The sequence below is a fragment of the Bombina bombina genome, chromosome 3, assembly GCF_027579735.1.
Source record: "Bombina bombina isolate aBomBom1 chromosome 3, aBomBom1.pri, whole genome shotgun sequence".
NCBI lineage: Eukaryota > Metazoa > Chordata > Amphibia > Anura > Bombinatoridae > Bombina > Bombina bombina.
This window is the reverse complement of record NC_069501.1, coordinates 598,669,790-598,958,147: the sequence shown is the minus strand read 5'-3', so window position 1 is coordinate 598,958,147 and position 288,358 is coordinate 598,669,790. Positions and strand designations below refer to the sequence as shown.

Below are 288,358 nucleotides of genomic sequence, written 5' to 3'. Positions count from 1 at the left end.
ACCTCTAGGGCTGGACCCCACACTACAGGGCCACCAGAGCAACAGACCTACTATACAGGCACACATGCAGTCACACCTGCACACATGACACACTCAGACAAATATTACATACAATAACACATGCACACACATTTCGACACACATTGCATGCCATGCAGTCACACATGAACACACTCAGTCACACATGAACACACTCTCTCAGACACACATTTAAAGCAGTCATACATGTGCACACACTCAAACAGTGCATGCATTCACACATGCATACACACTCAAACATTGCATGCATTCACACATGCACACATTCAGACACACAGTGCAAGCAGTCACACATGCACACACTCAGACACATATTGCATACATTTACACATGCTCACACACTCAGAAAAACATTGCATGCAGTCATACAGGCACACACACACTCAAACAAACATTGCATGCAGTTACACATGCACACATATTTAGACAAACATTGCATGCAGTCACACATGCACACAAACTCAGATACACATTACATGCAGTCACATATGCACACACACTCAGATACACATTGCATGAAGTCACACATGCACACACTCAGATACACATTGCATGCAGACACACATTGCATGCATTTACACATGCTCACACACTAAGACAAACATTGCATGCAGTCAAACAGGCACACACATTTAGACAAACATTGCATGCAGTCCCACATGCACACGCTCAGACACATATTGCATGCTGTAGTGTTGTGCTTACTTCCTGGTTTGGTTAGATGGCACATACAAAGATGATGTCATCAAGTGGGCTGTGTTTAGAATCAGAAGAGTTCAGAGAAGCCATCTTGTGACAGTGTGATGCAGTTATAAAGTACAAGTAACAAGGACTGAACCTCAGGATCAGACAAATGCTGCTAATAATAAGTGTAATGTCAGCTACAGATCACTGCAGAGGATACAGCATCAGCCAGTCAGGAAGAGTAAGAACTGTCAGTTACACATTATAAGTTATATTGCAGTTATACAGTTAACAGTTATACAGTTATAAATTACCCTGGATTACAATCTACAGAACAGACTTATACAGCTGGTCAGGTAGTTTCCTTGTCATCTCTATACTACCTGATACTGAGATTACTATAGTGCTGCATACACAGTGTACAGGACTGCTAATATAAGGAGTGCAGCGGCCATTCATTATAAAGGACTATATATGTGTATCTATCCATATTACTGTGTGCAAATCTACAGGAGCCACCTTGTTATGTAATCCAGTAAATAAAGTGCCAGTTTACATTTAGAAGTTGCAAGTGCATCATTCATATAAAGAGTTAATGTTTGCTATGTAAGGACATTACACATGCAGTCACACATGCACACAGACAAACATACCCTGTTCTGTATATTATATATACACAGTGCTGCACATATATTATATATCCTGTTCTACACATTACATATACACATAGCACTGCACATATATCATATACCCTGTTCTGTACATTATAACATACACATAGTGTTGCACAGAAATAATATACCCTGTTCTGCACATTACATATACACATTGCTGCACATATATAATATATCCTGTTCTACACATTACATATACACATAGCACTGCACAGATATAAAATACCCTGTTCTGTACATTATATAAACACCTAGTGCTGCTCATACTGTATATAATATACCATGTTCTTCACATTATATACACAAACACACATTGGCCTCTATTTATCAAGCCGCCAACCGCAAATACGCTGGAATTCCGCAGCGTATTTGTGGCGAGGCTGATTCACCATAGTTATCAAGCCCTACAGACCGGCAAAAGTAGAATCTAGTGACGAAACATACGATCCGCTGGACTTATCCGCTGGTCTGACACAGATCGATGCTTACACTCCAGATGTTCTGAACGCAAGTTCGGCACAATCTGACTCCTTTTGGAAGTTATCAAAGAACAACCAGGTACGCTCGCCACTATTCTGGCCCAGCGTACCTGGTGGAGCCCATAGGAATCAATGGGAGTCTGACAGCAGCGAGAGCTCATGTTCGCTGCTGCCCGATATCCCATTGATTTCTATGGGAAGTGTCTGCACCTAACACCCTAACATGTACCCCGAGTCTAAACTGCCCTAATCTGCCCCCCCTGCCACCTACTTTATATTTATTAACCCCTAAACCGCCGCCCGACACCGCCGCCACCTAAATTATACATATTAACCCCTAAAACCGCCGCTCCCGGACCCGCTGCCACCTACATAATACCTATTAACCCCTAATCTGCCGTCCCCTATACCGCGGCCACCTACATAAAGTTATTAACCCCTATCCTGCCGATCCCGGACCCCACACAAATAAAATAATTGTTTAACCCCTAAACCACCGCTCCCGGAGCCCACCGCCACCTACATTTATTAACCCCTAATCTGCCCCCCTACACCGCCGCCACCTACATTATATCTATTAACCCCTAAACCTAAGTCTAACCCTAACCCTAACACCCCCTAACTTAAATATTATTAAAATTAATCTAAATAAATATTCCTATAATTAAATAAATTATTCCTATTTAAAACTAAATACTTACCTAAAAAATAAACCCTAAGATAGCTACAATATAACTAATAATTACATTGTAGCTATTTTAGGGTTTATTTTTATTTTACAGGCAACTTTGTATGTATTTTAACTAGGTACATTAGCTATTAAATAGTTATTAACTATTTAATAGCAACCTAGTTAAAATAACTACAAATTTACCTGTAAAATAAATCCTAGCCTAAGTTACAATTACACCTAACACTATACTACAATTAAATAAATTAAATTAATTAAATACAATTACCTACAATTAAAATAACTAAAATGAACTAAAGTACAAAAAAACAACTCTATATTACAGAAAATAAAGTGTAAACTAATTACACCTAATCTAAGCCCCCCTAATAAAATAAAAAAGCTTCCCAAAATAATAAAATTCCCTACCCTAAAACTAAATTACAAATAGCCCTTAAAAGGGCCTTTTGTGGGGCATTGCCCCAAAGTTATCAGCTCTTTTACCTGAAAAAAAAAGAAATTCAACCCCCCAACATTAAAACCCACCACCCACACACCCAACCCTACTCTAAAACCCACCCAAACCCCCCTTAAAAAAAACTAACACTACCCCCTTGAAGATCACCCTACCTTGAGACGTCTTCACCCAGCCGGGCACAAGTCTTCATCAAATCCGGCCAGAAGTCTTCATCGAATCCAGGCAGAAGAGGTCCTCCATGCGGCAGAAGTCTTCATCCAAGCGGCATCTTCTATCTTCAATCAACCGGAGCGGAGCGGGTCCATCTTCAATCCAGCCGACGCGGAGCCATCCTCTTCAAACGATGTCCTAACACTGAATGAAGGTTCCTTTAAATGACGTCATCCAAGATGGCATCCCTTGAATTCCGATTGGCTGATAGGATTCTATCAGCCAATCGGAATTAAGGTAGGAAAAATCTGATTGGCTGATGCAATCAGCCAATAGAATTGAGCTTGCATTCTATTGGCTGTTCCGATCAGGGGCGGTTGTATTTCTTTTTTTTACAGGTAAAAGAGCTGATTACTTTGGGGCAATGCCCCGCAAAAGGCCCTTTAAAGGGCTAATTGTAATTTAGTTTAGGGTAGGGAATTTTATTATTTTGGGGGGCTTTTTTATTTTATTAGGGGGCTTAGATTAGGTGTAATTAGTCTAAACTTATTGTAAAATTTTTTATTTTCTGTAATTTAGAGGGTTTTTTTGTACTTTAGTTAATTTTAGTTATTTTAATTTAATTGTAGGTAATTGTATTTAATTAATTTAATTTATTTAATTGTAGTATAGTGTTAGGTGTAATTGTAACTTAGGTTAGGATTTATTTTACAGGTAAATTTGTAGTTATTTTAACTAGGTAGCTATTAAATAGTTAATAACTATTTAATAGCTATTGTACCTAGTTAAAATAAATACAAAGTTGCCTGTAAAATAAAAATAAACCCTAAAATAGCTACAATGTAATTATTAATTATATTATAGCTATCTTAGGGTTTATTTTATAGGTAAGTATTTAGTTTTAAATAGGAATCATTTATTTAATTATAGAAATATTTATTTAGATTAATTTAAATAATGTTAGGGTTAGACTTAGGTTTAGGGGTTAATTCATTTAATATAGTGGCGGCGGTGTAGGGGGTAGATTAGGGATTAATAAATGTAATGTAGGTGGCGGCGGGCTCCGGGTGCGGCGGTTTAGGGGTTAAACAATTTATTTATTTGCGGCGGGGTCCAGGATCGGCAGGATAGGGGTTAATAACTTTATGTAGGTGGTGGCGGTATAGGGGGTGGCAGATTAGGGGTTAATAGGTATAATGTAGGTGGCGGCGGGGTCCGAGAGCGGCGGTTTAGGGGTTAATATATTTATTAGAGTTGTGGCGGGGTCCGGGGGTGGCGGTTTAGGGGTTAATATATTTATTAGAGTTGCGGCGGGGTCCGGGAGCGGCGGTTTAGGGGGTATAACAGTATAGTATAGTGTGGGTGCTTAGTGACAGGCTAGCAAGAAAGCTGCAAATAAGCCGAAGAGCAGCAAGATCGATGACTGTTAGTTGACAACAGTCCGCTGCTCATCGCACCGTACTTGGTGCACTGCTTTTTGACAGCTTTCTTGATAAATTTGGTGAACATATTCAGGTCCGCAGCGGCGATGTTAGGCGAGCTTAGGCGAGCGTATTGGGGCCGGCGAATGCAGGAAAGTAGACAGCTTGATAACTAGAGGCCATTGCATGAAGTCACACATGCAGACACTCAGACACACATTGCATGCAGTCACATATGCACACACATTCAGACAAACATTGCATGCTGTCACACATGCACACAAACTCAGAAACACATTGCATGCAGTCACACATGCTCACACACTCAGACAAACATTTGCATGCAGTCATAAATGCACACACTCAGACACACATTGCATGCAGACACACATGCTCACACACTAAGACAAACATTGCATGCAGTCAAACAGGCACACACATTTAGACAAACATTGCATGCAGTCACACATGCACACACTCAGACACATATTGCATGCAGTCACACATGCACACACACTCAGACATACATTGCATGCGGTCAAAAATGCACACACACTCAAACATTGCATGCAGTCAAACATGCACACACACTCAAACATTGCATGCAGTCACAGATGCACACACAGTCAGACAAACATTGCATGCAGTCACACATGCACACACAGTCAAACATTGCATGCAGTCACAGATGCACACACAGTCAGACAAACATTGCATGCAGTAAGACGCACACGCACTCAGACAAACATTGCATGCTGTCACATATGCACACATTGCAAGCAGTCACACATGCACACACACAGACACACATTGCAAGCTGCCACACATGCACACACACTCAAACATCACTTGTAGTCACACATGCACATACTCAGACACACATTGCAAGCAGTCACACATGCACACACTCAAACACACATTGGGGCCGATTTACCAATGTCTGACGGACATAATACACTGTAGCGTATTATGTCCGTACGCTGTCGGCATTTAACATTGCACAAGCAGCTCTGGTAAACTGCTTGTGCAATGCCACCCCCTGCAGATTTGTGGCCACTAGCAGGGGGTGTCAATCAACCCGATCGAATAGGATAAGGTGGATTGATGTCCGCAGCCTCAGAGGCAGTGGACCAGTTAAGGAGCAGTGGTCTTAAGACCGCTGCTTCATAACTGCTGTTTCCGGCAAGCCTGAAGGCTTATGCGGAAACAAAGGCATCAGGGGTCATTCGACCCTTGATAAATCGGTCCCAGTGTATGCAGTCACACATGAACATACTCAGACACACAATGCATGAAGTCTCACACACACACACGTTCAAACATTGCATGCAGACACACATTGTATGCAGTTACACCTGCTCACACACTCAGACAAACATTGCATGCAGGCACACACACTTACACAAACATTGCATGCAGTCACACATACACACTCTCAAACACACATTGTATTCAGTCACACACAAACATTGCATGCAGTCACACATGCACACACACTAAGATACACATTGCATACAGTCACACATGCACACACACTCAGATACACATTGCATACAGTCACATATGCACACACACTCAGACACACATTGCATGCAGCCACATATGCACACACACTCCGACAAACATTGCATGCAGTCACACATGCACACACACTCAGACACAAATTGCATGCCGTCACAGATGCACACATGCTCAGACACAAATTGCATGCAGTCACAGATGCACACACGCTCAGACACAAATTGCATGCAGTCACATATGCATACACTCAGACACACATTGCTAGCAGTCACACATGCACATCCACTCAGACACACATTGCATGCAGTCACAGATGCACACACACACTCAGACAAACATTGCATGCAGTCACATATGCACACTCTCAAACACACATTATATGTAGTCACACATGAACATACTCAGAAACACATTGCTTGCACTCTCACACGCACACACATTCAGACACACTAACGCCTAGATTTAGAGTTTTGTCGGTAACGACCCGCGTAGCTAACGCTGGCTTTTTTTTCCCCTCACCTTTTAAATACCGCTGGTATGTAGAGTTCACAGAATGGCTGCGTTAGGCTCCAAAAAGGGAGCGTAGAGCATAATTTACCGCCACTGCAACTCTCAATACCAGCGGTGCTTACGGACGCGGCCAGCTTCAAAAACGTGCTCGTGCACGATTCCCCCATAGAAAACAATGGGGCATTTTGAGCTGAAAAAAAACCTAACACCTGCAAAAAAGCAGCGTTCAGCTCCTAACGCAGCCCCATTGTTTCCTATGGGGAAACACTTCCTAAATCTGCACCTAACATCCTAACATGTACCCCGAGTCTAAACACCCATATCCTTACACTTATTAACCCCTAATCTGCCGCCCCCGCTATCGCTGACCCCTGCATATTATTATTAACCCCTAATCTGCCGCTCCGTACACCGCCGCAACCTACATTATACCTATGTACCCCTAATCTGCTGCCCATAACACCGCCGACCCCTATATTATATTTATTAACCCCTAATCTGCCGACCGGACCTCACCGCTACTCTAATAAATGTATTAACCCCTAAAGCTAAGTCTAACCCTAACACTAACAACCCCCTAAGTTAAATATAATTTAAATCTAACGAAATAAATGAACTCTTATTAAATAAATTATTCCTATTTAAAGCTAAATACTTACCTGTAAAATAAACCCTAATATAGCTACAATATAAATTATAATTATATTGTAGCTATTTTAGGATTAATATTTATTTTACAGGCAACTTTGTAATTATTTTAACCAGGTACAATAGCTATTAAATAGTTAATAACTATTTAATTGCTACCTAGTTAAAATAATTACAAAATTACCTGTAAAATAAATCCTAACCTAAGTTAAAATTAAACCTAACACTACACTATCAATAAATTAATTAAAATAAAAATACCTACAATTATCTACAATTAAACCTAACACTACACTATCAATAAATTAATTAAATACAATTCCTACAAATAAATACAATGAAATAAACTAACTAAAGTACAAAAAATAAAAAGAACTAAGTTACAAAAAATTAAAAAATATTTACAAACATTAGAAAAAATATTACAACAATTTTAAAACTAATTACACCTACTCTAAGCCCCCTAATAAAATAACAAAGCCCCCCAAAATAAAAAAAAATGCCCTACCCTATTCTAAAATTAAAATAGAAAAGCTCTTTTACCTTACAAGCCCTTAAAAGGGCCCTTTGCGGGGCATGCCCCAAAGAATTCAGCTCTTTTGCCTGTAAAAAAAAAACATACAATATCCCCCCCCAACATTACAACCCACCACCCACATACCCCTAATCTAACCCAAACCCCCCTTAAATAAACCTAACACTAAGCCCCTGAAGATCTCCCTACCTTGTCTTCACCACACCGGGGTCCCCGATCGGTCCAGAAGAGCCTCCGAAGTCTTCATCCAAGCCCAAGCGGGGGCTGAAGAGTGACGTCCATCCTCCGGCTGAAGTCTTGATCCAAGCGGCGGCTAAAGAATTCCATCTTCGGGCAGAAGTCTTCATCCTATCCGGGCAGAAGAGTCGATCCGGACCGGCAAACATCTTCATCCAAGCCGCATCTTCTATGTTCTTCCATCCGATGACGAGCGGCTCCATCTTGAAGACCTCCAGCGCGGATCCATCCTCTTCTTCCGACGACTAGACGACGAATGAAGGTTCCTTTAAGGGACATCATCCAAGATGGCCTCCCTCGAATTCCGATTGGCTGATAGGATTCTATCAGCCAATCGGAATTAAGGTAGGAAAATTCTGATTGGCTGATGGAATCAGCCAATCAGATTCAAGTTCAATCCGATTGGCTGATCCGATCAGCCAATCAGATTGAGCTCGCATTCTATTGGCCAATAGAATGCGAGCTCAATCTGATTGGCTGATCGGATCAGCCAATCGGATTGAACTTGAATCTGATTGGCTGATTCCATCAGCCAATCAGAATTTTCCTACCTTAATTCCGAATGGGGTTTGGGTTAGATTAGGGGTATGTGGGTGGTGGGTTGTAATGTTGGGGGGGGTATTGTATGTTTTTTTTTTACAGGCAAAAGAGCTGAATTCTTTGGGGCATGCCCCGCAAAGGACCCTTTTAAGGGCTGGTAAGGTAAAAGAGCTTTTCTATTTTAATTTTAGAATAGGGTAGGGCATTTTTTTATTTTGGGGGGCTTTGTTATTTTATTAGGGGACTTAGAGTAGGTGTAATTATTTTAAAATTGTTGTAATATTTTTCTAATGTTTGTAAATATTTTTTTATTTTTTGTAACTTAGTTCTTTTTTATTTTTTGTACTTTAGTTAGTTTATTTAATTGTATTTATTTGTAGGTATTGTATTTAATTAATTTATTGATAGTGTAGTGTTAGGTTTAATTGTAGATAATTGTAGGTATTGTATTTAATTAATTTATTGATAGTGTAGTGTTAGGTTTAATTTTAACTTAGGTTAGGATTTATTTTACAGGTAATTTTGTAATTATTTTAACTAGGTAGCAATTAAATAGTTATTAACTATTTAATAGCTATTGTACCTGGTTAAAATAATTACATAGTTGCCTGTAAAATAAATATTAATCCTAAAATAGCTACAATATAATTATAATTTATATTGTAGCTATATTAGGGTTTATTTTACAGGAAAGTATTTAGCTTTAAATAGGAATAATTTATTTAATAAGAGTTCATTTATTTCGTTAGATTTAAATTATATTTAACTTAGGGGGTTGTTAGTGTTAGGGTTAGAATTAGCTTTAGGGGTTAATACATTTATTAGAGTAGCGGTGAGGTCCGGTCGGCAGATTAGGGGTTAATACTTGAAGTTAGGTGTCGGCGATGTTAGGGAGGGCAGATTAGGGGTTAATACTATTTATTATAGGGTTATTAATTAATAATTAATTAATAAATATAATATAGGGGTCGGCGGTGTTAGGGGCAGCAGATTAGGGATACATAGGGATAACGTAGCTGGCGGCGGTGTGCGGTCGGCAGATTAGGGGTTAAAATTTTTTAATAGAGTGGCGGCGATGTGGGGGGGCCTCGGTTTAGGGGTACATAGGTAGTTTATGGGTGTTAGTGTACGTTAGAGCACAGTAGTTAAGAGCTTTATAAACCGGCGTTAGCCCAAAAAGCTCTTAACTACTGACTTTTTTCTGCGGCTGGAGTTTTGTCGTTAGATTTCTAACGCTCACTTCAGCCAAGACCCTAAATAACGGCGTTAGAAAGATCCCATTGAAAATATAGGATACGCAAATGGCGTAGGGGGATCTGCGGTATTGAAAAGTTGCGGCTGCAAAGTGAGCATTAGAACCTTTCCTGACTGACTCTAAATACCAGCGGTAGCCCAAAACCAGCGTTAGGAGCCTCTAACGCTGGTTTTGACGGCTAACGCCAAACTCTAAATCTAGCCGATTGCATGCAGAAACACATTGCATGCAGTTACACATGCTCACACACTCAGACAAACATTGCATGCAGTCACACATGCACACACTCAGACAAACATTTCATGCAGTCACACATGCATACATACTCATACACATTGCATGCAGTTACATATGCACATGCACTCAGGCACACATTGCATGCAGCCACATATGCACACACACTCAGACAAACATGGCATGCAGTCACACATGCACCCACACTCAGGCACACACTGCATGTAGTCTCACATTCTCACACACTCAGACAAACATTGCATGCAGTCACACATGCAAGCATACAACAAACATTCCATGCAGTCACATGCTGCATACACACTCAGACACAAATTGCATGCAGTCACAGATGCACACACACTCAGACAAACATTGCATGCAGTCACACATGCAAGCATGTAGACAAACATTCCATGCAGTCACACATGCATACACACTCAGACAAACATTGCATGCAGTCACATATGCATACACTCTGACCTCCCAACATTTGAAAGAGCTAAAGAGGGACACTTTTCTCCTCTGCTCCATGCCCCCCAACACACATGACATCTGTCAGTCCCTGTTCTTGTCCTGATCTTGAACAGCAGAGGAATTTTAATGTTAAAGTTTTTGTGTTATTTAACATTTCATTTTCAAAACAACCCACCACACAAACTCACAATATAACACACACACAATCTGACACACAGATAAACAAACAACGATACACAAACAAACAATATGATACACACAATATGACACACAGACACACAGTATGACACACAAACTGACAGTATGACGCACACAATATGATACACAGACACACAGATAAACAATATGACACACATACACACTTTATGACACATAAAGAATATGATACACAAACTCACAATATGGCACACAGACACAGAATATAACATACAGGATAAATAATATGACACACAGATAAACAATATGACACACAAACTCACAATATTATACAAACAATATGACATACAGACACACAGATAAACAATATGATACACAAACTCCCAATATGACAAACAATATGACACAGATAAACAATATGATACACAAACTCACAATGTGACACATACAATATGACACACAGATAAACAGTATGACACACAGACACAGCTAGCCTCTGTATTCTCTAATAAAGAAATAATCACACCAGAACAGTGCCAGGAATCCTTCACAACACTTCATACAGGGTTCATAGCACTGAGGATCAACTCAAGCCCCAGAGTGCCCCTGTACCTAGTGGCCAGGCATCCCGTGCCTCATTGTCATATTCACCTACCTGGCTTGCTGATAGGGCTAAGAGGTCACTGCTTTTAATTTAAAGGACGCTGCACAGCAGAATGGCTGGGGGCATCCCATTGCATGCAATAAGATTGCAGTTTTATGGCTGCTGGACCCACCATAAGGGTGTTAATGTAGGTCACTGCCTTTACAACATAACATACAGGCTTTCAATTCCTAACAATGAGCTCTCAGTCTTACTCAGTGTGCACTAGTTGTGCTCTGACTTCTGTATAACAAAACTACTGTGTGTGGGTATATGTACCTTTAAACCGGTGTTGTACGGAACAGAACCATGGAGTCGGCTTTGGAGCAGCACTTGGAGGACACAATAAAAAACCCTTCCATCGTTGGAATTTTGTGTACAGATTCACAAGGGCTTAACCTTGGATGCTGTGGAAGCCTTACAGATGAATATGCTGGAGTGATATCAATACTTCCTCAGCAAGCGGCAAATCTCACATCCGACCCCACAGATGTACCAGTTGTATGTCTAGAGTCTGACAGCGGGACAATTATGATTCAGAAGCACGATCGAATAACTGTTGAAGTTCACAATATATCTTAACTATCAAGAAGATGAAAAGCAAAACTTGGGAATCCTAAACATAGAGAGGAACAAGATATTGTTTTGGACTGGATTCATCTTCTGCCACCCAGACAGATCGCTGGACATTTGCACAAATTGTTGTCTTCAGCAATTTACCCGCTTATCTTATCAGAAAAACCTTTTTTTAGACTTGCTTTATTGTAAAATTTTCCTCAAAAAAGAGCTTATGCGATAATTATTTGTACTAATATGTTGTGCTATTAAATCTTTAATTCAAAAAAAAAAGAAAAAAAACCTTTAAACCATCTTTTCATGGGAGACTTGGGGACCGATTTATCAAAGCTTCAACTGTGAATGCACTGGAAGTCTGCGTCAAATTAGACGCAAAGTTGATCCGCCCTAGTTAACATAGCATCAATGTTGAAATGTTCGACATAATATACGCTCCTGCGAGATCAATCTCATGCAAATCGTTGTTTGCTTTATACGAGCGTAATACTGATCATCCACCTTCACATTCAACTCTATTTGAGCATATTACTGATGATCCGCCTTCACATTCGACTCTATTTGACACTCTCACCAATTTATCAAACATTCAACATTTACTCTTGCGTCTATTCCGACGTAGCGTACCTATCCTTCAAACCGCCACCTCTGAGGCAACAAATGCCATAGAAATCAAACGGGAGTCTGGAAACACAGAAGGAAGGAATTGGACACTGAAGGATCTGAATAATGAAGTATAATAAAAACGATTCATGTCCCTCTGATCTTATGGGTACAGTATTATGTTTAGGGCACACCCTGATTCCTAGACATCTGTCATCAAAGGATATCAAGAGAATGAAGCATATTAGATAATAAAAGTCAACTAGAAAGTTTATTAAAATACTATACTCTTTCTAAATCATATTTGGGAATGAACGGGTCTATACTTAAATAGTAATGTGCGGTGCAGAGGTAATTGGTGCGATTGCAGCAATTAATATGGCACTTCCACCTGCTTCTATAGCTGGTGAACTTGTCAACTTGGAGGTGGTTTCATATGATGAGTTTTCCACTATAATAAAACAAATTTAAAATATATAAAATTGTTATTCTATCATTTCATTAAAAGTACAAATCACATGAAGATATATATCGATGACCAAAATCAATCACCAACCTTTAAACACAAATCTTTCTAAACCTTAAACGATGCAGGAATCAAACTCCTTAGAAAACCCCACAGTCATAAACCGGTCTTCAAAAATGTGTGTTGCAGCAGTAATTACTATAATTGAATCAATCAATATGGTGCTTCCATCTGCATTCACAGCTAGTGAACTTGTCAACTTGGAGGTGGTTCCATACAATGGGTTTCCTTCACTCTAATAAAACAAATGTCAAATATATATTAAATTTCTATTGTAAGTCATATGGATGTTAGCATTTCATTAAAAGTACAAATCACATGAATAGACATATCGATGACCAGAATCAATCACCAACATTTAAACACACATCTTTCTACCCCTTACATGACGCAGGAATCAAACCCCACATAGTCATATACCGGTCTACACCTAAATAGTAATGTGTGGTGCAGCAGTAATTACAGTAATTGCCGCAATCAATATGGTGCTTCCAACTGCTTTACAGCTGGTGAACTTGGCAATATAAAAGGGTGTTGCTAACAACACAGAATAGTTCAGTTCATGCTGTTTGTATTGAGGAGATAGTTCTGAACAATGGAGATGGTGACTATGATTCATTTCTCAATCCTGAATCAATGCTGAGCAAGGCGATAGATGATTCAAGCCACGGAGCATCAATGAAGACGCCTAAGAGTTCAGAGGGTTTTCCTACCTAGAATTGGCCTCCATGCCCTCAGTGATAAAGAGGTGATCCATCGATTCCGGCTCAATAGGGTTTCTATTGAGAGACTCTATATGGAAATCAAGGACTCTCTCGAACCACTCACTGTGTGGACTAGGTCAATCCTTGGAATGGTGAAGTTACTATAAGTCCTATATTTCTTGGCAACTGGATCCTTCCAAGCTGTTACAAGTCTAGCTGTTAGTATGAGCCAGGTAACCTTCTCACGTCATCTGAAGGTGGTTGTTAATGCCTTGCACCAACGGCTAGTCCATCATGTCCATTTACCAAAAACACCTGGCATGATGTAAAGCTCCAGTTCTACAAACCTGCTGGGCTGACAAAAATATTGAGGGTGATAGATTGCAAACATATATTGGTGCAGCCTCCCAAGGGAAGAAAGAAGCCATACTGGGACAGGAAGCAGAACCATTTGCTGAATATTCAGTCATCTGTGATGCCAGGTTGAGAATCATGAGCGTCCACTCTGGATTCTCTGGTTCAAGCCACGATTCCTTCATCCCCTGGATTTCGTCCATATATGATCGGTTCCAGGAGGGACAAATGCCAGAGGGGATTCTAATAGGTAAATATCTCTTATAAATTTTCATATATGTATATTATAGGATTAATTAATTCAGATTGCTAATATCAATTGTCTATTTCTTTTACGCAGGAGATTCTGGATATTCATGTCTTCTGTGGCTGTTCACACCCATCAATAACCCAAATACAGAAGAACAAGTGTGATTGAGCGCACATTTGGTGTATTGAAGAGACGTTTCTGCTGTTTAGACTGCTCCGGCGGAGTTCTTCAATATGCCCCCCAAAAAGTCTCACTCATATTCCTAATATGCTGTATGCTACACAACATTGCCATAACCATGCCGAATATAGATCTTGAGAACTTTGATGTCCCCCAGTATGACGATAATTTTGCACTGTTACAGCAAAATGATGCAAGGGGAGTCCAAGCTCGAGCTGACTATATTCAGGTGGTTTTTGGCCAATTATGGTGTAATTATTGACTGTGTTAACTACCGGTAAGTTTATTTTTGTAATGTTATTTTACTGTATTGATTTTGACCAAAAGAGGTTCATTTTGGCTATCTTGCAATTATTGACGTTCAATGTTTGTCAAAACATATCTTGAAAAAACTATCTTCAATTAAAGCTTCTTTATTGTACACTTGACTTTGTTTTTTATTCTAAAGTGTTTCTTGGATAGTCAATACATTTGTGCAGACATAAATCAGCAAAATAGTTTGAAATGCTAAATATATTTGTAACATGGTTTGAATCTCTCATGTTTGGGAATGTTAAAGGGACAGTATAGTCTAAATTAAACTTTCATAAATCAGAATTTTAGCAAAAATACTATTTAGCTTTTTCTTCAAATGTGCTTTGTTATCTTGGTATTCTTATTTGAAAGATAAACCTAGGTAGGCTCATATGATAATATCTAAGTACTTGAAGAGCGCCTCTTATCACATGCTGTTTTATTTGCTTTTCACAAGAGGGGAGTGCTAGTTTATGTGAGCCTTATAGATAACATTGTGATCACACACGTTGCTTGTGGCAGGCACGGCACTAATTGGATAATATGCAAGTCATTAGATAATAAATGAAATGTCATGTCATCAGAGGGCTGTTAGGAGATGCTTAGATACAAGGTAATCAGAGGTAAAAAGTCTATTAACGGGTCATGAAACAGAAAGATTTTCTCTCATGATTTAGGTAGAACATAAAATATTTGAAAACTTTCCAGTTTACTTCTAAAATCAAATTTGCTTCATTCTATTGATATAATTTGTTGAAGGAGCAGCAATGCACTACTGCTTGATAAGTGAACACATGGGTAAGCCAATGACAATCGGTATATATATGCAGCCAACAATCAGCAGCTGGAATCTATATTATTTTCTGCTCCTGAGTTTACCTACATATGTTTTTCATCAAAGGATAACAAGAGAAGCAAGTTAATTAAATAATATAAATAAATTCCAAAGGTGATATAAATCTCATGCCATTTCTGAATCAGGAAATAAAATATTTGGGATTCATGTCCCTTTAATAAAAGTGTGTTGGTTTATGCAAAACTGGTGAATGGGTAATAAAGGGATTATCTATTCTTTTTAACAATAAAACATCTGGTGTAGATTGACCCTTTAGTAAACAGATCAACGTATATCTGGCCCATGCATTGAATTTGAGCGCCTACTATACATATACTTATTGAATTTGAACAACAAGCATTTGAAAACAATGGATTATGTAAATAAAATAAAAACAAATAAATCAAGAAAATAATTTAATGCATGATAATCTTAACATAAGAAAAAGAAATATAAGCATTTCTTACATGCATAAGACAAAATAAAGTAATAAATATATATTATACATACATAGATAAAAAAAAAGATCTATTATTTAGACCTCTTAGAGGCAGGGGGAGATTGCGGAGATGATCTCTCCCTTGCAGACCTCAACTCAGTCAGGGTCCCCTGGATCAAAAGAAATAGGTTCCTATTAAAATTCTATTTTATACTAGTAAGAAAAGCAACACTTTCACCATATTTTAGAGAATCACACATCAAATTTGTCCACCAGGCCTACATTACACCTAAAATGTACACTAAATGGATACCGGAAGCATTAGACAAGTGTAATAAATGTTCAGCCATCTCTCCAGACCTTATAAATTTAATATGGGACTGTCCAAAGATACAAAGATTGTGGGGAAAAGTCACATTTTGGCTCTCAAAAATCCTTAAGACTAATATTAGATTATCATAAAAACATATTATTTTTCTGTATGATAGACATAATAATCTTTCCTTTAAAACATTTTTAAATTTAGTAATACTTATGGCTAGAAAAAATAATTTTTCAATACTGGGTCTCACATATAGCCCCTCCCTTTAAGAAACTAGTCAATGTCATGCAACTACAACTATTCACTGAACAATGATGGGCAATCTTGATAAAAGGATAAAAGCGTTTATCCATAAATGGGAAACCTATTTATTATTTATTCCAGCTAGGCTAAGAAATAAAGTCCTGCAACCTTTTTTGAAATTCAGCATTTATTATTAATGAAAATTTACAGGGAAATTTGTGTTTTCCATCAGAGGATATTAGGGACTAGTTTCCCTTGTAATAACTCAGTGGGATCAAGATAGAAAATGCCGCCTGGATGAAGATTGAAGTGGCCGCCTGGATGAAGACTTCTCATCGCTTGGATCAGGATGTCGCCGCCGGGATGAAGATTGAAGAGGCCATCTGGATGAAGACTTCTCGCTGCCTGGATTAGGACCTCAACTCCGGGATGAAGATCGTTCAAGCGGGACTTAAAAAACTGTAAGTGGATCATCAGGGGGTTAGTGTTAGGCGTTTTTAAGGGTTTATTGGGTGGGTTTTATTTTTTGCCCAGACCGGGCAGTAAAATAGCTAAATGCCCTTTTAACAGCAATGCCCATACAAATGCCCTTTTCAGGGCAATGGGTTGCTTAGGTATTTTTAGAAATTGTTTTTTATTTTAATGGGGTTGGTTGGGTGGTGGGTTTTACTGTTGGGGGGGTCTTTGTGTTTTTTTTTACAGGTAAAAGAGCTGATATCTTTGGGGCAATGCCCCACAAAAGGCCCCTTTAAGGGCCATTGGTAGTTTATTGTAGGCTAGGGTTTTTTATTTTGGGTGGGCTTTTTAGATTAGGTGTAATTCTTTTTTATTTTGGATGATTTCATTTTTTATTTTGTGTAATGTATATTTTTAGGGGGTGTTTTATTTTTTGTAGCAGAAGAGCTGTTTAACTTAGGGCAATGCCCTACAAAAGGCTCTTTTAAGGGCCCCCAAAAAGGCAATTTTAAGGGCCCTTGATAGTTTGGGGGGTGGGGGTTTGTATAGTGTTAGGGGGGGTTGTATTTTTTTTTTGGAGCAAAAGAGCTTTTTATCTCAGGGCAATGCCCTACAAAAGGCCTTTTTTAAGGGCCCCAAAAAAAAGGCCCTTTTAAGAGCCCTAGTTAATTCTAGATTAGGCGTTTTATTTTGGGGTGTTTTTTTTAAGGGTATTAGAATAGGAATAATCTTTATTTTTTTGGATAATTTTGTTAGCTTTTTTTGTAATGGTAGGTTTTAGTGTAAGGCAGGTTAGGTTTTATTTCACAGGTAAGTTTGTATTTATTTTAACTAGGTAGTTAGTAAATAGTTAATAACTATTTACTAACTAGTCTACCTAGTTAAAATAAATACAAACTTACCTATGAAATAAAAATAAATTCTAAGCTAGCTACAATATAACTATATAACTTTAATTATTTTAAAGTTAGGGGATGTTAGGGTTAGGTTTAGGGTTAGTGGTTAATAGTTTAATTTAGGTTGTTGTGATGTGGGGGGCTTGCGGTTTAGGGGTTAATAGGTTTATTTAGTTAATAATTTTAAGTTTAATTTAGATCTAGTTTAATTATGTTAAAATTAGGGGGTGTTAGGGTTATTGTTAGGGTTACGTTAGGTTTAGGGGTTAATAGTTTAATTTAGGTTGCAGCTATGTTGGGGGCTGGCGGTTTAGGGGTTAATAGGTTTATTTAGTGGTAGTGATGTGGGAGGCCAGAGGTTTAGGGGTTAATAGCTTTATTTAGGTGGCGTGATATCAGGAGCGGCAGAATAGGGGTTAATAACTTTATTATAGTTGCGGAGATGTTGGGGTGTGGCGGAATATGGGTTAATAACTTTAGTATAGTGGCAGCGATATCGGGAGTGGAATATTAGGGGTTAATAACTGTAGGCAGGCGTCAGTGATGTCGGGGGCAGCAGATTAGGGGTGTTTAGACTCAGGGGTTTATGATAGGGTGTTAGGTTTAAACTGTAGTTTCTTTTTCCCCATAGACATCAATGGGGCTGCGTTACAGAGCTTTTGTTTCCAGGATCACAGGTGTTAGACTCTTTTTTGCCGGCTCTCCCCTTTGATGTCTATGGGGAAAGCATGCACAAGCACGTCAAAACTCTGCAGCTTTTGTGTGCCGTATGGAGCTCAACGCAGCCATATCGCCCGCTCAAGCTTTGTTTTTTTAAAACTTGTAATGGCAGCGCTATAGGGATTAAAATAACGCAACTTTTGTGGCGTTCTTTACTTTCCCTATAGCGCTCAAAACTCGTAATCTAGGTGTTAGTAACTAATAATAACTTAGCATTAACCCTGTATATATATATATATATATATATATATATATATATATAAATATGAATATAACAATAAATAAAACATGGACAACTTCTTGTTTTGGAAAATTTTTACCGTCACAGGTTAAGAATTTTATTAACTTGTAACTTTTAATATTATAAAACCAACATAAATACTATGATAGTGGCAAAGAGATCAACTAACCCAGTACTGCAGGAGATCAGCGGCCCAGACTGAAAAGGAGATGTCTCTAAGGGGTTTCTGAGATCACGTCGTGACCACCCCACACGGGGGAGGGAGAGGTGTTACGTCATGAGCACCTGAGGCCTACCACCCCTCCCAACAGTTTGGTCATCACTCCCCCTAGTTACCTTCTCCTGCGCAACAGGGCCGAGTCCTCCTGCAACCAGAGTGCAATTTATTCTACATCTGCAATGTAAGGTCCCTCTGCAACTAAGCCGCTCAAACCTAATTAACAGAGGTAGGAGAGTAATACATTACCGCTACGGTTTTACTTAGGCTTAGATTGATTAGTCATAACCCTGCCATTAGCACTGGTGGTGTTGCCACCATCTGAAGAGGGGAGGGAGGGTGGGAGAATTCACAACATTTGCATCTAGATGGAGAAGAGGAAGTTGCTTGTCTGTTTCCAGCTTTTAAGGTAAGGAGGGCCCTCCTTACTCTGCAACCCTCTTCTCCTATACCATTATCCTACAGCCTTAACCCTTAGCACACTCCAGCGCCATGCTGGGCCCTACACAAAGGGATTAAAGGCTTATCAGAGCGTTTTCATCCAAAGAGGAATTTTAACACACTTACAGCTAGATTACGAGTTTTGCGTTATGAGGGGTGTGGTATTAACTTGCACGTTTTTGTCACCGCTCACTTACCTACAGCGCTGGTATTACAGGTTTTCATAAACCCGGCGTTAACAGTCAAGAAGTGAGCGTAGAGCAAAATTGAGCTCCATACCGCACTCCAATACCAGTGCTGCTTAAATCAGCAGTGAGCTGGTTTTACGTGCTCATGCACGATTTCCCCATAGACATCAATGGGGAGAGCTGGCTGAAAAAAAGCCTAACTCCTGCAATAAAGCAGCGTAAAGCTCCGTAAAGCAGCCCCATTGATTCCTATGGGGAAAGAAAATTTATGTTTACACCTAACACCCTAACATGAACCCTGACTCTAAACACCCCTAATCTTACATTTATTAACCCCTAATCTGCCGCCCCCGACATCGCCGACACCTACATTATACTTATTAACCCCTAATCTGCCGCTCCGGACATCGCCGCCAGTATAATAAACATATTAACCCCTAAACCACCGCACTCCCGCATCGCAAACACTAGTTAAATATTATTAGCCCCTAACATCGCCGCCACCTACCTACATTTATTAACCCCTAATCTGCCGCCCTTAACGTCGCTGCCTCTATACTAAAGTTATAAATCCCTAACCCTAACACCCCCTAACTTAAATATAATTAAAATAAATCTAAATAAAACCTACTATTAATAACTAAATAATTCCTATTTAAAACTAAATACCTATAAAATAAACCCTAACCTAGTTACAATATAACTAATAGTTGCATTGTAGCTAGCTTAGGGTTTATTTTTATTTTACAGAGTCAGTAGGGGAGGACAGGGCCGGCCCTAGCCATTGTGGGGCCCATGTCAGGATGACAAAATGGGGCCCCCTTTATCCCCGCCTCCAACCCCGCCCCAACTCCGCCCAATCTCCGCCCCCAATCTCCACCCAAACTCCGCCCCCAACCCCGCTCCTTGCCATTTTTACAAATAAAAAAAAAATGGGAGAAAAATCATTTAAGGTAATGCACAACATTTTAAATAAAAAAAACATATAAATCCACTAAAGTGGAGCACTATAACATTGTATATTGCAATATACCATTTGTACTATTGGAACAACAGTTTATGTATATAATGAAGAATTATGCTGACAATTAGGAACAGTTGAGTTGAACTATGTCTTATTTTTATGTTTTCTCTTATGATAACAAGAACATTACAGAGATGCCAGGGCCGTCACAGCAAGTGCAGGTCCCTAGGCAGAATGATAGCGCGGGCCTCTACCCAGAACAAAAAAGTACTTAAAATAAATGGGGCAATGCACTGTACCACACAAACACAGTGCACAGATATAATACACACCCAGAGATACTTATATACACATACATCCACACACTCACCACACATATACACACACAGATCACCCACAGAGAGATAGCCCCCCCCACACACACACAGACAGCCCTCCACACACACACACAGACAGATAGTCCCCACACACACACAGCCCACACACACACAGACAGCCCAAACACACACACAGATAGCCCACACACAGACAGATAGCCCACACACAGACAGATAGCCCACACACAGACAGATAGCCCACACACACACACAGATAGGCTAGCCCACACACAGGCTAGCCCACAGACAGATAGCCCACACACAGACAGATAGCCCACACACACAGACAGATAGCCCACACACACACAGACAGATAGCACACACACACACACACACAGACAGATAGCCTACACACACACAGACAGATAGCCCGCACACACACAGACAGATAGCCCGCACACACACACACAGACAGATATCCCACACACACACACAGACAGATAGCCCACACACACACAGATAGGCCCCCCTACACACACACACACACACAGATAGCCCACACACACACACAGACAGATAGCCCCCCCCCACACACACAGAGATAGCTCACACACACACAGAGAGCCCACATACACACACACACAGAGCACACATACACAGAGCCCACACACACTTTCACTCTGTCTCACATATACACAATGCATTTTAGTGGTGGACACATTTTAGTCAAGGTCTAATTGTCAAATTGAGATTGATAATTATATAAAAGTAAATTTATTTTATCACAACAGGGGGATGTATTATTTTTGGATTTCACAGAAATCAAAGCACTTGCCACGCCACAAATTAATGGTCCATGCCACAAATGTATCACAAGAAATACAGAAAAAAACATCTTCATTAGCATCAGAAACTCTTTAAACACTTACGGCTAGATTACGAGTTTTGCGTTAGCCTTAAAAAGCAGCGTTGAGAGGTCCCAACGCTGCTTTTTTTCTAACGCTGGTATTACAAGTTTGGCAGGTAGAGGCTCACCGCTCACTTTTCTTCCGCGACTCGAGGCTACTGCAAATCCCCTTACGTCAATTGCGTATCCTATCTTTTCTATGGGATTTGCCTAACGCCGGTATTACGAGTCTTGGAAGAAGTGAGCGGTAGACCGTCTCCTGTCCAGACTCCTACCGCATATAAAAGTCAGTAGTTAAGAGCTTTATGGGCTAACGCCGTAACATAAAGCTCTTAACTAAAGTGCTAAAAAGTACACTAACACCCATAAACTACCTATTAACCCCTAAACCGAGCCCCCCCCACATCGCAAACACTATAATAAATATTTTTAACCCCTAATCTGCCACCCCCAACGTCGCCGCAACCTAACTACACTTATTAACCCCTAATCCGCCAACTGGACATCGCAGCTACTTTAATAAATGTATTAACCCCTAAACCACCGCACTCCCGCCTCGCAAACACTAGTTCATTTATATTAACCCCTAATCTGCCTGCCCTAACATCGTCAACACCTACTTACATTTATTAACCCCTAATCTGCAACCCCCAATGTCGCCACTACTATAATAAAGTTATTAACCCCTAAACCTAAGTCTAACCCTAACCCTAACACCCCCCTAATTTAAATATAATTTAAATACATCTAAATAAAATAACTACAATTAAATAAATTATTCCTATTTAAAACTAAATACTTACCTGTAAAATAAACCATAAGATAGCTACAATATAACTAATAATTACATTGTAGCTAGCTTATGATTTATTTTTATTTTACTGGCAACTGGCAAGTTCAATCCGATTGGCTGATTGGATCAGCCAATAGAATTGACCTCGCATTCTATTGGCTGATCCAATCAGCCAATCGGATTGAACTTCAATCCGATTGGCTGATTAAATCAACCAATCGGATTTTTCCTACCTTAATTCCGATTGGCTGATAGAATCCTATCAGCCAATCGGAATTCAAGGGACGCCATCTTGGATGACGTCATTTAAAGGACCAGCCATTCATCGGGTAGTCGTCGGCCGAGAAGGATGTTCCACGCCGGATTTCTTCAAGATGGAGCCGGTCCTCGTCGGATGGATGAAGATAGAAGATGCCGCTTGGATGAAGATGTCTTCCAGTCCGGATGTCCTCTTCTGCCCGGATAGGGTGAAGACTTCTGCCGGTCTGGATGTCCTCTTCTGCCCCATCGGATGACCAGTGGTGCCTGGCTGGGTGAAGACGGCTCAAGGTAGAGTGATCTTCAATGGGGTAGTGTTAGGTTTTTTTATTGGGGGATCGGGTGGGTTTTAGAGTAGGGGTGTGTGGGTGGTGGGTTGTAATGTTGGGGGGGTATTGTATTTCTTTTTTTTACAGGTAAAAGTGCTGATTACTTTGGGGCAATGTCCCACAAAAAGCCCTTTTAAGGGCTGGTAAAAGAGCTGGTTACTTTGGGGCAATTCCCCGCAAAATTCCCTTTTAAGGGCTATTTGTAATTTAGTGTAGAGTAGGGAATTTTAAAATTTGGGGGGATTTTTTATTTTATTAGGGGGATTAGATTAGGTGTAATTGGTTTCTTCTTCTTGTAATTTTTTTTATTTTCTGTAATTTAGTGTTTATTTTTTTTCGTAATTTAGTTTATTGTATTTAAGTGTAATTAATTGTAGGTAGTTTAGGTAATTTATTTAATGATAGTGTAGTGTTAGGTGTAATTGTAACTTAGGTTAGGATTTATTTTACAGGTAATTTTGTACTTATTTTAGCTAGGTAGTTAATAAATAGGTAATAACTATTTAATAACTATTCTACCTAGTTAAAATAAATACAAAGTTGCCAGTAAAATAAAAATAAATCATAAGCTAGCTACAATGTAATTATTAGTTATATTGTAGCTATCTTATGGTTTATTTTACAGGTAAGTATTTAGTTTTAAATAGGAATAATTTATTTAATTGTAGTTATTTTATTTAGATGTATTTAAATTAAATTTAAATTAGGGGGGTGTTAGGGTTAGACTTAGGTTTAGGGGTTAATAACTTTATTATAGTAGCGGCGACGTTGGGGGTTGCAGATTAGGGGTTAATAAATGTAAGTAGGTGTCGGCGATGTTAGGGCAGGCAGATTAGGGGTTAATAAAAATCAACTAGTGTTTGCGAGGCGGGAGTGCGGCGGTTTAGGGGTTAATACATTTATTAAAGTAGCGGCGATGTCCGGTCGGCAGATTAGGGGTTAATAAGTGTAGTTAGGTTGTGGCGACGTTGGGGGCGGCAGATTAGGGGTTAATAAATATAATGTAGGGTTCGGTGATGGGGGCAGCAGATTAGGGGTTCATAAGTATAATGTAGGTGGCAGCTGTGTCCGGAGCGGCAGATTAGGGGTTAAAAATATAATGTAGGTGGTGACGATGTCGGGGGCAGCGGATTAAGGGTTAATAAGTGTAAGATTAGGGGTGTTTAGACTCGGGGTTCATGTTAGGGTGTTAGGTGCAGACATATTTTTTATTTTCCCATAGGAAACAATGGGGCTGCGTTAGAAGCTGGACGCTGCTTTTTTGCAGGTGTTAGGTTTTTTTACAGCCAGCTCAGCCCCATTGTTTCCTATGGGGAAATCGTGCACGAGCACATTTTAGCCAGCTTACCACTGACTTAAGCAACGCTGGTATTACAGTGAGAAGTGGAGCTAAATTTGCTCAACGCTCACTTTTCTGAGGCTAACGCAGCCATTCAGAAAACTTGTAATACCAGCGTTGTCTTAAGTGAGCGCTGGAAAAAAAAGGCTTGTTAGCAACGCAAGTCTTTACCGACAAAACTCGTAATCTGGCCGATATACTATAACCTTAGTCTTTGTGCTCCTCTTAGCTTGTCTCCTCAAATTACCTTATACAAATTTACTTAAACATATTGCCAAGATGACATCACAGAGTGCATACTTGTATTACCGACCTTCTAATTTTGCATATGTGTATGTATACATACACACACACACACATATATATATATATATATATATATATATATATATATATATATATATGTGTGTGTGTGTGTGTGTGTTTGTACTGCAGATGTGTTATAACAAATAAACATCAAAGCTGTATGCAGAGTTTAATAAATTATGTAAATTACTCTGACGTTTTAAAATTAATCTAAGTGCTTTGTTTTCTCAGTTTAAATAGGAGGTGCTGTTCTCTCATTCAATCTGCTGCTCACCACATGTATTTAGCACTGCTATGTCACTATCTGCTGCACAATGTACAATACTCTCACCATTGTGATGCTCACCATATTTTTTTAGCACTGCTATGTCACTATCTACTGCACATTTTACAATACTCTCTCCAGTGTGATGCTCACCACATTTTTTTAGCACTGCTGTGTCACTGGAGCTCACTGAGAAACAAGCAAAGTAGAAGGGAGGGAATGAAAGCTAATCCTGCATACGGCTGCACTAGATGTGTTTTCAACTTCTCCCATGTACAGTTTACCCTACCTTACATACTGCAGGAATAGTAGTTCTCCACTGACTAGTACATGGGAGAAGCTGAAAGCACATCTAGTGCGGCTGTATGCAGGATTTGCTTTCATTCCCTTTCCTCCTTTTCTACTCTGCTTGTTTCTCAGTGAGCTCCAGTGACACAGCTGTGCTAAATAAATATGGTAAGCATCACATGGGAGATAGTATTGTAAAATGTGCAGTAGATAGTGACATAGCAGTGCTAAATACAAGTGTTGAGCACCACACTGGAGAGAGTAGTGTACCTTGTGCAGCAGAAAGTGACATAGCAGTGCTAAATACAAGTGGTGAGCATCACACATGAGAGAGTAGTGTACCTTGTGCAGCAGATAGTGACATAGCAGTGCTAAATACAAGTGGTGAGCATCACACTGAAGAGAGTAGTGTACCTTGTGCAGCAGATAGTGTCATAGAAGTGCTAAATACATGTGGTGAGCATCACACTGGAGAGAGTATTATACCTTGTGTAGCAGATAGTGACAAAGCAGTGCTAAATACAAGTGGTGAGCATCACACTGGAGAGAGAGCTAAATACAAGTGGTGATCATCACACTGGAGAGAGTATTGTACCTTGTTCATCAGATAGTGACATAACAGTGCTAAATACATGTGGTGAGGCTAGCTAAATGCTACATCTGACCTCCCGGCCAGCCCCTGACTACTCTACTCGTCTTCTCCTCTGCTGCTCTGAGTCCCCCCCCCATTCCCAGTCCCACACACATTGAGCACATTATCAATAACTAGTCCTAAAGCCCGTTTACACGGACCATTTTTTGCCGTACAGCGGTCCCAACCCTTGCTCTCTCTCTCCGTCTCTTTTGTGCTCTCTCCCCTTCTATTTTACTCTCTCTCTCGCTCCACCTCTCTTTTGCTCTCTCTCCCCCTCTCTTTTGCGCTCTCTCTCGCTCCACCTCTTTTGCTCTCTCTCTCCCCCCTCTTTTGCTCTCTCTCTCCCCCTCTCTTTTGCGCTCTCTCTCGCTCCACCTCTCTTTTGCTCTCTCTCTCCCCCATCTCTTTTGCTTTCTCTCCCCCTCTTTTGCTCTCTCTCCCCCTCTCTTTTGCGCTCTCTCTCTCCCCCTCTTTTGCACTCTCTCCCCCTCTCTTTTGCTCTCTCTCCCCCCCATCTCTTTTGCTTTCTCTCCCCCTCTTTTGCTCTCTCTCCCCCTCTTTTTTGCGCTCTCTACCCCCTCTCTTTTGCTCTCTCTCTCCCCTTTTTTTGCTCTCTCTCCATCCCTCTCTTTTGATCTCTCACTCCATCCCTCTCTTTTGCTCTCTCCCTCCCTCTCTTTTGCTCTCTCTCCCCCCTCTCATTTGCTCTGTCTCTCTCCCCTCTCTTTGCTCTCTCTCTCCATCCCTCTATTTTGCTCTCTCCCCCTCTCTATTGCTCTCTCTCCCTATCTCTTTTTCTCTCTCTCGCCCTCCTCTTTTGCTCTATCTCCCCCCTCTTTTTTGCTCTTTCCCTCTCTTTTGCTCTCTCTCCCCCCTCTTTTGCTCTTTCCCCTCTCTATTGCTCTCTCTCCATCCCTCTCTTTTGCTCTCTCTCTCTTCCCCTCTCTATCGCTCTCTCTTTTGCTCTCTGTCTCTCCCCTCTCTTTTGCGCTCTCTCCCCCTCTCTTTTGCGCTCTCTCACTCTACCTCTCTTTTGCTCTCTCTCTCCCCATCTCTTTTGCTTTCTCTCCCCCTATTTTGCTCTCTCTCTCCCCCTCTCTTTTGAGCTCTCTCTCTCCCCCTCTATTGTGTGCTTTCTCTCTCCCCCTCTCTTTTGCACTCTCTCTCTCCCCCTCTCTTTTGCTCTCTCTCCCTCATCTCTTTTGCTTTCTCCCCCTCTCTTTTGCGCTCTCTACCCCCTCTCTTTTGCTCTCTCTCTCCCCTTTTTTTGCTCTCTCTCTCCTCTTTTGATCTCTCACTCCATCCCTCTCTTTTGCTCTCTCCCTCCCTCTCTTTTGCTCTCTCTCCCCCCTCTCATTTGCTCTCTCTCTCCCCTCTCTTTGCTCTCTCTCTCCATCCCTCTATTTTGCTCTCTCTCTCCCCCTCTCTATTGCTCTCTCTCCCCATCTCTTTTTCTCTCTCTCGCCCTCCTCTTTTGCTCTATCTCCCCCCTCTCTTTTTCTCTCTCGTCCCTCTATTTTGCTCTTTCCCCTCTCTTTTGCTCTCTCTCCCCCCTCTTTTGCTCTTTCCCCTCTCTATTGCTCTCTCTCAATCCCTCTCTATCGCTCTCTCTTTTGCTCTCTCTCTCCCCCCTCTCTTTTGCTTTCTTTCCCCCTTTTTTCTCTCTCTCCCCCTCTCTTTTGCGCTCTCTCTCGCTCCACCTCTCTTTTGCTCTCTCTCTCCCCCATCTCTTTTGCTTTCTCTCCCCCTTTTTTGCTCTCTCTCCCCCTCTCTTTTGCGCTCTCTCTCTCCCCCTCTTTTGCACTCTCTCCCCCTCTCTTTTGCTCTCTCTCCCCCCCATCTCTTTTGCTTTCTCTCCCCCTCTTTTGCTCTCTCTCCCCCTCTTTTTTTGCGCTCTCTACCCCCTCTCTTTTGCTCTCTCTCTCCCCTTTTTTTGCTCTCTCTCCATCCCTCTCTTTTGATCTCTCACTCCATCCCTCTCTTTTGCTCTCTCCCTCCCTCTCTTTTGCTCTCTCTCCCCCCTCTCATTTGCTCTGTCTCTCTCCCCTCTCTTTGCTCTCTCTCTCCATCCCTCTATTTTGCTCTCTCCCCCTCTCTATTGCTCTCTCTCCCTATCTCTTTTTCTCTCTCTCGCCCTCCTCTTTTGCTCTATCTCCCCCCTCTTTTTTGCTCTTTCCCTCTCTTTTGCTCTCTCTCCCCCCTCTTTTGCTCTTTCCCCTCTCTATTGCTCTCTCTCCATCCCTCTCTTTTGCTCTCTCTCTCTTCCCCTCTCTATCGCTCTCTCTTTTGCTCTCTGTCTCTCCCCTCTCTTTTGCGCTCTCTCCCCCTCTCTTTTGTGCTCTCTCACTCCACCTCTCTTTTGCTCTCTCTCTCCCCATCTCTTTTGCTTTCTCTCCCCCTATTTTGCTCTCTCTCTCCCCCTCTCTTTTGCGCTCTCTCTCTCCCCCTCTATTGTGTGCTTTCTCTCTCCCCCTCTCTTTTGCACTCTCTCTCTCCCCCTCTCTTTTGCTCTCTCTCCCCCATCTCTTTTGCTTTCTCCCCCTCTCTTTTGCGCTCTCTACCCCCTCTCTTTTGCTCTCTCTCTCCCCTTTTTTTGCTCTCTCTCTCCTCTTTTGATCTCTCACTCCATCCCTCTCTTTTGCTCTCTCCCTCCCTCTCTTTTGCTCTCTCTCCCCCCTCTCATTTGCTCTCTCTCTCCCCTCTCTTTGCTCTCTCTCTCCATCCCTCTATTTTGCTCTCTCTCCCCCTCTCTATTGCTCTCTCTCCCCATCTCTTTTTCTCTCTCTCGCCCTCCTCTTTTGCTCTATCTCCCCCTCTCTTTTTCTCTCTCGTCCCTCTATTTTGCTCTTTCCCCTCTCTTTTGCTCTCTCTCCCCCCCTCTTTTGCTCTTTCCCCTCTCTATTGCTCTCTCTCAATCCCTCTCTTTTGCTCTCTCTCAATCCCTCTCTATCGCTCTCTCTTTTGCTCTCTCTCTCCCCCCTCTCTTTTGCTTTCTTTCCCCCTTTTTTCTCTCTCTCCCCCTCTCTTTTGCGCTCTCTCTCTCTCCCCCTCTCTTTTGCGCTCTCTCTCTCCCCCTCTCTTTTGCACTCTCTCTCTCCACCTCTCTTTTGCTCTCTCTCCCCCCCTCTCTTTTGCGCTCTCTCCCCCCCTCTCTTTTGCTCTCTCTCTCCCCTTTTTTTGCTCTCTCTCTCCATCCCTCTCTTTTGCTCTCTCCCTCCCTCCCTCTCTTTTGCTCTCTCTCCCCCTCTCTTTTGCTCTGTCTCTCTCCCCTCTATTTGCTCTCTCTCTCCATCCCTCTATTTTGCTCTCTCTCTCCCCCTCTCTATTGCTCTCTCTCCCCATCTCTTTTTCTCCCTCTCGCCCTCCTCTTTTGCTCTATCTCCGCCCTCTCTTTTTCTCTCTCTTCCCTCTATTTTGCTCTTTTCCCTCTCTTTTGCTCTCTCTCCCCCCTCTTTTGCTATTTCCCCTCTCTATTGCTCTCTCTCCATCCCTCTCTTTTGCTCTCTCTCTTCCCCTCTCTATTGCTCTCTCTTTTGCTCTCTCTCTCCCCCTCTCTTTTTCTCTTTCTTCCCTCTCTTTTGCTCTTTCCCCTTTTATTTTGCTCTCCCCCCTCCCTTCTGCTCTTTCCCCTCTCTTCTGCTCTTCCCCCCTCTTTAGCTCTTTCCTATCTCCCCCTCTCTTTCTATTTTTCTCCCCTCTCTCTTGTGCCGACCGTGCTCTATCTCCCCCTCTCTTTTTCTCTCTCTTCCATCTATTTTGCTCTTTCCCCTCTATTTTGCTCTCTCTCCCCCCTCTTTTGCTCTTTCCCCTCTCTATTGCTCTCTCTCCATCCCTCTCTTTTGCTCTCTCTCTCTTCCCCTCTCTATCGCTCTCTCTTTTGCTCTCTCTCTCTCCCCCCTCTTTTGCTCTCTCTCTCTCCCCCCTCTTTTGCTCTCTCTCTCCCCCTCTCTTTTGCGCTCTCTCCTCTCTTTTGTGCTCTCTCTCGCTCCACCTCTCTTTTGCTCTCTCTCTCCCCCCTCTCTTTTGCTTTCTTTCCCCCTCTTTTTCTCTCTCTCCCCCTCTCTTTTGCTCTCTCTCCCCCCTTTCTTTTGCGCTCTCTCCCCCCTCTCTTTTGCTCTCTCTCTCCCCTTTTTTTGCTCTCTCTCTCCATCCCTCTCTTTTGATCTCTCACTCCATCCCTCTCTTTTGCTCTCTCCCCCCTATCTTTTGCTCTCTCTCCCCCCTCTCTTTTGCTCTGTCTCTCTCCCCTCTCTTTGCTCTCTCTCTCTTCATCCCTCTATTTTGCTCTCTCTCTCCCCCTCTCTATTGCTCTCTCTCCCCATCTCTTTTTCTCTCTCTCGCCCTCCTCTTTTGCTCTATCTCCCCCTCTCTTTTTCTCTCTCTTCCCTCTATTTTGCTCTTTCCCCTCTCTTTTGCTCTCTCTCCCCCCTCTTTTGCTCTTTCCCCTCTCTATTGCTCTCTCTCCATCCCTCTCTTTTGCTCTCTCTCTTCCCCTCTCTATTGCTCTCTCTTTTGCTCTCTCTCCCCCCACTTTTCTTTTGCTCTCTCTCCCCCTCTCTTTTGCTCTCTCTCTCCCCCCTCTCTTTTGCTCTCTCTTCCCTCTCTTTTGCTCTTTCCCCTTTTATTTTGCTCCCCCCCCTTTCTTCAGCTCTTTCCCCTCTCTTCTGCTCTTCCCCCCTCTTTAACTCTTTCCTATCTCCCCCTCTCTTTCTATTTCTCTCCCCTCTCTCTTGCGCCGACCATGCCCGACCACGCCCCCGGTCATGCCTGGTCACGTCAGGCCACGCCTATACTCCCATCCGACCATGCCCACGATCCCGCCCGGCGACACCCACTTTTGCCCCACCGCCGCAAACAGCATGTCAGGTAAGGCCAGGTGTGTTTGTCCTGTGCTGTCTGTACTGAGCATGACAGCTTCGGACAAACACACTTGGCCTTTTATATTATAGGATAATAATCTCATGTTGATGTCCTCTTTTACTTTTACTTTGGCACTGTATCTTTTCCTTCTTTTAATCTCTGGGCCTTTATTTCTCTATTTTCTCTTTATCTACTTTGGCCAGAAACATAAAATGTTAAAAAAAAAAAAAAAATACAAGCTGGCTGGGAACCCTATCCCTGGCTTGACTTTTCCATTTTTATACATAATTCACTGCAATATGGTCATAATACTGCAGATCTGACCCACAGTTATAGGCAGCAGGAATATGCACAGGTGCTGTGTGGTCTCAGCTTCTGTCCCAGTAGATTGGAAGTTGAGGTGTGCCAGTTCTATGGACTAAAACAACAACACACACACACATATATATATATATATATATATATATATATATATATATATATATATATATATATATATATATATATACATATATATGGTCTGGGCACATTTCACTTTTTTGCCCTGTTAAAAGATACTACAATATAGTCTCCTACTATGATGAATCAGAGTCAGACCTGTCAAGGCCACAGTACACAGACCATACATGGTTGCAATCTAATATGTACTACATTATAAGCTTCAGGAGAGCCCCTCTACACAAGTCAATATCACAGAGCATAAAACTGAACAAAACTCTCAAATGAGTCTGCTGTCTAGCCGCATATTTGGGGCTATTGGAAGGTTTAGTTGTAAATATCCTTGGACAAAATAATCCTTTTCATGCAATCTTTGCAGCCTTGTTTTTTTTGTTTTTTTTATCAGCACTGACACATCATCTAGGGAATATGAACTGCAAAAAATCAAAATCAGGCAAACATTTCTTGGGTTTGCAAATTTAACTTCACAATGCACAGTGACCTAGATATTAAATATATATAAGGATGCAATTCAAATAGTTGTAAAAAATTTAAAGGTAACATATATATATATATTAGCTATCCCCCATATACAATACTACAGGTGAAACTCGAAAAATTAGAATATTGTGCAAAAGTTAATTTATTTCACTAATGCAATTTAAAAGGTGAAACTAATATATGAGATGGACTCATTACATGCAAAGCAAGATAGTTCAAGCCGTGATTTGTCATAATTGTGATGATTATGGCTTTACAGCTCATGAAAACCCCAAATCCACAATCTCAGAAAATTAGAATATTGTGAAAAGGTGCAATATTCTAGGTTCAAAGTGTCCCACTCTAATCAGCTAATTAAGCCATAACACCTGCAAAGGGTTCCTGAGTCTTTAAATGGTCTCAGTCTGGTTCAGTAGGAATCACAATCATGGGAAAGACTGCTGACCGTTGAGCAGAAAACCATCATTGACACCCTCCATAAGGAGAGAAAGCCTCAAAAGGTAATTGCAAAAGAAGTTGGATGTTCCCAAAGTGCTGTATCAAAGCACATTAATAGAAAGTTATGTGGAAGGGAAAAGTGTGGAATAAAAAGGTGCACAAGCAGCAGGGATGACCGCAGCCTGGAGGTGATTGTCAGGAAAAGGCCATTCAAAAGTGTTGGGGACTTTCACAAGAGCCACCTCACACAGACGGATCCTGGACATGGGCTTCAAATGTCGTATTCCTCTTGTCAAGCCACTCCTGAACAACAAACAACGTCAGAAGCGTCTTACCTGGGATAAAGAAAAACAGACCTGGTCTGTTGCTCAGTGGTCCAAAGTCCTCTTTTCTGATGAGAGCAAATTTTGTATCTCATTTGGAAACCAAGGACCCAGAGTATGGAGGAAGAATGGAGAGGCACACACTGCAAGATGCTTGAAGTCCAGTGTGAAGTTTCCACAGTCTGTGTTGATTTGGGGAGCCATGTCATCTGCTGGGGTTGGTCCATTGTGCTTCATTAAGTCCAGGGTCAACACAGCCGTCTACCAGGAGATTTTGGAGCACTTCATGCTTCCTTCCGCAGACGAGCTCTATGGGGATGCTGACTTCATTTTCCAGTAGGACTTGGCACCTGCCAACACTGCCAAAAGCACCAAAACCTGGTTCAATGACCTTGGGATTACTGTGCTTGATTGGCCAGCAAACTCGCCTGACCGGAATCCCATAGAGAATCTATGGGGCATTGCCAAGAGAAAGATGAGCGATATGAAACCGAACAATGCAGAAGAGCTGAAGGCCGCTATTGAAGCATCCTCGTCTTCCATAACACCTCAGCAGTGCCACAGGCTGATAGCTTCCATGCCACGCCGCATTGAGGCAGTAATTGCTGCAAAAGGGGCCAAAACCAAGTACTGAGTACATACAGTATGCATGCTTATACTTTTCAGAGGTCCGATATTGTTTTACAGGTATGTACAATCCTTGTTTTATTGATTGCATGCAATATTCTAATTTTCTGAGATTATGGATTTGGGGTTTTCATGAGCTGTAAGCCATAATCATCACAATTATGACAAATCACGGCTTGAACTATCTTGCTTTGCATGTAATGAGTCTATCTCATATATTAGTTTCACCTTTTAAGTTGCATTAGTGAAAAAAATGAACTTTTGCCCGATATTCTAATTTTTCGAGTTTCACCTGTAAGCATTAAAAAAATATATACTGCAAATCAGAGCCATGTTTAAAATGCAAACTGACAATGTGCAAATGTTTAATAATCCTAATCTAAGATGGGCAAAATGTCTGCTGACTGCCCAGATCAATAGCACCATTCCTTAACTCTGCCTTTGCATCTGATCCATATCAACTCTGCTACCCCGTCTCCAGCAGAGAGATTCCAACCCAAATGTGTGTTTTTAAAGTAGATCTATGCTGATCAATGGTGGTTAGATCTTATAGGGATAATTGCTTTTTCCTCTATTGGTTGTATGTACAAAAGCAAGTTACTGATATTTTATCAATTTACAGCAAAATAACCCTAAAGAGCATCGATCAACATTTGTGATGACCAATAGGATTTTCTAAAAATGATACCGGTTTTCTTTAATGGTATAGAAGTTTTCATAAACATGCACATCTGGAAATCAGTGAGAATGTTATGCCCCGTCTATATTTAGGACCAGAGTACAGACTGCAGACATGTGTCATGACCTGAAGCACTTACAGTGCAGTCATAATATCATTGACAACTTATTTGTGTCAATCTTGGCATATAAAACCCATGGTTCATTTACTGTAATTCATTGGTTCTGTGGTTTTCTTTCTATGCATAAAATATTATATTAGAATCAGATGTCAGATCCTCAGATAACACTTTCCCCACACTATATTTGGCACAGGCACTCATGCAAATTGGCATAATTGGCATTTTTTACACCATGCTAGAGTGCACTTTGATGTATAGGGTCTCATCTCCCTAATAAACATCCCAGCAGCAGTGATGGAGAACTAAACTGATATGACAAGTACAAGGCCGGACTGGGAATAAAAAGCAGCCCTGGAAAAATATGAAGAACAGCCCTATTTTCTGTTGAGTAAGTAAAATGCACACGCCCTGTTTTTCTCAAAGGGGATTACTGGGATACCCCTCCCACCAATATTTTTTTCAGACAAGTTATATTACTTTTTATTAAATAAAAGTGCCAGATTGTTGTTATATAGGCACCCTACAACCCAACTGCATCCTCTAATTTCCCCTATAAATTGTTGCTTTCCAGCCCCAGCTGCTGCAGCCCACCCGGAAATCTCCTGGTATCCTGGTAGGTCAATCCGGCCTTGTTCTTAAGGGTGGGTTTAAAAATGCCCCATTCCTGTTATACAAACGTTTCCAGGTACCTAACGATCCTTGAGGGGCATGTAACCCACTTCATAAAAAAAAAACTTGTGTCCATGAGGACAAGGAATGATTATTCCTTTTTGGCGATTCTCTGCAATCTTGGGGGAGGGGTGTACCCCAGATTTGATAGAGGAGTTTCTCATTATTCAAATGGTGGTTATTTGTTACTTTAAGTGGTACAAGTTGGAAGATAGGGGCTTTGCTAGAGCCTCCTGCTCTTCACCAACATCTTCATGCTGAGTCATACTTCAGATCATAGGCATTTGTAATACAATCACCTACATCATTCACTCAAAAAATAAGCAGTCACTTCTCTTATAAAAGAGAAGTCACACATCCTACTATGTTCTTAACATACCCTGTAACTATAGGAAAACCAGTGAGAAAGTAACTAGCACTTTCTGATCGCATATAATGTCACTGCTTATACAAATGATAATGTCACACACACTGTCTGTTACAGACTAGCCAACACACATAATGACAATAGAACTTTAGTTTAGAAGATGAGCAACCAAAAACGTAGAAGTCGCAAACTGAGGATATTTCTGCCGTTTTATGGATGGCTCCAGGGTACATAATTCTGTGTATGTACATAAATATAAGCTTAAAGGGACCTTATAGTGGAAAAGTTACATGCTCTAATTAATGTAGCACTGTTGACCCTGCAGGTCTATGTATTTTACCTCTGCAAAGGGGTAAATACATAAAGTCCCACTCTGGGCCTGCAGAGAACAGCTGGTGTTGAGAGAAGACTCAGTGAGCCAATAAGTAGCAGCAGATGCATAACCCAAGTGAGCAATTGCTGCTGCTGAATGGGTCACTGGAAGTGTACACGGGACAGCAGTTCCCTGCAGTTCCTGAGTGGTACTTTAGATAACTAAATGTTTAAACCCTTTGTGGTATATTTAAAAATAGACAAATTTTGCAAAAGAAAAAAGTTAAAAGTTACAAGTGATTCAGGAAATTTTAAAAAGGATAAATCATTTTGTTTCTATAAGCAGCTGTGTGGCACCTTATCAGACCTTCCCTCATTACACTGAGCTATTAGCTTTGTATGATTCTGTATCCTACAGGACAGACATAAAATCTAACGCAATAACACATTTTACAAAGCCAATCACTTATTCTAACAAATTAGAGTGTGAATCCAAGATTTTACTTTCACAATCTGGGTTACAAAATAGAAAATAAGACACAATCAGAAAGGCCACTAACACTCTGCAAAGTATGAGTGATGAATTCATAAAATCATTACTATTATTTATATAATTGATAATGTGTTCATAGTAAATCTAATAATTATTGCAATTATTATAATTATGACTACTAAGTTTAATATATTAGCAGATTTATGATGGAGTACTGCATTCTGCCATTCAAACCCTAAGCCATCAATAAATATAGTGTCAGCAGTACGGTGACACCTTTTATACCCCAACTGGGAGGAGGAAAGCGCTAAAGGGGAGCTGTCACTACAGTGCCAGGCCGTGAATAGAGGCTGTGAGACAGGGACAATGGGGACACACGATTTTGCAGCAACTCATTGGCACCTGAGGCTGGAGCCCTCCTCCCTCCCACGGCTCTTACCGTAAGGTGGGCCCCACACCAGTCCCTACTGGAGTCTTCTTGACCTCGTTGCGAGTGTGACTGTGGGTTTGGTCATGTGATGTTTGCCCACCCCCCCCAATATTACCTCCCCCAGTGAGTATTCAAACGTGATGCAATGATTGCAATGATTGACACATCACAGTCATTCACAAATTTCAGATCTTTCAGAAGATTGACTGGACTGTCACTGCAGCGTAGGATGAGGTCATCCCTGTAAGTGATCAGGGGGATAGTAAGCACAATATGTAGCATGCTGCCCAGCCCGCTGCCCTGGACCTTTGCCTCCTTCCTAACTTCACCTTCCTGCTTGCTGCTTGATGAGTGTCACCATGCCACGCTGTCCGCTACTGTAATACGTTAATACACGTGTCCACATGCCGGCTGCTGTACCCTCCTCCGCCTTCTAACTGCGCACAGAAAAGACTTGCGCCCAAAAAATTTAAATAAAAATGGCGGCAAAAAATAAATAAATTAAAAAGTGAAAGCGCACAAAAAAAAAAAAATTATATAAAAAAAAAGATTTTTGTTTGTATCACGGCGGGGCCCCCTAACGACGGAGACAAGGCGGCTGCCTTGATGGTCTTGCCCAAAGGCCGGCCCTGGGGGAGGAGTCTGAAGAATCATTACGGTCATGTGTAAATGTGTTAGACTCACCATGTGTCGCTGTTGCAGGCTCTGGTAATGATGAACCTGTGACTGCTGATGATGTTTCTACCGTCCCTGCCGTGGAGGTATTTGGCTCCTGATGATTTTTGGAGGTACCGGGAGTCACCTGTTCCATTGCTGCTGGAAATGTTGATGTACCTGGAGGAATGTTTTTATTTTTTTTTTTAAATGTTTTATTGGTGAAGTACATAGTTTCATACATAAAAAAACATAAAATACGTCATTAGATATGGTTATGCATATAACACTTGAAAGATCGTCTGTTACTAACAAGCTTTTATGAAATTAGATATGGTAGAATATCACCTTCTGTCTTCTCGTACTTCAAATTTTATTATAAGAAAAAACACAAACAAATAACAAATGGGGAAAAGAAAAAAAAAGGAAAGAAAAAAACAAAAAAAAAAAGCATACCACACCCCTGGACCCCCATCACTTTCCTAATGGCAATAATCTACTCCATCTATTTTTAAACTTCTATCCACTGTTGGGGGAGAATCTCTCCCCCAACCAGTGACAAAAATGATATAGAATTTGTCAGAGGGGCGATGAATTCCTTTTGTAATGCCATCGGCCACTTTTGAATTAACTTTAGCCACTTGGCGAAATATCTTTTGAGATATTTCTCTGATGCTCCTCATTTGCAATCTAATTGCACTAACAAATTCAGCTATACCAGGGGATTTTGCTAACTTCCATTTTTTAAACACTAACATACGAGCCGCTAAAATAGCTGTATTAATCAACTGTTGATCCCCAAGACATGTGTGATCCAGACTCAAAAAGAATATCTTTCTGGGCGTAAGTTCACAGTTATGCTGCAAGTGTTTGTTCAGCCAGAAATAGATCTTCCCCCAGAATTGTTTAATTATAGGGCATGACCATAAGCAGTGTAACATATCTGCCTTATCAGCACGACATTTGAAGCACCCATATCTTGGTTCATTGCACACCCACTTATTCATTCTATCTAGGGTTAGATAAAAATTATTTAATAGCTTCATGTGAGCTTCCCTCCAACCAATCTTGGTTGTGGTTGCCTCACATAGACTTATACTTTTCTTTATATCTGATTCCTGTATGTTAGTAAAATATCTTTGAAAAGTCTCTTTAATTCTAAGTAGGTGTTTATCCCCTAATTTAGAATATAGGGCGTCATACCAGAAAGTAACTGATTTAATACCAGCTTTATATAATTTGAGTCCTATCTCTATCTCATGTAGGTTCCAATCTTGTGTGCCCGGACACATTAATGATGTTATGAAACTCCTAGCCTGGTGGTAGGCAAAGAAATTATTTGAGGGAAGATTATATTTGTCTGATATCCGACTGTATATTTGTATTATATTGCTATCTGTTTTAAGGAGCTGTGAGAAGTATATTATACCTTTAGTATGCCATTCTTTGAAAACCACATTATAAATACCTGGAGAAAACGCTGGGGTCCCAATAATGGGTAAATATCGGGATTTCTTAAAATCTGCTCCCATTATCCTGCAATATTTCTGCCATGCTAATATAATGTTTGAAAATGTAATAAGTTGTTTAATATTAGAGGGTAGTTTGGCGTATGCATGGTGTAGAACTGATTTTAAGCTAAAAGGTGCAATTAAATCAGATTCAATATCAAAGTATGTGACATACTGTGCTTCTGTCAACCAGTCTACACCATATTTAACCAACGTGACCCAATTATAATATCTTAGGTTTGGTAACGCCATACCACCATACTTCTTAGATATAGACAATTTCTCAATTGACAGGCGTGATTTCTTTTTACCCCAAATAAATTATGCGCATGCTCGATTATATAGGACAACATCTCTTTTAAGAATAAACAGCGGTAAATTTTGCAGTAAAAATAGGATCCGAGGGAAAAAGATTGTCTTAATCAACATAATTTTTCCTGAGAGAGAAAGATAGAGTATATTCCATTTTTGAAATTCAACCTCAAGGTCAGCAAACACCTTAGTATAGTTAAGCCCATACCAATCCCGTGGATCTCTTCCCATAACTATCCCAAGATAGTTTATATTGTCCACCTCCCTAAATGGATGAAGGTTATAACTATACTTCTTTTTATTAATCCATAGGATCTCAGATTTCTGAGCATTAATCTTGTATCCGGTAAACTTACTAAAATGCATAATTATCTCCATACTTTTTGGGATATTTATGATAGAGTCTTTAATAAAAAGCATAATGTCATCCGCATATAATGTTATAGCTATGTTCTGCTTGCCCATCTTGATACCCTCTATTTCTTTCCTGAAAAGTACTGCCAGCGGTTCAAGCGAGATGTTAAAAAGTAAGGGGGATAGCGGGCACCCTTGCCTAGTTCCTCTCTGTAATGTTATATACGGTGAAAGCTCCCCATTAACTAAAAGTTGTGACCTGGGTTCCTTATATATTAGTTTAATTGTATCAACAAAGTTGCCCTGGAATCCAAACTGGGCAAGTGAGGTAAGCATGTGATACCATATAATGGAATCAAACGCTTTTTCTGCGTCTATCGTTATCAAGGCCAAATCTGGTATAGAGTGTGATCCAGTTCTGTGAGTTTTACTATAATAATAGTCAAGCAATGTGAGGACTCGGCGCATATTTTTTGCCGGGTTCCTTGCAGGCATAAAGCCTGTCTGGTCCGGACTAATTAAGTCTCCGATAACCTTCTTGAGTCTATCAGCTATGATGGCCATGAATATTTTATAGTCCTGATTAAGAAGGGATACAGGTCTATATGAACCCATATCCTCTGGAGGTTTCATAGATTAGCGAAACTATTGAATCAGTGAAGTATAATGAGTGCTTATCATTCTGTATATAATAAGAGTTGAACAAGTTGCCTAGCGTTTCTGCCACTTCTATTTTCATTATTTTATAGTACTCTGCAGAGAGTCCATCCGGACCCGGAGCTTTCCCTGCTTTAGTCTTCTCTATGGCCGTAACTACATCTGCAGTGGTTATTTCTGAGTTTAATTTAACCAATGCGTCTTTAGTAATTTTTGGCAATTTAACTTTCTTCCAAAAACTTTGTTTTGCCTCGTTGTCTATTTTTCCCTGAGAGTATATAGTCTGATAATACTTGAAGAACGCCTCTCTGATTTCTGAGGCTTTTGTATAAGTCTCATTTTTATATTTTATCAAAGGAATCATATTCCTATTCTTCCTAAAATTTCTAATTTTAACCAGATGTTTGGCAGAAAATCCTTGGAACCCCTGGAAATAGCTTCTAGATTTAATATCTTCCAGTGCCCATTTATTGTTTAAAAAAGCCTCGCGCTCTACTTTAGCCTGTGTATATTTATTCCATGTGTTGTTGCAGGGATTATTTATATATTTTCTATATGTATTTCGCACTTGATTGGATAATTGGGTTTCTCTAGCTAGCTGTTTCCTTTTCAGTTTTACCATGTAGTTCTTAATATCCCCTCTCAGGACCGCTTTGTCCGCTTCCCAGAATATCTCTATCTTGTGTCTGTATGTACTGTTCAGGTTTTGATAATCTTTCCACCTTTCTTTTAACCAGTTACAGAAACTAATATTATTGATCATATATCCTGGGAAGCTAAATGTATTTAAGTTCGGCCCTTCCTGTACTTTTAATTTAAAGTTAATACTAATAATTGCATGGTCTGATAACGAGAAATCGTGTATCTGAGATATAATATCTATCTTCAGCAACTGCTCCTCTATTAGAAAGAGATCAATTCTAGAGAAATTCCTATGTGATTTTGACTCACAGGAGTATTCTCTCATATCTGGATGCTGTGTTCTCCAAATATCTTTTAATTTTAAAAATGTGCAAAATTCTCTGAAAAATTTAGCCTCCTTCTTATACTTTAAAGAACTTTTTTGACGGAACCTGTCTATTTCAGGATGTAAGACCATATTGAAATCCCCTGCTAATATATTTTGCTCTAAGTAAGGAATTAATTTTTGCTTGATATTGCCCCAGAATTCCCTGTCGAATTCATTTGGCCCATAAACGTTACAAATTGTCCATATTTTTTGCGCTAATTCAATTTGAACAATTAAAATCTACCGAATATATCAACTTCTTTGCTGATTATTTTATATGTAATCTTTTTACTAAATATAATTGCAACCCCCCGCTTTCTATGTGTACCTGGTGTAGCTATTATTTCATTTGTCCAGTTCGCTCTAAGTTTAATTATCTCATCTTCCTTCAGGTGCAATTCCTGTAGAAGTATTATATCTGGATCTAATTTCTTGATAGACTTTAAAATGCCTTTGCGCTTTGCTGGAGATGATACACCTCCAACATTCCACGAAATAAAATTTAAATTACTATTCATCTAAGAATTATATCTATATTGTTACCTGGGCCTACCTGTATCTGGAGAGTAACCAGGGGGTGGAGGGGAGAAAAAAAAAAAAAAAAAAGAGAAAAAGGAAAAGAAAAGGGGAAAAACACAACATATAACAAATAGAACCTGAAACCACTCACTATCCAAGCTAACTGCATAAGTACAATCTTGCACTTTTCCTTCACTGCCACTCATTACATATCTCATTATGGGTTTAACCTTAGATATGCTATTATTTTTACATAGTTACACCGTAATATTCTTTGTTTTACAAAATGTTTTAGCCTCCTCTGGCGTATTTAGCAGACTTTGCCCTTCTTTTCCTTCTATAACTATTCTTGCTGGGTATCTGAGGCTAGCCCTTATACCTGCTTTAATAAGGGCAGAGCAATATGGTGACATTTCTCTTCTCCTAACCGTCGTGTCGGTAGAGAAATCTTGGAATAATAACACTTGTTTGTCTTCAATGGTAAGTGTCTTAATCTTACGGTATTGCTGCATAACCCTTATTTTATCTTGGAAACACAGATATCTAATAACTATCATTCTAGGACGTTTTTTATTATCTGCATCCATCCTGATTGGGCCGACCCTGTGTGCTCTTTCTACCTCCAATTTATCTCCCTGTATCTCCAAGCCTAATAGCCTAGGCAATACAGTGGAGGCAAATTGTATCAGATCTGTATATTCGCTATTTTCTGACAAGCCCACCACTCTCACGTTATTTCGACGCAATCTGTCTTCAAGATCGTCAACTTTGCTTTGCAGAGATTTAATGGTATCTGTGAGTTTCTGGTTATTTGCCTCCTGTACAGTATATAGGTCTTCTAACTCTGATATCCGAGTCTCTGCCTCTGTCAGTCTGCTGGAGAACTGCCTGATTTCTGCCGTCAGCCCATTCAGATCTTTTTTCAATGACTCCAGTTGTGGTACAATCAGTTCCGCCAACTGGTTATTCGTAATCTGTATATCTGGGCTGGCGGTGGCCATCATGGACGTCTCCGGCAGAGAATCAGCCACTGAATCTTGTATTGATTTGTTACCTCTCTTATCTCTCTTGACGGGCATAATTGGGGATCTTTGTTTCATATTAGTCATATACCTTTCCATTAAGTGTCGTGAGTAAAAAATACAACAAATAGTGTATATTGTGTATATATATATATATATATATATATATATATATGCACATAAAAAGTGTAAAAAGAGTGCAAGTGTGAAAAAAAAAAAAAAAATCTGACGAGGTTGTGACCTCTCTCCTACAATACAAAAGTCAGGACAACTCTACCCTTCAAAACCTATACAATTTCAAACACTCTAGTGCATGGATGTGGAAAAAAGAAAGAAAAAAGAAAAAAAAGTGATTTATATATTTAAGGGGCTCTTATATTTTCAATCCCCAACGCCTATTGAGCCTGTTATACTAATATCGTCAGATAAATATGTTGTTCTTAAAAAGGAAGGAGAAAAACAAACCCAAACTTAAACAGGTCTACTCTACAATAGCATTCTCTGGTAAAGATCAATAATTATCTGTACCCAGACCTGATTTTAGAATTTGATACAGTAGCTGCTATGGTTAACCATACATACTTGCAATTGCAGACACAAATCAAAGATATAAAAAAAAGCAGAATACATAACAGCAAATTTAACAGGGTCAAAGTCTTTTGCCTCACTTCAGATACTGAGGGTTTACCGTTTTGCTTTTATTACTGCCAATATGTACTCTCTTTCTCAGAATGCCTTGATATTTTTTACTAAGGGCAAAAAGGCAAACCTGCAATAGCCAATGCTTAGCTATTAAATGTCTTTTAGCAATTTAGCAGTATACTCCTTAGACCCTTTACTTTTGCATCAAATAAAGTTAAATACTCTGCCTCCTTCTAATGCCATGTATTTTTTGTATCTACATATCTTGGCCAGGACAGCAGACATAGATATACCGGCAACCAGGCAAGCCGGATAGCAGATCCAAGTTCCTTTGCCTCACTTTATACAAGGCAAGTAGCTATCCTGTGTTAATCTTTCTCTGCTTGCTTATACTTCTGTAATGGAGTACCCTCTTTCTTATATTACTTTGTTCTTGCTTACTAAGGGTTAAGAGACAATTGCTTGGCTTTCTCTGCTGTCCTTTTAACGTCCCAGCAGTATACTCTCTGGATACTCTATTTATACTCCAAGTAAAGCTGATTCCACAGTCTCCTTCAAATGTTATATATCAAGCCTTTCTAAACTTGACCAGTTGTAGCAATGAAATCCCAGAGGCAGGAGTAACTTTGTATAAGCACTCATCTGTTTAAATTGCCTTACTGGATATAGGCCTCCTCACAAGACGGTTAATCAGCAGTTCTTCGGATATGCCAATACTTGTATAAATGTATCTATCAAGACATACCACTTTGAACCATATACAAAAGACACTATGCCTGTTATATCTTCATGTAACTTATGCCTCCTTATACCTCCTTCAGCTGCATAGATTCTCAGTATATGTGGGGTTTGCAACACATAATACTTGCTTTTATGCCGTGTTATCAAAGCTTTGTACTTGCGGTTTTAATGCATTAGTCCTTAGCTCTCCTCTGTGTGTAGTTCAGGGCTTGCGGTTTATGGGCTGGCTCCGTCACTCTCACTAGGAAGTCGATCCACACGAGACACCTCCCGCACGCACCGGCCTCCCGTGGGGCTGTGATAGATCCCGACCCTGCCGCACTTGTAACTGTCGCTCCTTTACAAGAACCAAGAGAAGGATTCACGCCTTCCACCTCTGTTGCTGCTCCGTGTCAGCTGAAGGGGGATTTCCACAGGCTTTCCTCAGCATACAAGGAGTGAGTGGTTTTGGTCAGTACCACCTGACCCTGGCGGTATGTGCCGGCTTCCGTTAGCTCCACAATCTCTGTCTCCCCAAGGCGTCCGCAATCTGAACCGCCGACGGGGACCTGGAGCTGGGGTGTTGAAAGTTTTTGCTGCTTGGTGCGCAGAACTCAGAGCGCGCGTGTGTCCTCTCACGCTCCTCCCCGGAAGTCAGACCTGGAGGAATGTTAGTGACTGTGACTGCGTGTTCTGCCGACAACACCCCCTGCAAAAAATTCCAACAATTTGCGAGCACATTGTACATTGTGACCGGGAGTATCAGAGATGGTAAACAGGGATGAAGAGGAAATTGGCATTGAACCAGTTTGCAAAGGGTTAACATTCAATGAAGTTGCATTCGCACCCCGCCTACCAAGATGCCCACCAACATTCACACTACTTTGCAAGCCTGAACCGCATTCATTCAAATGAAAAGTTAGATTAGCCAGCTTCTGCTGAAGTGAAATATCACTCACACTTCTTGCAGCTTGTAAAGGATTATGGAGAAAACTTGAGATGCTTGTGGCATTCCTTGATTGAATAAGTGTATTATCTTGTACTACTGTATTGACCATAGTGCTAACACTGTGTACTACGTTATTTTCTGCTGAAGCTCCAATATTTCCCAAAGAACTAGGCCTTTTTACTCTTATGAACTCTAGAGGCCTTTTGTTAGCTTTACTCATTCTGCCCCTTATTTGTGAACTGATCCTACTGGCTACTGATTTTTTAGGCACTTTGCACTGTGCAACCTGACCTGATCTCTATTAATAACCTTTAACTGATGCCTGTCGCTGCACTGTGCTGTGTTTCCGCTGAGCTTTGTGCCCCCTCTGGCCTCCATGTCCCAATGTCGCCTCATGGTACTCACCTAACCATGAACATCAAGATGGGAATCATTAGGGATTAAAAACAGAGTGTACTTCAGTCTGAAACTCGTGCTGCATTTGATTGGGGCGTATAACATCTAAATTCTCCTCAATTTGTGAGCTTATACTTATCTGCTATCCTAGTAGAAGCAGTTGGATCCTGGCCATCCTGGTATCGTCTAAGAGGCAACACAGAACACCTTGAACGCTGCATGATAAAAGATTATCACAGAAGAGACTTCACAACCTTTGCTTCTGGATGGAGAAGAGGAAGTTGCTTGCCTGTTTCCAGCTTATAAGGTAATGAGGGCCCTCCTTACTCTGCAACATTGTTGCGGCCACTAATCCAACCCTCTTCTCCTATCCCACTATCCTACAGCCTTAACCCTTAGCATGCTCCAGGTCCATGCTGGGCCCTACACTAACTTTTCAACTGTCTTTCTAATGTTCAACTGCTCTCTCTCTGCAGATAAACTCTGTAGATGGACATAAAAATAATACCAGCATGAATGGTGTGCATATATAGTAAAAATAAAATACTGTAAGTAAACAGTCATGATAAAAACAGGGATATCCCTTTCAAAAAGTTATGGTGCCAAAGGACAGAGTGTTAAAATAAGGACGTGTCTGGTCACCCTAATATATACACACACATATATATATATAGAAACACACAAATACATACATACATATATTCATAATGATTATTAAGGTAACCATGGAAACATGCATCTTAATATACTGTCTGTATAATTGAGTTCCTCAATATACTTTTTTTCTGATTTCTCAGTATTTTTTCTGAGACAAGAGGTCACTAGCTTTAATTTTATATATTTTAGTGACTTCAACAACGAGTTTTAATAAAACATAATTGTCTCTTTATCTTAGAAATGTAGCAGATCTTAGTATATTCTGAGGAACTTTACCAGATGTAATTTATCTTACTTTTCAACTTCCTTTCTGGCCTTTTAGATAAAGACTTCCTCCATTCAAGAAATTTGTGTTCTAGTGTCCAGGAAACTGACACCACACATTCATGAGTAATACAAAACATAACTCACATAAGATGACTAAAGAAAAATCCACTTGCATAAACTTTATTTTATCCATATTAGGAAGTGCATTTTATTTATTTACTTATTTATGTATTACACTCCCGGGTTTTTAAATAAATCTGTAATAAAACCTCACCATTAATCTTTAAAAAAAAAGATTTTGTTTACAATCATTTGTTACGACAACTACAGGGTATACAATTACTCATGTAGGTATATTTTGTATATGAAATAGCTACCTCTGCTAATTGAAACCTCACACCAATCAAAGGGACTGAGTTTGCAGAGTGAGCAGACATCCTTAGCTTATCACTCTCTAATTACACAAAACCTTATCTTTTACTGAATACACAGTGAGACCAATACTTAGAGATAACAATGGAGAATGATGGTTTCAGTATCTCTGTCCCACCTCCCACTGGGAACGTGATTTCCCCCCCTCAACCTCCTTGAATGCATAGTTTTTCTATAGTCAGGAATTAAAAGACAAATTGTACTATGATGTCATTAGATTTCTCTCACTTGTTTACGTGTTAGTTAATGGGACCATCATATAGTGGTGTGATAAAGGAACATCACACAGCTGAAAGAAAAATACAATTCCAAGTAACGCTGTGCTCAGTCATTTCTCTATATTTGCTGTGCAAATCATAGCTATAAGTTTATTGGCCGAATTGGATAGTCCTTGGACTGGACCATGTACCAGTGCTTGCTTAGGGGTTAAATGGAGAGCTCAATAATTTAGAGGTTATATCCCAAAGATATATAATGTGTGAGCATGCCCACCACATATGTAAATATATTCACTTTCTCTAAAACAGACAAACTGTAGAGAGGTTATATGTGTGTAGAGTTTAGTGGGGGTAAGATACTATTGAAAAGCTATAGTTCTCTTGAAGATTTGCACTTTAAAAAACAGTGCCTCTTTTTAATATATCAGCCTAATTCTGTACTGATCATGGAATTACATCTCCCATTTAGTCATGAATTTCTTTGCCTGCCTATCATGCAAATCAAAGATAGGGTAGAGGTTTGCTGTAGATCCCATTAAACAGTGTCCAGCCAAGCACAAGGACTGATGATCAAAAACTCGCTGGCACAGAAAGAAATCACACAAAGAGGCCTATTTAACAACGGTCTTGTGGACCTGATCCGACAGTGCGGATCAGGTCTGCAAGACCTCGCTGAATGTGGAGAGCAATACGCTCTCCGTTTTCAGCATTGCACCAGCAGCTCACAAGTAGTGATGTAGCGAACAGTTCGCCGGAGAACAGTTCCCGGCGAACATAGCTTGTTCGCGTTTGCAGCGGCGGGCGAACATATGCGATGTTCGATCCGCCCCCTATTCTTCATCATTGCCTAAACTTTGACCCTGTATCTCACAGTCAGCAGGCACATTCCAGCCAATCAGTAGCAGACCCTCCCTCCCAGACCCTTACACCTCATGGACAGCAGCCATTTTAGATTCATTCGGAAGCTGCATTGCTAGTGAGAGGAGGGACAGTGTAGCTGCTGCTAATTTAATAGGGAAATCAATAGCTAGGCTAGTGTATTCAGTGTCCACTACAGTCCTGAAGGACTCATCTGATCTCTGCTGTAAGGACAGCACCTCAAAAAGCCCTTTTTAGGGCTAGAACATAATTTTTTATTTTTTTATCTTTGTAATCTAATTGCATTTGCCTGCCTGTCAGCGTGTGTCAGGCTCACAGCATATACTGTGCCAACTTGCTCAGTGCCACCACTCATATCTGGTGTAACATTAGTGTAAATTAAAAAAAAAAAAAACTTTTACATCAGTCTGCTAGTGTAATCTAATTTGAGTTGCCAGGCTAGCCTGCCACTGCCAGCCTGTGTGTCAGGCTCACAGCATATACTGTGCCTACTTGCTCAGTGCCACCACCACTCATATCTGGTGTAACATTAGTGTAAATTAAAAAAAAAAACTTTTACATCAGTCTGCTAGTGTAATCTAATAGCAGTTGCTTGCCTGCCACTGCCAGCCTGTGTGTCAGGCTCACAGCATATACTGTGCCTACTTGATCAGTGCCACCACTCATATCTGGTGTAACATTAGTGTAAATTAAAAAAAAAAAAACTTTTACATCAGTCTGCTAGTGTAATCTAATTTCAGTTGCCAGCAGGCCAGCCTGCCACTGCCAGTCTGTGTGTCAGGCTCACAGCATATACTGTGCCTACTTGCTCAGTGCCACCACCAGTCATATCTGGTCTAACAGTAGTGTAATTTTTTTTTAAAAAAAACTTTTACATCAGTCTGCTAGTGTAATCTAATAGCAGTTGCCTGCCTGCCACTGCCAGCCTGTGTGTCAGGCTCACAGCATATACTGTGCCTACTCGCTCAGTGCCACCACTCATATCTGGTGTAACATTAGTGTAAATCTAAAAAAAAATTTTTTTACACCAGTCTGCTAGTGTAATCTAATTTCAGTTGCCAGGCCAGCCTGCCACTGCCAGCCTGTGTGTCAGGCTCACAGCATATACTGTGCCTACTTGCTCAGTGCCACCACCAGTCATATCTGGTGTAACAGTAGTGTAAATTTTAAAAAAATAACTTTTACATCAGTCTGCTAGTGCAATCTAATAGCAGTTGCCTGCCTGCCACTGCCAGCCTGTGTGTCAGGCTCACAGCATATACTGTGCCTACTCGCTCAGTGCCACCACTCATATCTGGTGTAACATTAGTGTAAATCTAAAAAAAATTTTTTTTACACCAGTCTGCTAGTGTAATCTAATTTCAGTTGCCAGGCCAGCCTGCCACTGCCAGCCTGTGTGTCAGGCTCACAGCATATACTGTGCCTACTTGCTCAGTGCCACCACCAGTCATATCTGGTGTAACAGTAGTGTAAATTTTAAAAAAATAACTTTTACATCAGTCTGCTAGTGCAATCTAATAGCAGTTGCCTGCCTGCCACTGCCAGACTGTGTGTCAGGCTCACAGCATATACTGTGCCTACTCGCTCAGTGCCACCACTTATATCTGGTGTAACATTAGTGTAAATTTAAAAAAAAAACAACTTTTGCATCAGTCTGCTAGTGTAATCTAATTTCAGTTGACAGCAGGCCAGCCTGCCACTGCCAGCCTGTGTGTCAGGCTCACAGCATATACTGTGCCTACTTGCTCAGTGCCACCACCAGTCATATCTGGTGTAACAGTAGTGTAAATTTAAAAAAAAAAAACTTTTACATCAGTCTGCTAGTGTAATCTAATAGCAGTTGCATGCCTGCCACTGCCAGCCTGTGTGTCAGGCTCACAGCATATACTGTGCCTACTTGCTCAGTGCCACCACTCATATCTGGTGTAACATTAGTGTAATTTTTTTTAAAAAAAACTTTTACATCAGTCTGCTAGTGTAATCTAATTTCAGTTGCCAGGCCAGCCTGCCACTGCCAGCCTGTGTGTCAAGCTCACAGCATATACTGTGCCTACTTGCTCAGTGCCACCACTCATATCTGGTGTAATATTAGTGTAAATTTAAAAAAAAAAAAAAAACTTTTACATCAGTCTGCTAGTGTAATCTAATTTCAGTTGCCAGGCCAGCCTGCCACTGCCAGCCTGTGTGTCAGGCTCACAGCATATACTGTGCCTACTTGCTCAGTGCCACCACCAGTCATATCAGTCTGCTAGTGTAATCTAATAGCAGTTGCCTGCCTGCCACTGCCAGCCTGTGTGTCAGGCTCACAGCATATACTGTGCCTACTTGCTCAGTGCCACCACCAGGCATATCAGTCTGCTAGTGTAATCTAATAGCAGTTGCCTGCCTGCCACTGCCAGCCTGTGTGTCAGGCTCACAGCATATACTGTGCCTACTTGCAGTCCAGGTGTTAGTCCCCTTGAAACAACTTTTCCATCACTTTTGTGGCCAGAAAGAGTCCCTGTGGGTTTTAAAATTCGCCTGCCTATTGAAGTCAATGGCGGTTCGCCCGGTTCGCCCGTTCGCAAACTTTTGCGGACGCAAAATTTTAGGTTTGCGACATCACTACTCACAAGAGCTGCTGGTGCAACGCCGCCCCCTGCAGACTCACGGCCAATCAGCAGGGAGGTGTCAATCAACCCAATCGTATTCGATCGGGTTGAATTGTGGCGATTCCTGTCCGCCTTCTCAGAGCTTTAGACCGCTGCTTCATAACTGCTGAAGACTCGCCAGAAACACGGGCCCACAAGCTTCATATGGAGCTTGATAAATGGGCCTCAAAATCTTTGTAAGCTTATTTTTAAACTATTGTATTTTAATGTATGTGTCTTTCCATCACATTCAGAACCCTGAGTACCTAAATAAGCAGCTCTCAATCTAAAATTATTTAAGGGACCTCAAAGTACTGACAAGATTTTCACAAATAATGTCACCAGAGCGGAGAGCTTTAGATCATCAGGGTCATAATATGTAGTAGGGGTTGTAATATTCAGTCCCATTATTTCTCTTACACAAGACCTAAGTTTAAAGGGACAGTGTACTGTGATTTTGTTCTCTTCTTTAATGTGTTCCAAATGATCTATTTTAAACACTGGAGTAAATTAAATTGTCTACAAACTGCTCCTTTACCTTTATTTTGTCATTTCAAACAGCTGAATTGGCTTTGTTCTATCATGATTTAGATAGAGCTTGTAAATTTAAACACCTTTCCAATTTACTTCTATTATCTAATTTGCTTCATTCTGTTTATATCCTTTGTTGAAAAGCATATCTAAATATGTTCAGTAGCTGATGATTGATGGCTGCACATAGATGCCTTGTGTGATTGGCTCACCTATGTGCATTGCTATTTCTTCAACAAATGATAACTGAAGAATGAAGCAAATTAGATAACTGAAGTAAATTGGACTATTGTTTAAAATGTTATACTCTTTCAGAATCATGAAAGAAAAATGTTGAGTTTCATGTCTTAAAGGGACAGTCTAGTCCAAAATAAACTTTCATGATTCAGATAGAGAATGTAATTTAAACAATTTTCCAATTTACTTTTATCACCAATTTTGCTTTGTTCTTATGGTATTCTTAGTTGAAAGCTAAACCTTGTAGGTTCATATGCAAATTTCTAAGCCCTGGAAGTCCGCCTCTTCTCTCAGGGCATTTTGACAGTTTTTCCCCACTAGAGGGTGTTAGTTCATGTGTGTCATATAGATAACACTGTGCTCACGCACGTGAAGATCCAGTGAGCCAGTTTTGATTGGCTAAAATGGATGTCTGTCAAAAGAACTGAAATAAGGGGGCAGTTTGCAGAGGCTTAGATACAAGGTAATCACAGAGGTAAAAAGTATATTTATATAACTGTGTTGGTTATGCAAAACTAGGAAATGGGTAATAAAGGGATTATCTATCTTTTTGAACAATAAAAATTCTGGTGTAGACTGTCCCTTTAAACTCAACATTTGTCTTTTATTATTCATAAAGAGCATGCTATTTTAAACAACTTTCTAACTAACATCTATTATCTTCTAGTGTCTGGTGCACTATATGGTAGCAGTTTTGCAAGAGAGTTATCCATTTGCAAGTGCACCAGATGGCAGAACTATTTCACACACCTACCTATTTATCTCTTCAACAAAGAATACCATGGGAATGAAACAAATTTGAAATAAATAATATAAGTCATTTTGAAACCTTTTTTTTTATGTATGGTCTGTCTAAAAAACAAAAGAATATATTTGGGTTTTATATCCCTTTAGAATCTAACAGAATATTTAACAGTAAATGCATGCTGGACATGATATATTCAAAGCAAATATTAGCCTTAGAATAATATGTAGCTGTATATTTTACCATTATATTAGTTGTTTAACCCCATCGCTACTAAGAATTTCAGAGAAGAACTTGCCCAAAATACCAGAGATTTTTTTAGCATTTTTGCTATCACTCCATAAACAAAAATAGAGCTTTTTTTAATTTACCTGTCAAAACTATAAATATAAGTAGAAAACATCTGGTATTGATCTAGGCTCATTTTGGTATATTTTGTGTCACCATTTCACCGCCAAATGCGATCATAGAAAAAAATCATTAGCTTTATCACAAACTTTGGGTTTCTCACTGAAATTATTTACATACAGCTTGTACAATCATGACACAAGTGATTGTTAAAGCTTCTCTAGGATCCTCTTTGTTTTTTTGTAATTAGAAAGTTGCTTACTGCAGCTGCACACCACACTTCTTGTAAGGTTTATTTTAGCTGTAGTGTAGAGATTACCCTCCCACCTGACACCTCCCACCCCCTGATCCCTCCCGATCAGCTCTCTTCCTTCCCTCACCCCCAATGGTCACCACCATCTTAGGTACTGGCAGACAGTCTGCCAGTATGCAGTTTAGGTTGTTGTTTTTATTGTTTTTATATATATATATGCAGTTTAGGTTGTTTTTTTTTATTGTTTTTATATATATATATATATATATATATATATATATATATATATATATATATATATATATATATATATATATATAAAAAAATCAAGGAGGGACACCAGCACTAAAACTGTAACACCTGTCTCTATTGTTGAGTGGAAGAATATTTTATATATATATATATATATATATATATATATATATATATATATATATATATATATATATATATATATATTTTGCAATGTAGCTATCTTCCTCAACCCTTCTACCTCCCTGATCCCCCAAATAGCTCTAACCCTCCCCCTCCCACTAATGCTGGCCATCTTTATTACTGGCAGCTGTCTGCCAGGATCTTATACATACATTTATTTATTTTTATTATTTTTGTATTGTTCTGTAGTTTAGTGTTCCCCACACCTCCCACCTCCATTGGTCGTTAGTTAGGGATTCCACCTTTTTTTCTATAGCGTAGCTCCCCATCCCTCCCTCTTCCTTCATTTTTTTTTCTGTAGTGTAGGGCCCATCCCACTCCCTTTCCCTCCCTCCTCTGCTGGTGGACTGCCTACCTGCCTCCAGCTTTCCCTTCCACACCTCCCGTTGGCACCAGCAGATGATCGTTACAGACTGTGATACACACAGTGTCACCGTCTATAAAGATCTGGAATCTGGAAAAGTTTAGTTTCTATAAAGTACTCTAGATTCTATAAAGTAATGGGCACCGCCATGTTTAAAATAGTTTTCTATTTTTCTCTGTCTTCTGTGGAGAACAGTTAGGGAAAGATCTATAAACCAGGCAATAAAGTAGAGTTTATGTAAACAAGGCTGTTTTATATCTGTTTCTGATTGTTTGCAGCAGGACAGTGAAATAAGGTTAAAACTTAAAGGGATACTATACCCATTTTTTTTTCTTTTATGATTCAGATAGAACACTCAATTTTAAGCAATTTTCTAATTTACTCCTATTATTAATTTTTCTTCATTCTCTTGCTATCTTTATTTAACAAGCAGGAATGGGATGCATAGGAGCCGGCCCATTTTTGGTTGATAACCTGGGTTATGCTTGCTTATTGGTGGGTAAATGTAAGCCTCCAATAATCAAGCGCTATCCATGGTGCTGAACCTAAAATGAGATGGCTGCTAAGATTTACATTTCTGCTTTTAAAATAAAGATAGCAAGAGAACAAAGAAAAATTAATAACAGGAGTAAATGAGAAAGTTGCTTAAAATATCATGCTCTATCTGAATAATGAAAGAAAAAAAAATTGGGTTCAGTGTCCCTTTAAGTTTAGTAATGGTGGCGTCTATTACTTTATAAAAACTCAGTGGAATTTAAATATCCAACAATTTTCAGAGTTAAAGGGACAGTCTAGTCAAAAATAAACTTTCATGAATCAGAGAGGGCATGCAATTTTAAACAACTTTCCAAATTACTTTTATCATCACTTTTTTCTCTTGGTATTGTTTTTTTAAAGCTAAGCCTATGTAGGCTCTAACTGATTTTTAAACCATTGAAAACTGCCTTTTATCTCAGTGCATTTTGACAGTTTTTCACAGTTAGACAGTTATTTAGGAGTCAGCACTGATTGGCTAAAATGCAAGTCTATCAAAAAGCACTGATACAGTCTGCAGAAGCTTAGATACAAGGTAATCACAGAGTTAATAAGTGTATTAATATCACAGTGTTGGTTATGCAAAACTGGGGAATGTGTAATAATGGGTTTATCTATATTTTTAAACAATAACAATTTTCAAGTAGACTGTCCCTTTAAATTACAGGAAAAAAGGATAAAATAAATAATGAAAATATATTACAATGTTTCTTTCATGTAAATTGCAAGAGTCCATGAGCTAGTGATGTATGAGATATACAGTATCTCACAAAAGTTAGTACACCCCTCACATTTTTGTAAATATTTTATTATATCTTTTTATGTGACAACACTGAAGAAATGAGACTTTGCTACAATGTAAAGTAGTGAGTGTACAGCCTGTATAACACACAGCCATTAATGTCTAAACTGTTGGCAACAAAAGTAAGTACACCCCTAAGTGGAAATGTCCAAATTGGGCCCAAAGTGTCAATATTTTGTGTGGTCACCATTATTTTCCAGCACTGCCTTAACCCTAGAGTTCACCAGAGCTTCACAGGTTGCCACTGGAGTCCTCTTCCACTCTTCCATGACAACATCACGGAGCTGGTGGATGTTAGAGACCTTCCGTTTGAGGATGCCCCACAGATGATCAATAGGGTTTAGGTCTGGAGACATGCTTGGCTAGTCCATCATCTTTACCCTCAGCTTCTTTAGCAAGGCAGTGGTAATCTTGGAGGTGTGTTTGGGGTCGTTATAATGTTGGAATACTGAATACTCCGAGGGGAAGGGATCATGTTCTGCTTCAGTATGTTACAGTACATGTTCCCTAAATGAATTGTAGCTCCCTAGTGCCGGTAGCACTCATGCAGGCCCAGACCATGATACTCCCACCACCATGCTTGACTGTAGGCAAGACACACTTGTCTTTGTACTCCTCATCTGGTTGCCGCTACACACGCTTGACACCATCTGAACCAAATAAGTTTATCTTGGTCTCAGGACATGGTTCCAGTAATCCATGTCCTTAGTCTGCTTGTCTTCAGCAAACTGTTTGCAGGCTTTCTTGTGCATCATCTTTAGAAGAGGCTTCCTTCTGGTAAGACAGCCATGCAGACCAATTTGATGCAGTGTGCGGCATATGGTCTGAGCACTGACAGGCTGAACCCCCACCCCTTCAACCTCTGCAGCAATGCTGGCAGCACTCATACGTCTATTTCCCAAAGACAACCTCTGGATATGACGCTGAGCACGTGCACTCAACTTTTTTGGTCGACCATGGCAAGGCCTGTTCTGAGTGGAACCTGTCCTGTGAAACCGCTGTATGGTCTTGCCCACCGTGCTGCAGCTCAATTTCAGGGTCTTGGCAATCTTCTAATAGCCTAGGCCATCTTTATGTAGAGCAACATTTCTTTTTTTCAGATCCTCAGAGAGTTCTTTGCCATTAGGTGCCATGTTGAACTTCCAGTGACCAGTATGAGAGAGTGTGAGAGCGATAACACCAAATTTAACACACCTGCTCCCCATTCACACCTGAGACCTTATAAAACTAAGGGAGGGAAAATGGCTAATTGGGCCCAATTTGGACGTTTTCCACTTAGGGGTGTACTCACTTTTGTTGCCAACGGTTTAAACATTAATGGCTGTGTGTTGAGTTATTTTGAAGGGACAGCAAATTTACACTGTTATACAGGCTGTACACTCACTACTTTACATTGTAGCAAAGTTTAATTTCTTCAGTGTTGTCACATGAAAAGATATAATAAAATATTTACAAAAATGTGAAGGGTGTACTCACATTTGTGAGATACTGTACATTCCTACCAGGAGGGGCAGAGTTTCCCAAACCTCAAAATGCCTATAAATACACTTCCCACCTCACACATACTTCAGTTTTACAAACTTTGCATCCTATGGAGGTGGTGAAGTAAGTTTGTGCTTGATTTTTATGATTTTTTCTATGATAAGCGCTTCTAAGTATTCTGAAGCCTAATTCCTCTCAGAGTACAGTGTTTGTCAGAGGGATGTGAAGAGAGTATTGCCTGTTGATTTTTATGGTTCACTCATGGGAAATCTTTTCAAGGGTTCTCTGTTATCATTCGTAGGGATTCATCTCCTACCTCCCTTTTCAGATCAACTATATACTTTTATACCATTACCTCTGCTGATAGTTTTCAGTACTGGTTTGGCTGTCTGCTATATGTGGATGGGTGTCTTCGGTAAATATGTATCTTTATTTAAGACACTCTCAGCTATGTTTGGCGCTTTATGTATTAATATAAAGTTTTAAATATATGTATTTACTTATATTTGTCATGAGTCAGGTCTATGTGTATTTCCCTTTGCAGTCTAGTTTCAGTTTGAGAATCATGTTTGCGGAAGTTATTTTTTAATATTTTCTTACCTGGGGTTTAGTCTTTTTTTCAATTTAACTTGTTTTTCCTTAAATTTTGGGGGGAAATCTAAGCTCACGAGGCCGCAAAATGCTGATATTTATTACGTCATTTTTGGCGCAAAAATATTTTGGCGCAAATTTGCGTTTATAGTGTCGCAAATTTTGTAATTTCCTGCGTCTTTCATGACGTTAGGTTGTTTGGCGCAGAGTCACGCTTGTTATGACGCGAGTTGCATCATTTCGGATGTTGATTGCCGCAAAACAATTTTTACTTTGCGTCATGCGTCATACTTAGCGCCAAATATTTTTTTGTTATATTACCCCACTTCCTTTATGCTCCCTGCTCTCTTTATATTTTAGAGGGCTATGCTGCTTATTTAGCATATGCATTTCTTCCAGTTCCTGGAACTGCTATATGAGGAAATTGGATATTTTGTTTAAATGTTATTTTTTCTTTTACATTTTACAAGATGTCTCAGTCTGATCCTGTCTCAGAAGCTACTGTAGGAACCATGGTGCCTGAACACAGTTCTACCAAAGCTAAGTGTATCTGTTGTAAGCAAGCTGAGAATATATATCTGGCTATATTATGTAACAGTTGTCATGATAAGCTTTTGCATGCCGATAATGTTTCTATTAGTACAAGTACAGCACCTGTTGTTCCCTCAACATATCCCTGTTGATATGAAAAATGATATTGCTGATGCAATACAGAAGGCTATGTCTGCTATTCCACCTTCTAATAAACGTAAAAGGTCTTTTAAAACTTCTTATAAAACTGATTAAATTTGTGATGACTGACAACATACCGAAATATCCTCTTCTGAAGTGGATCTCTCTGGTTCAGAAGATCCTACTTCAGACATTGAAATTGATAAATCTTCTTATCTTTTTAAGATTGAATATATTCGGTCTTTATTGAAAGAAGTATTGATTACTTTGGGTATTGAGGAGTCTGATCCTCTTGATAACAAAACCAGTAAATGTTTAAATTCTGTTTTTAAACCTCCTGTGATTACTCCTGAGGTTTTTCCTGTTTTAGATGGGGTTTCTGGTGTGATTGCTAAGGAATGGTCTAAGCCTGGTGCTTCTTTTAATCCTTCTTCTAGGTTTAAAAAGTTATATCCTTTACCAGTGGCTAATTTGGAGTTTTGGGGAAAAGTCCCTAAGGTTGATGGGGCTATTTCTACTCTTGCCAAACGTACTACTATTCCTATGGAAGATAGTACTTTTTTTAAAGATCCTTTAGATAGGAAGATTAAATCTTATCTAAGGAAAGCTTATTTACATTCTGGCTATATTCTCAGGCCTGCCATTTCTATGGCTGATGTTGCGGCTGCATCAACCTTTTGGTTGGATATCTTAGCACATCAGGAAACAGATTATGATTTGTCTAGCATTATTTGTTTGCTTCAACATGCTAATCATTTGATCTGTGATGCTATTTTTTATATCATCAAGATTGATGTTAAATCTATGTCTTTAGCTATTCTAGCTAGAAGAAAAGCTGACATGGTATGCTGACATGGTATCTAAATCTAGATTACTATCACTATCTTTCCAGGTATTTGGTTCTCAGTTGGATTCTATTATTTCCACTATCACTGGGGGGAAGGGAGTTTTTTTGCCCCAAGATAAAAAGTCTAAGGGTAAATCTAAAGCTTCTAATCGGTTTCGTTTCTTTCGTCAGAATAGAGAACAGAAAACCACTCCTTCCCCTAAAGACTCTGGTTCCAATTAGAAGCCATCTTCAAGTTGGAATAAATCCAAGCCTTATAAGAAACCAAAGCCAGCCCCCAAGACTGCATGAAGGTGCGGCCCTCAAACCAGTTCAACTCGTGGGGGCAGATTGAAATTATTTCAAAACATTTGGGCAGATTCTGTTCAGAGCATTGTCTCTCAAGGGTATCCAATAGGTTTCAGAATAAGACCTCCTGTGAGAAGATTCTTTCTCTCTCATGTTCCAACAAATCCTGTGAAAGCTCTGGCTTTTCTGAAGTGTGTTTCAGATCTGGAGCTTTCAGGGGTGATTATACCAGTTCCGCTTCAGGAACAGGGTCTGTGTTTTTATTCAAATCTATTCATTGTCCCAAAGAAAGAAAATACATTCAGACCAGTTCTGGATCTGAAGTTTTTAAATCATTTTGTAAGGGTCCCAACTTTCAAGATGGTGACTATAAGGACTATTCTGCCTTTTGTTCAGCAAGGTCATTACATGTCCGCAATAGACTTACAGGACGCTTATTTTCACATTCGGATTCATCCAGATCACTATTGGTTTCTAAGATTCTCTTTTCTAGACAAGCATTACCCATTTGTCGCTCTTCCATTTGGCCTAGAGACAGCTCCAAGAATCTTTTCAAAGGTTCTCTGTGCCCTGCTATCTGTAATCAGAGAGCAGGGTATTGCTGTGTTCCCTTATTTGGACGATATCTTGGTACTGGCTCAATCTTTTCATTTAGCAGAATCTCACATGAATCCTCTAGTGTTGTTTCTTCAAAGACATGGTAGGAGGATACATTTACCAAAGAGTTTCTTGATTCCTCAGACAAGGGTCACCTTTTTAGGTTTCCAGATAGATTCAGTGTCCATGACTCGGTCTTTAACAGACAATAGACGAATAAAGTTGGTTTCAGCCTGTCGAAACCTTTAGTCTCGATCATTCCCTTCAGTGGCTATGTGCATGGAAATTTTAGGTCTCATGATTGCAGCATCGGATACGATCCCCTTTGCTTGTTTTGATATCAGACCTCTGCAGCTTTGCATGCTGAATCAATGGTGCAGGGATTATACTCGGATATCACAATTGATTCAAGGGGCCTCTTTTGTTCGTCCTTCCTGGACTGTAGTCTCAACAGATGCAAGTCTTTCAGGTTTTGGAGCTGTCTGGGGGTCTCTGACAGCACAAGGGGTCTGGAATCCTCTAGAGGCGAGGTTACCAATCAATATCTTAGAACTCCGTGCTGTTTTCAGGGCTCTTCAGGCTTGGCCTCTATTAAAGAGAGAACTCTTCATTTGCTTTCAGACAAACAATATCACAACTGTGGCATATGTCAATCATCAGGGAGGGACTCGCAGTCCTTTAGCAATGAAAGAAGTATCACAGATACTTTCTTGGGCGGAATCCAACTCTTGTCTAATTTCTGTGATTCATATCCCAGGTGAAGACAATTGGGAAGCAGATTATCTCAGCCGTCAGACTTTGCATCCGGGGGAGTGGTCTCTCCATCCAGATGTGTTTTCTCAGATTGTACTGATGTGGGGTCTGCCAGAAATAGATCTGATGGCTTCCCATCTAAACAGGAAACTTCCCAGATACCTTTCCAGGTCCAGGTTTCTCAAGCGGAGATGGTGGATGCGTTAGCAGTTCCTTGGTGTTACCAACTTGCTTATATTTTTCCGCCTCTAGTTCTTCTTCCAAGGGTGATCTTCAAGATCATAATGGAACAATTGCATGTGTTTCTGATAGCACCAGCATGGCCTCACAGGTTTTGGTATGTGGATCTTGTCTGGATGTACAGTTGCCAACCTTGGTCACTTCCTTTACGGCCAGACCTTCTGTCTCAAGGGCTGTTTTTCCATCAGAAACTCAAATCTCTAAATTTGAAGGTATGGAAATGTAATGTTTAGTGCTTAGTCATAAAGGTTTTACTGACTCAGTGATCAATACTATGTTGCAGGCTTGTAAGTCTGTTTCAAGGAAGATTTATTATCGGGTTTGGAAAACCTATATTTCATGGTGTTCTTCTCATCAATTCTCTTGGCATTCTTTTAGAATTCCTAGAATTTTACAGTTTCTTCAGGACGGTTTGGATAAAGGTTTGTCTACAAGTACTTTGAAGGGACAAATCTCTGCTCTGTATGTTTTATTTCAAAGAAAGATTGCTAAACTTCCTGACATTCACTGTTTTGTTCAGGCTTTGGTCCGTATCAAGCCTGTTATTAAGTCTATTTCTCCTCCATGGAGTCTTAATTTAGTTTTGAAGGTTTTGCAGGCTCCTCCTTTTGAGCCTATGCATTCTTTGGATATTAAACTATTTTCTTGGAAAGTATTGTTCTTTTTGGCTATCTCTTCTGGTAGAAGAGTTTCTGAATTGTCTACTCTCTCTTGTGAGTCTCCTTTTCTGATTTTCCACCGGGATAAAGCTGTTTTGCAGACTTTGTTTAAATTTCTTCCTAAGGTTGTGAATTCTAACAACATTAGTAGGGAAATTGTTGTTCCTTCCTTGTGTCCGAATATTGAATTTGCTTGAAAAATCATTACACGCTTTGGATGTGGTATGGGCTTTGAAATACTATGTTGAGGCTACTAAGGATTTCAGGAAGACTTCTAGTCTATTTGTTGTCTTTTCTGGTTCTAGGAAAGGTCAGAAAGCCTCTGCCATTTCGTTGGCATCTTGGTTAAAGCTTTTGATTCACAAGGCTTATTTGGAGGCGGGACAGTCTCCGCCTCAGAGAATTACAGCTCATTCTACTAGATCAGTTGCCACTTCTTGGGCTTTTAAGAATGAAACTTCAGTTGATCAGATTTGCAAAGCAGCAACTTGGTCTTCTTTGCATACATTTACTAAATTTGACCATTTTGATGTATTTGCTTCTTCTGAAGCAGTCTTTGGTAGAAAAGTTCTTCAGGCAGCTGTCTCAGTTTTATTCTTCTGTTTATAAGAAGAACTTATTTTTTGGATTTAATTTCTCAGCGGAAATAGCTGTTTTTATTTTATTACTCCCTCTCTAGTGACTCTTCTGTGGACTTCCACATCTTAGGCATTTTATCCCATACGTCACTAGCTCATGGACTCTTGCCATTTACATGAAAGAAAACATAATTTATGTAAGAACTTACCTGATAAATTCATTTCTTTCATAATGGCAAGAGTCCATGAGGCCCATCCTGTTTTTGGTGGTTATATTTTTTGTATAAAAGCACAATATTATTTTCCAGTTCCTCTTTTTTGTATGCTTTTTTTACTCCTTTTTACACCTCACTACGGCCTAGATTTGGAGTTTGGCGGTAAAAGGGCTGTTAACGCTCCGCGGGCTTTTTTCTGGCCGCACCATAAATTTAACTCTGGTATCGAGAGTTTAAACAAATGCTGCGTTAGGCTCCAAAAAAGGAGCGTAGAGCATTTTTACCGCAAATGCAACTCTCGATACCAGAGTTGCTTACGGACGCGGCCGGCCTCAAAAACGTGCTCGTGCACGATTCTCCCATAGGAAACAATGGGGCTGTTTGAGCTGAAAAAAAACCTAACACCTGCAAAAAAGCAGCGTTCAGCTCCTAACGCAGCCCCATTGTTTCCTATGGGGAAACACTTCCTACGTCTGCACCTAACACTCTAACATGTACCCCGAGTCTAAACACCCCTAACCTTACACTTATTAACCCCTAATCTGCCGCCCCCGCTATCGCTGACACCTGCATATTTTTTTTAACCCCTAATCTGCCGCTCAGTAAACCGCCGCAACCTACGTTATCCCTATGTACCCCTAATCTGCTGCCCTAACATCGCCGACCCCTATATTATATTTATTAACCCCTAATCTGCCCCCCTCAACGTCGCCGACACCTGCCTACACTTATTAACTCCTAATCTGCCGAGCGGACCTGAGCGCTACTATAATAAAGTTATTAACCCCTAATCCGCCTCACTAACCCTATCATAAATAGTATTAACCCCTAATCTGCCCTCCCTAACATCGCCGACACCAAACTTCAATTATTAACCCCTAATCTGCCGAGCGGACCTCACCGCTACTATAATAAATGTATTAACCCCTAAAGCTAAGTCTAACCCTAACCCTAACACCCCCCTAAGTTAAATATAATTTACATCTAACGAAATAAATTAACTCTTATTAAATAACTTATTCCTATTTAAAGCTAAATACTTACCTGTAAAATAAATCCTAACCTAAGATATAATTAAACCTAACACTACCCTATCAATAAAATAATTAAATAAACTACCTACAATTACCTACAATTAACCTAACACTACACTATCAATAAATTAATTAAACACAATTCCTACAAATAAATACAATTAAATAAACTAGCTAAAGTACAAAAAATAAAAAAGAACTAAGTTACAAAAAATAATAAAATATTTACAAACATAAGAAAAATATTACAACAATTTTAAACTAATTACACCTACTCTAAGCCCCCTAATAAAATAACAAAGACCCCCAAAATAAAAAATTCCCTACCCTATTCTAAATTAAAAAAGTTACAAGCTCTTTTACCTTACCAGCCCTGAACAGGGCCCTTTGCGGGGCATGCCCCAAGGATTTCAGCTCTTTTGCCTGTAAAAAAAAACATACCATACCCCCCCCAACATTACAACCCACCACCCACATACCCCTAATCTAACCCAAACCCCCCTTAAATAAACCTAACACTAAGCCCCTGAAGATCTTCCTACCTTGTCTTCACCATACCAGGCTCACCGATCCGTCCTGGCTCCAACATCTTCATCCAACCCAAGCGGGGGTTGGCGATCCATCATCCGGTGCTGAAGAGGTCCAGAAGAGGCTCCAAAGTCTTCCTCCTATCCGGCAAGAAGAGGACATCCGGACCGGCAAACATCTTCTCCAAGCGGCATCTTCAATCTTCTTCCATCCGGTGCGGAGCGGGTCCATCTTGAAGCAGGCGACGCGGATCCATCCTCTTCTTCCGTTGTCTCCCGACGAATGACGGTTCCTTTAAGGGACGTCATCCAAGATGGCGTCCCTCGAATTCCGATTGGCTGATAGGATTCTATCAGCCAATCGGAATTAAGGTAGGAATTTTCTGATTGGCTGATGGAATCAGCCAATCAGAATCAAGTTCAATCCGATTGGCTGATCGGAACAGCCAATAGAATGCGAGCTCAATCTGATTGGCTGATTGGATCAGCCAATCGGATTGAACTTGATTCTGATTGGCTGATTCCATCAGCCAATCAGAAAATTCCTACCTTAATTCCGATTGGCTGATAGAATCCTATCAGCCAATCGGAATTCGAGGGACGCCATCTTGGATGACGTCCCTTAAAGGAACCGTCATTCGTCGGGAGACAACGGAAGAAGAGGATGGATCCGCGTTGCCTGCTTCAAGATGGACCCGCTCCGCACCGGATGGAAGAAGATTGAAGATGCCGCTTGGAGAAGATGTTTGCCGGTCCGGATGTCCTCTTCTTGCCGGATAGGAGGAAGACTTTGGAGCCTCTTCTGGACCTCTTCAGCACCGGATGATGGATCGCCAACCCCCGCTTGGGTTGGATGAAGATGTTGGAGCCAGGACGGATCGGTGAACCTGGTATGGTGAAGACAAGGTAGGAAGATCTTCAGGGGCTTAGTGTTAGGTTTATTTAAGGGGGGTTTGGGTTAGATTAGGGGTATGTGGGTGGTGGGTTGTAATGTTGGGGGGGGGGGTATGGTATGTTTTTTTTTACAGGCAAAAGAGCTGAAATTCTTGGGGCATGCCCCGCAAAGGGCCCTGTTCAGGGCTGGTAAGGTAAAAGAGCTTGTAACTTTTTTAATTTAGAATAGGGTAGGGAATTTTTTATTTTGGGGGTCTTTGTTATTTTATTAGGGGGCTTAGAGTAGGTGTAATTAGTTTAAAATTGTTGTAATATTTTTCTTATGTTTGTAAATATTTTATTATTTTTTGTAACTTAGTTCTTTTTTATTTTTTGTACTTTAGCTAGTTTATTTCATTGTATTTATTTGTAGGAATTGTGTTTAATTAATTTATTGATAGTGTAGTGTTAGGTTAATTGTAGGTAATTGTAGGTAGTTTATTTAATTAATTTATTGATAGGGTAGTGTTAGGTTTAATTATATCTTAGGTTAGGATTTATTTTACAGGTAAATTTGTTATTATTTTAACTAGGTAACTATTAAATAGTTCTTAACTATTTAATAGCTATTGTACCTAGTTAAAATAATTAAAAAGTTGCCTGTAAAATAAATATTAATCCTAAAATAGCTATAATATAATTATAATTTATATTGTAGCTATATTAGGATTTATTTTACAGGTAAGTATTTAGCTTTAAATAGGAATAATTTATTTAATAAGAGTTAATTTATTTCGTTAGATGTAAATTATATTTAACTTAGGGGGGTGTTAGTATTAGGGTTAGACTTAGCTTTAGGGGTTAATCAATTTATTTGAATAGCGGTGAGCTCCGGTCGTCAGATTAGGGGTTAATAATTGAAGTTTGGTGTCGGCGATGTTAGGGAGGGCAGATTAGGGGTTAATACTATTTATGATAGGGTTAGTGAGGCGGGTTAGGGGTTAATAACTTTATTATAGTAGCGCTCAGGTCCGCTCTGCAGATTAGGGGTTAATAAGTGTAGGCAGGTGTCGGCGACATTGAGGGGGGCAGATTAGGGGTTAATAAATATAATATAGGGGTCGGCGGTGTTAGGGGTAGCAGATTAGGGGTACATAGGGATAACGTAGGTGGCGGCGCTTTGCGGTCGGAAGATTAGGGGTTAATTATTTTAAGTAGCTGGCGGCGACGTTGTGGGGGGCAGGTTAGGGGTTAATAAATGTAATACAGGGGTCGGCGGGGTTAGGGGCAGCAGATTAGGGGTACATAAGTATAACGTAGGTGGCGGTCGGCAGATTAGGGGTTAAAAATTTTAATCGAGTGGCGGCGATGTGGGGGGAGCTCGGTTTAGGGGTACATAGGTAGTTTATGGGTGTTAGTGTACTTTAGGGTACAGTAGTTAAGAGCTTTATGAACCGGCGTTAGCCAGAAAGCTCTTAACTCCTGCTATTTTCAGGCGGCTGGAATTTTGTCGTTAGAGCTCTAACGCTCACTTCAGAAACGACTCTAAATACCGGCGTTAGAAAGATCCCATTGAAAAGATAGGATACGCAAATGGCGTAGGGGGATCTGCGGTATGGAAAAGTCGCGGCTGAAAAGTGAGCGTTAGACCCTTTAATCACTGACTCCAAATACCAGCGGGCGGCCAAAACCAGCGTTAGGAGCCTCTAACGCTGGTTTTGACGGCTACCGCCGAACTCCAAATCTAGGCCTACTTTACTTAGCTATACGTTAAACTGAAGTATGTGTGTGGTGGGAGTTGTATTTATAGGCATTTTGAGGTTTGTGAAACTTTGCCCTTCCTGGTAGGAATGAATATCCCATATATCACTAGTTCATGGACTCTTGCCATTATGAAAGAAATTAATTTATCAGGTATGTTCTTACATAAATTATGTTTTTTCTAACTACACATAATTAAACATTTTATATTAAAAAAATCTTATACTGTTGAATTAATATCCCTTTAAGTACTTTTTTTTAGAAAAGGTTTAGATACAATCATGATCCCAGTGGGGTGGGGTGGGGGGCAGTGATACTTAATTGTTTATTTTCCATTCTTCTGTCTGTGTATTTTTTTTTTTTGAGTAAACAGTAAGATATAAGGAGATATAAGTTAAGGAATAGTGAGTGTAAATAATTAGACAGAGAAGCTAATTAGATCTGCTCTTTTTACAAGCTCAGCCTATACAATTGGGTCGTTGTTTCTCATTTTAAATAATTCAAGAGAAGTATGAATTGGGACATACACACCCATACCTAAAGAACTTTATGAAACCTGTGTCTTATTTACTTTTTCAACCAAAGCCAACATTAAAGGCCAGATTACAAGTGGAGCGCAAAATATCAATTTAGCTAAAGCGATATTTCAGCTCCACTTTGTAATACCAGTGCATGCTAATGTACGCTGATATTACAAGTTTACAGCAATGTGAAAAGCGAGCTTGCATTTGCATTGCTGGGAAGCATTGCGCTCACGAGAGCACGCTTCCATAGGCTCCTATGGGAGCCTCATTTTGATGCCGTCACAGCGAAGAGGTAAGTAGCGCATTAATGGGCAGCAGTTAGTATATATATATATACATGTATCCTTTGTTGAAAGTGGGTATGTAGGCTCATGGTTGTGAACTACATGGCAGCAGTTTTACAAGAATGCTGTTAACAATGTTATACAATACAAGAGTTCATAATGGCAGCACACAGTTTGTCATAGATTGCTCTAGATTTAGACACATGCACACCACCTACCTATTTATGCTCTTCAACAATGAATACAAAGAGAACAAAGCACCTTTTTATATTAGAAGTAAACTAGATACTTTTTTTAAATTGTATGCTTTATCTGAATCATGAAAGAAAAAAAATTGTGTTTCAGGTCTCTTTAACAATAATATTTGTTGTGCAATCCAGAAACAGATACAGACTCAATAATGAAAACTATAGTTTTTTTTTAAATTCCTACATATATAATGCCAGAAAATTATATGGAGAATATATTTTCATGTCACTTTTTTATCTTAAAGGAAACTTTAAAAAATGGTATGCTCTGTCTGAATCACAAAAGAACGTTTGGGTTGCATATCCCTTTAAGACATCTTCTGTTAAAATGTTGTCAATACATGTGGGAAACTCTTGTATAACAGAAATGCATAAGAAATGTCATTTGTTTTCAAGCACAGAATGTATGCAGATGTTTGAAAGATATTGTCCAGATATTTATTGTTAATTTTTATAGGATTTCCAGATCAGAGGGACAATACACACGAAAACCAGTGAGCATTTGTTGTATGGCTTTTTCATGCCGTAACAGATTTCTTTTTTATATAATAATCCAACATTGATAGTACCGTACAATTACAGGTGCGGTGTGTAGACTGAGTAATTGTTCCTAAATACAAGAATATTACCAGGTGCCACAACATATGTGTATGTTTAAAAACAATAGACTAGCTGGCACTGAAAAAAAATTGTCCTTGTATGACCTTGATGTCTTTCACATCCAGGTTTAATTATAGTGTTACAGTGTTTATTTTGTAAGTTTTACACATAGTGATCATGGTTTAACTCATAACTGTTTCCTTCCTGTACATTGACCAACTCTGACTGAAGTGTGGCCAGAAATAGTAAGATATTAAGAGTAAATTCACAAAGTCAGATGGATAAGTGTTTATGTTATACCATGTAATTTAAAGACAAGTGATTCTGGGTCTCCATGCGTTTAATCTAATCAGCAGCACTAGTCACATGACTCAGCTGTGTAACTAGTGCTGCTGATTGGATCAGTGGCAGTTTCCGCTCAGGGCTAGTCAGGAAAAAAGAATTGTTCTGAATTAATTGACTCAAATAATATTGTACAGGACAACCAGTAAAATGGATTGTTTACAACCACAAATATATGGGATGTGGAATGCTGCTTTTTTGGGGTGAAGAGGCTTTTGTGCTCTATTGGATGGAGGATATTTTAGCAGACTATTGTAAACCCTAAGCATATCACACTATAGTCAGTTTCAGTGAAAGTTACTCTTGGACAGAACCTTGGTGTCATATGTGACTCACCTCTCTCTATAATCATGTATCATCAATCACTGATCTCACAAAATATGCTGCTGATTCCCTCACTTACCCCCTTAAGGACCACAGTACTTTGCCATTTTCTGACCGTTTCGGATCAGGACTATTTTTACATTTTTGTGGTGTTTCTGTTTAGCTATAATTTTCGTCTTACTCCTTTACTGTACCCACATATATTATATAGCGTTTTTCTCGCCATTAAATGGACTTTCTAAAGATACCATTATTTTCATCATATCTTATAATTTACTATAAAAAAATTATAAAATATGATAAACAAAAGGAAAAAAACACACTTTTTTCAAAATTAGCGATAGTTACGTTGTAACACTGATATCTGTCAGGAATCCCTGAATATCCCTTGACATGTATACATATATTTTTTTAGTAGACAACCCAAAGTATTGATCTAGGCCCATTTTGGTATATTTCATGCCACCATTTCACCGCCAAATGCGATCAAATAAAAAAAATTGTTCACTTTTTCACAAACTTTTTAACAAACAATCACCTAGATCACGAGTTTTGCGGAAAGCTTAAAAAGCAGCGTTAGCCGGTCCTAACGCTGCTTTTTAATGCCCGCTGGTATTACGAGTCTTGCAGGTACAGGTGTACCGCTCACTTTTTTGGCCAGACTTGGCAATACCGCAAATCCACTTACGTAAATTGCGTATCCTCTTTTTTCAATGGGACTTGCATAGCGCCGGTATTACAAGTCTGCCAAAAAGTGAGCGGTAGACCCTCTCCTGTCAAGACTGGTACCGCATTTTAAAGTCAGTAGTTAAGAGTTTTACACTACAAAGCCGTAGCATAAAACTCTTAACTAAAGTGCTAAAAAGTACACAAACACCCATAAACTACCTATTAACCCCTAAACTGAGGCCCTCCCAAAGGCAAGTTTGTATTTATTTTAACTAGGTAGAATAGTTATCAAATAGTTATTAACTATTTAATAACTACCTAGCTAAAATAAATACAAAAGTTCCTGTAAAATAAAACCTAACCTAAGTTACAAATACACCTAACACTACACTATAATTAAATAAATTAACTAAATTAAATACAATTAAATAAATTACATACAATTAGCTAAATTAAATTAAATTAGCTAAAGTACAAAAATCCCCCACTAAATTACGGAAAATAATAAACAAATTACAGATATTTAAACTAATTACACCTAATCTAAGAGCCCTATTAAAATATAAAAAGCCCCCCAAAATAAAAAAAAATCCTAGCCTAAACTAAACTACCAATAGCCCTTAAAAGGGCCTTTTGCGAGGAATTGCCCCAAAGTAATCAGCTCTTTTACCTGTAAAAAAAAATACAAACAACCCCCCCAACAGTAAAACCCACCACCCACACAACCAACCCCCCAAATAAAACCCTAAATAAAAAAACCTAAGCTCCCCATTGCCCTGAAAAGGGCATTTGGATGGGCATTGCCCTTAAAAGGGCAGTTAGCTCTTTTGCCGCCCAAAGTCCCTAACCTAAAAATAAAACCCACCCAATACACCCTTAAAAAAACCTAACACTAACCCCCTGAAGATCGACTTACCGGGAGACATCTTCATCCAAGCCGGGCCGAAGTCCTCAACGAAGCCGGGAGAAGTCTTCATCCAAGCCGGGCGAAGTGGTCCTCCAGACGGGCAGAAGTCTTCATCCAGACGGCATCTTCTATCTTCATCCATCCCACGCGGAGCGAGTCCATCTTCAAGACATCCGATGCGGAGCATCCTCTTCTGGCGACTACTAACAAAGAATGAAGATACCTTTAAGTGACGTCATCCAAGATGGCGTCCCTTAGATTCCGATTGACTGATAGAATTCTATCAGCCAATCGGAATTAAGGTGGAAAAAATCCTATTGGCTGATGCAATCAGCCAATAGGATTGAAGTTCAATCCTATTGGCTGATCCAATCAGCCAATAGAATACGAGCTCAATCCTATTGGCTGGCTGATTGTATTGATTAGATTGCATCAGCCAATAGGATTTTTTCTACCTTAATTCTGATTGGCTGATAGAATTCTATCAGCCAATCGGAATCTAAGGGACGCCATCTTGGATGACGTCACTTAAAGGTACCTTAATTCTGTGTTAGTCGTCGCCAGAAGAGGATATTCTTTCAGCGAGAAGACGTCGTTGGAAGAGGATGCTCCGCGTCGGATGTCTTGAAGATGGACCCGCTCCGTGCCGGATGGATGAAGATAGAAGATGCCATCTGGATGAAGACTTCTGCCCGTCTGGAGGATCACTTCTGCCCGGCTTGGATGAAGACTTCTGCTTATCTGGAGGACCACTTTTGCCCGGCTTGGATGAAGACTTCTGCCCATCTGGAGGACCACTTCACCCGGCTTGGATTAAGACGTCTCCCGGTAAATCGATCTTCAGGGGGTTAGTGTTAGTTTTTTTTAAGGGTGTATTGGGTGGGTTTTATTTTTTAGATTAGGGTTTGGGCGGCAAAAGAGCTAACTGCCCTTTTAAGGGCAATGCCTATCCAAATGCCTTTTTCAGGGCAATGGGGAGCTTACGTTTTTTTAGTTAGGTTTTTATTTGGGGGGTTGGTTGTGTGGGTGGTGGGTTTTACTGTTGGGGGGTTGTTTGTATTTTTTTTACAGGTAAAAGAGCTGATTACTTATGGGCAATGCCCTGCAAAAGGCCCTTTTAAGGGCTATTGGTAGTTTAGTTTAGTTTAGGGGGGCTTTTTTATTTTAATAGGGCTATTAGATTAGGTGTAATTAGTTTAAATATCTGTAATTTGTTTATTATTTTCTGTAATTTAGTGTTTGTTTTTTTTACTTTAGCTAATTTAATTTAATTTAGCTAATTGTATGTAATTTATTTAATTGTATTTAATTTAGTTAATTTATTTAATTATAGTGTAGTGTTAGGTGTAATTGTAACTAAGGTTAGGTTTTATTTTACACGTACTTTTGTATTTATTTTAGCTAGGTAGTTATTAAATAGTTAATAACTATTTAATAACTATTCTACCTAGTTAAAATAAATACAAACTTGCCTGTAAAATAAAAATAAACCCTAAGATAGCTACAATGTAACTATTAGTTATATTGTAGCTAGCTTAGGGTTTATTTTATATTTAGTATATAGTATTTAGTTTTAAATAGGAATTATTTAGGTAATGATAGTAATTTTTATTGAGCAACGTTTCGGGGCTCCTGCCCCTTTATCAAGCTATATGCGCTTGATAAAGGGGCAGGAGCCCCGAAATGTTGCTCAATAAAGGTGCTGTTGCTCCATTCAGAGTGCTACCTGTGTATTTTTCTTCATACTATATGCTGGGACTTTGGAAAGGGTGGTCCCCCAGGTGTGCACCTACATCTACCTTAAAGTGATTTAAAGGGACATTCCTAAGGAGTGTGTGCTGGTCCTGTGACTTTTCCACTATAAACAACATATATGTTAGCTCCTAAAATTACTCTCTACATCATAATGTTATCCCTACCACTTTACAGCTGTCCCTCACCTGTTGACTGTTATTTGAAAGCTAAGCACTTCACCTGCTATTGTAGACAAGATTCCTAAGTTTTAAAACTGTTTCTGTTCCCTGTGCTGTTAACTAAATTAGAATGCTGAATTTTAGCTATGCAGCTGACTGTTCATACTTTGGAGTGACTCTGCCCATACACGCTTCTCAGAAGCCCAGGAAAGCAGGAGTAGGTTAAGGTATAATGATATAGATGTGACGCTGGTCTACCAACACTACAAGCCAGGCTGGTTATAAACAATATTTTACATAAAATGGAAAATTCAAGAACAAGGGGTCATGAGCTCAAGCTAAAGGGTAGTAGATTCAGGAGTAATTTGAGGAAGCACTTCTTTACAGAAAGAGTGATTGATTTATGGAATAAACTTCCTCAAGAGGTAGTAGCAACAAACACTGTGGGGGACTTTAAAAATGCATGGGACAAGCATAGGGCTATCCTACGAACTAGATAAGTTTATACTGTTAGGTAAGGTCGGGCAGACTTGCTGGGCCTATGGCTCTTATCTGCCGTCAATATCTATGTTTCTATGTTTCTAATATATATGTTAGTTCAAAAAGTTACTCTTTACAACATAAGGTTATCCCTACCTATTTACATCTGTCCCTTACTTGTTGACTTTTATTTGAAAGCTAAGCACTTCACCTGCTATTGTAGACAAGATTCCTATGAACTGAACATTTATACTATAAGCTTTAAAACTGTTTCTGTTTCCTGTGCTGTTGATTAGGTTAGAATGCTGAATTTTAGATAACAGGATAGTCTGGATTATATAGGACAAAAGGTTACTGTGCCTTTTAGATTCTTATTTCCCATGAAACTGTTGATTCAAACCTGTCACTAAGCAAGTCTGGTGACTAAGGAAGCCTCACTATTAGACATACCCTTACTATACATAATCATTGTACTAATAGACCTAACTGGGTCAAACTATATACGGTGGTCTACCACAATTTATAGCACCCCCATCTATTGGCTATACTGACTAATAGATAGGGATGGGCGAATGTTTTTAAAAATTCGAAATTTTAAACGAATTTTGATACATTCGTTCGAATCGAATTTAGAATGTTTATATAACATTCTAATATTCTAATTTCGAATTTTCATTTTCGAATTTTTCAATAAAATTCGAAAATATTCGTTTGAATAATAGAATGTTTAGCTATGTAATTCATTCAATTTTGAAATGTAATATTCGAATTCGAATGTGACCTTCGAATTCGAATGTCACATTCGAATTTGAAGTAGTATTTCTAGTCTAATACTGTGTTTTAAATGTAATATTCGAATTCGAATGCTACATTCGAATTCGAATTTCACATTCGAATTTGAAGTAGTATTTCTAGTCTAATACTGTGTTTTAAATGTAATATTCAAATTCGAATGTGACATTCGAATTCGAATGTGACATTCGAATTCGAATGTGACATTCGAATTCGAAATAGTATTTCTAGTTTGCAACTGTGCTTAATAAATGTAACATTCAAATTCGAATGTGACATTCGATTCGAATGTGATTTCGATTCGAATGTGATTTCGATTCGAATGTGACATTCGAATTCGAAATAGTATTTCTAGTCTAATACTGTGTTTTATAAATATAATATTCAAATTCAAATGTGACATTCGATTCGAATGTGATATTCGATTCGAATGTGACATTCGAAATAGTGTTTCTAGTCTACAATTGTGTTTTATAAATGTAATATTCGAATTCGAATGTGACATTCGAATGTAACATTCAATTCGAATGTGACATTCGATTTCGAATGTGACATTCGAATTCGAATGTGACATTCGAATTCGAATGGGACATTCGAATTCGAATGTGACATTCGAAAACTGTAAATAACTTTCGAAAATCGAATTTTTAAGAATATTCGTTCTTATCAACATTCTATTATGTAAATCGAATTTCTACAATAACATTCGTTCTAACATTCGAATTTGGATATAAACACATTCGCCCATCCCTACTAATAGATGTATGGGTAGTGGAGCTTTAATTTCTCTGCCGTGGGGTATAGGGCCCATGCCCACACGGCAGACCTATTCTCTATATATCTTCCAATAGTACAGGCTATCAACTGTGATTCATATTTTCCATACCAGGATATTCTAATATTGTGTAGGGAATATAAATCCATAGTTAAGTATAGAACACTATAAAGCCTCACCCTATAATTTAACTACTTACCCTCAGTTAAGATAAGGTTATACTCTAGTTTCATAAACGCTATCTAGAATACTATTGCTACTCATGTGGGACTAATATGGTATATCATGGTGGCTCGTATTTTGTTCTGTGTTTTTAATTGTTTGTGCCTATCATTTATTTTATCATTAGATAAATTGCAGCTAGTGAGGGGTCTAACTGTGTATAGTATTTGTTGATTGATCTTTTTATTAAGTTAGACCCATGGATCACTTGATAATCTCCAAATATAATACTTTAGCCCTTAGCTTGTATTATTGTATAAGCCTAATCTCCCCCCCCCCTCCACCTTCAGCTTACTTGGTAAGCATGGGAAAATGTACCCCCTAGAAACCCTGTCTTGATACTCATGTTCTCCTCTCGATTCCCACTTAGTATAAAGTCCCATGTTAGAGGTCTGCGAGGGGCCTAATCTCTTATTTAGGGATACCATCCCACTTTTGTTTTATTATCATTCAAAGGAGAAACGCAAATGTAAAGATTGTTTATTATACAATGAAGTACTTTATTATAGTCCTAAGTCTACAGACAGACTTTTTCATCTTGAGACAAATCTTAATTTATAGATATTGTATAATCCTACAATAATTTCTGTCTTTCGATGGGTTATATTTGATTGCATTTATGTTGTCCTATATCATTTATGTATTTTGTGACATGTGCAATATACTCAAAGTCTGATGAACCCGGTAAAGCTACTCCAGTTTACCCTGGACTTTGGTCTAATAGGAGCTGAAGCCAATTGTCAATATAGGGTGTCACCTCTTTAACTTACAACCGGAGTTTCATTTTGAATCTACAGGAGCGGTGGCCATTTTAAAAGACCTCGTGGCTACAACAGTTTCCATCCACGTCCAGGCTTCCTATCTATGAGGGTTATACCATCACTAAGACCCCCCGGCGGGTACCCTTAGGGGGCCTGTCGTTAGGACGCAGTGTCACCTCACTAATCACTGCAGTACCACCAATTTGAAACAGCCTGTATCCGAACAGAAGGAGTTATCTTTATGTCTACCTAGCAGATGCTCATAAACAACTGGCTATGGAGTTCCCTATAAGTTTCTGGGAGGACCTGCATGACATGTTTATTGCCCATTATGCCGCATTGGGAGATGCGCTTGGCATGACACTTGGGAACAGTGACAGTGGTTCCTCATATAATGTCACCCAGACTGCACCTATTGGTGTGGAGGGCGGGAGTGATGGCACCTTGGGGCCCCGGTGTCAGTACTCTGCTCTTAACATATCAGCACGAGCCAGCAGTGAACAGAAGACGCGGACCCAATGCGACGTAAAGATAGAGGTGAGCCGTTCCACTGTTTTGCCGCTAGACCATCCTACAATTGTAACAGAGCTCTGGCCAGTGGAACCGCTAAAAAGAGACAGTAAAGGGCACGACACTGATCAGTCTGGAGCGCTACACCCGAACTGTCTCAATTTGGTACTGCTACTCATTTTTCCCTTACAGGCTGCAATTAAACCAGTTGGGCTTATGTTATGGCTGCAGCCTTTACATCATCCAGTTTGGGACCCTGGAGGACAGCTGACCGAGAGAGCAGAAGCCTGCACCCAGTTCAGCAGTTCCACACAACATCAACATGTGGTTACTGGAGCTAAGTTGAGATTCTGACATTCCTTTTCCCTTTCAGTGCCGGGCCGCTCTGTGAGCATACAGACATTTAGTGACATAGCTATTGTTCTATTTTCTGCGTGTCTCTAGTGCAGTATCATTTTTTCACAATGTATATTTGCATAGTGCTCATGTTTTAACACGGATGATCTATATAGTGTTTGCAGGCCCCTTTACATTACATTGTTTTGTTTACTTTAATCATTTATTGCCTAACCATGTGCTCTGCAATACTGCATTATCCTCTATTGTTTGTATAAAGCTGCCAAGTTTAGTACTTTAGCACCGTATTGCATGCATGTTTCTGTTGCAGCCTCACATTGACAGGGTATTTCTGTAGCACATATCTAACCAATCTCAGATCATCTGCTGTAGGTCTCCTACATTTGTTTTTTCTTTTTGTACAACTTATTTATTGCTGGACAATATATGCTTAAGTATGCCCTTACTCTAAATGCTCTCCCATTCACCCCCTCCTTAACTGTCTATAGGAATCATATCCAGCCACTTCTAAACATATACCTTTGAATGCCGTACAGCCTTTATGTCTTCCATATATTAATATAATAGCTCTTAGTGGTGTCTTGCGGCCAGCGGCCGGGGCAGCGGGATACCTATCTTTTCAGTTCTTTTTTATTAGTCTTTTACAAAGGTTAGGGTTGGTATAACAGTGCAATACTACCATTCCTTAATAGGAGGCAGAATTTTTTTTCTTTCTTTTTGATATATCCACGTGGGATCTCCCCTTATTTATATGCAGATGGTACTTATATCTGGTTGTGGCCTAGCGACTTATTATTAGGAGCAGTTTTCTTTGGTTCATATTAAGCCCCCTTCTATTTCCCAATCCGTATATATCGCTGCAACTTCCAAATGAGGGTAGTCTTATGTTCTACTCAACATTTTCAATAGTATGTTTAGACGACACGCACAGCGGAGTCCTTCCTGTATTCTTTTCTCTAACGGCGCATCACCCCATTAAACTGTTATATGTTGAAAAGCATTAGCTTATTACCTCCCAACCCTTAAAATACATAGTCGGATATATATACATAGTCGGAATCTCCAAATATTATACAGTTTTATATTCTATCCAACATTTAAATGGTACACTCTGGTCACTCGCAAATTACTACACGGAAAAATTTTAATAGTTAACAGTTATAGCATTCTCCTACATTTCTAAAAAAGAGGTTCACATTTAAAGATCCAAAAGTGGTCTTTTATATTTGAAATAGCCCCCTATATATGATTATATACCACTGGCTGAGGTCCAAGAGTGGCCTCTGTTACCGTCTAGGGAGCATACAGAGTTCTAGGCATTGTAATTTCATAACAGTATTTTGAAATATTTTTATCAGATATCCATTGTGTCTCTATTCAAACCTATGTTATAAGCTACCTGTTATGTCTTATTGTGATGCTTTGCTTATTATACTCTATGTATGCCTATTCTGAACCTCAATAAAAAACAAAACAAAAAAAAATAATTTTATTAAAAAAAACCCCAAAAACCGCATATTTAAATCCTAATGGTTCCCAAAAACTATATATTGATAATTCAAATATCATATTTTTACATTTTCTTTCTAATGACACGATGAGTCAGCAGGAGGCAGCAAAGAGCACCACATCAAAGCTGTTAAATATCACCTCCCTTCTATCCATCCTTCTTCAACCAAGAGTTTATTATTTTATTTGCAGTACTAGTATGTGCTGTTTTACTCCAGGGTGTAGCTGTAGTCCATTTCAGTCTCTTCAGTAGAGCATTGGTGGCTTTTAAGTAAAGGGAACTTGTGGGACATAATTCTCACTGCGCCTCTTTATTATTTTCCACAGGTCAATGTGAGGGAAAGGACCTCTCCAAACCTAGGCCTAGATTTAGAGTTGGGCGGTAGCCGTGAAAACCAGCGTTAGAGGCTCCTAACGCTGGTTTTTAACGCCCTCTGGTATTTGGAGTCAGTCATTAAAGGGTCTAACGCTCACTTTCCAGCCGCGACTTTTCCATACCGCAGATCCCCTTACGTCAATTGCGTATCCTATCTTTTCAATGGGATCTTTCTAACGCCGGTATTTAGAGTCGTGGCTGGAGTGAGCGTTAGAAATCTAACGACCAAACTCCAGCCGCAGAAAAAAGTCAGTAGTTAAGAGCTTTCTGGGCTAACGCCGGTTTATAAAGCTCTTAACCAGAGGCGTAACTAGAAACCACAGGGCCCAGGTGCAAGAATCTAAAAAGGGGCCCCACCACCACCCCTCCAAAAAAGGTGAATTTAATACATATTTTCTTTTTTTTTACATTTAACACAGAATTTATTTTAATCAGATTACATGTCTGCAAAAGGAGGTACCCTGTGCCCACAGTCTGTGAGATGGTCTGACCCCCTATTACTGTATATATATATATAGTGACACTATTTAACCCCCCAGTACTGTATATAGTAAGTTAGTGACACAGTCTGTAATCTGCCGGTGAGATGGCTGGCCTGACCCTACCCACCCAGTACTTTATAAAGTGACCACAGTAGTCAGTGACATTGTCCACCACCCCCATACTGTATATAGTGGTACTCTATAGTGACACTGTTTACCCCCTGCCCCCCCCATGCTGTAGTAACAAGGTCTGTAATTTGCTGGTTCCACAAACATACACAAACACACATACTACATGCATAAATACACACACAGTCACATACATACACACACACCATACACACACACATAAACACCAATGGGTAAAACAGAAACACTAACCCCTGTAGTCATGTCACACTCACATGATATCAGTGCAGGCAGTGGTAGGTTAACGTTTTTTATTTAAAAAAAAAAAAATTATAATTTTTTTTTTTTTTTTAAGCTAGGCCCCCACCCTCAGGGGCCCAGTCGCACCTGCAACCTCTGAACCCCCTGTAGTTTCGCCCCTGCTCTTAACTACTGTGCTCTAAAGTACACTAACACCCATAAACTACCTATGTACCCCTAAACTGAGGTCCCCCCACATCGCCGCCACTCTATTAAAATTTTTTAACCCCTAATCTGCCGACCGCCAGCTACGTTATCCTTATGCACCCCTAATCTGCTACCCCTAACACCGCCGACCCCTATATTATATTTATTAACCTCTAATCTGCCCCCCACAACGTCGCCGCCAGCTACCTACAATAATTAACCCCTAATCTGCCGACCGCAAAACGCCGCCACCTACGTTATCCCTATGAACCCCTAATCTGCTGCCCCTAACACCGCCGACCCCTATATTATATTTATTAACCCCTATTCTGCCCCCCACAACGTCGCCGCCACCTACCTACACTTATTAACCCCTAATCTGCCGAGGGGACCGCACCGCTACTATAATAAAGTTATTAACCCCTAATCCGCCTCACTCCCTCCTCAATAACCCTATAATAAATAGTATTAACCCCTAATCTGCCCTCCCTAACATCGCCGACACCTAACTTCAAACATTAACCCCTAATCTGCCGACCGGAGCTCACCGCTATTCTAATAAATTTTTTAACCCCTAAAGCTAATTCTAACCCTAACCCTAACACCCCCCTAAGTTAAATATAATTTTATTCTAACGAAATAAATTAACTCTTATTAAATAACTTATTCCTATTTAAAGCTAAATTCTTACCTGTAAAATAAACCCTAATATAGCTACAATATAACGAATAATTATATTGTAGCTATTTTAGGATTTATATTTATTTTACAGGCAACTTTGTAATTATTTTAACCAGGTACAATAGCTATTAAATAGTTAATAACTATTTAATAGTTACCTAGTTAAAATAATAACAAAATTACCTGCAAAATAAATCCTAACCTAAGTTACAATTAAACCTAACACTACACTATCAATAAATAAATTAAATAAAATACCTACAATTACCTACAATTAAACCTAACACTACACTATCAATAAATTAAATACAATACCTACAAATAAATACATTTAAATAAACTAACTAAAGTACAAAAAATAAAAAAGAACTAAGTTACAAAAAATAAAAAAATATTTACAAACATAAGAAAAATCTTACAACAATTTTAAACTAATTACACCTACTCTAAGCCCCCTAATAAAATAACAAAGCCCCGCATTATAAGCCATCTTTACCGGTTTAATCACTTTTATTTATAGGGACTCCATATTATTGAAACTAGTTGGCAATATATAGCTGTGGCATGAGTTGATTAAGATAGTGAGTTATCTCATGCATTCACTCAATAGCTTTTACAATAATCCCATGACATCGCTAGGATGCTTAGTTATACCAAGGTATATAGAACATAATGTTTTCACTTGCTGCGCACATTATGGATGGTTCAGATAGGTCACTACTCTTATAGCTGTTCTGCGCAAAAGCTACGTATTTACCAAGCCTTAGTTCTCAGAAATTTAATTAGGTTCACCCATATACCACAGCTTTGTATATTCATAAAAAAAAAAGCTACATAAAATCTAGATGACTGAACTTACACTGGGGAGAAAGTTACTACAAGCGTCTCCCCCACGCCATAGATTATTATGCTTTTGTCCATTTTAACTACTATCTCTGCCTGCAGCTCATAGCCTTAGGTTATCTATATTATTCACAAGCTCACATACATACTGACATGTTCTATATAAGATGGTACCGTGAGACACATTATGTTTTGCAAAATGCCCAGGCGTGTAAGTAAGATACTCCTGTACAAGTAGTTAGATATATAAAGGGTTAAATGGTATTACAGACCTCCTCCATCACACAGCATTATTGCATGCTAATTTGGCACTCAAATAGCAGCTCTATTACCCTTTTTTTTTTCTTTTTCCTTTGGTGTTGAAACTTTTTACATAATCTGTTGTTGTTTTACATATGTCTAGTGTTCCATGACATACCATTTGTTTAGCATTCTAGTCCTATCACCTCTAGAGATGTAACATATACTTTTATATATCAGTTAGGAGGTCTCTATATTAGTTCTAGTGACCCAAGAGTGGTCAACATGTAACTACTATTTAATATATTCTTTATGTTTTGGTCGGTCCAAAAGTGGCCGGTGATGTAGTTACTCTAGTGATCTACCTTTAAAAGAAAACTGAGGTTTTATTATTTACAACTTGTTTACTTGTTCTCCAGACAGATATTACCTTTAAGAACGTATTATTGTGCAGAGAAGGAATGAAAATATTGTGTACATTTAACTTGTATATTTTCAAGTTTGTAAACTTTCTGCTGTTTCCTGGAAAAACCTCAATAAAAAATTATTTAAAATAAAAAAAATAAAACACAAAAAAATAAAAAAATAACACTTGTTTTTGACTACACCGTCCCCTTGCTGTTTGATTTAATCTGATCAAAATAAATTATGCAAAATCTTATAAAAAAAAAAAAATAACAAAGCCCCCCAAAATAAAAAAATGCCCTACCCTATTCTAAATTAAAAAAGTTCAAAGCTCTTTTACCTTACCAGCCCTGAAAAGGGCCATTTGCGGAATCAGCCAATCAGAATCAAGTTCAATCCGATTGGCTGATCCGATCAGCCAATCAGATTGAGCTCGCATTCTATTGGCTGATCGGAACAGCCAATAGAATGCAAGCTCAATCTGATTGGCTGATTGGATCAGCCAATCGGATTGAACTTGATTCTGATTGGCTGATTCCATCAGCCAATCAGAATTTTCCTACCTTAATTCCGATTGGCTGATAGAATCCTATCAGCCAATCGAAATTTGAGGGACGCCATCTTGGATGACGTCCCTTAAAGGAACCGTCATTCGTCGGGAAGTCGTCGGAAGAAGAAGATGGGTCCGCGGTGGAGGTCTTCAAGATGGAGCCGGATGAAGATAGAAGAAGCCGCTTGGATCAAGATGGTTGCCGGTCCGGATCGCCTCTTCTTCCCGGATAGGATGAAGACTTTGGAGGGGGTTTGGGTTAGATTAGGGGTATGTGGGTGGTGGGTTTTAATGTTGGGGGGGTATTGTATGTTTTTTTTACAGGCAAAAGAGCTGAATTTTTTGGGGCATGCCCCGCAAATGGCCCTTTTCAGGGCTGGTAAGGTAAAAGAGCTTTGAACTTTTTTAATTTAGAATAGGGTAGGGCATTTTTTTATTTTGGGGGGCTTTGTTATTTTATAAGGGGGCTTAGAGTAGGTGTAATTAGTTTAAAATTGTTGTAATATTTTTCTAATGTTTGTAAATATTTTTTTATTTTTTGTAACTTAGTTCTTTTTTATTTTTTGTACTTTAGTTAGTTTATTTCATTGTATTTATTTGTAGATATTGTATTTAATTAATTTATTGATAGTGTAGTGTTAGGTTTAATTGTAGATAATTGTAGGTATTTGTATGTAATTAATGTATTGATAGTGTAGTGTTAGGTTTAATTGTAACTTAGGTTAGGATTTATTTTACAGGTGATTTTGTAATTATTTTAACTATTTTAGCTATTAAATAGTTCTTAACTATTTAATAGCTATTGTACCTGGTTAAAATAAATACAAAGTTACCTGTAAAATAAATATTAATCCTAAAATAGCTACAATATAATTATTATTTATATTGTAGCTATATTAGGGTTTATTTTACAGGTAAGTATTTAGCTTTAAATAGGAATAATTTATTTAATAATAGTTAATTTATTTCGTTAGATTTAAATTATATTTAACTTAGGGGGGTGTTAGGGTTAGACTTAGCTTTAGGGGTTAATCCATTTATTACAGTAGCGGCGAGATTCGGTCGGCAGATTAGGGGTTAATAATTGAAGTTAGGTGTCGGCGATGTTAGGGAGGGCAGATTAGGGGTTAATACTATTTCTTATAGGGTTATTGAGGCGGGAGTGAGGCGGATTAGGGGTTAATAACTTTATTATAATAGCGGCGCGGTCCGGTCGGCAGATTAGGGGTTAATAAGTGTAGGCAGGTGGAGGGAAGTTGTGGGGGGCAGATTAGGGGTTAATTAATATAATATATGGGTCGGCGGTGTTAGGGGCAGCAGATTAGGGGTACATAGGGATAATGTAAGTTGCGGCGGTTTACGGAGCGGCAGATTAGGGGTTAAAAATAAAATGCAGGGGTCAGCGATAGTGGGGGCGGCAGAATAGGGGTTAATAAGTGTAAGGTTAGGGGTGTTTAGACTCGGGGTACATGTTAGGGTGTTAGGTGCAGACGTAGGAAGTGTTTCCCCATAGGAAACAATGGGGCTGCGTTAGGAGCTGAACGCTGCTTTTTTGCAGGTGTTAGGTTTTTTTTCAGCTCAAACAGCCCTATTGTTTCCTATGGTGGAATCGTGCACAAGCACGTTTTGAGGCTGGCCGCGTCCGTAAGCACCGCTGGTATCTAGAGTTGCAGTGGCGTTAAATTATGCTCTACGCTCCCTTTTTGGAGCCTAACGCACTGAAAACCCTGCCATTCTGTAAACTCTAAATACCAGCGGTATTTAAAAGGTGCGGGGGAAAAAAAGCACGCGTAGCTAACGCACCCCCTTGGCCGCAAAACTCCAAATCTAGGCGCTAGTGAGGTAAGTGCTAATTTATTTTCTTAAGCTGCTTTAAGGAAAAAACATGGCACTTTACTATTTCCCTGACAGGGATATTTAATACATTACTCCTAGTGTTGTAAGGGGGATTATGTATGGCAGTATTGCAGGCACTGGGGACTTGAGGAGAACTTGGCTTATTTTGGTGGTTTTATTAAAGTTTTTGCATTAAGATGTCTGCTGAGACGTTATTTTGACACGCCCACGATAGGCGCGGCTTGTGTGAGGTAAAAATGTATATATTGCGTATTTGTTATTCTCTCACTTCCTGTGTATGGAGGAGAGATATCTGCATCTTATCGTTTTTCAAGTTTAACTGTCATTTGTTAGCCTGTCATTACTGAAACAGGTCCAGTTTGGATTCAGGTTTAAAAAAATAAAGCAGTTTCTTTTTAAATAGGCACCTCAGCAAAGCTATTGCTGAGTTGTAGAGGCTGTTTGAGGTGTTATTAAGAAGTTTTTATTACTCAATATCTTGTAAAATAAAGCAGTTTCGTTTTTGTATTTGTTAAAAAAATAAAGCAAAAAAAAAATTAAAGCAGTTTCGTTTTAAAATTTAAAGAAACAGTAACGTTTTTTTCTTTATTTAAACTGTTCATAATTTAATTATTTAATTATTTATATTTATTCTGTTAAGATGGACCAAGACTCTGTTACAGATTACAGATGTCGGATCTTTTCCAGATAAGCCCCGCCACTAATGCAAAACGTGCACGCGCGAAAAGTTAAGCCCCGCCACTGGTGCCTTCTTACTTCCTGTTCCCTCTTAACGCACAAATTTGCTCTGTCAGAAGCCAGGACTGTGGGTTTCCTGATGTTTTGCAACACGAAATATGAATGATAAGACAAGTGCGTTGTATATGTTATTAATCCCAAAGTCATTGTGTGGTTTAGGAGACAGCAATTCATTCTGTAACATCTCTGGCAGTCGGATGGTTAAACATCTCTGGCAGTCGGATGGTTAATATTTCCACTGACAGTAAGGGGTTGATATCTACCAGTCAGACGCTCAAATGTGCAAGTGTTCCTGACAAGTTTGCCCCGTATCTGCAAAGTTGCGAACAGGGTTTGTAATTTATGGCATAAGGAGTAAAGTTTGAATTTGAACACAAACGTTTTGCTTATTGCAAGTGACATGTAATTTATGGCATAAGGAGTAAAGTTTGAATTTGAATACAAACGTTTTGCTTATTGCAAGTGACATGTAATTTATGGCATAAGGAGTAAAGTTTGAATTTGAACACAAACGTTTTGCTTATTGCAAGTGACATGTAATTTATGGCATAAGGAGTAAAGTTTGACAGCTAATAAGTATAGAAACTATGTACGCTTTAAAAATAAACCAATCTAGGCATTTGCAAATTAAATTCTGTTTTAGGAACCACTCAGAATTTCAAGCAACCAGACATATAATTTTATAGGTTTCAGAGTGATTTTACAAAGTAAGAAGTCTAAATGAACCCATTTTTTGGGTGGCGGGGCTTAACTTTTTGGCGGGGCTTATCTGGAAAAGATCCCAGATGTCCATTATGTTTGAATGCTAATATTGAACCACCAATTCCTTTTTTTTCCTCATGTGTTGACAGAACATTAAATCTCAAAGATAGATTTTTTGAGCCTATAATGCTGTCCAGGAGTCTTCTGACAATGTGCAAGATTTGCCGCATTTTTCTCCTCAGGCGTCCCAAATTTTAGTACCCATTAATTCAGTGCCCTGTGCTTCCTCTCAAGCTCCAGCTGGGGTCTCCTTGCAAGACATTGCTTACCTCAAGTCTTCTGCAGTTTCTGATGCGTTGTCTGCTTTTCCCATGCTACAGGGAAAGCGCAAGAGGAAGTCTAAAGAATCAGTGGGTAAGGTATCTGACTCGGTCATGGCTATTCAGAATGTTTCCTCTCATAAATCTGATGAGGAGGATTTTTCGGTAGCATCTGAGGGTGAAATCTCAGTTTCTGACAGTGTAATTACTTCCTCTGATGCTGAAGTTGTATCCTTCAGGTTTAAGCTGGAACACCTCCGTTTACTACTCAAGGAGGTTTTGGCTACTCTGGACGGCTCTGACTCTACTATCATTATCAACCCTAAAAAGTCTAGTAAACTTAACAAGTATTATGATGTACCTTCCATGCTGGAATGTTTTCCCGTACCAGATCGGGCTTCGGAAATTATTGTTAAGGAATGGGAGAAGCCAGGTATTCCTTTTTCTCCTTCTCCTATTTTTAAGAAGATGTTTCCCATTGATGACTTTATCAAGGAGTCTTGGCAAACAGTCCCCAAGGTGGAAGGGGCAATTTTCACTTCTGATGCTTCCCTTCAAGTTATCAAGTTGGGAGCAAAGATTTCTAGTTTTGCCATTCTGGCTCGAAGAGCTTTATGGCTGAAATCTTGGTCTGCAGATGTGTCGTCTAAGTCTAAGCTTTTGTCTATTCCTTACAAGGGTAAGACCTTGTTTGGCCCAGCTTTGGCTGAGATTATTTCTGACATTACAGGAGGAAAGGGTAATTTCCTTCCTCAGGATAAGAATTCTAAGCAGAATCAACGTCAGAGTAATTTTCGTTCCTTTCGAAACTTCAAGTGTAAACCTTCCTCTCCCTCTACAAAACATTCAAGACCTTTCCCCCCAGGGGCAGATTTCTTCTCTCAAGATTATCTGTAGACCAGATAAAAAGAGAGGCTTTCTTACGTTGTGTTCTGGATCTATCCGAAATGGGAGTGATAGTTCCTGTTCCAGTACAGGAGCAGGGTCTGGGATTTTACTCCAGTCTGTTTGTGGTTCCCAAGAAAGAGGGAACCTTCAGACCAATCTTGGATCTCAAGAGTCTAAACAAATTCCTCAGAGTACCGTCCTTCAAAATGGAAACTATTTGTTTCATTCTTCCCTTAGTTCAAGAGGGTCAATTTATGACAACAGTAGATTTAAAGGATGCGTACCTTCATGTTTCCATCCACAGGGATCATCACAAGTTTCTGAGATTTGCTTTTCTCCACAAACACTTCCAGTTTGTGGCTCTTCCTTTTGGACTAGCTACAGCTCCCAGAATTGTTCTAAGGTTCTGGGATCTCTGTTGGCAGTGCTCCGGTTACAGGGTATTGCAGTGGCGCCATATCTGGATGACATTCTGTTTCAGGCCCAGTCTTTTCATCTAGCAAGCTCCCACACGGAGATGCTTGTATCCTTCCTGCGCGCTCACGGTTGGAAGGTGAATCTGGAAAAGAGTTACTTAATTCCATCTACAAGGGTAGTATTTTTGGGAACCATAATAGATTCCATTTTGATGACAATATTTCTGACAGAGGTCAGAAAATCCAAGATTTTTTAATCTTGTCTGTCTCTTCAGTCCTCTCCTCAGCCATCAGTGGCTCAAGGTATGGAGGTAATCAGTCTCATGGTAGCCGCCATGGATATTATTCCTTTTGCTCATTTCCATCTCAGACCTCTGCAGTTATGCATACTCAGACAGTGCAACGGAGATTACACGGATCTGTCTTCACAAATTCATTTGGATCAGATGACAAGAGATTCTCTTCCTTGGTGGTTGTCTCAGGATCATCTCTCCCAGGGAACCTGTTTTCGCAGACATATCTGGGTGATAGTGACTACGGACGCCAGCCAGACAGGTTGGGGAACAGTCTGGGGCCTTCTAAGGGCTCAGGGGACATGGACTTGGGAAGAATCTGTTCTCCCCATAAATATTCTAGAGCTAAGAACAATCTTCAATACTCTTCTGGCCTGGCCTCAGTTAGCTTCTGTCCGGTTTATCAGATTTCAGTCGGACAACATAACCTTAGTGGCTTACATCAACCATCAGGGTGGAACTCAGAGTTCTTTGGCCATGAAATAGGTGTCTAAGATTATTCAGTAGGCTGAGTCCCACAACTGTTGTCTATCTGTGATCCACATTCCAGGAGTGGAAACTGGGAAGCGGATTTTCTGAGCAGACAGACCTTTCACCCGGGGGAATGGGAATTGCATCTGGAAGTGTTTTCCAACTTGATTCTCAAATGGAGACAGCCGGATCTAGATCTCATGGCATCTCGTCAGATTGCCAAGCTCCCGAGGTACGGGTCGAGGTATGGGACCCTTAGGCAGTTCTGATAGATGCTCTGGCAGTTCCTTGCAATTTCAATCTTGCATACCTATTTCCTCCGTTCGCTCTCCTTCCTCGGGTCATTGATCGGATCAAGCAAGAGAGGGCGTCGGTGATTCTCATTGCTCCGGCATGGCCTCACAGGATTTGGTATGCAGACCTAGTAGAGATGTCATCTCTCCATCCTTGGAAACTTCCTCTAAGAAAGGACCTTCTACTTCAAGGGCCCTTCCTTCATCCAAATCAAGTTTCTCTGAAGCTGACTGCTTGGAGATTGAACGCTTAATTTTATCTAAGCGTGGTTTTTCAGATCAGATCATTGAGACTATGATTCAGGCTTGCAAGCCTGTTACCAGGAAAATTTACCATAAGATTTGGCGTAAATATCTGTATTGGTGCGATTCCAAAGGCTACTCTTGGAGTAGAGTTCGGATTCCTAGGATTTTATATTTTCTCCAAGAGGGTTTGGAGAAGGGGTTATCGGCAAGCTCCTTGAAAGGTCAAATTTCTGCCTTATCTATTTTGTTACACAAACGTCTGACAGAGGTACCAGATGTTCAATTGTTCTGTCAGGCCTTGGTCAGAATCAGGCCTGTGTTCAAACCTGTTACTTCTCCCTGGAGTCTTAATCTTGTTCTTAAGGTTCTTCAGCAGGCTCCTTTTGAACATATACATTCCTTAGATATTAAGTTGTTATCTTGGAAGGTTTTGTTTCTTGTTGCTATTTCTTCTGCTCGTAGAGTCTCTGAACTCTTGGCTTTACAGCATGAGTCTCCCTATCTTATCTTTCACTCGGATAAGGTTGTTTTACGTACTAAATTGGGTTTTATACCTACAGTAGTTTCAGATTGGAACATTAATCAGGAGATTGTTGTTGTTCCTTTATGTCCTAATCCTTCTTCTCATAAGGGAATGCCTTTTGCACAAGCTAGACATGGTTCGTGCTCTAAAATTCTATTTACAGACGACTAAGAATTTTCATCAGTCTTCTGCTTTGTTTGTATTTTTCTCTGGGAAACATAAGGGGCAGAAAGCTATGGCTACTTCTCTTTCTTTGTGGTTGAAGAGTATAATACGCTTCGCCTATGAAACTGCTGGACAGCAGCCTCCTGAGAAGGTTACGGCTCATTCTACGAGGGCTGTTTCCTCTTCTTGGGCATTCAAAAATGAAGCTTCTGTAGAACAGATTTGCAAGGCTGCAACTTGGTCCTCTCTACATACTTTTTCAAAATTCTATAAGTTTGATACTTTTGCCTCGGCTGAGGCTTCCTTTCGGAGAAAGGTTCTTCAAGCAGTGGTGCTTTCTGTTTAAGTTCCCTGTCTTGTCCCTCCCTTATCATATGTGTCCTCTAGCTTGGGTATTGATTCCCAATAGTAATTAGATGATCCGTGGACTCATCGTGTCATTAGAAAGAAAACAAAATTTATGCTTACCTGATACCTTTTTTTTTTTTCTTGACACGATGAGTCCACGGCCTGCCCTATTTTTGATGACAGGATATTTCTTGTCATGTTATAAACCTCAGGCACCTCTGCACCTTGTTGCTTCCTTTACTTCGGTCGAATGACTGGGGTTGGATAGAAGGGAGGTGATATTTAACAGCTTTGCTGTGGTGCTCTTTCCAATATTAATTAGATGATCCGTGGACTCATCGTGTCAAGAAATAAATAAATTTATCAGGTAAGCATAAATTTTGTTTTTTTATTTTGTATTCTTTATCTTAATGGTATGTTTTGTGATTTTTATCATATTAATATTTTCTTTATATGATGTGTATATACCATACAAAAATTATAATATTTATATTTTGGAAAAATAAATTCTTTATATATTTTTTGTTAATTTATGCATTATTTGTTTCTGAATAATGTATTATTTTCATCATGTCTATAACAGTTAAAATGTATAATTTTTTTATATATCTCATTTTTATATATATATATTTTAAACATGAAGCAATATTTTGTTTTATCTGGTCATAATATGAAACTTTTAGATACAATATGTATATATTGTCTTTTCAATTTGTGGCTTTTGAAAGATTTGTAATCATATTAGTATGCCTAATCCTTAGATAGCACAAAGAGTTAAATTAATTAGGTGATTTCACTATAAATTGTTTACTCACCTGCATTACCACACCTCTCTGTTTTCAATTCTCACACGAAACGCGTAAGGGTTTCACCTTGCTTTGTACTTACCCCTGTATTTACAAGTACGAATACATTTTTATGCCAGCACCGGAACTGATTGCTGTTTCCCTTTGCTGTATCTTCACTGGCGGTTTGGATCCGCTGTTCAGCAACAGTTTAACAAGACTTTGACTGGAGCGGTATCCCTAAATTGACACAGAATCTGGAGGAGGGAGTCCTTGATGCTGCGTTCTAACTCACACACGGTTCCTGGGTGAGCTGTTACTACAGTGGCCAAAGGTGCTGTGCTACTGAGGACGAATAAGCATACAGGACACGGTAACTGTACCGCTGACATACTGCTGCATAATCCCCTTTGTTGTCCCAGGAGAAAGCTGTGATTCACAGACGAAGGTTCAACAAATTACTACAGGACTCAGCAGGTCAGAATTTAATAAACAAATTGAGAGCTATACCGAAAAAAGCGTTAACTTGTAATTGGGGATGCTTTTACCCAGTATACTTATTACAACTAATCAGTTGTTTTTCCTGCATATTAATCACATAGGTAAAAAGAATCTTAATATAACAGTGTTGGTTACCATGTGACAGCCATCAGCCAATCACAGACTCATATGTATACACTGTGAAGTCTTACACATGCTCAGTAGTAGCTGGTACATCAGAAAGTGTGCATATAAAACAACTGTGCACAGGTTGATAATTTAAGTAAAGTGGAAAGTTATTTAAAACTGTATGCTCTATGTAAATCATGAAAGTTTAATTTTTACTTTAATGTCCCCTTAAATAGTCAGGCATCGGTTATACATTCCTAAAAAACTTTATCTTCCACATTTTCTCTTGGTAATGTCTCCCATTTTTAGTTATAAAAGTACAATTATTGTCATTTTCCTTTCTTACTATTCCTTCACTAAAATAAAGTATTTCTTTACACAAAACTGTAGCTTATTTCTGCTGATTGGAATAGGGTGAGTAGAATGGACAAACAAAGGAAAAAATCAAGTGGCAAAATAAAATAAAATCTCACGCCCACACCAAAGTTTACATTCTCACTTAAATGTGAAAAGCAGGGAAATTCCTTGTTTTGGAAAAACACACAGCTGGCAGTGACTCTGTTTACATGGTACAAGCCAATACCTACTCTTTGACCAAACACACTGCTTAAAATGCTGATGGATAAAAATATTCAGTACATAGCCACAACTAGAAAATGCGTTTATATTCGATTTTGAATTTTAGAACGGATGTTATTGTAGAAATTCGATTTACATAATCGAATGATGATAAGAACAAATATTCTTAAAAATTCTATCATCGAATGCTATTTACAGTTTTCGAATGTCACTTTCGATTTCGCATGTTAAAAATTAGATCGAATGTCCACATTTGAAATTTCGAATGTAACATTCAATTTAACAAATACTATTCACAAGTTTTATAGTTCATGTGGTAGGGAATTTAGTAAATAGATACATAATAGATGCAAACATATCAATGTGAATGTTTCTATATTTAAATGTTGCATAATTCGAATATTAAGTTTAAAGAAAGCTTTAGAAATACTATTACATTAAATGAATATTAGAATGTTGTACAAACATTCAAAATTTGAAATGAACGAACAAATCTGTTAAAATTGGTTTCATTTCTCGAATGTTGCTAAACATTCGCCCATCCCTATATCCACAACACAAGCTCTCACTGAAAACACTGATAACGTTCACTGAAAGCTAATGCAAGTGTATTGCAAAACATGCTTCTATTAAAATAAAATGTGCTAATAATGTACACTTTAATGTTGGCTGGAATGTCCCTTTAATCGGATTCCAATGATATACAGATGGATAGCACACACAATAAATGAATATCAGGTTCTGGCTTACTATGTTTACAGTGTGGTTTACCAACCTTTTTCTCCAATTAACCTGTTCTACGCTTCCAGATAGTTTGGTATTTGAAATAGTATTAGATGAGACCAGTGATGAGCAGATACTTCCACTTAGTGTGACTGCATGTGATATCGGACCAAGGGCAAATGCATGTAGGATGGAGAGAGTTAAAGGGGCAGTCAAGTCCAAAAAAACTTTCATGATTTAAATAGGGAATGTAATTTTAAACAACTTTCCAATTTACTTTTATCACCAATTTTGCTTTGTTCTCTTGGTATTCTTAGTTGAAAGCTAAACCTAGGAGGTTCATATGCAAATTTCTTAGAGCTTGAAGACTGCCTCTAATCTGAATGCATTTTGACCACTAGAGGGCATTAGTTCATTTGTTTCAGATAGATATCATTGAGCTCATGCACATGAAGTTACCCTGGAGTGAGCACTGATTGGCTAAAATGCAAATCTGTCAAAAGAACTGAAATAAGGGGGCAGTTTGCAGAAGCATAGATACAAGGTAATCAAAGAGCTAAAAGGTGTATTTCTATAACAGTGTTGGTTATGCAAAACTGGGGAATGGGTAATAAAGGGATTATCTTTCTTTTTAAACAACAAAAATGCTGGTGTTGACTGTCCCTTTAAGTAAAGAAAAGCTAATGGAGAGATACAGAAGAGAACTGGATATTTTTTATTTTTGGATGTTAAAATGGTTCAATCTTTCATGTTTTGGAGAAATTATAAGGGCAGCAGCAGAGCAGTGGAAATCCCACAAATTCAATGAGGCATGTGGGCTACTATTAGGTCTGGCGGCTGTCCTTTAAAAAAATATCTAAGGACCAGGGGGTGGCTGGGAGGGGTAGTAGGTGGAGTCACTCTGCCTTAATCTCCACTCCAGACCATGTCCAAACATTATCCTAGACTAGGGGTAGCAAATCCTTTGCCTAAGTCCCACAGATGGTACTCTTTCAAATTTGCTGGCACTCTGGGCTAGCACCCTACGGGTCCACGCTATATAAGGCAATTAGCTTAAAGTGTTAATACATATTAAAATAAAAAACTATGTATTGAGAGAAAGATCTGGGTTCAGATAGATACTGGTATAATAGAGACTTATAGAGTAAGTAATTTATGTTGGATTGACCCAAAGAAAAGAACATTACTAATTGAAGACTGTGATTAATTAGACATTTTGTATATGGGATAAAACGTAAATTACTTTTCCGGAGTTATCATTTAATCCTTCTCCATTGATGTCTTTAGCTGTGAACCCAAAGATCTAAAGACTCCTTCCATAGGTTAATTAATATAAATATTTTTTATTTGAGAGAAGATGTGAAAATCCTTACACCAACTGCTCTTGTCTAAGAAAGTTTTAAGATGTTTGAAGATCGGTATAAATATATTATAGATTTATATACAAACTCATAATCACAGAAAATTACTTACACAGGGCCAGATTACAAGCGGAGCACTATTTTAACGCTCCAGCTTGAGCGTTAACTGCGCTAGAAGTACGTTTGATCGCGATCTAATCCGACCAGTGTAAAAAGCCGAACTTACAATATTGCGCGCTATAACCTATTCCCCCACAGAAGTCAATGGAAATAAACCCTAACACCCTATTTGCGCACAAACACGATCGCATATTCTCAAGTGCACTTATCCGACATCAAAATATGAATATTTCACATTGCAATGTTCTTCACATAGACTAATATGTTCTATGTATTAATAAATACATATTTCTACATATATATGATGGTATTTTGGCACAATATATATCTATACCTATATATCTATATGATTATATATAGGTATAGAGATATACAGATATTTATAGGACTATCTATTTATAAATACTTAAAACATATTCCCCTATGTGAAGAACATTGGAATGTGAAATAGTTACAGTAAATACATTGTTAAACGCTTTATTCAATATGAATATTGCATAAAAATGATTTTACATGTTTTCTGCTATATATGTACAGGTAGCCCTCAGTTTACGCCGGGGTTAGGTTCCAGAAGTAATGGTTGTAAATCGAAACTGTTGTAAATTGAAACCCAGTTTATAATGTAAGTCAATGTGAAGTGAGGGAGTTAGGTTCCAGGCCCCTCTCAAAATTGATATAAGTAACACCTAATACATTATTTTTAAAGCTTTGAAATGAAGACTTTAAATGCTAAACAGCATTATAAACCTAATTAAATAATCACACAACAGACTGTATCATCAAACTAAGTTTAATGAACAAAAACATTTTTTTTTACTTGCATTTTTCTGCAAACAGTTCTCTGCATTGTTAGCATGTTAGATAATATTGGGTCTGCACCTATTCTATGCATTTCAATCTGGATTGAAAGATCCGGGTTCAGATAGATACTGGTATAATAGAGACTTATAGAGTAAGTAATTTATGTTGGATTGACCCAAAGAAAAGAACATTACTAATTGAAGACTGTGATTAATTAGACATTTTGTATATGGGATAAAACGTAAATTACTTTTCCGGAGTTATCATTTAATCCTTCTCCATTGATGTCTTTAGCTGTGAACCCAAAGATCTAAAGACTCCTTCCATAGGTTAATTAATATAAATATTTTTTATTTGAGAGAAGATGTGAAAATCCTTACACCAACTGCTCTTGTCTAAGAAAGTTTTAAGATGTTTGAAGATCGGTATAAATATATTATGGATTTATATACAAACTCATAATCACAGAAAATTACTTACACAGGGCCAGATTACAAGCGGAGCACTATTTTAACGCTCCAGCTTGAGCGTTAACTGCGCTAGAAATACGTTTGATCGCGATCTAATCCGACCAGTGTAAAAAGCCGAACTTACAATATTGCGCGCTATAACCTATTCCCCCACAGAAGTCAATGGAAATAAACCCTAACACCCTATTTGCGCACAAACACGATCGCATATTCTCAAGTGCACTTATCCGACATCAAAATATGAATATTTCACATTGCAATGTTCTTCACATAGACTAATATGTTCTATGTATTAATAAATACATATTTCTACATATATATGATGGTATTTTGGCACAATATATATCTATACCTATATATCTATATGATTATATATAGGTATAGAGATATACAGATATTTATAGGACTATCTATTTATAAATACTTAAAACATATTCCCCTATGTGAAGAACATTGGAATGTGAAATAGTTACAGTAAATACATTGTTAAACGCTTTATTCAATATGAATATTGCATAAAAATGATTTTACATGTTTTCTGCTATATATGTACAGGTAGCCCTCAGTTTACGCCGGGGTTAGGTTCCAGAAGTAATGGTTGTAAATCGAAACTGTTGTAAATTGAAACCCAGTTTATAATGTAAGTCAATGTGAAGTGAGGGAGTTAGGTTCCAGGCCCCTCTCAAAATTGATATAAGTAACACCTAATACATTATTTTTAAAGCTTTGAAATGAAGACTTTAAATGCTAAACAGCATTATAAACCTAATTAAATAATCACACAACAGACTGTATCATCAAACTAAGTTTAATGAACAAAAACATTTTTTTTTACTTGCATTTTTCTGCAAACAGTTCTCTGCATTGTTAGCATGTTAGATAATATTGGGTCTGCACCTATTCTATGCATTTCAATCTGGATTGATTAAGCAGTTAGGCACCCTCACCTCAAGCAGCTGGACAGGAAGATAATAGGGAAGTGGCTGCTAGATCTTGTTGCTTTGAAAGCTGCTCTATAGCTAAGGTCTGTTCTGTGTACACAGATTCATTTCAGTCTGCTAAGCTTGCATAACTTTGCTGCAACACAAGCGGACAGCTCCACCTACTGGCTATTTTAATTAGTGCACTGCTTTTCAATGCTTTTTAATAGCAGTCGCATGACTGAAAAAAAAGGTTGTTATTCTGAAACGGTGCAAATTGAACCGGCTTAAACCGAGGGCCACCTGTATACACATGTATGTGTTTATAGGTGTATATATATCTGTACTGTAAATACATATAACACATATAAATAATAATGACACACATATAAACACACACAAATATATATATATATATATATATATATATATATATATATACACATATCTATCTTTAGACATGTATATGTATGTATCTTTATGTTAAAGCCCTTTGCCTGCCTTTTTTTTTTTTTTTTGCTAACACCTAAGGCCTCATATCTTTGAGCCCTTATAACTTTTTTGTGCAATATTTGTTTTAAATACATTCTATTAGATGGTGTTATTATGAGTGTAACTGTACTTTGTAATGTATTTTTTTATGTGTTTTGTGAGACTTTTTTGTTTCGCAAAACAGTAAACCAGAGCTCTGAGGAAGCGTTAACCCGACGTTAACTTGAATATTGCTCAAACGATCTGGATTACTTTCAACTTCTAATACAAGCGGAAAATCCGACACGCACAAGCACCTGTGATAAACTCCTTTTCGCTCACACATAACTGTTAACGTACCGCTCGTAATCTAGCCCATAGTCTCTAAGTCAAATAAAAAAAACAAAAATATTGAACAAATCACTAACAAAACCTATTCAGCAATTATGTACAAGTTTTTGTTATCCCAACAGAAAGTTCTTCAAAAAAGTATATAAAGATGGTCTAAGGAACTTGCTTGTCAAATTGGGTATGAAGATTGGCAGAACATTTTTAAGAACAAGACTAAGGGCTAGATTATGAGCGGCGCGCTAACTGTTGTGCGCAAGTGATAAGGGTTATATTGCAACTCTTCGCGTGCGTCGGAAGTAGCATGCGTATTACGAGTTGAAAGTAAATGCGTTAGCTTGAGCACAATTTAAAATTTATTTTAAATCCAACAATGTGTCAGAAACACAGGATCAGCGCATTGCTGGGCGGAACAGTAATAAAGTTACAGAAAATATTCAAAAAAAGTTATGAATACGTTCAAATTTAACAGAAAAAGTAAGGCAGGCATGTATTTGTAGTATTACATCACATTGCTGGAGTTTTATATTTTATCTTAAATAAAAACAGAAAAAAAAAAACAGACCTAGCACACATCCAGTGAATTACATATATGAGACTAGAAAACATCTCTTAGTTTTTTTATAGCATAAATACTTAAACCTAAGGATATTCAACTAGCATCATACTATTTTGTACTATGCTAAATATATATAACCAACACATTAATAATTGTGTAAATCATAACATTCTCTCATTGTATTAATCCATAATCTATAAATAAACACTGATTCACAACACCTTGAATCGCTGTCTCCCCTTTAATAATTTACGGCTAGATTTAAAGTTCTGCGGCCAAAGGGGTGCGTTAGCTACGCGTGCTTTTTTTCCCCCCGCACCTTTTAAATACCGCTGGTATTTAGAGTTCACAAAATGGCTGCGTTAGGCTCCAAAAAGGGAGCGTAGAGCATAATTTACCGCCACTGCAACTCTAAATACCAGCGGTGCTTACGGACGCGGCCAGCTTCAAAAACGTGCTTGTGAACGATTTCCCCATAGGAAACAATGGGGCAGTTTGAGCTGAAAAAAAACCTAACACCTGCAAAAAAGCAGCGTTCAGCTCCTAACGCAGCCCCATTGTTTCCTATGGGGAAACACTTCCTAAGTCTGCACCTAACACCCTAACTTGAACCCCGAGTCTAAACACCCCTAACCTTACACTTATTAACCCCTAATCTGCCTCCCCCGCTATCACTGACCCCTGCATATTATTATTAACCCCTAATCTTCCGCTCCGTACACCGCCGCAACCTACATTATCCCTATGTACCCCTAATCTGCTGCCCCTAACACCGCCGACCCTTATATTATATTTATTAACCCCTAATCTGCCCCCCCAACGTCGCTGCTACCTACCTACAATTATTAACCCCTAATCTGCCGACCGGACCTCACCGCTACTATAATAAAGTTATTAACCCCTAATCCGCCTCACTCCCGCCTCAATAACCCTATAATAAATAGTATTAACCCCTAATCTGCCCTCCCTAACATCACCGACACCTAACTTCAAGTATTAACCCCTAATCTGCCTACCGGACGTCGCCGCTACTCTATTAAATTTATTAAGCCCTAAAGCTAAGTCTAACCCTAACACTAACACCCCCCTAAGTTAAATATAATTTTTATCTAACAAAATAAATTAACTCTTATTAAATAAATTAATCCTATTTAAAGCTAAATACTTACCTGTAAAATAAACCCTAATACAGCTACAATATAACTAATAATTACATTGTAGCTATTTTAGGATTAATATTTATTTTACAGGCAACATTGTAATTATTTTAACCAGGTACAATAGCTATTAAATAGTTAATAACTATTTAATAGCTACCTAGTTAAAATAATTACAAAATGACCTGTAAAATAAATCCTAACCTAAGTTACAATTAAACCTAACACTACACTATCAATAAATTAATTACATACAAATACCTACAATTATCTACAATTAAATAAACTAACTAAAGTACAAAAAATAAAAAAAGAACTAAGTTACAAAAAATAAAAAAATAATTTACAAACATTAGAAAAATATTGCAACAATTTTAAGCTAATTACACCTACTATTAGCCCCCTAATAAAATAACAAAGCCCCCCAAAATAAAAAAATGCCCTAACCTATTCTAAAATTAAAATAGAAAAGCTCTTTTACCTTACCAGCCCTTAAAAGGGCCTTTTGCGGGGCATGCCCCAAAGAAAACAGCTCTTTTGCGGATCCATCTTCATCCCGCTGACGCGGAACATCAGCCAATCGGATTGAACTTGAATCTGATTGGCTGATTCCATCAGCCAATCAGAATTTTCCTACCTTCATTCCGATTGGCTGATAGAATCCTATCAGCCAATCGAAATTCGAGGGACGCCATCTTGGATGACGTCCCTTAAAGGAACTGTCATTCGTCTGGAAGTCGTCGGCCAGGATGGATGTTCCGCGTCGGCGGGATGAAGATGGATCCGGAAGAAAGAAGATTCAAGATGCCGCTTGATAGAAGACTTTAGCAGGATCATGGACATCTTCAGCTCCTGCTTGGATCAAGACTTCAGCCAGATCATGGACATCTTCAGCTCCCGCTTGGATCAAGACTTCAGTCGTATCATGGACATCTTCAGCCCCCGCTTGGGCTTGGATGAAGACTTCGGAGCCTGGACCGATCGGTGATACCCGGTGTGGTGAAGATAAGGTAGGGAGATCTTCAGGGGCTTAGTGTTAGGTTTATTTAAGGGGGTTTGGGTTAGATTAGGGGTATGTGGGTGGTGGGTTGTAATGTTGGGGGGGGTATTGTATGTTTTTTTTTACAGGCAAAAGAGCTGTTTTCTTTGGGGCATGCCCCGCAAAAGGCCCTTTTAAGGGCTGGTAAGGTAAAAGAGCTTTTCTATTTTAATTTTAGAATAGGGTAGGGCATTTTTTTTTATTTTGGGGGGCTTTGTTATTTTATTAGGAGGCTTAGAGTAGGTGTAATTAGCTTAAAATTGTTGTAATATTTTTCTAATGTTTGTAAATTATTTTTTTATTTTTTGTAACTTAGTTCTTTTTTTATTTTTTGTACTTTAGTTAGTTTATTTAATTGTAGATAATTGTAGGTATTTGTATGTAATTAATTTATTGATAGTGTAGTGTTAGGTTTAATTGTAGATAATTGTAGGTATTTTATTTAATTAATTTATTGATAGTGTAGTGTTAGGTTTAATTGTAACTTAGGTTAGGATTTATTTTACAGGTAATTTGGTAATTATTTTAACTAGGTAGCTATTAAATAGTTATTAACTATTTAATAGCTATTGTACCTGGTTAAAATAATTACAAAGTTGCCTGTAAAATAAATATTAATCCTAAAATAGCTACAATGTAATTATAATTTATATTGTAGCTATATTAGGGTTTATTTTACAGGTAAGTATTTAGCTTGAAATAGGAATAATTTATTTAATAAGAGTTAATTTATTTCGTTAGATAAAAATTATATTTAATTTAGGGGGGTGTTAGTGTTAGGGTTAGACTTAGCTTTAGGGGTTAATAAATTTAATAGAGTAGCGGTGAGGTCCGGTCGGCAGATTAGGGGTTAATACTTGAAGTTAGGTGTCGGTGATGTTAGGGAGGGAAGATTAGGGGTTAATACTATTTATTATAGGGTTATTGAGGCGGGAGTGAGGCGGATTAGGGGTTAATACATTTATTATAGTAGCGGTGAGGTCCGGTCGGCAGATTTGGGGTTAATAATTGTAGGTAGGTGGTGGCGACGTTGGGGGCGGCAGATTAGGGGTTAATAAATATAATATAGGGGTCGGCGGTGTTAGAGGCAGCAGATTAGGGGTACATAAGGATAACGTAGGTGGCGGCGCTGTGCGGTCGGCAGATTAGGGGTTAAAAAAATTTAATAGAGTGGCGGCGATGTGGGGGGACCTCGGTTTAGGGGTACATAGGTAGTTTATGGGTGTTAGTGTACTGTAGAGCACAGTAGTTAAGAGCTTTATGAACTGGCGTTAGCCCAGAAAGCTCTTAACTCCTGGCTTTTTTCTGCGGCTGGAGTTTTGTCGTTAGAGTTCTAACGCTCACTTCAGCCAAGACTCTAAATACTGGCATTAGAAAGATCCCATTGAAAAGATAGGATACGCAAATGGCGTAGGGGGATCTGCGGCATGGAAAAGTCGCGGCTGGAAAGTGAGCGTTAGACCCTTACCTACACGACTCTAAATACCAGCGGTAGCCCAAAACCAGCGTTAGGAGCCTCTAACGCTGGTTTTGACGGCTAATGCAGAACTCTAAATCTAGGCGATAATGTTTCAATAAGAAAAAAGAAAAAGAAAAAATGAATAGTTAAAAATTGGGTCCCTGCTCACCTCTCACCTCTCTTGTGTCAATTAACCCATTGAATTGGGAGATACCCCTCCATAAGTAATGTATAAAAAGCACCAGCTTTACGTAAAGGATAAATAATCTGAAGCTGTATTGTGAGAGAAAATGACACAATTCATTTTAACCATTTCTCAATAAAAACTTTAAATTGTTTCTCATTATTTGACTCCACCTGATATTGTTCTACTATCATTTGTAAGTACATTTTTTGTACAAATTCGGCAATACTAGGAGGTTTATCTGCCTTCCAATGTGACAGTATTACATTTCTTGCCACCATTATGGCAGTATTAATGAAAGATTGATCCTTTTTTAAATCTTGAATTCTTGCGTGAAACAAAAAAATAATAATTTTTGGAGAAAGTATTAAGTTATGGTGAATAAATTTATTTATCCAATAATTAACTCTATTCCAAAACCTTCTAATTTTTGGGCAGAACCAGAATCAGTGCATCAAATCTGCATTCGATATATACAATGAAAACATCTACCTAAACATTTTTTGTCCCATTTAGCAAGAATTACTGGAGAAATATAGGAAAAATGTAATAATTTGCTATGGGACTCTTTCCACAACGTATTCTTGTGACCTCTAGTTGGATACTTTTTTGTATATCATGTATTTCTAACTCTCCTAGCAGCCTTTGCCACCTAAAAAGGGATGATTCTAAATATAAATGTCCCGCTCTTAACATGATCATTTTGTACCAATTTGTAATTGAATAACATCCACTCCTAAACAGGTGAATCCCATTTTCAACTATTCCTAGATCCCAACTGGTATTAGATTCTAACCTAATTTGATGAAGAAAATGTCTAATTTGTAGATACGCATAGAAGTGGTGTTTTGGAAGATCAAATTCCCTTCTAATTTGATCAAAAGTCTTAATAATTTGTGTATCTATGTCAAGTAATTGGGCGACATACTTAAATCCCCGTAAGTACCAACCTTGGAAAATTCCAGGATTAAGACCCGGGATAAACTCAGGATTCCCCAGAATAGGTAAATATCTAGAAAAAAACATATTTTATCTTAAGTTCCCCGAAAAATTTCTGCCAGGCTATCACCACATTATTAATAACACTCAAATTACGAATATTTGATGGCATTTTGCTTGGAGTTATGTGTAAAATGGCTTTTAATGTGAATGGTTTAGTCATTTCCTCCTCTATTTCCAAAAAAGAAAAATGATTAGTTTCCGTTATCCAATCTGCTGCAATCTTGACCATGGTAACCCAGTTATAGAATTTGATATTTGGTAACCCAAATCCTCCAAATTCCCTGTCTAATTCTAAAAACCAAATAGAGAGGTGTGCCTTCCTCTTCCCCCATAACAGCCCTATACATAGTTTCTTAAATTGTCTTAAATCTGTACTTTTAATAAATATTGGAAGATTTTGTAATAGGTACAAAAGACGCGGAAATAAGAAAGCTTTCAACAATACAATTTTTGCTGACAGGGGAATTGGAAGTGACTTCCATTAATCCATCATAATCTTAGCTTCTCCAAAAAATTTAGTATAGTTTAATGAGTACCAATTAGCAGGGTTATCAGATAAATAGATCCCCAGGTATTTAATTTGTTCTACTATTTGGAAGGGTACTTCTCTTAGACTATCTTTCTTTTTATTAATCCATAACTGTTCAGATTTATTTTGATTAACTTTATAGCCAGAGAACGTGCTAAATTAATTTATTATTTCTAGAACAAGGGGTACACTAAACTTAGTTTTGGACAAGAACAATAAAAGATTGTCCGCGTATAAAGAGAGGACCAATTTATTACCCACCATTGTAATACCTTCTAATTCTTGTCTAAGGCGTATAGCTAATGGCTCAATTGATAGGTTGAAGAGAAGCGGTGAAAGCGGGCACCCCTGTCTTGTACCTCTAGCCAACATTATCTTAGGAGACAGTCCCCCATGAATTAAAAGATATGAACACGGATTTGTATATAATAATTTTACAAAATTAAGAAAGCCACCTGTCAGACCAAACTGAGTTAAGGATGTAAATAAGTGATTCCAATCTATTGAGTCAAAAGCTTTCTCCGCGTCCAATGTCAATCCCGCCATATCTGATTTAAGAGGTTTCTGACCATTTTTAGCCCTATTACAGAAATAATCCAAAGTTAACAATACCTTTCGTATATTTTTAGTTACACTTCTACCTGTCACGAAACCTGTTTGATCTATATGTATTAATACATTCATACAATTCTTAAGTCTATCTGCAACTATAGAAGTTAATAACTTATAATCATTATTCAGTAATGAAATAGGGCGGTATGCACTGGGCTGCTCTGGGTCTTTATCTTTTTTATGAATAAGAGTAATGACTGAAGTAGTGAAATACATTGAATCCATCTGATTATTAGTGTAGTATTTATTAAATAACTTAGTTAAAGTATCTGAAATGTTCCTCTTCATTATTTTATAAAATTCTTCTGAGATCTGATCTGGCCCTGGTGCTTTATTCATTTTGGATTTCTCTATGGCTGCAAAAACTTCTACAGAAATTGGCTGATTTAGGTCTTGAAGTTGATCTGGGGATAGTTTAGGAAGAGAAATTTTACTCCAAAAAGATTTCTTAACAGTATCATTAATTTCCTGTGCCGAGTATATCTCTTGATAGTATTCATATAGTATTTTTTTAATGTCTTGTGAAGAGGTATATCTTATATCTTTTTTCAAATACTAGCTATACTTTTGCCATCTTTCCCTGTTTTAATTAATTTGGCCAGAAACTTGGCGGACCTACCATGGTAACTCGTAACAAACGCCTTTGTTTTAAGATCTTCCTTCTGCCCCTTCTGTATAAGAAACATATCTCTTTCTACTTTAGCTTTTTTTGTATTTTTCCCAGGTATTAACATTAGAGTTAACTATATAAGCCTTGTAAGCATTTCTCAGCTGATTGGTTAATTGAAGGTCCCTAGCAATAACTTTTTTTTTCAGTTTGACCAAATATGCTCTTATCTCACCACAAAGCACCACTTTGCTGCTTCCCAGAAAATCTCTATTTTATCCAAATATGTCCTATTATTAGTACAATATTCTGTCCAAGAATGTGTTAAAAAATTATTAAACTCATTATCCTGTATAAGATGTTTTTCCTTTAAATGGGTTTCTTGTAGGAAAACCACGCCAGGTTTATATTGTTTAAGCTGTTTTAAAATAATGCTCCTTTTAGTTGGGGAGGTAATCCCCCCAACATTCCATGAAAGAAAATTCAACATCTCTTTTTACTAGCTAATACACACTTCAAGCGAAGGTGAGCAGGGACAACAACAACAACAAAAAAAAATAGGAACAAGAACAGGATAAACCCCATCTCTAACAAAACACAATAGTGTAATACTTTGTTTACCTCAAATTGCTATTACCTTAACGTATAAAGTCCTTAATGTAATCTTTTGCTTCCTGGGGATAATTTAAAATATGATTTACACCATTTACATTTAATATATATCTTTCCTGGGTACATCAATATTTCCTGTATAGCTTTTTTAAATAATATTGAGCAATATGGGGCCATTTCTCTTCGTTTGAGAGAAGTTTCTAAAGAAAAATCCTGAAATAAAAGGATCTTGTCTTGGCCTCGCATAAGTGGGTTCGCCTTCCTATATTGAGTCATCAGTGTGACTTTGTCCTGGAAGCAAAGGTACTTTACTATTACTGGTCTGGGCCTGGGGGTACCATCAGGGCCAGGCCTAGCTATACCCAGCCTATGTGCTCTTTCTACCACAAATACTTTTTCTGGATTTTGAAGGCCGATTAATTGAGGCAATTCTACTGAAGCAAAATATACTAATTCGTGGTGTTGAATAGATTCAGGTAAACCTATAATCTTTAAATTGTTCCTGCGGGAACGATCCTCTAAGTCCTCTAGCTGACTTTGTAGTGTTTGAATTAAATCCCCCTGATTTTTAACTACTGACTCTTGTATCCCTGTCTGGTCTTCTAGATCCGAGACCCTTGACTCTACCTCAGAGAGCCTCAATGCAAATTGTCTTACCTCCCCCAGTAAGTTCTGAAATTTCAGTTTTAAGAATATTAAATTGGGGCATGATCAATTCTGCAATCTAATTGATTAAATTATGTTTATCTAGGCTCAAAGAAGCTGGTGACTGAATTTCTATGCTATTTTCCATATCGCTAACCTTAGCTTTCTTCTCCATTTGTTTTGCCGGCATAACTAGCGATTTGGCTTTACCTTGTGTAACAAACCTATCCATAAAAAAACCTAAACGTGAAAAGAGAAGAAAAAAAACTAAACTAAAAACAAAACCAAAACTGTGTTAATACTCACACAATATCTATGTAAATATGGAAAGGAAAAAGCCTTTCTAGGAATAATTAGTGATAATGTGATATATAACTTAGTTATTTATATCATAAATAGGTGTATAAGCTAATACGTGTAGTGATAAACTCTTTGTAATGCTTTTGATTACCAGGAAGTAAATTACTTTATAGGTTAGTGCAAACTAAGTGAATGCATGTGTGTTAACATGATGTATTGAAATATTTTTATATTTACATTTTATATTTTGTGGCTATTAAACAAAATGAATACCTCCTAAGTGTGGTGCAAATAAAGCGCCAAAACACCAACTAACAAATAATAGTCTTGAGGGAGGTAGACAAAAATATGTATATCTGAAGTTATAACAAATTTAAACAATATTTATAGCATATATAACCTATAACCTAGTGTATAACAGATATTTGTTCTCAAAAATGACCAGAAGGGGGCCAGGATACCCCCTGAAATGCAATTTACACTATTGTCTTAGTTATAAAGTTCACTTAAACAATCAGAGGTCCTCAGGGACCAGCATAGAACAGTTTCCAGACAGAATTATTAGCTTAAAGGGGTCCAACTGTCTGGTTCAGGATAGTCCCCTTTAATTTTTCCCTGGAGCAACAAAGTCACAAAAAACAAAAACAAAGATGTTTTATATTAGGATGCTTTACATTGTCCAGTTTAAACCACAGGAAAGCAATTAAACAGTCTCGCCAATATCATAGGCCAGATACTTGCCGTTCAGGTGCAGATTTATTAGTTTAATAGGGTCCAACTGTCTGGTTCAGAAAAGTCCCCTTTAGTTTTCTTCCATTCAGGTGCAGATTTAGTACTCCTTTCCAACTTAAGCACTCACTTCTGGTGCCCTTATTATGTGATATGACAAACTGTACCCTTTAATGTCTCTGTACTCCAACTTCGACAGGAATGATGACCAGAAGGGGGCCAGGATACCCCCTGAAATGCAATTTACACTATTGTCTTAGTTATAAAGTTCACTTAAACAATCAGAGGTCCTCAGGGGCCAGCATAGAACAGTTTCCAGACAGAATTATTAGCTTAAAGGGGTCCAACTGTCTGGTTCAGGGTAGTCCCCTTTAATTTTTCCCTGGAGCAACAAAGTCACAAAAAACAAAAACAAAGATGTTTTATATTAGGATGCTTTACATTGTCCAGTTTAAACCACAGGAAAGCAATTAAACAGTCTCGCCAATATCATAGGCCAGATACTTGCCGTTCAGGTGCAGATTTATTAGTTTAATAGGGTCCAACTGTCTGGTTCAGAAAAGTCCCCTTTAGTTTTCTTCCATTCAGGTGCAGATTTAGTACTCCTTTCCAACTTAAGCACTCACTTCTGGTGCCCTTATTATGTGATATGACAAACTGTACCCTTTAATGTCTCTGTACTCCAACTTCGACAGGAATGATGTGCGGTCTGCGGTTAAAATTACCGCCTTCTGTTCCAAACAACTCAGGGACTTCTCTAGGTCTTTAAGGCTTCACTGCCTTTACATACGGCAGTTTTAAGGTAACCAAGGTGGATCCAGTTAAGGCTTCCTCTCACCACTCCGTCTCTCTGACTAGCTGAAACGGGTCTCTCCATATGCAGCTCTGAGTAGCCTCACCGGGGTGTGGAGTGCCCTTCGCGGTTCCTTGCCGGTTCATAGACTACCTTGGTCTCCACTCATCCAGACCGCCCCTTCCACTGATTTAGCGGCTCTCAGACTTCTTTGTCAATGATTGCGGTAAATCCCTCTGGGCATACGAAATCCGTCTCACGGAGCACTTTTACCACCAGCCATTACAATTTTAGCTTTGGGTATACCCGCAGGAAGCAGGGAAAACCCCTCTTTTTAGTATGACCTGGACAGGGTTTAAGGCCTTAGCGACTAGGCCATATTCTCCCGCTGTGAGGCTTCCGACTCGCCTGTATTTGCCTCCCAACTTGGGTTCTCACTTCCCAATACAGGAGTCTCGGCGTGGAGGGCTGAGATGGCACAATTTCGTCCAAAACTATCGGACGTTATGCTCGCACTTCTCTGCGAGGCCCCTCCCCAAACGGAAGCCGTCAATGAGCACAATTGAATTTAACGCGTGTTGGATTAGTTGGTTTCCTCGGGAGGCAAGGTTGCCAACATATGTTCTAGAACTCCCTGCAAATTTCAGAGCACCACAGAGTTGCCCTCTGTTGATGAGGAAATTTTAATCTCCATTTTCAGTCAGACAATGTCACAGCAGTGGCCTTCATATTTAATCAGGGGGAACTGGCAGTTCCCTAGCCATGAAGGAAGTGTCTTAAATTCATTCCTTGGCAGAAGCTAATTGTTGTCTGATTTTTGCAGTTCATGTTCCAGGAGTGATCAGTTGGGAAGCTAATTTTCTAAGTCATCAATCTTTGCATCAAGACATCTCTATTTGGAGGTCTTCTATCAGATAATGGGTCTTTACGGTCTCCCAGAAGAAGATCTGATGGCCTCTCAGTTTACAGCAAACTTCTCAGGTTCTATGTGAGGTCCAGGGATTATCAGGTATAGTTTGTGGATGCTCCATAGTTGTTTGCATCTTTGTTTGCTAGTTTCAAGCAAGAAGAGTCATTTGTAATTCTGGTTGCTCCAGTTTCGCCTTGCAGAGTTTGGTTTGCAGACCTAGTTCAGAAGATATCCAGATGGCCACTATGGCCTCTTTCTCTGTGTCCAAACCTTTTGTCTTTAGGTTTGTTTTTTTCTGTCTGGATCTCAAGTTACTTAGCTTGATGGCATGGAGATTTTCTTAAGCAGATAGGTACTTTCTGATGCTGATTTTGAGACTTTGGTACAGGCCTATGAGCTTGTGGCTAGGAAAATTTATCATAAGGTCCAGAAGACCTTTATTTCTTGGTGTGCAGTTTGTGTTTTTTCTTGACAGTGGAGTAATGGAATGGCACCTCCCACAAAACTCTGCCTTAATCTCCACTCCAGCCTATGTCCAAAGATTACCCTAGACCAGGTGTGGCAAACCCATCGCCAAAGTCGAAAAGATGGTATCCATAACAAATTTGCTGGCACTCTGGACTAGCACCTTCTTTCTTGAAAGGTTTTATTTATTTTGGCTATCTCTTCTGCTAGAAGAGTCTCTGAGCTTTCTGCTCCTTCATGTGTTTCTCCTCATCTTATTTTTTATTTTAGATGAGGTAGTTTTGAGAACTAAATTGACTTTTTTTACTTGGGTTGTGTCCTTGGATTATATGTCAGGAAATTGTTGCCCTTTCTTTGTGTCCTAGTTCTGAGAATTCCTCTGATAGTTTTCTTCATAACTTGCTTGTTGTTAGAGCTTAGAAGTATTATGCAGATGCTTGTAAGGATTGCAGACAAACTTCTAGTTTGTTTGTTCTCTTTTCTAGTTTCAGGAAATGGCAGAAAGCTTCTGCCGTTTCTTTAGTCTCTTGGTTGAATCTTTTGATTCATAAAGTTTTCTTAGAGGTGGGACAGCCTCTACCGAAACGGGTTATTGTTCATTCTATCAGATCAGTTGCTTCTTCCTGGGCTTTTAAGAATGAGGTTTCTGTTGACCAAATTTGCTTAGCAGCTTCTTGGTCTTCTTTGCATAATCTTTCTATTACAGTTTTGATGTTATTTGCTTCTTCTGCGGCAGGGTATGATAGGAAAGTCCTTTAGGCAGGTGTCTCGGGTCTATTTTATTTTTTGCCTGTTGGTCATTTTATTTCTACCCTGTTTATTCTTTGGGGTTCTGTTTGGGTTATGGATTTAGTTTCTCAGTGAAAAAATATGTTCTTTTTATCCCACCCTTATTTCTCATTACTTGTGGACTCCACAACATGGATATTCCCAGGAGTAATAGATTGTGGACTCTCACAACCTGTATGAAAGAAAACACAATGTATACTTAGCTGATAAATTCATTTATTTCATGGTGGTGAGAGTCCACGAGACCCCAACCTGTTATTTTGGTGTTGGTTTATGGGGGTTTTGCGCGCATTTTTTCCCCCTGCTTCTATTTTTTTGCTCTTGATTCTTTCCTACCACTTTGGCTTGGCTATACGTCAGACTAGTTTCCAATAAGGTTGGAGGGGTTTTATATAGCTCTTGGGGATTGGGAATCTTTCCCTCTCCTAGTGGCAGGGAAGAGTAATTCACAGGAGCAATAGAGTGTGGACTCTCACCACCATGAAAGAAATTAATAAGCATAAATTATGTTTCTGCAAATATTGTCTTTTTTTCCAGAAATTTAAATGTATCCAATAAATGTGTAAACAACAATATATCACATAAATAACAAATAATAAATAACCTGATAATAAATTCTCTATTGAAAGATAAACTTCTCACTCTCCATTGTGAATAGGGTGTCGCTTTTCTTTAATTTTTTTCTATTAAAAAGGTTAATGGTTCTTTATAGTCCCTTTGAATTACAAATTGTACCGTTGGCACTTCAAATTAATTTTGGCAAACTAGCACCAATTTTAGCACACTGTCAAAAAAGTTCACTACCCCTGCCCTTGGCACTATGCTATGTATATTTCACAACTGAACTGCATTTCTCCCATTCTTTACCTGCTATTAAAGCAGTATTAATTTTGCTACCAGTGGCATAAACTGTAGAGTTATCTGCCCCCCATGGCATCTAGTAACCACCAGAGCAGGGATGTTTCTACCTTAGCTGCCAGTGACCCACACAGCGGAGAGATTCTATGCTTTGGCTCATTGGCTGCTGTATTTGTAACATAGTGAAGATCTTTATAAATGTAGTTGCTGTTCAGTTAAAATAAAAAATAAAAAACTTTATGCAAATATTTTACTGGACGACAACCACTTGAAAACTGTACTGTCCTGCTGAATACTGGACACCTTGCAACCATAGAGACCAGTATCCTACCACCACAGTAAATTAAAGGCCTTTCTACTGCAATGGACACACTATTGCACCTCTGTTTATCACACAGAGAATGACGTTTTACAGCAGAGAGGAAAAGGACCAAAAAAAAAATGTGATGCATTTTTGAGTACTCTAAATGATTCATTCACAAATGGTTTTATTTTGGAGTCAAAACTAACGTCTGATTTTGTTTCAAAATCTACATTCTACTGGGACCTAGCCCTTCCAAACAGACATTATGTCATACATGATTACATCAGTCTTCTGCTAAGCCTTTCCAAATAAGCATTAAAACACTCAGACTTTGTACATTAATGGCCAAAATGCACTAACTGAGCAACAGACTGTAAGAAATCTAGGACTAATGTTTTCTCTTTATCTGGTGCTGAACAGCAGGTTTAACAACAGAATTCTACCCATGTGACTGCAACCTGTAACATTCTCCAAATGCTTAACATAAAAACATGGACAGTTATTTATGCATATACATATGTTGTGTATAAAAGACCTAGCTCTCTAAAAAAAGTTTAAATACTTTCAAAATATTCATTATTCAAATTTGCCATCTTCCTGGAAGAAAAATAAAATATACAATTTAGTTAACATGGATATTATTATATTTAATGTCATGAATATTATTATATCGCATTATACCAGCCCTTGGTAATCTGGTCCATCCTAGAATTCCAAGTAGTTGTGTGTTGGATGAAGGGATGACCTGCTCAAATATCCTTCCAGCTACTAATTAAATCCCAGATCACTAGCACCCAAAAGAAAAAGACAAGCTAAGGTTGCCACAGTAATGGCTGGGCATGAACAGGTTAACGATTTCACTTGCTAGGATTGGTTCACCCCTCCCTCCCTACCGCCTCCTTTTTTTCTGGGCTGTCTGCAAAGTCCCGTTAGACACAGTAGAAGAAGCTGAGAGAATCCTTTATTTTAGAGGGCGCTGGGCTGTGAGAGCATCAGATACTGAGGCAGCAAAAGTGAAAGAGGTGGCAGTAGCTGACTGAAACTAGAGAGGGAACCGAAAGGAAAATAAAACGGTTGGCATCTTTTTAAGTCTTAAAGAAGAACAATATAAGAAGATAACTAAAGAAGAAACATAGTGAAGTAACAAAGAGAGCAAGCTAGGGGGATACAAAAGACGACCAAACAAGGAGAAGGAGCGAGAGGAACGGAAAGGTGGGGAACAGCCCGACTGGAGAAAAGTTGTTTGATAGCAAACAGTAGCATTGTCACTGGGTGTGAGGGGCTGTGTCACGGGAAGCAGCAGCATGTCTCTGTCTGTGCCACATAATGGAGTGCAAGAGGACAAAGACAACATCATTGAACTCTTTGTTAAGGTAGGGGATGACGGGACCTTCTGTTCTCTGCAATGCATCCATGCTCACTAATTCACAGTGTTCATCATATCATAGTGTGCAGCTCTGGGTGGGTCTCTGGTGCAGTAGTACCCATATACGTATACAAACTAGTTGCCATCTGTAATTCTGATGTAACATAAACATATTATTACAAATCACTATGAATTTGATTATTTAAAGGCTCAAGGATACAGGGTTACAATAAGTAATTGCATTCTGCAACGATTACCTTAATTATACATACATGTTCATTACACAAAGTTAAATTTAGATGTTTGTGATACTGTCACATAGCTGAGTAATGGAGATAAATGAGCTATTATCCTGTATGAACTATATAATTGTCTGACTATCTATCTATCATCTATCTATCTCTATCTATCTATATCTACCTATCTATCTATCTATCTATCTATCTATCTATCTAAAGCACCATTCTCTTTCTTATGATACCAAAGAGTCACGTTTGTGATTTGCAGCACATGTGAAGAATAAGCAACTTTATGAGCTATTTTTTTGGGGCATTTTATTGATTAAATTGACTTATAGAGTAACTATATATAAATATGGATTATATTGCCATAGTGTTTTTAAGGTTATTATATATACTGCAATATAAAATGATATTTAACACATTGTGTATTTTACAATAATCACCCATTACTGTTGGAAAAAAATATCAAAAGTTCTTTCCAGTCTCTCTGTATTCTCTGGCCTCATTATCTTCTCCATTCTCCTATTTCTATGCTGTTTCATGAAGCTGGTTCCCTTAAAGATGGAGGGAAGTGAGCTTCAATAAACTATAAAAAAAACATAGAAACTGGTGAGGCTGGTGGCGCTGGAGAGGTCATAGTGAAGTTTGCCCAGAATGCTTGTGGAGATAGGAGGTTGTGTGTTACAAACATACAGATTCTGACACATTGCTTTATGAGGTTTCAAGCCATAATTCTTAGATTCAATCTTACTTTAAGGGACAGTGTACTGTGATTTTATTCTCTCCTTTAACGTGCTCCCAATTATGTTCTCTCTTGGAGTGTATTGCATTGTTTACACATAGCTCATTTACCTTTATTTTGTCATTTGAAATAGCTGATTTTTGCCTGTTGTATCCCACCTATACTAAATATCTCAATAATAATGTTTAGAAAATAATCACACTCCCAGCGGTACTAAAATGTTAATTTTCCATTGTTCTCTCTAAGTATTGGTCTCAATGTGTATATTGAGATAAGATAAGAAGGATTTTTGTGTAAATAAAGAGAGATAAATTGTTAATGATATGTGTCCTCCCTCAGCCCATTTAATTGGATTTTGGTTTCATTACAAAGCTATACCTAAAGGACCAATTTCCCATATATTTTATACCCTGCAGCTGGTATAACAACTCATTGTAAAAACTAATTTTACAGTACACTGTTGCTTTAAAGCAGTCTAAGAATAGACTAAGGAGCAGCAAGGGCGTGCTGTGTGTACTTCTGACTATGACACCAAGGGCCTTGCAACAAAGTCATGGAACAATCATTTTGCAAGATATTGGATGCACTGGGTGTCATTATGTTTGCATAGGGAGATTTATCATTCTCTGCTGGTAGATGGACATTTTCCAAGGCATTTACTCAACTCAAATGCAATGTAACATTTTAACTTTTAACAAGGGCTGAATTGAAATGAAAAATTATCTTTATGCACTGCCCTATTTTGTGTATTTCATAGCTTCTAGCATTTACTAAAAGCACAGACAATTTAGAAGCAGATGCATGGCTATGACCTGCTATTGCTTTGTTATTTATTCAGACCACACACTGGGAAGTTGCCCTGGGAAATATATCTGTGTCCTATTTTTTCTCAGCGCACCATAATATTCCCAGTTTCTGCAAACTCTCAGATGTGCCATCAGTGTCACATGTTATAAAAAAAACTGTGATTATATTTCAGCTGTTCTAACATTAAGGTTGACAAATGTAAATATACCTTAAGTGCCAATTAGAATTAGTAGGAGTCTGAATAAAAATGTTAGTGGCCACAGCTTCTTGAAATTGGCTGGCCCTGTCTGCTCTAGCACATATCACTTTTAACCTCCCCCCCAGGATAGAAGTATATACATATGATGTTAATATTCCTCATTTATAGAGGCCGATTTAACAAATGGTGGGCAGACATGATTCACTACCCCCGATATTGCTAAATGTTGACAGCATTCGCTGTCAGTATTTAACATTGCACAAGCATTTCTGTTGAAATGCTTGTGCAATGCCACCCCCTGGACAGTCGTGGCCAATTGGCCTCTAGCAGGGGCTGTCAATCATCTCAATAGTACCCTCTTAGGTGGCGGAGAAGTTAAGGAGCAGCAGTCTTACAACCTCTGCTTCTTAACTTTTGTTTCCAGTGAGCCGGAAACTTTGGGGTAGATTGCAGCATCCGCTCCTTAATAATTCTATCTACCCCTTAGTCTCAATTACTAGAGTGGGTGTAATTGTGCCTCAGTGCTTGATCTTCTACTTTCCAAAACTAGGTCCTTCTTAATCCACTATTTTGTGGTGAATACAGTGGTGTGTTTAATTTTGTGCTGCCCTAGGCACTGGAAAATCCACCCCTCCAAATGCCTCCATATTCAACAATTTTAATTTATATTTGCCCAATGGATCTTTGATTTGTCATACAATTAATCATTTAGGGAGCAATGGAATGGAAAGCTTTGGGTCATAGAACTACTCTAATTTGTTTCCACCCCCACCAAGTCTGTTTGGTCTATGCCAAAATATGCCTCTAGGTATGTAGTTTTGATATCTTATCTGGATCTAATATAGATGTGGGTGACTCCTCGTTTGTAGGAAATCACCCTGGCCTAGCACCTTCTAGTAGCTCTACCATTGGTTGAAAATCAGAGATTAGTGTGTTTATGGGCAAGGATATTTCACATACCCACACTTGTATGCACATATGGTGATGATATACATCCCTGAAAAGCAATACATTACTTGGGTGGTTCAGAGTGGGCTTTCTAATTAAAGAGACAGTGAAGTCAATATTAAACTCTCATGCCGTTTTAATAACTTTCCTTTTGACTGATACCAAATTTGCTTCTTTCTCTCAGTATACTTTGTTGAATAGTACACCTAGGTAGTCTCAGGAGCATCAATGCACAACATGGAGCTAGCTGAAGACATCATGTGAGCCAATGACAAGAGGCACATATGTGCCATTTAATAATAGAAGTCAATTTGCAAATCACTTACAATTGCATGCTCTGACTCATAAAAGTTGAATTTTGACTTTACTGTTCCTTTAAACAGTGTTTGTCCATTTAAGTTTAAGTAAGAAGTTGGCGGAAAACAGGATTTTGAACAACACAATCAGATTATTTGTAAATAAATAAAGATCTGCAGATATTTATTAGTGTAGATCAGACTATTGCATCCTAAACCATCCACAATGGGGGCTTTTAGTGCTTTATATGCCATTTTTATATTACGCGTAAGCATTGATATTGACCATTGAGGTATTTTGCAGCAGTTATCACCACATGCTGCTTATGTGTACCGTGATGATAAAGCTTTTAAACTCCAATTTTTTTGTTTTTATCCATACCCTCTAAGTGTGAGGGCCATATTTTGTTATAAGATACACATTGTCAATTGGAGACATGCAGCTCTTTGGACTAGTTTTGGCACTCCCCAGAAAAAGCTGTGCCGAGAATGTGTGCCATAGCTTTTGTGACCCCAGGAAAAATCAGAGCTAAGATGTGTTCTTTAGGGGTTTCTTTTGGTTGGTAAACAAGATGATAAATACTCAAAATAGCCTTCTGAAGCGGAGAACAGCTGCCAGATTGTACCTTGCAGCATTACCTAAATCTGGTCCTGTATCACCGGACATTTTTAGGTAATATATTATTATTTGTGTGTTTAAAAGCCATAAATATATATGCAGCCCTTAAAAGGACACTACATTCAAAACTAATTGTTCATGATTTAGATACAGAAAGCAGTCACATGATAAAGGAGGCAGCTAAACTGAAGAAAATGTTAACATTTGTCAGACAAAAATCTACAGCTTTGTCTGTTTATTATGTACTAGTTGATTATACAATTCTACAACATTTAATAAATTGATCTGCGCCCACGTGAGTAAAGTTGACCATTAATATTCTAAATGAAAAAAAGAAGAAACAAAACTTGCAGAAAATATTGTTTTTATTAAAAAAAAAGTTTAAAAATAACTATAACCATATTTTCAAATAAGTACTTTATTTACACAAACTATATAAATGACTTACATCATAATATATTTACCTTATCCTCTAATCCTGTTTATTAATATTTTTATCTACTGATGGTAAACTCTCCCCTTTGTAGCGAAATTTTAGATGGAGTTTAATTAATCAGTTGTAATGAAGATGCACTTTAAATCACTTTTTAATGTAGCGCTGAAATTCAAATACCCCACACTCCAGCTACCCACTAGTAAAAGAAATGTATCTTTTGTGAGCTAACGGTTTGAACTCTTCTGCAATTGGTGCTCTAGCAACAACAAAAAATAAAATGTGTGTGTGCCGTATGGCTAGAGCGCCGATTGGAGAACTTAAGCTGTTAGCTCGCTAAACAAAATAGTTTTGAAGTGGGTAGCCAGAGCACAGGGTATTTGAATTTCAGCGCTACATTAAAAAGTACATTAAAGCGCATCTTCATTACAACTGATGAATTAAACTCCATCTAAAATATTGGTAACATTCTGGGTCTGTTTATACAAAGGGGAAAGATTACCATCACTTTCTTCAATCACTATAATCCTTTGGCTTCCTGTAAACGTCTGGCTTATCAGTCATATTATTTATATAATTTGCAGGCTTTTAAACACCTGTTGTCAGTTGCCAAGATTATCAACAAATAATCATTATACGGCGTACATCTTGATGAAGTAAGATCCAATTTTCTTCCTAACATACCTCTATGAATCAGATTATGTCCATTATGCACAGCTCAGCCAGGTACTATCCACCATGCACCTCTTTGTCAAGAAGTGTCCAACATGCACATCTCCATCAGGTAGTGTCGGGCATGCACCTTTCTGTAAGATAGTATCCAGCATGCACCTATCTGTCAGATAGTACCCAGCATGCACTTCTCTGTCAAATAGTATCCAGCATGTACCTGTCTGTCAGATAGTATGCAGCATGCACTTCTCTGTCAGATAGTATCCAACATGTACCTGTCTGTCAGATAGTACCCAGCATGCACTTCTCTGTCAGATAGTATCCAGCATGTACCTGTCTGTCAGATAGTATGCAGCATGCACTTCTCTGTCAGATAGTATCCAACATGTACCTGTCTGTCAGATAGTACCCAGCATGCACTTCTCTGTCAGATAGTATCCAGCATGTACCTGTCTGTCAGATAGTACCCAGCATGCACTTCTCTGTCAGATAGTATCCAGCATGTACCTGTCTGTCAGATAGTATGCAGCATGCACTTCTCTGTCAGATAGTATCCAGCATGCACCTGTCTGTCAGATAGTACCCAGCATGCACTTCTCTGTCAGATAGTATCCAGCATGTACCTGTCTGTCAGATAGTATCCAGAATGCGAAACAAGGTGATACCTCCGCACTCAAACAGAGATCCCAAATGTCCAGTACGAAAAGACGAATTGCAGGCAGACTTAAAAGTAAATTGATTCAATCACAGTAAAAACACTTCCCATAGACCAAAGCAAAGATAATCATGACGGAGGAACGGACCTTCTCTGCATACGTGTTTCGTGCGAACCTACCGCACTTGATCACTGGGTAAAGAGAAGTGTTGTATACCAAATGTATATACTATGATTCTGTTGCGCCACGCCGCTCTAGCTATTGCTAGGGATGCCGCGCCTTCTGTTCTGCTCGTTGCCTAGGGGGGAGTCGGCTCCTCTCTGTGTGCGGCGGTGACGTCATTGCCGCACGCTTCCTCCGTTCTGAAGCCAGTCAGGATCTCCTGTGGCGCGAACCCTGCGCCTATGTAAGTTACTCACTTGCTACCTATCACTGCCCAAGTATAGATGTTACTTAGTGTTCTCCTGGGTTTTGTTATTGCTGTTTGCTGGACTGTTATTGTTGCTGAACTCTGCTTATCTGACCACTCTGCCTGTTAACCCCTAAACTGCTGGATTGATTTACTGCTGCTGAACTCTGCTTGTCTGACCACTCTGCATGTTAACCCCTAAACTGCTGGATTGATTTACTGCTGCTGAACTCTGCTTGTCTGACCACTCTGCCTGTTTACCCCTAAACTGCTGGATTGATATTCTATTGTTGAACCCTGCCCATCTGACTACTCTGCTTGATTAACCCCTATTGCTCTGGATTGCCTCTCTGTTGCCAAGCCCTGCCTGCCTGACCATCCTAGTGGTTTACCTTTGAACTGCCTTTCTCTGATTCCCTGCCTGTTGCCGCCGAAGACTATCCTGCCTGTGGTGAGTGCCACTTACCTCATCTTGCAAACTTTCTCTGCTCTGGGATATTCCCTATCATTCCGCCTCGACGCCGGGATAAATATACTGTATGTGTGTATATATATATATATATTGCCAAGAAAAAGAAATAGAAAGTAGATTATAGCCAGCACAGACTTATTTCCAGCTAATCGCTCCACATACTGTATATATACACACGTGTTGCTCGTGGAGGCTGCCATGTTTACAAGCATCTCAGCTTGCTCTGAAAAGTCCCAGCTTTACAAGCACGCTGGAAACACTGGGACTTACATCATCAGAGTACTGAGGGAACGCCCAGCGCCTCACAGGCAAGTGTTCACAGAACGCTCCAAGTGAGTCCCAGTTCGCTTGGAGTGCTTGCCAAATGCGGCTTCTGTCAGAAAGTATCCAGCATGCACTTCTCTGTCAGATATTATTCAGTATGCAGTTCTCTGTCAGATAGTATCCAGCATGCATTTCTCTGTCAGATAGTATCCAACATGCACTTCTCTGTCAGAAAGTACCCAGCATGCACTTCTCTGTCAGATAGTATCCAGCATACACCTGTCTGTCAGATAGTATCCAGCATACACCTGTCTGTCACATATAATCAAGCATGCACTTCTCTGGCCGCGTTCGGGCAGCGCTCAGGAGCTAGTGGAGGCGCTTCACTCCCAGCGATGACGTGGCGCTAGGTGACGTCACAAGCAAGGGAGCTTCGAAAAAACGTTTGCATGCGCAAAGGGATCTGCTGCACAATAATGGACTGCGCATGCGAACGTTTTTACGAAGCTCCCTTGTAGCTTCCTGCCGACAATGATTTCCCCAGTCTCTTCGCAAACATCGGAACTCTGACCAACCTCCATCAGATAGTATCCAGGATGCACTTTGTCAGAAAGTATCCAACGTGCACCTGTCTGTCAGATAGTATCCAACGTGCACTTCTCTGTCTAATAGTATCCAGCATGCACTTCTCTGTCTAATAGTATTCAGCATGCACTTCTCTGTCAGATAATATCCAGCATGCATTTCTGTCAGATAATATCCAGCATGCACTTCTCACTTAGATAGTATCCAGCATGCACTTCTCTGTCAGATAGTATCTAGCATGCACTTCTCTGTCAGATATTATCCAACATTCATCTGTCTGTCAGATAGTATCCAGCATTCACTTCTCTGTCAAATAGCATCCAGCATTCACTTCTCTGTCAGATAGTATCCAGCATGCACTTCTCTCTTAGATAGTATCCAACATTCACTTCTCTGTCAGATAGTATCCAACATTCACTTCTCTGTCAGATAGTATCCAACATTCACTTCTCTGTCAGATAGTATCCAACATTCACTTCTCTGTCAGATAGTATCCAACATTCACTTCTCTGTCAGATAGTATCCAGCATGCACTTCTCTGTCAGATAGTATCCAGCATGCACTTCTCTGTCAGATAGTATCCAGCATGCACTTCTCTGTCAGATAGTATCCAACATGCACTTCTCTGTCAGATAGTATTCAGCATTCACTTCTCTGTCAGATAGTATCCAACATGCACTTCTCTGTCAGATAGTATCCAGCATGCACTTTTCTGTCAGATAGTATCCAACATGCACTTCTCTGTCAGATAGTATTCAGCATTCACTTCTCTGGCTGCGTTCGGGTAGTGCTTAGACCCAACGCCGGCACATATGCAGTGGTGATAACATGACGCTGTGAATACGTCACCAGTTAGGAAGCTTTGACAAAACGCTACCATCGCAACGTCCCATGTCACCACGCATTGACAGAATAGTAGGCATGCGCAAAGGGATCTGCATAGTACAGAGACGCTTCTATTTGCATGCAATATTTCTAATACTTTTTAAGTATTAGAAATATTGCATGCAAATAGAAACGTCTCACATATGAATTATATATGTGTAATCCATAATAATTGAATAATACTTTCACAAATCGTGATAATAAATAATGCAGAGACATGATTAACTTTTTACATTATTGTAAACATGGCAGCCTCCACGAGCAATACTAGGAACAAAAAGAAAGACAAACTGGCACTACACTGTAATGATAGATGAGATAGGAATTATAAAATTCCGGTGCTACCCCTCAAATCTATATAAGGAACAAAGGGACAGGAAAGTAAGGGGTTACTGTAGCACTCACTCTCACTCTAATTGGAGATATAAAATAAAAACATTCATACTTTATTATTATTAAGTAAAACCAGGATAAACATCCCTAGTGGTTAAATTAAGCTACCCACAACCACCTATTAAACTAAAATAAAAGCAAAGTTGGCCCTCCTAACACTCCTCTGTTTCCTGGCCGATAACTGGAAGCGTCGGCATCAGGTGGCTGGAGTGATAGGATGAGCCGGTAGAGAACGTGCTGTACAAACGCGTTTCGGCTATTAAAAAGCCTTTGTCAATGTTTCACATTCCAAGTCTAAAAATAGTAAGCCGAGGCTCCGATGTTCGGAGCTTAATATCTCCCCAGAACACCGGTTAGTAGCCAATCCGGGATCTTTCTCAGGTTCCACCTTCATGTCCTCCAATCGGTTACGGGCTTAGTTCACGCCCATACAAAAGTATTCATCCGATTGGAGTAGAACAATTCACCTTGACAGTGGTGGATTAAACTGCATGATTCACGTCCGTAAGAAAGTCTCCATCTGATTGGAGCAATACCACACACTTTGTCATTGGTGTAATATCGGACTCTGTGAAATCTGCATCCTATGGCTACTTGACCTCAGATACTTTAAACCCCAATGCATCCATGAAAAAATCCATCATCCAAGTCGTTCGTAATAATGATGACTTTAAACTGTGTACAGATTTGTGGAGACATAGGAATGTTACTAATATTATATCCCCGAAGTAGTTAGTTAAGTATTTGTGGGCTTGAAATACTCCGTGTTTAGATACGTAAAATCCATACAAAGATATGTATTCGTATCCAATAAGTACCAGCAGACCATAATATTACACTTAAACATATAATCCTATGCACATCTCTGTGTGTTTCACCTTCATATACTGGACTATACCTATATAGCATAAATTCTTTTTCAGTCTCTTATAGGCATAGGAAGGAGTAAAAACATTACCCCTTCGTATATGGGGACATTAATTGTTACAAAGTTCACTCCACAAACGACCATTCCGTGAAACAATCATCAAAGTATACTAGATGGTGGAAATTGTTTAGGTCAAAATTAAATTTTTTGACGAGGGAAAAACACAAATGTCAGGATGTAAAGTAAAAGAAATTATAAAAATCCTAGACCCCCAACCTTGACCCTGTGGAAGCTCAAAATTAGCTCCCAAAGTAGGATAGTTGATCAGGTTCATTATATCTGTTCTATTTTATAACTACATATCATCCTGGAGATATGTTCCATCCCTCATCTATGATACTATACATAACCACTGTATATGAAATAGCCATAGATTCTAGAAGACTGTATATACCTGGCAGAATGCCAAAGGTAATAGCTCTTAGTAGTTTAAAGCTCATCGTATTACTCCTTCTATCATGTCATACAAAATGTGGCTAATTTTATAGAATAGTATCAAAAACATCATCAGTTATGATTTACAAAAAACTGAACCGATAGTCATGTGTAATATCACATCTCTACCCTAGAACAGAAAAAAAAAAAAAAAAAAAAAAAAAAAAATTTAATTTTGACCTAAACAATTTCCACCATCTAGTATACTTTGATGATTGTTTCACGGAATGGTCGTTTGTGGAGTGAACTTTGTAACAATTAATGTCCCCATATACGAAGGGGTAATGTTTTTACTCCTTCCTATGCCTATAAGAGACTGAAAAAGAATTTATGCTATATAGGTATAGTCCAGTATATGAAGGTGAAACACACAGAGATGTGCATAGGATTATATGTTTAAGTGTAATATTATGGTCTGCTGGTACTTATTGGATACGAATACATATCTTTGTATGGATTTTACGTATCTAAACACGGAGTATTTCAAGCCCACAAATACTTAACTAACTACTTCGGGGATATAATATTAGTAACATTCCTATGTCTCCACAAATCTGTACACAGTTTAAAGTCATCATTATTACGAACGACTTGGATGATGGATTTTTTCATGGATGCATTGGGGTTTAAAGTATCTGAGGTCAAGTAGCCATAGGATGCAGATTTCACAGAGTCCGATATTACACCAATGACAAAGTGTGTGGTATTGCTCCAATCAGATGGAGACTTTCTTACGGACGTGAATCATGCAGTTTAATCCACCACTGTCAAGGTGAATTGTTCTACTCCAATCGGATGAATACTTTTGTATGGGCGTGAACTAAGCCCGTAACCGATTGGAGGACATGAAGGTGGAACCTGAGAAAGATCCCGGATTGGCTACTAACCGGTGTTCTGGGGAGATATTAAGCTCCGAACATCGGAGCCTCGGCTTACTATTTTTAGACTTGGAATGTGAAACATTGACAAAGGCTTTTTAATAGCCGAAACGCGTTTGTACAGCACGTTCTCTACTGGCTCATCCTATCACTCCAGCCACCTGATGCCGACGCTTCCAGTTATCGGCCAGGAAACAGAGGAGTGTTAGGAGGGCCAACTTTGCTTTTATTTTAGTTTAATAGGTGGTTGTGGGTAGCTTAATTTAACCACTAGGGATGTTTATCCTGGTTTTACTTAATAATAATAAAGTATGAATGTTTTTATTTTATATCTCCAATTAGAGTGAGAGTGAGTGCTACAGTAACCCCTTACTTTCCTGTCCCTTTGAGCCTCCACGAGCAACACATGTGTATATAAATATACTGTGTATGTGTATATATATATATATATATATATATATATATATATATATACACATGTGTTGCTCATGGAGGCTGCAATGTTTACAAGCGTCTTAGCTTTACCAGCACGCTGGAAACACTGAGACTTACGCCAGCATTCATTTCTCAGTCAGATAATATCCCGCATGCACCTGTCTGTCAGATAGTATCCAGCATTCACTTCTCTGTCAGATAATATCCAGCATGCACCTATCTGTCAGATAGTATCCAGCATACACTTCTCTGTCAGATAGTATCCAGCATGCATCTGTCTATCAGATAGTATCCAGCATGTACTTCTCTGTCAGATAGTATCCAGGATGAACTTCTCTTTCAGATAGTATCCAGCATACACTTCTCTGTCAGGTAGTATCCAGCATGCATGTCTCTGTCAGATAGTATCCAGCATGCACTTCACTGTCACAAAGTATCCACCATTTGCTTCTCTGTCAGATAGTATCCAGCATACACCTGTCTGTCAGATAGTATCCAGCATGCACCTGTCTGTCACATAGTATCCAGCATGCCCTCCTCTGACAGATAGTATCCAGCATGCACTTCTCTGTCAGATAGTATCCAGCATGCACTTCTCTGTCAGATAGTATCCAGCATGCTCCTGTCTGTCAGATAGTATCCAACATGCACTTCTCTGTCAGATAGTATCCAACATGCACTTCTCTGTCAGATAGTATCCAGCATGCTCCTGTCTGTCAGATAGTATCCAACATGCACTTCTCTGTCAGATAGTATCCAACATGCACTTCTCTGTCAGATAGTATCCAACATGCACCTGCCTGTCAGATATTATCCAGCATGCACTTCTCTGTCAGATAGTATCCATCATGCACTTCTCTGTCAGATAGTATCCAACATGCACCTGCCTGTCAGATAGTTTCCAGCATGCACTTCTCTGTCAGATAGTATCCAGCATGCACTTCTCTGTCAGATAGTATCAAGCATGCACCTGCCTGTCAGATAGTATCCAGCATGCACTTCTCTGTCAGATAGTATCAAGCATGCACCTGCCTGTCAGATAGTATCCAGCATGCACTTCTTTGTTAGATATTATCCAGCATGCACCTGTCTGTCAGATAGTATCCAGCATGCACCTATCTGTCAGACAGTATTGAGCATGCACTTCTCTGTCAGACAGTATTCAGCATGCACTTCTCTGTCAGATAGTATCCAGCATGCACCTATCTGTGAGATAGTATCCAGCATGCACTTCTCTGTCAGAAAACATTTCTATTTAGTAGTGCCCAGCATGCACCTCAATGTCACAAAATATTTCTATCTAGTAGTGCTCAGCATTCACATCTGTGTCAGGTAATGTCCTACATGCCCTCAGCAGAAGAGATAATAGGTTTTTTTTTATGGAAAGCTAAGTTGCAACATAGTGGCTCCCTTACTTTATAGAAATAAAAACCATACATGTATGTCTATAATATGTAAGCAAGTAATATCAATTAAAGACATCTGATATTCTTATCAGGCAAACCATTGCTTTCAATACATCATTATGTCTAGCATTTATTTATTGTTTAATGTCCCTTGTAATATGTTTACAACAGTAATCTGCAGAGGCCTATGGTATGCACAGTATGGTAAAATAATAATTGTATTGCAGCTGTGCCATGACTGGGTTTAGCCTTGTCTTGTAGTGCACAGTGAGGTTTGTCCATGTTCTCCTCTATCCCTTCCCCTCCCCCTACAATGTCCTTTTATTCCCTCTCCCACCATCCAGCTTATTTCCACTTATCATCCCCCTCCTCTCTCACGCTCTCTTGACTTCTTTTCTCATTTTCTCTGCTCTTTCCCTTCTCCAGCCTCCTCTCTTTCCCTCCCCTGCTACCCTCTTCTATTTGTTTCACTCTCCCCTCCAACTCTATGTTTGGTTGCAGTGAAGTAACCCTGTATTTACTGGAGTTAACTCAGATTGCTATCTGAAGTTATTACATGTGTGTAAGTACATTTCGAAGGCTATTTAATATTTCCTTCTGTAGCAAGAGAAACTCAAATAAAGGTCTCATTGTTAGTTTTTATTGTAGCTGGAACAGTTTGTATGTGTTCCTAAAGGTCCCTCCATTCAGAAAGCAAATTAGTAATGTTAATGATTAAGTTTAGTTTCAGTTCACCTTTACTTTCCTAATAATGCATCACTTTTCCCTCTTGTCAGCTATGCCTTTCTGACAGCCTCTGATCTCTCTAGTTTAGTCCCCCAGCACACTGGATTATGCACACATAATAAGCAATGACTAATAGGAAATGAGATATTATGAATAGTAAACTCAAAAGTCTAGTGAGGTGTTAATAAATAAGATAAGTTGCCTCCCAGGTGATAAGTTACTGCCTGCAATAGAAAGAAAAATAAATATTCCTTACTATATTCCATTCAAAATGTGTCTAGTGAGAACCCTTGTAGGCCAGGACTAAATAACCAAACCTCGGGAATTCCAATCAAATTTACTGAGTCACTAATTAAAGGGATATGAAACCCATATTTTTTCTTTCATGATTCAGATAGAGCATGCAATTTCAAGCAACTTTCTAATTTACTCCTAGGGGCCGATTTATTAATGTGCGGGCAGAACTGATCCGCCGTAGCCATTTTGTATATAAAAACCAGGTTTGCTGTAGCATCATGAGAGCAGAGAGTGCTTTCTCTATGGAGGATATATTTACACTGAGATGCATTATGCTTGTTCCAGAATTTTTATTAAAACATTTTTAAAGAGTTCAAAAGGAAAAATATTGGAGATATAGGGGCCTATCTATCAAGCTCCGAAAGGAGCTTGACGGCCCGTGTTTCTGGCGAGTCTTCAGACTCGCCAGTAACAGCAGTTATGAAGCAGCGGTCACAAAGACCGCTGCTCCATAACCTGTCCGCCTGCTCTGAGCAGTCAGACAGACATCGCCGGAAATCAACCCGATCGAGTACGATCGGGTTGATTGACACCCCCTGCTGGCGTCCGATTGGCCGCGAGTCTGCAGGGGGCGGCGTTGCACCAGCAGCTCTTGTGAGCTGCTGGTGCAATGCTGAATACGGAGAGCGTATTGCTCTCCATATTCAGCGAGGTCTGGCAGACCTGATCCACACTGTCGGATCAGGTCCGCCAGACTTTGATAACTATAGGCCATAGGGTGAAGAAGAACAATTTTGTCACTTGCCCTAGAGGGATCCCTGATGATTCTATAAACAGCTTCACACATTTCAACATTCAAACTTTTTGTAACAAGTGAGGGATTATCGAAAGTAAGTGAATTCTATGTTTGTCGCAATTGCTAATCACTAAAGGTTAGAAACATTTCCTAACATCATATACCTTCCCTGCGATGATTACTGCTCACACGTTGTGTGTACTCTGCAATGTTTCCTCTATTTTTTTGAACAGTGTATGTGAATTGGTATCCATTGAAATTAATACAAATAATTTGATCTGCATTCATTTTCATTTATGAACTAGGGTGTGCAAAGAGTTGAAGACATTTAGGGCTAGATTTATCAAGCTGAGGCGGACTGGGGCGCATATACGTGCCACTGTCTGCCGCAGCTTACCTCCGGCGGGGCTAATTTCCCCGTAGGAATTTACCATTGCACATGAGCGCTATTTTGCGCTCGCGTGCAATCCTGCTCCCTGCCTGCGCACAGCCAGTCATGCTCGGGCAGAAGATGTCAAGCTCCCCAGTCGGACTAGACCGCAGAGATTGAATTTTGCCACCTCTAAGGAAATTGAATTTCGCCACCTCTAAGATGACCGCTGCTTGTTAAATACAGCGAGCAGGTTCTCTTGCGAGAACCTGCAGCCGCAGGGGCTCAAAGGCTGAGGAAAAAGCCTTTGATAAATCGACCCCTTAGCCAAACAAACATACATTTGAAGACCAAGCAGAGGTCAACAGTAACCTCCTGTTCCTTACTGCCTAATTACTTCTCCTCTGTTCTTTGGTTAGTAATTGCAGCTCAGCCTACCCTTGAACCAGGGACCTTTCCTGTTCTCACTGCAAAGTACATTATCACTTTTTTTTGTTTTTAAACCCCTGAAAATTCTAGATATATCAATGTATTCAAAGCAAAGATTAATCTGAAAATAATGTGTGCATGTGCTTTTAAAATTATATTAGTTTTTAAACCTAGAAGGTTATATTGTATTAAAGATATAATGTAAGTATAAAGTACCATAGTTTCTATAAAGTAATGACTATCGCCATGTTGGAACCTAGGTTTTCGTTTTATCTCTTCTGCTGAGGACTATTACAGTTATATAAAACAGGAATTTGAGTGCAAACAAAGCTGTGTGGAATATTGGATTCTTTAGTACCTTTACCTGAGCCTACAACATTCTACATATTGATTGGTTGGGTTAGAGCTCAAGTTCTTTTTAAGAGACATGAAACCCCCCAAAAATATTTCATGATTCAGATAGGGAATACAATTGTAAACAATTTTTCAATTTGCTTGCTTCTCTTGTCATCCTATACTGAAAGTTTTATCTAGGAAATCTCAGAAACAGCAAAAAAACTAGGTTCTAGCTGCTTATTGGTGGCTGCACATATATACAAATTGTCATTGGCTCACCCATGTGTTCCCTTAGAAACCAGTAGTGCATTGCTGCTCCTTAAACAAAAGATACCAAGAGAATGAAGCAAGTTTGATAATAGAAGTAAACTGGAAGGTTGTTTGAAATTTTATATTCTACCTAAATCATGAAAGAAAAAAAATGGGTTTCATGTCCCTTTAAGTCTGTCCCTAACTGGCCATAGCAGAGGGGACCAGGAATATTCCACCAAGATTTTCAAGAGATGTATCATTGTATTGCAATGCATTGATTAATTGTCCAAAACCCCATAGAGAGGCCAAAAATCAAATCAGTAGCCTGAATTCATGTGAAAATCTGGGTAACAGTTTTTGGAATCATGTGTGACAAGCACAATTTTTACACAAAGAAGTGTTTAATAATCCTTTTTAGAAAAATTCAGTTTTGACTGGACAGTATACACCAATTTCTCTATAACTGCATGTAATAAACACATAAATAAAGAATAATATGCACAGATACGGATATAAATATCCAGTATAAAACCGTTTAAAAACGTAATTAAGAAGCTTCCAATTTAGCTATGTTTAAAAGGTTACTGGATGTAGAAAATATCAGACCCTCCCCCTTCCTTTGCATATGAAAAGACCCTTTACACAAACAGGAACAAACTGGAGTAGGTATATGTCGGTATTCTCCTAAAACTTTGGGGCTTGGTTAGGAGTCTGAAAATCAGAGCAATGTTATTTAAAAATAAGCAAAACTATCCATTAAAAAAAACCTTCATGGGCTATATGAATGGATCATCTACAAAACATTTAGGCAAAGAAAAATCTAGTATATAATGTCCTTTTAAATGTCCATTAAAAGTGTTACTTATATTAGCAGACTTTGGGCCTAAAAATGACTTCTTGCTATAACACATAATACTTATAAGAAGTATAAATCCCATCTGGTCTTCTTGGCTCATTAAACAATAGTAATTTGTTGTAAGTGGCAGATTTTAATTGTTCTGCCGGGAACAGGTGTTATTTCAATATCTTCTGCAAAACAGAGAAATCTTACAAAGCGATTGCATCAGCTTTTTTGGAGGGCCCTCCTGAAACAAACATTTGTTTGAGTAAAGGAGGAAATCACTCTGGTTTTGGGGCAGATTTGTGTGGTTTATATTATTTAAAAAAACAACAAAAAAAACCTCAGTAGTACAGCCATATTTATTTTCTGCTGTAATATCCTTTTTGGCAGTTAACATTGTTTTGTCTTTTGGTTTTAATACCAGATTCATTCTGTCTACAAAGCACTTCTGGTTTTATTTGTATTCTACAGACGCACAACAGCTTTTTGCCTATTTTCCATTCAAAGAAAGGAAACGCAGGCAATACTTGTTTTTAATCAGTCATTGATGTTATATCCAGCTTGCAGGAGAGAACGCCAAGAATGGGGTAAAATAAACAGTATGAGCAGAAATTTTATACATAAAGTATAGAATTCCCTGAGGTGTTAACTATTAAAGTTATATTTGTATAAAATCCATAAGGGACATTGTATAGCATTCCCTTTGTTTTAAATTACAGCTACAGTATATGCTGCATGTAATCAGCTTGAGATAGCAGCAGAACAGTTAAAAATGGGGTAAAATACCACTATTGTTCAATAGAAAAGAATATAATCTGGAGGAGAGGTAAAGCCACTTTTAGGCTTACGTTCCATAAAGCTGCCTCAGAGTGGTGTGATACGGTGGTTGATTCATGGAATATATATATATATATATACACACATAATGCATATGAACTGATATATATATATATATACAGTATCTTACAAAAGTTAGTACACCCCTCACATTTTTGTAAATATTTTATTATATCTTTTCATGTGACAACACTGAAGAAATGACACTTTGCTACAATGTAAAGTAGCGAGTGTACAGCCTGCATAACAGTGTGTAAATTTGCTGTCCCCTCAAAATAATTCAACACACAGCCATTAATGTCTAAACCGTTGGCAACAAAAGTGAGTACACCCCTAAGTGGAAATGTCCAAATTGGGCCCAAAGTGTCAATGTTTTGTGTGGCCACCAGTATTCTCCAGCACTGCCTTAACCCTTTTGGGCATAGAGTTCACCACAGCTTCCCAGGTTGCTACTGGAGTCCTCTTCCACTCTTCCATGATGACATCACGGAGCTGGTGGATGTTAGAGACCTTGCGCCCCCCCCCCCCTTCGGTTTGAGGATGCCCCACAGATGCTCAGTAGGGTTTAGGTCTGGAGACATGCTTGGCCAGTCCATGACCTTTACCCTCAGCTTCATTAGCAAGGCAGTGGTCATCTTGGAGGTGTGTTTGGGGTCGTTATTATGTTGGAATACTGCCCTGCGGCCCAGTCTCCGAAGGGAGGGGATCATGCTCTGCTTCAGTATGTCACAGTACATGTTGGCATTCATGATTCCCTGAATGAACTGTAGCTCCCCAGTACCGGCAGCACTCATGCAGGCCCAGACCATGACACTCCCACCACCATGCTTGACTGTAAGCAAGACACACTTGTCTTTGTACTCCTCACCTGGTTGCCGCCACGCTTGACACCATCTAAACCAAATAAGTTTATCTACCTGCTCCCCATTCACACCTGAAATCTTGTAACACTAATGAGTCACATGACACCGGGGAGGGAAAATGGCAAATTGGGCCCAATTTGGACATTTCCACTTAGGGGTCTACTTACTTTTGTTACCAACGTTTTAGACATTAACGGTGTTGTGTTGAGCTATTTTGAGGGGACAGCAAATTTACACTGTTATACAGGCTGTACACTCACTACTTTACATTGAAGCACAGTGTAATTTCTTCAGTGTTGTCACATGAAAAGATATAATAAAATATTTACAAAAATGTGAGGGGTGTACTCACTTTTGTGAGATACTGTGTATATATATATATATATATATATATATATATATAGTAGAAAAGGATATAAGAGAAGAAAAAGAAGGTATCTTGTGGCACACTTGATTTGAGAGCCTAAGCAACCGAATAATTAACAGAGTAGGCACTAGGAAGATAATATTTAAAACATAACTTTTATTGAATTGCCAAAAATAAAAACTGAAATGTATGTGAAACTTAAAATTAAAATAGGGTGTATTTGCTATTAATCATATGTGCAATAAAGTCAAAAGACCTGTTACAGCCAATCACACTTGTAGGGATAACTAGCTGTCTATTGTTAGGTAATATGCCATAGGATCTCACATAGGATTCACATATATATCCTCATGTATAATAAATGTCAAATACCCCTAAAGATGACATGGATTGTCATAGATATGTTGAAAGTACTAAAATCAAAGTACAAATAAATGTGTTACTTTCAGGACCACACAATTTTTTATTATAGAATAGGACGTAATTCTCCTTGCGATATGGGGAGAAAGAGATTCCCCCAACAAAAAATATAATCTCAGATGGATATGGCTTATATAGTCGTGTGGTAGATAGGAAATATATCCATATTATCTAAATATATGTTTAGAGAAACCGAATGCTTATAGATACCAGAGAGAGCGCAAAAAAATGAGTCACAACGCACCCTCCAAGCAAGCTCTAACAGTTAGGCTTGACTTAATAAGAGTATCAGCATTACTTCCCCAACGAGTAATAGTTAGGCATATATTGTGCCACACGACTGAAACCCTAAGTATTATATTCAATTGCCAGGTATAGTCGGCAGCTCAATGTAGTAACGCTATAGTTATAGTTGCCACAAGGATAAGTCTAATATCGTCTCTAATCATAAAGTGGTTCCCAAAAACACAGTATTGTATTATATAAAGAAGTCGCTTCTCCAGCAAAGAAAAGAGGGGAATAATTCCCCAAGTAATTCTTAATTAAATAATTTGTATTTTATACAGGGTAGCTTAAAAAGGGGGGTGGGATGTTTGGATTGTGTATTGTGTTGTACACTATGAGTCGAGTCAGTAATGGACACCGGGAACAGCGTTGTGAATATCCCGCACTATATCACAGTTCAGCTCCTTGGCTATTATATAGTTATATATTGCCCATTACGTTCCATCAAAATACTAAGACGTGTGTAATATAATTAGGGTTAATATAGTTAATATATATAATGTAATACCTATATTAACTATAATATACTTAGGGTTAATATAGATAATATAGCTGGCGGCGGGGTAGGTAGATTAAATTAGGGGTTAATCATTTTAATAGAGATGGCGGCGGTGTAAGGGGCTTACATTAGGGGTTAATAATATTAATATAGCTGGCGGCGGTATAGGGGGATTAGATTAGGGGTTAATAATTTTTATATAGGTGGCGGCGGTGTAAGGGGTCAGATTAGGGGATAGATAAGGTAGATGGCGGCGGTTTTAGAGGCTCACAGTAGGGGGTTAGTTTATGTAGATGGCGGCGGGGTCCGGGAGCGGCGGTTTAGGGGGTAATAACTTTATTAGGGATTTCGGGGGGGGGGGGATCGCGGTTGACAGGGAGATAGACATTGCGCATGCGTTAGGTGTTAGGTTTATTTTAGCAGATCGCGGTTGACAGGGAGATAGACATTGCGCATGCGTTAGGTGTTAGGTTTATTTTAGCAGATCGCGGTTGACAGGGAGATAGACATTGCGCATGCGTTAGGTGTTAGGTTTATTTTAGCAGATCGCGGTTGACAGGGAGATAGACATTGCGCATGCGTTAGGTGTTAGGTTTATTTTCTAGTTAGTTTAGGGAGTTACGGGGCTCCAATAGTCAGCGTAAGGCTTCTTACGGCTGCTTTTTGTGGCGAGGTGAAAATGGAGTAAGTTTTCTCCATTTTCGCCACGTAAGTCCTTACGCTGCATATTGGATACCAAACTGCGCGGGTTTGGTATACCTGCCTATGGCCCAAAAAAACTGCGGGCGACGGCAGAAATATACGGGCGTAACTTCTAGGTTACGCCGTATATGTGATACCAAACCCGCGCAAATATTGGCGTCGCCGGCTTTTGCGGGCGACGATTTATATCGGATCGACCCCCTGAGCGTGTTTTTGACACTAATGTGCCTGGACTTTTGAACTTTCCTTAATAATTAGTACAGCTGCAATTTTGGGGCCCCGTGAAAAATTATATGGACTATATGGAAGTTAACATATGAGATAATGTTCATATTTTTACGGTCTCAAACATCATAGCTGATAAATATTGTAATTGTTGCAATTTGACTTGCAAGCCGGCCGGCCTGTTCTAATATTTATGTAATTCACTTGATTTTGGTTGCACATTTTTAGGAATAGGGTGGAGGGTAGACGGCCTGTTTGAACTGTTTGAGCTTTATGGTAATAAAAGCTTTTGATTAACTTTGTGCAGCCTGTGTCCCGCTTTGATTGACTTAGATATATGTTCAATCCTTCCTTTTTTAGCTGTATTTCATATTATTTGGGACAGCTAGCACAGTTTAAAAGCAATGGAATTTTGAGCTAATTGTGCACCACCACACATTTTTATATTTTTTTGCTATATATATATATATATATATATATATAGTTTTGATAGGTAAATATTGAAAGGCTATATTTCTGTTTAAATGGAGTGATAGCAAAAATGCTAAAAATACTCTGGTCTTTTGGGGAAGTTTTAGTCTGAAATTCCCGGTTCTTTAAGGGGTTAAGGGGGTAAACATTGGGTATTTCTAAACCCAGAACAAAAATTAAAAACTATATAGCATGGGTGTTTTTTGGTGGTTGTAGATGTGTAACAGATTTTGGGGGTCAAATTTAGAAAAAAATTGTATTGTTTTTTTTTTTCTTTTTTTTCATCACATTTCATATATTTTTTTTATAGTAAATTATATGATATGATGAAAATAATGGTATCTTTAGAAAGTCCATTTAATGGCGAGAAAAACGGTTTATAATATGTGTGGGTACAGTAAATCAGTGAGAGAAAAATTACAGCTAAACATAAACACTGCAGAAATGTAAAAACAGAGCTGGTCCTTAATGGTAAAAAATTTGAAAAACAGTCTGGTCACTAAGGGGTTAAGCAACTTTCTAATGTACTCCTATTATCAAATTTTCTTCGTTCTCTTGCTATCTTTATTTAAAAAGGAGGAATATAAGCTTACGATCCGGCCCATTTTTGGTTCAGCACTCTGGATAGTACTTGCTAATTGGTACATTTAGCCACCAATCAGCAAGTGGTACTCAGGTGCTGTACCAAATATGGGTCGGCTCGTAAGCTTTACATTCCTGCTTTTTCAAATAACGATAACAAGAGAACAAAGAAAAATTAATAATAGGAGTGAATTAGAAAGTTGCTTAAAATTGCATGCTCTATCTGAATCATAAAAGAAAAAAAAATGGGTTCAGTATCCCTTTAAGGTAATTAGTATGGGACATACTGATTTATTGTCTTTGGGCTTTAGCTGCTAATTTATCTATGTAGTATTTTTCTGTCTTCTGCATTGTTACAGGCTGGGGAGGATGTCCAGCTCACCATGGAAACTTCTGCAGCAGAGAATGGAAACTGAGATTATATTCATTAGGCCAAATATTTTAGGATCAAGGTGTTCTAAAGAAGCAGAGAACTGTAACCTTTTAAAACGGGGGCCACATTTACAATATTTGTGCCTGAAAAAAAGTTAATTGAAAAACAAGTGTTTTAAAAATGTTTGGGCTTAACTGGTATTGTTATTCTATAGAATAGAAATAGTGTGTAGTGTCCTACTGGTTATAGGAAGAAAAGATGTTTAGAAAAAATAATGCTCCCATTGGGAGTTGGACAGAGAGGTACACAAATGTAAATTTCCCATTGTTTTCTCTAAGTATTGATCTCACTGTGTACAGATATACACTAATGAAGTTTCTTCTCCCTGCAATCTCAGCACATTTCATTGGGTTGTGGTTTCAATTAACAGAAATAGCTATTTAATATACCAAAATAAACCTAAAGGAGACATTTCCTATACATGTTATGCTTTGCAGATGGTATAACAACTCATTAGAAACATATTGGGCCAGATTATGAGTGGATCGCTAATGTTTGCGCTTAAGTGATAAGGGGTTTATCACGGGTGTTAGGGGAATGGAGGAATACTTGAACGCGCATGCAATATTCAGCTTTTTGCGCTCTTCGGGGTAGCGTGCAAGTGAAAACAATTTATTCCAACTCATAATACCAGCGCAACCAACAAGCGCAAAAAGCCGAACTTCTAGCACATTTGATACTCGAGCAGGATCATTAAATAGCACTCCACTTGTTACCTGGCCCATTTAGGAGAAACCAATTTTACAAGAATTAAATACGTTTTATGATAGGAGTATATTGAAAAGTTGTTTAAAATTGTATGCTGTATCTGAATCATGAAAGAACAATTTGGGGGTTCATGTCCCTTTTAGTCAATATTAAATGGATATAAAACAACCTGTTTCATTGCAATATTTATTATTCATATTTGTTACTTCATTTGAAGGGTCATATACTTCCTGTCACAGTTACACTAAGGGCTAGGGGTATCTACAGCAAGGCAAAGTAGCAATTTTTCTTTTAAAGTGTTGCTAGGAGACATCTAGCTACAGTAAGTTTATTGCCCATACTCAGTAAAGGACTGTCCTGTGACAATAGAACTTGCATAGCTGTATCTAGCTGTAGGCAGTGGCTACACTGAGAAGTTGTTATTTAGGGCTTGATGATCAAAACATTGCCGGCATGGAGAAGATTCACACAAAATCTTTGGGGGCTTTTTTTTTTTTAGTGTTATATTGCAATGTACGTGTCTCTCCTTCACTGCCAGAACCCTACATAGCTACACAAACTGCTGTCAGGCTTAAATTGCCCTTTTTAAAATTATTTGAGGGACCTCTCTGTGCTGACGAGACATCTTAGATCATCTCGCCAGAGCAGAGAGCGTTAGATAATCGGGCCCTCAGCAAGAAAACAAGCAAGTGGTTTGTTGTTTTTTAACACAGTATGTTTCTTTTTTATGTTTACTTTGATTTAGCCCTTTAAGCTAAAATTACTTAATATTAATCTTTTTCACTGTTTATTGCACAAATTAACGTTCAATTATTTTCTTTTAAATTATGCAATTTATTTACGCATTTGATAGCTTCATTGGCCAATATAGCTAATACATGACATGCTCAAATTTGTTAGAAAATGTAATTTTAAAACTAATGGCCCTGCAGAAAACTGCTGGATACACATCAGTGCTCAGGGGGGTTAAGCACAAAGAGGTGCAGGGTCACTGGTCTTAAAATGCTGTAATGAATTATAACATATAAATTTTTTTACTATAATGTCCCCTTAAGTAACATTTATAAATAACAGAAAATGTTATAATATTGCAAAATATTACTCTGCCCTCTCACGGCTACTTATAATGCTGCCGGATGGAAACATTGGGCCGGATTACAAGTTGTGCGGTAAACCTGTTGTGTACACACTGCACACAATGTGGCCATACCGCTATTTCCATTGTGCCGCCATTACAAGTCACCATAAAACTTTCTTTTCCCGTGCGGTATGGTGCGGTAAGCCGCATACCGCACAAAAGCCAAGTTCCGACTTAGTGTGCTCGTGCACGTATTCCCCCTTAGAGATCAATGGAGAAAAAATGTTGGAAAAAAACTAACACCTGCAATTGCGAAATCGCTATCGCATTTTCGCATTCCCCATTGAAGACTATGGAGAAAATAAAGTTTTACAAAATCCAAACACCCTTACATAAGCCCCTAGTCTAATAACCCCTAAACTGCCGACCCCCCACATCGCCAACACTAAACAAACCTATTGACCCCTAAACTGACGCCCCCACATGGCCAACACTAAATAAACCTATTAACCCCTAAACCGCCACCACCACCCACACTGCCAACACTAAATAATCATATCAACCCCTAAACTGCCACCTCCCACATATCCAACACTAAATAATCCCATAAACCCCTAAAACGCCATCCCCCCACATCGCCAACACTAAATAATCCTATTAACCCCTAAACCTCCACCACCACCCACATTGCCAACACTAAATAAACCTATTAACCCCTAAACCGCCACCCCCCCACATCGCCAACACTAAATAATCCTATTAACCCCTAAACCGCCACCCCCCACATCGCCAACACTAAATAATCCTATTAACTCCTAAACCGCCACCACTACCCACATTGCCAACACTAAATAAACCTATTAACCCCTAAACGGCCACCCCCCACATTGCCAACACTAAATAAACCTATTAACCCCTAAACCGACGCCCCCCACATCGCCAACACTAAACAAACATATTAACCCCCTAAACCCCAACCCCCACATCGTCAACACTAAATAAACCTATTAACCCCTAAACCGCAACCACCCACATTGCCAACACTAAATAAACCTATTAACCCCTAAACCGCCACCCCCCACATCGCCAACACTAAATAATCCTATTAACCTCTAAACCGCCATTCCCCCCACATCGCAACTACCTACATTAAACTATTAAACCCTAAACCTAACACCCTCTAACTTTAAATTAAAGTTACAATATACTAACTACCTTAAAAGAAATAAAAACTTATCTGTGATCGCCACCTACATTAAAGATTGAATGTAAATTAACCTTTTTTACTTATATCACACATGTACATTGCCTATTTTGTGCATTTGATACACAAACAAATAAACAATCTGTACTGCAGCCTACACAAATGAAAAGAATAAATAATGTATTAATGAAAAGCTTTAAAACATTCATTTATTCTTTTAATATAAAATGAACAACTTCATGAAGCGCTACACAGCCCTACACTCTTAACCTCTTAAGCTCTATAACCCCCAGCACAACCTAACCCCTCTACACTATTAACCCTTTAAGCAACCTAACGCCCCCTCTACACTATTAACCCTTTAAGTGACATAACACCCAACATGACCTAACCCATTTACACTATTAACCCCTAAAGCAACATAACCCCCAGCGCATCCTAAGCCCACTACAAACTAAATAAAATAAACAACATATTACACAAAATAACACAACCATTAAAAACAATAACATATAAACCCTTACACAAAATAGCACAACCATTAAAAACAACAACATAAACCTTTATACAAAATAGCACAACCATTAAAAACAACAACATAAACCCTTATACAAAATAGCACAACTATTGAAAACAACAACAAAATAAACCCTTACACAAAATAACCATTAAAAGAAACAACAAAAAATGGCATTAAAAGAAAATACAACAATAAACAGCAGTAAACAATATTTTTTTGCTCGCTATCCGAAGTTTTAATCAGAATTAATCCACAATACTTCTGAAGAAATAAAAAATACTGGAACAACAAAAAAACAAAGGCTCCTCTTCTGTTCTTCATCAGATGTAATCCACAATGATCCAGGCAATGAACCCCCCCCCCCCACCAAAAACAAAGGCTCTTTTTCTTTTCTTCATCAGATGTAATCCATAAGGTTCTCAGCGATGGCTCCTCCATTACGGCGGTGGTGGCTCCAGTAGCTCTCATTGGTGGCTTCAGTGGTCTCCCTCATTTGCAGCTCCGGTGGTCTCCCTGGGTGGCGGAGGCGGTAATGTCTTCTCCATAGCGGCCTTCTTCTTGGATCCTCTCTTCATGCTATCCAGCAGCATACTTAACCTCTTAAGGACATATGACGGAATTTTTCCGTCATAAAACAATTGAGCAAACTGAAAGCTGTGTCCTTAAAGGGTTAAAGGGACATAATACTCATATGCTAAATCACTTGAAACTGATGCACTATAACTGTAAAATGCTGACAGGAAAATATCACCTGAGTATCTCTATGTAAAAAAGGAAGATATTTTACCTCATAATTTCCTCAGCTCACCAGAGTAAGTTCTGTGTAAAAAGTTATACTCAGCTGCTCCCAGCTGCAGGGAAAAAAAATAAAAAAATTAAGAAATGAACAGCAGCCAATCAGCATCAGCAGTGCTGAGGTCATGAACTCTTACTTTGATCTCATGAGATTTGACTTAACTCTCATGAGATTTCATAGTAAGCTTCCTTTACCTGATTGGTGAAATAATATGAGAGTGCACGAAGCTCATCCTTTCAGTTTTCCCAGGACAGACACACTAATATGCTGCTTAAAAATCCTTTACAATGGGAGGTGGCTACTGAGGAACTTTTGAGGTAAAATATCTTTCTTTTTTACATAGAGATGTTCAGGTGATATTTTCTAATCAGCTTTTTACAGCTATGCTGCATCACTTTCAAGTGTTTAAACATTTGGGTATTATGGCCCTTTAATTTGGTCTGTCAGTTTCCCCTTTTATAGGGGTGTCCTGGCAGTTCTATTGGCTGATTTTGTTTTTAAAACTTTCAAATCAGCCAAAAGAAGGATTTCAATTTTTTTTTTCCCACCAATAGAATATTATTTTTCTATTAGCGGATCTAAGAAGAAGAGGAGCCACTGCCGCCACCAAGGGGAGCCACTAAGAATGATTGCCGCAGCCATAGAGGAGTCGCCGCTGAGTACTTTTAATGGGGAAACATCGCTGTGAGTTATAATTTTCAAAACACTGCCCTCCATGTTAGGTACACATTTTCAGCCATATAAGTCTAACCAGCTTTTCAGTGGTGAGAATATCCAGTGTGTAAAATGTAGTGACAAAGATTGCACAGACATTATATGAAGTGTTCCTACACAGAAACCTTTTTTTGTTTCTGCGAACGCACAGTGTATGTTATGTGAGAACATTTCAAATACAGCCCCTACAATTGTAGTCGATAAATGAAGGTACAAATAAAATATTGCATAGATTCAGGATATTTCAGTGACAGTAAAATTTAATCACTTTAAAGGCTATGTTATTGGTTGAAGATTTTTTTACAAGAGTTCCCTGTTGGTTTTAAAATAACTTTTCATATTTGAGTCTTTAAATCTTGGTTACTGTGTTACTATTTTGTGCGTTAGTAAAAAAGATGTATCTGAAAATTCACTTCAATTTTAGTATTTTTATTTTTAATTTCTGTAAAAACAATGAACAAAACTGCAAGAAAGTGTTAGAAAGTATTTATGATAACAAAAAAATGAGACTCCCACCCACATAGCATCCATGTAGATTAAAAGGGATAGACATCTTTATGAATGGACAGATGTTACATTATTTACTATTCCTCTGTACAATATCCTGTGACACCTCTGCAGTTCTGCAAATTTAATTTGTTAGCAGGTGTTCTAACAAAGCAGTAACGTGTGTTGTCTGATTAACAGTGCCGGGCTAATATTCTTCACACCATTGTTTACAATAATTTTTGTTTGTAGCTCTCAGGAAACACCTGAAATTGGCACGCAAAATATGAGAAAATATAGCATGTTTCCAAAATGTGTTTTTGTATGTTAATTATAAATGTGTATGTATGTATGAACATGTAGATAAATCGCCATAGAACAGGCTAACAATGTTATTGTGCTGGTTGTTCGTTCCTGTGAGTGCACTTCTCTCTCTGTGTGTGTGTATATGTGTGTATATATATATATATATATATATATATATATATAAATATATGTGTGTATATATACAGTATATATATACACCTATACAGTATATATACACATACATACACACAGGGGTGGAAAAATATCACTGCAGTTTATTAGTCAGTGGTTTAAAGCTACTAGGCCAGAGGAGGGTCGATTAAAAAATAAATATATAGATAGATAAATTAAATATATATAGTGATGCTGTAAGTATTTGGTGTTCAGTATTAATTATGAAGGATGAAAACATTGGTATTTGTAACAAGAAATTGCTGTATTGGGTCTATCTCTCTGTTTTTGTCTTTCTTGTATTATTAAAAAACAGCCACTTTTTCCTGAATCTAGTGTGATAGTGAGAATGGATTGAGCATTGTCTTGTTATATCCAGCATGACTAAAATGCCAATCTCCAGCAAGACTGCAACTGTACTGAATATATGTAGGCTGACCATATTGCCGCTTTAAAAAGGGACACATATGAAAAATACATAAGTCAGGGTTCTCATAATGGAACATTATACCAAACCATTTCTTTAAACAGCCCTGACATATGTATTTTTCATATGTGTCCCTTTTTAAAGCGGCAATATGGTCAGCCTAAATATATGTAAATGTTATCTTTAAAATCAGTCCATTCAGTTAAAAAACTGTGGCCAGATTACAAGTGGAGCACTAACTATCGCTTTTGTGAAAGAGATATTTGCTCTCTACTAAGTAATACCAGCGCAAGCTAATGTGCGTTGCTATTACAAGTGGACAGCAATGCGCTTACAAGAGCGCGCTTTCATAGGCTCAAATGGGAGCCTCGTTCTCATGCCTTCAGACATGGCATGAAAACCTTGCGCAGCGAAGAGGGTAAGTAGCGCAGCGATGGCAGCAAATTGTAAATATATATGTATATGATTATATACATATATATTATGTGTTAATATGTATATATTTGGTGGACATTTGTAAAATTAATAAGAGATCTGATCTCTGGTTAATTTTATAAGCGCTAATTGCTACTTGTAATGGCTGATTATTTATCTCGCACCCGCAAACGGGCAAATTTGCCCATTTGCGGGTGTGCAATAAATTAACGCTCCACTTGTAATCTAGCTCTGTGTCTGTTGCAGAATGCTGTGTTAGTGAGACGGTAAAGAACTAATTAAATGATAACAATGTAAGCCATGAGTGTCCAACTCCAATCCTTGAGTGCTGCAAATAGACCTTAAAGTGAATGTAAATTTTCTAACAGCTGCAGCCTCCTACTACTTCTTTTACACATATGTATTAAAACCGCTACGTTTTTCCAATTGCGATCTTCCTCCTCCCGCCTGGCACTTCCGTGTTATTCACAGGGTGATGTATAGAGCGGTCCCACCCGCTCTATACGTATGTCTAAAGCGGGCACCCATGGAGCTATTTTTTCTGCGCATGCATTTTTTATCTCAAATAAAGAGTTAATAAATAATAACAACTCTGGAGAGGCTCTATTATTAGAAATATATGCCCATTTCAGCATTCGCAATCGTCTTATTCCCTGTTAGTAGAAGAACGATGCTTACTTGCAGCTGATCGATCTTTGTTTACTGCTCAATTTAGAATTGTGAGCTATAGAGCATGCACGTTGCGTGAACGCGCATCGCTTCTGAATCGGAAGATAATGTTCTAACACATGCGCAGAAGAAGCGCATGATGTATCTAAAAAGGGGTTGAACACCCCGGGGGGAAAACCGGATTTGCAATAGTTGCTGTCAATCATTCTAATGGAGAGGGACAATATGGCGGGCGGAGGAAGTGCGACAAGAAAACAAAGAGAAAATGGTATTTTTTAACCTTTATTAATAAAATTTGGAAAAACGATGAATTAAAGTCCCCCTAATTTGAATTGGTTGACAATAACGACTATAGGTGAAGTTACATTCACTTTAATGGGATATGAAACCCAAAATGTTTCTTTAATGATTCAGACAGAGCATACCATTTAAAAAAAAAGTTTCCAATTTACTTCAATTATTAAATTTGCTTTGTTCTCTGGTTATTGTTTGTTGAAGAGAAATCTAGATAGGTAGCGTGCACATGTCTGGAGCTCTACATGACAGGAAATAGTGCTGCCATCTAGTGCTCATGCTAATGTATAACACTGCTGCAAAACTGCTGCCATATAGCACTGCAGACACGTGCACACTCCTTAATTTACCTTCCTGCTTTTCAACAAATAACAAGAAAGGGAAGCAAATTTTATAATAGAAGTAAATTGGAAAGTTGTTTAAAATTGTATTCTCTATCTGAATCATGAAATAAAAAAAATGGGTTTTGTTCTCCCGTTAAGGCAGGAAGCTCTTGACTTAAAATTTTAATTAGTTCTGTGCGCAAGTATGGAAATGAGGTAACCCTATCACATCTGTAGCCCTCAAGCCCTAGAATTGGATTCCCCTGCTGTAAGCTCTTGTGTACTGTGGCTACTCTTCCAGTTGTATTTGCATGTGCAAATTAGTAGTGTCATGAATGTATTAACCTTAAAGGGACATTATACACTCATTTTTTTATTTGCATAAATGTTTTGTAGATGATCTATTTATATAGCCCATAAAGTTAGTTTTTTTTTTTTTTTTTTTTAAATGTATAGTTTTGCTTATTTTTAAATAACATTGCTCTGATTTTCAGACTCCTAACCAAGCCCCAAAGTTTTAGGAGAATACCGACGTATACCAGCTTGCTCCTGTTTGTGTAAAGGGTCTTTTCATATGAAAAAGAAGGGGGAGGGAGGGGGAGTGTCTTATTTCCCACTTGCAGTGGACTTTCCGGCTACCTTTTCAACAGAGCTAAACTGAGAGCTTCTAAGTAATTTTTTAAACAGTTTTATACTGGATTTTTATATCAGTATCTGTGCATCTTATTCTTTATAGTCTATTACATGCAGTTATATTGGTGTATACTGTCCCTTTAATGCTTTTAGCAAAATGTCTGTTATTGTTTTATTAAAAATGCAATGTTTTTATACATTGAAACAATGTTGTATAGCCAATCAGCATATATAAGAAAGTATCCCCGCTTGCGTCTCCCCAGAACTATTCAGTATAGATTGTTACCAAAGCACCAGAGAACTCTGGGTAAGGTATGCGAATGATACATATAACATTCCATGCATTTTGCTTCCAGTACTGCATATCTTTCCCAGAGTTCTATGGTGCATTGGTAACAATGTATACTGAATTTTTCTGGGGAAATCAAGCAGGGATTATTGCCTAGATATGCTAATTGCCTTTAAAATAAGTTTTTGGCTCTTATTTTTATGAGATGGAGGATTTTAACCTCACGCTTTTATCTCCACCATAACTTAAAGGTATATTCCAGCCAAAATTGAAATCCACATGAATGCATTTCAATTTTGAATAGAAGCATTTTTGTAATACACATGTATTAGCAAAAATGCTTCTAATAAAAGTTATAGCTGTTTCAAAAGTGTATTTAAGTATGCACCGTGCAACAGCATATTAAACACAGTACTTGTTCAGAGAGCGTAAGGTGCTTGTAATGACTCAATTTGTTAATTGCTGACATGATACAAGCCCCACTGGCCCTCTGAGCAGCTGCAGTATTTAAAATGCAGGTGTACTGAGAATATCTAGCTATGCTTCACATGCACGTTCAGAGAATAATGTTAACACAAAAACAGTGATAACTTTTACTCGAAACATTTTTCCCAATACATGTATATTGCAAATATGTTTCTATTCAAAGATGTAATTAATCTATATTGCATATACATTTTGACCGGATTGTCCCTTTAAATTAATAATATTTTTATACTGAAAGACAATATATCAGCTGTCATTTCCTTTAAAAGGAAACTCATGTGCAAAAATAAACCACTCTAATATGCTAGATCATATTATTATTGTACTATTGCTTGCATAGAACTATGTGCATAACCCCTGCAAAGGGACCTAGCTGCACACCTCTGGCGAGCCAATGACAAGAGAGAAAAGAATGTAGCCTACAATCACCAGCTAGCTCCCAAGAGTGCATTGCTGCTGCTTATGATATGAACAAATGTTTTTTAACAAAGGATACCAACAGTACAAAGTAAAAATAACATAAGTAAATTAAAAAGTGACTTAAAATTACATGTTCTATCTGAATCATGAAAGTTAGACGGGACAGTCAACTCCAAAAATGTTATTGTTTAAAAATATAGATAATCCCTTTATTAACCAACATGGTCATATTAATATACTTTTTACCTCTGTGATTACCTTGTATCTATCTTCTGACAGCCCCCTGATCACATGACTTTTTATTCATTATCTATTGAGTTGCATTTTAGCCAATTAGTGCAGTGTCAGCCACAACTCCACGGGCATGAGCACAATGTTATCTATATGGCCCACATGAACTAGCAGTCTCTTGTTGTGAAAAGCTAATAAAAAAAGCATGCGATAAGAGGCTATCTGTAGTGGCTGGTTGTGCAAAACTGGTATTATCTATCTTTTAAAACAATAACAATTTTGGTGTTTACTGTCTCTTTAACTGTGACATTTATGTCCCTATAAGTCCAAAGTCTTATGATGGTAAATCCTAGTTTTTAAAAAACGGTAGAATTTACCATCACTAAAAATAAATGCCACCTTCATTCATTAATTAATTCATTTAAAAAAAACTGCTGAAAAGGTGTCTTTATTTTGCCGCCACTTCATTGCTTAGCTAAACGGCACTAATGGCCTACTGCACTGCCAATTTTGTCAGTGAGATGACGTTTCCACCTCTTAGCCAATAGCTGTGTGAAATTATCAGCTTAATGCTGTAAGCACACAAAGCTATTGGCTAAGAGGTGGAAACGTCACCTCACTGAAAAAAGGAGCAGTTCTGTGGGCCGTCAGTGCCACTTAGCTAAGCAGTGAAGCCGTGGCAAAATAAAGACACCTTTTCAGCAGTTTTTCTCCAACATAGGTGTGTCCGGTCCACGGCGTCATCCTTACTTGTGGGATATTCTCTTCCCCAACAGGAAATGGCAAAGAGCCCAGCAAAGCTGGTCACATGATCCCTCCTAGGCTCCGCCTTCCCCAGTCATTCTCTTTGCCGTTGCACAGGCAACATCTCCACGGAGATGGCTCAGAGTTTTTTGGTGTTTAAATGTAGTTTTTATTCTTCAATCAAGAGTTTGTTATTTTAAAATAGTGCTGGTATGTACTATTTACTCTGAAACAGAAAAGAGATGAAGATTTCTGTTTGTAAGAGGAAAATGATTTTAGCAACCGTTACTAAAATCGATGGCTGTTTCCACACAGGACTGTTGAGAGGAATTAACTTCAGTTGGGGGAAACAGTGAGCAGACTTTGGCTGCTTGAGGTATGACACATTTCTAACAAGACTTGGTAATGCTGGAAGCTGTCATTTTCCCTATGGGATCCGGTAAGCCATTTTCTTAATTTTCAATATAAGAATAAAAGGGCTTCACAAGGGCTTTAAAGACTGGTAGACATTTTTCTGGGCCAAAACGATTACTATATAAGCATATTTAATGGTTTATAACTTTGGAGAGTTATTTTAATCTTGGCAATTTTGTTAAAAAAACGGACAGGCACTGTATTGGACACCTTTTTCACTGGGGGCCTTTTCTAGTCATAGGCAGAGCCTCATTTTCGCGCCACTTATGCGCAGTTGTTTTTGAGAAGCAAGGCATGCAGATGCATGTGTGAGGAGCTCAGATCCACTGAAAAAGCTTATTGAAGGCGTCATTTGGTATCGTATTCCCCTCTGGGCTTGGTTGGGTCTCAGCAAAGCAGATACCAGGGACTGTATAGGGGTTAAATGTAAAAACGGCTCCGGTTCCGTTATTTTAAGAGTTAAAGCTTTCAAATTTGGTGTGCAATACTTTTAAGGCTTTATGACACTGTGGTGCAATTTTGGTGAATTTTGAACATTTCATTCATACTTTTGCGTATATTCAGTAAAAAAGTGTGTTCAGTTTAAAATTTAAAGAGACAGTAACGGTTTTATTTTAAAACGTTTTTTGTGCTTTGTTATCAAGTTTATGCCTATTAACATGTCTGAACTATCAGATAGACGATGTTCTGTATGTTCGGAAGCCAAGGTTCCTATCCATTTAAATATATGTGATGAATGTGACAAACAAAGTAGGGACAATGATGCCACTGATAATAATGTTGCCCAAAATGATTCCTTAAGTGAGGGGAGTAAGCATGGTACTGCATCATCCCCTTCTATGTCTACACCAGTCTTGCCCACTCAGGAGGCCCCTAGTGAATCTAGTGCGCCAATCCTCCTTACTATGCAACAATTAACGGCTGTAATGGATAATTCTATTAAAAACATTTTAGCCAAAATGCCCACTTATCAGCGAAAGCGCGACTGCTCTGTTTTAGATACTGAAGAGCATGAGGACGCTGATGATAATGGTTCTGACATGCCCTTACACCAGTCTGAAGGGGCTAGGGAGGTTTTGTCTGAGGGAGAAATTTCAGATTCAGGAAAAATTTCTCAACAAGCTGAACCTGACGTTATTACATTTAAATTTAAATTGGAACATCTCCGCGCTCTGCTTAAGGAGGTGTTATCTACTCTGGATGATTGTGACAATTTGGTCATTCCAGAGAAATTATGTAAGATGGACAGGTTCCTAGAGGTCCCGGTGCCCCCCGAAGCTTTTCCTATACCCAAGCGGGTGGCGGACATTGTAAATAAAGAATGGGAAAGGCCCGGCATACCTTTTGTCCCTCCCCCTATATTTAAGAAATTATTTCCTATGGTCGACCCCAGGAAGGACTTATGGCAGACAGTCCCCAAGGTCGAGGGGGCGGTTTCTACTCTAAACAAACGCACCACTATCCCTATAGAAGATAGTTGTGCTTTTAAAGATCCTATGGATTAAAAAATTAGAGGGTTTGCTTAAAAAGATGTTTGTTCAGCAAGGTTACCTTCTACAACCAATTTCATGCATTGTTCCTGTCACTACAGCAGCGTGTTTCTGGTTCGAGGAACTAGAAAAGTCGCTCAATCAAGCATCCTCTTATGAGGAGGTTATGGACAGAGTTCAAGCACTTAAGTTGGCTAACTCTTTTACCTTAGACGCCACTTTGCAATTAGCTAGATTAGCGGCGAAAAATTCAGGTTTTGCTATTGTGGCGCGCAGAGCGCTTTGGCTGAAGTCTTGGTCAGCGGATGTGTCCTCCAAGAACAGATTGCTTAACATCCCTTTCAAGGGGAAAACGCTGTTTGGCCCTGACTTGAAAGAGATTATTTCAGACATCACTGGGGGAAAGGGCCACGCCCTTCCTCAGGATAGGTCTTTTAAGGCTAAAAATAAAACAAATTTTCGTCCCTTTCGCAGAAATGGACCAGCCTCAAATTCTACATCCTCTAAGCAAGAGGGTAATTCTTCTCAAACCAAGCCAGCCTGGAGACCGATGCAAGGCTGGAACAAAGGTAAGCAGGCCAAGAAGCCCGCTACAGCTACCAAGACAGCATGAGATGCTGGCCCCCGATCCGGGACCGGATCTGGTGGGGGGCAGACTCTCTCTCTTCGCTCAGGCTTGGGCAAGAGATGTTCAGGATCCTTGGGCGCTAGAAATAGTTTCTCAAGGTTATCTCCTGGAATTCAAGGAACTACCCCCAAGGGGAAGGTTCCACAGGTCTCAATTGTCTTCAGACCAAATAAAAAGACAGGCATTCTTACATTGTGTAGAAGACCTGTTAAAAATGGGAGTGATTCGTCCTGTTCCATTAGGAGAACAAGGGATGGGGTTTTACTCCAATCTGTTCATAGTTCCCAAAAAAGAGGGAACATTCAGGCCAATTTTGGATCTCAAGATCCTAAACAAATTTCTCAAGGTCCCATCGTTCAAGATGGAAACCATTCGGACAATTCTTCCTACCATCCAGGAAGGTCAATTCATGACCACGGTGGATTTAAAGGATGCGTATCTACATATTCCTATCCACAAGGAACATCATCGGTTCCTAAGATTCGCCTTTCTGGACAAGCATTACCAGTTTGTGGCACTTCCATTCGGACTAGCCACTGCTCCAAGAATTTTCACAAAGGTACTAGGGTCCCTTCTAGCGGTGCTAAGGCCAAGGGGCATTGCAGTAGTACCCTACTTGGACGACATACTGATTCAAGCGTCGTCTCTACCTCAAGCAAAGGCTCATACGGACATTGTCCTAGCCTTTCTCAGATCTCACGGGTGGAAAGTGAACGTAGAAAAAAGTTCTCTATTCCCGTCAACAAGAGTTCCCTTCTTGGGAACAATAATAGACTCCTTGGAAATGAAGATTTTTCTGACAGAAGCCAGAAAATCAAAACTTCTAAGCTCTTGTCAAGTACTTCATTCTGTTCTTCTTCCTTCCATAGCGCAGTGCATGGAAGTAATAGGTTTGATGGTTGCGGCAATGGACATAGTTCCTTTTGCGCGAATTCATCTAAGACCATTACAACTGTGCATGCTCAGACAGTGGAATGGGGATTATACAGATTTGTCCCCGACGATCCAAGTAGATCAGAGGACCAGAGATTCACTCCGTTGGTGGCTGACCCTGGACAACCTGTCCCAAGGGATGAGCTTCAGAAGACCAGAGTGGGTCATTGTAACGACCGACGCCAGCCTGGTGGGCTGGGGCGCGGTCTGGAAACACCTGAAAGCTCAGGGTCTATGGTCTCGGGAAGAATCTCTTCTCCCGATAAACATTCTGGAACTGAGAGCGATATTCAATGCTCTCAAGGCTTGGCCTCAACTAGCAAAGGCCAAATTCATAAGGTTTCAATCAGACAACATGACGACTGTTGCATATATCAACCATCAGGGGGGAACAAGGAGTTCCCTGGCGATGGAAGAAGTGACCAAAGTAATTCAATGGGCGGAGCTTCACTCCTGCCACTTGTCTGCAATCCACATCCCAGGAGTGGAAAATTGGGAAGCGGATTTTCTGAGTCGTCAGACATTTCATCCGGGGGAGTGGGAACTCCATCCGGAAATCTTTGCCCAAATAACTCAATTATGGGGCTTTCCAGACATGGATCTGATGGTGTCTCGTCAGAACTTCAAGGTTCCTTGCTACGGGTCCAGATCCAGGGATCCCAAGGCGACTCTAGTAGATGCACTAGTAGCGCCCTGGACCTTCAACCTAGCTTATGTGTTCCCACCGTTTCCTCTCATTCCCAGGCTGGTAGCCAGGATCAATCAGGAGAGGGCTTCGGTGATCTTGATAGCTCCTGCGTGGCCACGCAGAACTTGGTATGCAGACCTGGTGAATATGTCATCGGCTCCACCATGGAAGCTACCGTTGAGACGGGACCTTCTTGTTCAAGGTCCGTTCGAACATCCGAATCTGGCATCACTCCAACTGACTGCTTGGAGATTGAACGCTTGATTTTATCAAAGCGTGGGTTCTCAGATTCTGTCATTGATACTCTTATTCAGGCTAGAAAGCCTGTAACTAGAAAAATTTACCATAAAGTATGGAAAAAATATATCTGTTGGTGCGAATCAAAAGGATTCCCATGGAACAGGGTAAAAATTCCTAAGATTCTATCCTTTCTACAAGAGGGTTTGGAGAAAGGATTATCTGCAAGTTCTTTGAAGGGACAGATTTCTGCTTTATCTGTTTTACTTCACAAGAAGCTGGCGGCTGTGCCAGATGTTCAGGCTTTTGTTCAGGCTCTGGTTAGAATCAAGCCTGTCTACAAACCTTTGACTCCTCCTTGGAGTCTCAATTTAGTTCTTTCAGTTCTTCAAGGGGTTCCGTTTGAACCCTTACATTCCGTAGATATTAAGTTATTATCTTGGAAAGTTTTGTTTTTGGTTGCAATTTCTTCTGCTAGAAGAGTTTCAGAGTTATCTGCTCTGCAGTGTTCTCCTCCTTATCTGGTGTTCCATGCAGATAAGGTGGTTTTGCGTACTAAACCTGGTTTTCTTCCGAAAGTTGTTTCTAACAAAAATATTAACCAGGAGATAGTTGTGCCTTCTTTGTGTCCGAATCCAGTTTCAAAGAAGGAACGTTTGTTGTACAATTTGGATGTAGTTCGTGCTCTAAAGTTCTATTTAGAGGCTACAAAGGATTTCAGACAAACATCTTCCTTGTTTGTTGTTTATTCTGGTAAAAGGAGAGGTCAAAAAGCAACTTCTACCTCTCTCTCTTTTTGGCTTAAAAGCATCATCAGATTGGCTTATGAGACTGCCGGACGGCAGCCTCCTGAAAGAATCACAGCTCATTCCACTAGGGCTGTGGCTTCCACATGGGCCTGCAAGAACGAGGCTTCTGTTGATCAGATATGTAAGGCAGCGACTTGGTCTTCACTGCACGCTTTTACCAAATTTTACAAATTTGATACTTTTGCTTCTTCTGAGGCTATTTTTGGGAGAAAGGTTTTGCAAGCCGTGGTGCCTTCCATCTAGGTGACCTGATTTGCTCCCTCCCATCATCCGTGTCCTAAAGCTTTGGTATTGGTTCCCACAAGTAAGGATGACGCCGTGGACCGGACACACCTATGTTGGAGAAAACAGAATTTATGTTTACCTGATAAATTACTTTCTCCAACGGTGTGTCCGGTCCACGGCCCGCCCTGGTTTTTTAATCAGGTCTGATGATTTATTTTCTCTAACTACAGTCACCACGGTATCATATGATTTCTCCTATGCAAATATTCCTCCTTTACGTCGGTCGAATGACTGGGGAAGGCGGAGCCTAGGAGGGATCATGTGACCAGCTTTGCTGGGCTCTTTGCCATTTCCTGTTGGGGAAGAGAATATCCCACAAGTAAGGATGACGCCGTGGACCGGACACACCGTTGGAGAAAGTAATTTATCAGGTAAACATAAATTCTGTTTTTTTTAAACTGATGAATGAAGATGACATTTATTTTTAGTGATGGTAAATCCTAGCGTTTTTGAAACACTAGGATTTACCATCATTTTAAGGGGTAGATTTAACAATGTGTGGGCGGACATGATCCACATCATTGCACAAGCATTTCTTGTGAATTGCTTGTGCAATGCCGCCCCCTGCACATTCGCGGCCAATTGGCCACTAGCAGGGGGTGTCAATCAACCTGATCGTATCCGATCTGGCTGATTGTTGTCTGCCACATCAGAGGTGGCAGACGAGCTAAAGGGACACTGAACCCAAATTTTTTCTTTCATGATTCAGATAGAGCATGCAATTTTAAGCAACTTTCTAATTTACTCCTATTATCATTTTTTCTTCGTTCTCTTGCTATCTTTATTTGAAAAAGAAGGCATCTAAGCTTTTTTGAGGTTCAGAACTCTTTATAGCACTTTTTTATTGGTGGATGAATTTATCCACCAATCAGCAAGGACAACCCAGGTTGTTCACCAAAAATGGGCCGGCATCTAAACTTAGATTCTTGCATTTCAAATAAAGATACCAAGAGAATGAAGAAAATTTGATAATAGGAGTAAATTAGAAAGTTGCTTAAAATGTCATGCTCTATCTGAATCATGAAAGAAAAAATTTGGGTTCAGTGTCCCTTTAAGGAGCAGCGGTCTTATGACCGCTGCTTCTTAACTTATGTTTCCGGCGGTGAAAACTGCTGCATTCGCAGTATAATAAATTGGCCCCTAAGTGTGTGTATCAATTAATTCCCACAGTTTGTATATCACACTTTATTACTGTCAAATAACGGGTTTAAACAAGAAAAAATATCCCACCCCCTATTCCTTAAAGCTACTGGTTTTGATACTATAAAGTGGAGAGAAAAATAACAGTACAGTGTCTCGTTAATTGTTGTGGAAATGCTGTATTTCTTTGCATTGTGAGTTAGACACAGATTATCTGTTCTTCTCAGGCCTGTTAACAAGCTCATAGTTGTCTTTTTCATTATTGCCTTTTGTTACAGAATACCAAACCCAAGAAATGATATAGCATGATTCATGTACACTGTAATTGGTTGTTTTTTATGATCTCCTGCTAACATCTCCTTTTGTGTTGCACAACTGAACCTGGTTTATCCACAACAGCTCTATCCAATATCTTCACAGAAAATATCTGCTTTACGCAAGCTAAGCCACTTACAGTCTTAGAGTCTCAAGTGATAATGCAAGTTCTCTGTTTCATTGTGTATGAATGCAACACCTCAGCAATATGTTGTCTCTTCAGACACTACCAGCAGAGTAATATTGCTGGCTTAGATCCCTGGGGGAGTGTAAGGTTATAAACTGTGTAAGTGATGTACACATGCTCAGTTCTTTACACAAAAGTACTGTAAATATTACTTGGCTATTGTAGGAAATAAAAATTAACATCAGACTGCAAATTAAGGCTGTTGAGTTTTTATAATAAAATCATAAAATATCGACAATATTTACATTTATGAACCTGTTTGCACCTACACCTCCTGATATACTGCAATGAACAGAACAAAATACACAATACTATATTTAATACACAAATATGCAATACCGCTTACTGCTATATTAAAGGGATATGAAACCCAACATTTGTCCTTTGTGATTGAGACAGATCATACAATTTTAAAACTTCTAATACTTCTATTATCAAATTTGCGTTCTATATATCTGTATATAACTATACCTTTATAATTTATATATATATATATATATATATATATATATATATATATATATATATTCCTATATCTATATTTACATTTATTTACATTAACATTATTATCCAATAGCAACAGTTTTAGAATTTTTGTAGTTGATCTAAAATCACCTTAAAATTACATTTACAGTTTCCAACGACCCCATTCTATTTAGTGAGCTTGTTATAATACCCCCATGCAAATCAGTGCTCATATTTAAACAGATTAATACAAAAAGTCAGGATATCCTTGTTTGTGGTCACCTAATATCTAAAGCAATTACTTATCTTCCAGTCCCTGGAGTGTGCGCAGAGAATAAAAACCTGACAAATGTGAGCAGAAGGGGAACGAGTGGAATGTCACTTAAACTATTTCACTGCTATTGAAGTACTGTCCATTTGTTAACAGTATTATTATTATTATAAGCATTTATTTATAAGGCACCAACATTTTACTCAGCGCTGTACAAAGGTTACAATCATAGGGGTACAATGCAATAAAAAACTTACGAGACATTATGTAAGACTATATAATGTACATTAATTACATTGACAAACATAAAGAAAAAGGAGCGCCCTGCCCTTGAGCATAATCAGCTGTAGATGCATTTTTATACAAAGTAATCTACAGTTAGAGTGGCTCTTAAAGGGACAGTTTACCCTAATTTTTCTTTCCTTTAAATTGTTCCCAATGATCCATTTTACCTGCTAGAGTGTTTTAAATACTTTAAAAAGTAGCTCCTTTACTTATTTAGCCTGTGGTATCCCCACCTATATTGAAAGTTTCTATACTTAAAGGGACACTGAACCCACATTTTTTCTTTCGTGATTCAGATAGAGCATGACATTTTAAGCAACTTTCTAATTTACTCCTATTATAATTTTTTTTTCGTTCTCTTGGTATCTTTATATGAAATGCAAGAATGCAAGTTTAGATGACGGCCCATTTTTGGTGAACAACCTGGGTTGTTCTTGCTGATTGGTGGATAAATTCATCCACCATTAAAAAAATGCTGTCCAGAGGTCTGAACCAAAAAAAAAGCTTAGGTGTCTTCTTTTTCAAATAAAGATAGCAGGAAAACGAAGAAAAATTGATAATAGGAGTAAATTAGAAAGTTGCTTAAAATTGCACGCTCTTACTGAATCACGAAAGAAAAAAATTGTGTTCAGTGTCCCTTTAAGTCCAGGTTATTGACAAGCCTATGTAAACACAACCAGCAGAAGCTGGCCGGGATTTATAGCCCAGGTGCCTGTAGGCACCAAAAGCTGAAGCCCCACACCGATGTGCCAGCTACTTTAACTAAAATGGCTGCTGGCATATTATACCCAGTGCCACCTCTGAATATTACACACAGTTCTGCATATTACATACACACCTCTGCATATTACACCCAGTGCCATCAATGTATATTACACATATCTCTGCATATAACACACAATGTCATGTCTTCATATAACACACACCCCTGTATATTACACCCAGTGCCATTTCTGTATATTACACACACCTCTGCATATCTGCATATTACACCCAGTGCCATCTCTGTATATTACACACATCTCTGCATATAACACACAGTACCATCCCTGCATATAACACAAAACCTCTGTATATTACACCCAGGGTCATCTCTATATTACACACAGCTCTGCATATTACACCCATTGCCATCTCTGTATATTTCACACATCTCTACATATAACACAGTGCCATCTCTGCATATAACATACACCTCTGTCTAAAAAAAATTCACCTCTGTATATTACACCAAGTGTTATTTCTATATATTACACACATCTCTGCATATTACAACCAGTACCATATCTGTATATTAAACAAATCACTGTATAATAAACACATCACCGCACATAGGCTCCACAAGCCCCTCTCCCCCTGCATTGCGCCATCATCTCCTCCAGGGCCGTCTTTAATACTGACTGGGCCCTGGGCAAACATTTCCTTGGGCTCCTCCCCCCCCCCCCCCGCCCATGCAATTTCGCTCTCCACCCCAACACCCCAAAAAACAACTAAATCAATTTATTTTATTTATTATTTGTTTTTAATGATTAGCTCAGCAGTGGATCATCCACTGTTGGGCTAATCATTTTCAAAAAAATATGAAATAAATTGCAATATGTGAAACTGGACCTAAGCAGTACTAATAAGTAAATAAATATACAGGGAGTGCAGAATTATTAGGCAAGTTGTATTTTTGAGGATTAATTTTATTATTGAACAACAACCATGTTCTCAATGAACCCAAAAAACTCATTAATATCAAAGCTGAATAGTTTTGGAAGTAGTTTTTAGTTTGTTTTTAGTTATAGCTATTTTAGGGGGATATCTGTGTGTGCAGGTGACTATTACTGTGCATAATTATTAGGCAACTTAACAAAAAACAAATATATACCCATTTCAATTATTTATTTTTACCAGTGAAACCAATATAACATCTCAACATTCACAAATATACATTTCTGACATTCAAAAACAAAACAAAAACAAATCAGTGACCAATATAGCCACCTTTCTTTGCAAGGACACTCAAAAGCCTGCCATCCATGGATTCTGTCAGTGTTTTGATCTGTTCACCATCAACATTGCGTGCAGCAGCAACCACAGCCTCCCAGACACTGTTCAGAAAGGTGTACTGTTTTCCCTCCTTGTAAATCTCACATTTGATGATGGACCACAGGTTCTCAATGGGGTTCAGATCAGGTGAACAAGGAGGCCATGTCATTAGATTTTCTTCTTTTATACCTTTTCTTGCCAGCCACGCTGTGGAGTACTTGGACGAGTGTGATGGAGCATTGTCCTGCATGAAAATCAGGTTTTTCTTGAAGGATGCAGACTTCTTCCTGTACCACTGCTTGAAGAAGGTGTCTTCCAGAAACTGTCAGTAGGACTGGGAGTTGAGCTTGACTCCATCCTCAACCCGAAAAGGCCCCACAAGCTCATCTTTGATGATACCAGCCCAAACCAGTACTCCACCTCCACCTTGCTGGCGTCTGAGTCGGACTGGAGCTCTCTGCCCTTTACCAATCCAGCCACGGGCCCATCCATCTGGCCCATCAAGACTCACTCTCATTTCATCAGTCCATAAAACCTTAGAAAAATCAGTCTTGAGATATTTCTTGGCCCAGTCTTGATGTTTCAGCTTGTGTGTCTTGTTCAGTGGTGGTCGTCTTTCAGCCTTTCTTACCTTGGCCATGTCTCTGAGTATTGCACACCTTGTGCTTTTGGGCACTCCAGTGATGTTGCAGCTCTGAAATATGGCCAAACTGGTGGCAAGTGGCATCTTGGCAGCTGCACGCTTGACTTTTCTCAGTTCATGGGCAGTTATTTTGCACCTTGGTTTTTCCACACGCTTCTTGCGACCCTGTTGACTATTTTGAATGAAACGCTTGATTGTTCGATGATCACGCTTCAGAAGCTTTGCAATTTTAAGAGTGCTGCATCCCTCTGCAAGATATCTCACTATTTTTGACTTTTCTGAGCCTGTCAAGTCCTTCTTTTGACCCATTTTGCCAAAGGAAAGGAAGTTGCCTAATAATTATGCACACCTGATATAGGGTGTTGATGTCATTAGACCACACCCCTTCTCATTACAGAGATGCACATCACCTAATATGCTTAATTGGTAGTAGGCTTTCGAGCCTATACAGCTTGGAGTAAGACAACATGCATAAAGAGGATGATGTGGTCAAAATACTCATTTGCCTAATAATTCTGCACTCCCTGTATAAATTCCTCCACTGTGGATTAATTTAAAATATTTACTAATTAATTAAATGTTGGTTTTTAATTTATCTATATATCTTTTTTTTAAGTACATAAATATTTGATGCAATGCACGGCATTGCATAGTAAAAATCAGTGTTGGACCTACAGGCCCATTTATCAAAGGGCTTGCGGACCTGATCCGACACTGCGGATCAGGTCCGCAAGACCTCGCTAAATGCGGAGAGCAATACGCTCTCCGCATTTTTCATTGCACCAGCAGCTCACAAGAGCTGCTGGTGCAACGCCGCCCCCTGCTGACTCGCGGCCAATCGGCCGCCAGCAGGGAACTGTCAATCAACCCGATCGTATTCGATCGGGTTGATGTCCGGCGATTCCTATCCGCCTGTTCAGAGCAGGCGGACAGGGTTATGGAGCAGCGGTCTTTAGACCGCTGCTTCATAAGTTGTGTTTCTGGCGAGTCTGAAGACTCGCCAGAAACACGGCCCTTCAAGCTCCGTACGGAGCTTGATAAATGGGCCTGCTAGTGTCTACAGGGCGTCGGTGCAAGAATTTATTTTGGGCCCCCCTAAAAGCATCTCACCAGTTTTGGGATATTCACTACATATTTCTTTCATGTAATTAGCAAGAGTCCATGAGCTAGTGACGTATGGGATATACATTCCTACCAGGAGGGGCAAAGTTTCCCAAACCTCAAAATGCCTATAAATACACCCCTCACCACACCCACAAATCAGTTTTACAAACTTTGCCTCCTATGGAGGTGGTGAAGTAAGTTTGTGCTAGATTCTACGTTGATATGCGCTCCGCAGCAGGTTGGAGCCCGGTTTTCCTCTCAGCGTGCAGTGAATGTCAGAGGGATGTGAAGAGAGTATTGCCTGTTTGAATTCAATGATCTCCTTCTACGGGGTCTATTTCATAGGTTCTCTGTTATCAGTCGTAGAGATTCATCTCTTACCTCCCTTTTCAGATCGACGATATACTCTTATATATATACCATTACCTCTGCTGATTTTCGTTTCAGTACTGGTTTGGCTTTCTACAAACATGTAGATGAGTGTCCTGGGGTAAGTAAGTCTTATTTTCTGTGACACTCTAAGCTATGGTTGGGCACTTTTTTATAAAGTTCTAAATATATGTATTCAAACATTTATTTGCCTTGACTCAGAATGTTCAACATTCCTTTTTTTCAGACAGTCAGTTTCATATTTGGGATAATGCATTTGAATCAATCATTTTTCTTACCTTAAAAATTTGACTTTTTCCCTGTGGGCTGTTAGGCTCGCGGGGGCTGAAAATACTTCATTTTATTGCGTCATTCTTGGCGCGGACTTTTTTGGCGCAAAAAATCTTTTCTGTTTCCGGCGTCATACGTGTCGCCGGAAGTTGCGTCATTTTTTGACATTCTTTTGCGCCAAAAGTGTCGGCGTTCCGGATGTGGCGTCATTTTTGGCGCCAAAAGCATTTAGGCGCCAAATAATGTGGGCGTCTTTTTTGGCGCTAAAAAAATATGGGCGTCGCTTTTGTCTCCACATTATTTAAGTCTCATTTTTCATTGCTTCTGGTTGCTAGAAGCTTGTTCTTTGGCATTTTTTCCCATTCCTGAAACTGTCATTTAAGGAATTTGATCAATTTTGCTTTATATGTTGTTTTTTCTCTTACATATTGCAAGATGTCTCACGTTGCATCTGAGTCAGAAGATACTTCAGGAAAATCGCTGTCTGGTGCTGGAACTACCAAAGCTAAGTGTATCTGCTGTAAACTTTTGGTAGCTGTTCCTCCAGCTGTTGTTTGTATTGAATGTCATGACAAACTTGTTAATGCAGATAATATTTCCTTTAGTAAAGTACCATTACCTGTTGCAGTTCCAACAACATCTAATGTTCAGAGTGTTCCTGATAACATAAGAGATTTTGTTTCTGAATCCATTAAGAAGGCTATGTCTGTTATTCCTCCTTCTAGTAAACACAAAAAATCTTTTAAAACTTCTCTTTATCCAGATGAATTTTTAAATGAACATCATCATTCTGATTCTAATGATTCTTCTGGTTTAGAGGATTCTGTCTCAGAGGTTGATGCTGATAAATCTTCATATTTATTTAAAATGGAATTTATTCGTTCTTTATTTAAAGAAGTTTTAATTGCTTTAGAAATTGAGGATTCTGGTCCTCTTGATACTAAATCTAAACGTTTAGACAAGGTCTTTAAATCTCCTGTGGTTATTCCAGAAGTTTTTCCTGTTCCTGGTGCTATTTCTGAAGTAATTTCCAGAGAATTGAATAATTTGGGTAATTCATTTACTCCTTCTAAACGTTTTAAGCAATTATATCCTGTGCCGTCCGACAGATTAGAGTTTTGGGACAAAATCCCTAAAGTTGATGGGGCTATTTCTACCATTGCTAAACGTACTACTCTTCCTACGGCAGATGGTACTTCCTTTAAGGATCCTTTAGATAGGAAAATTGAATCCTTTCTAAGAAAAGCTTATCTGTGTTCAGGTAATCTTCTTAGACCTGCTATATCATTGGCTGATGTTGCTGCAGCTTCAACTTTTTGGTTGAAAACTTTAGCGCAACAAGTAACAGATCATGATTCTCATAATATTATTATTCTTCTTCAACATGCTAATAATTTTATCTGTGATGCCATTTTTGATATTATCAGAGTTGATGTCAGGTTTATGTCTCTAGCTATTTTAGCTAGAAGAGCTTTATGGCTTAAAACTTGGAATGCTGATATGTCTTCTAAATCAACTCTACTTTCCCTTTCTTTCCAGGGTAATAAATTATTTGGTTCTCAGTTGGATTCTATTATCTCAACTGTTACTGGTGGGAAAGGAACTTTTTTACCACAGGATAAAAAAATCTAAAGGTAAAAACAGGGCTAATAATCGTTTTCGTTCCTTTCGTTTCAACAAAGAACAAAAGCCTGATCCTTCATCCTCAGGAGCAGTTTCAGTTTGCAAACCATCTCCAGTCTGGAATAAATCCAAGCCTTCTAGAAAAGCAAAGCCAGCTTCTTAGTCCACATGAAGGTGCGGCCCTCATTCCAGCTCAGCTGGTAGGGGGCAGATTACGTTTTTTCAAAGAAATTTGGATCAATTCTGTTCACAATCTTTGGATTCAGAACATTGTTTCAGAAGGGTACAGAATTGGTTTCAAGATAAGACCTCCCTGCAAAGAGATTTTTTCTTTCCCGTGTCCCAGTAAACCCAGTGAAAGCTCAAGCATTTCTGAAATGTGTTTCAGATCTAGAGTTGGCTGGAGTAATTATGCCAGTTCCAGTTCTGGAACAGGGGCTGGGGTTTTATTCGAATCTCTTCATTGTACCAAAGAAGGAGAATTCCTTCAGACCAGTTCTGGATCTAAAAATATTGAATCGTTATGTAAGGATACCAACATTCAAAATGGTAACTGTAAGGACTATCTTGCCTTTTGTTCAGCAAGGGCATTATATGTCTACAATAGATTTACAGGATGCATATCTGCATATTCCGATTCATCCAGCTCACTATCAGTTCCTGAGATTCTCTTTCCTGGACAAGCATTACCAGTTTGTGGCTCTGCCGTTTGGCCTAGCTACAGCTCCAAGAATTTTTACAAAGGTTCTCGGTGCCCTTCTGTCTGTAATCAGAGAACAGGGTATTGTGGTATTTCCTTATTTGGACGATATCTTGGTACTTGCTCAGTCTTCACATTTAGCAGAATCTCATACGAATCGACTTGTGTTGTTTCTTCAAGATCATGGTTGGAGGATCAATTCACTAAAAAGTTCATTGATTCCTCAGACAAGGGTAACCTTTTTGGGTTTCCAGATAGATTCAGTGTCCATGACTCTGTCTTTGACAGACAAGAGACGTCTAAAATTGATTTCAGCTTGTCAAAACCTTCAGTCACAATCATTCCCTTCGGTAGCCTTATGCATGGAAATTCTAGGTCTTATGACTGCTGCATCTGACGCGATCCCCTTTGCTCGTTTTCACATGCGACCTCTTCAGCTCTGTATGCTGAACCAATGGTGCAGGGATTACACAAAGATATCTCAATTAATATCTTTAAAACCGTTTGTACGACATTCTCTGACGTGGTGGACAGATCACCATCGTTTAATTCAGGGGGCTTCTTTTGTTCTTCCGACCTGGACTATAATCTCAACAGATGCAAGTCTTACAGGTTGGGGAGCTGTGTGGGGGTCTCTGACGGCACAAGGGGTTTGGGAATCTCAGGAGGTGAGATTACCGATCAATATTTTGGAACTCCGTGCAATTTTCAGAGCTCTTCAGTCTTGGCCTCTTCTGAAGAGAGAGTCGTTCATTTGTTTTCAAACAGACAATGTCACAACTGTGGCATACATCAATCATCAAGGAGGGACTCACAGTCCTCTGGCTATGAAAGAAGTATCTCGAATTCTGGTTTGGGCGGAATCCAGCTCCTGTCTAATCTCTGCGGTTCATATCCCAGGTATAGACAATTGGGAAGCGGATTATCTCAGTCGCCAAACGTTGCATCCGGGCGAATGGTCTCTTCACCCAGAGGTATTTCTTCAGATTGTTCAAATGTGGGAACTCCCAGAAATAGATCTGGTGGCTTCTCATCTAAACAAGAAACTTCCCAGGTATCTGTCCAGATCCCGGGATCCTCAGGCGGAGGCAGTGGATGCATTATCACTTCCTTGGAAGTATCATCCTGCCTATATCTTTCCGCCTCTAGTTCTTCTTCCAAGAGTAATCTCCAAGATTCTGAAGGAATGCTCGTTTGTTCTGCTGGTAGCTCCAGCATGGCCTCACAGGTTTTGGTATGCGGATCTTGTCCGGATGGCCTCTTGCCAGCCGTGGACTCTTTGTTAAGACCAGACCTTCTGTCGCAAGGTCCTTTCTTCCATCAGGATCTCAAATCCTTAAATTTAAAGGTATGGAGATTGAACGCTTGATTCTTGGTCAAAGAGGTTTCTCTGACTCTGTGATTAATACTATGTTACAGGCTCGTAAATCTGTATCTAGAGAGATATATTATAGAGTCTGGAAGACTTATATTTCTTGGTGTCTTTCTCATCATTTTTCCTGGCATTCTTTTAGAATTCCGAGAATTTTACAGTTTCTTCAGGATGGTTTAGATAAAGGTTTGTCCGCAAGTTCCTTGAAAGGACAAATCTCTGCTCTTTCTGTTCTTTTTCACAGAAAGATTGCTAATCTTCCTGATATTCATTGTTTTGTACAAGCTTTGGTTCGTATAAAACCTGTCATTAAGTCTATTTCTCCTCCTTGGAGTTTGAATTTGGTTTTGGGGGCTCTTCAAGCTCCTCCTTTTGAACCCATGCATTCATTGGACATTAAATTACTTTCTTGGAAAGTTTTGTTCCTTTTGGCCATCTCTTCTGCCAGAAGAGTCTCTGAATTATCTGCTCTTTCTTGTGAGTCTCCTTTTCTAATTTTTCATCAGGATAAGGCGGTGTTGCGAACTTCTTTTGAATTTTTACCTAAGGTTGTGAATTCCAACAACATTAGTAGAGAAATTGTGGTTCCTTCATTATGTCCTAATCCTAAGAATTCTAAGGAGAAATCATTGCATTCTTTGGATGTTGTTAGAGCTTTGAAGTATTATGTTGAAGCTACTAAGTCTTTCCGAAAGACTTCTAGTCTATTTGTCATCTTTTCCGGTTCTAGAAAAGGTCAGAAAGCTTCTGCCATTTCTTTGGCATCTTGGTTGAAATCCTTAATTCACCATGCTTATGTCGAGTCGGGTAAAACTCCGCCTCAAAGGATTACAGCTCATTCTACTAGGTCAGTTTCAACTTCCTGGGCGTTTAGGAATGAGGCTTCGATTGATCAGATTTGCAAAGCAGCAACTTGGTCCTCTTTGCATACTTTTACTAAATTCTACCATTTTGATGTGTTTTCTTCTTCTGAAGCAGTTTTTGGTAGAAAAGTACTTTAGACAGCGGTTTCAGTTTGAATCTTCTGCTTATGTTTTCATTAAACTTTATTTTGGGTGTGGATTATTTTCAGCAGGAATTGGCTGTCTTTATTTTATCCCTCCCTCTCTAGTGACTCTTGCGTGGAAAGATCCACATCTTGGGTAGTCATTATCCCATACGTCACTAGCTCATGGACTCTTGCTAATTACATGAAAGAAAACATAATTTATGTAAGAACTTACCTGATAAATTCATTTCTTTCATATTAGCAAGAGTCCATGAGGCCCACCCTTTTTGTGGTGGTTATGATTTTTTTGTATAAAGCACAACTATTCCAATTCCTTATTTTATATGCTTTCGCACTTTTTTTTATCACCCCACTTCTTGGCTATTCGTTAAACTGATTTGTGGGTGTGGTGAGGGGTGTATTTATAGGCATTTTGAGGTTTGGGAAACTTTGCCCCTCCTGGTAGGAATGTATATCCCATACGTCACTAGCTCATGGACTCTTGCTAATATGAAAGAAATTAATTTATCAGGTAAGTTCTTACATAAATTATGTTTTATTGTTTAGACGGCCACTGTACAGCAAAATTACCACTTTCATGAATACCAAGGGAATGCCTAACATACCAAACTCCCCTAACCCATATACACACACTTTCTCCAGAGCATACACATAAACATACACTACAGAGCACACACAAATGTATACACACACTCTATATAATCCAATATTAAAAATACAATGTATGTGTGCCTCAAGACGGAAGAGAGCAGTGTCTGCAGCTGCACAGATGTTCAAATCCTAACGTGCCTGCTGCTACAGCTTTCTGCTGTATGCGCCTACAGTCAGCCCTACCCTGAACAATCCCCACCACCAGAGCAGTTACCTGGTAACAGTGGTAACCCCAGCAGGACGTTTTCTTATACAGTATGATTGGTTGGATGCCGAGTTAGGGTTAAGCATTCAGTGCTGCACAGTGCACACCTAAAACAGCACATGGCACTAGCTTGACATGTCACATGACACCAGCACGGTCTGGCACAGTTTCTCACAAATAAATATAAGCAGAGAACTTTTGACTGTGACAGTATTAGGAGTGACTGTGTATGTATCCCATGTCACATGACATCAGCAGTCTGGCATGAACCAAAAAAAAAAACATATTTTTTTTTTTTAGGACTCTTGGGCCCCACAACAAAGACTGGGCCCTGGGCAGCTGCCCCTTTTGTCCTGTGTTAAAGACGGCCCTGATCTCCTCACATCAACCAGCCCCAGTTTGCCCAGGCCGGTGCAATCTGGTCCCCTCTCACCTGTGTGTCCTTGCAGTGGGACTTATGCAACTGTCATCCCTGACTGGCACATGCCCTATGCCCCTTGTCACCCCTCTAATGACACGTGCCTGACCTTAACAAAGATGGCCACCGTGCACAGTGCTGTTATTTCACTGCCGGCAGCCATCTTAGTTAAGGTTACCGGTATTTATAATAGGCAAAGACAGGCATCCCTCTATGGAGAGCGCCTGTAGGCACATGCCTACTCTGCCTTATTATAAATTCAGCCCTGAGCAGATTTCTTGTTTCCATAACTTTTCCATAACACGCAATTAAGAATGGAAATGTTAAGTGTAGGTGGGGATACAGCAGGCAAAAGCATATATTTCAAATGACAAAATCAAAGTTAAGGAATTATTTGTAAACAATGGAATACCCCTCCGGCAAGTAAAATAGATCAATGGGGACACATTAGTAGGAGGGAAAAAAAATTCAAAGCACACTGTCCTTTTAATTATTGGCCTTTATGTAGTATTCTGGTTGGCAGTGAAGTCAGCCTATTATTATTATTATTATTATTATCGGTTATTTGTAGGGCGCCAACAGATTCCACAGCCTATGTATTACACATGATTGTGAGAATCCACAGTGGAGAATGTAGTGTATACATAGTAGCAAGTAACTATGTATATTTTAGAACTACCATTAGTTGTGTTATCAATGAATAGGCTCTTGTTGGCAAGTTGGATGTTTTGTTGTTAAAGTACTGAATTGCAAAAGATCTGCATACAAAATTAATTGTCACATTATTGATTTACAAAATAAAAACTACTCTGTGAATATGTTTATCTCATATATTGCAATGTGTGTTTTAATTTAATTAATCAAAATTAATTAATTTACTTGGATTTTATTTTTGAGGAGAATGTCCATAAAACTTCATGCAAGACATTAGAACCACATTGGGCAACGCTTAGTAGCAGGTTTCTGAGGATGAATCTCAGTATAATCCCTGATTAAAGTCTCTCTAGTTGAAGACTAGCCTTGCTGGTAGACTGGAGTTCACAGGGCATGGTCCTCCTATAAATAACCTTTGTCTCTTCAGCATTACTTGCTATATGGTGTCTCGATTGCATAACATCTGCTTTGTGAGCAATTAACAGCTGATTTATCCCAAGGGCCTAAAGAAGTGCAAGCGAGATGGTGGATAATCTCTAGACAGGGTCAGAGAGTGATAGTGAAAGGGGGCTTGTCATAAAAGGGGTAGGAATATGGATGTCTTTTAGCCCCTTAGGTTGTTTTAAAGTGAATGTAAATTATCATGAATGAAAGCCCTGTTTTTAAAAATACTATTAAAAACAGGGGCACTTTCATTCATGAAAGTTTACATAGCAGCCATTTTTTAAGATACTTAACTTTTATTCCTTGCAAGCTTGGAACACCGGAGCACCGATTCCCCCGCCCCCAGGTCTTCTCTTCTTTTGTCAGAAATGACGAATCCGGCTTCCTCCAATAACGGCTTCCCCCCCAGAGCAAACATTGCCTGAGGCCACGCCGTGATTGAAGGAAGCCGGCTTCGTAATTTCTAACAAAAGAAGAGAAGACATGGGGGCGGGGGAATCGCTGCTCCGGTGTTCCAAGCTTGCAAGGAATAAAAGGGAAGTATCTTAAAAAAAACGGCTGCTATGTAAACTTTCATGAATGAAAGTGACCCTGTTTTTAATAGTATTTTTAAAAACAGGGCTTTCATTCGTGAAAATTTACATTCACTTTAAAGGGACAGTATGCACCAATTTTCATATAACTGCATGTAATAGACACTACTATAAAAAAGAATTTGCACAAATACTGATATAAAAATCCAGTATAAAACCTTTTAAAATCTTTTCTAGAAGCTCCCAGTTTAGCACTGTTGATGAGCTTAGGCTGGGACACCCAGTGAATGCAGGAAGAGCAGAGACTCCTTCCTCCACTGCATATGAAAAGACAGATAACATAAACAGGAGCCACCAGGAGTCTGTAAACACACGTATACATCTGACATTGTGGGGCTTGGTTAGGAGTTTGAAAATCAGCACAATGTTATTAAGAAATAAGCAAAACTATACATTGTTACAAAAACACACCCAGATGAACACCCTTTCAAATGGTCTGGGCTTTCACTTTAACTCCCCCACACTGAGAGGCTGGTTTCTGCTGCTTCTTGTTTACATAGTTAGTATTATATTATTGCTATTTTTAGTATTGGTGATGGTTTCAGCAGGCAGCTACTTCAAATGACAAAATAAAGGTAAATTATTATTATCAGGTATTTGTAGAGCGCCAACAGTTTCCACAGCGCTATAAAATGAGCTATTTGTAAACAATTTACTACACTCCAGCAGGTGAAATTAATTGTCGGGAACAAATAATAGGGAAGAAAACTTTCAAAGCATATATTTATATTGTAAATGTGAGTAGTATACAGGCAGATTCAATTAATAATAACTAATGCTTAGAATTTGATTTTGTTGTGAGGTTATCTTTAGCATGAGCTGGTGTGTATATTGTAATGTGGCCACCCTGCCAGACCTACCTGTAGTGCTCCGTAGAAAAGTGCCTTTGATATACACTGTGAGGCCTATTTATGAAAGGTCTTGCGGATCTGATCCGACAGTGCGGATCAGGTCCGCAAGACCTCGCTGAATGCGGAGACCAATTCGCTCTCCGTATTCAGCATTGCACCTGCTGGTGCAACACAGCCCCCTGCTGACTCGCGGCCAATTGTTCCTGACCGCTGCTTCATAACTGGTGTTTCTAACTACGGGACCTCAAGCTCCATTCTGAGCTTGATAGATAGGCCCCTGTCTCACATGAATGTTATGTATTAGTTTCCTGCCATTCATTTGCTTCCCATCCTCTACTAACTTACAGTGACATGGGAATTCTAGCGTATCCCTTAAAGGGACATTAAACCCAAACATTTTCTTTACTGATTTAGATAGAGAATACAACAAAGCATACCAAGAGAATGAAGAAAAATTGATAAGAGGAGTAAATTAGGAAGTTGCTTAAAATGGCATGCTCTATCTGAACCATGAAAGAAAACATTTCGGTTTCATATCCCTTTAAGCGCGATTTATGATTCCTCTCTCCTGACATAAAGCTGTCATTATATTTTGTCTGCACACTGGTAATGGACTGAGTTCCTTCTTGGCTTTACACACACAATATAACTATAGTCTGGTGGTCTAAAACCCCTTCGCATCTGGAAATTCTCACCAGCAGCACTACTGAGGACAGCCTGTTACAGACACATCAGGTTTATGTTTAGGTTTGGCGCTTGAGACAACTTTACTTCTCAGTCAGCAGAAAAAGGGATCTTTGAGCGTCTGCTGCTGCCAGGACTGATGTGCGCCAATGGCATTAATCTGTTACCACTAGTGCATTTTGGTCAAAGCAGAAAGCTGACACCTTATCAATGCTACTGTGTATGGTGTGTTACCTATATAAGGCCAAGTCTAGGCTCTATAATAATGCAGATAACAGTTTCCAAGAATAGGCCATTGTATGACAAGTTTAATGACATAAGTTCACAGTGAGTCATTTTTTAATAGTTCAACAGACACTTAGAAAACTGAATGGCTGTGGCACAGATGCTTACAGAGGTCAGGGCAGCAATGCACATAAATATCAGAAACAAAGAGCTGAGGGTATAGTTAGTATATGTAACTAAACACACACATCCGTCTGTCTCCTGACTACAGAACTAGTATATTACATAAACAATCTGAGTCTGGAAGAATAAAGAAAACTCTAATGCAAAAACAAAAAGCTCTAAATAGATAGAATATGACATTTTTGCATTGCTGACCTAAGCTAACTATAGGCTAAATTATGAGTGGAACGATATTGTTTGCACGCAAGCAATATCGGGTTTTCATGACCGTTTTTGAGCAAGTTTAACTCCACTCGTATTACAAGTTGAAAGTAAATGCAAATGCGTGAGCGCAATTATTTATGCTGGACTGATCACCGCGACTGACGAGCTCTGTTTAACTGTTACGTTTGAATAAAAATACATTTAAAAGTACAGTTACTCTCATAATAACACTATTTCATAATTATTTTTTTTTAAATTGCAATAAAAAGTTATAAGGGCTCAACGATATGAGGTCTTAGGTGTTAGAAAAAAAGGCTACAAAGGGCTTTAAAGGGCCAGTAAACCTAGCAAATAATGTTATATAATTCTGCACATAGTGCAGAATTATATAACATCAGCTTAGCGCCAGGTTTCTAAAGCAAATTGTTAGATAGATATTTAGCAAAGAAAACAGAACGCCGCTCCTGGCTCTACTGAGCGGGTCTGTTTTCTTCTCCTAAGCGCATCTGGGCACGCTGTCTGGGCCGGCCTGATCGCCGGCCTGATCGCGCTATTAAACTCAATGTAGCTCGCTACCAGACCAGAGCGGGAGCGAGCTACATTGATTTTAATAGCGTGATTGGACGCGCTGTGACAAGACAGCGTGCCCGCAATGCACTTAGGAGAAGAAAACAGACCCGCTCAGTAGAGCCAGGAGCGGCGTTCTGTTTTCTTTCGCTAAATATCTATCTAACAATTTGCTTTAGAAACCTGGCGCTAAGCTAATGTTATATAATTCTGCACTATGTGCAGAATTATATAACATTATTTGCTAGGTTTATTGGCCCTTTAACATACAGATACATACATACACATGTTTAAATAAAAGTGCATTGGAGCCCTTTGCAGTCAAGTAGATGTAAAAATGAAAAGTCATATTTATGCAATATTCATATTTATTTTGTTATACTAGGGGCCTATTTAACAAAGGTCCTGATGGACCTGATCTGACAGTGCGGATCAGGTCCGACAGACCTCGCTGAATGTGGAGAGCATTGCAACGCCGCCCCCTGCAGATTTGCGGCCAATCGGCCACCAGCAGGGGGTGTCAATCAACCCGATCGTACTCGATCGGGTTGAATTGTGGCGATGTCTGTCAGCCTGCTCAGAGCAGGCGGACAGGTTATGGAGCAGCGGTCTTTAGACCGATGCATCATAACTAGTGTTTCTGGCGAGCCTGCAGGCTCGCCAGAAACACAGGGCTTCAAGCTCTGTACGGAGATTGATAGATAGGCCCCTTTGTATTTAGTGTAAATATTCACATTCCAATATTCTGCACATAGCAGAATATGTTTTATGTATTTTTTAATAGAAATTCCTATATATATCTGTATATAACTATACCTATATATAATCGTGTGTGTGTGTATACAGCCCCAAAATACTATTTTAATTTAATATCCTTTAAAAAAAATAAAAATGTAATGAACAAAAAAAACTTGAGATAATAGTCTCCTTTTATGAGAAATTTACTTTTATTATCTAATTTGCTTCATTCTTTAGGTATTCTTCGTTAAAGGAGCAGTAAGTAAAGCACTGCTGGGAGCTATATGTTCTATGTTTCTATGAAGCATTTTTTTACAGAAAGGGTGGTGGATTCATGGAATGAACTTCCATTTGAGGTGGTAAACACAAAGACTGTAAAGGAATTTAAAAATGCCTGGGACATGCATAAGGCTATCCTAAGGAAAAAGTAATATGTAATATGGGTAGACTTGATGGGCCTTTTTGATTCTTATCTACCATCAAATTCTATGTTTCTATGTTTCTATGTAGCTACATAAATACATTGGTAAGCCAATGACAAGAGGCATATATATGCAGCCACCAATCAGTAGCTTCTTAAAGGGACAGTCAACACCATCATTTTTGTTGTTTAAACAGATAGATAATCCCTTTATTACCCATTCCCCAGTTTTGCATAACCAACACAGTTATAATAATACACTTTTTACCTCTGTGATTACCTTGTATCTAAGCCTCAGCATACTGCCCCCTTAGTTCAGTTCTTTTGACAGACTTGCTTTTGATTTTAGCCAATTAGTGCTTACTCCTAGGTAACTTCACGTGCATGAGCTCAATGTAATTTTTGTGACATACATGAACACCCTCTAGTGGTGAAAAACTGTCAAAATGCATTCACATAAGAGGCGGCCTTCAAGGTCTGAGAAATTAGCATATGAACCTATCAAGGTTTAGCTTTCGACTAAGAATACCAAGAGAACAGAGCAAAATTGGTGATAAAAGTAAATTGGAAAGTTGTTTAAAATTATATTCTCTATCTGAATCATGAAAGTTTATTTTGGACTTGACTGTCCCTTTAACTTACCTAGGTATACTTTTCAGCAAAAAGAACAAAACAAATTAGATAATAGAAATAAATTGGAAAGTTATTTAAAATTGCAGGCTCTGGGGCCCATTTATCAAGCTCCGTAAGGAGCTTGTGGGCCTGTGTTTCTCGAGAGTCTTCAGACTCGCCAGAAACAGCAGTTATGAAGCAGCGGTCACAAAGACAGCTGCTCCATAACCCTGTCCACCTGCTCTGAGCAGGCGGACAGGAATCGCCACAATTCAACCCGATCGTACTCGATTGACACCTCCCTGCTGGCGGCCGATTGGCCGCGAGTCTGCAGGGGGCGGCGTTGCACCAGCAGCACTTGTGAGTCCTGCTATTTTCTAGGTTTACTGCCCCTTTAATGTTTTTTTAAAACAAATTAGCGTCCTATTTACTGCAATTAGTTTCCTATAGCTAAACTCCACCCACCATTTGCCTTATTTGGATGAGCTAATCTGGGCTTTAGCCCACATGCAATAAATCTAGCCACTGTCATGAAGTATAAAGTGCATTGTTTTGCAGTTATTTGCCAATGTGGGACAGGTATGTAGCAATTAGTTTTAAGAAGTCAGTAGGTGCATTTCTAGTTCTGAGAATTAGAAATTGCTAAATTTTCAGAACTAAATTACATGAAAGGGGGCAAATAAATATTGAAAATATATTGCAAAGATGTTTAATTATGGATAACTAAACAGTTTATATATAAATTTCGTGCTGTCAGACTTGCCCCTAACCTCTCCTACTTTAAACGTTCCCTAAAGACCTTTCTGTTCAGGGAAGCTTATCACCCAACATATCAACAAACTAACTTCACTTAACTAACAGCTGCCCTCTATCTCCTCACTAATATCATTCTCACCTCTGCAGTCCCCACCTCCTGTTTCCCATCCTCCTACCCATCTAGATTGTAAGTTCCCATGGGAATAGGGCCCTCAATCCCCCCTGTATTTTGTCTGTAAAATGTTGTCTTTTATCGTATTGTTTCTCCATTGTACTGTTATCATTGTACCCATGGGCAGCGCTGCAGAATCTGTTGACACTTTATAAATAAAGAATAATAATAATAAATTTCAAGGTGTTTACTGTCTATTTAAATTCATGCCCAAATTTGAGGTTTTGGGTAAGGAGATGCTGTCTTTTTTTAAGGGGCGAACATGCACTAGACATTAAATACATTCTTAAAACCATGAATTTACTTTTTTTTTTTTAATTCAAGGGAGAACTTAAACACTAGATGTAATGGAGGTGTTTATGGACAAAGGTCTTTCACTTACCACCTAACACTACTATATCTTGCTGGATCAACAGTGGTTGGGAGCCATGGTACACTTCCCCCCTGCAGCCCCTTATTGTCCTGGTTGTAATGCCATACCCTGACCGTACACACCTGCAATAGACTCACAATCCTGCCCCTCCATGCATAACCTATTCCAATAAGTGTATGGTCCGGATCACAACATTTTAATACTTTAACCTCCAAGATCCCTCAAGCATCCAGCAAATGTTGGGAGGTATGCTTTCAATATTCTTGACAATAAATATCTCCAACAAGCTAGATTCACTACTTCTTTTATCTGAAAAATCCTTACAATTCCTATGTTATATAAAGCATATTCAGTAAAATTGTGGCAAAAGCTTCAATATTTTGGTAAACAGATTCAATATAATATATAGAATATGGAAATGTTTTTTTGTTTTTTTTTCCAAACAGAGAGCTTTAATTAATTGTTAATGAACAGGACTTACATTTAAATTTGTATATATGTTTTCTAAAGATGATGGAGACTTGTGTACACTTGTACATTATATAACTAGGAAATTCAGTAACAAATCCGATGTTGATTACCAGAAAATAAGTTCCCAACCAAATATGTTAAAAAGCTTTTGAATCTCCCAAATTGAATCATATAATTTTATAATATATTCTTTGGTGTGTGTGTGGGGGGAGGGGTGTTTAAAATGTCTGTGCTTTTTAATATTTGATAGGGACGTCTGGCATTAGAAAGTTGTTTAAAATTGTATCCTCTATCTGAATCATGAAAGAATATTTTTGGGTTTCATGTCCCTTTAAGGGACTTATTGTTTACTCTGTCATGATTTTGCAGTTTACTTAGGCACATTTCCAAGCGCAGATAGCTTTTGTTTGAAAAATCATTCATGCCCCTTCTAACCTTGATTACATCCGATTTTATGTGTTTGTTTCCTCTTGTGGTTTTTCTGTCAGTATCCCGGAGTATGAGAGAGACCAGGGCCTGTCCTGACACACTGTACATGTATGATATAGCAACATGAGCAAATAGGTTGCTCAGTTGAAGCTAATACCTGTTACCTGTATTAAAATTGGTAGGACATAAGCATTGGTCAAATCAGACTTTAAATACTTGCCTGTCAGAAAGGGCTGGAAAACAATATTAATGTCAATGTAATAGTAATGCCTCCTCACCAGCTTTTGTTAGGATTTAAGAGGTGCTGTTCTGTTCTGTTATTGAGGTCCAGTGTGCAAGCTTTGTAGCCTCCATTATGTTTCTTGTAGAAACAAAAATTGGCCTGTTTTACCCTCAGAAAACACAAATTTACCACAAAACACAACTGTACTCCTTCTGTACACAGTTTTTTCCCTCTTAAAGGGACACTGAACCCAAATTTTTTCTTTCGTGATTCAGATAGAGCATGCAATTTTTAGCAACATTCTAATTTACTCCTATTATCATTTTTTCTTCGTTCTCTTGCTATCTTTATTTGAAAAAGAAGGCATCTAAGCTTTTTTTTGGGTTCAGAACTCTGGATAGCGCTTTTTTATTGGTAGATAAATATATCCACCAATCAGCAAGGACAACCCAGGTTGTTCACCAAAAATGGGCCGGCATCTAAACTTACATTCTTGCATTTCAAATAAAGATACCAAGAGAATGAAGAAAATTTGATAATAGGAGTAAATTAGAAGTTGCTTAAAATTGCATGCTCTATCTGAATCACAAAAGAAAAAATTTGGGTTCAGTGTCCCTTTAATCTAAAATGACCAGACACCCCTTTTTACCAGGATTAAATTTATCATCAGCGACTGTTTCTGTTGACCTCAGAAACCCTTAAAGGGACATTTAAACATAGCCATTGGTGCTTATCAAATGCCATAGTTTTTGTAGCATTCCTTTTGTCCTCGCAATTTAGCCTTTGCCAGCCACAGCCTTAGAACTATAATTTCTGCTTTGCAATAGGAGGTAGAAAGCTTTCTGCAAGAGTAGTGAGAGGAGAGATCTCAGTGTGCCTTGTGTCAGGAAAAAGTGTGAGGTGTAGACCATAGGGCTTTGTAGTGGGTAAAAAAACAGTCACTGATCACTGGATTTAGGGTTGCCATCTGTTCTGGAAAAAATACAGGCCATGCTCATTTGCATACATTTGCATACATAATTATACAGCATGAATCAGGAACTAATGCGGCTAGGACTGCTTTTTAAATTATTTGTTTACTTACATTCCAACCCACCTATTATAGTGTCTTTCTTTCTATATTTAATCTTCATCTTCAACTTTCTATATTGAACCTTAAAAATACCAGCCATGTCAGTAAAATACCGGCTGGGTGGCGACCCTAAGTGGTGGGAATAAGTCTAAATACGGAGTCTGAGCTAAGTAAGGCCAAATAAGAAGTTAAAAAAACAGCTTGTGTAAAACTGCTCTTTTCAAGATCTAACAATATTATTATTATCTCTCCTTAAAGGGACATGAAACCCAATATTTTTCATTCATGATTTAGATGCGTCATACAAACAACTTTCTAGTTTACTTCTATTATCAGATTTACCTCCTTTTCATGGTATTCTTTTTTGAAGGAGCTGCAGTGCACTACTGGGAGTTCAATGAACATATTGGGTGAGCCAATGACAAGAGGATTATATGTGCATCCACCAATCAGCAGCTATCTTGCAGTAGTGCATTGCTGCTCCTGAGCCTATCCAGGTATGCTTTTCAACAACGGATGCAAAGAGAATGAAGCACATTAGATAATAAAAGTAAATAGGAAAGTTCTTCAAAATTGCATTCTCTGAATCATGAATGTTTAATTTTGACTTTACTGTCCCTTTGAGAGATTCTGACATCTCAAAACCCCTTGCAATCCTGCAGTTCCATTTTCTAAGCAGCTTCAGCATTTAAATAAGTTTAAATGTGTGTGGCCAGTGTATGAAATCTACATTTTAAAAGTTCAGTGAGGCCACTTTCAGTTTCAAGAGCCATATTATTGCCCTTTAAAAGGGACATAAAACCTAAAAAGGTTTTTTTTCATAATTTAGGTAGAACATACAATTTTTTTAAAAAACTTTGCAATTAACTTCTATTATCAAATTGTCTTTGTCCTCCTGGTATCTTTTGTTGAAAAACAGGGATATAAGATCCGAAGCATGCTCGTATCTGCAGTACTATATGGCCGCAATTTTGCAACAATGTTCTACATTAGCAAGAGCAGTAGGTGGCAGCATTATTTCCTGTCATGTAGTGCTCCACACATGTGCACACTACCTATCTAGATGTCTCTTCAACAAAGAATAACATGAGAATGAAGAACATTTTATAATAGAAGTAGATTAGAAAGTTGTTTAAAATTGTATGTTCTATCTGAATCAGGTTGTAGAAGGAGGCGCTGATTCGTAGGGGATTCCAAAAGATTCCACTTTGTTTATGTCATGATTCCTCCAAAAGGACTGTGTCTGTTGGGAAATATCACATTGGCGTAGTGTTGCCAAACACCTTGTAAACAAGTGTAAAATACTCACAGAATAGTATTGGAAAATCGGCTCCAGGAAAATAGATACAAGCTTCTTTGAGTATAAAAGGTAGCTTTATTCAGCTCAACGCATTTCAAGGGTTATACTGTCTTTCTCAAGAGCAGTTAAAATATAGTATGGCTTACAGAAAGTCATATACAATACCGCATCACAGGCGGCTTTAAATACACAAGCATGAACTCTATCTGATAGCTCATTGGATGAGGTCAGATTTACACCCGATAGCATAAAAAATTTAATTAAAAAATTTTAAATAAAAGAATATTGCTTAATCTAACAATTGAACTAGAGCACAGTTGACATATGTATAAGATCGTGTACACTTTATCCAAGTTAGAACGTAAAATTCAAACCTAAACAATTGATTTATCAACAGCCAATAAAAACATATTATTTTAAAAAATAGTATCGACCAATCCCAGACCGTTCTGTTGTTCAGTTCCCTTTCGAGTTGTTTTGTGTGCAGAAGTTCCCAAACAGGTCTGTTTTTGTTTGTCTCGGTCACGTGCTGTTATGTGTCCAATGAGAAGTGATAGTTCTATTTTATGCTGTCAGTTATTTAGAAAGCAGGCAACTAAGTGCCAAAATGAGCTATAGTGGCGATCAGACACAAGAGAAAGAAATATATGTCTGATAAACCGCTTATTATAAACAACATATTCATCTAAAATTACACATTTGTAAATACCGCAGGAAACTGCCTTTAGGAAATAGGCAACTGAATGCCGAAGTAGATTATAGTGATAAACGGACATAAGTAGTTTATATTTACGCATCAATAAAATATTATGTAGAATATTTTGTAAAAGGCCATCATCAAAAAATTTTAAGAGCAGGCAGACAGGTTATGGAGCAGCGGTCTTTAGACGGGCATCCATATGGAGCTTGATAAATGTGCCCCTAAAAGTCAGGTACTCACAGCTAAATAGCCTTATAGCAGTAGGAATCCCCAGATGCCAAAGGCCAGTTTCATTAGTTCATTGTGCAATGTCATGTTTAACTATTTCCTCACTGTGCTTAGAGTTAGGTGGGGTTAGAAATGGCCCCTCCCAATGCCTCACACTTCACCACACTATATATATTTTGTCAGCTGGGATTTTATACTCTTGGCTGCCAGCAATATAAAAATCAACAATTTTAAATATTTGACTGCCAATACCATACACAGCAATGATTTGACCCTCCCCTTGGCTTCCAGCACACATAGAGCAAGATTACAATTTGCGCGGCAAATCAATTGCAAAAACTCTGCGCACATTATGGCTTTTACGCAATTGGGGTTATGCACCTATTACAAGTTGCAAAATAACGTATTTTGCATGCGCGTTTAGCCACATAATGCAAACCATGAAATTGCGTGCACGTTCACGTATTCCCCATAGAATGGAGAAAACAAATGGAAAAAAGAAACTCTAATATCTTGCACAAAGCCCATGACATATTCTCCTTGAAAAGTGTACATGAAAATGCGAATATCTCATATTGCGGAAATGTTATGATGATATTTGGACTGATATATCTAATTATAGTGAGATATGTATATGAATACATATATGTCTAGATATCTCAAGATTTATTTGCGAATATCGCATTGAAAATACATCTGAAATATTGTTTAATGTGCATAAGATTGTAATGTAAAATATTTTCATTATCTCCATAATTAAATATATGTCTATACATACAAATCCATTTTTCTCTATGTATGTGTATGTACGTCAATGTAAAATCCCTGCGTATGCTTTTGATCTCCTATCTCTGAGCCCTTATAACTTTTGTATGCAAATTTTTTTTAAATAATTTTTATTAGACAGTGTTAATATGAGTGTAACTGTACTTTATGTATTTTTGAAGTGTTTCGTGAAACTTTTATGTTGCGCAAAACTGTTAATTACAGCTCTTTGAGCGCGGAAAGGATTATTGCGTTAAAGGTGAATGCTCGCATGCAATTGCGATTATTCAAGACTTGTAATACCTGCACAATGGAAATTGATTGCGAAAATCAATCCACATCATGCGCAGAAAACTAATAACGCACTACTTGTAATCTTGCGGACAGAGTGATATTTTGACACTTCAATGATTGCCAGTAACACATAAGACAGTGATTTTATTTTCACCCTTCTTGGCTAAAGTGTTAGGGCTAGAATAAAAGTATAACAAAACACATGTAAAACATAATAAAATAAACTATGAAACTTATATATACATATTTAATGTAAAATATATGTTTACACATACATATATATACATTATATACACACCTATGAGCCCTTTCCAGTCAAACACCTTAACCTTACCATATAACTTTAAAATAATGTTACGGCAGTTTTTTTTGTTTTTAAAAACAAAATAGTTGAAATAGCATTGTTTCATTTTTAAATATTTCTTAACTCACCTTCGACTTGGCTTAGCGGACATTTGGGTTAGCGCTCAAGTGAAAATCAGAACAGAGTTTTGTAGAGAACACCATAGAAGCCGCACTATCCAACCTCCAGATGTTAGGGCTGATTTAAATAGAGCAGTGTTAGTGTTTAGTATCGCTAATATTTTTACCCTCCACTTGTAATCTAGACTATAGTCATATAGGGTCAGAAATGCAAAAAATGTCATAATTATTTTTATTTTATAATATCCCTTTAAATTGGATAATAATCCACCCATGGGGGATATTTATCAAAGGTCTGGCGGACCTGATCCGATAGTGGGGATCTGGTCTGCCAGACCTCGCTGAATGCGGAGAGCAATACGCTTTCCGTATTCAGCATTGCACCAGCAGCTCTTGTGAGCTGCTGGTGCAGCGCCGCCCCCTGCAGATTCGTGGCCAATCGGCCACCAGCAGGGAGGTGTCAATCAACCTGATCGTACTCGACTGGGTTGATTTTCGGCGATGTCTGTCCGCCTGCTCAGAGCAGACAGACAGGGTTATGGAGCAGCTGTCTTTAGACCGCTGCTTCATTACTGCTGTTTCTGGCGAGCCTGCAGACTCACCAGAAACACGAGCCCTCAAGCTCCATCCGGAGCTTGATAAATAGGTCCCAATACTTTATAAAAACACACTTTTTAAGTATTCATTTAAATATTTTTTTAATATTTGCACTGTGCTTTGTTAGATGAGGAATTTCCAGGACATACAGACCAAAGCAGAATGCCTGGTCAACAGCTAATTTCATGGTGATATCTGTTTATTTTCCAGGCTGGAATTGATGGTGAAAGCATTGGAAACTGTCCTTTCTCTCAAAGACTCTTTATGATCTTGTGGCTAAAGGGTGTCGTATTTAATGTAACAACTGTTGACTTAAAAAGGTAAGAAAGAATTTTAATTCAATTTACTGTGCAGATCATTCACATTTTATCCATTTCTATTTTGTATAATACGTTTTTTTCAAGAATATCCAAATCTGATCCAATCTATGAGGACCAGGGACATCATCTGTGTATTACTTGCTCTCACATCTCACATTTGTGTCTACAACTACTAAAAAATATGATCAAATCAAATTTAGACTTGAGATCACGTTGAGATACATCATATACCTAATTACTTGTAAAATTTGTGGGGTGCAATATGTAGGGGGCTCTAGTCGCATGTTGAAGGACAGAATAAGGGAGCACCTCAATAACCCCACCCACAAACTAGAAAAGTTTAAAAATATGTTATACAGGTAGCCCTCAGTTTACGCTGGGGTTAGGTTCCAGAAGCAATGGTTGTAAATCGAAACCGTTGTAAATTGAAACCCAGTTTATAATGTAAGTCAAAATTGTCATAAGTAAGACCTAATACATTATTTTTAAAGCTTTAAAATGAAGACATTAAATGCTAAACAGCATTATAAACCTAATAAAATAATCACACAACACAGAATATATAATTAAACTAAGTTAAATTTACAAAAACATTGCTAAACAGCATTATAAACCTAATAAAATAACCACACAACCCAGACTTCACTTGCATTTTTCTGCAAACAGTTCTTTCTATGCATTCCAATCTGGACTGATTTATAGACAGGAAGATCTTGTCCCTTTGAAATCTGCTTGATAGCTCAAGTCTGGTTAAACTGATTAATTTCAGCTTGCTTGGCTTTGCTGCAACACAAGCGGACAGCTCCACCTACCGACTATTTTAATAAATGCACTGCTTCTCAATGCTTTTCAATAGCAGTCACATGACTGGAAAAAAAAGGTTGTTATTCTGAAACGGTGTAAATTGAACCGTTGTAAAACGAGGGCCACCTGTATAGAGAAGTAAAAGTGAGCTTTTATTTGTGTACCAAAGAACCAAATGGCATAAATGCCGGTTGGGGACATTGACCTCTTTCAAGGTTTTATTGATTGTGCACCATAAGTGAACAGATTATTTATAGAAGTACAGTTGTATGCCAGTAATGCCAATAATATTAATAGCAATATTATTGATACAAACATTTGTAGCATGCTGGTAATATTCACAACTTGTAAATGTATGTATCTGTATTTTATTAATTAATCTTTTTCTTCTCGTTTTCTCTTTTTATTTTAAACAAGTTTTTTATTATTCTAGAATGGTGTTGGAAGACTCGTTGGTTTATGTTAGATTCAAGGATACTTATGTGTCTATCTGTTAACAGTTGTAATTGAAACAAAATAGTCAATAATATAATTATACCTTTGTATCTTTTTAATCTTTAATTTATAGCCACTTCCTAGTGCTTATGCACATGAAGTCATACTGTAGATATAGGCCTTGAATTGACCGTTCTGTAATTTAAGATGATTTGAAAGCTGGGATTAAATTATGTATTTAACTTTAAGAAGTCTCAGTTTTCTGTTCGTCTCATGGCTTATTCTTGCCGCTGAAGTATTAAATGTTTAATAATTACCTGTAGCAACAGTGCACATCATGTACTACCGATTTTTCATGTTGCAATACGTCACTTCTGGTTGGTTGATACAGAGTGACGTGACAAATGTGTACAATTTAAACGTTTGGCGTTCTCCATATGCAAACATGTAATGTTTGTGAAAAGTACAGCGAAACATGGGGGAGATGTGTACACTTCCAAAGGTCTGTTATGTTTTTTTATTCATATCATTTAATAAACGGTATGTTTTAACTTTTTTGCCTCTGTGTAAATATATATATATTGCTGACAACAGCTTATTCCAATTTGTTTAGCTAAATGAATGGCCTTCACTTGCTGCAAGTCAAACAACTTTATTTAATTAGAAAGACTTACCTTTAGTTGTGAAATAAATATACATAGCAGACAAGTATGAAACCTTTCTGAATACATTAACACCACTTTTGCTGCAATATGTTTTCTATGGCTAAACTCCCCTCACCACTCCCCTTGCTTTATTTTGTGGGTCCCATCTGGTCTTGTTACTGGAGTAGACAAGGCTAACCACTGACATTTTGTTAGCAAAACTTGCATGGTTTTGAAGTATCGTATCACCTTTGCTGTGGCCAATTAAAGACAGAGATAGGTTTATTAAGTCTGCAGTAAGCACTTCAAATTCTTAAACTTGGGAAACACACATTTTTTAGTGTAAAATTACAAGAAAAGCAGTAGTGTTTCCCAGGTGGCAGCCGTGATAGGTAACAGTCACCATCATCCATGCAAATATTAAATACTTTACATTGTGTGGTCCTCAAACATATTTGTCAGTCTGATAAGGAAGTTAGGATTGTGTGTTAACAACCGCACCATGATTCTTTGTAGTGTCCTAGGTTCTCATCATATTTACACGTTTCTTCATATTATTTTTCTTTTCTTTAAATATAGTGATGCTTCCAGTAGAAGTGTATATTTATGTATATGATTACTAATATATTAGTTATTACATAAGTGCCTCTATTAGCTTGCCTTCACATGTTCTATATATATATATATATTTAAATTTAAGGTTCCAAGAGTGGCTCATTTAGGTGACTGATGTAATTTTATGCCTAGGGGCACATTGTATTAATCGCTTCACTACCGGGATATTCAGAGAAGAACTTGCCTAAAACACCAGAGATTTTTTAGCATTTTTGCTATCACTCCATTTAAACAGAAATAGAGTCTTGTTTTTTTCTATTTTCTGTCAAAAATATATATAAGTAGACAACCCAAGGTATTTATCTAGCCCATTTTGGTATATTGTATGCCACCATTTCACCACCAAATGCGATCATATATAAAAAAAATGTTAACTTTTTCACACACTTTGGGTTTCTCACTGAAATTATTTACTTACTGCTTGTGCAATCATAACACAAATTATTGTAAATACTTCTCTGGGATCTCCTTTGTTCAGAAATAGCAGACATATATGGCTTTGCCATTGTTTTTTTGTAATTAGAAGGCCGCTAACTGCAGCTGCGCACCACACTTCTAATATTCCCGGCAGTGAAGGAGTTAATCAGATAGCATGTAAGGTTTATTTTTAGATTTAGTATAGAGATTACCCTCCCACCTGACACTTCCCACCCCCTGATCCCTGCCTGATCCCTCCCAAAAAGCTCTCTTCCCTCACCCCCACTGGTCACCCCCATCTTAGGTACTGGCAGACAGTCTGCCAATATGAAAATTGAAGGCATTTTTCTTTTTTTATTAAATATTTTTCTTTTTTTTTATATTTTCTGTAGGGTAGGATTCCCCTTACCCTCCAACCTCCCTGATCCCTCCAAAACAGCTCTCTAACCCTCCCCCCTCTAACTATGTCCACCATCTTAAGTACTGGCAGCTGTCATTATTAATTTAATTTTTATTTTTTATTATTTTTTTACTTTTCTATAGTGTAGTGGTACTCCCACAAGATATATATAAATACGTCATGTGGTACGATAAGCAATGTATTTATATACGTCTTAATGGGCTATGGGGTTAATATTATCATATTAGTGTTCTTGTTACACACCTATACTTAAAGGACCAGTCAACACATTAGATTTGCATAATCAACAAATGCAAGATAACAAGACAATGTAATAGCACTTAGTCTGAACATCAAATGAGTAGTACATTTTTTTATAACAAATTTCAAAGTTATGTATATTTCCACTCCCCTTGTACCATGTGATAGCAATCAGCCAATCACAAATGCATATACGTATAGTCTGTGAATTCTTGCACATGCTCAGTAGGATCTGGTGACTCAAAAATTGTAAATATAAAAGACTGTGCACATTTTTTTTTAATGGAAGTAAATTGGAAGAAAGTTGTTTAAAATTACATGCTGTATCTGAATCATGAAAATGTAATTTAACCTGAGTGTCCCTTTAACAATGGAGGTCCTAAAAGTATTATTATTTCACATTTCAGACATTCTACAAATGTGTTATTATTAAGTAGCATCGTTATTATTTTAAGACCTCTGTTAAGGTGCCTTCAACTACTAGTTTACATCTTATACTTTATGTTGTTCAGGGTCCAAGAGTGACTGGCCTTGTAAGTAAATTAAGTCTCACTTATAACTAGGGGGTTTGTTTGTGACCATATTCATATATAGTTAGTGCTTTTGATATATACACCCATTTTTATGATTATTATTAGGTGATAAGCCTGCCCAGAGGGCAATCTAAGTTTAAAACATACAAACCCTCAAGCTTAAAGGGCCACTAAACCCAAAATCTTTCTTTCATGATTTAGATAGAACATACAAATTTAAACACCATTACAATTTACTTCTATTATTTATTTTGCTTCATTTTTTAGATATGCTTATTTGAAGAAAAAGCAATGCACATGGGTGAGCCAATCACATGAGGCTTCTATGTGCAGCAACTAATCAGCAGCTACTGAGCATATCTAGATATGCTTTTCAGCACAGAATATCAAGAGAATAAAACAAATTAGATAATAGAAGTAAATTAGAAAGATGTTTAAAAATGCATTCTCTTTCTAAATCATGAAAGAAAAAATGTGGGTTTCATGTCCCTTTAAGTTACAAAAAATAAAAAAAGTTAAATTACAGAAAAAAATAAACAAAGCTATCCAAAATATAAAAATTAAACTTTAACTAATACCCCTATAAAAATAAAAAATCCCCCAAAATAAAAAAACCCCCTAATCTAATACTAAACTACCAATAGCCCTTAAAAGGGCCCTTTGTAGGGCATTGCCCTAACTTAAACAGCTCTTTTACCTCTAAAAATACTAAGTCCCCCCTAACAGTAAAAACCCCCCAAAATAAAAAAAAAAAATTAAAGGGCATTCAGCTCTTTTACTGCCCTTAATAGGGCAATCAGCTCTTTCAAGCCCAAAAAAACCCTAATCTAAAAAGAAAACACACCAAAAAATAAAAAAGCCTAAACCTAAGCCCCAAATAGGTACTCACTGTTCCTGAAGTCCGGCGGAGAAGGTCTTCTTCCAGAGGGATCCATCATCTTCTATCTTCATCCGGAGTGAAGGCGGCGATGAGCAGAGGTGCGGAGCTGTATTCCTGATGCCTGGATCGTCAGCCGCGGTCCTCGCGGTGGTCCTTGGCGGCATGGAGGCTCCTATACATCTGATGTCCGTCGTAGACTGAAGATTGGATGCAAGGTACCGCAATCAATTTGGGGTACCTTGCATTCCTATTGGCTGAAAATTTGAAATAAGCCAATAGGAATAGAGCTACTGAAATCCTATTGGCTGTTCAAATCAGCCAATAAGATTTCAGAAGCTCTCATCCTATTGGCTGATTTCAAATTCATATGCGCTGCTTTTAAAAACTACAGAAATCTTCTTTCCCGAAAACCGCTTATGGGACAAACTTGAAATTTTGTTTATAGAGTTATCTTATGACTAGAATTCAGACTTGTTCAAGAGAAGTTGATACGTCATGTGGTTTGGCAGCCATTTTGAATTGTTGAATTGTATGGAGGCTGTATATCATATAATCTGTCAGTCATTTTGTTTTAAGCAAAGGTTTTCGAAAATCTATTTTTTCTGCAACCGCTTATGTTAGAACTGTGAAACTTGCTGTATAACCGTATATTGTAACATATATTACAATAACCTATATTGTCACAGTTGTTAATGTTTAAGGAATTGGTCACAAGCTGTGGCAGCCATATTGGTTTACGCAAACATTTTGAAAATGTGTTTTCTTTGCAATCGCTTATGTTAAAGCAGTGAAATTTGTTGTATAACCATATATCGTGACCTAGAGTTACATCTGTTTGTGTTGAAAGTATTGGTCATATGGTGTGGCAGCCATCTTGAAAATGCAAAAATTTTGAAAATGTGTTTTCTTTCCAACTGCTTATGTTAGAAATGTAAAAACTTCTATAAAACTTTATATTGTGACTTACTGTAGCTGCTTGTATGCCATTGCAAAGGTGATGTGCTTGGCCACCTCTATTGCTGCTTGCAGCTATATGTGTATATGGTTTCATATGGCTGTATGTGTGACTTTGAACCTCAATTTAAAAAAAAATGATAAGTAAAGGGGCAAAAAATAGAATGAAATTATATTGCAAGGATTTTTTTTATGCATCATTGCATTTTATATTACAATCATAAGTTATTTCATGTTGAGAGGCATCACCAGATCTAAATACTGACGTGCAGTTGCAGATGTTTAGCTGTAAATACATTTTAATTTGTTTAGTTTATTACTTTGAGGTGAACGTTTATATCCCTGCGTGTAACTGAATATATCCAGGTACTTGTGTTTGCATTTTTGTTAAACATCATTGCAGCACTATGCAATTTTGTGGCGCTATACAAATAAATGATAATAATAATAATAATAAGATACATTATCACTATATATAGGACATTACAGTAGCATTAAGAAAAGGCTGTACGTCGCTTGTCTTTCTATGGGGATTGTGTAATTAATAGCACCACCAGTGACGAGACACGCTATTTCCGATGACGTGACCCACGCTATTAGTAACAAGAAAACCCTTAATGTCCGGTGACGTACATAGTACATTGCGGTCATTTAGGGGTTAATGTCGAGATTGGTGTTATATGCACTAACACACTCTCTACATTAACAGGGCTACAGACTGGTGAGTATGTTCTATGCTCTGTGCATGGAACATACATACCAATCAGCACCAGGGATAGGCAAGGTGTCCGCACAAGGACACTGATGTCCATGACTGGCCCTTGCAGTGTCCGCCACACGTTTTTGCGGCGAGCAGTAGTGGGAAAGTGAGTGAGAGAGAGGGAAGAAGCAAGCTGCCTGCAGTGCAGCCTGTGTCAACCACCGATGAGTCGCGACCTATCCTGATTCCATTATCTGTGCGGCAGCGTAGTGCTTGTGATTAACATCAAGGTGGGTGGGTTTGGTCAGGAGTTGTAGACTCTCAATACAACATAAAAAAAGCAGTCTTTATGTAAATGTTATTTTAAACTTGTTTGATTAGATGACTAATTTGTACTTGTAGAACTAGACCAGGGGCGTCCAACATGCACGTTTAAACTCCTTCACTATGTCTACCACTTCTGCTGGATGGCTATTGCACCATGCCTCTACTACCCTCTCGGTAAAGAAAGTGTTTTTTGATGTTTTTAATTTGAAATGTACGTTGGTGTCCTTCACATAAGGTCTGTACTTCGGAAAACGTCCCCCACAGCCTTGGTCCGTGCCTATCCCTGATCAGCACCTGCACATATGTACCAGGCACCTTCATATGAAACAAATTAAATGTTTGAAGAAAAAAAAACTGACATTTGCATAGTGCTTTCAATTAGTATGCTGAGACATACATGCCCCTTTAAACCATGTATTTTATATCCTGAGATCAGTGTTTGAAATTGGCAAAATTCTAGCAGTCTGTATTTAGTCTGCTTAATTGACTTAGTCTCACCTTGAATACTGTTATACACGTGCAACAGGATATGCATGTGCTGGCAATGTAAAGCCTTAGCTTGGAATGAATCTAAGGGTTGAGGCCCTTATGAGAGTGATCTGGCTGGTATGGCAACAATATTGCATTTAGAGGGAGGTGGTACTCACCTGTATAAAGGGTTGTTAGGCCTCAACCTCTTTTGCCTGCATCCTGGATTCTGTTCCAGGACATGTACCCAAATGGTAGATAGGGATCTAACTGTATTGTATACTCAGTGCTGACCAGTAGATCTCAAACATAATTTCATAATTTACATGAATAAATCTCAATCCAGCAGATGGCTATTAGAATATTGTGGCCTAAATTACAAGTTAAGATACAATGTAACCAATGACTTGTAATACCAGATAAAGCTGTATTGCTGTGCAAGATAACACGCTTAGAGTTGACAGTAATGAACCGGACAGTCCAGTATTTAATCAGGCTGCCCAGTAAAATCTATATAAAAGTAATGGGCACTTAAAGGACAAATAAACATAGTAGAATAACTTAATCAGAAAAAAGCATAATAAAAAGGCAATGCAAATGCACTTAGCTTGCATTTCAAATGAGTAGTAGATGACTTCCTGACAAATTTTAAAGTAAGTTCTAGTTTCCCTCTCACTGCATCATGTGACAGCCATCAGCCAATCACAAAATGCATATATGTATATCCTGTCAATCTTGTACATTCTCAGTAGGAGCCGGAGCCTCAGAAAATGTGTATATAAAAAGACTGTGCACATTTAGACAATAGTCTCCTGAGAGGCAGCTTCGTTTTGGAATGCCTCTTAACTCTTCTATGCATTACAAGAATATCCCAGAAGTAAGTGACATTGAATATGCCCTATTTGTTACTGGCAGCCAATGATGGTAAAACAAACCCCAGTCTTATGTGTGTTTTTGGTAGTCTGCCGGATGTTAAAATACTGCTTTGCACGTATTACATGTAGCCACTGGGTTAAAATCACTGCTCTGATTTGTTTTCTTTTCCTTTGAAACACATGGGTGAAAAAAAACAGTGGTCTTTGTGTGCTACTGGCAATCAAATGGTGTAAATCACTGCTGTGGGTGTTCCTGGCAGCCAAATTGGTAAAATCATTGATTTGTTTGTTATTGACAGCCAAGGGGATAAAATCTATGACAGTTGGTAAACATATATACAGCCACTGTGGGACCCTGCCTTCACCTATACAGAGTCAACTATAGGTCGTTCAGTATTTTTGTGGAAGAGAGCTGGCAGCCCTAGCACCTTATGCAGTCATTTTATGTCAGTTTATTCTGTATGTACTCAGTCATTTGTTCACACATAAAGCATAAGCTAACATGCAGCCAAAGCACCTTCAGTTTTACTTCTGTTTCCTTTTATTGCTAATTTACTTGGCTCATAAACAAAATACTGTCTAGCTCACTTGTCTGAATGTTTCCAAAATCTGATGTAGCTCAAGTTGTAGACATTTATACATAGACAGAGGAAAGGCAACATAGTGAGCCCTTCTATTAGTGCATGCGTAGATTTAGATGTGCTTTACAAATCCATAAGAATTAGTATATATGGTTAGGTTGTCATAGGGCAGAAGTAAGATCCCTTTGTGACCATTCTATCTAGTTTACACTGGCACATTTGAGAAGTTATTAAAGCACTGTTAAATACCGTAGTATTGCATAATCAACAAGTGCACAATAAAAAGACTATTTACATCTATTTTGTAAACTAGTTCCACTGGATAGAATGAAAGTGTCTCAAGTGGTTGGCCGTGGGCTAGAGGTGTGGTCATGCCCAGCATGCAGAGCTCATAAACTCTATTGCATTTGTGAAGCGTCTTGTCAGTGGTGCTTTGATATTGTAAAGCTGATAAGGTTGCCTCTTTTTTACTTTTATTTCCCTTTAAAGGACTATTAAAGGGATATGAAACCCAAAATGTTTCTTTTGCTATTCGAATAGAGCATGCCATTTTAAACAACTTTCTAAATTACGTATATTATCACCTTTTCTTCCTTCTCTTGGTATCTTTTGTTGAAAAGCAGGGAAGTATGTTTAGGAGCTGACCCATTTCTGGAGCACTATTTGGCAGCAATTTTGCAAGAATGTTATCCATTTGCAAGAGCACTAGATAGCAGCATTCTTTCCTGCCATGTAGTGCCCCGGATGCCTACCTAGGTATCTCTTCAACACAGAATATCATAGGAACAAAGCAAATTTGAAAACAGAAGTAAATTGGAAACTTTTTTTAGAATATAGTATATAAATATATATAGGTATAGTCTGTCTGAAACACAGAAGAAATGTTTGGATTTCATATCCTCTAAACACAGTGGAATTGCATAATCTATAAATACATAATAAAAAGACAATGCAAAAGCACTTATTAGTCTTAATTTCAAATAAATAGTAGATTTGTTTTTGTGGACAAATTTCAAAGTTAGTTAAATTTTCTGTCCTCTGTATCATGTGACAGCCACCAGCCAATCACAAAATGCATATACGTATGCACTGTGAATCTTGCACATGCTCAGTAGGAGCTGGTGTCTCAGAAAGTGTACATATAAAAATATTGTGCACATTTTGATAATGGAAGTTCATTGAAACGTTGTTTCAAATTGTGTGCTCTGTCTGAATCATGGAAGTTTAATTTTGTCTTTTGTGTTCCATTAGCTGTTTTTAAGTTTTCTTTTTTTGCCTGAGTTGGATCATTGTAAAGGGATTTTTTTCATTAATTTGTTCTGTAAGGGTTTGAAGGTGTTTTTGTGATTGTGGTGTCAGTGGAAATGTGCAGAAAAGTGAACCTAATAAAACTGATGCTGCTCCGTTGATTCTAATAGAGAGTGACTCACTGTGAGGAGTGGTGGATACACATTTCTCAGAATTCAGCAATTTTTGAGTTGCGATTTTATGACAAGTTTTTTTCTGTGACATAATGGTTTCACAAACGCTTTCATGATTCCAACAGAGCATGACATTTTAAGCAACTTATTAGTTTCTTTTTGTTTACCTAACTTGCTTTGTTCTCTTGGTATCCTTTGGTGAAAATCATACTTAGGTAGGCTCGGGAGCAGCAATACACTACTAGCTAGCTGGTGTTTGGCGACTGCACTTATATGCTTCTTATCATTGGCGTCACTGATGTGTTCAGCTAGCTCCCAGTAGTTAATTGCTGCTCCTTCAACAAAGGATACCAAGAGAACGAAGTCAATTTGGTAATAGAAGTCCATTCATTTGTTTAAAATTGCATACTTTATCTGAATCATGAAAGAAAAATTTGGGGTTTGATGTCCCTTTCTAGGCTGTTGACTGATGAGCAACAATGAAATGGGTCAGAAGCGTGCACAGCTGTCAGTTGGGGCCTGCATTGGTTTAGTTATTGCCTGTGACAGAGGTCGGCAGAGCAGTGATTAACCTCTTCTCTATAACTAGGTTTTACAGAGCAGGCACAGTGGCAGTGACCTGCAGAGCTGGCTTAACCCCTTTGTTATGATAGTACGCTGCCGTCACAGAGATTTACAAGGAACTCCATTGCAGGATTCATTTTCTCCTGGCAACAGACGCTCAGAGAAATGTCATTAAAGGGACATTACAAATGTCATATCATGTGAGTGGCATTTTATATACGCCGTTACAACTAAATATAGTGCGCTCCATCAGTAGATAAAGCTGTCAGCTCCCTCATCTCCCTGAGGGCAGGGGCTTCACTGAGAAGTGCTCATTTTGCAAGAAAACAGTAAATTGTTTGCTGTTCTTTACACAATCAGTTTATTTTTACTTTGATTTAGCATACTTTTAAATAAGGGGCTCTACACTATCATTTGTGAATCCCCCTCCTATAAATATTTAGATTTTGTTATTACTGTATCCCAGAATGAAAAATAATTGTTTGTATTTTTATTTATTTTTCACTCAATGAAACTTCATATGAAATTAGTATCTTAAATGCTAAAATATTATTTAAATGTATAAATCATATTTTGTGTGAATATTATATCTGTTTTTTTCTCCTGGATTTGAACTTAACCTTGTGCGGTTACTGTTGATATGTGTCTTACAATTCTCTACTTCACTCCTTAAGAAGAAAGGATAGTAAGCCGGTCTAAAAATAACTGTGTGCAAACAGGAAAATGTATTTAGTGTTGTTTAATGAGCTTGGGTATTTGGTGAATGACTACAATTCACTGCAGTCCTTACAGAATTCCTCTATAGACCCATTCACTTAACACACAACCTCTTGTTCTGTAAAGCTCTTATTGCAAGGGAGTCTGGGAACTGCCTACTGGATTTAATTAAAAGAAAATAACATGTGCACGGAGGTTAAAGGTGAGGTTCTGACATCTGCTAGAGATGCGGGAGCAATAGCCATGAAGCTATTTCTCGTCTCCTTACAAGGGCAGAGTGACTCTGTACAGACGTCTAACTGAAATTCACATCTAACAATTCAGCAGGAGTGACTCTTAACCCGACTGCTGCTGCTGCTAAAATTCATTTTAAGCTTAAATGTTGTTACATAATTCACACAGCAAGCACAGTGACATCAAAAGTTGTCGTTAAAAGCCAGTGAGCGATCATCTAACGCTAGAGATGTGCTTAAAGGGACACGAAACCCCACATTTTAAACTACTTTTCAGTTTACTTCTATTATCAAATTTGCTTAATTCTCTTGTTATCATTTGCTGAAGGGACAGCACTGCACTACTGGAAGCTAGCTGAGCACATCTATTTAGCCAATCACAAGAGACAAATGTGTGCAGGCACCAATTAGCAGCAGCTCCCACTAGTGTAGGATATGTGTGTATTTTTTTTTCAACAAATGATACCAAAAGAACAAAGCACATTTGAAAATAGAAGTGAATTTAAAGGTGTCTTAAAATGACATGCTCTATCTGAATCATGCAAGTTTAATATTGCATTTTCTAACCCTTCAATGGGAAATAAAACCCAACATTTTTCTTTCATTATTCAGATAGAGAATACAATTTTAAAAAGTTTCCAATTTTCTTCTATTATCAAATGTGCTTCATTCTCATGTTATTCTTTGTTGAAGAGATACCTAGGTAGGTAGCATGCACATGCCTGAAGCACCACATGACAGGAAATAGTGCTGCCATCTAGTGCTCCTGCTAATGTACAACATTGTTGCAAAACTGCTGCCATATAGTGCTAGAAACACGTGCACACTTCTGAGCTTACATCTCTGCTTTTCAACAAAGGATAACAAGAAAATTAAGAGAATTTGATAATAGAAGTAAATTGGAAAATTGTTTAAAATTGTGTGCTCTGTCTAAATCATGAAAAAATGTTTTGGGTTTAATGTCCCTTTAAGTTATCCGACTTTCTGTTTCCCTATCCCTCAATATTTATCTATTTTTTTTTGCGCCCCTTGTGCAGCAGTTTTTTCATTCTGTTTGGTTTAGTGCGTACCAGGAGTATTTATTCCAGCCTCTGTTTCTATCTGTTTGTACCAATTGTCATATCCACAAACTACTATAAATCACTACATAAAATAAATAATTCTATTAAAACCATTGATGGTCACTGTTACCACAAGTAATACAGTCTGCCCACTGGGATTAAAGATACTGTAACTTCCAAATTAAACTATTGTTATATTCAGATAGAGCATGTCATTTTAAACTATTTTCCAATGTATTTCTATTATCTAATTAGCGTTGTTCTCATTGTATCCTTTGTTGAAAAGCCTACCTAGGTAGGCTCAGAAGTAGCAATGCAATAATGGGAGCTAGCTGCTGATTGGCCCTGGCATATGTATGCCTCTTGTCACTGGCTCACTAGATGTGTTTGGGTAGCTCCCAACAGTGCATACTTTTTCTTTTAACAAAGGATACCAAAATAATAAAGCAAATTTGATAACAGAAGTAACATAATAACATAGTAGATGAGACTAAGTTCAGCCTAAATCTAGTCCCATTTAAATAATAGGCTGTCTGTTATTTTTACTTCCAAAAGGTAAAATGGGAAGTTGTTTAAAAACGGTTTGTTCTGTCTGGATCATGCAATAAAGGGTTTCATGTCCTGTTATGGATCTGCATATTATTGTCACATTACCCTTATATAGTGACTGTGTTCAGCAGTGCAGCCTCTTTCTTATCAAGCCTATTCTACTTTTAGATGATCTGTTAGTCTACAGCTGTGCCTGTGTATGACTTCATGTTGGTTAAGAGAAAAGGAATTTGGGTTATGTGTTTGTCAGGGGCTGGGACAAGCAGGCCTTGGCATCGATCTGATTTCCTGCAGTTGTTGCCTGTGCAAAGGCATGAAATTGAATTGAAGAAAATCCCCTAATGCTTGTTGCCGGATGAGCTTGTTGAACTGTACTTGTTGGGGCTTCTGCAGAGAGCTCCGGAGATCACGCCATGTATGTGATTTGTGCGTTTTACAACCAGCAACCCAGGGGCCCGTTCTACGCTGCTTTCTGACTGTCTAATAATTCTTACATTATGACTTGTACACTGTCTGGTGCTTGCAATTGTTAAAATACTATTTAATTTAACTTTTCTATATATCTTATTTGTATCCTTTACGTATTAGTGAATTTGCTTCCATTTATTAGGAGACCTCTTTTTAACCTCCTGCTAGAAATGAATATGTTTAACCCCATGGCCACTATTTTACATAATTCTCTGGCATAATGAGGCCACCATTAAAGAGACAGTAAACTTTAAACATATTCTGTCATCTATTTCAATGAGCCTTATTTACTTACATTGATTTTGAAGGTTTCAGGAAGTGTGCGGCTATATAAAACAGGGTTAAGGACTCTTGCTCTGTGCCTGATAACAAGAACTTTCACTGATCTGTTGGTTGGTAGTGAGATGCCACATAAAACAACATCAGTACCAGGACATCATTTTCCAATGCTTTGTTTTAAATGCAATGAACCTTTCAGTACAAAAATAATAACAGTTATAGTAACTGACATAATTCATTCTATAACTAGAAGATCACCTGAACAGCTTTTCATTTTGATCTAAAATGACTATGTTCTCAGAACATTCTGTCAACTTTGTAGGAGTTGCAAGTACAACTGGGTGTATATTTGTATTGATTGTATCTGCTTAGGCCTAAACCTTAAATCTCCACAATAGAAAGCTAATAGGGCGGCAACCCTCACAATAATACTATGGGGCCGATTTAACATGCTGCGAATGCAGCAGTTTTCGCGAGAGCCGTTAGACTCGCTGGAAACATAAGTTAAGAAGCAGCGGTCTTAGGCGGCGAACAGCAATCGTCCTGATCAGATACAATCGGGATGATTGACACCCCCTGCTAGCGGCCAATTACCCGTGAATCTGCAGGGGGCGGCACTGCACAAGCATTTCACTAGAAATGCTTGTGCAATGATAAATGCAGACAGAGTATGCTGTCGGCATTTAGCGATGTCGGATAACAGATCATGTCCGCCCCATAATAATAAGGGAGTTAAAAAATGCCAGACATATGCACAACTCTACTTAAAGGGATATGAAATATTATTTCTCTTGTTAAGTGTATCCAGTCCACGGATCATCCATTACTTATGGGATATTCTCCTTCTCAACAGGAAGTTGCAAGAGGATCACCCACAGCAGAGCTGCTATACAGCTCCTCCCCTAACTGCCATATCCAGTCATTCTCTTGCAACCCTCAACAAAGATGGAGGTCGTAAGAGGAGAGTGGTGTTTTATACTTAGTTTATTTCTTCAATCAAAAGTTTATTATTTTTAAATGGTACCGGAGTGTGCTGTTTATCTGAGGCAGTATTTAGAAGAAGAATCTGCCTGCATTTTCTATGATCTTAGCAGAAGTAACTAAGATCCATGGCTGTTCTCACATATTCTGAGGAGTGAGGTAACTTCAGAGAGGGAATGGCGTGCAGGTTTTCCTGCAATAAGGTATGTGCAGTTAATATTTTTCTAGGGATGGAATTTGCTAGAAAATGCTGCTTATACCGGATTAATGTAAGTAAAGCCTTAAATGCAGTGATAGCTACTGGTATCAGGCTTATTAATAGAGATGCATACTCTTATAAAAATGTAATATAAAACGTTTGCTGGCATGTTAATCGTTTTTATATATGTTTGGTGACAAAACTTATTGGGGCCTAGTTTTTTCCACATGGCTGGTTTGATTTCTACCTAGAGACAGTTTCCTGAAGCTTTCCACTGTTGCAATATGAGTGGGAAGGGCCTATTTTAGTGCTTTTCTGTGCAGATAAAAATACTGACAGAGACATTCAGCTTCCCTCTGTATGATACAGGACATCTCTGAAGGGCTCAAAAGGCTTCAAAGTCGTTTTTGAGGAGGGTAACAATCACAGTAGACTGTGGCAGTTGTGACTGTGTTTAAAAAACGTTTTTGTCATTTATTATTCTGTTTTTGTTATTAAGGGGTTAATCATCCATTTGCAAGTGGGTGCAATGCTCTGCTGACTTGTTACATACACTGTAAAAATTTTGTTAGTGTAACTGCCTTTTTTCACTGTTATTTCAAATTTTGTCAAAATTTGTTTCTCTTAAAGGCACAGTAACGTTTTTTTATATTGCTTGTTAACTTGCTTTAAAGTGTTTTCCAAGCTTGCTAGTCTCATTGCTAGTCTGTACAAACATGTCTGAAACAGAGGATACTTGTTCATTATGTTTAAAAGCCATGGTGGAGCCCCATAGGAGAATGTGTACTAAATGTATTGATTTCACCTTAAACAGTAAAGATCAGTCTTTATCTATAAAAGAATTGTCACCAGAGGGGTCTGTCGAGGGGGAAGTTATGCCGACTAACTCTCCCCACGTGTCGGACCCTTCGCCTCCCGCTCAAGGGACGCACGCTAATATGGCGCCAAGTACATCAGGGACGCCCATAGCGATTACTTTGCAGAACATGGCTGCAATCATGAATAATACCCTGTCAGAGGTATTATCCAGATTGCCTGAATTGAGAGGCAAGCGCGATAGCTCTGGGGTTAGACGAGATACAGAGCGCGTAGATGCTGTAAGAGCCATGTCTGATACTGCGTCACAATATGCAGAACCTGAGGACGGAGAGCTTCAGTCTGTGGGTGACGTCTCTGATTCGGGGAGACCTGATTCAGAGATTTCTAATTTTAAATTTAAGCTTGAGAACCTCTGTGTATTGCTTGGGGAGGTATTAGCTGCTCTGAATGACTGTGACACAATTGCAGTGCCAGAGAAATTGTGTAGGCTGGATAAATACTATGCAGTGCCGGTGAGTACTGATGTTTTTCCAATACCTAAAAGGCTTACAGAAATTATTAGTAAGGAGTGGGATAGGCCCGGTGTGCCCTTTTCCCCACCTCCTATATTTAGAAAAATGTTTCCAATAGATGCCACTACACGGGACTTATGGCAGACTGTCCCTAAGGTGGAGGGAGCGGTTTCTACTTTAGCAAAGCGTACCACTATCCCGGTTGAGGACAGTTGTGCTTTTTCAGATCCAATGGATAAAAAATTAGAGGGTTACCTTAAGAAAATGTATATTCAACAAGGTTTTATTTTACAGCCCCTTGCATGCATTGCGCCTGTCACTGCTGCGGAGGCATTCTGGTTTGAGGCCCTGGAAGAGGCCATCCATACAGCTCCATTGACTGAAATTGTTGACAAGCTTACAACTCTTCAGCTAGCTAACTCATTTGTTTCTGATGCCATTGTTCATTTGACTAAACTAACGGCTAAGAATTCCGGATTCGCCATCCAGGCGCGTAGGGCGCTATGGCTCAAATCCTGGTCAGCTGATGTGACTTCAAAGTCTAAATTACTCAACATTCCTTTCAAGGGGCAGACCTTATTCAGCCTGGTTTGCTGACATTACTGGAGGTAAGGGTCATACCCTTCCTCAGGACAGGGCCAAATCAAAGGCCAAACAGTCTAATTTTCGTGCCTTTCGAAATTCCAAGGCAGGTGCAGCATCAACTTCCTCCGCTTCAAGACAAGAGGGAACTTTTGCTCAATCTAATCAGGCATGGAAACCTAACCAGTCCTGGAACAAAGGCAAGCAGGCCAGAAAGCCTGCTGCTGCCTCTAAGACAGCATGAAGGAACGGCCCCCTATCCGGCGACAAATCTAGTAGGGGGCAGACTTTTTCTCTCCGCCCAGGCATGGGCAAGAGATGTTCAGGATCCCTGGGCGTTGGAGATCATATCTCAGGGATATCTTCTGGACTTCAAAGCTTCCCCTCCACAAGGGAGATTTCATCTTTCAAGGTTATCTGCAAATCAGATAAAGAAAGAGGCATTCCTACGCTGTGTGCAAGATCTCCTAGTAATGGGAGTGATCCATCCAGTTCCGCGGACGGAACAAGGACAGGGTTTTTATTCAAATCTGTTTGTGGTTCCCAAAAAAGAGGGAACCTTCAGACCAATTTTGGATCTAAAGATCTTAAACAAATTCCTCAGAGTTCCATCTTTCAAAATGGAAACTATTCGGACCATCCTAACCATGATCCAAGAGGGTCAGTACATGACCACAGTGGACTTAAAGGATGCCTACCTTCACATACCGATTCACAAAGATTATCATCAGTTCCTAAGGTTTGCCTTTCTAGACAGGCATTACCAATTTGTAGCTCTTCCCTTCGGGTTGGCTACAGCCCCGAGAATCTTTACGAAGGTTCTGGGCTCACTTCTGGCGGTTCTAAGACCGCGAGGCATAGCGGTGGCTCCGTATCTAGACGACATCCTGATACAAGCTTTCAAATTGCCAAGTCTCATACAGAGATAGTTCTGGCATTTCTGAGATCGCACGGGTGGAAAGTGAACGAGGAAAAGAGTTCTCTATCCCCACTCACAAGAGTCTCCTTCATAGATTCTGTAGAGATGAAAATTTACCTGACGGAGTCCAGGTTATCAAAGCTTCTAAATGCTTGCCGTATTCTTCATTCCATTCCGCGCCCTTCGGTGGCTCAGTGTATGGAGGTGATCGGCTTAATGGTAGCGGCAATGGACATAGTGCCATTTGCGCGCCTACATCTTAGACCGCTGCAATTATGCATGCTAAGTCAGTGGAATGGGGATTACACAGATTTGTCCCCTCTGCTAAATCTAGATCAAGAGACCAGAGATTCTCTTCTCTGGTGGTTGTCTCGGGTCCACCTGTCCTAGGGTATGACCTTTCGCAGGCCAGATTGGACAATTGTAACAACAGAGGCCAGCCTTCTAGGTTGGGGAGCAGTCTGGAACTCCCTGAAGGCACAGGGATCGTGGACTCAGGAGGAGAAACTCCTTCCGATAAATATTCTGGAGTTAAGAGCAATATTCAATGCTCTTCTGGCTTGGCCTCAGTTAGCAACACTGAGGTTCATCAGATTTCAGTCGGACAATATCACGACTGTGGCTTACATCAACCATCAAGGGGGAACCAGGAGTTCCCTAGCGATGTTAGAAGTCTCAAAAATAATTCGCTGGGCAGAGACTCACTCTTGCCACCTGTCAGCAATCCATATCCCAGGCGTGGAGAACTGGGAGGCGGATTTTCTAAGTCGTCAGACTTTTCACCCGGGGGAGTGGGAACTCCATCCGGAGGTGTTTGCTCAATTGATTCATCATTGGGGCAAACCAGAGTTGGATCTCATGGCGTCTCGCCAGAACGCCAAGCTTCCTTGTTACGGATCCAGGGCCAGGGACCCAGAAGCGACGCTGATAGATGCTCTAGCAGTGCCTTGGTTCTTCAACCTGGCTTATGTGTTTCCACCGTTTCCTCTGCTCCCTCGACTGATTGCCAAAATCAAACAGGAGAGAGCATCAGTGATTCTAATAGCGCCTGCGTGGCCACGCAGGACCTGGTATGCAGACCTAGTGGACAGGTCATCCTTTCCACCATGGACTCTGCCTCTAAGACAGGACCTTCTAATACAAGGTCCTTTCAATAATCCAAATCTAATTTCTCTGAGACTGACTGCATGGAGATTGAACGCTTGATTCTATCAAAGCGTGGCTTCTCCGAGTCAGTCATTGATACCTTAATACAGGCACGAAAGCCTGTTACCAGGAAAATCTATCACAAGATATGGCGTACATATCTTTACTGGTGTGAATCCAAGAATTACTCATGGAGTAAGGTTAGGATTCCTAGGATATTGTCCTTTCTCCAAGAGGGTTTGGACAAAGGATTATCAGATAGTTCCTTAAAGGGACAGATTTCTGCTCTGTCTATTCTTTTGCACAAGTGTCTGGCAGAAGTTCCAGACGTCCAGGCATTTTGTCAGGCTTTGGTTAGAATTAAGCCTGTGTTTGAACCTGTTGCTCCCCCATGGAGCTTAAACTTGGTTCTTAAAGTTCTTCAAGGAGTTCCGTTTGAAACCCTTCATTCCATTGATATTAAGCTTTTATCTTGGAAAGTTCTGTTTGTGATGGCTATTTCCTCGGCTCGGAGAGTCTCTGAGCTATCTGCCTTACAATGTGATTCTCCTTATCTGATTTTTCATGCAGATAAGGTAGTTCTGCGTACCAAACCTGGGTTTTTACCTACGGTGGTTTCTAACAAGAATATCAATCAAGAGATTGTTGTTCCATCATTGTGTCCTAATCCTTCTTCAAAGAAGGAACGTCTTTTACATAATCTGGACGTAGTCCGTGCCTTGAAGTTTTACTTACAAGCTACTAAAGATTTTCGTCAAACATCTTCCCTGTTTGTCGTTTATTCTGGACAGAGGAGAGGTCAAAAAGCTTCGGCAACCTCTCTTTCCTTTTGGCTTCGGAGTATTATACGCCTAGCCTATGAGACTGCTGGACAGCAGCCCCCTGAAAGAATTACAGCTCATTCTACTAGAGCTGTGGCTTCCACCTGGGCCTTTAAAAATGAGGCCTTTGTTGAACAGATTTGCAAGGCCACGACTTGGTCTTCGCTTCACACTTTTTCAAAATTTTACAAATTTGATACTTTTGCTTCTTCGGAGGCTGTTTTTGGGAGAAAGGTTCTTCAGGCAGTGGTTCCTTCCGCTTAATCCCTGCCTTGTCCCTCCCATCATCCGTGTACTTTAGCTTTGGTATTGGTATCCCATAAGTAATGGATGATCCGTGGACTGGATACACTTAACAAGAGAAAACATAATTTATGCTTACCTGATAAATTTATTTATCTTGTAGTGTATCCAGTGCACGGCCCGCCCTGTCATTTTAAGGCAGGTCTAAAATTTAATTAAACTACAGTCACCACTGCACCCTATGGTTTCTCCTTTCTCTGTTTGTTTCGGTCGAATGACTCGATATGGCAGTTAGGGGAGGAGCTGTATAGCAGCTCTGCTGTGGGTGATCCTCTTGCAACTTCCTGTTGGGAAGGAGAATATCCCATAAGTAATGGATGATCCGTGGACTGGATACACTACAAGAGAAATAAATTTATCAGGTAAGCATAAATTATGTTTTCATGGTTTAGCTAGAGCATACACTTTTAAAGAACTTTCCAATTTTCTTCTATTATCTAATTTGCTTTGTTCTTTTAGTATTCTTTATTGAAAAAATATACCTAGATTGGCTCAGGAGCTGAGAGCTAGCTGCTGATTGGTGACTGCACATATATATCTCTTAGCAATGTGTTCAGCTAGCTCCCAGTAGTGCATTGCTGCCCCTTCAATGAAGAATAACAAGAAAATTAAGAAAAATTGATAATAGAAGTAAATTGGAAAGTTGTTTTTAATTGTATGCTCGATCTGACTCATATAATAAAATGTTGGGTTTCATGTCCCGTTAAATGTAATCATAACAAGTTCTAACTTGTTAGAGCATTTTATTGTAACATAAATTATTTCTCTGTCTTTTTAATGAGCTGCACATGACTGATGCTCATGTATCCACCAATCAGAAGCTGTGTCTTGACGTGGACTGACATGGTAGTGTGCCTGGTGGGTGAGTTTAAAGGGACGTGAAAGCCAAAATATTTATTTCATGATTCAGATAGAGAATACATTTGTAAACAACTTTCCAAAATACTTCTCTTATAAATTGTGCCTTATTCTCAAAGGCCTAGATTTGGAGTTTTGTCGGTAACGACCCGAAAAACTAACGCCGGCTTTTTTCTGGCCGCACCATAAAAATAACTCTGGTATCGAGAGTCCACATAAAGGCTGCGTTAGGCTCCAAAAAAGGAGCGTAGAGCATTTTTAACGCAGCTTCAACTCTCGATACCAGAGTTGCTTACGGACGCGGCCAGCCTCAAAAACGTGCTCGTGCACGATTCTCCCATAGGAAACAATGGAGCTGTTTGAGCTGAAAAAAAACCTAACACCTTCAAAAAAGCCGCGTTCAGCTCCTAACGCAGCCCCATTGTTTGCTATGCGGTAACCCTTCCTACGTCTGCACTTAACACTCTAACATGTACCCCGAGTCTAAACACCCCTAACCTTACACTTATTAACCCCTAATCTGCCGCCCCCGCTATCGCTGACCCCTGCATATTATTTTTAACCCCTAATCTGCCGCTCCGTAAACCGCCGCTACTTACATTATCCCTATGTACCCCTAATCTGGTTCCCTAACATCGCCGACCCCTATATTATATTTATTAACCCCTAATCTGCCCCCCACAACGTCGCCTCCACCTACCTACAATAATTAACCCCTAATCTGTCGACCGGACCTGAGCGCTACTATAATAAAGTTATTAACCCCTAATCCGCCTCACTAACCCTATATTAAATAGTATTAACCCCTAATCTGCCCTCCCTAACATCGCCGACACCTAACTTCAATTATTAACCCCTAATCTGCCGACCGGAGCTCACCGCTATTCTAATAAATGGATTAACCCCTAAAGCTAAATCTAACACTAACACCCCCCTAAATTAAATATAATTTAAATCTAACGAAATAAATTAACTCTTATTAAATAAATTATTCCTATTTAAAGCTAAATACTTACCTGTAAAATAAATCCTAATATAGCTACAATATAAATTATAATTATATTGTAGCTATTTTAGGATTAATATTTATTTTACAGGTAACTTTGTATTTATTTTAACCAGGTACAATAGCTATTAAATAGTTAAGAACTATTTAATAGCTAAAATAGTTAAAATAATTACAAATTTACCTGTAAAATAAATCCTAACCTAAGTTACAATTAAAACTAACACTATACTATCAATAAATTAATTAAATAAAATACCTACAATTACCCACAATTAACCTAACACTACACTATAATAAATTAATTAAATAAACTACCTACAATTAACCTAACACTACACTATCAATAAATTAATTAAATACAATTCCTACAAATAAATACAAATAAATAAACTTGCTAAAGTACAAAAAATACTTTATTCTATTCTATTGGCTGATCGGAACAGCCAATAGAATGCGAGCTCAATCTGATTGGATCAGCCAATCGGATTGAACTTGATTTTGATTGGCTGATTCCATCAGCCAATCAGAATATTCCTACCTTCATTCCGATTGGCTGATAGAATCCTATCAGCCAATCGGAATTCGAGGGACGCCATCTTGGATGACGTCCCTTAAAGGAACCGTCATTCTGCAGTTGGACGTCGCCGGAAGAAGATGGGTCCGCGGTGGAGGTCTTCAGGATGGAGCCGGTCGTCATCGGATGAAGATAGAAGATGCCGCTTGGATCAAGATGGTTGCCGGTCCGGATCGCCTCTTCTTCCCGGATAGGATGAAGACTTTGGAGCCTCTTCTGGACCTCTTCAGGCACCGGATGATGGATCGCCAACCCCCGCTTGGGTTGGATGAAGATTTTGGAGCCAGGACGGATCGGTGATACCTGGTGAGGGGAAGACAAGGTAGGATGATCTTCAGGGGCTTAGTGTTAGGTTTATTTAAGGGGGGTTTGGGTTAGATTAGGGGTATGTGGGTGGGGGGTTGTAATGTTGGGGTGGGTATTGTATGTTTTTTTTTTACAGGCAAAAGAGCTGAACTTCTTGGGGCATGCCCCGCAAAGGGCCCTGTTCAGGGCTGGTAAGGTAAAAGAGCTTTTAACTTTAGTAATTTAGAATAGGGTAGGGCATTTTTTATTTTGGGGGGCTTTGTTGTTTTATTAGGGGGCTTAGAGTAGGTGTAATTAGTTTAAAATTGTTGTAATATTTTTCTTATGTTTGTAGATATTTTTTTATTTTTTGTAACTTAGTTCTTTTTTATTTTTTGTACTTTAGCAAGTTTATTTATTTGTATTTATTTGTAGGAATTGTATTTAATTAATTTATTGATAGTGTAGTGTTAGGTTAATTGTAGGTAGTTTATTTAATTAATTTATTGATAGTGTAGTGTTAGGTTAATTGTAGGTAATTGTAGGTATTTTATTTAATTAATTTATTGATAGTATAGTGTTAGTTTTAATTGTAACTTAGGTTAGGATTTATTTTACAGGTAAATTTGTAATTATTTTAACTATTTTAGCTATTAAATAGTTCTTAACTATTTAATAGCTATTGTACCTGGTTAAAATAAATACAAAGTTACCTGTAAAATAAATATTAATCCTAAAATAGCTACAATATAATTATAATTTATATTGTAGCTATATTAGGATTTATTTTACAGGTAAGTATTTAGCTTTAAATAGGAATAATTTATTTAATAAGAGTTAATTAATTTCGTTAGATTTAAATTATATTTAACTTAGGGGGGTGTTAGGGTTAGACTTAGCTTTAGGGGTTAATCCATTTATTAGAATAGCGGTGAGCTCCGGTCGGCAGATTTGGGGTTAATAATTGAAGTTAGGTGTCGGCGATGTTAGGGAGGGCAGATTAGGGGTTAATACTATTTATTATAGGGTTAGTGAGGCGGATTAGGGGTTAATAACTTTATTATAGTAGCGCTCAGGTCCGCTCGGCAGATTAGGGGTTAATAAGTGGAGGCAGGTGGAGGCGATGTTGTGGGGGGCAGATTAGGGGTTAATAAATATAATATAGGGGTCGGCGGTGTTAGGGGCAGCAGATTAGGGGTACATAAGGATAACGTAGGTGGCGGTCGGCAGATTAGGGGTTAAAAAAATGTATTCGAGTGTCGGTGATGTGGGGGGACCTCGGTTTAGGGGTACATAGGTAGTTTATGGGTGTTAGTGTACTTTAGAATACAGTAGTAAGAGCTTTATAAACCGGCGTTAGCCCAGAAAGCTCTTAACTACTGACTTTTTTCCTGCGGCTGGAGTTTTGTCGTTAGATGTCTAACGCTCACTTCAGAAACGACTCTAAATACCGGAGTTAGAAAGATCCCATTGAAAAGATAGGATACGCAATTGACGTAAGGGGATCTGCGGTATGGAAAAGTCGCGGCTGAAAAGTGAGCGTTAGACCCTATTTTGAGTGACTCCAAATACCGGCGGTAGCCTAAAACCAGCGTTAGGAGCCTCTAACGCTGGTTTTCACGGCTAACGCCAAACTCTAAATCTAGGCCTTAGTATCCTTTATTGATTGAGTTAGCAGAACACATTGGTAAAACAATCACAAGAGGCATATGTGCAGCCACCAATCAAAAGCTACCTAGCTGAGCCTACCTAGCTATATTTTCACCAAAGGATACCAAGAGAATGGAGATAAAAGAAGTAAATTGGAAAGTTGTATAAAATTGTATGCTTGGAATCATGAAAGAACAATTTAGTGTTTTATGTCCCTTTAAGGCATGAGAACACATAAGAGTTGAAGACAATCCTGCAGAAAAGTTTATCTATTGATTTTTCTACAAAACTCATTAAAGTATGATTGGAATTTTTGTAAATAAATCATTTAATCAGCTTTTCTAAAGGATTGTGATCGGCCACATAGCTGCCAAAAGCATTTGTGAAATAGTAAAATGTTCTAACAAATTAGATAATTTTATTGTTGCATTTAAACCAATTTATTTTATAAAGAGACAGCTGTTTCTCTTTAACTATATATGTTGTTGAAAACCATTATATATGTATTATAATACCACACAACATTTGTGGCTGACTATCCAGCACTCAGGATGTTGATGAGGCTGCATTGCCGTTTTATGGGGGGGGAGGGGGGTGCTAGGAGGTGTCCCAGGTGGATACTAGGCAAGATCTGGGCAGTTGGTGGGCATGACTAGGTGGTTTGTGGGTGTGTCCAGTCAGTCCCTAGGCGGGGCTAAGGGTTGTATATGCTCAGAACTAAAAAGTGAGAGATTGTAAATTACATTTGCATGTTTTTCCCAACATTCCCAGCAACAGTGAAAATCATATGTCCTGATTAAAGCTGTGGGAGATCAGGTCTCAGTATGTAAATATTCTCCACCCATCCATACTTAGTGACTCTTGGTTTATTTGGTTTTACATACTGTATATTGTGACATTACTATAACTGTCAGATTTGAATTTTTATAATATTTAGTAGCCAAAAATATGGGCTAAAGTAACAAAAGGGTTAAAAGAAAAATATAAATCAAAGATTGATAAATAGCAAAACTGATCTCTAGCTCCCTGTACAATGTCATTAAAACCCTTGGGAAAAAGAGGGGTAGCACTACTCTGTCCCATTTGCAGAGCGCATTAATGCAACCACATGCCACTGCTAATGGCTGCTAGTGAACAGGCTCAGTGTTACTTATGTTCTGGGTAATTACAGGGCTTACATTTTTACTGGATTATTGGTCAATGCAATTTTGTTACACAACAGTGATTTTACCCCTTGATTGTTTGTGAGTGTTCCAGGCAATCACAGTATGTCCTGAAGAATCAGAGTGTAAACCATTGCTGCATTTTTTAAGAAAATCAAGGAATAAGTCACTGCTATATCTATTTTATGGACACGCACTTTTTTACCTTATGACTTGGAAAAAAATATGGTTAAGTTACTATTTTGGGCATGTTACTGGCAAGGGATTAAATCACTGTCAATGGTTTAATCACGGTTGCAACTTTTTTATGCTGCAATTATATATAACCCACTAATAGCCTGTATGTGTTCAGTGCAATAAGGGCCTTAATTACTGCTGTATTTGTGTTACTGGCAATAAATGTTAAATAATTGCTTTAAACAATTTTACACAGAAGTAATTTAACCACATGATTGCCGTTGTCTATTCTGGGCAATCAAGGGGTCAGCTAATTGTAACTGCAAATCTTCTAGAAATATTACTCAAATACATTTTCATTATGCTGGCCCAATCCATTATTCTTAGTATGACCCAAGTAATGTTTGCTAAGGCCTGTGGTGTTAAAGGGACATTAACCACATTTCTTTTGTGTAAACACCGTGCAACATTTGGAGCATTTTTATGAAAACTTAAGTTTCATAATTTGCTTTTGGTCTGCTCTGGGAGTGTAGGACCAGTGCATTTTTTACACAAAAGCAAGAGATTATTAAAGGGACATGTAATCCAGTTTTTTTCTTTCATGATTCAGAAAGACTATATCATTTTAAACACCTTTCCTATTTCCTTTTGGAATCAAATTTGCTTCATTCTCTGGGTAACTTTTGTTAAAAGAACAGTAATGCATTACTGGGAGCTAGCTGAATACATTGGAGGAGCCAATAGCAAGATGCATAAATGTGCAGCCACCAATCAGCATCTAGCTCCAAATAGTGCATTGCTGCTCCTGGGTCTACATAGATACACTTTTCAACAAAGAATACCAAGAGAACAAAACAAATTGGAATGTTGATTAAATTGCAAGCACTATCTGAATCGTGAAAGTTTAGTTTGACTTTGCTGTCTCTTTAATGTCACTTTAGCATATTAGCACAGGCACTTGCAAACACTACTGGGGCAATATTAAGAATAATGTATTAATGCCCTATTCAAAGAGAAATTTAAAATTTGATTTAGGCAGAACATACAATTTTAAACTTTCAAATTTACGTCCAATTAATTTGCTTCATTCTCTTGGTATCCTTTGCTGAAGAAACAGCACATGGGTGAGCCAGTACAATGAGACATATATGTTCAGCCAACAATCAGCTGCTTCTTTGCTTTCCTAGGCATTCTTTTCAACAAAGGATACCAAGAACACAAAACAAATTAGACAGTAGAAGTATATTGGAAAGTTGTGTAAAACTGTATGCTGTCTCTGAATCATGTCCCTTTAAGGCAGAAAAAGAGTTTTCCATGCAATACTTGTTCTTTATCTGTTATTAAACGGTGTATTCTATAGCATATTTGTTAAACAAACAGTAAAGATTCAGTTTCAGCAACAACTTTTCAAGTGTTTTCTGTTATGATGCTGAACACGACTTCAGTTCTCAGGTATTGTTACTGCATTTTTGTAGCCATCACATTATGTAAATTGCAAATAAAGGGACATAAAACTACATTTTTTTATTTAATGATTCAGATAGAACATACATTTTAAACAACTTTCCCATTTACTTCTATTATCTAATTTGCTTCATTCTCTTGCTATCCTTTGTTGAAGAAGAAGCAATGCACTACTAGGAGCTAGCTGAATGCTTTGGTTGTGCCAATAACATGAGGCATATATGTGCAGCCACCAATCAGCAGCTCTGGGCCTACCTAGGTATCTTTTTCAAAAAGATATACCAAGTAAACAAAACAAATACAATAATAGAAGTCAATTGGAATGTGCTCTATTTGAATAATAAAAGAAAAAATAAGGTTTCATGTCTCTTTAACTGTTCATAAATTGATTTCTAGAAGCCCATTTTTAATACAGTGATGTACAAAGATAGCTGCACTATCATGAAAGTTTAAAGGGGTATGAAACCCAATTTTTAAAAAGTTTCCGATTTACTTCTATTATCAAATGTGCTTAATTCCCATGGTATTCTGTGTTGAAGAGATACCTAGGTAGGTGTCTGGAGCACTATATGGCAGGAAATAGTTCTGGCATCTAGTGCCAATTTTGCAAAACTGCTGCCATATAGTGCTACTGCACGCTCCTGAGCTTATGTGTCTGCTTTTCAACAAAAGACAACAAAGAAAATGTGATTATAGAATAAAGTTAGGAACTTGTTTAAAATTGTATGTTCTATTTGAATCATAAAATAAAATTTGGGGGTCTCATCATGACCGTTTGATTTTGACTTGACTGCCCCTTTAACGTTAGCTCCGTCACAGTGTACCCGTGACTGCCCCTTTAACGTTAGCTCCGTCACAGTGTACCCGTGACTGCCCCTTTAACGTTAGCTCCGTCACAGTGTACCCGTGACTGCCCCTTTAACGTTAGCTCCGTCACAGTGTACCCGTGACTGCCCCTTTAACGTTAGCTCCGTCACAGTGTACCCGTGACTGCTCCTTTAACGTTAGCTCCGTCACAGTGTACCCGTGACTGCCCCTTTAACGTTAGCTCCGTCACAGTGTACCCGTGACTGCCCCTTTAACGTTAGCTCCGTCACAGTGTACCATATTTATAAAGATCTTCAGTTGCTGCAGTTTCTCATTCTTATTTAACCACCTAAGTGCTTCTTGGCAATTTATATGAGAATTGAAATATATTGAGAACAGGTAGACGACCATAATAACATGATTTTTGTAAGGTTTGTAAGATTATGGGCCAGATTACGAGTGAAGCGCAAATTAACGCTCCTGCTTGAATGTTGATTGCTAGAAGTAAGATTTTTGTGCTCGTCGTGTTGCAATCATATTATGAGTTTAAAGTAAATGGTTTTCGCTCTAGGGGTAACCCGTCCTGAGTAAAAATCATAAGTTAGAATATCACGTGCGCGTTCAAGTATTCCCCCATAGAAGTCAATGGAGAAAAAAAGTGGAAAACACGATTGCATATTGTCATTTGCGCTAACCCGACATGAAAATATGAATATTTCATATTACAATGTTCTTTACATTTCAGAATATGTTCTATTTATGCATAAATACATATTTATATATATATATATATATATATCTGATGGTATTAGTATATATATATATATATATATATATATATATATATACACATGATTATATAAAGGTATAGATATATACAGATATATATATAGGAATATCTATTTAGAAATACATATTCTGCTATGTAAAGAACATTGGAATGTAAAATATTTTCAGTAAATACACACTATAACACATTATTAAATGCTAATATTGTATAAATATAGTTTTACTGCAATTCGTTTCGGCCGAATTTTGTTTTTGGCCGAATTTTGGCTGATTCGGAGAGTTGGATAAATCCAAATTTCCGAATTTTTCTTCGTTCTCTTGCTATCTTTATTTAAAAAGCAGGAATGTGATGCATAGGAGCCGGCCCATTTTTGGTTGAGAACCTGGGTTATTCTTGCTTATTAAGATAAAAGGTAGTCCCTCAGGCGCCTCTAGACGGAGGCAAGGGGTTTAGGAATAGTGAGTATGACAATTCAGTGAGAAAGTTACTTGACACTCAATATGAAAATTACTTCATATACTACTATGTTAAAAACTTGGGGTGAAAGGTTAACTAGCCTTTCTATATCTGTCCACACGTTGACAGAGAGAGAGAGAGAGAGAGAGAGAGAGAATGTAAGCCTCCAATAAATAAGGGCTATCCATGGTTCTGAACCTAAAATGGGCTGGCTGCTAAGATTATTATTATTATCAGGTATTTGTAGAGCGCCAACAATAAAAAAAAATGATTACAGGGATCAAATTGGGGGAGAGGGTCCTGCAAAGAGTTGCACTGTTGTAGTCGGCTCTTATGAAGGTGAACTACAAACAGCTGGGCTCATAGGCTTACATGCTATGGAGTTTTAGGGGATAGCAGTGGAGATAGAAAGGTTAGTGTAGGTTGTAAGCGTCCCTGAATAGTAGAGTCTTCAGGGAGCACTTGAAGCTTTGAAAACTAGGGGAGATTCTTGTGGAGCGAGGCAGAGAGTTCCATAAGATGGGAGCCAGTCTTGAGAAATCTTGTAGATGAGAATGTGAGGAGGTAACAAGAGAGGAGGAGAGTAGGAGATCATGAGCAAAGTGAAGGGGACGGGAAGGAGAGTTTCTGGAGACAAGGTCTGAGATATAGGGGGGAGCAGTGCAATTGAGGGCTTTGTGTGTCAGAGTGAGAATTTTGTGTTTAATCCTGGAGGCAAGAGGAAGCCAGTGAAGGGATTGGCAGAGAGGTGCGGAAGATGAAGAGCGACATGCAAGCAAGATGAGCCTGGCAGAGGCATTCATTATGGATTGTAAAGGAGCTAGGCGGCAGCTAGGGGGACCAGAGAGTATAGAGTTGCAGTAGTCGAGGCGGGAAAGGATGAGAGAGTGAATTAAAATCTTTGTTGTGTCTTGTGTAAGGAAATGTCTAATTTTAGCAATGTTTTTAAGGTGGAAGCGGCAGGCTTTAACCAAGGACTGAATGTGAGGAGTGAAAGATCTGAGTCAAATGTGACCTCAAGACACAGAGAAGGGGGGGAAATAAGGAGCTCAGTTTTGGAGAGATTTAGCTTGAGGTAGTGAGAGGACATCCAAGATGAGATATGAGAGAGATAGTGACGCAGGTTAGCAAGGAAGGAGATAGTTCTGGTGCAGAGAGGTAGATTTGGGTATCATCGGCATACTAATGATAATGAAACCCGTGGGGCTTTATTAAGGAACCTAGTGAGGACTTGTAGATTGAGAAGAGAAGGGGGCCGAGGACAGAGCCTTGCGGTACCCCAACAGAAAGAGGTAACGGGACAGAGGATACCCCAGAGAAGGCTACACTAAAGGTAAGGTTAGACAGATAGGAAGAGAACCAAGAGAGAGCTGTGTCACAGATGCCGAAGGATTGATTTACATTCCTGCTTTTAAAATTAAGATAGCAAGAGAACGAAAAATTGATAATAGGAGTAAATTAGAAAGTTGATTAAAATTTCATGCTCTATCTGAATCATGAAAGAAAAAAAATTGAGTTCAGTGTTCCTTTAATTCAAACTATTTTCTTTTCAATACCGCCGTCTACCCACATCAACAACACTAAATAAAACACTAAATAAACCTATTAAGCCCTAAACCGCAGTCCCCCCCACATCGGCAACACTAAATAAGCCTATAAACCCCTAAACACCATCCCCCTACATCGCCAACACTAAATAAAGCTATTATCTCCTAAACCACCGTCCCCCCAACAATAACAACCTATTAACCTCTAAGCCGCAGTCCCCCCACATCTCTAAAACTAACTAAACCTATTACCTCTAAACCGTCATCCTCCCACATCGCCAACACTAACTAAAGCTATTAACCTCTAAACCGCCATCCCCCCACATCGCCAACACTAAATTAAGCTATTAACTCCTAAACCGCCGTCCCCCCACATCGCCAACACTAAATAAACCTATTAACCCCTAAACCGCCGTTACAATTACAGTTACAATTACTTACTACCTAGTTAAAATAAATACAATCTCACCTGTGAAATAAAAATAAAACTTAAGCTTAAACTAAAAAAAAACTAACATTACTTGTTTAAAAATAAAATAATAATAATAAAAAAAAATAGCATTACTAAAAATAATAAAACCTAACATTAGAAAAAAATATTTGCGATGTGGGGGGATGGTGGTTTAGGGGTTAATAGCTTTATTTAGTGTTGGCGATGTGGGCAGGCCCAGACTGACCATAGGGCATACCGGGCATTTGCCCGGTGGGCCGCCGGTTATCTTAGCCCCTCCCACTATTACCACTCGTGTGCCCCAAATTTATTTCTCTTGCATACAGCGTCCGTGAGACAAAATTGCAAGTAAGCAGATGCTCTCAGTCTCACGGCCGCTGTATGTAAGTCTGTCTCTGCAGACTGTGCCCGCTGATCACTCACAGTCCTCCTCCCACCCTTGGCCGCTGGCGCCCGCATCAGTATTACTGTAGCAGCATGTCTCTTGCATACAGCGGCCGCCCGTGAGGCAAAATTGTAAGCAGATGCTCTCACGTCTCACGGCCGCTGTATGTAAGTCTGGAGTGTCTGTGTCCCCTGCTCCTTATAAGGCGGTATGGCCATTTAACAGTGTTGCAAAATTTACAAATAATACTTTTTCACACATTATTTGTAAATTTTGCAGCACTGTTAAACAGCCATACCGCCTTATAAGGAGCAGGGGACACAGACACTCCAGACTTACATACAGCGGCCGTGAGACTAAGAGCATCTGCTTACAATTTTGCCTCACGGGCGGCCGCTGTATGCAAGAGACATGCTGCTACAGTAATACTGATGCCGGTGCCAGCGGCCAAGGGTGAGAGGAGGACTGCGAGTGAGCAGCCGCGGACACAGTCTGCAGAGACAGACTTACATACAGCGGCCGTGAGACTGAGAGCATCTGTTTACTTGCAATTTTGTCTCACGGCCACTGTATGCAAGAGACATGCCATGATGCCATGCTGCTAATGATGCGGGCGGCCATGGGTCAGTTGGGAGGAGCAGCAGAGGCCTCCGAGATCTGTACTGGCCTGCCGCTGGCTGGGAGCCGGAACTAAAAAGGGAGAACATGTGACCTCCCGCTCCCTCATAACTTCCTCCCTATGCAGCCGCACAGGAGGGAAAAGAGGCTGCCTGCACACTCAAGCTTAAGTTTACTGGGGGTGGGGAACCACAATTTTCAGAGGCTCATTACTTCTTGAAATGGGAATTTCAGGTAGGCAAATTACAAAACGAAAGTTTAGTGGAAATGTTATTTATATGGTTTTATTTGTTTTTTTCTTTTTTCTTTTACGGTTTATATTGACATTTGGGGTTTAAAATTACTTGACTGCACTGTATTTATTTTGTGGGTATATATCAATGAATACCACAGCCACAATATAATCAGTGCATATTGGGCCCTTTTACTGCCTTCATAGCGCCTTTTCCCATTGGCAATGGCAACAAACAGAAAGCACTATTTCCATCCCTAGCTATAACCCTAAACCTAATCCTTACCCTAATTCCAACACTAGCCATTACCGTAAACCTAATCCTTACCCTAATTCTAACCCTAGCCTAGCCATTACCCTAAACCTAAGCCTAACCTCATACACTAATCCTGACCCTGGTTCTTACCCTAATTCCAACTATAACCCTAACCCCAACTATAACCCTAACCCCATATACTAATCCCCTAGTGCTTACCCTTATTCCAACCCTAGCCATTACCCTAAATCTAAACTCATACACTAAACCTAACCCTGGTTCCTACCCTAATTCCAACCATAACCCTAACCCTATACTCTAATCCCCTAGTGCTTACCCTTATTCCAACCCTAGCCATTACCCTAAACCTAAACTCATAGACTAATCCTAACCCTGGTTCCTACCCTAATTCCAACCATAACCCTAACCCCATACACTAATCCCCTAGTGCTTACCCTAATTCTAACCCTAGCCATTACCCTAAACTCATAAACTAATACTAACCCTAGTTCTTACCCTAATTCCAACCATAACCCTAAACCTAACCCCATACACTAATTCCCTGGTGCTTACCCTAATTCCAACCCTAGCCATAACCCTAACCCCATACACTAATCCCCTGGTGCTTACCCTAATTCTAATTATACCCATAACCCTAACCCTATACACTAATCCCCTGGTACTTACCTTAATTCCAACCCTAGCCATAACCCTAACCCTATACACTAATCCTAACCCTGGTTTTTACCCTGATTCCAACGCTAGCCATAAACCTAACCCCATACACCAATCCTAATCCTGGTTCTTACCCTAATTCCAAAACTAGCCATAACCCTAACCTTAACCCCTACTTATTTTAAACTATTAACTATTATTGAGTTTTTACTATATCACTTTTTCATTCTAAAGATTTGTATTTAAAGGGGCAGTATACTATAAAATAGTTTTTCTCTTAATGTGTTTCCAATTACTTGTTTTTCCAGTTGCAGAATATAAAATGTATGGGATTTGTTTTTTTAAGGCTTATTTGTGTATATGAATTAGCTGATTTTGAGTTTTGAAGCCACAACCTAATAAATTGGGTTGAGCTTGTAGGTATAATCAGATCATATTACTTTATCACATTGTGTACATATCACCTGCTTTTTATCTTATATCTGTCCATAAACCAATCATCAATACTTGGAGAGAACAATGGAAAATTAACATTTTATTACCTTATCTCTTCTATAACCCACTGGGAGTGTAATTTCTTCTACTGGCTGTGCTAACACAGCTTGGTCTCGAGGCCAAAAATTTATACAGGATGGGTTGGGATACCACAGGTTTAATAAACTATTTAAAATGCTAATATAAGGCTATTGGAAATACTTGTAAATAATTTAATACACTCCAGCAGGTAAAGTGCATCATTGGGAACAAATTAAAGGGGAGACATTTTTTGAGTAAACTGTCCCTTTAAATTAATGTTTACATATTTTAAGTCAGCTTTTCAGGTCCCTGACATATCTGATAGTGATTATAATTGGTTTAACTATTCACAAATATTCCAATTGTATTCAGGTTTGGTTACAGCAACTCTCTTATCCTATTGATATTTTATATATAAAGTTTGGTATGCTTTATCTAAGGTTGCCTTTAAGGGATAGAAAGGTCAAAATTTATAAATGCATGGGCGTACTTCAATTTTAAATAGCAGTATTTTTGTAATATAATTCCATTAGCAAAAATGCTTTTAGTAAGTTATTACCGGTCTTTAGCAGCATACGCACATATGCTTTGAGGCCCTGTGAACCAGTTTTCAAAACCCACACAGTCTCAGAGTCAGCTGGGCTTCTATGACACTTATTAAATCTATACAGACACAACACACACCACCGCCAGGTCTCTGAGCTTGAATACTGAGTTATGTGCACTAAAGTTAGTTTATTGAATATGTCTTGTGTTTACAAATAAGCACTTTATGTGTTTTTCATTAAAAATATGCAAATTTATATATATATATATATTTTTTTTATATTTTAGTTTTTTTTTTTCATATCTATTCACAAAATATATATATTATACTTGTCATATTCGGTATACGGTTAAATAAGAAATAGGGGGGGGGGGGAGTGGGCTGCTTTGCCTTAAAATGCCCGGGCCTATTTTTGGTCCCAATCCGGTCCTGGATGTGGGGGGATGGCGGTTTAGGGGTTAATAGTTTAATTTAGGTAGCTGCAATGTCGGGGGACGGCGGTTTAGGGATAAATACTTTTTTTTTTAGTTTGGGGGATGGCGGTTTAGGGGTTAATATGTTTATTTAGTGTTGGCGATGTGGGGGATGGCAGTTTAGAGGTTATTAGGTTTATTTACTGTTGGAGATGTGGGGGGATGGTGGTTTAGAGGTTAATAGGTTTTTATTTAGTGTTGGCGATGTGCGGGCATGGTGTTTTAGAGGTTAATAGGATTTTATTTAGTTTTGGCGATGTGGGGGGGCGGCGCATTAGATCATTTTGTTTCGGCATATTCCTTATGTTAAGTTAAATCGTTTTTCGGGATCATTCATAATTTTAGATCCATTCTTTATTCATATTCATTATTCTATTCTAAACTTTAAGATAGAATAATGAATATGAATAAAGAATGGTTCCGAAAAACGATTTAACTTTACATAACTAATATGCCGAAACAAAATTATTTATTTAACTAATGAAAACGAAATGAAACAATTGTTTTCGCTGTGCACGTCTAATTTGTATGTGTTTTCAGCTACTTAACTGCAAAGGGCTTCAATGCACTTATATATATTTGTCTGTATATGTATACATATGTATTTATGTCTATATATGTCTGTAAATACATATATACACATATAAATACATATATATATATATATATATATACAGTATATATATATATATATATATATATATATGTACAGTATCCCGCAAAAGTGAATACACCCCTCACATTTTTGTAAATATTTTATTATATCTTTTCATGTGACAACACTGAAGAAATGACACTTTGCTACAATGTAAAGTAGTGAGTGTACAGCCTGTATAACAGTGTACATTTGCTGTCCCCTCAAAATAACTCAACACACAGCTATTAATGTCTAAACCGTTGGCAACAAAAGTGAGTACACCCCTAAGTGGAAATGTCCAAATTGGGCCCAAAGTGTCAATATTTTGTGTTGCCACCATTAATTTCTAGAACTGCCTTAACCCTCTTGGGCATGGAGTTCACCAGAGCTTCACAGTTTGCCACTGGAGTCCTCTTCCACTCCTCCATGACGGCATTACAGAACTGGTGGATGTTAGAGACCTTGTGCTTCCCCACCTTCCGTTTGAGGATGCCCCACAGATGCTCAATAGGGTTTAGGTCTGGAGACATACTTGGTCAGTCCATCACCTTTACCCTCAGCTTCTTTAGCAAGGCAGTGGTCGTCTTGGTGGTGTGTTTGGGGTCGTTATCATGTTGGAAAACTGCCCTGCGGCCCAGTCTCCGAAGGGATGTGATCATGCTCTGCTTCACTATGTCACAGTACATGATAGCATTCATGGTTCCCTCAATTAACTGTAGCTCCCCAGTGCCGGCAGCACTCATGCAGGTCCAGACCATGGCACTCCCACCACCATGCTTGCCTGTAGGCAAGACACACTTGTCTTTGTACTCCTCACCTGGTTGCCACCACACACGCTTGACACCATCTGAACCAAATAAGTTTATCTTCGTCTCATGAGACCACAGGACTTGGTTCCAGTAATCCATGTCCTTAGTTTGCTTGTCTTCAGCAAACTGTTTGCAGGCTTTCTTGTGCATCATCTTTAGAAGAGGCTTCCTTCTGGGATGACAACCATGCAGACCAATTTGATGCAGTGTGCGGCGTATGGTCTGAGCACTGACAGGCTGACCACCCACCCCTTCAACCTCTGCAGCAATGCTGGCAGCACTCATACGTCTATTTCCCAAAGACAACCTCTGGATATGACGCTGAGCATGTGCACTCAACTTCTTTGGTTGACCATGGCGAGGCCTGTTCTGAGTGGAACCTGTCCTGTGAAACCGCTGTATGGTCTTGCCCACCGTGCTGCAGCTCAGTTTCAGGGTCTTGGCAATCTTCTTATAGCCTAGGCCATCTTTATGTAGAGCAACAGTTCTTTTTTTCAGATCCTCAGAGAGTTCTTTGCCATGAGGTGCCATGTTGAACTTCCAGTGACCAGTATGAGAGAGTGTGAGAGCGATAACACCAAATTTAACACACCTGCTCCCCATTCACACATGAGACCTTGTAACACTAACGAGTCACGTGACACCGGGGAGGGAAAATGGCTAATTGGGCCCAATCTGGACATTTCCATTTAGGGGTCTACTCACTTTTGTTGCAAACAGTTTATACATTAATGGGTGTGTGTTGAGTTATTTGAGGGGACAGCAAATTTACACTGTTATACAGGCTGTACACTCACTACTTTACATTGTAGCAAAGTGTCATTTCTTCAGTGTTGTTATAATAAAATATTTAAAAAATGAGGGGTGTACTCACTTTTGTGGGATAAAGTGTGTATATATATATATATATATATATATATACACACACATATATACATGTACATATTTAGACATATATATGTATGTATCTCAATTTTAAACAACTGAGATCTCATATCTTTGAGCCTTTGGGGTAGATTTATGAAAGTGCGATTGGACATGATACGATGCAGCTTATCATGTCTACTGCACATCGATAAATTCCGACAGCATACGCTGCTGGCATTTTTCATTGCATCAGCAGTTCTTGTGAACTGCTGGTGCAATGCCGCCCCCTGCAGATGTCAATCAACCTGATCGTATTTGATCGGGTTGATTTCTGTCCGCGGCCTCAGAGCAGGCGGACAAGTTATGGAGCAGCGGTCTTTAGACCGCGGCTTCATAACTTCTGTTTACGGCGAGCCTCAAGGCTTGCGCGGAAACAGGGGCATCAAGCTCCATACAGAGCTTGATAAATCAGCTCCTTTATAACTTTTGTGTGCAATTTTGTTTTAAGAATTTTTGTTAGATTGTGTTATTATGAGTGTAACCGGACTCTGTAATGTATTTTTTGTTTTGCGAAACAGTTAACCAGAGCTCTGAAGTCACGGTAATGATTCTAGAATAAATCGCGATTGCGCTCACGCGATTACATTTACTATCAACTTGTAATACCAGCAGTAAGCCTGTCGAGTGCAACCCCCCCCGTGATAAACCCCTTATCGCTCGGGTGCAAACGTTTGCGCTCCACTCAGAATCTAGCCCTATATGTGAAGGTTTGTCCTACCAGATATGTCATTTGGAATATTTGCATGATCTTCTTGGTTACTGTAACTAGACACTGAAATAAGTAATCTTGTATAAACTTAATTTTAAATGCTGAAATGTAAGTTCCAAATGTCCTTAATAAATTATGTTTAGCTATTTTTGCTTCATCTCCTGGGATTAATATTCCCCCATTTATATAGTTTCTTTCCAAATAAATTTAGAGTTGGTGTTAATGTATCTAAAAAATTGGCTTTGTGTCCTTGATTCATGGCTTTTAGTTTCCTACCATATTTGTTTTGGGATACTAAACCCATTTAGCCACCAATAAGCAAGCATAACCCAGGTTCTGAACCAAAAATGGGCTGGCTCCTAAGCTTACATTCCTGCTTTTTAAAAAAGATAGCAAGAAAATGAAGAAAAGTTGATAATAGGAGTAAATTAGAAAATTTCTTAAAATTCCATGCACTATCTGAATTATGAAAGAAAAAAAAATGGGTTTAGTATCCCTTTAACATTAATTTATATTTGTTACCTTAAATCAGCGATATGGAAGTGATGCATTAACTTTGATGTATAGATTCCAGAATAGTGTTTATAGCTGTATAATACCATAATATAAATTAAAGGGACAGAAAAGTCAAAATTTAACTTTCATGATTCAAGTAAAGCATTATATTATAGATTATATATACAACTTTTTAACTTCTATTATCTATTTGTTTTGTTTAAAAGCATACCTAGGTAGGCTCACAAGCAGGATTACAATGCTGGGAGCTAGTTGCTGATTAGTGGCTGCACATACATCTCTCTAGTCATTGGCTCTCCTAATGTGTTCATTTAGCTAACATGAGTTCATTGCTGCTTTTTTAACAAAGGATACCAAGAGAATAAAACAAATTTGATCATAGATGTACAATGGAAAGTTGTTTAAAATTGTATCCCGTATTTAAATCATGAAAGCTTATGGTAGCAGCCAGGGACTCATACAGCCTGAACCAATAAAAACTCTCTCTACCAGATGGCAAAGGGTATTGGAATATAATGTCTTGAAAGATAAAGTTTTTGATTGGGCTTTGTTGTCCAAGCTCACTTTAAATGAAATAAGACTGTTCTTTAGCAGTAACATAAGGGATGGTTCTATTTTGACTATACCAAATATTTTAATATAATCTTGATACTGTAATGAAGGGAAGGGATTTTCAATGCTTTAAACATTATGTCCATGTTCCCTTTAATGCAACTGAGCTATAGGATGTTAGAATTCATAATAAGGCTACATCTTCTGAGCATTGAATGTAGAATAAATTCAATGCACATTTGTTGTAAATCTCTCCTAATTTATTTATGACATGGACATGCTAAAGATGTCCCATCATGTTTCTCTTAATGTTGCCTATTAAATTAATGTGATCATTTTGGTGAATTTTAACCTATTTAATTGTATCTATTTATTTTGCAGAAAACCAGCAGATTTGCAAAACCTGGCTCCAGGAACGCACCCGCCTTTTATAACGTACAACCATGAAGTGAAAACAGACGTTAATAAAATAGAAGAGTTCTTGGAAGAAGTTTTATGTCCTCCAAAGTAAGTGGGATTAGAGAAGACTTCTTATCCAGAATCAACGTACAATATTATTAGCGTCTATAATTAATTGTGGTTAAACAAATCCTCTTACATGATGGTATCTGCAAGAATCTCATCCCATTTGCAAAAGCTAGAATGCAAGTTGTATTCCCTTGGAAAGTATTTAAGCTCTTGGGTGTGAGATTGGGCTGTAATGCTCTGAAGCAACCAAGGAGTTAACATAAAACCCGTAGCCCTTCTTTTATCTCTTTGGTTGTTTGTAATGTGTTGCCGCGCTCTCAAGCAGCCGATGCTTTGCAAGAGCCTAAGGCCGCATCATAACAGTATACTCTAAAGCTAACCCTGCTCCATATTGTGAAGAAGCAGAGGAGATTCTAAACTTGCCAAAATGACTCTCGTTGCACCTACGTGTGATTACACTGGTGATACAATTACTCCATCAGGTTGTTCCTTATCAATGAATCAGTATATAAGCAATATTATAATTTTTATAATTGATGTAATATGTTCTTAAAGGCACATTGCGTCAAAATTCAAATGCACATACAGTATAAGAATTACATTTTTGAATAGAAACATATTTGCAATTTACGTGTACTAGCAAAAATGCTTCTAGTAAAAGCTATCACTTTTAACATTTTTTTTCTGCATGTGCATGTGAAACATAACTAGATATTCTCAGTGCACCAGAATTTTAAATGCTGCAGCTGCATAGAGCACCAGTGGGGATTGTATTATGTCAGCAATTAACAAATTGAGTCATTACCAGATGGTAGAAGCACCTTAGGCTCCCTGAGCAAGTGTTTTGCTTAAAATGCTGGTGCACAGTGCATACTTAAATACACCTTTAAAACAACTATAGCTTTTATAAGAAGCATTTTTGCTAATACATGTATATTACAATAATGCTTTTATTCAACACTGAAATGTATCCATGTGGATTCCAATTTTGGCTGGCATGCCCCTTTAAATTATTTTTAATAGAACATTTTCAGTTCTGGTAATCTCCCTTAAAGAGACATTGTACTAAAAATATTCATACAAATCTATATGAAACAGCAGATTTTTTGGGCTGAAATTAATACAGCAATGACATTAGCAGTAATCACACAACTGATATTGCTGCATTAGTTTCAGTGAATTACTTAAATGGACATTGTAAAAAGTTCTTCCATTTAATGTGTTCCCAATGGCCCATTTTACCTGTTATTACTGTGGAATTAAACAGCGTTACAGCTAATATTGTTATATCTATCTCTACATCCAGCTTTAGCCAACATAATCTTCAGTGGTCTAAAAACGAGTATTAAAGGGACACTGAACCCAATTTTTTTTTCTGTAATGATTCAGATAGAACATGCAATTTTAAGCAACTTTCTAATTTACTCCTACTATCAATTTTTCTTCGTTCTCTTGCTATCTTTATTTAAAAAGTAGAAAATTAAAGCTTAGGAGCCAGCCCATTTTAGGTTCAGAACCCTGGATAGCACTTGCTTATTACTGGATACAATTAGCAAACCAATCAGCAAGCATAACCCAGGTTCTCAACCAAAAATGGGCCGGCTCTTAAGGTTTACATCACTGCTTTTTAAATAAAGATAGCAAGAGAACAAATAAAAATTGATAATAGGAGTAAATTAGAAAGTTGCTTAAAACTGCATGCTCTATCTGAATCATTAAAGAAAAAAAAAGGGTTTAGTGTCCCTTTAAGAAACTAGTGATAATTATGAAGGATTAATTGATCATTTAAAACTCTCTTGTTGTTTAACTCAGATACCGAAAGCTAGCAGCACAGCACCCTGAGTCTAACACAGCTGGCATGGACATATTCGCAAAATTCTCAACTTACATCAAGAATTCTCGACCAGATACCAACGAAGGTAAATTATTAAAAAACACGTAACATTCTATCTTCCTTTAATGTATCCTATTTTCCTTCCTAGGTGTTGCTATCCCTCTCCGAAGCCACCATTTTCATAGCCAAACAAATTAGTTTATTCATTAGTTGCATTTTGCCTAATTGGATGTCTTTAATAATTTGACACCTGTCTGTGCACCCCAGGCCCATTCTTAGATAGATGACACTGGTAGCTCAGCAAGTGGAGCCTAAGTACTAACAGGGCAGGTTTTCTAAATTAAGGGTGTGAAACAATTGTGTCATTCGCCCTCTGATTGTGTTTGCCTAAAATCACTACCTCTACATCTGCCTTTTTAGTTGCTCCCAGTTTTGTCCTTCAGCCTCTATATCCTTCTTTACTGTCCCCTTCTTTCTAATCTCTAAATCTTCTTTTCAATTCAGTCTTTCCCACTTGCTGTCATCCCACCTTTTATCACATGTTCCCTCTTCTCACCCTACTGTCACATGCTCAAAAACATAGAAAATTTACCTTTAATTAATAAAAGAATCAGCATTTTTAGTTATTGCATTGGTGTGAGGCATTTGTTATACACTTCTGCCCTCTACTGTTAAAATAGAGAAGTTTTCTTCTCTATGTTACATTTGCCTGTTTCGAACTCCCAGATTCTTACCTTGCAATAAAAGTGTAATAAAAACAAAAACAAATCTAAAGATCTTGTTTAAGTTAATGGCCATTTAAAGGGACAGGAAAACCCAACATTTTCTTTCATGATTTGGATAAAACATACAATTTTAAACAACTTTCTACTTTACTTCTATTGTCAAATGTGCTTTGTTTTCTTGTTATCCTTTGCTAAAGGAACAGCATTGCACTACTGACAGCTAGTGTCTTAAAATGACATGCGCTATATGAATCATGCAAGTTTATTTTTTACTTTTCTATTCCTCTAAAGAGACACTTCAGAGCAAACTATTCCAGAGCTGTAGGTCAGTCTTTTCAAATCTATTTAATCTTTTCTCTCTGAGACTGCCTTAATGTCCCATCCCATCTGTTCCATCTCCTCAAAACGTAATGGTGTCTGTCTTGACTTGTAGCTCTAGAACGAGGCCTTCTTAAGACCCTCCAGAAGCTTGATGACTATCTGAATTCTCCCCTACCCGATGAGATTGATGAGAACAGCATGGAGGACATCACTTCTTCTAACCGCAAATTCTTAGATGGAGATGAAATGACTTTAGCTGACTGCAACTTGCTGCCAAAACTTCACATTGTAAAGGTAATATCTACACAGAATCCTCTCCTTTCCCATTCTGGTGCCATGTATTGTTGAGGTTATTATATATGCAAGAGTACATTTTATGTTTTATTTGTTTAGTAATAAAAAGAAATTCATATAATCTAAGTAGAGTGATGCAAACTCTTGTGAAGTCAGTCAGTTAGATTGTTAGTTTGGTCTGGTCAAGATAGTTCCTTAAACAATGCATTAACTTAAAACTACATTTCTCATACAGAAATAATATCAAAATAAAAATGCCTAATAAAGAAAAACAAATTTGATTTAAAATACAAACTATCCAACACAGTCTGTTGAGATTGCTATAATATATTAAGATACCCCTACGTGTGATGTTAGGGCCATGTGGATAATTTGTCTGTCTTTCTCCATTAATAACTTTTCAAATACTTAACAAACTTAACCCCTTAGTGGCCAGACCATTTTTCAATTTTCTTACCGTTAAGGACCAGGGCTATTTTTACATTTCTGCTCTGTTTGTGTTTAGCTGTGATTTACCTTTTACTCATTACTCTACCCACACAATATATACTGTTTTTCTCTCCATTAAATGAACTTTCTAAAGATAACATTGATTATTTTCATCATATCATATAATTTACTTTAAAAAAAATATAAAATACAATGAAACAATTTAAAAACACACTTTTTCTAACTTTGACCCCCAAAATCTATTACACATCTACAACCACCAAAAAACACCTATGCTAAATAGTTTCTAAATTTTGTCCTGAGTTTAGAAATACTAAGGCCTCGCTTCCATTGAGTCGTTAAAAATGGAGCCGTAAGCTACCGAAGCGGCCGACAGCTAAAAGTAATTTACGGCTCCATTTTAGTACCAGGTTTCCATTGAAATATTTTGCGGATAGCGTGCAGTCGCTCTTTTCGTGTAGCTGTAAGTTAACGTTGTGTTAACGCTTCCATCTGATGTCGGATTTCTTGAAAATCAATTAGTTGCTAAGGTAACCCGACCTTACGCTATAGAATTTACGTTTAACGTCCGTGCTCCTTACCGGTGATCACCTCTCAAGAAAAATAAAGATACACTTATCCATATTTTTAATAATCAAATACTATTTTTTAATATAATTATATTTACCACTTCATAAATATAAGTAATATGTATTGCTGCCCTAGGCATAGGTCTAGTTTGCATTCTGTAGATATGTTCTTGCATATATTATTATATTTAAATATATACTGATATTTCTATTAGAATATAAGTTCAACTATTTCTATACATGAGACAACAATAAATATTACTTATAACAATTTATTTCTACATTAAAACACTTGCATTATTTGCAAGTTTTATCATTTCAATAGAAAATAGGTCTCAAAAAGCACAATTTTCCTCTTTTACACCTAGTTGAGCTGGGTGTAATATTTCTCAATGTATCGACAGCCTCCGACAGTATATTAACGGTTTGCGCTTTCATTGGAAACCTGGTATAATTTATCGATTAACGACTTCTATTACTTTCTATGGGACGCAAAGATTTTTTCGGCAGCCGGAGTCCAGCTGCCGATATTGAGGTATAACGCGCCATTGGAAACAGTCGTTAAACGATATTGCTTTCGACAGCATATTTAACGGTTTGCGAGTGCACGCAAACTGAATTACAACTCAATGGAAGCGAGGCCTCAGTGTTTACAAGTACTTTGCTTTTTTTGCAAGTTATAGGGCAATAAGTACAAGTAGCACTTTGCTATTTCGAAACCATTTTCTTCTCAAAATTATCGACAGTTACATTGTAACACTGATATCTGTTAGGAATCCCTGAATAACTCTTCACATGTACATATTTATTTTTAGTAGACAACCTAAAGTATTGATCTAGGCCCATTTTGGTATATTTCATGCCACAATTTCACCGCCAAATGCGATCAAATAAAAAAAAATCGTTAACTTTCTTTTACAAGATATACCGAGTCCACGGATTTCATCCTTGTGGGATATATTCCTCCTGCTAACAGGAAGTGGCAAAGAGCACCACAGCCATATATCTCCTCCCCTAACTCCTCCCCCCAGTCATTCTCTTTGCCTATGCTAGCAATAGGAAGGGTAAAGTTTACGTGGTGATAAAAAGATAGTTTAGTTTTTCTTCAATCAAGAATTTTTTATTTTAAATGGTACTGGTGAGTACTGTTTTTACTCTGGCATGACATGGAAGAAGAATCATGCCCTGAGTCTGATGATCTTAGCAGTAGTAACTAAGATTGATTTTCGTTCCCACAAGTTTTGCTGAGGAAGTACAGGAGAAGTCTTCAGTATGGCAGAATGATTTCTTGCTGCAAGCAATATCAAGGTTATGTGCAGTCATTTCCATTCTGAGGAGACATGATATATCAGAATTTTGCTGACATTTTCCCCATGCGGGGCAAGGGTAAGCAGTATTCCTTTTTAGAGGGTAGTACTGTGGTAACCTGTGTATTATTATCCCATTCTAGATAACATGGGATACTTAAGGGCTACGTGGTTTAGACACTGGGGCAGCCTAGGAAACACCTGATGTTAAACGACTATGGGGTTTATTGAGACTAAGTTGAATATTTTCTGTGGGGTTCACATGGCATGTTTATTACAAAAAAGCAGTGTGTACATATGTTTATTGGTAAAACGCTTCCCATGCGTTTTTCTCAAGTTTTTGCTCATCAGACATGATGGGCGGGGCCTAATTTTGCGCTTCAGTGCGCAGTTAGTTTCTGGAGAGGTAGCAGCCATTAGCTCCGGTTGGAACCAGACTGTAAGGCTGTACTTTTGAGTGGGACCGGATCGTTTTGACAGGTCTTGGGGGCAGGTAGGCGCCACAGCTCCGCAGAAGTCATGCAGAAGAGGTGCAGAAGTCATTAAGTGAAATTTGTCTGCAAATCGTTTTTACTGCCTAATTTCCTAAAATTAAATTTTTACTCTCCTATTACTTGTGGTGCAATATCCGATAGCACATTAGGCTCTAATAACAACAAAATTGTTAATTTTGATTATCGTTTTAACGACTTTGCCAAAACAGTGTACACTTTTTATCCTTAAAGGCGCAGTAACCGTTTTTGTGCTGAATTGTTTTTTTCACATATAATAAAGATGGGGAACGACTTGTGCTGTTATTACTAGTCTGTACAACATGTCGGACATGGGAAGTCAGTGTTCTATGTGTTTAGAAGCCATGGTGGAACCCCCTCTTACATTGTGCCCTTCTTGTACTGAATAAAATAAAGAAAGTGGGCCTCAGGATGGTTCTCAGTCTACAGAGAATCAGGATGTGCCATCTAATTCTCCCCAAGTGTCACAACCTTTAACGCCCACGCAAGCGACGCCAAGTACTTCTAGTGCGTCTACTTCTTTTACTTTGCAAGATATGGCTGCAGTCATGTCTACTACCCTTACAGAGGTATTGTCTAAACTGCCAGGTTTGCAGAGTAAACGCCATAGGTCAAATATTAATGCAAATACTGAACCTTCTGACGCCTTAGTGGCTATTTCCAATGTAAACTCCCAATGCTCTGATTTGGGGTTTAGGGATTTTATGTCTGAGGGGGAAATTTCAGAGTCAGGAAATGTATTACCTCAGACGGATTCGGACTTCATGTCCTTTAAATTTAAATTAGAACACCTCCGCTTATTGCTCAGGGAGGTTCTGGCGACTCTGGATGATTGTGACCTGTTCACGATTCCCCCAGAAAAATTGTGTAAAATGGACAAATATTTGGAAGTACCTACTTACACAGATGTTTTTCCGGTTCCTAAGAGAATTTCGGAAATTGTTAAGAAGGAATGGGATAGACCAGGTATACCATTTTCTCCCCCTCCTAATTTTAGAAAAATGTTTCCCATATCTGACACCATGCGGGATTTTTGGCAATTAATTCCCAAGGTGGAGGGAGCTATATCTACTCTAGCTAAACGTACAACTATACCCATTGAGGACAGTTGTGCTTTTAAAGACCCTATGGATAAAAAATTATAGGGTTTTCTAAAGAAAATTTTTGTTCACCAGGGTTTTCTCTTACAGCTTATAGCTTGCATGGTTCCAGTAACTACTGCAGCTGCTTTTTGGTTTGACGCCCTGGAAGAATCTCTGAAGGTTGAGACACCCTTAGAGGACATTTTAGACAGAATTAAGGCTCTTAAATTAGCTAATTCTTTTATGACTGATGCTGCTTTTCAAATTGCAAAGTTAGCAGCGAAAAACGCAGGCTTTGCCATTGTAGCTCGTAGAGCGTTATGGTTAAAGTCATGGTCGGCTGACATATCGTCTAAATCTAAGCTTTTGTCTATTCCCTTCAAGGGTAAGACCCTATTTGGGCCTGAACTGAAGGAAATAATCTCTGACATTACTGGAGGTAAGGGTCACACCCTACCTCAGGACAAGCCCCTCAAGATGAGGAGTAAACTAAATAACTTTCGTTCCTTTCGAAATTTTAAAGGAACATCCTCTGCTTCCTCTTCCTCCACTAAGCAGGAAGGGAACTTTGTGCAATTCAAGGCGGTCTGGAGACCTAACCAGGCCTGTATATAAAGGTAAACAAGTCAAAAAGCCCGCTGCTGCTACCAAGACAGCATGAAGGGGCAGCCCCCGATCCGGGACCGGATCTAGTAGTGGGCAGACTCTCTTTCTTTGCTCAGGCTTGGGCAAGGGATGTACAGGATCCCTGGGCATTGGAAATTGTGACCCAGGGGTATCAGTTGGAATTCAAGGACTTCCCCCCGAGGGTAAGATTTCATCTTTCAAGATTGTCTGTAGACCAGACAAAAAGAGAGGCGTTCTTACGCTGTGTAAAAGACCTCTACACCATGGGTGTAATTTGCCCAGTTCCAGATCGGGAACGAGGGCAGGGGTTCTATTCAAACTTATTCGTGGTTCCCAAAAAAGAAGGAACCTTCAGACCGATTTTAGATCTCAAATGTCTAAACAAGTTCCTCAGAGTCCCATCTTTCAAGATGGAGACCATTCGTACAATTCTTCCTATGATCCAGGAGGGTCAATACATGACCACGGTGGATCTGAAGGATGCGTACCTTCACATCCCTATCCACGAGGATCATCATCAGTTCCTGCGATTTGCATTTCAGGACAAACATTATCAGTTTGTGGCCCTTCCCTTCGGATTGGCCACGGCTCCCAGGATCTTCACAAAGGTTCTAGGGTCTCTTCTAGCTGTTTTCAGGACACGAGGCATAGCAGTGGCGCCTTATCTGGACGATATCTTGATCCAGGCATCAACCTATCATCTGTCCAAATCTCACACGGACATCGTGTTGTCATTTCTGAGAACTCACGGTTGGAAAGTGAATGTAGAGAAGAGTTCACTAGTTCCACAGACAAGAGTTCCATTCCTGGGAACTCTGATAGACTCAGCAAACATGAAGATATTTCTGACAGAAGTCAGAAAATCAAAGATTCTAAATACTTGCAGGGCTCTGCAGTCCATTCATCGGCCATCAGTGGTTCAGTGTATGGAAGTCATCGGACTAATGGTAGCGGCAATGGATATTATCCCGTTTGCTCGCTTTCATCTCAGACCACTACAACTGTGCATGCTCAGTCAGTGGAATGGGGATTATGCAACTTTATCTCCTCAGATAAATCTGGACCAAGAGACCAGAGACTCTCTTCGGTGGTGGTTGTCGCAGGACAATCTGTCCCAAGGGATGTGCTTCCGCAGGCCATCTTGGGTAATAGTAACGACGGACGCCAGTCTTCTGGGCTGGTGTGCAGTCTGGAATTCCCTGAAGGCTCAGGGTGTGTGGACTCAGGCGGAGTCTCAATTGCCAATCAATATTCTGGAACTGAGAGCGATATTCAATCCGCTGCTAGCGTGGCCTCAGTTGGCTTCAGCCAAATTCATAAGATTCCAGTCAGACAATATCACAATGGTGGCATATATCAATCATCAGGGGGGAACAAGGAGTTCTCTAGCGATGATAGAAGTATCAAAGATAATTCAATGGGCGGAGGCTCACTCTTGCCATCTGTCTGCAATCTCTATCCCAGGAGTAGAAAACTGGGAAGCGGATTTTCTAAGTCTTCAGACTTTTCATCCAGGGGAGTGTGAACTCCACCCGGAGGTGTTTGTAACCTTGACTCATCGATGGGGCACACCGGAATTGGATCTGATGGCATCTCGACAGAATGCCAAACTTCCATGTTACGGGTCCAGGTCAAGGGATCCCCGGCTGTACTGATAGATGCTCTAGCAGTACCTTGGTCGTTCAACCTGGCTTATGTGTTTCCTCCTTTTCCTCTCCTTCCTCGTGTGATTGCCAGAATCAAACAGGAGAGGGCTTCGGTAATTCTGATAGCGCCTGCGTGGCCACGCAGGACATGGTATGCAGATCTAGTGGACATGTCGTCTCTGCCACCGTGGAGACTGCCATTGAGAAAGGACCTTCTCATTCAAGGTCCTTTCCAACATCCAAATCTCACTTCTCTGCAGCTGACTGCTTGGAGATTGACCGCTTGATTTTATCTGAGTCGGTCATTGATACTCTGATTCAGGCGCGCAAGCCGGTCACTAGAAAAATTTACCATAAGATATGGCGTAAATATCTTTATTGGTGTGAATCCAAGGGTTACTTATGGAGTAAGGTTAGGATTCCTAGGATTCTGTCTTTTCTCCAAGAAGGATTGGAGAAGGGTTTATCAGCTAGTTCCTTGAAGGGACAAATTCTGCTTTGTCAATTTTGCTTCACAAGCGTCTGGCAGATGTCCCAGATGTTCAGGCATTTTGTCAGGCTTTAATCAGAATCAAGCCTGTGTTTAAAACAATTGCTCCTCCATGGAGCTTGAATTTAGTTCTTAATGTTCTTCAAGGGGTTCCGTTTGAACCCATGCATTCCATAGATATTGAACTGTTATCTTGGAAAGTTTTGTTTTTAGTAGCTATTTCTTCGGCTCGAAGAGTTTCTGAGCTTTCTGCGTTGCAATGTGATTCCCCTTATCTTATCTTCCATTCTGATAAGGTGGTTTTGCGTACTAAACCTGGATTCCTTCCTAAGGTTGTTTCAAATAAGAATATTAATCAGGAAATTGTGGCTCCTTCCTTGTGTCCTAATCCTTCCTCTAAGAAGGAACGTTTGTTACATCATTTGGATGTGGTTCGCTCTTTAAAATTTTATTTACAAGCGACCAAGGAGTTCCGTCAAACATCTTCCCTGTTTTTGTTTATTCTGGGAAGCGTAGGGGTCAAAAAGCTATGGCTACCTCTCTCTCTTTTTGGCTGAGAAGCATCATCCGCCTGGCATATGAGACTGCTGGACAGCAGCCCCCTGAAAGGATTACGGCTCATTCCACTAGAGCTGTGGCTTCCACTTGGGCTTTTAAGAACGATGCTTCTGTTGAACAGATTTGTAAGGCTGCAACTTGGTCCTCCCTTCATACTTTTTCCAAATTTTACAAATTTGATACTTTGCTTCTTCTGAGGCTATTTTTGGGAGAAAGGTGCTTCAAGTAGTGGTGCCTTCCGTTTAGGTTCCTGTCTTGTCCCTCCCTTTCATCCGTGTCCTAAAGCTTTGGTATTGGTATTCCACAAGTAAAGGATGAAATCCGTGGACTCAGAATATCTTGTAAAAGAAAAGGAAATTTATGCTTACCTGATAAATTAATTTATTTTACGATATACCGAGTCCAAGGCCCACCCTGTCATTTTGAGACAGGATTTATTTTTTATATAAACTTCAGTCACCTCTGCACCTTGTTGGTTCTTTCCCTTTCTCTTCCTATACCTTTGGTCGAATGACTGGGGGGAGGAGTTAGGGGAGGAGCTATATGGCAGCTCTGCTGTGGTGCTCTTTGCCACTTCCTGTTAGCAGGAGGAATATATCCCACAAGTAAAGGATGAAATCCGTGGACTCGGTATATCGTAAAAGAAGTTAATTTATCAGGTAAGCATAAATTTCCTTTTTTCACTAACTTTTTCACAAACTTAAGCTTTCTCACTAAAATGATTTACAAACAGCTTGTGCAATTATGGCACAAATGGTTGTAAATGCTTCTCTGGGATCCCCTTTGTTCAGAAATAGTAGACATATATGGCTTTGACATTGCTTTTTGGTAATTAGTAGGCCACTAAATGCCGCTGTGCACCGCAGTGAAGGGGTTAATTAGGTAGCTTGTAGGGTTTATTTTAGCTTAAGTGTAGTGTAGTAGACAACCCAAAGTATTGATCTAGGCCCATTTTGGTATATTTCATGCCACCAGTTCACCGCCAAGGGGTTAATTAGGTAGCTTCTAGGGTTAATTTTAGTTTTAGTGTAGAGATCAGCCTCACACCTGACACATCCCAACCCCTGATCCCTCCCCCACCTCACAACAACACCATTGCTGGCCGAAGCAGAGAGGGCCACAGAATGTCTCTCTCTGCATTGGATGCTTAAAAAAGGTTATTGCAGGATGCCTCAATATCAAGGCATCACTGCAATAACCTGAAAGTGACTGGAAGTGATCACGATCGCTTCCAGTGTTTCAAACCCCTTCCTTTGCCATTAACTGACACCTTTTGTAGGACGTGCCTGACACTTCCTCAGTCACCAAGGGGTTAAAGGGGTATCAAACCTCAAATTTTTATTTCATGACTCAGATAGAGCATGCAATTTTACACAACTTTCTAATATAATTCTATTATAATTTTTTCTTTATTCTTTTGATATCTTTTGTTGAAAAACAGGTATGTAAGCTTAGGAGCCGGCCCATTTCTGGAGCACTATATGGCAGCAGTTTTGCAAGAATGTTATCCATTTGCAAGAGCACTAGATGGCAGCACTATTCCCTACCATGTAGTGCTCCAGATGCCTTTCTAGGTATCTCTTCAACATAGAATATCATATGAACAAAGTAAATTTGATAATAGAAGTAAATTTGATTTTTTTAAATGTTATGTTCTGTCTGAATCAGAACAGAACATGTTGGGGTTCCATATCCCTTTAATTTAAAATTTGCAGTTTTGTAATTATCTACATGACAATAGAAAATGCACAATTTCAGCTGAATTTCTTGGCCCTCTGCTAAAGCACTTGGAATCAGCTTTTAACATTGAAAACTTGGTTTAAAGTGTCAGTGAACCTTAAAATTAATGTTATATAATTCTGCACATAGTGCAGAATTATATAACATAATATTAGCCAACCATTATTTAACATAATATTGCCTTTTTATTTTTAGCAAAAAACGCTGTTTTACAGTCCCGCTCTCTGGGCTCTGCTGAGCGGGTCTGTTTTTTTTCCTCAGCGCATCGGGCCAGCTGTATAGTCACAGCCCGGCCCAACCGCGCCATAAGACTAAGTGCAGCTCGCTCCTACTGTCAGACAGAGCGGGAGCAAGCTGCACTTAGTCTTATGGCGCGGTCGGGCCGGGCTGTGACTATACAGCTGGCCCGATGCGCTGAGGAAAAAAAACAGACCCGCTCAGCAGAGCCCAGAGAGCGGGACTGTAAAACAGCGTTTTTTGCTAAAAAATAAAAAGGCAATATTATGTTAAATAATGGTTGGCTAATATTATGTTATATAATTCTGCACTATGTGCAGAATTATATAACATTAATTTTAAGGTTTACTGTCCCTTTAACCATATTCTTAGGGAAATCCTGCATATTATACGTGCTTTAAAGGGACAGTAAAGTCAACATTTTATTTTTCGTGATTAATATAGAGAATGCCATTTTAAGTAACATTTCAATTTAGTTCTGTTATATAATTTTCTTCGTTCTCTTGGAATCCTTTGTTGAAAAGCATACATAGGTAGGCTCAGAAGCAACAATGCACTACTGGGAGCTAGTAGCTGATTGGTGGCTGCATTAGGCTCACCTAATGTGTTCAGATAGCTCCCAGTAGTGCATCGATGCTCCTTCACCAAAGGACACCAAGAGAATGACGCCAATTTAAAAGTTGTTTAAAATTGTATGCTCTATCTTAATCATGAAAGAAAAAAGAAAATTTATGCTTACCTGATAAATGTATTTCTTTTTTTGACACAATGAGTCCATGAATCATCATTAATTACTGGTGGGAATATTTCTCCTGCCCAGCAGGAGGCGGCAAAGAGCATCACAGCAAAGCTGTAAAATATCACCTCCCTTCCCTCCTACTCCAGTCATTCGACTGAAGTAAAGGAGAGAAAGGAAGCAACAAGGTGCAGAGGTGTCTGAAGTTTATAACATATCAACAACCTGTCTCAAAAACAGGGCGGGTCATGGACTCGGTATATCGTAAAAGAAATAAATTTATCAGGTAAGCATAAATTTTCTTTTCTTTTTAATGACACGATGAATCCACGGATCATCATTAATTACTGTTGGGAATCAATATACAAGCTAGAGTACACAGATGATAAGGGAGGGACAAGACAAGGAACCTAAACTGAAGGCACCACTGATTGAAGAACCTTTCTCCCAAAAGCGACCTCAGCTGGGGCCAAAAGTGCAATTTTATAGAATTTTGAAGAAGAGTGAAAATAGAACCAAGATGCAGCCTTGCAAGTCTATTCCATAGAAACTTCACTTCTGACTGCCCATGAGAAATCAATATCCCTCATGGAATGAGCTGTAACTCTCTCTGGAGGTTGCTAACCAGCAATCTCTTAGGCAAAATGTAAGATACTCTTCAGCCATAAAGAAAGAAAATCAGTTGTAACTTTCTGTTCCTTATGTCTTTTGGAGAAAACCGCAGATAAGGAAGAAGACTTACAAAATCCTTAGTCGTCTGCAAGTAAAACTTTAGTCTAAATAGTGCCAAAACCCTTCCTTCTGAGAAAAAGGATTAGGGTACAAGGAAGTAACACCAGTGTCCTGATTAACGCTCCAGACAAAATAATGGTACGTAAAACCACCTTATCTGAAGAAAACTAAAGCAAGGTGACTCACACTGTAATGCTGAGAGCTCTCACAATCTACGAGCAGAGGAAAGAGTAATTTTAAACAAAACTTTCCAAGATAATATCTAAGGAATGCATTGGCTCAAATAGAGCCCCCTGAATACTCCTAAGAACTAAATTAAAATTCTAAGGAGGAGCAACTGGTTAGAATACAGGCCTAATCCTGACTAAGGCCTGACAAAACTAATGTATGCCTGGGAAATCCTCCAGAAGTATATGTAACACAAAACACAAGGCAGAAAATAGACCCTTTAGGGAACTTGCCGATAAACCCCTCTCCAAACTTTCTTGGAGAAAGGACAGAATTCTAAGAATCCTATCTCTACTCCAAGAGTAGACTTTAAATATAGATATTTACTCCATATCTTATAGTAAATCATTCTAGTTATAAGTTTATTATCCTGAATGATAATCTCAATGACTTACTCCGAAAATCCACGCTTGGATAAAACTAAGCGTCCAATCTCCAAGCAGTCAGCGACAGAGAAACTAGATTTGGATGAAGGAAGGACTTTGAAAGAAAAGGCCTTTCCTCAACGAAAGTCTTCAAAATGGAAGAGATGCATGACCATCAGGTCTGCATACCAATCCTGCGGAACCACACCGGTGCATAAAGGATCACCGATGCCCTCTCCTGCTTGACTCGAGCATGACTCGAGAAAGAAGAGCAAAAGTAGAAAAAAGTATGCAAGACTGAAACTCTGAGGTATCGCCAGAGCGTCCATTGGAAAAGCCTGAGGGTCCCTTGACCTCGACCCATACCTTGAAAGAGTAGCATTCTGCCAAGATGCCATGAGGTCCAAATCCGGCTGGAAATCCACTCCTGGAATGTGTATTACCGACCTACTGGAACTTCCATGTTCCCTGAGTCTTTAGGGAGCCCCCTGCTCCCCATCCCAGAAATCTGGCGTCTGTAGTTACAATCACCTAAGAGGGTCTGCGAAAGCAGGATCCCTGGAAGAGAAGATCCTGAAACTGCAACCATCAGCCCAATTACCTCCATGCACTGAGCCACTGACGGCCAAGGAGAGAACTGAAGTGCTAGACAAGAATCGAAATCTTTGATTTCCTGACTTCTGTCAAAATAACTCTCATTGATAAGGAGTCTATTATGGTTCCCAAGGAAACTATCCTTGTAGATGAACTAGAGAACTCTTTTCCAAATTCACCTTCCATCCGTGAGACCGCAGGAGGATAACATTTCCGTGTATGATCCTGCTTTTTAAAAGAAGGCGCTTAAACCAGAATGTCGTTCAGATAAATAACCACTGCAATGCCCCGCGATCGGAGCACCACTAGCAGGGATCCCAGAACCTTTGAGAAAATTCAGGGAGCTGTGGCAAGCGAAATGGAAGAGCCACGAACTGGAGGTGTTTGTCTTAGAAACTTGTGATGGTCCCTGTGGATGGGAACATGCAAGAAAATGTCCCTTAAATCCACCTTAGTCATAAATTGACCCTCTTGGACCAAAGGAAGAATGAAACTAATAGTTTACATCTTGAAGGATGGCACTCTGACAAACTTGTTTGGACTTTGAGATCTAAAATTATTCTGTAGGTTCCCTCCTTCTTGGGAACCACAAATACAATGGAATAGAATTCTAGACCTTGTTCCTGCATTGGAACAGGAACAACCACTCCCAGGTCGGAGAGGTCCCGCACACAATGCAAGAATGCCTCTCCTTTGTCTGGTCTACCCTGCCCCTGGGAGGAAAGGTCCGAACTTTAGATTGTATCCCTGGGACACAATGTCCACCTTCCAGGGATCCAGAACATTTCGAACCTAAACCCGAACGAAGAAGGAAGCCATCCCCCTACAAGCCTCGATCCTGGATCGGAGGCATGCCCTTTATGCTGCCTCTGATTCAACAGCAGGCTTCTTGGCTTGCTTTCCCCTAGTCCAAGACTGAATGGGTCTCCAGGAAGTCCTGGACAGCTCACGGAAGAGGGAGTGGAAAGATTTACCTAGAATTTTCGAAAGGAACTAAAATTACTCTGACATCCCTTTTATTTATTTCTCTTATCCTGAGGGAGGGAATGTCCCTTAACTCCCGTAATATCAGCAATTATCACAGTCAAACCAGGTCCAAACAAGGTCTTACCCTTGTAAGGAGACTTTAAAAGATTAGACTTAGATGAGACATCCGCAGACCAAGATTTTTATCATAATGCTCCGCGGCCCAATATGGCAAGCCTAAAATCCTAGCTCCCTGTTAACAAACTGAAGGCCATACATCTGTAATAAAAGAGTTGGCTAACTTAAAAGTCTTTATCCTATCCTGTATTTCTTCGAGGGGAGTATTTGTCTGAACAGAATCAGACAACGCATGAAACTAGTATGCTGCCACATTAGCACCGCAGGATACCGTTGTAAACCCAGATGTACATACATTCTTTTGAGCAACCCCTCTAAGTTCATATCCATAGGATCTTTAAAGGAACAACTATCCTCTATGGGCATAGTAGGTCTCTGGTTAGCGTGGACATTGCCCCTTCTGCCAAGACTCCTTAATAGAGTCTGCTATAGGAAACATCCCGTTAAAAATAGGGTATGGAGAAAAAGGGATACCCGGTTTCTCCATAGCAATAATCTTTGTAGCCCTTACTGGTATAGGAAATACTTCCACCATGGGGGGTACGTCAAAATACTTGTTTAGTTTACTGGACTTTTTAGGATTGACTACGCAGTTAGTCTCAAAGTCGTCCAAGGTAGCTAAAACCGTCTTAATTAACAAACGGAGGTGTAAAAGTCAAAACCTGAAGAAAACAACTTCAGTATCAGATAAAGGAATTACACTGTCTGAGTCTGAGATTTCCCCCTCAGATACTACCGAAGTATCTTCCTGTTCAAGCTCTGGAAAGAAAACCTTCGGAATAGCCACTACTGTATCAGAAACCTTTATTTGAATAAATTTCCTCTTACCTTTTCCCCACAGCATGGGAAAAGCAGACAATGCCTTAGATACTGCCAATGACATTAGAGAAGCGATGTCTTGCAAGGTAACTCCACGTGGGATTTGAGAGGAAGCACAGGGCACTGCATGTGTGGGCGATTAAATTTTTGGGACACTTGAGGAGAAAGATGCGGCATATATTGAAAATTATCATTAGACTCCTGAACAACATCAGCCTTACAAGAAGTTGGCTCAGAAAAGTCTATCCCTATTTTTTAAATACTCTCACCACATGAGAAACAGAAAGGGATTGGTGGTTCTAATAGTATCAAAACATAAAGAACAAGAGACACTATGCAGGGCCTCTTGGTCCATACTGACTCACAATGGATGAATTAAATAAAGGTCTTAATTTTGTAATAAAATTAACACAGAATAAACGGTACTGTCTCTTTAAGTTTAAAAAAATAAGTAATTATTTTTTGTGCAGAAAATAAGCTAAATTGGTACACAGTTACTGTAGAACCCTTCTACCCCTCAGCTAACTTTGCTGAGGTTCTCATTTGGCTTTCTAACACCAGATACATTCCCTCAGAAAAAGGATCGGAACTCAGCTGTAGCGCTGCCCGGTCCTAACGCATGTTTAACTACTGAGGGCTTTATTTAAAAATTCAAACTGTCTGATCCTTCCTATCCTTCCGATAACAGGAAGTGTTAGGAAGTGTAGAAAGTAATACGCAACCCAAATTGGCGCCACATATAGCTCCGCCCATAGTGGACGTTTCTAAAGGCAATCTCCCGGTCGCCATTTTAATGCTTCAAGTTAAGTCACCGGGAGATATTATCTGCAAAGCCTGGAAGTAAACTGAGTCTTCAGTTTCAAGACCGCTGCTTAGCCCTGTGAACAGTGAAACACCACCTCTAATGAGCCTATCCCCTCAGTCCCAGTGATATAAGCCCCCGGGAGCAGTGAAAATCGCTTAATCATGAGACTAAAAGGAGCTGTCTATAAATCCCCTCCTTTTGTATATAGGAGGCTCTATGTCCCAGATAAATAAAGTGTTCCACTTCCTCTGGATCCTTTTATTCTTTTCCCAGACCCAGAATAAAAAGTTGGCACTTACCTTTTAAATCTGCCGGACAGCAGGGCAGCTCAGCAGGTTTGAGGTGTCCTCTCCCTCACATAGCCCTGTGGAGAAAAGATAAAGCCTGAGTAATCTTACTTAGGCTATCAGGATTAGGGCAGCATAATTATTTGGAGGCGCAGTGAGAATTATGTCCCACAAGTTCCCATTGCTCTAAAGCCACCATTGCTCTACTGAAGAGACTGATATGGACTACGGCTACACCCTAGGACAAAGCAGCACAATCTTGCACTACTTAAAGAATAATAAAATCTTGCTTGAAGAATCTTTTTCTAACACCTTACTTTACCACTTCCTTGCTATAACGTAGGCAAAGAGAATGACTGGGGTGGGAGGGAAGGGAGGTGATATTTATGGTGCTCTTTGCAGGGCAGGAGTGATATTCCCAACAGTAATTAATGATGATCCGTGGACTCATCGTTTTATTAAAAAGAAATGTAGGGTTTCATGTCCCTTTCATATACCTATATATAGAGTATTAATCAACGTGTATCTCTGGACTACATACTATGTTTCTGTTATTTAAAATACCATACAAACTAATGCTTTTGTGATGTATATACTTTATACAGAATGGTAACAAAGGTAGAGGCCGCAGGAAAAGTGCACCAGAGAATAATGCAGAAATACAGAGCAAATCTGTTTAGAAGAGTTCTCATATGACATCTTTACATTCTTCTAGTCTGTAGTATTTTAGGAGCTGACATTTAACCCATATCAGTCTGTGCTGTAGAAGTATTTTTCTCAAGATATGGAGAAAATAAAGCATATTGAATTCCCTGTTTTGGTTAATACCTGTAAAAGAAAATCAGTCAAAATAATTAACTGAAAAAAAAAAAACTAAAATATACAAAATTAGAGGTCATTTATAAAAAAAAAAAGATCCCAACCATGAATGTAAAAGGACTCTACAGGCAAAATAAAAGTTTTATATTTCAGATAGAGCATGTAGTTTTAAACAAGCTTTCTAATTTAATTCCATTATCAAGCTGAGGAGGTTTTTATATGCACACTTTCTGAGGCACCCAGGTTCTACTGAGCATGTGCAACAGGTCACAGTATACATTTATGAGTCTGTGATTGGTGGTTGTCACATGATACAAACTGCAGGGAAATTGAAACATTTTGAAATTTGAATTTTTTTTGTTGTTGCTCATTTTAAATTCAAAGTGTAATGTATTTGTATTATGCATTTGTTGTTTATGCAATTCTCCGGTATTTAATGGCACTTTAGGGGGACATAAACTAACCATATCACAATGCACTGATTCATCAGTGCCTTTTATTACTACACTTTTGTTTGCATATAAGTAGGTGTTTCACTCCCACAAAGGGGTTAACACACAGGTATAAAGTCAGGCACAGAGCAGAAAATCACTGGTGGTTTAGAGCTGAACACTGCTGTTGAGCCATTCATTGCCAGCATATGTGTGTAGCCATCAATCACTGGCTCAGCTCATAATTGTCATTCATTGCTTCTGCAGAAATTACTTTAACAGCATTGCAGCATTTATACAGATATTCTGCTGAAGTAATTGTGTGATAATAAAATGCTCTAGCACATTATATAGTTTTTGATATTTTAAGTCCTTTTTTTAAGTGAAAACAGCAATCTAGAGCTTCATATAAACACAAAATGTGCACCCTTATTACTTAAAAAAAAGTTTCCAATGTACTTTTATTATTACATTTTCTTCGTTCCCATGGTGTTCTATGTTGAAGAGATACCCAGGTAGGTGTCTGGATCACTAAATTGCAGGAAATAGTGCTGCCATCTACTACTCTTGCAAATGGATAACATACTTGCAAAACTGCTGCCATAAAGTGATCCAGACACGCGCACGCTCCAGAGCTTGCATCCCTGCTTTTCAACAAAAGATACCAAGAGAATTAAGAAAATGTTATACTAGAAGTAAAAAGTTGTTTAAAATTTATGCTATGGGGTCAATTTATTAAGGTGCGGACGCACATGATACACTGTATCGTATCATGTCCGCTGCACATCGATAAATGCCGACACCATACGCTGTCGGCATTTATAATTGCACCTGCAGTCCTGGTGAACTGCTGGTGCAATGCCGCCCCCTGCAGATTCGCGGCCAATCGGGGATGTCAATCAACCCGATCGTATCCGACCGCTGCTTCATATCTTCCGCTTCAGGCTTAATAAATTGATATCTGAATCATGAAAGAAAAATTGGGGAATGAAAGGTAGCAGAGTCTCCTGTAATGGAGTTAAGGGATGAGCTGACAGGCTAGTGAAAATCCCAGTGCAGTGTAGTAGCAACAATGTTGCAAAGTGAGGGGAGGTCTTAGGCTTACCACATATAAGGGAAGTTCTGGAACAATCTGGCCTCTTCCACCTGGGATTTTCAAGAGGAAAGTTTCCCTCCCTCCCAGCCCCATTGTTATTGGTTACTGAGTTGTTATTAACTCAACGTTTCATGGCGTCATTCAGGCTGATGGCTTTCCGGATGGGTTGCTGGTCCTTAGATGCGAAAGGCAGGGATGGGGTTAGTTGACCTAGTCTTGGTAAGACCTTAGCTGTAATTTTACTTGCTTCCTGGATGTGCATTGCTGCAGGGCTTTGCCATACCAGTGCCTTAGAGGTTGAAGTGCATCATATCAAACACTTATCTCCTAGTGGCGGGAGGTCGTAGCCATAAACAATTGAGGGCGGAGTCTGCAGAGGTGACAGTCGGGCTAATGGGCAGGGGTGATGTCCTCAGGTCGTGACCTGGGGGGCCCCGCCCCGCGGGTCTGCTGGCTGAAGATCCTTTAGGACGTCCGTGCCTATTAGACGGAATGGGGTGGGGCAACATTTGCGGCCCACCCTTGGCATTTGCAATTCCACAACATCTGGCTGCGACCTCTTGTCATATGGAGCTAATAGTATCATTTTACTAGGCCTCGAATGCCGCCACAGGTTAAATATTTGAATGACTTCCGTTGAAGTCAAGTTAATCTTTGTTAATAAATATGACCATTGACATGGTCTTAAAACCCAGCTATAGGTGTTGTGTGTTTATTTCTTAGAATAAGTAGTTATTTAAGTGGTTTTGTAAGGGGTTGGAACTACCAAATACAGCATCAGCCCTTATGGGTCTAATTTTTCTTTGGTCGTTTGATGTGTGAATATGAGGTGTGACAGTTTGTGATCTGGTTTGATATTATTTGTTGTTAAAGGTCCCCATCATCTAAATGAAGGTAATGTTCTTTTAGCACTATAAACATCTGTGTACACTGCCTTTACTTTTCTTCTTGTTCTGTAGGTGGTGACCAAAAAATATCGTGGTTTTGATCTTCCCAAAACCATGACAGGAATCTGGCGATATCTGAGCAATGCTTACAGCAGGGATGAATTTACCAACACGTGTCCAGGAGATCGCGAGATTGAGTTAGCCTACGCGGATGTAGCCAAGAGACTCACCAAGTGAACTGTGTCCTATACCAAGAAAAAGCCTTTATTCCCACTTAGCATCTGAAAAGAAGACACTTGGGAAAAAAAACTCTCAACCTCACAGCCAAACCTCAACTATGTTTTAATATTCTTTTTCACTCTGTCTCATTCAGCGACTGAGCTCATCACAGAAGGAGACTGATATTTAGCCCATAAAGGTTGATGGGTTATTAAACAATACTAAGTGCAGTTTTAAGGCTGTAGTATATTTTGTAAACAAGTTGCTTTATGACATATGTAATGGATTTAATACAGTTACATGCAGCTTTTAATAGACAGTATAAGAACCCTTTAGTACACTACAACACCACTGCATGGATATCCCCTATAAAATATTGAAATCCTTCATTTTTAAAAGGTTAAGTGGCTTATTTATTCTGACAATGTTCAATATTTTATTACTAAACCTCCATTTATGCTGTACCCTGTATTGTTTGTTGAAAAGAAACGTGTTTATGTTTGCGTTAAGGCGGCAGAGTACTGTGTGTGTACTCTTTACTGGCACAGTAATTATAGATGCTAATAATAATGCGTGTTGTACTGGTATGACAGAAACACACATATGCCATTTTTGGCAAAATGCAGTGAGATTAGACGGTTTATAGGCTCATACAGTGTACAGTTATTGGAAGGATTTTTATGTTTTATTTTATTTTTATAAAGGACTGCTCTATTAAATCCCTGGAGGATTGTGTCAGAAGATACATTTCACTTATTAATTTCTTTCATAATTACAATAGAGCATACTATTTTAAACAACTTTCTAATTTGTGTCTAATCAAATTTGCTTAATTTTCTTGGTATCCTTTGTTGAAGGAGCAGTAATGCATTACTGGGAGATGTCTAAAGTAATAAAATTCCCTTGACAGTGCAAACTAGCAATTTTGCATACACACATCCTCAAATTCTTATTTCCACCTCTCTCATAAACAATTAGGTAACTCGGTAACAGGTCATGAGTCCACATACAAGTATAGTACATCCCATGATATCACAGTCGAGGTCACGGGTTCAGCAACGTTTACACCAGCCTTCTTAGTTGCCGGCCGCTAATAGTCCATGAATGAATTCTGTTATTGACGGTTCTTTGCCCAATCTCTAATCACTGGGTACACATGCACCCGATACATTTAGGATTTAGCAGGCAAATATGCAAATAAGCAAAAGCTGGGTAATGGTATTTCATACCTCTTAGGCTTCAGAGCCCTTGCTCCTTATCCATCCAACTCCATATTTGCTTAGGCTGCTTCCTTGTACCGCCGTTTACGTGCCTTTCTATGTGTCTGTTCCACCTGTGTTCACATGCGATCCTCGTGGCCCACGCTGATGATGTCACCACTATTCCCAGGACCTCCTGTCATGTATCCCTGTTACCTGTCCCTATTCGGTGGGGATAATCGGAGGGGTTGTGTCCCTCACTTCAGCTGTGCTCACTCCTTCTATCAATAAGTTATAAGGGGAAGATTCCATGAGAGCACAGTGGGTTAAAAATAAAACATAACTTTGGCATAAAACAAGTTAGTATATGCGACAAATGGGAAATCTCTGGCCATCAGCATAGCCCACTGTGCTCCTTATGGAATCTTCTTTCTTATTACTGGGAGATAGCTGAGCACATCCGGTTAGCCAATGGCAAGTGGCATATATGTGCAGCCAATAATCAACTACCTCTCAGTAGTGCATTGCTGCTTCTGAACCTACCTAGGTATGCTTTTCAACAAAGGATACCAAGTGAACTGAGCAAAATATATCATAGAAATAAATTGGAAAGCTGCATGCTCTATCTGAATAAACTTTTCTATGTATAAAGCATCTCCTCAACCTGTTTCTATAACCTCTTAATTTAGCATTATATAATTCTCTTATTTCTTAAATAAATCATCCCCATAATTGCTTTTATTTGTGCTCATTTCCCAAAAGTAAATAAGTTACTAGGTTATTTTAGGGTTTATTAATGATCCATGTACTGTACATGTCAATTAAATGGACATTGTACACTGAAATGAGTAAAAAAAACAAAATTGAAAACCGCCTTACCATTTGGTTTTGCCAATCAATCTGATGTATTTATTTGTAATGAGACCTCATAAGATTTACACTTTTAATTGAAATTACACTCCTAGTTCATTGTAAACCATCATCATGATTTTTTTGATGTGGCGTAATCAGATCGCTCCATTTACTGGCAACAAGGTAAGATCCACTTTAGCACAGATATGAGTGTGAGCTCCAGGGCAGTATTAGGCAGGCATATTTGATTGGCTATTAGGCATGTAACAGTATTAGGCAGGCATATTTGATTGGCTATTAGGCATGTAACACTTTTATTCAGTGTCTCTTCTGCCAGATGGTCTTATTGCAGGATGTTATTTAATTAGGCTGACCATATTGCCGCTTTAAGAAGGAACACATATGAAAAATACATATGTGAGGGTTCTTATACAAAACCATTTCTTTAAACAGCCTTGACATATGTATTTTTCATATGTGTCCCTTTTTAAAGCGGCAATATGGTCAGCCTATATTTAATATTATTGTTAGTTTACATGCATTCTTATTTTTTGTCATGGGCTATACTGCCAGTTTTTGCTGTCACTTAAAGGGACTGACAACCCAAAATATTTATTTCATAATTTAGACATAACATGTTATTTTAAACAACTTTCTAATTTACTCCTATTTTCTTACTTGCTTCATTCTCTTGGAATCCTTATTAGAAGATGATATCTAGGTAGGCTCAAAAGCAGCAATGCATTACTGTGAGCTAGCTGCTGATTGGCGGCTGCACAAAAATGCCTCTTTTAATTGGTTCATCAGATGTGTACAGTTTGCTCCCAGTAGTGCATATCTGCTCCTTCAACAAAGGATACCAAGCGAATGAAGCTAATTTGATAATAGAAACAAAAAAAAAGTTGTTTAAATTTGCATGCTCTATTTTAATCATGAAATAAAAATGTTGGGTTTTATGTCCCTTTAAGTACAATGGGGCCTATTTATTAATGTGCGAGCGGACATGATACAAAGTAGCGTATCATGTTCGCTGCACATCGATAAATACCGACAGCATTTATCATTGCACCAGCAGTTCTTGTGAACTACTGGTGCAATGCCACCCCCTGCAGATTTGCGGCCAATTGACCGCTAGCTGGGGGTGTCAATTAACCCGATCTTATTCGATCGGGTTGATTTCTGTCCATGGCCTCAGAGCAGGCGGACAAGTTATGGAGCAGTGGTCTTTAGACCGCTGCTTCATAACTTCTGTTTCCGGCGAGCCTGAAGGCTCGCGCGGAAACAGAGGCATCAAGCGCCATTCGGAGCTTGATAATTCAGCCCCAATGTCCCTTTTATGAGGGAAATACTAGGTATTTAATAAAGCATAACTTTCTGAATCTCCCCCCACTGTTTTCCATTATCCTTTACCTGTAACTCATCATTTAGCTCTTCACCCTGTCTACCAGTGAGGCCTAGATCAATAATAGTTCTGTTACATCTTCAGTACAACCCCAAGCACACAGCACATGAGTATCCGTACCACAAAACCATCTCTCATTGGCTGTTTTTTCTTACGTGTAACATACTACAGAAACAAACACGTTTATAAAAATAAGTGGTTTTGCCATTGATGTCTAGAGAGATGCTTTCTGATCGTTGCTATGCTTCCTAAGGCAAAAGACAGTTGTATACATCTAAAATCAAATTCATCAAATATTTTGTCTTTTGTACATTATTTGCTGACTAACACAAAAACATTATATTGTTGTTGTTTTTTACTTAGATTATCAGAACAATAAGGAAACAATCTCACTGCCTTACTGTCTGTCTGCCTTTCTATCTGTCTATCCATAACATTACATTTTTGCTTAAAGGGACAGTAAAGTCAAAATTTGAACTTTCATGTTTCAGAGAGCATGCGATTTTAAACAACTTTCCAATTTACTTCTAGTATCAAATTTGCTTTGTTCTCTTGATATTCTTTGTTGTAGTCTTTAGCAGCAGTGTTAAGCAAAATTGATACTAGAAATAAATTGGAAAGTTTTTTAAAATTGTAAACTCTATCTAATCAATTTTAGTTTAATTTTGACTTTACTGTCCCTTTAAGGTTATAGTCTCTCTGTGTTAAAAAAATGCTGATAAATTATACAGCATATCACACAGCATACACAACACGCAAGAAAAACTAATTTATTAACTAAATAACACCACATAAATGATGCCTTATACATTTTCTATTTGCAGTAAAACACCAAAGAGTTTTTTAACAGTATCAGTCATGGGAAATATTTGCTAGACCTCTCATCTACATTCAGTGTGAAAGTCACTTCCATGCTTTGTATTATGAAACATGCAACAGTATCTTGATTATCTTGTTAAATTGCAATTTTGTTTTCTTGCCTTTTATGTTTGACTGTTTATTAAAAGACTTTAAACTAATTTGTGGAGAAACATAAAAATATAAAGTGTTTTTTTTACAATTAGACTACATCTCTTCAAATAAAGATTTTCCTAAAATCATTTTTTTCTAACACCAAGGTATTTAAAGGGGCACATATTTACCTGTGTTTGAGCAAGGATGAATTCATGACACAAAGACTTAACACTACTTACTGCTTGTTTAGCACAGTGAACAACTCCTTGTGATAATTCTACAGCAAAACATGACTACAGATATCAGGGCTTTCTTTTGAGGCAGAAATAAATATTTAAAGGGACAGGAAATGCAAAATGTATCTTTCAAGAATCAGTCAGAGCATAGAATTTAAAAATAAGAGCTTTACAATTTACTTCTATGATCAAATTTGCATTCACATGGTTTTCTTTGTTGAAGAGAATGCCTAGGTAGGTTGTGTGTGTTTGAAGCATTACAAATCACATTGTTAAAAGTATTCTTGCAAAACTGCTCCCATATATTGTCCAAAATGAGTGCACTCTCCTGAGCCTACTTAACTGCTTCTCATCAAAGGATACCAAGAGAATGAAGTACATTTGGCAATAGAAGTAAATTGTACATTGTATCTCAATAATGAATGAAGACATTTTTTGAATTTAATGTCTCTATAAACTGACTTATAAAATACCAAACTCATGCTAGGCGTTCAACCATTTGATAAATGTTTATGTTTACCTTTTACAGTTTTAAAAAAGTATCGTTTGTTTAACATTTGTTATTGTTATAATGCAAGCTGACGACCATACATTATTTTTTCCAGAAAAGAAAAATCTGCTTTTATCAATAGTACATTTTCCAGCAAAACTGAAACCTTTATAACTGTATATCACTATATTAATTATCTCTAAACTCCATATCAGTTTTAACCACATTAATCTGCTTTACAGTGCTAAATGCTGTACCCATGGTTTACAGTAAAATTAGTTGTTTTATCTTTACCTGAAAAATGATTTTGAACATTAAGCTTTCTTTATTTATTGGAACATTGCCCGCATATTTTAGATTGGCTATTATTTATACAGGAATTTGCTTCTCTTACATCTATGACTGTAATCGCAGCAATTTATATATTTTTTGTACTATAACAATACATTTGTTTCACGATTTTAAAAGTAGGAATAGAATGCAGCAGATTAACCAAATATTGTTTTTCTACAATTGTATTTTATACTGAAGCGAGAATATTATGTATGATTTGACTTTATTGCTATCTTGTAATTCAGTTTAAAACCATTAATCACTATTTATCTGGTGTGTAAAGTATAAAAGACATCCATAGCCCAATAACTTTATATATGTATGTATGCTATGTGCATTACACAAACGTCATTGGCTGCCATTTTGTACTGCCTTAGATATCAAAACTATCCTTAATTATAGATAAAAATAGTCTTTTCATACAATATATTTGTATTGATATCAGGTAAAAAGTGTTAGAATACAAATACAGCTGAACTCCATAGGCTGCTCAAAAACGGGTAAGATAAAAAATAATCAGTTAACAGTAATTTGCATTGCAGTGTGTCCTGATGGATTAATTGCTGCAAATGGGACTTGTGTTTTACAAAATGGCTGTCCAAAAGTAAATACTATAAGTTATTTTGTTGTTGCTTTGTTTTTTTAAACATACCCTGATATTGATGGTCTGCTTTATTAACAAATAAAGTGATTTTATCATAAATAATTCATTTGTTTCTCTTTGCTGAAATTAGAACATGCACAACATAGGTTCAACATCCTTTTCAATACTCCTGATGTCCTTAACACTTTAAAGGACATGAAAGTAAAATGAAACTTTAATGATTCAGATTCAATAAAACAAAAATGTACTTCCATTATTAAACTATACCATCCTATGCACACATTTTCTGATGCACTGGCTCGTACTGAGCAAGTGCAAGACCTCACAGTATATATATATATATATATATATATATATATATATATATATATATATATATATATATACAGTATCCCACATACGTGAGTACACCCCTCACATTTTTGTAAATATTTTATTATATCTTTTCATGTGACAACACTGAAGAAATGACACTTTGCTACAATGTAAAGTAGTGAGTGTACAGCCTGTATAACAGTGTACATTTGCTGTCCTTTCAAAATAACTCAACACACAGCCATTAATGTCTAAACTGTTGGCAACAAAAGTGAGTACACCCCTAAGTGGAAATGTCCAAATTGGGCCCAAAGTGTCAATATTTTGTGTGGCCACCATTATTTTCCAGTACTGCCTTAACCCTCTTGGGCATGGAGTTCATGAGAGCTTCACAGGTTGCCACTGGAGTCCTCTTCCACTCCTCCATGACGACATCAAGGAGCTGGTGGATGTTAGAGACCTTGCGCTCCCCCACATTCTATTGGAGGATGCCCCACAGATGCTAAATAGGGTTTAGGTCTGCTTGGCCGGTCTATCACCTTTACCCTCAGCTTCTTGAGCAAGGCAGTAGTCGTCTTGGAGGTGTGTTTTGGTCGTTATCATGTTGGAATACTGTCCTGTGGCCCAGTCTCCGAAGGGAGGGCATCATGCACTTCTTCAGTATGTCATAGTACATGTTGGCATTCATGGTTTCCTCAATGAATTGTAGCTCCCCAGTGCCGTCAGCACTCATGCAAGCCCAGACCATGACACTCCCACCACCATGCTTGACTGTAGGCAAGACACACTTGTCTTTGTACTCCTCACCTGGTTGCCGCCACACACGCTTGACACCATCTGAACCAAATAAGTTTATCATGGTCTCATTGGACCAAAGGACATGATTCCAGTAATCCATGTCCTTAGTCTGCTTGTCTTCAGCAAACTGTTTGTGGGTATTCTTGTGCATCTTTAGAAGAGGCTTCCTTCTGGGACGACAGCCATGCAGACCAATTTGATGCAGTGTGCGGGGTATGGTCTGAGCACTGACAGGCTGACCCCCCATCCCTTCAACCTCTGCAGCAATGCTGGCAGCACTCATACGTATATTTCCCAAAGACAACCTCTGGATATGACGCTAAGCATGTGCACTCAACTTCTTTGAGTGGAATCTGTCCTGTAAAACCACTGCATGGTCTTGCCCATGGTGCTGCAGCTCAATTTCAAGGTCTTGGCAATCTTATAGCCTAGGCCATCTTTATGTAGAGCAACAATTCTTTTTTTCAGATCCTCAGAGAGTTCTTTGCAATGAGGTGCCATGTTGAACTTCCAGTGACCAGTATGAGAGAGTGTGAGAGCGATAACACCAAATTTAACACACCTGCTCCCCATTCACACCTGAGACCTTGTAACAATAGTGAGTCACATGATACCGGGGAGGGAAAATTGCTAATTGTGCCCAATTTGGACATTTCCACTTAGGGGTGTACTTACTTTTGTTGCCAGTGGTTTAGACATTAATGGCTGTGTGTTGAGTTATTTTGAGGGGACAGCAAATTTACACTGTTATAGGCTGTACACTAACTACTTTACATTGTAGCAAAGTGTAATTTCTTCAGTGTTGTGACATGAAAAGATGTAATAAAATATTTACAAAAATGTGAGGGCTGTACTCATTTTTGTGGGATACTGTATATGATAAATTGATGGTTATCAAAAGATACAGGAGACAGAGTAAACATTGTCACTTGTTAGAATGGAAAACAAGCTACTGCTTGTTTTAAATTCAAATTGGTATTGCATTGTCTTTTTATTATGCTTCTACTTTATTTAAGAGTCTAGTAACCAGGCCCGGACTGATCATAAGCCCTGCTCTGCATCTCACTGCCCTGCTGTGTCTGTAAACCAGGTCAGGGCCAGCCTGGCCCTGTTTCTGTGAGCTAGCTCATGGCTGGGACCCACCTCCAATTATTACATCAAAATGATACTATTGACAATAGCGGGGTCTGTAAGATTCTAAATGACTCCCTGCAATGCTGTCTCCTCTGATGAATTTTTATTCAGTGCATGATTGGTTTGGGTATGAAAGGAGTGTGCATGGATTATTGCTGATCAAAATAGTACTGTTCTTGGGGTTTTCATGTGTCTTCTCACATATTGTCTGCCTGGTGTCTTTCTCAATTAAGTTAGGCCCCTTCTGGCCCTTCAATCAGTAGTGGCATTCCTATAGGGAGCCTGGTGGTGCCTGGGTTCAACATGCATAATTCCTGGCCTCTATGTTTGCCCCCTCCCCTTGCAAAACAGGGCTCACAGTATACAGAGAGTGTATGAATTTGCCTTGATGGTGGAAGAGTTTACAAGATGGACAATACAGTGTTGTTGTACAGAAAAACCTGTCATCAGATTTGTACAGTAAGGCTGTGACAGTTGATGTTCTCCGACATGAACTAACAAAGGGGAAAGGTCGACCATCAAAGAGCAGCAGCTTCTCTTATTTCTCTTGTAAGATGTATCGAGTCCACGGATTCATCCTTACTTGTAGGATATTCTCCTCCCCTACAGGAAGTGGCAAAGAGAGCACCCACAGCAGAGCTGTCTATATAGCTCACCCCTTAGCTCCACCCCCCAGTCATTCTCTTTGCCTACTCTAAGTAACTAGGAAGTGCAGAGCGAGTGTGGTGACAAAAATGTTAGTTTTTTATTTCTCAAGCAAAAGTGTGTTATTTTAAATGGTGCCGGTGTGTACTATTTACTTTCTGGCAGAAAAGAGATGAAGATTTCTGCAAGGAGGATTATGATCTTAGCACTTTGTAACTAAGATCCACTGCTGTTCTCACAAGGGCTGAAGGGTACAGGAAAACTTCAGTTGGGGGAACGGTTTGCATGCTAAGCTGCATATGAGGTATGTTCAGTCTATATTTTTCTAGACAGACTGTGTTTATTCTAGAAAAGGCTGGCAATATCCCCATGAGGGAAGGGTAAGCTGTATTCAGACACTTGGAATTTCAGCTTGCTTGAAGGGCTAATTTGTTACTGGTGACACTGTTAGGAAAAAACGTTTTTGTTTGTTCAGTAAATGATGCAATTATAACGTTTTTTGAAGGGACTAAAGGGGTCATTGTGGCTTGTGTTAAGGTTTTTTAACCCACATGGTTAATTAAGAGACACTCAGGTGTTTTTCTAATAGGCCTCAAAACATCGCGTGAGGTGTGAGGGGCCTAGTTTCGCGCCTCAGTTGCGCAGTTTCTTTTCCTTAGAGACATCCAACTGCTTCTCTAGAGGTTCCTGCTGTGTTTGAAGGCTGTAAAGGAGGCTTTTCCCCCACAAATCGTTCTGAAGGGCAGGTAGGCGCCACCGCAGAACTGTGGCAACGAGCTGGAAGTCTTTTTTTACCGGTTTTGATGTTTTTTTCAATCCGGTTTTGCCATTAAGGGGTTAATTGTTTATTTGCATAGCTGTGCAAAGTTACTAAGGCTATAAGATACTACTGTAAAAATTTTGTTAAATTTACTGCTTTTTTACACTGTTTTGCAGCACTTGTGCAGCTTTTTTTCTCTTAAAGGCACAGTACCATTTTATGTTTGGAAGCCATTGTGGAACCCCCTCTTAGAATGTGTCCCAATTGTACTGATATGTCTATAAATTATAAAGAACATATATTAGCACTTAAAAATAGGGCAATAGATGATTCTCAGTCAGGAGTAAATGAGGGTTCGCCATCTAGCTCTCCCCAAGTGTCACAACCAGTAACGCCCGCACAAGTGACGCCAAGTCCCTCTAGTGCGTCACATTCATTTACTTTACAAGACATGGCCACAGTTATGAATACAAACCTCACTGAGGTTTTATGCAAACTGCCTGGTTTACAAGGAAAGCGGGACAGCTCTGGGTTAAGGAAAAATGCTGAGCTGTCTCACGCTTTAGTAGCCGTATCTGATATGCCCTCACAATGCTCTGAAGGGGTGAGGGATTTGTTATCTGAGGGAGAAATTTCTGATTCAGGAAAGACGCTTCCTCAGACAGATTCTGATATGACGGCGTTTAAATTTAATTTGAACACCTCCGCTTATTGCTTAGGGAGGTATTAGCAACTCTAGATGATTGTGGTCCCAGAGAAATTGTGTAAAATGGATAGCTACTTAGAGGTTCCTGTTTACACTGATGTTTTTCCAGTCCCTAAGAGGATTGTGAATATTATTGCTAAGGAGTGGGATAGACCAGGTATTCCGTTCACTCCCCCTCCTGTTTTTAAGAAAATGTTTCCCATATCTGACACCATAAGGGACTCATGGCAGACAGTTCCTAAGGTGGAGGGAGCTATTTCTACTCTGTCTAAGCGTACAACTATACCTATTGAGGACAGTTGTGCTTTCAAAGATCCTATGGATAAAAAATTAGAGGGTCTCCTGAAGAAAATTTTTGTTCATCAAGGTTTTTCTCTCCAACCTATTGCATGCATTGTTCCTGTAACAACTGCAGCTGCTTTCTGGTTTGAGGCTCTAGAAGAGGCTCTTCAAATGGAGACTCCATTAGAAGAAATTATGGACAGAATTAAGGCCCTTAAGTTGGCTAATTCTTTTATTACAGATGCCGCTTTTCAACTGGCTAAATTAGTGGCGAAGAATTCAGGTTTTGCCATTTTTAGCACGCAGGGCATTATGACTTAAGTCCTGGTCTGCTGATGTGTCATCTAAGTCTAAACTTTTGAACATTCCTTTCAAGGGTAAGACCCTATTCGGACCTGAACTGAAAGAGATTATTTCAGACATCACTGGAGGGAAAGGTCATGCCCTCCCTCAGGATAGATCAAATAAGATGAGGACCAAACAAAATAATTTTCGTTCCTTTCGGAACTTTGAGTGGTCCAGCTTCAGCTTCCTCTGCTACAAAGCAAGAGGGGAATTTTGCCCAATCCATGTCAGTCTGGAGACCTAACCAGGCTTGGAACAAGGGTAAACAGGCCAAGAAGCCTGCAGCTGCCTCTAAGACAGCATGAAGGGGTAGCCCCCGATCCGGGACCGGATCTAGTAGCGGGCAGACTCTCTCTCTTTGCTCAGGCTTGGGCGAGAAATGTTCAGGATCCCTGGGCTTTAGAAATTGTGTCCCAGGGATATCTTCTGGAATTCAAGGGCTCCCTTCCAAGGGGGAGATTTCACATTTCTCGATTGTTTGTAAACCAGACAAAGAGAGAGGCCTTCTTACGCTGTGTAGAAGACCTACATACCATGGGAGTGATCCACCCAGTCCCAAAAGAGGAACAGGGGCTAGGGTTTTATTCAAACCTAGAAAGAAAGAATAAGGAATTCCGGTTTCTTGCAAATCACGATCCAAAGTTTATTGGGTTAAAAAGTGCAACAACAACAACAATTGTTACAGCCTTCTGTGGTACAGCACTGGGTGGTGGTCACTACTGCTGACGCGTTTCGGCTTTCCCCGCCGTAGTCATAGCATCATCATGCTATGACTACGGCGGGGAAAGCCGAAACGCGTCAGCAGTAGTGACCACCACCCAGTGCTGTAACACAGAAGGCTGTAACAATTGTTGTTGTTGTTGCACTTTTTAACCCAATAAACTTTGGATCGTGATTTGCAAGAAACCGGAATTCCTTATTCTTTCTTTCTACATTGTATCTGAACCAGCAAGGAAAGACCGGTACCTCTGTTTCACCCATTGCACCTGTCACTTTTGGATCCACTGCAGCCGGACGAACAGGAGCTGTGACGGGGACGTGACGTCACACGCTCAGCGAAACGGCGCACAGACAGGCTTGCACGGACGGAACCACAGGCGGCGGCGGCTTGAGGAGGGGAGCGGACGGAAGAGCCGGAATCCTGCAAGAGGCAGTTTGGATGTATCTCCCCGGGGACCGAGCACTGGACGCCTGTGAAACGTGAGTCCTAAAGTGTATATTGTGAATATCACGACACACAAAAACTTGCAAGTTTGGCAGAACTGTATTAACATTAAGGACTTATTGGTTCTAAGAAGTTAAGGACTTATGACATAAGGGCTGCAGTGTGTAATTACGACAAGGAGCGGGAGGTTGCTAATTTACGGAAGGGAGAATTATCTTGTGCATTACTTTTATTCAAACCTGTTTGTGGTTCCCAAGAAAGAGGGAACTTTCAGACCAATCTTGGATCTCAAAATTCTAAACAAGTTCCTCAAAGTTCCATCATTCAAGATGGAGACTATTTGGACTATTCTACCTCTGATCCAGGAGGGTCAATATATGACTACTGTGGACTTAAAGGATGCGTATCTACACATCCCTATTCACAGAGATCATCATCAATTCCTCAGATTCACCTTTCTAAACAGGCATTACCGTTTTGTGGCCCTTCCTTTTGGGTTGGCCACGGCTCCCAGAATTTTCACAAAAGTGCTAGGGTCCCTTCTGGCGGTTCTATGACCACGGGGCATAGCAGTGGCGCCTTATCTAGACGACATCTTTATTCACCCGTCGACTTTCCAGCTAGCCAAGTCTCACACGGACATCGTGTTGGCTTTTCTGAGATCTCACGGGTGGAAGGTGAACATAAAAAAGAGTTCTCTCTTCCCTCTTACAAGAGTTTCCTTCCTAGGGACTCTGATAGACTCGGTAGAAATGAAAATATTTCTGACCGAGGTCAGAAAGTTAAAACTCTTAACCACTTGCCAAGCTCTTCATTCCATTCCTCGGCCATCAGTGGCTCAGTGTATGGAGGTAATCGGACTCATGGTAGCGGCAATGGACATAGTTTCTTTTGCCCGCCTACACCTCAGACCACTGCAGCTATGTATGCTCAAACAGTGGAATGGGGATTATGCAGATTTATCTCCTCAACTGCATCTGGACCAGGAGACCAGAGATTCTCTTCTCTGGTGGTTGTCTCAGGACCACCTGTCTCAGGGAATGTGTTTCCGCAGGCCAGAGTGGCTCATTGTAACGACAGATGCCAGCCTGCTAGGCTAGGGTGCAGTCTGGAATTCCCTGAAAGCACAGGCCTTATGGTCTCGGGAGGGAGCTCTCCTTCCGATAAACATTCTAGAACTGAGAGCGATATTCAATGCACTTCAGGCGTGGCCTCAGCTTGCTGCGGCCAAATTCATCAGGTTTCAGTTGGACAACAGCATGACTGTAGCATATATCAATCATCAAGGAGGAACAAGGAGTTCTCTAGCGATGATGGAGGTAACCAAAATAATCCGATGGGCAAGGATCACTCTTGCCATCTCTCAGCGATCCACATCCCAGGAGTAAAGAACTGGGAGGCGGATTTTCTAAGTCGTCAGACTTTTCATCCGGGGGAGTGGGAACTCCATCCGGAGGTATTTGCCCAGCTGATTCAGCTATGGGGCACACCAGAATTGGATCTGATGGCGTCTCGTCAGAATGCCAAACTTCCTCGCTACAGGTCCAGGTCCCGGGATCCTAAGGTGGTACTGATAGATGCTCTAGCAGTGCCTTGGTCCTTCAATCTGGCCTATGTATTTCCACCTTTTCCTCTCCTTCCATGTCTGGTTGCCAGAATCAAGCAGGAGAGAGCTTAGGTAATTCTGATAGCACCTGCGTGGCCACGCAGGACTTGGTATGCAGACCTAGTGGACATGTCCTTAGTTCCACCGTGGACTCTGCCAGAGAGGCGGGACCTTCTATTCCAAGGTCCGTTCACGCATCCAAATATATTTTCTCTGCGTCTGACTGCTTGGAGATTGAACGCCTGATTCTATCAAAGCATGGTTTATCTGAGTCACCTGTCATCAGGAAGATAGAAAGCCTGTCACCAGGAAGATCTATCATAAGATTTGGCGCAAATATCTTTATTGGTGTGAATCCAAAGGTTACTAGTGGAGTAAGATTAGGATTCCTAGAATATTGTCTTTTCTCCAAGAAGGTTTGGAGAAGGGATTATCTGCTAGTTCCCTAAAAGGACAAATATCTGCTTTGTCTATTCTACTTCACAAACGTCTGGCAGATGTTCCAGACGTTCAAGCATTTAGTCAGGCTTTGGTCAGAATCAAGCCTGTATTTAAACCTTTTGCTCCACCATGGAGCCTAAACTTAGTTCTTAAAGTTCTTCAAGGGGTTCCGTTTGAACCTATGCATTCCATAGATATTAAGCTTCTATCTTGGAAAGTTTTGTTTTTAGTAGCTATCTCTTCGGCTCGAAGAGTTTCTGAGCTATCTGCTTTACAATGTGATTCACCTTACCTTGTTTTCCATGCAGATAAGGTGGTTTTACATACCAAACCTGGGTTTCTTCCTAAGTTTGTTTCTAATAAGAATATCAATCATGAGATTGTGGTTCCTTCTTTGTGTCCTAATCCTTCATCTAAGAAGGAACGTCTGTTACACAATCTTGATGTGGTTCGTGCTTTAAAGTTCTACTTACAATCAACTAAAGATTTCCATCAAACATCTTCTTTGTTTGTTGTTTATTCTGGTAAACGGAGAGGTCAAAGGGCTACCGCTACCTCTCTTTCCTTTTGGCTGAAAAGCATCATCCGTTTGGCTTATGAGACTGCTGGACAGCAGCCTCCTGAAATAATTACTGCTCATTCTACTAGAGCTGCGGCTTCCACATGGGCTTTTAAAAATGAGGCTTCTGTTGAACAGATTTGTAAGGCGGCGACTTGGTCTTGGCTTCATACTTTTTCAAAATTTTACAAATTCAATACTTTTGCTTCTTCGGAGGCTATTTTTGGGAGAAAGGTTCTACAAGCAGTGGTGTCTTCCGTTTAAGGTCCCTGTCTTGTCCCTCCCTTTATCCGTGTCCTAAAGCTTTGGTATTGGTATCCCACAAGTAAGGATGAATCCGTGGACTCGATACATCTTACAAGAGAAAACATAATTTATGCTTACCTGATAAATGTATTTCTCTTGTGATGTATCGAGTCCACGGCCCGCCCTGTTTTTTAAGACAGGCATATATATTTTTATTTCAAAACTTTCAGTCACCACTGCACCCTATAGTTTCTCCTTTTTCTTCCTAGCCTTCGGTCGAATGACTGGGGGGTGGAGCTAAGGGGGAGCTATATAGACAGCTCTGCTGTGGGTGCTCTCTTTGCCACTTCCTGTAGGGGAGAAGAATATCCCACAAGTAAGGATGAATCCAAGGACTCGATACATCACAAGAGAAATACATTTATCAGGTAAGCATAAATTATGTTTTTTGCCTGGAAACGGATAATAATAGGTTTCTATAGAACCTAAAATTGTGCGATCCTGTTTTAAAACCTAGTTACGTAGACACCAGTACTGTTACTTACAAACACAAGAGTGCAAGTGTGAATTACAATCAAACATTCATTTTAAGAGATTACTACACGCGATTTGGGTTATGATGTGTACATTTTATTCTAATTGAAGAACATACAAATTTGAAGTATTCCTAACACACCTTCAACTTCAGATCAGTTAATCTAGCACAGAGTCAGGTTATCGCACAAGATTTCTTCTGCACACCTGACCCCATAGAAGTCTATGGGGAGACTCCGTTAATGGGGTTGCAATATCCAAAGTCCTGAAGTTAATGCGCCTGAATCTATGGCTTCTGTGCTAACTTTTTACTTTTAACTTGTGATAACAGCATTAATCTGGACTAGCTACATTTTTAACTTGAGCGCAGTTAGCACACAAGCGCAAAAAAAAAGTGTGCCACTTGTAATTTGGACCTTTGTAAGTCAGCAAAATGACTACCCACAAAAAAGTTTTATAAAAGTTATTAAAACAACTCTTCTCAAATGTGTAGGGGCAAATTTGAGTATCAATATTTTAAAGACGGGATCATAATCAGCATTTTTTTTTAATTTGAACAGCAATGAGCTGCTACATGGGGCATGCGAAACACTGCAGTTCTGATCTAACCTTAGGAAGTGGATTGTTTGACAGCTTCATAAATGGGAGCATTTGACCACAGTCACAAAAGAATAACAGAGAAGTGTGCTTTTTATATATATATTTGCTATTTGCAGTATGAATATAGCACCACTAGGTGGTGCAAAGTCTTCAAAAACAGCTTCAGAGGAAATAGTTGTAAAGTTAAAAGATCCTCTTTGTGTTATTTTAAGGGACACAGTCACTTCAATTTCTGTACAATACATGACAGACAACCAACTAAAGACATTCTTTTTTACTTTAAAGGGACATGAAACCCAATTTTTTTCTTTCATTATTCAGACACATCATGCCATTTTAAATAATGTTCCAATTTATTTGTTGTAAAGAATACCAAGGTAGGCTCAGAAACTGCTGATTGGTGGCTACACATATATGCTTCTTTTCATTGACTTTCAGCTAGCTCCCAGTAATGCATTGCTGCTGCTTCAACAAAGGACACCAAGATAATGTAGCAAATTAGATAAAAGAAGTAAATTGGAAAGATGTTAACAATTTTATGATCTATCTGAATTATGAAATAAACATTTTGGGTTTCATGTCCCTTTAATGAAGCACATTTAGATTTGTATAATCTTATTAATGCAGAATGCAATGATAACTGGTTATTTAAAGGGATGCAGTTGTCACAATTTATGTATTGACATTGGTGTAAATGAATTACCGACTAATGATAATTTTATTATTATTTTTTTAATATGATTTGCAGTTTCCTAGTTCAATTCGTTCTTAGGATGGACTTATGTCTGTCTCATACAGTCTTGAAATATCCTACTGTCTTTGGCCATAGCACTTCAATTTGAAGTCTATTCCATTAATCAACTACTTTTTCTGTAAACAAGGACTTTCTCAATATATTCTCATAGTCTGTGCTATTTATATTGGAATACATTAAAAATCTGTGACACCCCTCTATATATGTCACCGGTTAGGGTTAGTGTTGACCGCAGAGAAGAGATATATACAGAAATGTATTTCATGTTGTTTTCAAGGGAGAGTAAACACCTTTAGATTGTATATAAATGTTTAGTGATGTGCAATAAAACAAATTTACAATATTTATTTTGTGCCTTTTTTATGTAAATAAGCTCTGAAAATTGTGCATTTTCTAAATTCCTAGAGTTGGAAATGAACACTGTAGAAGACTAGCAAATCATAATACAAATCATTCCCTAAGTGACTTTAACAGATAACAACTGCAAAACAATGCACTTTATACTAACATAATTACAGTGGCTAGCCTTGTTGTCTACAGACTCAAACTCTGCTTGGCTTTTCCAAATGAGGCAAGTGCTAGGTAAAGTTTGTCTATCTACAGCAACTGCAACAAACAAGATAATTTATTTAAATACTATTTGGATATATCAAACAAAAGCAAGACAACAGAAATAATTTGCACTTACATGGTGCTAGATTACGAGTGAATCCCTATTTATCACTCCTGCTCGCATGCTATTTCCACTTGACTTCAGCTCTTTGTGTATCAGGTAGTGCGCGTACTAAGTTGAAAGTAAACCGCAACAACCCCTAAGCAAAATACCCCACTACACAAATTGGAACAGCCAATAGAAAGCGAGCTCAATCCTACTAAACTTAAATCCTATTGGCTGATTGCATCAGCCAATAGGATTTTTTCTACCTTAATTCCGATTGGCTGATAGAATTCTATCAGCCAATCGGAATTGAAGGGACGCCATCTTGGATGACGCCACTTAGGTACCTTCATTCAACAAGAAGACGTCGTCAGAAGAGGATGCTCCGCGTTGGATGTCTTAAAGATGGAGCCGCTCCGCGCCGGATGGATGAAGATAGAAGATGCCGTCTGGATGAAGACTTCTGCCCATCTGAAGGACCACTTCTGCCCGTCTGGAGGACCACTTCCGCCGGATTCGTTGAGGACTTCGGCCCGGTTGGGTGAAGACTTCTCACGGTAAGGTGATCTTCAAGGGGTTAGTGTTTTTGTAATTAGTTTAAAAATCTTGTAATTTGTTTATTATTTTCTGTAATTTAGTTTTTTTTTTCTACTTTAGATAATTTTATTTAATTGTATTTAATTGTATTTAGTTTAGGGAATTTATTTAATTATAGTGTAGTGTTAGGTGTAATTGTAACTTAGGTTAGGTTTTATTTTACAGGTACATTTGTATTTATTTTAACTAGAAAGTTATTGAATAGTTGATAACTATTTAATAACTATTGTACCTAGTTAAAATAAATACAAATGTAGAGAGAAAGAGAGAGAGAAACAGACAGAAAGAGAGAAAAAAAGAGAGAAAGAAACAAAGAGAGAGAAAGAGAGAGACATCACGACACACGTGACATAGTGGTGGGAGCCCAGCCTGGGAGCGTCAGCAAGCCTAGCAGAGTTGGAGGCCACGTGGGGTCACGTGTGGGGGGGAGGGATGGACTAAAGACAACGGTCGGTCACGGGACACGTGCGGCAACGCAGAGGCAGGCGGAGAAGTAACAGTTGTCACAGAGTCCGACACTATTTCATCACCGTGTGAACACCACCAGCTCACCGTAAATGGTGCATAAGTATGTCATAATTATTCCCTGGCTGTTTTAAAATAGTTTAATAGGATCTCCAGACTCCGTAATCTCTGATTTAAATAGCAGCTGACTGTATCGTAACTCAAATCTGAGCCAGGAGGACAGTCAGTGTATGTGTTTATAAGATAGTGTATCCTTTGGATAATCACAGCTTGCTGGACCACTCACAGGTAAGCTGCTGAAAATGGGGGCTGGGGGGGGGCGGAGCCAGCTTTGGACCTGAGCGGTCGCACATCTTAACAGCTCCAGCTATTCTACATTTAAAACATACATTTAGCGACTGCTTGGGTCCATATACTTTATTGTAAACCAGCATTCATTCACATTGAAGCTATAAGGAACTAAAACAGGGGAGCCTGTTTGTTCCTGAACGAAGCCTTAGTCTATTGAACTGCCGTGCTGTGCCGACTGTAAAGCAGCAGCCATTTTCCCGTCCACGTGGGGAGTAACTAGAGGACACAGCTTGCTATTTTGTGGATTGGCAGCTACTGCAGACTTATAATATGACATCAATGGCATACATACTAAGAGAGCTGAGCAAGCTATTGGACAGCTATCAAACCGCTTTTGATCACACACTTAGAGAGGCGGTTCGCCAAGCTGAAGCGGATCTCACAAAACCCGGTACCTGTTTTTATGCCTCCACAGCTACCTGGGTAGAATGCGGTACATTAGGGCCCCAGCGCCCGTCATCCACTCCTTGCGCATTACAGAGCGATGCGGTAGCAAGTCCCGAGAACATAGCACCTCCAGCTGATGAGCCGGCTACCAGATCAATCCAGTATAAGGCGGTGAGCATAATCCCCCTTACTAACGCAAGTGGCACTAAAGTGGGAGCCTCTAACGACCCTGTAGTAGACCAGAGGCTTAAAGAACAGAGCTGCCCTCAGCTACAGATAGAGTCGTCTCAACCTGGGCAGCGCATGGTGAGGCCATGTAAAAAAGCAAGCCGGGCGCACAGATCCCCCAACCTCGCAACCAGATTGAATGACTCTGCAGACTTACCCACAGCCCTGCTCTTGCTGTGCCTCCCCGGGAGCTCTAGGGATGATGGCAGTAACTCCGGTATCTATCTCACAGCTTTACCTGTCTTATATCAGTGTAGTGAAGACCCGGGAGATCCCTGGCAACAATGTGCAACCGGAGTGGGATAGACATTTCTGATTCCCATGGCGGCAGAATGCTTCTGCCTGTTTGATTTGTGTTTTTTTACTAGTAGGCCCTTGCAGTTATGAGATATGGTTCACAGGATAGGAGACTTTTATAAATGACTAGCCACTGGTGTGGGGTGAACTTAAAGAATATTGCTCTGGAACCGTATACCACTCATCTTCTCTTCGCTACTTTAAGTGTTTATGTTTTTATGCTTATATGCCATGTTTGTTAACCCTTTCCCTGTATTATGTTCTGGTTGAGACCTAAAGCAGCTACATATTGAGGACTTAGGACACGGGCATGCTAATCTCTTGCACATTGAAGGGTCTATCGTGAGAATGTGAGATGCTTTCTGAGGAGTAATTTTTATTTCTTTTTAACTTTCACTCTATTTTTTTTACAGCTATAGTTATATAATCTAATATGGTATACCATACTACTCTACAGCCTGTGTTATTATATGTTTATACATGTTCTTGTTCTATATGTATCCTTATCATGTCTAGAGGTCCTATCTGTTGAAGTCTTTATATACTGTACTTTCCAATGGAACCTAGTAATAGGATTACATCTAGTTGCAAACTAGGATTAAAATCCCTTTTTTGTTGGACCTATCATTGAGATAGCAGGTCTCTACCCCCTGTTAGACGCAATATTCATATGGGTCTAAATATGTATCATGGACAAATTTTGCTTCTCTCACCTCAGAATTAACGTATCTCAGTGGTAATATTTTGTAAAGGCTCTTACCTTATTTACAGGTTTTCACAACCACCCTAGCATGTTTACAGTATTTTATATTCCACAAGCTATTACTTATCATGTCCACCCATAGGTAGCTTTCTAACACAGGGCTATCCTACTTTATGTTATGTATAGAGTTCGACCTTATGTAATAATTGTCTACTGTTTTAGGTGCACCTACCAGAATGCTGGTGGAGTCTAAAGGCTAAGTTATCTGTTTGTCTTGGATGCTATGTTACATTTTGTTATATATGCTGGTTACACTGATTCCTTGTTTTTGCACTCATAAGGATGTTAATGGAATATGCAGCTTCTCCTAAAAAAATATCTCTTATCTATTTAGGTCAGCAGGACTGACCATTCATATTTGTCAGCTGAGTATATTCCCTTCATACACACCCTGTTTTCTTTCAATATTGCTTCTTGCAATGTACAGGCCCCCAAGTTAAATCTTCCATCTCACTCCTATACCTGGCCTTTGGGATAACACCAGTGTTATTAATATATGGGGGTTAGGCTGCCAGCGGCCGAGGCAGTAGAGCCCTCTTTTCCTTCACTCCAGCTAGGTGCAAGCCCTTATCTATATTTAAAAGTTTAGCGACATATATCTGCTCATAGACAAGGCTGCCCTCTTCTCTCTCAGTATTTTCATTATGACTACTAAATTTATGGATACCATGATATGAAACATACTTACTATTTAATTACTTACTATGTTCTAACTTCCACCTCCCCCCCACCACCCCCCACAAAAAGTCTCCCAACCTGGGAGAATTCATTACGCGGTTTATCTTGCCCATACCGCATCATCATTATTATGCCATACCTACATATTATTTCATATTAGGTTAGCAACGAAACGGTGCCTTTACTGTATCTACTGTTTGACAAACTAATTGCCATCCTATTCTGAGTCACCATGCTTTATATAGTGTACCATATCTTTATATTCTATTATGTTCTCTAAATATTTAATTGGTGACCTCTTTGTTGCTATATGTTGTTTATCTTTATATATATGCCGATCACTGCATTATACCTACATATCTTACCATATTTTTCAACTTTGGAAAGGTCCCCACCAGTGTTAATATTACCTAATAGCGTAAGTGTTTATTCACTCTACTTTTGTAGGTTCACTCGCATTTCCCACTTTCCTCTCCTATTGTAAGCATAGAAGGTGCCTTAGTATTAGAATATGACAAAAATAAAAAAAAGAGGTTCCAGTTTTTCGTATAACGTTGCCTTCGATAGGAACGTAACCTGTCTTTATGTATGCAGAACCATTACACTGTATCATATATGTCTGATTTAGAAATTGTTATTCTTCATATGTTGTATTATGTTTGCACAACCTCAATAAAAATCTTTATAAAAAATGGGGGCTGGGGACAGGGTCAGATTGAGCCATGAGCCTGAGGGGGATCGGGGGTTGAGTCGGAGGGGGCGGGGCGGGGCTGGGCCGGGCCATACAAATTTCCAGGGCCGGTCTGATTTCCCAGTCCGGCCCTGGAGACAAGTCTGATCACACACATCAAGGGCAGCTTCACTACGGTTGGAATACAGTACACACTTTGTCTTTGTTATGGGGCACGGAATACAGAACTTGCCAGGTTCCCTTATCCAGTCTGTAACATATGAATTCCAGCCTCCAAATTCTGCATAAAAAGACCTTTATTTTTCAAATGGGGTCCAGAGCAAACAATACAACGTTTCAGGCCTTTGCTAGGCCCTTAGTCATGTATATATACATGACTAAGGGCCTAGCAAAGTCCTGAAACGTTATAGTGTTTGCTCTGGACCCCATGTGAAAAATAAAGGTCTTTTATGCAGAATTTGGAGGCATATATTAGACACACACACATTAAGGGCCAGATTACAAGTGGAGCGCTATTTAGAGCTTACGCTAGAGCGCTTATTGCACTAGAAGTAAACTTTTTGCCTCTTACTTCTAGCGCAATTAAACTATCACGATAACCTCTTCCCCCATAGAAGTCAAAGGAGCAAACAAAGTGGGAAAAAAACCTAACACCCTACCTCCGTGCAAAACCCGACCGCAAATTCACATATGCGCATACTCTATCGCATATTGTAATGTGCACTAACCCGACATGAAAATCTGACATTTCAATGTTCTGTACATACAAGAATATTTTCTATTTATTCATAAATAAATATGTACATACATACATAAACATATAAATACATCTGTACACACAGATAGACCAATATACATACAAAGTGTCACAAAACACATAAAAAATACATTTTATGTACTTTTGAATGTATTTTTTTAGGTGTTTTGTGACACTTTCTATTTTTGCAACACTGTTAACCACATCTCTGAGATTGCGGTAATGACTATAGTGTAAATCGTGATTGCTCTCAAGCAATCGCTTTTACTTTCAATTTGTAATATGAGTGCAATTTAATCTGCGTGCAAACAATGGCGGTAAACCCGATATCGCTTGAGCATACACAATTGCGTTCCACTCGTAATCTGGCCCTAATGGTAAGAAACTACTTTATGACAAATACTGTAAAACACAGGGTTAATGCTTGTCTTCTGGGACTAACGTAAAACTATGGATGACAGTAGACAGGAAACTGTAAGGCTGTAACTTTAAACTTAGTAGATCATGACAAGAAAAGAGATTGATTTTAAAACATTATGGTCTCTTTTATACTTTGTTATTTGTCCAAAAAAAAAAAAAAAAGGCTCTGTTTTAGATAGAATAAGGTGTATTTTATTACCGGCAGAACAATATGCAGACTGTGAGAGTAAAGACACACTGGGTTCTCATAAAAGGATGAAAAAAAAGGAAGTGAGATTATGTTCCATACAGAGCATCTGACCGACCTGTACACAAAGACTGTTAGACAATGAGTACATTGAAATAAATATAGTTATTGTTTATATATTATTTAGTAAGGGACATGATATTATTTTTTTTTTTCGTTTTTCACACTAAAAGAGACTATTTTAAAATATATTACAAACCTTTTTTTATCAAAAATGGATGTTCCCGTGTGGAGCAAATCAGGGGCGTGATCCGATATACGGCGTAGTTTTCGGCGCAAGCGAGGGAACCCGAGCTGCCCGTAATTTCACCTTGCACATCGGGCTATCCAATATACGGCACCATCAGATGCTAAAGTGGCGTAAGTAGGACAAACTGACGTTGTTCCGCAAATACACATTTTAGTCGTCGCAAGTACTTACGCCAGTATTTTGTTCACGTAAAGTCTCAATAAAGTGTAGTTTTATGCAAATTTGGCTAACACTCGTAAAAATTACCCGTAACTCCATCTAAAAATGTGCAACGTAATTACGCTATTCAAAAGTCATATATAAACGCATGCGCAGCCGCCATTTTCTTCAGTGTGTTTGGATGGTTCATTGAGCTACAGCACACTACAGTGAGTTTAGGATTAGTAAGAGTAGTGAGAGAGGTGCAGCATAATAGTTAGTTACGTCGGATTTTTGTTTGGGTAAACTTTTACATTTACTTACACTTATTTTTACATATTGCACACATATTGCATCTATACCTATACAAAATACACAACACTTTTTTTTTATTCTAACACCTCACACATTTTATTTCAATTTTACAGTGTGATAGGCTGAGTGTTTGGTTGTGATTGTGTGTGATTGAACTGGGAGTGAATGTGAGTGTGTGATTGTGTGTAGTGTGAGGATGGCAGGTAGAGGTAGGGCTGAGGGGAGGAGGGGAGCGGAGTTGCAGGGAGAGGAGTATTGTAGCGGACAGGAGGAGCAGCGGGGACCCATCAGGGAGTTAGTGGAGTGGGGAGAGGGAGAGTTAGAAGGGATGATGGGAGAGGAGATGCCCAGAGACCAGGCACACTTAGAAGAGGGACAGAGGATGCACATGGGGACAGAAGGGGGGAGGAGGGAGAGGATAGGGAGGAACCCACACCAGGGTCATCCCAGGGAGGAAGCCAGGTGGCCACAGAGGAAGAGCCCAAACTTCTCATTCAATGAGAATGTTGCGCTAGTCCAGGCCATCATGGACAACCACAGTGCCCTCTTTGGCCAGGAGAAGGGCAAAGGTGTTGCCTGAAGGCGTAAGGCAGCATGGTTGGCGGTAGAGGATGCTGTAAACAGTGTGGCCCCGCAGAGGAGGGCTGTCGAGGGACTTAAAAAAAGGTGGAACGATTGTAAGAGGCGGGTGAAAGAGAAGATGGGGCAGGAAGCCATGCACCAGAGGGGAACAGGCGGTGGTCCACCCCTGGAAACCGAATACAACACCTGGCAGGATATGATACGCAGGTCCCTGAGTATCACAGCAGTCCATGGACTTCCAGGGGCTCATGACTCAGGGGCTGCAACCACAGCACCTCATGCTGGTGAGTAACATCCCACACACCAGTATTATATGTATTTGAGATATAACATCCTTTAATGTCACACATTCATGTACACAATGAGGAGCATGGTACTACTAACAAAAACATCTACAATTATATTTGACATTAATGCTACTTAACACAATGCAATTCGTGATATGAGGTGGAACAGTGCAATACTAGCATGTCTCAGAGTAACACAGGCCACAAGCCACATGTTGAGTTTTCAGTAAATGGACACTATAGCCATCACAATACTTTTAGCTCAGAAAGCAGGTTCTGTGCCTACATCAGGCTAAAGTAAATTGTGTGACTATAGTGTCACTTAAAGAACACATTTTCTCCATCACTGGCATGTACACATAACTATTGTATGAAACACATTCCTGTATACTGTGCAGATTAAAATCCCTCATATCACAAATCACATTGTGCACATGCATTAGAACAGTTTGTAGCTCAGCTCCACTGTCAGGTGCAGGCCAAAAAGGGTGCTGTAATCCCTTTAGTCACAATAAATCCACAGAAGAAGGCAGCACCTTGCAGTATAAAAATATCTTTATTTCCACATGCTGGAATAAAACAGTGACGTTTCGGGTGGGACACCCTTAATCATATAAAGCTAAAACACACTGTTCAAACCTTATAAAGGCCTACCTATGCACAGGTGTTCAATTAACATTTCTCAATACTTCCACCTAGTGGTTACTCATTTAATTACATCTATGTTAGAACTTAATGTTCTCATTTCACCTTGGTGCAAGATAGAATTAAAATCAATACAAAAAATATATACATATGCAAAACAATGACATATACAGATACAAATGTACTTTCAACCAAATAAATTATTGCTAAACAAATTATTGAAAATTATTAAAAAACAATTTGTTGAAAAACACTTGCAGCAAATTTGGTGAAAAACAGTTGCAGCAAATCAGATGAAAAACAATTGCAGCAAATTTGACATTTCATGACTCAAAATGATTACAAAGATAGTTGCAAAAATGATTATAAAAATGATTATAAAAATAGAGTATAATCCAATTCTTTATTTAAACTCAAAGGTTGCATTGCATTGAGTTTGTAAATCCAAAATGCCTCCTTCTTTTTTAGCATTAACTCTCTATTACCGCCCCGTCTGGGACGTGGCATTGCATCAATGATTTGAAAACGGACCTGACTAATGTTGTGGCCACATTGAGCACATGCATGTTATACAGTTTGACATGAGAATGAGTATTGTCCCTAGCATGTATCAATGTATATTGTATGCCCACATGGACATATATATGAGTGTACTAATCCCTATCATCATTTGACTCCTCCACAGAACCTCCTGTCACCAGGCTCCAAACAGGCATGCCGCCACTTCCACCACCACCACCAGTCACAGGCATGCAGCCACCTCCACCACCAGTCACAGACATGCAGCCACCTCCACCACCAGTCTTCAGGCAGCAACATGGACAGTATGCTCCCAGGCATGAGCAGGGTTGGATTGCCTCCGTTGAGGACCCAGAAGTGATGCCACCACCATTGGCATATGACCCCTGGCAAGATACCTGGCCTGAGGAATATCCTTTTGGCTTTGAGGGGGAGCCAAGTCAGCCACGAAGGGTCCATGTCTTTACCCCCCCAACACAATATCATGCCAGTCATGGCTTTTCCACACAGGGGATGTCGCAAGAAATGCAAACTGGACAGGCTGAGTGGTCACACACTAGTCATCAATGGGACTACCAATCCAGCCTGAGAGCTCCACCATCCTCTTCCCTTGGGAGAGCTCCACCATCCGCCTCCCTTGACGAGAGCTCCACCATCCGCTTCCCTTGGGAGAGCTCCACCATCCACTTCCCTAGGGAGAGCTCCACCATCCTCAGATGAGCATATAGCTGCAGTTGTCCCTGAAGCACCAGCAGCTGCAGTTGTCCCTGAAGCACCAGCAGCTGAAGTTGTCCCCGAAGCACCAACAGCTGCAGTTGTCCATGAAGCACCAGCAGCTGAAGTTGTCCATGAAGCACCAGCAGCTGAAGTTGTCCATGAAGCACCAGCAGCTGAAGTTGTCCATGAAGCACCAGCAGCTGAAGTTGTCCCTGAAGCACCAGCAGCTGCAGTTGTCCATGATGCACCAGCAGCTGCAGTTGTCCATGATGCACCAGCAGATAGAGCTGAACCTGCACCTAGAATCACTGCTGCTCAAGAGCCTGTAGATCCATTGTATTCTCCCCTGGGCGATGAATACATTTCACTCCAGAGGAGGCTCATAACAAGCTGCGAGAGCAGACAAAAAGACCAACATAGGTTTCACAGGAGCCAACAGAGGTTACTCCTGCGTACCATAGAGCTGCAGAGGGACATGGCAGCATCATTAAATGGTATAGTACAAAACCAGTCGCAGATGATGAGAGTTATTTCTGATATGCAGATGCAGATTGACAACAGATGGCGGGAACAAAACCAACTCTTGTGTGTGTTGGTTGAGCACTTCACACACCAGCAGGACACTGCCTCCAGCCTTTCATCTGTGGCCAGCACTCCAGCAGAATCATCGGAAGCTTCCCAAACCAGGAGAACCAGGAAATCCACTCCATTCACCTCAGCCCCCTCATCCAAGAAGCGGAAAAGAAAAAAAAATTCTTATAGTTCACCATAAATCTTGTCCTTATAATTACCATATAATTGTCATCCACATCCATGTGAGGGGTGTTTTAGTACACTAATATTGTTTAAACATATAATAAGGCCTGTGTGGAAATGGCCAAAAAAAGGTAATATTATCCTGTTTATGACATATTCTTGTACTATAACTCACATCCACAATAGTTGTTTCTGAAGGGTACATATAGTAATATTCACTTGTAAGATGTAAATCAATGTATCTCACATCCAATATAAATTGACACATTGGTATATATAGTAGTGATGTTACTGATAGGGTGGGCATTATCAGGTGTTTTAAGTCTGCAGGTGAGAGGTTGTGGTGTCTGTGATTGGTTTGACACAATTGCAAAGAGGCAGCCATCAAGAAGGTCTTAGAAATTATCATATGAGCCATCCTAGGTTTTGCTTTCAACTAAGAATACCAAGAGAACAAAGCAAGTGTTCTAATTAAATCTGAAAGTAGTTAGAAATACAATGCCCTATTTAAAAGAAGAAGGTTTTCTTTGGACTTAACTGTCCCTTTATATATTTTGGCATCAGTGCCAAGCTGTGTTAGCATTAGAATAAATTACACTCCAGTGGGTTCTAAAGAGATGAAGGTAATCCAATTTAAAGTAAATAAGCAAGTATATGTGCACAATGTGATAAAGTACCTACAAGCTCAATCCATTTGATTATGTTGTGGCTTCAAACTATTTCAAATACACAAATAAACCTTAAAAAAGCAATATCATAGTATACTGCCCCTTTAACCTTGAGATGCTGCTTAAATGTATGTGTTTGTTAAGGCTTCCAGGGAGTTATGTTGCTTTTTTAGTCAGTGCAAGGGTTCCTGCGCCTGCAATTTGTAGCGAGATGAGAATGGAGTAGATTTTCTGAAATCTGCGCGCGTAAGTCCTTAGGCTGTATATTGGATACCAAAATGTGCGTGTTTTGTATGTCAGTCTATGGGTAAAAAAATTACGGGCGAAGACAGAAATATACGCGCGTAAGTTATATGCTACGCCGTATATGTGATACCAAAAAAAAAATTTGGCGTCGCCAGCTTCTGCGGGCGACGCTGCATATCGGATCGGGCCCCAGATCTTCTGAGGGAGTTGTCCTTGTCAGCCAGTAAGGAATGGATAATTACCCATTAGTTGAAGTTCAGGTTAAAGGAACAGTAAAGTCAAAATTAAAGTTCTATGATTCCAATTTCCCATTTACTCCTATTATCAAATTTGCTTTTTCACCATATCCTTTTTTGAAAAGCATGCCTAGGTAGACTCAGGAGCAGCAATGCACTACTGGAAGTTAGCTGCTGATTGGTGGCTGCACATGTATGCCTCTTGTCATTGGCTCACCTGGTATGTTTAGAAAGCTCACAGTAGAACATTGCTGTTGCTTTAACAAATAATGCAAAGAGAATTAAGCAAATTTGATAATAGAAGTAAATTGAAAAGTTTATTGAAATTGCACACTTCAAGGACCACTCAGTGCGGTAGAATTGCATAATTAACAAGTGCATAATAAAAAGACAATGAAATAATACCTACTCTGAATTTCAAATAAGCAGTGGATTTTTTCTGGCAAATTTATTTTTTCTCCCATTTTCCGGCCCCTGACAGCCACCAGCCAATCACAGACTGGTATATGAATACCCTGTGAGCTTGTGCACATGCTCAGAAGGATATTGTTCCCCAAAAAGTGTGACTGAGCAACATTTTATCATGGTAGTAAATTGTAAAGTGTTTTATAACTCCTGCTCTTTCTGAATCATAAAAGGTTATTTTGACTTGAGTGTCCCTTTAGCCGTTTTTAATGCACATATATACAGTATATATATCTTAATCAAAATATTAAATCCTTATAAATAACTTCTCAAAGAGCTGGTTTCATGTACATTATATTTTTTCCCATTTGTCCATAGAATCATCCATCCTCCTCATTGGATTGTATAATAGATCATATTTTTCTATAACTATTTGTTGCCATAATGCCCTTTTAAGTACTACAATAGACGTTTTATCCCTGTAAATAACCATTGCAATTAATTTTCTACTTTCATTCTTTATAGAATTAGAGAATTCAAATAATAAGACAAACGATTCAGGGCTAGAATGCGAGTGGAGCAGTAGTCTCTGCTCCCAGTCTCGTACTAACTCTGCTAGAAATAAGCTTTTTGCATGCATCGGGTAGCGGCTGTATTACAAGTTGACAGTAAAAAGCTTTCGCTTGCGCACTAACCCTACACGCACAAAAATGACGAAATTCGAATATCATGACCGCACCAACTTATTCCTTCTTAGACTTCAATGGAGCGCAAAAAGTGGAAAAAAAACCTAACACCCTTACTTGTGTGGAAACCCAAACGCATTTTCTCAAGTGCGCTTACTCGACATGAAATATTAATATATATTTCATATTCCAATGTTCTTCACATAGAAGAATATGTTCTATTTAATCATAAATACATATATATATATATGTATATATATATCTGATGGTATTTTTGTATAATATTTATCTATACCTATATATATATATATATATATATATATATAATTATGCATAAGTATAGATATATTTAATACTTAGAACATATTCCCTTATGTGAAGAACATTGGAATGAGAAATGTTTACAGTAAATACATAAACACTTTATTAAATATGAATATTGCATAAATATGATTTTTCCTGTTTTCCTCTACTTGACTCCAATGCACTTATATTTATGTCTATATATTTGTACATATGTATGTGTTTATATGTGTATATATATATATATATAGAGTTACACAGAGACCCTGTAAGTTGCGCTCGCCGTAAGTCCGGTGCGAGATCAGGGAACCGACACGATAGAGCGTGGGCGGGGACACACCCCCTTGATTCAATCCTACGATAGGCTGCTTCTCCGGGCGGAAGTGCCAAGCACGCCCCAATGAAATATACACATATCACACAACGAAGAATAGCGCACAAACCATTTAGGATTACGGAGCACCCTCTGAAGGGGTGATAAACAGGAGACTCCAGGCAAGGCTTAAAAAATGCCAAAGTTTATTCTTTAAAATGGATGGTAAAGCAAACATCCAGACAGCAAGAGCCAGCAGCGACAACAATCAGGTGTTTAAGCTGATCTCCACGCAGACGCGTTTCGTGCCCATGCGCACTTGTTCACTTGTTCTTGCTGTCTAGATGTTTGCTTTACCATCCGTTTTAAAGAATAAACTTTGGCATTTTTTATAGTAAGCCTTGCCTGGAGTCTCCTGTTTATCACCCCTTCAGAGGGTGCTCCGTAATCCTAAATGGTTTGTGCGCTATTCTTCGTTGTGTGATATGTGTATATATATATATATCTGTAAATACATATATACACATATAAATACAGAGATACATATGTACACACATGTATATATATATATATATATATATATATATATATATACATACACACACTCACTGGCTACTTTATTAGGTACACCTGTTCAATTGCTTGGTAACAGAAATTGCTAATCAGCCAATCACATGGAAGCAACTCAATGCATTTAGGCATCTAATAAAGTGGCCTGTGAGTGTGAATATATTTATTCATATACATATATAGTTGTATATGTATGTATCTCTCTATGTTAAAGCCCTTTGCGGTGTCTTTTTTTCTAACACCTGAGACCTCATATTTTTGAGCCCTAATAATGTTTTATTGCAAAACAAATTTAATATTTTTTATTAGATGGTGTTATTATGAGTGTAACTGTACTTTAACATTTTTCGTTTGATTTGTTTTGTGCAACTTTTTTGACTTGCGTAACAGTTAACCTGAGCTCTGAAGTTGTGCTATTCCAATGTGCGTTAAATTCAATGGCGCTCAAGTGATCACATTTACTTTCAACCTGTAAAATGCACGCTACTTCCAATACACGCAAAGAGCTGCAATAAACCCCTTACATATAGCGCGCCACTCATTATCTAGCCTGCATTCATATTAATTTTACCCTTTAAAATAATAGAGATCCAGTGTGATATTCGTCTCCAGAAAAGATTTTTGTATACAATTGTGTCTATAAATATATTATATAAAGTGGCAAATCTATACTCCCCTTTCTTATATTTTACACATATGTCAATAAATGAGGTTTTTCAAATATTTGCCAATTGGCTAATCATTTTTTTTTTTATCTAAGATTCTATCTGTAAAAAATAATAGTATCTGTCTGGTTTTATTTCATATTTGTTGTGGATTTCTTGCGAGGAATAAATCTTATTTGAATTAAAATAAATTACAGTATATCTTCTACCTTAGTTATTACTTTCTTATGCCAATTAGAATAAAATGGATAGTTATCTCCCATCGGAAAACTAGGGTTCCCAGTAATTGGACTAAAATTGAGTATATTTGTAATTCAATCCAAGCAATTTATTACAATATCTCCAGATCTGTAAACAATCTCAGAATATAACATGATTTTTAGTCTTGCTCAGTTCTGAAGTTGATGCATGTGGTATAATGAGATTGGAATATAAAGATTTTGCTCTATTTTTTATTAATATATTTCTTTTACCCAGTTATCCATTCTATATTATATTTAGCCACAGCTGCCCAGTAATATCTAATATTTGGCAGAACCATCCCTCCTTTATTATTTGGCATCTGTAGTTTAGATAAACCAATTCATGGTTTATTTTGCTTCCATATAAATCTCCTAAAAGCAGAATTTAACTTTTTAATATCTCTATCCATTATTCTTAACAGCAACATAAGAATAGGGTACACAAGTCTTAGCAATAATTAAAAAATAATAAATATATATATAAGCGCCCCACTATGAATACTTATAAAAAGGATATATACTAGCTGTTAATCTTGGGTTCACAGCTGTATTCAGGTGAGAGTTGCTGCCATATGTCTGTCACGGCTCTGGTAACAGGATAAAAACTATATAAAACAAAGAAAGAAAAGAAAAGGCGCAACACCTCAAGTGCAATATGTCACTAAAATTACACAATTTATTAATAGGTTTACAATTTAAAACTCACAAAGATGACCTCAACGAAAATGAGGTATGATACAGGCACCGGAGAACCATCCAGGTCTCTCAATCGATATCCCTTAGTTGTTATTGTCTGCCGCATAAAGTGTCTAGAACTTCAGGCGTCCTGGAGTCACACTTGAAAAACAAATGGGCTTCCTATTACTGGGATAACCGTCAAAACCTCCACATTTAAGGGCCACGCCCACCACACACACGCTACCGCAAACAGCTGATGCAAGTTGCCGGCTTTAACGCTTGCATACAGCTGATTTAGAGTGCCGTGTCTATTGAACCGGACTATATCCAGGTACTGTATACCCCTTGTGGTGGTAATTAGTACCAGAATATAAAACCAAAGGGGTTGTCCACTTTTTAAAATTATTTTATTGGAAGACAAATAATATAGGTATGAAGATTAACAATTATCTATAGGCTACAAAATATAAAACAAGTCTCAAGAAATACCAAGAGCTACAAACATAAATTACAGTCCAAATTATATGGGGCAACTCTATTTTAAACAAACCCAGATTAAGCAATATTAACTAAACATAGTGAACAAGAGAATTTAGCCCAAAGTAAATGTATAAGAATGCTAATATACTCAGCCAGTTCAGTCCTCCAATGCTCTCTCTCTCATCAGTTGCTTCCAGGAGGTGAGGAAGATAAAAAAGTGTGTATACTAACTGTTGGCTCCCATTGTATACTTAATTCACTTAAGGTGTGTCCTACCATACACCAATCAAAAGGCTATATGGGAGTGTCCTTCTTAGACAAAGACTAGGCCAGAGGCCTAGTCTATATTTTAAAATATGTTTGTAAATTTAAGAATTAACTACTTGAACACTCTAGGGATAAATTCTCTGGTTTTATGACACCACACCCCTTAAATGTGGAGGTTTTGACGGTTATCCCAGTAATTGTTTGTTTTTCAAGTGTGACTCCAGGACGCCTGAAGTTCTAGACACTTTATGCGGCAGACAATAACAACTAAGGGATATCGATTGAGAGACCTGGATGGTTCTCCAGTGCCTGTATCATACCTCATTTTCGTTGAGGTCATCTTTGTGAGTTTTAACTTGTAAAGCTGTTAATAAATTGTGTAATTTTACTGACATATTGCACTTAGAGGTGTTGCACCTTTTCGTTTCTTTCTTTGTTTTATAAAGTCTTGGCAATAAACTCATTTTTGATAAGATGAATTCTACTAGAAATATTAATATACATTTTGCTGAAACCAATTAAATACATTTTGTGTTACATCTTTCCAGTAGGCCATTATAGGGCCAGATTGCAGATGCAGCATAAAAGTTTGCGAGAGAAGTGCGAACACAATTGCGAGATTGTGGTATTTTGTGTGCTAGACTATATTACAAGTTGGGAGGTATTTAAATTACTGCAAATTTGTTCGTGTGAATTCCTATCCCTAATTTTATGGTTCCCAAAAAACTCTAAGATTAAAATATATCAATTTGAGGAAGCTACGGAACACGTGACATATTTAAGAATAAAAATCTGTAGAAATACTACTTTTGTAGATAAAATCGAATTTCTCTTCAATTATAAATATTATAATAAAAGATCTTAAACTTGGGAAATGTAAATCTTAGTATAAAAGTATATCAGTATACTACTCTAAATTATATGTGGTACTTGTAATTCTTGATAAAAAAATAATTTATTTTTAATTTGTAACCTGTAAGTGCTTCAGTCCCAAACACATCATCCCCTGCCTCTGTATACCAGCCTATGGTGTAGCTATAAGTGCACCAGCCCCAAACACATTATGCACTGCCTCTGTATACCAGCCTATTGTGTAGCTGTAAGTGCACCAGCCCCAAACACATTATGCACTGCCTCTGTATACCAAAGTGATAATCTGTGAGGACAGAAAGAAGAGAGGCGCCTTATGGGACAGTATCGCTCGTCACAGAGAGGATAAAAAACACAAACAGCCCAGAGCGGGGGTACTCACAAGAGTGGCGGCATAAAGGTATGCCTCACAACGCAGGACGGGACCTTAGTTGCCCGACAGACAAGCCAGCAGGAGAAATCCCAGGAGTCCAGGACCCAATCAGCAACCGCTAACTGCAATACGTCACTGAAGAGCCGTCCGTGGTGCGTCCAATCACCGGCTGTATATAAAGCACAGACTGATTACATGTGAGCCAGGTGTGTGCAACAGAGAGTTAACCCTTACATCTATCTATCACACTGTATATATATATATGTTATACCTCTCTGTATAATTTGACTCATTATACAGAGAGGTATAACATACATATATACAGTGTGATAGATAGATGTAAGGGTTAACTCTCTGTTGCACACACCTGGCTCACATGTAATCAGTCTGTGCTTTATATACAGCCGGTGATTGGACGCACCACGGACGGCTCTTCAGTGACGTATTGCAGTTAGCGGTTGCTGATTGGGTCCTGGACTCCTGGGATTTCTCCTGCTGGCTTGTCTGTCGGGCAACTAAGGTCCCGTCCTGCGTTGTGAGGCATACCTTTATGCCGCCACTCTTGTGAGTACCCCCGCTCTGGGCTGTTTGTGTTTTTTATCCTCTCTGTGACGAGCGATACTGTCCCATAAGGCGCCTCTCTTCTTTCTGTCCACACAGATTATCACTTTGACTTCTCCTCTAAGAGTGCTGCCTCGCCTTTCGAGTGTATTGTTGGCTCAAGAACCTCCTCATCTTTGCGATCATCCCCTGGTCAAGCCTCATCCCACTTTTTGCGCACCTCCAAGAGAGTCCACTTTCTCTTTCTCACTCTGTATACCAGCCTGTTGTGTAGCTGTAAGTGCACCAGCTCCAAACACATTATGCACTGCCTCTGTATACCAGCCTATTGTGTAGCTATAAGTGCACCAGTACCAAACACATTATGCACTGCCTCTGTATACCAGCCTATTGTGTAGCTATAAGTGCACCAGCCCCAAACACATTATGCACTGCCTCTGTATACCAGCCTATTGTGTAGCTATAAGTGCACCAGCCCCAAACACATTATGCACTGCCTCTGTATACCAGCATATGCTGTAAGTGCACCAGTTCCAAACACATTATGCACTGCCTCTGTATACCAGCGCATGCTGTAGCTGTAAGTGCACCAGCCCCAAACACATCATCCCCTGCCTCTGTATACCAGCGCATGCTGTAGCTGTAAGTGCACCAGTCCCAAACACATTATGCACTGCCTCTGTATACCAGCGCATGCTGTAGCTGTAAGTGCACCAGTCCCAAACACATTATGCACTGCCTCTGTATACCAGCGCATGCTGTAGCTGTAAGTACGCCAGTCTCAAACACATATTATATGGCTTTGTACGCCAGGACAACGGTATAGCTGTAAGTATTCCAGCCCCAAAAATCACCTGCATTTGTATTCCAACCCATGCCATAACTGTGAGTATTCCAGCCCCAAACACATATCATACTTTCTGCTCTACATGAATTAAAAATGATATATGACATGTAGGATGCATTCAGAATGACATGTAGGGTGCAGTTAGAATTTTGGGGAGGTACATACACAATGTTACTTTGTAACAAATTAAAAAGGTAGTAGCCAGGAACTTAATATTATGAACTGTGTCTATGCAATTTGTAAAACCTTGCACTAACAAAGTTCTCCACACGCTGTACCTGGTACAGATGGTCCCTTACAGCAGAAGCAGCAAACAGGCATTGATCACCATTATGAAGATCATCAGAGGGTAAAAAAGCTTTACCCAAGAATTTTAACGCGGCTGACATTTTTATTAGCGAACCCTATTCTTTTAATGGACAGACTGCCCAAATTTAGTAGTGTCCCTAAAAAATAGACGTTTGGTCACCTTGCACTATTGCATGAATATAACTGCAGAGGGATTAAACATATGGTTAAAGTCAGATCCAGAACAGAAATAAATTACTGGGTCCTGGCTAACACATCTGATAGGCCAATGACAAAAGGCATATGGATATAGCCTCTATCTGAACCGTTAAAGTTACATTTTTACTTTCATATCCATTTAAGAAGAGGTTTTGTTTACTAGCCTTTAGTTCAAGCATGCCATAAGTTACTATTGATATAAGCAATACATAGTGAAACAGAAATCTAGTCCTCCAGTTGGTAGTATCCTTCATATATACTTTACTCACTAGTAGATTGACATTGGCTCCTGATGCTACCACTGCCTATCTGAAGTGCTATAGGTGGGATCAGGAAGAGCCTGTGTTAGAAAGACTATGGGGCCTATCTATCAAGCCGTCAACCGCAAATACGCCGGAATTCCGCATCGTTTTTGCGAGATTGATTCAACCTAATTATCAAACCCTCAAGACCGGCAGAAGTTGAAATTTGTGGCGTAACATACGATCCGCCGGTCTCAATCCGATGCAGATCAATGCTTACGTCATTACAGATGTTCTGAATACACATTTGGCTCTATTTGACACCTTTTGCCAGTTATCAAATTTCTAACAGGTACGCTCGCGGCTATTCCGGCCCAGCGTACCTGGTTTTCAATCCACCACCCTGGAGGCCACGGATGCCATAGAAATCAATGGGAGTCTGAAAGCAGCGAAAGCTTATGTTTGATGCTGCCAGATATCCCATTGATTTATATGGTTGAAAACAAGTTACGTTTACACCTAACACCCTAACATAAACCCAGAGTCTAATCACCCCTAATCTGCCGCCACCTACATAATGTTATTAACCCCTATTCCGCCGCTCCCCAACATGTCCGCCACCTACATAATGTTATTAACCCCTATCCCACCGCTCCCTGCCACTAAATAAATGTATTAACCCCTAAACCTCTGGACTCCCACATCACTACCACTAACTAAACCTATTAACCCCTAAGCCGTCAGCCCCCCACATCGCCAACAACTAAGTTAAGCTATTAACCCCTAAACCTAACAACCCCCTAACTTTAAATTAAAATTATCTTAAAATAAATTAAAACTTACCTGTAGAATTAAAATAAACTATTTTAAACTATTAATTAACCTACCCTAACTATTATCCTACAATTACATTAAAATATCAATTAAATAAACTAAATTACATATTAAAGAAACCTAACCCTACTCAAATTGTTTAAATCTACAATTAAACATTATTAAAAGTACTAAATTACGGAAAAAAACAAACACTAAAAAAAAAGAAACAGGTTTACCAGAGAATCCTAACACAGGCTTATTAAGGCTTATTGTAAAAAAATGTTTTAACAGTGAAGGATATGATATATTACAAGGTGTTGGATTGGGAAGAGCTCAAAGGTGTATTTTTATGTGGGTATGTATATAGATATGTGTGTGTATGTATGTATACATATATGTATATATGTATATGTGTGTGTATGTGTGTGTACAAATGTATGTGTGTATATAGATATGTGTGTGTATGTATGTATACATATATGTATATATGTATATGTGTGTGTACAAATGTATGTGTGTATGTATATAGATAGATGTGTGTGTATGTATAAATAAATTATATATATATATATATATATACTAGTCGATAAGACTGCCCAAAGGGCAATCTATTTATTTTTTAAGCTACAGAAGTAGAAACATTTTGTAAATCTGCTTTTATATAAATATTTAAGCTAAAGGTGTAGCAATACTGTATTTTTATGGACTGCTGTCCTAAATATATAAAAAATGTTTTATATATAATAAACTACAGGTATAATCTAATCCCTATGAAAATAAAAAAGCCCCCCAAAATAAAAACACAGACTAATCGATTGCTAAACTACCAATAGCCCTTAAAAGGGCATTTTGTAGGGCATTGCCCTAAAGTTTAACAGCTCTTTCATGAAATAAAATTACTAAGACCCTCCTAACAATAACAACCCCCCACTCACCCAACCCCCCAAAATAAAAAAGACCTAACTAAAAAAATCCTAAACTACCCATTGCCCCTAAAGGGGCATTTGTATGGGCATTGCCCTTAGGCATTCAGCTCTTTTACTGCTCTTAAATGGGAACTCAGCTCTTTTAGGATAGCCCAAACCCTAATCTAAAAAAAACAAAAACAATTTAAAAAAAACAAAAACCTAACACTAAGCCCCAAATAGGTACTCACGGTTCTGAAGTCCGGCTGAGAAGGTCTTCTACCAGTCGGATCCATCATCTTCTATATTCATCCACTGTGAAGGTGGCATCCACTGTGAAGGCGGCGCGAAGGTGCAGAGCTGTCTTCCCAGATGTGGTGATCCTCGGCGGCGGTCCTCGGTGGCGGTGCTCCTCAGCTGCCTGTAGATGCTCCTCTTCATGTGATCGTCCACTGCACACTGAACATTGAATGCAAGGTACCCCATATTTATTGGGGTACCTTGCATTCCTATTGGCTGAATTTTTTTTTAGCAGCCAATAGGATGAGAGTTACTGAAATCTTATTGGCTGATTTGAACAGCCAATAGGATTTCTGTAGCTCTCATCCTATTGGCTAATTTGAATTTGTAGAATCAAATCAGCCAATAGGAATTCAAGAGGTGCCATTTTTAATTGCGTACCTTGAATTCACTATTCAGTGTAAATACAAAAAGATATGGGGGTCGATCCGATAAAAATCGTCGCCCGCAAAAGCTGGCGACGGCAATATTTGCGCGGGTTTGGTATCCTATATACGGCGTAACCTAGAAGTTACGCGCGTATATTTCTGCCGTCGCCCGTAGTTTTTTGGGCCATAGGCAGGTATACCAAACCCGCGCAGTTTGGTATCCAATATACAGCGTAAGGACTTACGTGGCGAAAATGGAGAACTCTTACTCCATTTTCACCTCGCCACAAAAAGCAGCCGTAAGAAGCCTTACGCTGACTATTGGAGCCCCATAACTCCCTAAACTGGCTGCAAAAATAAACATAACACCTAACGCATGCGCAATGTCTATCTCCCTGTCAACCGCGATCTGCTAAATAAAACCTAACACCTAACGCATGCGCAATGTCTATCTCCCTGTCAACCGCGATCCCCCGCCGCAATCCCTAATAAAGTATTTAACCCCTAAACCACCGCCATCTACATAAACTAACCCCCTACTGTGAGCCCCTAAAACCGCCACCATCTAACTGATCTATCCCCTACTGTGAACCCCTAAAACCGCCACCATCTAACTGATCTATCCCCTAATGTGAACCCCTAAAACCGCCACCATCTAACTGATCTATCCCCTAATGTGAACCCCTAAAACCGCCACCATCTAACTGATCTATCCCCTAATGTGAACCCCTCCTTACACCGCCGCCATCTACCTTATCTATCCCCTAATCTGACCCCTTACACCGCCGCCACCTATATAAAAATTATTAACCCCATAAACTAATCCCCCTATTCCGCCGCCAGCTATATTAATATTATTAACCCCTAATCTAATCCCCCTAAAATAATTATCTCTATTACCAGCCCTTAAAAGGGCCTTTTGCGGGGCTTTGCCACAAAGTAAACAGCTCTTTTGCTCTATAACCTGCCCTCCCTACACCGCCGCCACCTATATTAATGGTATTAACCCCTAATGTAAGCCCCTTACACCGCCGCCATCTATATTAAAATTATTAACCCCTAATTTAATCTACCTACCCCACCGCCAGCTATATTATCTATATTAACCCTAAGTATATTATAGTTAATATAGTTATTACATTATATATATTAACTATATTAACCCTAATTATATTAGGGTTAATATAGTTAATATAGTTACTATAGTATTTATATTAACTATATTAACTCTATCTAACCCTAACACCCCTAACTAAATTCTTATTAAATAAATCTAATTCATATTATAAACTAAAATATTCCTATTTAAATCTAAATACTTACCTATAAAATAAACCCTAAGATAGCTACAATATAATTAATAATTACATTGTAGCTATGTTAGGGTTTATATTTATTTTACAGGTAAATTGTTAATTACTTTAACTAGGTATAATAGCTATTAAATAGTTATTAACTATTTAATAGCTACCTAGTTAAAATAATTACCCAATTACCTGTAAAATAAATCCTAACCTAAGTTACAAATATACCTACACTATCAATAAATGAAATAAACTACAAATATCTATCTAAAAATACAATTAAATAAACTAAACTAAATTACAAAAAAAAAACCCACTAAATTACAAAAAATAAAAAAAAATTACAAGATTTTTAAGCTAATTACACCTATTCTAAGCCCCCTAATAAAATAATAAAGCCCCCCAAAATAAAAAAATTTCCCTACCCTATTCTAAATTAAAAAAGTTCAAAGCTCTTTTACCTTACCAGCCCTTAAAAGGGCTTTTTGCGGGGCATGCCCCAAAGAAAACTGCTCTTTTGCCTGATAAAAAAACACAATACCACCCCCCAACATTACAACCCACCACCCACATACCCCTAATCTAACCCAAACCCCCCTTAAATAAACCTAACACTACCCCCCTGAAGATCTAAAGAGAAGAAATCACTTAGCGCCTACTACTAATTTTGCCCTTAGCTTTGATAGGTGACCCCTAGTGGTCTGGTAAGTTATGAGAAAAGTCGGAAAGTATCAAAGCGCCAGCGAACCGGCTGGGTTCAGAATGTAAAACCAATTCCTTTACAATATGGGTTAAGACAAATAATTTATTACAGATTAAAAACAATTTCACAAAACATAAATTCTTTGCAATACTTCTGAGATAGCTTGATGATCTAGAACATTCGTATCTAAACTTAATGTTAAGTAATAGACAGAGTGGATTGATTACGAGTCCACACAGTGTTTTACAATGTTTCACAATGGGTAAGAATACAAATCCAAATGTAAAAAACCTCAATATCTGAACCATTCAGTTGTGCTTATTCTGAGCTACCTTATCTTCACCACGCCGGGCCGAACTCCTCATCCGATCCGGGTGATGTCTATCCAAGCGGTAAAGAAGAAATCTTCATCCCGGCGATGTTTTTATCCAAGCGGCAGCAAAGTCTTCTTCCATCGGGCAGCATCTTCCATCAAGCGGCATCTTGAATCTTCTCTCCACCGACGCGGAGCATCCATCCCGGCCGACAACTGAACGACGAATGAGGTACCTTTAAATGATGTCATCCAAGATGGCGTCCGTCGAATTCCGATTGAGAGGGGAGGATCTTTTGACTTTTGCTTATTGTGTCCTTTATATCGGAGTTAAATGCATTTAAATTGTCTAGAGAAAAGTGGGAAAGATATGAACAGTATTTGTTCTTTCTCATGCATATAAAATATATTTTATATGCATGAGAAAGAACAAATACTGTTCATATCTTTTCCGCTTTTTTCTAGACAATTTAAATGCATTTAACTCCGATATAAAGGACACAATAAGCAAAAGTCAAAAGATCCTCCTGTCTCAAATATGGACCTATCAACAACTCCCTTGCAGACTGAAAAGTTTTGCAAACTCCATACAGATTGGCCGCCTTCATTTAGCACACAACTTTGCACGGATTGGCAGTTTGACTCACATGACTCCAACCGGACCTGAAAAGGAACACATGCACCATTGACTACCTGTTTGAGGACTGAATCTCGAGTCATTCCCAATTGGTCAACTTATAGATACCGTTTCTGATTGGTTAAAAATCGGATTGACGCCAGACTATGTATTTTAACTACAAATTTATCAAAAATATCGGCATTTGAAATTTTAATAACAATTTAAGTATATAATTAGTCTGCCACCAATCCATATTCTTTATTTTATTTTTTACATTGTATATTGTAAATCCAACTTCCTGTCTTACACAGGAAATTGGATAGCATCACCTCTGTATATAAACCGGCTTGTGAACACAGCAATCATACACAGCTACTTGCTGTTATTGATTTTATATTGCTCTTGAGAAAGACTTGCTAAAAGTTGAAATGCGTTGAGCTTAAATAAATATCTTTTTATCAAAGTTGGAAGACTGTTGATATTCTTCTTTGCTGAGACAAGCCGGATTCTCCTATTTATGGAGTAAATTACTACTTTGTTTTTTCTTGATTTACTGGACACCTTTGGTCATTTTGAGTCTTCATTTGCTTGCAGACCTATTAACAGGTTCTTGAGAGATTCTGAAACTATTCTGGGGAACTACATCACTCTGGAGACACATTACATCGCAGCTGAACTCCCACTACTTAAGGAGTGAGTATACTGCACTTATATTAATTGGATCCTACACACACCTCAAGCCCTTTTTCTCTTCGCCATATAGAGAAACATCACTGTACAGACCAGCGCCATCTATTTGCCATTTTTCCACTTGTATAAAACAGTCACAGAGGAGAGACTTTAAGAAGGCTGTGGTCTTATCTAAAAGGAGAGTATCAGTTCTTGTTGTTACATTTAAGTGTTATTTTCCATCTAGCACTGTATATTGTATCTTTTTGTATCTATATTGTTCAATCTCCTACATGTCCAGGAACACTCTTAATGATTGGAGGGCAGCACGACAAAATAGGTATAATAACAATTTTAAGGATAATCAATCTGAAGTTCCAAATTGGGAATCCATTATAAATAAATTACAAAAACTTTATTCTAAAGAAACTAAAAAATGGTGGGAAACCACCTTTCTCAGTAGATATTTAAATGAAAATATTGTACCTAGAGGTTTAAGAGTATATAAAGTACCAGCTTTTGGAACCAATGATAAAGAATTTTTGGTTAAATGGAATGCAGCATTACATAAATGTTCTACTGAACTTGTGAGTTTATTATATGAATATCAAGAGGTTAATTTAAAACATATCGAAAAAGAAATAACAGCTTTGGAAATTGAATTAGAGCCTTATTTGTCAAATAAAGCTTGTTGTGAAAAATTTGAGGATATTAAGAAAAAAGCAAAAGAATTAGATGAACAAATAGGAGATTCAAAATATAACAAATACCTTAGAGATAAGGATGACTTTACTAATGGAACACAATATGTACAACTTCAACCAGATAATTCTCAAACACATACAATTAATAAATCCTCCAATGGCTTTTCAAATAGAGGGAGACCACATTCCAGCATAAAACCATGGGAAAGGTCTAGAACTCAGTCATACACCTATATGCATTCAGGGGGTACACACCAACAAAAAGATAATGGCCCTTACTATGCACAATATAAAGAAGAACCACCACACCATTTCCAAACTAGAGCCAACTTTACGAACTGTTCTCATAACACAAGGGATAATCATAGGATCACAAGGGAAAACTATAGGAGCACCTTTGACTCAAGAAATACTAGAAATCACTTTGAACCATCAAATCAATACCATCAAGATAATAGACATTCCAATAGAGATGATTCAGAACATAGCCATCCTTTTCAAAATCAATCCAATCGAGACAGACACAAAACACAATCTATAAACACTCCGAGACATCAAGATTGGTTTCACCCAAACAGATATTCACCCATCAGACCAGACAGCCCAAACAACTATTATGCACAACAGACAGACAGATCCAATCAAAAGAAAAGGGAGCGAACACCAGAACATCCAGGGGAGGGAGAGGAGGCAGGAGAAAGACACAGACGAAGGAGACAGATGGAATAGGGGTATATAATATATCAACTAAAATCATCTCAGAACAAGAAAAACAAATTTTAGCTAAAGGCCTCAAATTTATTCCCACACAAGGGGTTAACACCTTCCAATTGTTCATAGATGCACAAAAATTTATCAGAAATTTAACAGTGAAACGTTTTTTTGCAAAAAAAGATACTACCAGTTATAATCCACCAGAACCTAGATCGAAATTTAAAAACCCATCTAAATTCTACCCAAGCCATTGCAAGGTGTCTAGCATAGATGTTTTTGGTAAACTCATTCTAAAAGATATAGAAAATATAAAAGAACAACCGAAGTCTCATAATCTAACTAAAATAGAAACAGAAATTTTAAAAGCACTTAACAAAAGGGAAGACATTGTCATTAAAGAAGCCGACAAGGGCGGAGGAGTAGTTGTGATGGATAAAGAATTTTATTTACAGGAAGCATAGAACATATTATCAGATAAAAAAACATATAAAATTTTGGATAAGTCTCCTAAAAAAGATTTCTGCCAAGAGCTACAAGAAGTGTTAACTCAGGCTTTAGATAAAAAGATCATATCTGAAAATGAATTTGACTTCCTATTCAAAAAGGATTCTAAAACACCCATTTTTTATCTTTTGCCCAAACTACATAAAAATTCCACACATCCCCCAGGACGCCCTATCATCAGTGGTATTGACTCATTAACAGCCAATTTATCTTCCTTTATTGATTTTTTACTCCAACCCTATGCACAAAATTCACAATCCTATTTAAAAGACACCACACATGTCTTGAGTGTAATTAACAATATAAAATGGGAAACAGATTACTATTGGGTTACTTTAGACGTCACTTCCCTATACTCTATAATTGACCACCAAAAAAGGTATTGCAGCTATTGAATGGAAATTAAAACAAGACCCCGACCTCTCATCATTACTTTTAGAATTCATCATCACAGCTATAGATTTTATGTTGAGTCACAACTTTTTTTGGTTTGATAATAAATATTTTTTACAAACATGCGGAACCGCCAGGGGCACCAGGTTCGCCCCAAGTTACGCCAATATATACATGGACCACTTTGAACATCTATATGTTTGGTCCAGTATGGTGCCTGGGGCGAGCCTGGTGTCCTGGCGAAGGTACATAGATGATGTGCTATGTATTTGGAAGGGAGATTCACAATCCTTACAGGTCTTTATTGCCCTTTTAAATAATAATAATATGAATATCATACTTACCCCAGAAAAACATAAAACAGAGGCTACTTTCTTAGACTTATCAATTTCAGTAAAAGATGGGGATATTCACACTAAAACTTTCTTTAAGAAATGTGATACCAACACTTACATCCGACACGATAGCCAACATCATCCTACATGGCTCCAAGCCATCCCAAAAGGTCAGTTTCAGTGCATCAGACGCAATTGCAACACACTAAAGGATTATGATGAGCAATCTATCCTACTTAAAAACAGATTTTTACAAAAAGGATATAAAAAGGACCAATTAGAATCAGATAGACAACTCATCAGAGATCGAGACAGAGAGACCACTCTGAGTGGACATAGGAATAAACCTATACAAGAAAGCACTTTTCCCCGATTCATTACCACCTTCAATTCAGGTCACCATCAGATCAAAAATATTATAAATAAACACTGGCATGTTCTTCAAAGTGATGAAATTCTGGATAAAATTATACCAAACAAACCACAGATTACTTTTAGAAAAGGTCATAACTTAAAACAAAAACTAGCCCCCTCATTAATAAAGGGAATGACCCCCCCAATTCCGTTATCTATTTCAAACCTTCAGGGTTTCTATAAGTGTGGCCGTTGCAAGGGCTGCAATTACACTAAGAGACTTCACAAAACCTTTACCTCGACAGTAACAGGGAAATCTTTTATAATTAAAAATTTCATTACATGCAAAACTACTAATGTTATCTATCTTTTACAATGTAATTGTAAAATTCAATATTTAGGACAAACCTCCCGATTCCTAAAAACATGTATTTTAGAACATCTGAATAAAATAGAAAAAAAAACACGATAACCATGGGGTACCCATACATTGTAATTCTTGCCCAGTTTTCAACAAAGAGCATTTCCTTTGGTTAGGAATAGAGAAGGTGTCCACACATTGAAGAGGAGGCACAATAGAGAAGCAACTAGACAAAAGAGAACTATGGTGGATTCACACCATGAGAACATATAACAATTGGGGTTTAAATAAAGATATAAAAATAGCGGCATTCATTTAATAATATCCCTAGAAATTCCTTCATTTACTCAATTTCAGGTTGTTATATTTTCAAGTCTTCCATATTATCATTCAACATAATTATAACACACTAATATTTACTATATGTATTTTTCACTTAGCGTCTATATTAGACATTGAGCACTTTTATATTTCTTTCACTCATAAATAACCCTAAGCTATGGACACATTTAGTTTTTATTACGTATCCTCGTAAGAATACTTATGGATTATGTAATTGTTACAAATATCACAGCTTCAATTTTCACGAGTCATTTAAATATTAAATTACATTACATTCTTCTAAATTAGACCAAGTGGGCACTATAGCTCACAGTCTAAACACATATCCACAATAGTAATTACACACACAATGTTTAAAGTTTTTATTCAACAAAAGTGCACTTTTACTTTTTTATTATCTTTAGGTAAAATATTAGAAACGAAGTTCTTCATAACAAATTATATAAAAAATAATAATAATTTTTATTCAAACTATAGGGATTTGAATCATTTTTTGAAGTGAATGATCTTTGCTGTTACTGCAGTTGGAATATATAAATCACAATGTCATATAGAGATATGTTGTTTTTCTATAAATGCTGTTCCTTTACGAATGTAATAAACGTAATGTAGATCAAAGTTATATATGATAACATATGATGAAAATCATCCTTATATTTTACATGCATGAGAAAGAACAAATACTGTTCATATCTTTTCCGCTTTTTTCTAGACAATTTAAATGCATTTAACTCCGATATAAAGGACACAATAAGCAAAAGTCAAAAGATCCTCCCCTCTCAAATATGGACCTATCAACAACTCCCTTGCAGACTGAAAAGTTTTGCAAACTCCATACAGATTGGCCGCCTTCATTTAGCACACAACTTTGCACGGATTGGCAGTTTGACTCACATGACTCCAACCGGACCTGAAAAGGAACACATGCACCATTGACTACCTGTTTGAGGACTGAATCTCGAGTCATTCCCAATTGGTCAACTTATAGATACCGTTTCTGATTGGTTAAAAATCGGATTGATGCCAGACTATGTATTTTAACTACAAATTTATCAAAAATATCAGCATTTGAAATTTTAATAACAATTTAAGTATATAATTAGTCTGCCACCAATCCATATTCTTTATTTTGTTTTTTACATTGTATATTGTAAATCCAACTTCCTGTCTTACACAGGAAATTGGATAGCATCACCTCTGTATATAAACCGGCTTGTGAACACAGCAATCATACACAGCTACTTGCTTTTATTGATTTTATATTGCTCTTGAGAAAGACTTGCTAAAAGTTGAAACGCGTTGAGCTTAAATAAATATCTTTTTATCAAAGTTGGAAGATTGTTGATATTCTTCTTTGCTGAGACAAGCCGGATTCTCCTATTTATGGAGTAAGTTACTACTTTGTTTTTTCTTGATTTACTGGACACCTTTGGTCATTTTGAGTCTTCATTTGCTTGCAGACCTATTAACAGGTTCTTGAGAGATTCTGAAACTATTCTGGGAACTACATCACTCTGGAGACACATTACATCGCAGCTGAACTCCCACTACTTATGGAGTGAGTATACTGCACTTATATTAATTGGATCCTACACACACCTCAAGCCCTTTTTCTCTTCGCCATATAGAGAAACATCACTGTACAGACCAGCGCCATCTATTTGCCATTTTTCAACTATTCAGTGTAAGGCATTGATTGTATGAAGAGGATCCTCCATGCTCCATGTCTCTGCGGTCGCCTGTCTTCAGTTCCGCAGTCGCCGGTCTTCAGTTCTGCGGTCCAGGATGAAGATAGAAGAGGTCCCCGCTTGGAAGAAGATGACGGCCGCTTGGAAGAAGACTTTACCGCCTGGAACTGGACCTTCTCAGCCAGACTTCAGGAACCGTGAGTACCTATCTGTGGTTTAGAGTTAGGCTTTTTTTTTTTTAAATGTTTGTTTTTGTTAATTTTTAAGAGTAGGGATTTTGGGCAATCTTAAAAGAGCTAAATGCCCTTTTAAGGACAGTAAATGAGCTGAATGCCCCTTTAACAGCAATGCCCATACAAATGCCCCTTTACGGGCAATGGGTAGTTTAAGATTTTTTTTAGTTAGGTCTTTTTTATTTTGGGGGGTTGGGTGAGTGGGGGGTTCTAATTGTTAGGGGGTCTTAGTTATTTTATTTCATAAAAGAGCTGTTAAACTTTATTGCATGCCACAATGCCCTACAAAAGACCCTTTTAAGGTCTATTGGTAGTCAGTGATGTGCTGTCATAGGAGGCAGGTGAGGCAGCGCCTCACCTGTCCTATGTGTGTAATTACATCATGTAATACACATTTTAATAATAATAAAAAAATTTTTTAATTTTTTATAAATTTTTTTTATTAATTAGTGACCCCCCACCCCCCTGCCACCCACTCAGCTATTTTTTTTAATTAAATTTAACTGTCGCGTGTCCAAATGTATTCTAATCTCAAGAAATACAATCATATTGCGCAAGTAGGTAGAGGCTGTGAGCCCTTCCGTTGCGCAATATAATTGTATTTGTTTGTATGGGCCGCAGGAGACTGCCACCCAGTGGCGACTAACATTTTATGTCTCCTCTTCGCGGCCCATACAGCTCACATCTATTAAGAGGAGGAAAGGAGCTAGGATAAGAGGGAGGGAGGGATGGAGGGATAAGACAGAGGGAAGATGAGGGAGAAAGGCAGAATTTGGACCTGGTACAGAGGGAATTGTTATAATGAGGATTATGGATTTTTGGTATATAAATATAGGTCTGTATGTTATCTTGAAATTGTTCATGTGTTCTCAGGGCTTGTGTAAAAAATTATTAGCACGTCTGATTAACACTGATAATTTATGTTGCTAAATGTAGATTTCACACTTTTTTTTTTTCGCAGTCTAAATCTGTTAGAAAAGTCATACAACAGTTTAGCCCATAAAACCTTATATATAAACAGTGTTAACACTATTCATTTTCTACACCAATGAAAATCAATGTAATAGCAGGGGTTCAGCTTTATGTAGCAATATGCAAGTTATAGCTGGTGTGCTGGGGATTATAAAACTACATCAGTAATAAATAGTGGGGTGACTGGGGTCATTAGGTTTGCAGTTACGGGGATTGTATTAGATTGGGCTTTTTGGCGTAAGACATTTTATAGGTAAAAAGGGGGAGATGAGTTAGAGCAACTATAGGAGAGCTGAGGAACCTTTGCTGGTGCTGTATTATAGTGAGTACACCGGAAGGGTTATAATCAGCAGCTGCAGGAAAGGTTGCACTGTGGGTAGAGTGTTAGTGTATGAACCTGCTGGGGAAAAATACAAAAATTGTTGTGGTAGCAACAAACTCAACTGTACTTAGTACAGTAACTGTACTTACTTTAATCCTCCAATATGAGAATTAAGTGTATGTCCATTTGTAATAATCTTTATTTCAAAGATTTTTTAATTTAAAAGCTATGGTTTTGATATTTGATTAATAACAATCCCTCCAGAAGGCTGTAGATTCCCTTGTCAGTGAGGCTATTACTGGCACTTCTCTCTAGTTTGCTGCTTGCTCCTACTATTTTGATGCACCAGCTCTGCTGACTTGTCTGCCGCTACCTTACTTTCAAGGGTTAAATCCACAGATTAAAGATCATGTTAGATCATGGATGTGTGTGACTAGTGAGTGTGCT

The 288,358-nt window shown here is 38.8% G+C and overlaps 2 protein-coding genes across 2 annotated transcripts; both read left to right on the top strand.

Annotated features, from left to right (window-relative positions):
* Positions 1-11,650: 11,650 nt before the first annotated feature.
* Positions 11,651-12,206, top strand: LOC128651823 (ragulator complex protein LAMTOR5-like). Its single transcript, XM_053704802.1, has one exon. It carries the CDS (start codon positions 11,658-11,660, stop codon positions 11,928-11,930), a length of 273 nt encoding a protein of 90 aa, XP_053560777.1. The 5' UTR covers positions 11,651-11,657; the 3' UTR covers positions 11,931-12,206.
* A 97,768-nt stretch (positions 12,207-109,974) lies between these two features.
* On the top strand, positions 109,975-244,297 carry CLIC4 (chloride intracellular channel 4). The gene is made up of 6 exons (XM_053707196.1): positions 109,975-110,425; positions 176,483-176,592; positions 216,525-216,650; positions 218,424-218,530; positions 219,604-219,785; positions 237,979-244,297. Exons 1-6 carry the CDS (start codon positions 110,357-110,359, stop codon positions 238,141-238,143), a joined length of 759 nt encoding a protein of 252 aa, XP_053563171.1. The 5' UTR covers positions 109,975-110,356; the 3' UTR covers positions 238,144-244,297.
* The last annotated feature ends 44,061 nt before the right edge of the window (positions 244,298-288,358 follow it).

Excerpts from the sequence above, each read along its gene's own strand:
- LOC128651823 (XM_053704802.1), top strand. The coding sequence starts at position 11,658 with ATGGAGTCGGCTTTGGAGCAGCACTTGGAGGACACAATAAAAAACCCT.
- CLIC4 (XM_053707196.1), top strand. The coding sequence starts at position 110,357 with ATGTCTCTGTCTGTGCCACATAATGGAGTGCAAGAGGACAAAGACAAC. Across the intron at positions 176,593-216,524 it reads ACAACTGTTGACTTAAAAAG|AAAACCAGCAGATTTGCAAA; the intron begins GTAAGAAAGAAT and ends TTTATTTTGCAG. Across the intron at positions 219,786-237,978 it reads CAAAACTTCACATTGTAAAG|GTGGTGACCAAAAAATATCG; the intron begins GTAATATCTACA and ends CTTGTTCTGTAG.